The sequence below is a fragment of the Diceros bicornis genome, chromosome 4 (assembly GCF_020826845.1).
Source record: "Diceros bicornis minor isolate mBicDic1 chromosome 4, mDicBic1.mat.cur, whole genome shotgun sequence".
Taxonomy (NCBI): Eukaryota; Metazoa; Chordata; class Mammalia; order Perissodactyla; family Rhinocerotidae; genus Diceros; species Diceros bicornis.
Window position 1 is genome coordinate 64,715,368 of NC_080743.1, and position 229,286 is coordinate 64,944,653.

The following is a 229,286-nucleotide window of genomic DNA, read 5'->3' on the forward strand; positions in this document are numbered from 1 at the left end:
TGAAGGGGCCTCATGCCTGCACAGTAATTCTGAACTCTGAAAGGGAAACCTCTCCTTCCTAGGAGGAACTCACTTCCCTTGCCTTACCCAGGTTATCTTCTTTCTATTTCATTGTCCCCAGTAGCTGTGTTTCAATCACCAGGGCAGGAGGCTTCACATTTTGGAGGTCAGGGACCCCTTTGATGAAAGCTACAGACATTTTCCACAAAAAATACGTACACGCACATACATACAATTTTGCATGCAACAAAAGTTCTTGGATCTCTGATTAAGAACCACTTCACTAGGAATAGTACTTCTGTGACCTCCTTCTGCCCCTATATACACACACCACCTTTAATTCCCACCCTTCTCTATCAATGACTCATCCCCACCTCTGCTCTGCTGCCAGAGATACCAGTAAAATAAACCTGACTCCTCCCTCCTAGAGTTTATTGTGCTAAGGAAAAAAAAAAACACCACACAAAGCCTCCTTAACAATTATAGGCAGTTACACTTATGAGTCACTAAAAGCTTCCCCCATTAGAGCACTTGCCCAGGACAAACATTTTAAAATTTCCTAGATTACAGTTTATCTCCTACAAGTTACATTTTAAATGCTTTCCTTCATGGGGAGGTATTCTTCGAGCCCGGCTGAGATTAGGAAACAGCCAACTCTTATCAGCAGCACACTTGTCAAGAATTTCTTAGATGGGTTATTTCCTGGGAAGATTATCACAGTGATTAATCTCATCCATTTTTTGTTGTCAGTTTCCGAAGCTGCCATTTTTGGCCTTGTTTCCAGATTCTGGAGATGTTGTCAATTTGAAACCTTCTTATATACTGACTTCTTTTATACTGACTTCTTATATACTTCTTATATACTGACTCTACCTTCTAATTAGCAAAGAGGTCTGAAAACACTGGAGCTTTCTGGATTGCCTTCTCCAAGCTAAATCAAAGTCTACTGAGGAAAAGAAAAAGTAGAGAAGAGAAGAAAGATGGAAAGAAGAAAGACTGACGGATGCAGTAGAGATAGAACCATAAAACTGGAGGCAGGTCAGGGATTGGACAGAAGAGTTCTTTTTTCCTTCCAATGCCGGTGGCTCATGACTGGTCCCAAGCCCCCAAGTCTTCTCCGTAGTTGGCCTCCTGCTAGATGCATTTATTTTGTTTGATTACTTTTCAATAGAATCAACATGGTCTAGAGTAGTGTTTCTTAACCTCAGCACTATTGATATTTGGGGCCAGATAAGTCTTTGTTGTGGGCGCCTTCCTGTGCAATGTAGGATGTTTAGCAGTGTACTCGGCCTGTACCTACTAGATGCCGGTAACATCTCCCAGTTGTGACAACCAAAAATGCCCCCAGAGGGGGGCAAAATTGCCCCTGGTTGAGAATCATTTAATAGAGGAAAGTTCCAGAGTCAGACAGATTTAGGGTCCAACTCTAGCTCCATCCCTTACAAGCATATGATCTTGAAAAAAATCTATTTGAGCCTGTTTTCTTGTCAGCGAATAATATTTATCTCAAAAAGTTGTTTTGAGAATGAAATGAAATATGTGAAAAGCATATAGGTTCACAATAAGTGCTCAATAAACATTTGTTCCCTCCCAACTCCAGCTTCATTTATTTAACAAATGTTTATTGAGGACTTATGCTGTATGCGAAGGATATAAACACAAAACACAATTCTTGTCCTCCAGGAGCCAACCGACTCTGAGAGAGAGAGACAAAGGCACCAACAACTGTAATAGAGCAAATGCATTAACAGAGATTACTTACAAATCTTACAAATCTGACCCTATTTTTCTTAATAGTTAACCTATTGCCATAAAGTCATCTTGCAAGCCTCCTAATAGAGGAAGGGGCCTGTGAGTTGCGTCTTGAAAAATGAGTGGCAGGAGAAGCACAGTAGGCTTAGAAATAGCATGAGCAAAAGCTTAATAGTGTGGTAATTTCAGGAAACTAGGCATTACCCTATGGGCTAGAGTGAAGATGAGTAGGAGAAATTGGTGCAAGTTGGAGGAAGCTAAGGAATTTAGACTTTTTCTTGCAGGTCACAGAGTCCCCTAGGATGCTTTTATCAAGATGGTGACAGGATCAGAGCTGCTTTAGAAGGCACACTCTGACAGCCGTGGGCAGGATAAATGAGAGGTAGAATGGAGGGGCAGGGGGAGGGGAAGCAAGACCAGTCAGGAGCTATCGATTCCAGAGGAGAGATAATGAGGGCCTGAACTGTAGGATCAGCAGTGACAATGGCATGATGCCAGTGGGCTCCAGGGACATTACAAGGTAGAACTGACAGGATGTAGTGACTGATGGGGAGGTGGTAGCAAGTGAAGAAGGAATAGGAAGTGATTATAAGTTTCTAGCTTAGAAAACTAGGTGGATACTGATGGCATTTAGAAATGACAGGCACCCAGAAACTGCTCCTTTTCTTTTTCACAGCTGCCACCGTTGACACTGCGCAAAGGAGCCCACATCCTCAGCTCCCACTTGACAGATTCGTGTACAACTCAATTCTACAAACCTAGGAGAATCTGTGCCGCACCCAGCAGCTCAAGGATGTTGGTTACTCCTGTCCGTCTTTGCTTGGTTCTGGGGAAACTCCAGGAAAATAATATTCAAAGAATAAGAAATCACTGTCCCTAGGGCGCTCACAGTCTAGATGGCAGAGACACACAAATGGGAAATTACAGTACAATGTGATCTGCGCTATATAACAGAGGTACTGAATCAGAGAATGTTTCACAAAGGTCATCCTTAAACTGAACAGGAGCTGGTGACAGAGACAAGGTTATGAGAAGGACATTTTAGCCAAAGAAAGAGTAAATGCAAAGGCATGAAGAGATGGTATGATTTGGTATGCCTGTAGGGTGGGGTGAGGTAGAAGATGAAGCTGGAGATGCAGGCAAGAGCCAGATCATAAAAGGACTTGTGAGTGAAGCTAAGGATTATCAAAAGCATAATTAATCACCGGGTGATTTTAAGCAAGAAAGTTTCAAAGAAAGCCCCCAGCACTTACTCAGTATAAAAGAAAACAGGTAAGATAACCAGTATCTCCGTACCTAGTGTTAAAAGATAAACTGAGGCATATTAAAAAATATTAAGAGTTTATTTGAGCAAAAAATCTATTCCAATCGGGCAGAGCCAAACTGGAAGTGGTCAGGAACACTCCACCAACAAGAGCTAAGAGAAAGACACATAGGGAAGAGGCAGAAGCAAAGCAAGGAAATGATTTGATTGGCTATAGTTTGTTTGCCTTATTTGGGAAAGCCCAGTTGGCTGTTTATGACTGGTTGCCCTGAGGTTTTGATTTCTTAACCTTGAGGCATTCACAGGCTTAGGTTTTGGTTTGCTAACATAGGCTGCCAAGGTATTAGAACCACCTCAGTCTAACGGCCTCCTTCTTTAATTAATTAAGACTAGCATATGCCAAGTTCTGTGCTAGCTTTGTCCAATTGATAGATTAGTGAAGTGCTCCCAACTCCTTTATATGTATTCTGCTCTAGCCATGGTCACATTGAGTCATTATCACCAGTCCATCTGCATCCTCTGTTAGACACTGTGAGTTCCTTGAAGCCAGGACTGTCGTCACCATCCTTATACTCCAGCCTAGCTGAGTGCCTGGCACAAAGTAGGCTCTAATAAGTGTTTGCTAAATGAATGAATGAACAATCCATTGGACACCTTTTTCCTGAATTTTCTACTTTCTAGAGTCCAGGGGTCATCTTCTCACCATATCTAAAGGCAATACAGGGGCCGGCCGTCGAGTGCGCGTGCTCCGCTTCGGCAGCCCGGGGTTTGCGGGTTCGGATCCCAGGCGCGTACCAACGCACCGCTTGTCACACCATGCTGTGGCAGCGTCCCATATAAAGTAGAGGAAGATGGGCCCAGATGTTAGCTCAGGGTCAATCTTCCTCGGCAAAAAAAAAGAGGCAGATTGGCATCAGATGTTAGCTTGGGGCTGATCTTCCTCACAGAAAAAAATTAAAAAATTAAAAAACTAAATAAAGGCAATACAGAGAAAGGGGTAGTAAATTTGGCTCTGGAAGATCCGGGTTCTGGCCCTGTCTCATGTATTAACTCTGACCTTGGGCAAAGTGCAAATATTCTAAGCCTTAGGGTTCTCACCTGTGAAAATGAGATTTTAAAATATCCTCACATCTCAAAATAATGTGTGAAAGTATAGCACTGCTCAAATATAAGTTGTTTATACATATATATATTCTCTTCCTTACAAATTAACCTGTGCTCGAAAGTCAGGAAAAAAATAGGTTGAGCCAACTTATTGCATTATAGACCAGTAAAAATACTAATGTTAATTGTATTTTTCAACTAGCATTCATGCTGTTTTACTAGAAACTGTGATTTATACTCGGGTTGCTCTTTGCTCACTCCAATCAGTTATACTCACCTTCTTGCTGTACTTTAAACGCACCAAGCTCATTCCTATCTCAGGGCCTTTGTACTGCTATTCGCTCAGCAAGGCATACTCTTCCCCAGATAGTTGCATGAATGTCACGTCTTCACTTCCTTCAAGTCTCTGCTCAAGTGCCACCTCATCAAGATGCCTTTCCTAACCACTTTATCTAAAATAGCACCCACTCCTCTCCTCACTGCCATCACTCTCTGCTTCCCTAGTGTGCCATATTTTTCTTTATGACAATCATCACAATCGTGTATTTGCTTATTCTTTGCCTCCCATGCAAACGTAAGCTCCAGGAAGAGTCTTTGCCTCTCACAGCTGCATCCACAATGCCTAGAACAATGCCTGGCACAGAGAAGATACTCTGGGCCATTTGCTAAGTAGTTTGCTAAATAAATGACATTTGGCAAATAAATGGAGTTTTTCACTGTAATCACCTGTCATCATATAGCATTAAGAAGGGCTTGCGAAATACAATAGAATTAGAATCAGAAGACCTAGTCTTGCCATTAACAAGCTGTTTGGCCTTGGAAAGTCACTTGTTTCTGAGCCTCAATTTTTTTACCTGTAAAATAGGAATAGTAATAGCCTCTACTTACCCATTTTACAAACCACATAATTGTTGTGGAACTTAGTGGGGTCTCATATAGCTTTTTGTTAAGAGGGTATGTTTCTGTCTTTACTGTTACCTCTTGAAGAGCATGGGCCTTGTCTTATTTATCTATTACAGGACTTGGCACAGGGTCTGAATCTATAAATAATTGCCAAAAGAATGGAGAGCAAAGAAGGTTAAAAATTTCCTTTGCGAAATGAACTGAGCTTCAAATATTCATGCTCCAAATTATTTTTAAATAGTCACTCTAAGTGTCATTTCATTTTATATAGCAGACATAACAATTAGCAAAGTGTCTAAGCAGCTAGAAATATTCCCATTTAGTCTGGTTTTTGTTCAGGATAATGAATACGAATGCTTGTTTTGATTAAATGAATGGTTCTCCTGGATGAGCGCTGAACAAACGCTTGTGCTATTCTGATGCTTCTGGCCCAGGCAAAAGACTCGTGCTTCTATTGACAGAGCACCAACCCTTGAATGACCCCTCAACACAATGGAGAAAAGAAGTGCTGTGTAACTTAGCCGCCTGAGCCAAACCTCCACTGCTTCGAGTCAGCTAACGTGTGACAGGACACGCAAACACAAAACTGTCAAGCCAGAACCAGATGTCTGAAAAATCTGTACAGTTTCACATATAACTACTATCTTTTCAAAGAACCAGATTATTATGAGAAGAAATAAAATTTATAGTAACAGGTAGTTAAAACAATTATTTAGTATGAATCCAGGTTCTTTTCCTATATCCATTAGACTGGGGAAAAAAGGCTAAGTCCCGACTCCAAAAGCCTTCTTTAAAGGCTTGTAAACAGATGTTAAATCTGGGCAGGCGACGGGGAACGGCTTGTCTTGTGCCAGCATAAGCACTTTGGGTATATTAACTAGTAATCCTTACAAACAATACTTTGAGGATTATATTATCATCCCCATATCACAGATAGAAAACTAATTTATCTAGATAAAAGGATCATACCCAAGGTCACACATTGGGATTTGAATCTAAGCTACCTGAATCTGTGCTCTCTTATGCCATATTACCAGTCTGGGTCATGAATTTTAACTGTTTAAATGCACACTGCAGAATGTACACTCTAGAGCAAGAGAAATTTAACAATAAGCATCTACATTTTGGAAATTATGGTCACATAATTTCCATAGCTTGATTTACAAACAGCTGGGCTAACATGTGGTTCAGCAAATCAATTTTTTAGACCAGGCTGTGGAGGGAAAGGGCATTATGAAGTCAGCAGTAACAAAGCAATTATACAATTTGGTGAGAGGTTTAGATGTGGGAGGAGGTTATTAAAGGTCCGAATCATTCAAAAGTTTGGGAATGACAGAGACTTGCACAACTGCAAGAGAACTGCCCCTCAAGCAAATACCTACCCGATTAGAAAGGGCACATTGATAGGCAAGACATTTGTTAGAGTTAGTGCCGAGTTCCATTTATTTTGCAGCATAATATAATTGGTCTGGGAACCTTGGAAAAATTCAAAACATAATATAGTGGAAAGAGTATGACATTTAGTCAGGCAAAACTCACTTCAAATTCTAGCCCTGCCACCTATTAGTCAGTCATTTAATCTTTGAGCCTCTTTGTTCATCTATAAAATGAGAGTATGATTATCAATTCTAAAGTGTTGCTGTGAAAATTAAATGAAACCATATATGGCAGAAGAGGTCTCCAAATCAGTTAATCATGAAAAGCCAGAACTGACCATCATCAAGATGTAAAACCGGTTAATCAGTTGTTGTTGGGAGAAGGGGGTGGATATTAAGAATCCAAACACATACGATTCTTTATCTGGAAAACTTCTTAGGAATGATTACTACCCTATGTTTTCCCAGGAGGGAAACAGAAAGACTAGCACAAAAGAATTATTTGTTCAACTTTGATGGTAGGTAAATCCCTTTAGTTCTCACTTTGTTTCAAAGACCAGGGAAAGACTTAAACTTCTTCATTATGGATTATCTATCATGCTTTCTTTCAGGGAATCTTTGAGATCCAAGAATGTCTGTTCTTTACGAGTAAACACAAAATAATTAGAGAAATTTGAAAATGGATGGGATGTTAAATTATATTAGATAACAATATTATGGTTTTGTAAGAAAAGACTATTTCTAGGAGATGCTCTGATGTATTTAGTGGCGAAGTTCAATAATGTTTGTAACTTCACACAGTTCAAAAATTATATACATATAAATAAATAAAAATAATATATAAATAAAGCAAATATGGCAAAATGTTAATTCTTGAACTTAGATGGTAGGTATACGGGTAATATTTAAAACTGTTCATAATAAAACATTGAAGAAAAAAAAAAACAAGAATTTGCATTTAGGGACTGCCTCATGTGAAATTTCCCATCTTTTCCCTTTTCCATTCATTGTACAGATGGTTGAGGTGGGGGTAGTAGTGTCGAAAACAACTGATGGAGGAATATATTCAGCTATAAGTCAACTAACTAAAAGACAAGTTCTACACAACTTTTGAAATAACGCTGTCACTTACAAAGTCAGTCAGACAGATGGTGAGAAGTCAGTAACTAAAATCTGTGGTTTTAAGAAAGATTCTTTTGTATGGGGGTAGGAGGGAGTATTAGCCTTTCCAATGGACCTAATCCAGGGAATTTATCTAGGGATATTTAGGGACCACATTTTGAAGACATTAAAGCAACTACGGAAGAAAAAAAGTTATGTAGTCCCCTCTAGAACACAGATAATCTTGAGAACCATCCCTCGAAAGCTAATAATTAGTGCTTATCTGTGCATGGGTATATGATCTCAAGGGACGGTATAACAACAAGAGGAATTATGTAGGAAATAAGCCAAAAAATTGCTATATAATTTTAAGGTGTTATTAAAGGACTAATAAAGAAATCAAAAGGATTGCAAGTGAAAAGAAAACAAAAAGAGATTTTATAAAACCAGAAAACAAAACTAACTGAAAAAAATAAAACCTCCAAGAGAACAAAAAAAAATCATTTCTTGAGTTAATTTACTAAATGTTTTGCAGCATATAACGTGCAAAATACTGTCTGTGTCTTTTAAGAAATGTCTGCAGTCCTTTGGTAGAGAATTTCTTGCAGGGCAAGATCTGGATTTGAAGGTCCCTCCAAAGATCCCAGCAGAACTCCACTGACTTTTAAGAATGTTAAAGGAATGATCTAAAACATGAAAAATGTTTAAAGTCTTATTTAGAATATTAAAAATTAGAAGCAATCTTAAAGGTCTAACAGTGGAAGAATGATGCATTTATAACGTGAACATCCATGTGATGGAATATTATTCTGCAATTTCAGCATAAGTATGAAGAATAAGCCACAACAAAGAAAGAACGTTAAAGTAAAAAAATTAAGGGATTTATAAGTAAATACACTTACAACTATTAAAAAAATAGTCAGGAACACCAAAAAGACAATTATATTGGGATGTTGGAATTCTATTTGTTTCCCACTCCCCTCCCTGCCAGCTCTATCAAAATTTTTAAAAAATCATAACTATAAAAGAATGAAAAAGGAAGGTAAGAATGTCATGGCTGGAAGGCCACTCATTAAGTCATATACAAAGAGTCCTCAAGATAAGACCTAATGTGAGATATGAGACTAGATATTATAAGAAAGGTCACTGTCCTCAACAATTAATTGTCTCTGCTATTTTCACCCAAACAGCAATCCATGAAAAACCACCCATTCTTCCCTTCTTTCTAATGGCAGGTCCCAAAAGGTATTCATCAAAGAAGTACTGCCAGTAACAGCATTATTAATTATGACCAGCCTACAGACATCTTATTCTCAAAGGCTTTTTTAGGCCTGAATTGACATGAAATATACTACTTCTCTGGGGCACTTTTTTTTTCTTTGGTGAAAGAACAATGTTGTTTAATTACTCATCTTTTAAAATCACAATCATAAAATCCAACTCATATATTGCTACTGCATTTTAGAGGGTTGGGGGTACCCAATCCAGATGCGCTATGTTAAAAAAAATTTTTTTTAGGTTGCTTGTTTGAAACTCAGAGAGCATTTTATCCCAGAAATATTTTTTTTTCTTTTTTTCCCAAAGCCCCAGCAGATAGTTGTACGTCATAGTTGCACATCCTTCTAGTTGCTGTATGTGGGACGCGGCCTCAGCACGGCCGGAGAAGCAGTGCGTCGGTGTGCGCCCGGGATCCAAACCTGGGCCGCCAGTAGTGGAGCTTGCGCATTTAACCGCTAAGCTACGGGGCCGGCCCTCCCAGAAATATAGTAATAAAGGAAATGGATCTGTCCACCAAAGCAGATAAATCTCCATAATCTCTCCCTCAATTTCCTGGTCTAGAAGACTAATGGCTACCTAGGATGCTTCTTATGCTTTCCAGGAGCCTCCTATGCAGGTCTCCATTTCTATCATGGAATTTTCATAAGTGAGGTATTTTTAAGTTGGCAAATGCCTACTAACAATTTAATTTTTTATCATCTAAAATCTACTAATATTCATTTTCACAACACAGGTAACACTTGATTAACTTAAATTCTAGATGAAAAGTATTTTTTAGCAATCAGAAAATTAAAAACCAAGGGGTATAAGAGAGCACTAAAATGTCCTAAAAGTTTGTGGACTTAAAACATCAACAGCAAGATGCTATTTTAAAATATGTAATAACTCAAGTTTAAAGATGGATGAATTTAAATTTAATCCTTTTTGTATAAAACCAAATAGTACTCTAATACTACTGGGACTAAGTGCTGAAAAACTAAGTTATAAAACAAATACATGAAACATGATTACAATTTAAATTCTTTGGATTCTTTATCTTCTAAACCCCTACTTTTAATGCAGAATTAACTTTCCCAATCTAAGCACAGCAGTATTCTTTAACACATATAAAGTGTACTGTAACAGCAGTACTTTAGGAACACTTTGTGAGTTTTCACAGCTATCAGGAAAGCTTTAGAAAGAAAAAGTAGAGCTTAAAAGATAAGACAACTTCACACAGTAGCAGAGTATAAGTGGAACAAAAACTGGCTTAGACCTTATGACTCGGACTATAGTCCTCTATTTTTCTACAAAAACCTTTTAGCATCTGATAGTTTCATCAGCCTTTCCATTTTTAAATCAGTAACCTTTACTTTCCATCATGTCCAAGATAAATGAGCCCTAAGATTTCCTAAAGCGTGGACCTCAATCATTGAGTCCCTTTTATAAATAAGGCAAACATTTGTTTTAATTTGTTGGAACAGGGTTTTATGCTCCGAATTGAACTTGCACTAGAGTGCTTAGGATGTTGAAAAATATTTTCCAAAGCTCTCTCTTCTGGCCCGTTCAGAACAACCAGAATGTAATTGATAGAAGCAGCAGCAGAACTGGAGCATATATTAGTCATATTTGATTCTCTCTGTCAGAGGTTCCTCCTTGTAATGGGAAATAATTTGAATTAGGATGGAACAGTTGATAAGAAGGAAGAACAAACCAGCTAACCAGATAAACAGAAAGGTGTTCTTTCCTTGAAACTCAAGAACATACGCAGGAGCCAGCCATAAGGCCTGCCCTATAAACCACAACACTAGGAGAACTACAGCTCTTTTCCAAGACATTCTCACTAGTGGCATCACAAGGGGCAACAGGCAGAGGTACCAAAGAAAGTACTGGGAGGTGCAGACTTTGTTAAAAGTCACAAAAATGGACGTATGAAGAAAACAACAAAAGACAAGGTCTCTGTAATAGGCAAAAGACACTGCTGAAAGCAAGATAAACTGTGGTAGGAACGCAGCAATTCCCAGCGAAAAACTCCACTTGCTCTCTGCGGTCAAATACAGCATGTAGAAGTATGGAGAAAAGTTGTGACGGATATCCCGCCTAGTCAGGTGATACAGGTAGGTGTGCTCCAAAAATTCCCAACCATATTTATAATAAAAACCGAAGCTCAGGGCAAAAAAGGTGAGTCCAGCAACTGCTACGAAGAGCAGCACAGCCCGATTACACAGCCTCTTCAGGAATTCGTACAAACGAGCCTGGAAAGAATATCGAGATTGGCGGAGGCCCTCGTCATTGTCGCGTTCTGGAAGCAAGTGGAGGGCTATGGGAAGAATATAGGTCACCGGATACATCTTCATATGCACGGCGAAACCATAGAACACAGCAGCACAGGCGACGAGTCTTTTTTCTATGAGGTACAGGGCCGTAAGCACCAGGGAGGCGACGATCGAGTCCGCATTGCCCCGGCTGGATACCGCCATGGGTAGGGGGTTGAGAAGCCAAAAGACACAGTAGCCGCAAGCCTGGCGACGACCCAGCCCCTTGAGAAGCAGCAGGCGGTATAAGAGGAAAGCGGTGAGGAGGTCGCAGCTGATGAAGAGAAACTTTCCAAAGAGTTCGTTGAGATAGATGTTGGGAGTGAGGAGCCAACCCAGCAGCGGAGTGTAACGGTACGTCGCCCTCAGGTAAGGGGAGCGCCCTTCCGTGACGTAGCGCGCGGCGTCCGTGAAGACCTGGTAGTCGATGTCCGTATACCGCACGAGCAGGGTCCGGTCCTGGAAGACCCCATAGAAAACCAGGGCGACTCGGGCAAGAAAGGCCACCCCAAACACCCCGACGGGGGGCACCCGCAGGTTCAGGAACCATTCTCCCCAATGCTTGGTCGGGCCCATGATCTGCCCGCTCGACAGCCGCTCAGCCCCAGCTACAAACAGCCTTCGAATCTCTAATCTTCTCTTCGGTTCCTCGCCTCAGGTGGCCGGCGCATCTCCCACCAGCTAAGCTGCCAACCGAAACGACGGGGGGATGATCACTTCCGGCATGGAGCCCCGCCCCCGTCCTGCTTCCGGTCGCAGGTCCCGCGCCAGGCTCTCAGTCGCCCCGGCTACAGAATTGCCTTCTTCGGGATTGGTTGGCTCGCTTCCGCTTCTTCCTCCGGCGGGGGCGGGATTTCCGGTCTTTGGGTAAGGCGACTTCCGCTTGCCGGGAAGACTTGTACTGGCCAGCGTTTTTACGGCGCGGAGTGTGTTTTCTTTGGGAATGGCCCTGTCTTTCCCCCACCCAAACCCCGGTCGGCAGAGACGGACCCCTGAAACGAAGCGAGCTTCAAGCTACATCCTTCCGGCCTGGGCCGGAGACCCGAGAGTGAAAAATGTAACGGTGAAGGGAAAAGAAACCTGAGATAGTTTCTCAGGCTTTCCTCCGCCGGCTCGCCGGTCATCCCGAGGGGGGGCGCGTTGTGGGCCCCGGAGCCGGGCTGAGTTGAAGGGGGCCCAGAGTGTGTATGTCCCATGCAATATTTGGGACATACTTATATTTTGAAATTGTTAGTGGTTTATCTAAATTCGAATTTAACTGGGCAGCCACTGTTTTATCCGCAGCCCTAGGTGGAGGGGCGGAAGGGGAGGACACGGAAGCCTCATAGAGTTCCTGAACTGTGTCATGCTTCCTTGCCTCAGTGCCATTGGCCTCAGTGCCATTGTATTTGCTATTCTTTCTGTCAAGGTTGCTTTCCCCTCTGCAGTCACTACTTAACCCTTTAGGCCTTGGGCTCGAGTGTTAACTCCTAAAAGCGTACCCTGGCACTTAGCTCACTTTTTCATCACCCAATATGACTGAAATGCCGGTTCTCTCCGCTGACTGAGGGTAAACGAACTGGGGCGGAGGAGCTCCAAGCTCCAGAAAATCATACACACAGAAGACCTGCTTCAAAAAGTCCTGTCCAGTGCCTGCCATCCTAGTGCTGCAAAACTCCCTTTTGGAATGACCATTCCTTTATTATAGCATTTGTCATAACTGATTTGTAATAACTGATGTTTTGTTTGTTTCTTTTTCGTAGTGTTCCATCAGGACACTTTGAGGTCTTTGAGAACAGATTATCTTGTTCTTTTCTGTACCTCAGCCTCTAACACATTACCAGACTTACAGTAGGCATTCAATGAAGGTTGAGTTGACTTTGGATGTTCCTCTTACCAGAATACCTCTAGAGTGGCATCCTTGGAGTGCTCCCAACTCCCGGCCCTCTTCTCTCTCAAATATCCTTTACCTGTCTCAAGTTCCACCCCTGTTCACCCACCGCACTCCAACCCTGCTTCAATGAATTTCTCACCAAGGACTCCAGCCCATTAGCTCTTTCCCTCTGTGGGTGCTTACTGCAGTTATAGTCTGCATTGCAGAATTTCATAATTTATTTTAGATTGTATTCATAACCGTTTCAATGAGATTATAGGATTTTTGAGGTCAGGAATTTTATCCTTAGTTTTTTTCAATTACTCGTAATTTATTGCAGTCTTAAGTACATGGTAAATGTTCAGTAAATACTGACTTACTTGATTTTACAGACTGATCCTGCTTCCTAGAAGTGGAAGTCTTCTAGGCTAATGTAACGAGAGGAGATGATTCCGTCCATTCTCAACATGCAGCTCCCAGGACTACCTCCACTCATCCATCACACAATTTACATTTATCCTTTGGATGAACCATGTTAACTTTATACATTCCATATTCATATTCTGATATCTCTCTGTCCTTTTATGTGCCTTGGTATAATTATATGCCTTATATTGATATAATTACTTTTAACCATTTTCTTTTTGCAGTACGTAGCTATGTGTACAGTGGCAGCACATCACTATGCAAATGATGATGATGATGATGATTTCTAATAGCAGCTTTGTTGAGGACTTATTTGCAGTGTGTCAGGCATTGTGCTAAATATTTGTCATGTAAGGTAGATATTCCACCTTCACAAATGAAGAAATCAAGGCTTATGGAGATTTTAAGTGATTTTCCTAACTCACATAGTCAACTAATGGTAGAACTGGAACTTAAAAGTAGATCTGTCTGACCCAGAATATTCTTAACTGCTATGTGGCTAACCTGCAAGTACAATATTGATGATGAATTCTAATTCCCATCTCTGCCTTCTCTTGTTGATCTCTCGTCTGAATCTTTCTGATATTCTCTCTCACTGTGACTTCCCTACTGTCACAAGGCTCTGAGTGTTGGTTTATTAACCCTGCCCACACCTTTGTAAAGAATTCCTTCATTGTGTCTTGTCTAGTTAGCCCTTTGAGTGTGCCATCTGTTTTCTGCTGGAACCCTGGCTAATTTCAACCACTTTCTTTTCTTTTGTAGATCTTGCTTATATTTCCTGCTTTGTAATTTCTTTTGGATCTATTCCTAATTCTTTTCATACTCAGCATCTTGCACCTTAGTCCAGACCTTAAACAACTCAATAATATATAATTGAACAACTATACTATACTAGGATCTGTGGCAATTACTTTTCCTGCAAGCCTTTGCAAGTCTCTTAACTGGTTTAGTGTCTCCTGTCTTTCAATTCTACTGCCAAATTGATATTCATAAACAAATTTAATTAGCTTCTTTACTTCCTTAAACCTCTTCAATAGCTCCCAACTGCCTATAGAAAAAACCAATAAACTATTTAGCCTCACGTTCAATCCCTCCATTACCCTGCCTTTTCAACCTATTCACCTAGAAAGCCATCTATTCTAGGTTTATCAACCATCCTTTAAATATGCCTTGTGTTTTCTTCCTATGATACTTTTGCTCATGGTATACCACCTACAAAGAATCCTATTTCTCTTCACTTGTTTAAATACGATTTATCCTTCAGTGCTGGGCTCAAACTTCAACTCTTCTGTAAACTCTTCCTAGACCTTGACTAGTGGAAGTGATCTCTTTCCCCAAAACAGTCGTGTTTATTGTGTGTTCTTTTTTTTTTAACAGTTAATTATGTCATGCCTTATGAAATATGTTATCTAAATCTTTTATGGTTAATATACCAGCTCCACTGCATGCTAGCTGTGTGAACTTGAGGCAGGTTCCTACCCTCCCTCTTTTCTTCCCTTCCTTCCTTCTACATTTACTGAGCATCTTACATGCTGGGTGCTGTGCTAAGTGCTGAGCTGTACTGGTGACCAAACACTGACATGAATTCCATTCACACAGCACTTAAAGTCTAGTGAGCGAAACAGACATTAGTCAGATAAATTCACAAATGATGTAAAATTGCAGCTGTGGTAAGTGCTATGAAGGAGAGGTACATGGTGCAATCATAGCTTTTAACAGGAGGGTTTGGTCTAAGATGGGTGTAGTAAGAGTTACGAGGGGGTTGGCAGGCGGTAGGGAGAGTTCCACAGAAGGAGTAGCAGGTACAAAGCCCAGAAGACTGTGTGTCCCTCGATAGCGTGTATCATGTCTTCTGTTTCTTTGTTACTTGAATGGCATATCATAGGAACTCATTAAGCATTTGCTGATTTTTCTTGAATTGTGTGTGAAATGTGTTCTAACCAGACCTCTTAGATTGATACCATCCCTTGCCTAGTGCCTGTCCCTGTGAAATGATTTCCACAGAGGTCTCACTGTTTAGAACACGTTGTTAATGGGATATCTGGCCCTTCGTATGTGCTACTTGTTATTTTATCATGTTTTCTTTACATGTTTGTAAGTTTCTTCAATCTTTAAGGGACTGTATATTTCATATATCTTATTTATCTCATATATCTTATGACTCATCCCTAGTGTTTCCTAAATGTGGTAGATAAGTATTTATTGATGATGGTAAGAATATGAGTTTTCTCCCTCTTCCTCCCTCTGTACTTCCATTTCTTGGGAACAAGAATCAGTGACTGTGGGATCTGTTGCTTCTCATCAGAGAGAATTCAGGGCTAGATATTGACAACCAGGCCTTTATCAGGCTAATGATAGATAAGAGTAGAAGAGAAATCCATTTCTTTGAGAGTTGGGGGAAGAAATGCCCAACGATTAAATGAATGGGCTTATAGAGCCTTGAGGGTATATAAGGAACGTCTAAACGGTAGCATGGAAGGGAAATTGGGCTCATGATCACTGGCCAAAAGAGACCCAATGCCCAGGATCTAAAGCAACTTGACTTACCTGAATTAAGCTGAACCAATTTTCAGATTCTGGGTCTTAACCTTTTTTTAAATCTTGTCCTTTAAAACTGAATTTGAAAGGTATTTGCTGAAGAATCCTAAAGTTAACAAGGGGAGGTTTGGGAAGGGAGTAGATGGAATAGATGATAGCAGTGAAGGGGAGAGACCTGGCCACATGGTCAGAAATTCTTCCAGCACCGCCTCATTCAACCCTCCCCATTGGTAGGCCTATGAGTTCAGGCCTTAATAATAGGATTGATTTGGCTTTCTAAAGGAAGCTAGAGTGAAGAACAGAGATCCATCCATTTTATTTAGTAGCTTGCTCTGAACAGACAAAAATAAAATAAACCAAAAAAATCTCACACATCTTTTTCCTAGGTGAATTTGACCTGGTTTAGTGTTTAATGCTGTGAATGGAAAAGCCATCCCTAGATACTTCTGCTTCAGTAGAGTTGGCCATTACTGAGCCTGGAGGCCCATGCTAACTGTACAGCAAAGGTAGTGTGTTATTTTACAAATAATCTAGGTTAACTAGCAGGAGTAAAGGACCAGGGGAGCAGCCTTGGGGAGGGGCAGTGTCCCCGGCTTGTAGCAGTAGTATAACTGGCTTTCTTTCTCTGCTCAGGCCTCATAAGGAAATCCTTGGATGGTCGTCTTAGCTGACAAAGGTCAGGGGGATATTGAAGTGAAGCACAGAGAAGGGATTTCAGAAGCCTCTCCTGTAACTACGTCATCCCCCAGGGCAGGTGGTAGCCCCACTCCTCATTTTCATACAGAAGCAACAAAGCCAAAGCACCACCCCTCCCCATGCCCACATGCCAGGATTGGGACTTGTAGCATAGAGAGCATTCTCTTTGGGCTGCTTGCAGCCATACAGAGGGCTGGGCCTCTGCCTTGGGAGTATCTTGGGCCCAGCAGCTCTTTCATCCTGGCCTTTGGATTCTAGGGTTTAGGCTTCCCTTTGGTGCCTCCCACACACCAAAGTGTTCGGCTTCTCAGTTTAGTGGCCATCACTTCCAAGGGCTGGAGCTGCAGTTACCCCCACACTGTAGAAAAAGGGGACATACAGGGCACTTCAAGAGAGGAAAACAGCAGGGTGCTTTTATTTTAAAACAAAAAAACGTGCTGCCGTGACATGACACTTCTGGAGATGGGAGCACACAGCATGAGTACTGGATTCTCCTACATTTCCATGAATGGAACGTCTCCCCTCCTCATTTTCCTCCTCTCTCCCCTCTTCCTGATCCTACCAGCAGCACAGGGTTTATCAGAAGCCTCAATGGATGACTCTTTATTTCTGAAGAGCAGCTTCCAGCCCTCCCTTTCCCATCATCACACCTGAAAGACTTCATCAGCTGTCTCACTTCCATACTGAAACCAGGAGCACTGGTTTTAAGTCTGGAAATCTGGGGAGTCCTACCCCAAAACCAGAGCAAGATATCTGCCCCATGCTAAGATCTCTGAATATTTGTTTTCTGTACATTCAGTATATTTGGTCCTATATACATCTATATACATCTCTCTACATATATATATTATCTCTGTTTCTTTCTCCTTAGATAAACCTTTCATATATATCATATCCTAATTCCCGAGCCTCCACCTACCTCTTGTTTGCTAGCCCAAGGAAGACTCCAGGGTTTTATCGATTTCACTAGGTCCCCCAGCACCACCCTTTCTCGTCTTCACACCCTGAGTATCCTCCCCCATCAGCTGTTTTGCCCATGCTCTGAAATCTCCCCCATTAACATCTGTGCCTAGTGCTTTCCTGACATTCCAAGTCTATGGTTTGTGTGGTCAGGGGTCCCATTTCTCACCAGACCTGGCTGCTTCTAAAGCTTGTCCGATAGCCTGAAAAGGGATTTCAGCTCAGAGGAGATGGGGGCTGCAGTCTAAAGCCATTTAGGGTTGAGGGTGGGGGCGTTATTCTTGGGGGGGGGGCTTATGGGAGGATAAGCTAGGTTGCATTAAAAAGACAGTATAATTTAAAGTGCAATTTAGAGCAAAGTCTGGGATCATGGAGGAGAATCAAAAAGAGTAGGTCACAAAATGCTCTTTTCTCATTTTGTTATCCAAGAATCTGAGCAGGGTCTGGGGGCTTAGAATAGACAGCAGGGTAATGGGAAGAGAGTAATTCCCTCAGGAGGGATGCAGCTATGTGCAGAAAAAACTAGATGGAGGATAACTTGCTAATGGATAAGAAGATATAGATACACACACACACACACACTCTGCAGTACTTTTTGCCCTCACACATTGAAAGAAATCAGGTAAGTCTAATGTTAAATAAAGTCGAGACCCCAGAAGCTGGCTCTTTGCCTTCTGTCCTCTGTTTCAGATTTTCAGGTTTTTCTGGTTCTTGTTTTCTTGAGAGCTGGGGAGTATTGGGCGGGGGTGGGGGAAGTGGGGGGGAGGGCACTACAGTAAGTAGAGAGTCAAGGGTCTTCATTTTTAAGATATAGTTAGTTGAGTTCAAGGAGAGATCAATATAAGAGGATCTTGTCCAGTTATAGTGAGTGGTGACTGTGGGTCCAGCCTCAAAATTTTGTGTTTCTCTGCAAAACTCTGCACACAGATGCATGTACACATTCTATATAAGCATATAGCTGAGTCCATCTTAAATATACTGCCACTTGATTGATACAGGGACTTTATGCCAAACCACTTTGAGGTGGGGGGGCGAGGGGCGGTGTCCCTTGGTACCTAAGTGAGACCACGAAGCACTCTTGAGATTTGGGGCTTTAGAGAAAGTTCTGGTACCCATACGCACTTCCTGACTCCTACCACAGTCCCCACCAGGGAACAAGGAATGGCCTGAGTCTGATCTCTTAAAGTATGCCTTTTAACTCACTTGAAACTGGCCTCATGGCAGAGGAGAGTAGAGATGAGACTGATACTCATTTTATACCAAGTCTCAGGAATGGCTGAGGGAGACCATGGTTATTTGATCAGGAGGTATAACTTCCTTCCCTCCCAGTATTGCCTAATGAAATAGCTGGCACTTTTTAGAAGGGCACTGGGAGGGGTAACAGGGAGTTCTGCCTTTGCCCAAACCTTAACAAAACATCCCCAATTCCCAGAGGCTCCATACAGCAGTCTGGAAATTCGAGAATTTACTCATCCCACTTGGTGGGGTTGGTTTAACTTTCCTAAGGAATTTGTGCCCTGTGAATCTAGTTTTAGTAGAGCATCAGTGTTGAGAGGGAGGTCCTTGTATTTCCCCTCTGCAAAGGGTTGTGGTTAAGGGAAGAGAGGGCTAGGCTGGGCAGGAAAGAATTTGAGAAGCCAGGGACAGTGTAATCTGGAACACCATTTCCAGGCCTTTCCATGGGGCTGGGCACTGGACTTTTTCCAGGGGAACATACTGGTGAGAGTCTTCCCATTCACAGGACACGGAAACAAATCCTCCGAGGGCTGCCTGGAGGATAAGTTCATGGTTTTGGACCACAGCTCTGCATTATTTGTTCCACACTGAAGAGTTCAAAATCCAGGGTGGGTGCAGGTGTTATGGCTGTGACTATATGTTTTATATTTCTTGGGTCAACCCCAATTCTATGGGAACACAGGCATCTATGAGATAACTGGGAATCCTAAGAAAGGCTCCACTTGAGAAACTAGAAAGAGGACAACAGTGGTGACCAAGTCCTAAGTTATAATCGGGAGTTGCCAACAGAAATTATGCCATGAAAAACCCTAACTTCTTTCAATGGCTTGGTAGAGAACCCACAATAAATTAATCCCAGATTCCTATATTTTTGAGGGCACAGACCTCACAGGGACCGTCAGAGAGCCTTGCCTTAGGGAACTTGCTAGGTGGGAAGATGGAGAGGAAGGGGGCTCCAGCCTCAAGTCACCCAACTTTCTGGTGGTGGTGGGAGGTGGGGGGAGTCTATCCATCCAACTGCATGGTCCTGCTAATGTAAGTCTCCAAGCATGGCTGAGGCCTAAGCCACTTCAGCCTAATCTTCCCTCTCCTTCCCCCATCCTGGCTTGAGGGAGGTGTGTATCTTGGGGTGGAAGTGGGAGGAGGTGAGAGGGGACAAGGGGAGGAAAACGTGGACTCCAATTGGCCTAGACTACCAACAGGCCACTGGGTTAAAGAAGAGGGAGTGGAGAATGGGTGCTTCTGGGGCTCTCCAGTAAGCCTGGGTGATATCCCTTACCCAGGGTACCAAAAGAGGAAAAGAGACCAGAGGGATGGGGAGGTGGGAAACCAAGCCATCAGACATTGCTGATGCGCACACTAACGGCACCTCCCTCCTTCTCAGCTTGCTCCCTTAATGACTCCTCCAACTTGAGCTTCTCAGGGTCTCCGTAACGTACAGTGCTGTCACGGAGGCCACTGGGAGGGGCCACTTTCACAACTTGGTCAAAAAGGCTGAAGTCAGCTATGTATTTGCCACTGGCTGACAGTGAGATGGCAGGTGTGAACTCGTAACCCCAAAGGATCTCCTCTGGCAAGTAGGAAGTGCGCACCTGGCAGGTGGCGCTGGTGGATTCCACTGTCCCACTTAGGATCAGCACCAGCTCAAAGTCACCCTCGCCACTGCGAAGAGGGAGATCTTTCAAGGGACTGGTCTCATCTACCACATGGTAGAAGGTAAGGGGTAGAATGAGGAAGGGGCTGTCAGAGGCCGTGTCTACTTGGAAAGTCACATTGACCTGGTTGAGCCGGATGTTCTCACCCTCCTTGGTCTGGTGGGTCTGAAGCAGTTTGCCTGTCACCTGGCAGCCAATGAGGAGGCTCTTACGCATATTGGCGACTCGGATCATAAGGCAAGGCTTCCCATTGTGGGCAGCTACGACTGCATGCTGGCTGAAACGGATGGTCTCAGCCCGCTTCTTGGGCCGGGCAATCTTCGCCAGGAAGGTACCTGTGATGAAGATTTCCAGGATGGTGGTGAGCACCAGCTGGGCAATAAGAAGCACGATGGCCAGTGGGCATTCCTCACTGATGTAGCGGAAGCCATAGCCAATGGTGGTCTGGGATTCGAGAGAGAAGAGGAAGGCCCCAGTGAGTGTGTGCACCTGTACCACACAGGGGGTGTGGTTGGCTGGGGGGCCCAGCTCCAGCAGGTCCCCATGGGCCACAGCTACCAGATACCACACCACACCAAAGAGGAACCAGGTGCCTGCAAAGGTCGCAGAGAAGAGCAGAAGCTTGTAGCGCCACTGCATGTCGATGAAGGTTGTCCACAGGTCCTTGAGGTAGAGGAAGCGCTTGTCGGCAATGTGCTCCATTCTCACGTTGCTGCGACCATCTTTTGTCAGGACTCTTCGCCTCCGTATCCCTGGGCCCATTAGGGGCCGGCTTTCTGTCTGAGTGGTCTGGCTGTAATACACCTTGGCAACTGATGTCATCTGGAGGGAGCAAGACAGCATAATGGAGGTTACAGCAGAAATCCAGCCAAGTGCTAGCCACCACCCAATGGGAAGGAAGAAGTAATGTTCATTTTAGTGCCACTGATTTGTCCTTTTATTAGCAAATAATTATTGAGCGCTTGCTATATGCCAGGCACTGTGCAAGATGCCAGTGACTCAAAGATGAAAATGACATCATCCTTGCTCTCCAAGAACTCACAGCCTGGTGAGAAAGACATGTTCAAATAATTGCAGTACAGTCTGATATTTGTAATTCTTAGGAAAGGCAGAGAAGAGTAGTAAGTGCACAGTTCCTTGAAGGTTGGGGTAAGAGTAAAGAGGGCTCTACTGGTCTCCATTTGCCACAAAACCAGTTCTGTGAAGATCTCTAATTCTGAAATAAGATCTCTCCCCACCCTCATGAATGGCATCAGCAAGAAAAACTGTCCCATGGAAATCTTTCCAGGCCAATCCCCCTTAACACACACATACCCTTAATTTCTCTATTCTCTCCCCTAGCCCCAAGTCAGTACTCACTGGTGGTACTAAGATATTCATCTGGCTCAGAAAATAGCAGAAAGTGCCCATTCTTCTACCCTTCAAGATGTTCTCTGAGCCCATTCACTATTATTATTATCATCATCATTATCTATTTGCATCATCTGGGGAAATTCGGTCTGGGTAAGAGCCTGGGGTGGTGCTAGGAAGAGCACAGACAGGACCAGAGCAAAAAGAAGTAAGCAATGGTGGAAGAGAAACAACATGCTGACACTTCCTGGCTGCACTGGAACATTTTCCCAGGGATTGTGAGAAATGCCAGATTGTAGGTGGAAAAATTGTCTTGACTGAGTGAAGTAGGAGAGTTAGGAGTGTATATTAGTTATTGGCTATGTCTGCACAAGCTCAAATTCAGGATTGCTATTTGTCCTGATAGTAGAAAGTGGGACAAGGCTCTGAAATAGGAGACAGCTCACTTAATACAAGGTGCCTGGCACCTCGCCCAAGGAGTAACTTGTACTTTTCCAGCAGAGAAAGAATTTTAATCACTTGAGCGCTCGAACTCTAGATCTGATGGCCAGATCTTCTGGGAAGGAGCAGGGTGATCTCTGGGGAGTTCGGTCCCTCTTGGAGAACAGAGAGGCTCATCACATTCTCCATTCCGAGAAGTCCGAACCATTGCATTTTCTCACTCTTCACACTGTCCCCCACCCCTTCTTCCCCAGGGCCTTATCCCTGGATAACTCTAAATTATTTGGGTACATTCATATACTCACCCAAGTCGGCACTAAATTGGAGATCACCAGTGGATGACAATCCCAGAAGGTTCAGAGGCAACCAGGAACCCATTTTACCAGCCCCCACCCACCTGGAACTTTTGTACAAGTGAGACTACTCAGCCAGACTTGGATGTCATCCACTTCCCAATATCCTTGGCTACTTTGGAGCAAAAGGAAGCTCTGTAATAGTGAAGTTTGAAGAAATCTCATTTACAGTTCAAGTAAAGCCCCATTCAGTACTCAGTAGTAGTAATAATAATAATAACAAACCACCACAATGCCTGCACCTATATACCGTTTAAAGTTTACATGTGAGCATGCCTTCTCATTTGATCCTCCAATTCTTAAAAAGACGTGAAACCTCTATAAGAGATTTTGAGGAACTATTAGAGAACAGAGAAAGTGCTGGAAAGTTGTGGATGAGTGAACATAATTTTAATTTTCAAAAAGAAAAATGAGGTACATTTTATAAACTACAAACAGGTAAGATGTTGATTGTAGGCAGGATTCTAGAATGAGCATTAAGATTGTGAGTACTTGGGCAGGGTGGGAGAAGGTTATCAAAACAACCCAGCATGGGGTTCCCAAGAACAAGTCACATCTGGCTCACCTGATCGCCTCCTATAACGAGGTTACTAAATGCAAATCAGAGAAATGCAATAGGTAAAGTGTCTAAGCAAGATTTTTGACAAGATCTCTCATTATGTCCCTGGGGATAAAACAGAGAAAAATGAACAGACTGCTAATCTAATTCGGTGACTTACAAATAAAAAAGCAGTGGTACTGGTGAGTGGATCATAATAGCCTGGAATCCGTTTTCTAGTGATATACCAGAGAGCTTTATCTTTGGTCTTGCCCTATTCCATGTGCTTCACACTGATTTTATTCAGAACTATAGAACACATGGCCATCAATTATACGGATGACGCAAAGCTGGGACAGATCACAAAGGCAAGGTCTGGGTCAGAATTAGGATCCAAAAGGAGCCAGATAAGTGTGCCAAATCTAACAAAAAGGACAAATGTTGTGTTACATACTTGGGTCCAGTAATTACCTGAACAGGTTCTGGTTTGGGAAGATGTGATTTAGTAAGCAGTAACATGAAAATAAATTTATGTATTTTAGCAGAAAATATTCCATTATGAGTTATCTTTGTGTTTTGGTTGCCAAAAAAGCAATGCAATCAATCTTAAGCTACTTTAGTTGAATTAAAGTATCTAGAATAAGGAGGTAGTTGATTCTGCTCTGTTCATCCCACACCTGCAGTATTGTGTATCAAGGAGTAATCAGGATATGAGAGGATTCAGACCCAGATCAGGTAAGAAATGGTTGGAGGAAATGGGGACATTTAGTCGGGAGAAGAGACAATCAGAGGGATATGATGGCTGCGTGCAAATGTTTGGTTTGAAAGGCTGTCATGTGAACAAGGGTTTGGACTTGTTCTTTGAGTTCCAAAAGGAACAAATAGGACCAGTGAGTTCAAACTACAGGGAAAAAGATTCCAGATTGCTATGACAAAGAACATTGTAACAATCAGGACAGCCCACATGTAGAAAGAGCTTCTCAAAAGGTAGAGAGTGCCGTATCCCTGGAGGTGTTCAAAGACAGGTTGACAAGCACTTTGCAGAGATTCTATAGAGGAGATTGAAGCTTTGGATGGGAGGTTAAAAGATTGTCTTTGAGCTTCCAGCTACAGTCATGGAGGATCAAGATGCCTGCCTCCTCCTCCCCATCTCTAACCTCCTGCACTTTCTTTTTTTTTAGTGAGAGAGATTAGCCCTGAACTAACATCTGTTGCCAATCCTCCTCTTGCTGAGGAAGATTGGCCCCAGGCAGACATCCGTGCCCATCCTCCTCTACTTTATATGTGGGACGCCTGCCACAGCATGGCTTGATGAGCGGTGCGCAGGTCTGCACCTGGGATCTGAACCCGCAAACCCCGGGCTGCCGAAGCAGAGTGCGCGAACCCAACCACCACGCCGCCACTGGGCCAGCCCCATACCCTCCTGCACTTTCTATGGTGACATTTGGGGATCATTCATCAAAGTCCTAGCTTTGCTTGTGCTGAGGAGAGATTCTGCATATCTGGGGGGAACGGAAGCTCTGGGGCCCAAAGAAAGCCTTGCTTACTATTCCCAAAATAAGAGTCTATGATTATATCTCACTTTACAGTTTATAAAATGTGTAATTTGACCTTCAACCATGAGGTAAGTAGGAAAGGCATCACTAGAAACTTAGGCTCAGAGAGACTTGCCCCAAGTAGATTAGTGGGAGAGTTGGAACCAGAACCCGGGTCTTCTGGCTCCTGGTCCAGAAGTTTTTAATTGTAGCAACTGCTTCTGTGTACCCCAGGTTCATTCTCATGGGTCTCATGTTCTCAGGAGGCGCCTCTATAGTACGTTGTATAGAGGATCACAGCTGAGACAGTGAAGACAGAGCCTGTAGCTTTGAGAGCCCAGTGTTAAGGCTATAGACTCATGGGCACTGGAGATTTTGGCTACTGGCTAAAACTCTTTGTTGTGATTGCCACCTCCAGCTGTATGCCTGCTGTTGCTAACCTTTATAGCTGCCTCCTTCAGCTGTTATCTGCTGCTCCCAGCTGTTGTGCCACCTCCCACAGCCAGGCAGCTTTGTTCTCCGTGGTGGTCAGAGTCAGATGCAGATAAACAATCAGCTATGCTCCACCCCCAAGCTGGCCAGGCCGGGGGGGGGGGGGGGGGGGGGGGGGGGGGGGGGGGGGGGGGGCGCAGCAGGCCAAAGCTCTGGGTTTGCGGCTGCCCCAGCTGAAACACACATACTCTTTCCTCTAGAGGGTGCTGCTTCCCCAAAACAGTCCCAGCCAGATACCAGGGACTGTATCTGAAGAATTCTGAAGATAAGACCAGCCCCCAAGTGGTTAAAAGAGACAGAAAGAGAGACAATTAACCTTTCTTCTCTAGAAGAACTAATGATTCTTTCCCTAAAACAAAGGCCAGTCATACCTACAGTGATGTCCAGCATGTTCCCTCAGCAAATACCACTCCCACATGCTGCTTCATGTCTGCAGAAGGACCTAACGCTCTCCTCTACCTGAGAGCTCACAAGTCATTTACTCTCCAGAAGGAATGGTTTATTAGAGCCTTTCGTGAGTACAGGACTGCTCTGGAGTAAGGACACTGCTCTTGTGACTCGCATCACTAAAACTGGTCCCTGGCTCCCTATTGCTTTCAGGATAAAGTGCAAGCCTCTGAGCCCAGCATTCAAGGCCCTTGAAGATTTAGTCTCTGCCTACTTCTTGGCTCTAGTCTAGCCACTCTTCTACACCTCCCTTGGACTCCAGCCCTGTAAAGAGCCTCACTGTTTCACCCTTTCTACCTGGGGACCTACTTTCACACTGCCTCGCTCCATGCCTACCTGATAACCTCCTGCTTATCTTTCAAAACTCCACTCAAGTGTTAGTTACACCCTTTGAAGCCTTCTGTGACCCTCAGAGAAATAGTTCATCTTCCCTATCTCCCCGCCCCCACCGCAGCATGGGTTTACTAAGCATGGTCTTGTATGCATTCCTATTTTAAAATATCATCGTGATTTGCGCTGGTTAGTTTACCATTGTTTGCCATCTATGAGTTCTTAATTTGAGGCCACGGACTGTGACTTTCACCTGCTCCCAGTACTGGGTACAGTTTGTTAAGAAAGACTGAGTAAAGGCATGACTGGAAGGCTGACCTAGACAGGCCGAGGCCGAGTGAGGGCTGCAGCCTCAGTCTACCTCACAGGAGAGGCCAAGTTCATGGAGACCTTCAGGCAGAGCCACGGCAGAGTGGGAGGGCCCCAAGTTTACTGCTTAGGGCTCCACTAAGGCTGCAGATGTTTACAAATCCTTTTTTCAAAAGGTGGGAGAAAGCAAAGCGCAAGGCATCAGTCCCAGCTCTCCTCTGGGTCAGCTGTTCCCTTTGCAGGAGGCTGGAGAGGGAGGATGAGCCTTTTAAATAGCCATGAGCATTAGAGTGGACTATGCCAAATTACATGACTAGAAAGGATGCTTCAACCCCTCCAGGAGCAGAGGTGGAGGGGGCAGGGAAGAGCTGTGCACCTTCTCCTAAGTAAAAAGTGAGGCTTGTTTACAGGGCTGGAGTCCCAGGCAGGGAAGCAACCCTGAGCAAAGAACTCTGTTTTCTCTGTGGCAAGAGCAACCTGACTGAAAGGAGCTTTGGGGTACTAATACTAAACGCATTCATCTCCAAATGTGAAAGAATCCTCTTTCTTCTCCTACCTGCTGCCCCTCTTTGGTTTCCTAAATAGCTTATGGTGCCATCATCCTCTGAGTTACCACACTGAAAATCTTGGGATCTTCTCAAACTCTGCTCCTTCCTCATCTCAACACTCATCTGATGCCACGTGCTGTGGACTTGTTACTTGGGCCTCATACCCTACTTCAGGTTTTTAATGCCTTTTGGCTGAATTGCTACATCAGCCTCCTACTCATGTCTTGTCTCCATCCTTTCTCTCCTCAAATCCTTCCTACACTGCTACTGGATTACTCTTCCTCAGTTACACCTCTGATCATGAATCAATGAGCATTTATCCAGGACTTCACAAAGCACTTGCACATTTTATTCCCAGGGCATTCCTATGAGGTATTAAAGTTTTAATCCTCATTTTATGAATGAGGAAACTGAGGCTCAGAGAGATGATGTGACTTGGTAAATTTGGAACTGGACTCATGCTCAGGTCCTCTGTCTCTCAAACCCATCCACTTTTCATCATACCATAACTGTCTCAGTTCCTTCCCCAGCTCAAAAAGTTTTAATGTCTCCACATTATCTATCAAAGAGAGGCCAAACTCTGTCTGGCACATATGGCCTTCCCTGGTCTCCTTCTAAACCTCTCCTACCTTACTTTTCTTGTCTACAGCAAGCTTCAAGCAAACCATCTGTTCCTTGCTCCCTGTTGTACACACCCATGCTTTCCTGCCTTCACGTGATTGTTCATGCTCTTCTCTCTCCCTGGCCTCCCCTTCCTCCTTGTCTCTACATATCCAAGATAACTTTCAGAGCCCAGTTCAAGTGACCCCTCTTCCATGAAGCCTTCTCTAATACCCACAGCCTTAAGTAATACCTCCCTCTTCTGAGTTTCTTTCTTTCTTTCTTTCTATCTATCTATCTATCTATCTATCTATCTATCTATCTATCTATCTATGTATCTATCTATCTATCCCTCTATACCTTTTATGGCACATCTATTTGGCATATCATGTGTCTTCTACTACAAATAAGGTTATTGAAATAAGGACTCAGACATAATATATTCTGATTAACCTGATGTGTGACTAGCACAATGTCTGACACATAGTAGATGCTCCAGAAGTATTTCATGAGTGAGTGAATGAGCAGAAGGGGGTTCTCAAACCACTCCAGCTACGGAGCCAATCTAAGAGAACTGGGAAGGGACTCCAACCTCACAGTAAGGCTAAGGAGGTGTGAAAGCCCTTGCCTGGGTAGAACTGGTGGAACTTCACCCTGGTCCAGGGCCTCTCTCACTTTGGGGCCTTCTCATTCCCCCTTCTTGTTTGTGTCTTCTCTTGATTTTTCTTATTATATTTTCTCTTTTTCCTTGTACATGCAGAAACCCCAATAACTAATTATCAACACTAATAGATATGCAAACAAACCAGAGGTTCTCATCTGCAATGAGGTTGCCCACCACATAGGAAGATCCATGCAGTTTCAACTGTGTTTTCTTGCATTCATACGATAAACATTTTTTTTAGCATCTACTGTGTGTCAGATTCTAAACAAGACACTGGAATTATGGAGATGAATTAGACATAGATTCTGGCCTTAAGGATGTTGCGATCTAATAAAGGAGACAACCATAAACAGGCAGTAAGTGACAAATGCCATAGAAGAGTATCCGTGAAGTGGCAGGGGAGTTTGCGATGGGAAAGGTGACATCTAGCTCAAGGGAGCAGGGCTGGGAAGGTGACTAACATGTATTGATTGAGCACCATTATGTGCTAGGCTCTGAACTAAGTTGTTGGGGATTTTTAAATGTTACCTCATATAGTTCCCCAAACAACCTTGTAAGAATGTTATTATCCCCATTTAGACCAGGAAACATAGTAAGTAACAACCATAAATTGAGATTTTTCCTCCATGCCTGACTGTCTCATTCAGGGAAGACATTATAGAGAAAGGTGGCATTGGGACTGGGCCTGAAGAACAGGCAAGATTTGACCCTTGGAGATTGGGGTGGGAGGTCAAAGAGAAGGCCTTTTTAGGGAAGGAAGCAGTATGAGCAAAAGATACAACACTGAGGAAGTCCCGAGCCAGCCAGCGGGTAGGAGCCATTCATTTTAAAGTGTTGGGAGCACATGAAAGACCTTAATAGGACAAACTGGGAAAACAATGATGTGCTCTGATCCCTCAACACCCTCCTGCTTTGTGGTCAGCTTCATGTGTTTGAAGACTGGGTGGCTAGAATGAGGGACAACAGCCCCAGCGTGGATGTGGAGCCCTGTGGCTCCCACAGGGATCAGATGCAGGGCCAGGGCCTCTTCCCCACGGTGCTCTAACCTGCTGGACATCCTTTTACAGAGCCACTAGATGAGTTTGCTTTTTTGACTGTGGAGTACTTCTTCTTCCTAACATTTGGTTCAGGGAAGTGGAAGGAGAGAGATGGAGGGGAACTATCATTTATTGAATGCCTACTTTAGACCAGCACTTCAGATTTCATCTTTGCAACAACTCTGTAAAGCAGAGTTTTTATCTTCAAATGACTGATGAAACTGAGGTTCAGAGATCCCAGGTGACACAACTTCTAAGTAGCAGAGCTGAGATTTGTACCTAGTTCTGGCTGCATTTCAAAGTCCTTTCCACTATAGCTTCAGGTTAACACTATAGTGAATTTGCCTTCACTGAGCAAATTCAACACTCAACAGCCAGAGAAGATGACACCTAGAGCGTGCTAGAGGGCTAGCAGGAGCCAGCCTCGTGTGAAAATCCACTCTCAGTGGTGCCTAGGGTGCATCCGATGGTTGGTGGTGATGCTCTTTTTCGTGATTGCTTTATCCCATTGTTCCTTCTCCTAGGTTTGCATGGCACGTCTTTATTCTCTCCATTTCCTTCTCTTGGGCTCTGCTCCCATCTTTCTTCCCATCTCTTCTATCATCTATGCTGCCTTGCTTGCCCTTCTCGTATTTCATGCTGGCTGTTACTAAAATGTGTTTCCGCCTTCTGTCCTCCTTTTCACATCCTCTTTGTCTTTTCATTCCCTACACATGTGTCTGGATCATGCCTTCTTCTCCTCATAGTTTCTTCAGCCTCCTGTATCACATCCTGGACATCTGATTTTTGAAGATGGTGACATGGAGGAATAGTATGCTACCCATCTAATCACAACTCTGACCTTCAAATTCTGTATCACTCTTTATCCTCTTTTTCTCCATCTATATCCCAAAGCCTAGGTGCCCACATTAATAGAGGCATTCTAAGCCTAACAGCCCCCTATTCTCCCTAGTTCTTCCCTCCAGAAGAGGGCCTCTTGATTTAGGGATTTGGAAATGGGATCAGAAAGGGAGGGAGTTTCCAGGAAGATAGGAGGAGTTCCCACTATGGATATTAAATAATCCAGTTTTCTCAGGTTTGAAGGTATTCCTGAGCCAATCACTGGGGTATAGACAGATGAACAGGTGGAAAGAAACAGGGAGTTGCAGTACCAGCTCACTCTCTGTCCCAGTATCTGCCCATCATGCTCAAGTGCTGTGTGGCAGGAGAGCCCTGAACACAAACAGGGATTTTGAGTACTATCAGCCTCAGAACCTGAGGCTAGGCTGGTCTCCAAGCCCATACTCATCTTAGACAGCTGAGCTGGGTACATGTCTAGCATGGCATTTTGGAGATGGGGGGAGAGAATCAGGCACAAGGATGTTTTAAAACCCTGCCAGGAACTAAGAGGCAGCATTGCCTGGTGGAAAGTTGGCTGGACTGGGAAGCAAGAGACTTAGGTGCCAGTCTCAACTCTGCCACTAACTAGCAGTGACCTTGGGCAAGTCTTGAAACCTCTTGGACCTTTATTTCCTTAATTGTGGAATAAGGGCATGGTATTAGTTCCACACTTAAACGAGTGTGCCAGGAGGTGCTCAAACCCACAGGATTAAATTTAATGTATTTGCCTGAGATATCAATTTTACTCAAAGATTTTGAGGGGGAAAAAATCTTATGTTAATATGAAACAATGTATGATGGAGTAGAATGAAAAATTTATATAATTTAAATGACAAAACAGATTTCAAGGATATCCAACGTGTGGCAGCTTCTGGCTCATCCCTGTATCTTGTGGGGTATAATTCCCTCTCCTCTGGCTTTCAGAACACGTTGCTCGGTCAGTTTGGGAGGCGCTGTGTTTGAAGATTATCAAGGTCACTTCCTCCTTTAAAACTCATGTCCAGCCTGAGTCCCTCCCACTGCAGTTTGGTCCCATCCCTCCTCCCAGCCTTGTTGGAGAGAGGAAACAGCTACTCAGCCTTCCCTCATCAACCATATTATCTCTTTTTTGTATACCAATTCCAACTTGAATAGTGACCTTGGAAGCCTCCAGAAGGAGCTCAGCTTGCACTGGGGACTGAAAAAGAAGCATTTCTGGGCTTCCAAGTGTTCTTAATGAGAGAGGGGAAGAGAAGAGAGAGGAGAGGGTGTAAGAGGAAGGCCAATAAGAAAAGCACTGCAGGATTATGTAAGCCTCAAGGTTGGAAGAAGAATGGCGTTGGGTTTGGGGTTCTTTTCAAACTTAATGTCTTTATTCATTAATCTCCCTCCTGTCCTGCCCCAGAGAAAACAAACAGAAATGGAGCCAGATGCACACAAATCTTGAGGTGGGGAAAAAGAGGGCAGTGTGTGTGACCGGGGGCCTGCCTTGCCAGCTGAGTCACTGTTGCCTCTTCCTCCCACTCCTGGGTCTCCTTCCCCTTCCCTCCATCCTCTACCCTCGGCCTGACACCAAGGCCCTGGCCCAGGGAAGAATAGGCTTTTCTTCCCTTGTGTCAACGTTTGGAAAGTTCTCATAGTCTGATCAAAAGAAAGGATAAAAGCCTTCAAAGCATTTCCTGGGAGCCTATGACCTCTGTCTGGCCCCTCTGACCGCCCTGTGTGTTTTCCGGTCAAGAGAAGGAGGGACACAGAGATGGAGCCATGTCAGATGTTCTCCTCTTTTCAGACACCACCCCTGCCTGTCAGTGTGGGCTGATCAGGACCACTGCCCCTTCCTCCGCCCCAATCCCCAGCAGTGCCTTCCCTCCCCTGCAAGAACGAAAGAGTGTGCCTGCAGAGAACTGCCCAGAGGGTGGCATCTCGGGGACCCCTTTTTTCCCCAGCTGGAGAGGGAAGATGACTTCCTGGCGCATGCAGCAAATGGGCACTGCCTCTTTGATGCACCTGCCTCCCCAGCCCCAGCACACTCCCTCCCCAAGTCATCACCCGGCCACAGTGTCTGCTCCTGCCCCTCGTCTGGGGCAGCAGGGCTACACATCCTGGGCTGAGCAGGGAGTTGGTCCTGTCTGAGGAGCCTGGCACTGTGCAGAGTTCAACTGAGGACAAAGGATGCACAACTGCCTCCTCAGCCCCAGCTTCAGCAATCCTGAGAGCCTGGACTGGCCCTGTCTGGGTCTTCACCTCAGAAGAACATCTACTTGGAGATGTTAACCCATCCCTTCACAAATCAACTGAAAAGGCAGAAAAATCAGTATCAGTGCTAAGATTCAGCTGGAAATAATGACATTAATATGAATAACTTATATTGTCATTGTTATTCTATTGTTATTTTATTGTTATCCTATTGTCATCAGTAAGACATGAGATACTGAAAAGGTTGCAAGGACACTGGGGGAGATGTCAAAGGGTCTGGGCTGGGTTAGGAAGAAGCAGGGTGATGATCAAGATGTCTGTTCAAGACCTCTTCTATGTGTGCCAGGCTGCCCTGGCTCTCTAGTCACTCATCACCTGGCCTAGGCTCCTGAGATTCTCCATAGTGGGAATCTATACCCAACTGATCTCCAAAGATATTGATTGAGGAGATCATCCTAATTTAGAGATTAGAAGTATTCTTCCAGACAGAGTCCCCTTGGGAGAGTTTACCCCCATCCCCAGCCTCAGCTGCACTTACAGCAGAGGGGGCTGGCAAGACTACAGATGGGGGGCAGAGGGGAGCCAGGAGATGATGGGGAACTCTTGCCAACTTCAAGCTTTACCAGGTGTCTCTGCCTCAGCCCTCTGCTGAAGATTACCTCCCCACCACCAGGGGGCAGGGCTCCCCAGCCCCACGGAGCTGCCCTTGCCTGTGAAGATTGCCTTCCCTCCTAGACTTTCCCTGCCTCTACCTCCACCCCAGCCCACTCCTTGTATTATTAGGTTGAACCATATGAAATTGCAAGTTAAAAAAAAAATGAGTCCCATGTCAGCAACAGCAAATGGTTCAATCTACTAATATTTAATAAGAATAAAAATAAGAGTAACAGCCACCTTCAGACTATGAGGCTCTGCAGTCTACAACACACATTAGGCACAATTCCACTTGATCTAACAGCCATGCTGGGTGGCAGTTAGAGCAGCAGGAAACTCTCTCCAAGGTCACAGCTGACCTTCCAATCATTAAATCCAAGGGCGTTTTCTCAGTCCTTCACCCTAGCAGTCTCTCTGCAGCATTTGAGACTGATGACCAGCCTGTCTGTTCTTGTCGCTCTCTCCTTGGGGTCTTACTGCGATGTAGTGGGGATCCACTGATTTTGGAGACCTCGATTAGCCTTTAAGTGGCCCTGCCACTTCTAGACTTCGTGATTTGGGGCAAACCACTTAAACTCTCTGAGTTTTCATTTCCTTTATCTGCAGAAACGGCCTCCCTCACAGTGGTGTTGGAAGACTTGGATGGGCTCACATATGTAAGAGCACTTTGTGGGCTGTGAAGCACTAAATATGTGGAAAGTTCCACTGCTCCTCTCCGACACTGTTCTCCAGGATCTCTCTCCATTTACTTTTGATCTGCCTCTCTTGCTGTGGTCTCTCCTCTGCCTCTTAAATGTTGTTGTTTCTCAGGGATCCACCCTTGGTTCTCATCTCTAATCACTCTGCTCTTCATCCTCAGCTGTTCCAACCACTCCCATGGATTCCACCTCACCTCTGCCCTGTATGTCCGAGGACTTCCAGGCTCCCTCTGTCTGGAGCATTCCAGTCTTAACAAGTTCAGACTTATGTCCTCTCTCCTCAAAAGAGAGTCTCTTCTGTGTTTCCCCTCTTGTTCACAGAATTACCATCCATTCAGTGCCCAGTCTAGAAACCTCAGAGTCACTCTTGGTTTCTCTCTTGCCCCTCATCCAGTTGGTCACTGGATCTTATCGATTCAGCCTGTGTGGGCTTCTCTCCCTCTCCTTTGAGGCTGCCGCAATTCAGCCTTGTATTCTCTTTCACCTAAAATGTTGCAATCTCCTCCCGGTCTTCCTGCCCCCAGCCTCACCTTCCTCACCTCCACCTCGCTCAGCTGCCGCCATGCCTTTCTACAACACAATATGATACCATCACTCCAGCTTTGAATCCTCGAATGAGTCACACAGCTTTTGTGATGAAACCCAAACTTCTTGACATAGCATTCAAAACCTTCACTATCTGATTCCATCCTAATTTTCACAGTCTCTTTTTTTGATATTTCTCCCTGGGTACCCCATCTTCTAGCCATATAGAACAACTGCTCTTCAAACATGGCCCGCATTCCATTTGCACGTCCCCCTGCCTTTGCTCATGCAGTTCGCTCTGCCTGGAATGCCTTCTGGAAGTATTTACTCTACCTCTATGTTCCTGGGACACTCTGCCACATCATCAATCTAGCATTCCTCTGTCCTTCTCAAGAGATTGTTAAGCTCTTTGAAGGCAGAGACTATATCTTAGTTATCTTTTTAAGCTGGTGCCTTTGAATTTAGCCTAATTGATTAGTATAGAGGAAAGACTTACACTTGAAATCCTGGGCTGGGAATGTCAACTATGCAGCATGTGGGCTGTCACTCACCTCACACCCCACGCTTAACAGATACCACTAATTTATCACAGTACTTTTTTTCTCACTGAGCCTCAGAATCTTTCTTAACATGGTGAGACAGAAAGCCACTTTCAATCAAATGGAGTTAGCCTAACAAATGAAACCTATTTGTTATCCTAGCATGTCTGCGTCATAGCCAAAGTTCCCTATCTACTCTTCTTTTCTACTATTTGCCATCCTGGTCTGTCATTTAAGAGATTGACTAAAGTTCCCATAGCTGTTGGTAGGGTGAGATTTACTGTAGCCCCAGCATTGGAGGAGGCTTCCAACCCACTGTTCTTCATCCCACCTCCCTATGATTCCCAAGATGAGGTTCCCCCAAAAAACTCTTTCAACCTGCCAAGAGGTGGGGAAGGTGTGCAGTGAGGGATGCAGGATAGAGCCAAGTTCCTCAATTACTGCCCTTCGGCCCCTTGCCCTCCTGCTTGCCCCCAGCCTTGGTGGCTCCAGGCAGCTGGCATGCTTTTCAAAGCCAGGATGGCCAGGCCCCAGGAGATAAGGTTTTTAGGGTGGAGGCCAGTGAGCCACTGAGCTGTCACCAGATCTGCCACCAGAGTCTGAGAAACTAGAGAGGGGCCAAGCTGATGGGACCTGCTCCTTAGGGTCCCGGGGACCAGTGGGGTTCCCTACCTGAAAGAAGAGAGGGAGGCCAACTAGACCCCAGCTGAGGGCCCCTTCTCTATATACTTTCTTGTCTGTGATTTTAGAAGTTGCTCTGGCTAGTGATAAGGGAGGGCTTGGACCTGGTCAGTGGACGGTCCGAGAGGCAGTATAGGGGGCAGGGGTGGCAAAATAGTCACTCCCCAGTGTGGAAGCACCTTCAGGAGCAGCTCCCATATGGGTCGTTTTATCTGCCCCACTCCTTCCAGGAAGGACCATGCCCACCTTCCCAAGCAGGAGAATCTGTTATGAACTGATTCATAACCTGTATTTTGTTCATCTTTGTGTCCTCCTCAGAGCCTAGAACAGAGTTTTGGCTAAGTAATTCTTGGCTTAAAAGAGCCCATAGGACTGATATTCTAAATTACTTTTTCCTCTCTCAGGTGCCCTTTTTGGTATGTGACATGCTTCATCCTTGGGAAGCCCTTCTTCCAAGCTTCCCATTGAAATTTCAACTTTCGAACAGCTAGGGGCACCGACTCAGTTTCCCCGTCAGCCTTTACTCCATGCTGCCCTCAGCCCACCTCCTTCAACACTCTCCAGACTCTCTATAGTGAGGGGGCCAGATGGGGAAACTGAGGCTCACAGTGAGTACACAGTGCTTAGCAGGAGGGCCTCAATGCCAGAAATCCAGAGTCTTCTGTTGGGGAGTGGATCCCTCTTTCATGGTGGGAAAAGGGAAAGGCAAAAACTTCAAACCTGGCCAACGACTGGCCCAGAGTCAGACAACTCTGGACTTGAGCTTCTCCCTGGACAGACCAGGTCCTCCTGGTGAGCCCAGTGCTTCCTTGCCCCTGTGTCACCAGGAGGACTGAGCTTGGGAGAAAAGGAGAAAGAAAAGTGAGAAAAGGAAGATGGAGGGGAAGCAGAGGGACTCCAATGCTCAAGCCCCTAGAACTGCAGGTGGGACAGAGTCTATAATAACCTGACCTCTGCTGACCTCTCCAGGTCAGTGTTCTCTATCCTCTATCCAACCCCTCACAGGCATACTCTGTCCTCCAGCCACACTAAGCTGCTCTCAGTTCTTGAACAGGCCACACTTTCTCTTAGCAACAACAGTTCTCAGCAAATGATGGGGCCTCTTCCATGGAGCACTCTGACCCTCCCCACCTTGCTTGGTTAATTTCTACCCCTCTTTCAGGCCTCAGCTTAGGTGTCGCTTTCTCTAGGAAGCCTTTCCAGATGCCCACACTCCCCATGGGAGTCGCTGCCCCTCCTCGGTGTTCCCACAGCCATGGACTTCTCCACCTCAGTCCTTACAATGAGCCAGGCAGCCTCTCCTCCCTGAGAGGTGGGTAATGTCATTGCCCTCATATCAATGATGTGGAAACCAGACTCAGAAAGGGTAGCTGACTTGTCCGGGAGAACCACTCGGAAGGGCTGACTGCAAGTTGAACCCAGGCCTGCTTACACCAAAGTCTGCTCTTTTCATCTGGCCACCGTATTGTCATAGAACGTCTGTGCTGGGAGGCCCTCATGGTCATCCCATTCAATCCCCTCATTTCACTGAAGAGGAAGCCAAGGCCTAGAAAAGTTGAGTAACTTGCCCACAAAGCCTACAGCTGGCTTGTAGCACACGTGATTTTATATTAGAAGCAGAGCAATAACCCCGGCCTTCTTCCTCATCCCAACCTCTCTCTCCCTACAAGATCCTCTCTTGACCCTGGGGTCCTGCAGGGCCAGATGGTATGGAGCCAACCTGAGAACGTTAGCTGCTGAGCTCTTCCTTTGCCCAACTGCAGCCACAGCTCAGGAGGTAGCCAGTGTGCCCCTCCCATCCTCAGGTCTCAGGAATCTCCCTCACCCCAGCAGAAATACACAGAAATACGCCAACAAAAAGAGCTAGAAGAAACAGCAAATAGCGGGCCCACTGGGAGGGGACAGATTCAGTGATGCTCTCTGCTGGGGGCTGTGAAAATGGTCGAGGCAGTTCTTTAAGACAGTTGAAAATCCTACGGCCCACAGGAGGCTCTAATGAGCCTCATTAGAACTATCTCCCGGCCACCCAGCCTTTGTTCAATAGGAGACTAAAGACAGACCTCTCCTTCTCATCAGGGAAGGTGAGTCCTCCTCTTCCATTCTTCCCCTCTGCCGAGTAAGACCTTATACCCAGGAAATGCTTCCTGTTATGTCAAAATTGACCTGTTGCTACCTAAGAAACTTATTCTTATTTTCACCCTTGGTGGAAATGGAGACCCAAAGGCACCCTGTGCTCATAATGCATCTTCAGGGAGCTGAGCCACCTTCTCTGACAGGTGTCCTCTCAACTCCCTTTCCTTCTCAGGGCTCCTGGTTCCATGTTTGCAGAGCAAGCTCTGATCCTCACATGGAGAAATCTAAGGGGGTCCACCGTGACCCTGGGAGGAAATCTCTCTACCCTCTCCCCAACTTTCCACTTATTCCTTATCCACATTCCTTGTTTGAAGAGAAGGAGGGGGGTAGGTGTTGCACAAAGACATTGACTAGATGCAGAACTAGATTCAGAGGTGGCTGTCTCCCTGTCCTCCCTCTTGCAGTAACTAATTGCCTGAGTACAGATGGAGGCCTCTTTCTCCAACAGGGGACATTTGAAGGGGATTTGGAGGCAGAAGAACCACTCCAGAGTATAAGGGCTGGGGGAGGTGTGTTTCTGCATGAAGGAAGACAGATGGATGAGGTGGCTTAAGTGGAATCCGGCAGCCAGAGGGGGAGCATTCTAGGTGAGGAGTGGGGTTAAGGAGTAGAAGGGTCCTGCAAGGGTCTATGCAATTCTGATGTAAGGGAAACACCATGGAGATCGGCGTTCAATATTTGCAGGTGATCAAACCAATATCACCTTAGCTCTCCATCTAATGGAGTTTCTGCAGCTATGACCCATTTACCATCCCAGGTCCTAGCACACCACTGTGCAGGCAGCCCTCAAATCCTTGGGATCCTGGTAGGCCCTCCATCTCTTCCTCTTCTGGGTACCTGAGCGAGGCTTCCAGAAGATGCCCCAGACCAGAATAATAGACACTCCCTACAGATCCTTATACAGACATTGGATATTTCCGGGAAGGTCAGAGCCAGGTATCACAAAGGACTTGTAATCAACTGAGATCTCAAACTCCAATCCCTAGCGAAGAAGGCCATGGAGTTTCTCTCTCCAGGGCTCCAGAGTCAGGAGTGGGGCTGATGGGAGGGTAGGAAGTGAAAGAAGGTAGGCTCACCCTGCATACAGGCAGTGGAAGGGTCAAGGTGACCTTTGAGGTTCTTTCTAGACACAGAATCCTATTTAAGGTCCCTGTACCTGTTGTTCTCCCTACCTCCCACCCCACCATGCCCCCACTCCTTCCCAAGGAAAGTGGGAAAAGATAGCTCTGTTAAAATTCCACATGGGGTGGGTCATCTGAGTGAAGCCAAGAGACAGGTAGTGACCCCTCTCCCCCCAAAACAAAAAAAAGACACCTAGGGGCAAGAGATCTCCATTCTAGTCCCAGCCTCGCCACCTGGACACATCGCATCACTCAGAGCCTTACTGTAAAACAGGGAAATGATAAATGTCCCGTCCACCTCACAGGGCCGTGAGGGGCCGTGACACCGAGTGTACTGGGCAAACACAAGGGGTGATCACCCTGGGCCTGTGCCGAGGCAGGCTGGGGTTTGGTCATCTGCACATAGCTCCTCCATGTGCTTGGCTTAGCTCTGGAGTGGGGGTCCCGGCCCACCCAACTCCGCAGGGTCATGGTAGGGTGGGGGCACATGCTCAGAGTTCAGCGGAGGCTGTGTCTGTGGTTAACGTATAAGCAGGTATGGTCTGGGGCAGCGGGACATTCCCCGCCCCAGGGCCACATTCTAGAGGTCACAACAAGTGCAAACTTGTTATAACCTGTGTCGGAGCAGCAGAGGGCAGCAAGGGCATGGGGGGGATGGTGCTGAACTGCTCCAGGCTGGCGGAGGGGTGCAAAGGGAAAAGGGGCGTAGGGTTAGGCCGAGGGCGGGTGTGCAGGTGCATATGTGAGTGGAGGGTGGCGTAGACATGCAGGGCTGTGTGCCTGGGTCGGCCTACTGTATCTGGGCACATCCGCCCCACCATGCGTGTGGGAGTCGTGTGTGGAGCTGCATAGATGAGCTTGTGCCTGTGTGTCTCTGCATATATGAGCCCTGTGCTGGGAGGAGGAGGGGAGACGGCAGCTAGGGGCCTGAGCTGGGCATGTGGAACAGAGGAGTGGGCAGGCTGAGTGCCCCTTCCCTTTCGCTGGCCTCACAGAACCTGCATTCCAACTCCATCCACAGACTGCCCCCGCCCACTGTGGGCTGAGGCTTCTCCCCTCCGTGTGTCCCTCCAGCCTGCCCTGTCCAACGCCCATCTCCCCAGCCTGCCCAGGGAGGGGAGGGGTCGCCTCCTGCCCATCTCCCCTGGCCCTGGGCCCACTCCCCCACGCTCTCTGGGCCCTCCGGACACTGGGGCGGGTGGAGGGTGGTAGGGGGGTAGGTTCTGAAAGCAGGTGACTGTTTGGGGGAACTCAGGGACAGAGCCCCCATTGTGCCTGCCCCGGAGCCGCCTCAATGGAGCTCTCTGGCACAAAGGGGCTTTGACAATGGGCAGGACATTAGTATGCAGAGCCAGCCCCTCAGCCCTCTCCCTGTGCCACAGCCCAGGGGCGGGAGCTGGGGAGCTGCTGGCCTCGCTGGTGGAGGCAGGGGGATGGGGCAGGGCTGAGACTGAAGAGATCTTAGCCCACAGGGGCTCCTCCATGGGCACTGCCCAGGAGACAAGGGAGGGAGACTAGACCAGGGCCCCCAAACCTGCCACTTGCCAGAAAGGACTTTCCAAGTGGAAAAAGCCACAGGGACTGGTACGGATGGGAGAGGAGGGGCAGTGGGAGGCCAGGCCCCTTAGTCCCAAGCTGAGCCCTGAAAAGAAGCAGGTGGGCAGTCTGAGCCCACTCACTGTTTGCCTCAGTTTCACCATCTTTTCAAAGGAATTGTGTGGGCAGGAGAGGAGACTGGAGCAACAGAAAACAAGATCTCAAACCTAAGACTGCTGCGTCTCAGAGCTGTCAGGCTTGGGGGCTGCGGGTGGGATCTGACCGTCGGGAATGGAGAAAGGGTGTGTGCTCAGGGTTCGGGGTATTTGGGCTTCTGACGAAGGTGGCGCCTACAGCCCAGCTCGGGGGAATCTGGGCGTCAGGCCAAAGAGCCAGGACTAGCTCTTCCCCAGTGTATGTTTGTCTGTCTCCCCCATCTGCCTCATCCCTTTCCTTCTCCTGCCCAGGGGCCCCCTAGCACCCTTCCTCACCCCCACTAACACCCTCAGAACCACCCGCTGCCTTTCCCAAGGCACCACGTCCTGCCCTATGGCACCACAGCACAAAGGGCAGGGTCGGGAGGCAGCCCGGGGAAAAGGAGCCGGGCCTGGTGTGGTGGAGAGCTGAGAGGGGGCACGGATCTGGGAAGGCACTGCAGGCAGTGAGCAGGGAAGAGCAGTGAGCAGGGAAGAGCACTCAGGAGAAGCAGTGTTGCTCAATCACAGACTTCCTCTGCCCTGGCCCAGTAACCCCCAGGAGAGCGGGCTGGGGCCACCCTGCAGAAGTGCTCCCCACAAGGCAAGACAGAAAAATCTTCTAGGCTTAGGAATGTCTTACCCTGGCTTTCTTCTCTTCTTTTCAGTTGCTGTTGAGGTTGGGAAGTCCTCCCTGCTATCTGCCCTCAAGGCCTCCTGCTATCTGCTGTGGGCCCTGGATGGCTAACCTCGGATTGCTGGGGCAAAGGTAAAAGTCTGTTTCTTTCTCCCTCTCAAGACCTTGTTTTCTTTTTCCCCTACTGAAGAAGTCTGGTGGGGAGAGCATAGAGCTGGGAGTTAGGACTCCTGGGCTCAGGGTGCAACTCCTGGGTTAACTTTCCCCAGGACCTTGCACAAGTACTTTCCCTCTCTGCCAAGAAGCCCCATCTGTAACGTGGGAAGGGTCACCTCTGCAGCACCCTGTCTTTTGGGCTGATGGACAGTGAATTCCAAGGCAAGGCTCTGGAATTTAATAAGAGCTTGCATTACTCAGCACTCTGCTAAGCCGGTTTGTAGTATTATGTCATTTAATTCTCAGCATCTCTAAAAAGTAGGCACTTTTTTAAAGCCCTATTTTATAGATAAGAAAACTGACACACAGAGATGTTAATAATCTGCTCAAGGTCACACAGCTAGTGATGATAGAACTGAGATTCAAGCTCAAGAAGGCATTCTGTCTCCAGAACTCATATGATTAACCACTACCCCACACTGCGTCCCTAATGAAAACATTCAAAAGACCATGGGCAGCTGAGGGAGATCAGCCAGGACATTCAGATTGGCCCCGAGGTTTTTTGAAACTGTTTTCTGAGGTTCCTCTAGACTAAAAATTTTCAAAGTGTGGTCCAGGGACCCTGGGGGTTCCTGAGACCCTTTCAGAGGCTCTCTGAGGTCACACCTATCTTCATAATAATGCTAATATGTTATATGCTTTTTTCACTTTAATTCTCTCTGAGTGTTTGGCGGAATTTTCCAGAAGCTACATGACATACGATATTGCAATATATTGAATACAGAACCAGATATGAGAAATCAACTGTCTTCTATTAAGCCAGACATTTAAAAGATTTGTGAATATGTGAGACAAAGGCAATCTTCTTACTAAACTTTTTGTTTGTTTTTTAAATATAATTATTTTTCATTAAAAATGTCATTTATGTTGACATGCAGTGGGTTTATTGTTGTTATTTTTAAATGAATTAATAAATATTTTGTCTCCTCAGTTCTCATTTCTAACGTATCAATGGCTATAACCCACATAAACCAGAGCTCTTTGGAGTCTACAGGAATTCTTAAGAGTGTAAAGCGGTCCTGAGATCAAAAAGTTTGAGAACCACTTCCCTAGACTCAGACATCCTTGCCCTCTCCTCTTCTCAGTTGCCCATGTCTTTTTTATCAGAGGATCAACCAGGGAGGTTTAGACGTGGGGAGAAGGTGTGTGCCTGGCTCCTGTGTTGGGACTAGGATCGGGGTGAAGCAGAGGGGACTGTCCCAGGGAGAATGTAACACTAAGAGGTCAGGTACACCCCACCTGGGAAGTGTCCCTACGTGTCTCCCAGCTTGCAAGCTCCGGCTCAGAGGTATCTCAAGACAATGGGGCTGTCCCAGACTGGACTCTGACCTCTGCCCCTTTTCCACTCCTGACGCCTGCTGACAAGCCCGGCATCAGGTGGGAGCAGACCTTCCTGGTGAAAACAGAAAGGCTCTGTGAGACCTGGATACCTGCAAGGATTTTTGTGTTTGGGCCACCACTGTTTAAAGGACTGGAAATTGGGGGTTCTAGGGTCTGTTGCTTATAATCTTAGGATGGGGCAGTTGGTAGGAGAGGGATTTCTCTTGGGGATCCCTGCAGAGTTGGATAATAGGGTCTTACATATACCCTTCTCCAGGACACTCATAAGCCTCTAAAGTCAGGGTCCTCTCCCCAGAACTAGCAATCAGAAAGGTTTCCTACCTAGAGTCAAGCTGGTCAGTGGGCAGTCCGGGTCCTAGGAGCCAAGGGGCCCAGGGAGGGAAGAGATGCCTTGTCCCAGGGAGTCGGCAATCTGGCAGGGCCATAGGCCCAACCTTGGAGGAGCCCCCCTATAATGAGGGAGACGGGATGTCCCCTCCAACATCACCACTGCATTCGGCATCCTGGGCAAAGTCACAGACACAAGGGACAAGGGACAAGCAGGATGCTGAGGAGAAGGAGGTACAAGATGACAGAGCAGATAGGGAAACAGGGAGACAGCGATTTGCAGCGGGGTAGGAATGGCTTGTCTGAAGGCCCCGAGTGGGAGAAAGAGCGTGGCTCAGAATTGCCATTGGATATGTTCCCCTAGACAAGGTCTAAATAGGGCAATCCCCAAAGATGGGGGTGCTGGAGGGGATAGGAGAAAACACTTATATAAAGCATCTTGAAGACTGTGATTGGGAGTTTTCATCTGAAAACCAATAGTGATGTCTGGGTAGGAAAGGGGCAAGATAAAACTGATGCTTCATGATGACAATTCCAGTGATAATTCCGTGTGGAGTAGAAGGAGGAAAGCAAGGAGAGAGAAAGGTTGGAGTCAGGGAGGTCATTAAGGAGGCTGCTGTGGGCATCCAGGATGATGGGATGGACAGAAGGAGAGCAGGGCACATACACCTGAGAGAAGTTGTGGGGTGAAACCTGGGCAGGGAGAGGGACAGGCAGGGTCATTGAGGGACAGGGGTGAGATGCCGGGGTAGAAGGCAGCTGGTGTCTTTATCTGAAAGAGAGAAGTTGCTCAGAATGAGGAAAGAGACTATTTTAGGGAAGCTCAACAGCTCAGTTCACATTTCTTGAATCTGATTTGGAGACAGGACATCTGCTTGGTGCAAACTCACAGAAAGAAGGGGCCAGGGGTGTAGAGACCCGAGCTCCAGCAATGGCCAGCCTGTTGGAATGAAGACAGGAACCTCATCTTAAACTATTTGATAATTCTCTCACCTTCCCAAACTCTAGAAGGGTGGAGGGATGGAGACCTAGGACAGAACCTCAGAAAAACCACAGGCAAGGGCTGGGGCAAGGCCTAGGAGCCAGCAATGATGACAGAGTAGAGTCAAGAAAGGTGGGAGAATCATAAAAGCAAACAACGGCACCTTTTACATGCAAAGCATCATTCCAAGCCTTTTACAAATATTGACTCTTTTAATCCACAACTACTATTAGCCCCATTGTACGGACGAGGAGACACGTGTGGCTACTATGTGGGGAAACCAGGATTTTAAACCCAGGAAGTCTGACTCCTTAACCACTACGCCCACTGTCTCTCAGGCGATGCCAGAACAGAAAGGAGCCCTGGGACAGCACTGTGGAGTCGCATCGTCCCTCCAGGAGAGGCCTCCTGACAGCTGTCACCATAATCCCTGCACTTTCTCAGCTTCACAGCTCCCCTCAGAAGGCTTACTGATGGGCTTTTCTGTTTTTTGGGTTTTTGTTTTTGTTTTGGTCCATAAGGTGGTCTCCCTTTCTTTCCCAATCTCCACTTCAGATTTCTTTCCTTTTATGGGATATGCTTCCTGAAATCTAGCTCAGGAATGCAGCCTCAACCCTTTCCTCAGGTCTCTGCCATTGGAAGAGGAGCAGAATGGCCATACATACTCCTTCTATGTTACACCTTTTCAGAGGCCCGAAGTGCTAATTCAGTCCTCTCAAGCCCCTCCTTCTCCAACGTCTTTCTCCAGGCCGCACAGTTCAGTTCCTACTTCTCTCCCACATTCCAGAGCCAGCCCCTCCCTTCTCCCCACCACCTCAAATCCAGCTCCAAGCTGGCAGACACCCACGGGAGAGTTTTTCCCACAATCCCTTTCTCTTTGCCCTTTCAAGGTTCTGGGGGTGGGGGAGGGGATGATGAGGGGCCACCCAGATGCACTGTCTCTATGAAGAATGGTGGCAACACATATATTAAACCCCGATGAAGGAAGAAAAGCACTGAACTCAGCCTGTGTGAGAGATGGGGAGATGTGGTGAACTCAAAAAGCTCTGATTGCCGGGAGCTGCCCCTGCCAACCACCCTTCACTGGGTGCTAAAACACTTGGATTCCAAATCTCCTTTTCTCCAATCTTTCTGCAGTTTCATCTCAACAGTGCACCTTGGATTATCCCTTCTCTCTGCCCCTTCCAGGGCCTCACCACTATCCTGGACAGCTTGGCCTCAGCCTGGACAGTAGCACTGACCAGTCAGGCAAGAGAAGAATCTAGGCCGGGGAGGGGAGGGAGAGTGGAGGTTTTTTCCTTCCTTCCTAAATAACCCTTGGCAGGAGAATTGAGGGGCTCCATTGCCCAACGTCTCGTCCCCTCCCCACCAATGCCAGGGGCTCAGCCTAGCTTCCATTTTGTGTTCAGAAACCAAGCATTTTGCTAGAAGGCCCAGGAGGCTCTCCTTTGGGGAAGTGGGTCTTTCTGCATGACTCACCCCACCCCCCAGAGCCCTAAACCTCGTATCCCACCAATCCCAGGATGACCCCAGAGGACTTTAGCTGAACCCAGCCAGATCCAATTGTCCCTGCCACTCTGTTCCTAGGGAGGACAAGGGAATGGGGCCCCTGGGTCTTCTGCCAGGCGCTTCTCTTCTAGCATGAATGAGTTCATGCACAGAGGTGCGGGTGGGGAGCACAGGGCGCAGTTCAGTGGGACACAGGATGGAGATGGGGGATGTCAGTGGGCAGACAACTAATACTTCCACACAAACATATGTGTCCGTAAACTGGATGTGGGGCAGATGTTGGGGAGACAGGTTTTTTCCCCTCAGGATAGGGGGCAGCAGTGGGATTCTGCATTAGAACCACAGAAGGAGTGGGACCATAACCCTGCCCCTCCAACCCCCCCTCAGTGGAGTCATTGCCATTTGATATGCACTGAGACAAGTCGGCTGCTCAGGCTCCGGGTGGGGGGTGGGGGGATGGCTCAGAAAACAGCAGCTCCTTTCAGGACCCAGGTTGGCAAGGGCTTTGGGAGGCAGGACTGGCCCAGATCAGCCCCCAACACCCGCTTTATCCTTCCCTCACTACCACCACCAAAGGACTGGGAGGTGGGGAAAAAGGAGTTGGCACTGCCTGGGCTATGCCTATTGCCTCTGCAGACCAGCCCTGGCCCCTCTCCCTGGCATGACGCCTTCCCTCCCCCTCCTTCTTCATTTCCTCCTCCCTGAAGGACCAGCTATGAGCCGGGACACCTGGTTCCTTCTACGCTTGGTCCCCCATACCCAGCCTATGCCCTGAGGAATTAACAAGCCCTACCCCTCAGCACAGGATGATGCCCACCATCACGCCAGAAACATGTTCAAAAATCCTTGGAGATTAGGGAGAAGGTTTTGAAATGGAACTTAGTGGTGGCTCCTGGCCCCTTCTCAGGCTGGTTTCTTGATACCCACTCCTGGCCCTCCTCAGCACCCCTAAACAAGCGGCACTCCTTACAGAAAGGCACCAAATCTCCCATCATCATCTCCCTCCCACCCAGAACTGCCTAAAGCAGTCCCAGTAGGGAAAAAATTCAAACACCACAGCCAAAGCAGACTGGCCAAAAATCTTTAGCCAGAATTTGTATTGATAAGCAACATAATCAAGCTTTAAGCCTTGGTCTCCTTTGGGTCCAAATTCGTACTGGCTTCCTCATCACCCCACTTTCCCATCTGCCTCACTCAGTCTAAGGCGCTCCATTAACAGGAATGAAATCTCAAATTACAAGAGGTCCTACTCCCACTTTTTCCCAGTTTCGCCCTTCTATCCATCCTGAAGTTCAGCTCTCCTCCCCCAAATCAGGAAGTTCCAACCCTCCTCTCTTTCCTAGCACAGGTGCCCTTGGTTAGTTCCTGGTGGGAAGAAGGGATGGGATGGGGAAGGGCATCTCCATCTGGAGGGTGAATGTTATGGAACCATAACATTCCTACTCTAACAGGAGAGGCCCTGCTGCTTTCCTCCTGGGGGTCTCAGTGTGAAACAGCTGTGGGAGTGTTGGAAGTAGCAATGGGGAGGGGTGGCTTGAAGTGGGAGGCAAGTCAGAAGGGAGGGAAGAGACTGAGTGGTCAGGGGTCTCAGGCACACCAGGCTACTGCGTCTCTCACCTAAGCTGTATGTGTTTTTCTTCCAGTGTGTGAACGAGTGATCAGTGGGTGTTACTGTGTGAGTGTTACTGTATGGGGAGGAGGAAGGGGCTGGGCATGGGAGTGGGAGTAACCTGATGATCCTGGGAAGAGGGGGCACTGTCTGGAGTGCCTGTGTGTGGGATGCATAGTTATATGTGGTGGTCACTGCATTTGTTGGAGGAGCTGTGATGCAGCTGCAGGTCTGCCCAGTGGGAAGAGGCGTCAGGAAAGCCCCTTCCTCAGGCTAAAGGGCTGAAGTGACCAGCTTGGGTCAAGTTCCCTTCTTGGGGAGTTCTTCCCAGGAGGATCCGTTTGGGGTCGCCCAAGACGGGAGGCTGGGGAAGGATCGTGCCGCTGAGGTCAGCCAGGGCAGGAGCCGAGGAGTTGGGGGCCCCGATATCTCTGGAGAGTGAGATGGACAGGACCCCGGCCGGGGCGGCAGCACTCCTTCATCAGGGTCAGGGTCTTACCTTGGATCCGGGGTGGAGTGGCCCCTCGGATGGGCAGCAGGGCAGAGGGACGGACGGGGTGGGCAGGAGTGAGGAACGGAGCTGTGCGACGGGCAGGACCAGGATTCTTAAACCCGGAGCTGGGATCAGATAAGGGCTGGTCCGGGGGCTGGGGCCGGGGTCGGGCCGGCCGGGGGCAGAGCTGGGCCGGGCCGGGCCGCCCCCTCCCTCCGCAGCGTTGGAGCCAAACTTTGTGTGAATGGAGGGGCCGGGAGGGGGGCCGGCGGGCGGGGGCGGGGGGCTCCGGACAGGCCAATCGGAATGTGGAGCGCCAGGCCCGCGCCGCCGGGATTGGAGGGGCTTGGGAAGGGGGAGGGGCGTAGGGGGCAAGGAAGCGGAGACCCAGACGGATGGAGGCGCAGGGCAGAGAGCAAAGCCCAAAGACAGAGACCCAGACAGACTCAGGGAGAAAGAGAGATGAAGAAACGATCGGCGACGCGATAGAAGCTGAGCTGGCAAGATGACAGGGGAAGAGAGAAGGAAGAAAAAGGAGGCGATCGTGTCAGAGTCGGGAACGAGAGCGGAGAGGCGGGGGCGGGCCTGGGGCCGGGTTAATGAGGTGGAAATGAATTCAGGACCGGCCCAGTGGCCCTACAGGCAGCGCTGAAGGGGCGGACTGGGGCCGGGCTCCGGGGACTACAGGCTTGTATCATTCAGCACAATTTTCATGTTGTTCACCGTTTCCTAAGTACTGGGTGAGGTGCTGGACGCGAAATGCGCAGAACATCCTTGGTCTGGACGGAGAGAGAGGGCTGAAAACGCAGCCCAAGTGTAGCGTGGGAGGCGCTGGAGGCCGCAGAAAGGGAAAGATCACTCTACTTAGGGGGTTCCCGCAGATGTGGGAGGACAGGGGTGACATCTGATAAGGGCCCTAAAGAATGTGGAGGATTCAGGTACTGGGAGATGGTGGGAAGGGCATTTAAGGCAGAGGGAACTGCATTCACAAAGTCCCAGGAGGACGTGAAAATACAAGTCTGCTTGGGAAACAGCAGCAAACTGGTCCGTTGGACTAGAGTACGAGGTCGTAGTTCTCAACCTTTTCATCACCAAGGACTTCTTTCATTATCTGAATCCATGTTTTGAGAGGTTTTGACCCACAATCTCACACCCGTGGCATTTATTAAGAAAGAAAATAATTATTTGCCTATTTTGGTTCATCATACGTATTTAACTACTAATCAGTAACCAGTATTGCCATATTGAGTTGATATACCTTTTCAAAAAAAAAAGCAAAGAAACTTGGAATTTTAGTTTAGTTCAGCCTCTAAAAGCCAGATGATGAGTAAATGTATATTTCAAATAGCCCCCATGGGGGGAGGGTACTGCATTAAAGGTCAGGCACCTCAGGCATAGTGTTTGTGTTGAGAGGAAGGCCTGGAGTAAATATAGAGCTGTGCCAGTTCATGGTGAGCTTTGAGTTTCTGAAAGCAATGGGGGGCAATTGCAGGTTCTTGAGCCCAGGGAGAGGGGGACACAAAGCCATAGCAATTTCAGGAAGATTAATCTGGAGGTGAGCAAGATGGTTTGACTCAAGGGGAAACATGGTGGCAATCCTAGATTCTTCATTCTTCCACACCTCATCTCTCTTAGTAATCAATGCATCTACTTTCTAAATCACCTAAATATTGCTCCCTTCCTCTCTATGTCATCACCATGGCTGTGGTCCGGGACACCATCACCTCTCACCATAACTACTGCAATAGCTTTCTCACTAGTCTTCCTACCTCTAGTCTTTCACCACTCTAATAATCCTTCAGATCATGAATTCCTTCATTTAAGAATAAACACCAATAATGTACCATTTCTCTGAAACACAAATCTGACTGTGTCACTTTCTGACTTAAAAGCCTTCAATGACGGCCCATTGTCTAAGTCCAAATTCCTAACCATGGAACAGAAGGCCTGTTATGACCTGGACCTGGTGCCAATCCTGCCTCATCTTCTTCCACTGGCCCCACACACCCAAACCTACAGCTGCTTCCTCCTCCAATACCCAAGTTTCAGTCTTATGTTCTCTTTCTGTGTTCTGCCTCTCGAGCCTTCATTACTTACATAGCTCCAACTGTCACCCCTGAGTTATACCCAAATCTCTATCTTCAGCCTTAGGCTCTCTTTAGAATGTCACCTCCACAGTTCCAATTGCCTGAGGGGGGTTTCCAGTCCAACTGGACAGGCCCCAAACTGAACTCACCATCTTCCTCCCCAAGGCTGAGAGTTCTCGTGACTTCCTTATTTCTGTGTTTCTCCTAGTCAATTTGATTTAAAAACTACAAGTCATCTTTGCTCTTCACTCTTGCCCTATCCCCTATCTCTTGACATGTCAACGAAGCCACCAAATTCTGTCAAGTCTCTCTTTGTTATATCTCTCTAGGATGTCCTTCTTCATTTCATGGCCACTACCAGGATCAGGAAGATCACTAGCAGCCCAGGACCTTGGTCTGCCTTTCACCTTTCTCTCCAGTCCCAAAGGAAAAGGCAACTTGGATTCATCATGTCAGTCCCTGTGCCCTTGTATCAAAACCCCAAACAGGTGCCCCTTACTAACTGGTCACGGTCCAAACTCCTTAGCTCGAGACTTAGGGTACTCCTAAGAGGCAAGGAAAGAAAGAATCAAAGGGGAGGACCACAAAGAGACACCCTGTGAAGTCTCTGGAGAAGTTCCATCCAAATAGTCTTCACCTTTTCTGTAGAGCAGAAGAGCCATTTACTAAAACTCAGGGTGGAGGTGGGATTGGGCAATTAGAAAGACTTTAGAAGTCCAGCAGGGGTGCAAGATTGCAGAAAAGATAGCTTGAACAGCACTGTAATTTTATAATTTTAAAAGAGTGATTTAAATTGAGTTTTTGTTCTTAAATTATGTTTTATAACATATATACATATATCCATCATGTATATTCCTTTGTACATATCAAATGTCAGTTTTTAATTTTTAAATATTTTTACAAAAAAGAAGTCCTAGAACGGTCACTAGGAACCCAATAGGGAATCAACAATAAAAGGCATAGGAAATTAGTATTTGTGAGTGTTTACTATGCAAGATGGATCTATTACTTGAGATGGGGAAACTGAGGTTCAGAGAGGTCCAGTGCTTGCCTATAGTAACATAGCTAGAGAGTGTTAGATTTGGAATTTGAGTCCATGTACTTTTGACTCCAAAGTTTGTCTCAAGGTAATACTAGAGAGAATTTGCATGGTTTAAACATAATCTTAATTGTCAACATGAGCTCATGTTGATATGAACAATTTGCCAGAGTTGCGATGTCCAGTGTCCACCATACAAAATGGCAGTTAGGGGAACCATCTTTCTTTGAGGACCTCCCTCTCTCCTCTCACTTTAGAAAGTTGTTTCTTTCCTACTCTCAGTTGCTGCTTTCAGACTCACTCCTTCCAACTTTGGCCTCATCTGTTACCTCATCTGTAATGGGGCAGGGGCTCCCTCAGAACACAGGAGGAGAGGAGGAGTGAGTAACCTGTTTTGGAAGGAGAATCCACAAGTGGGCAGCAGCATGAGGGGCTCCTGCTAGGAAAAGCAGGTGTGGACAGAAGGGATGAGGGAAGCTTTGGGTCAGGAGGTGTGATGAGGCTCAGAATAGGCAACACTTCACAGTCAGAGGAGTTGGCTGGAAAGAGTAGAGACACTGATAATGCTCACGACAGGATTGCAAGTGACATTTTAGTGTTCAAGCCCCACAAGGCTGAACAATTTCCATGAGTAGTGGGGCACCTTGTAGCTGGATGGTTCAGACCACAGAGGAGAAATCCAGGAGAGGGATCGAGCTACCTCCCCTCAGCGGATCATTATTTAGATATACCACTTCCTTTCAGTAAATTCAATATACACAAACTCACATTTACAAGACATAAGTTAGGGGATGCTTAATCACATTACTAAAGGATTCTTTCCAGGATTTCTTTAACTAGGTGGTTCCTCTAGTACCTTTCCAATTGGTTCCAATGGATAGAAATTCCATTAACACTCAATACATCATGATAGGGGAGAGGCAACAGGGTATAAGGAAACAACCAGGGACCAGGAGCCTGGAGGCCTGGGTCTTAGTCCTGTCTGTTGTCTTGGAACCCATTCCCTAACTGTAAAGTGAGGACTAATTCTGGACCACCTCTAAATGCTTTGACTTAAGTCCTGGTCTACCTCCACCCAATCCTATAAAGCAAAATAGACCTGTGTGTGGAAGGCTTCTGATCCTCCTACTCTGCTGAAAACAGCCAGCAAGCCAGCAAGCCCCTCACCCTCAGAAGCCCAGCGGGGCTCCATCTGTCCTGGAGCTGTGCTCTGCTTCTCCCCATTCCACTCTAATCTCCAGCTATGCTCATTTGCCACATCCACTGCCTCAACCATGTCCTCCCTCTGCTCTGAGTCTTCTAGGGCTTCATCTCCTTTCAGTTCACAGAAATTGTTATAATCTACCAGAATGGCCTCTCTGTTCCATTAAACTCATATTGTCAACCATCTCCTATTTTCCCCATCATGCTTCCTCTCTCACCTCCAAGATTTTGCCCAAGAAGTCTCATGAGCTTGCTCAAAGAAGCCTTTCCAGATTGGTTGATTGCAGGGCTGCCACATACAGTTGTACAGCTTGTATACTGCACAAAGGCACCCTGAGGGGACAAATTGAGGGCTGAAGTGCATTCAGCTTGCCAATGCTTGCACCCTGGCTAAGAGCTCTGTCTACTAGAGGGATTCCCCTTTTTATTTTTATTTTTTTGCCCAAAAGTACCACTTAATCTCCAAGCTACATGCCATAAGAAATGCATCTGCCCAGAGAGGGCTGCTTTTTCTATTTGGTACCAGGGTTCTTTACAGACCAGCAATGTGGCCCCAGCTCTGCCCCTCCTGCCCTCAACATTCTCCAGTTCCAAACCCAGTCTCCAAACCCATTGTCACAACTGTACTGACATATTTTATTGATTCCTTGTAAAGTTGTTTTCTTTATCTCATAATACCTGAAAGCTGGGATCTTGCCTATTTTTCTGTATCCTGGTACCTAAGAAAACTTTTTTTTCCTTATTCTGTTCAAGCGCAATGATAAACAAGGAATTGAGGTTAGATACGAGGTAAAGTCCAGGACCTGCAGGATCAGTAAATCAGGGGAGGGGTGGTGGTCCCTTCCTTGTCAGCGAGGCTAGGCTCAGGGCAGCCTGGACTGAGGCAGGGGGCTGGCTGATATATCTTGAGGAGGGCCCTGCAGCCCTGTGATTTCCCCCTCCAGGAAAGGGGGCCAGTTCTATGCAAATGCGTTCTTGCCCAGGAGTTTGGTTTCTCTTCTCTGAGCTCCTGGCACAGCAGAACCAACGTGAGCAGCCGCTTGGCAGGACAGAGAAGGGCTACCAGTCCTGAGGCTCAGGTGACAGGGCCAGACCCAGGAGAAGGGGATGTTGACTGGGGCTTTAACAGCCCTCCTGATGCCAATCTTAGGCTAAAAACTTGATATTTCCACTTGGAACAAGAAACATGGGCAAGAGGGCTGGGCAGAGGAGGGCAGTGTAGCAGGAGTGCCCCCTGCAGGTCTCACTAGGTGGCGCCAGAACAGAGGACTGAGGCAAAGCCTGGGTGGGGATTTCAGGAGATGCCAAGGATGAGGCTGATGATGATGAGAAGGAAGATATAGCTACCATTAACCGAGTACTTACAATGTGCCAGGCATTGCCTCATGTAATCCTCATGACAACCTCCATGAGATGGATAATATGGTTATTCTCTTTTCTTAGATGAAGAACTGTTTAGAGAGGTTAAGTACCTTGCTCAAAGGCACCCAGCTAGTAGTGGACAGAGTTGGGATTTGAACCCAGGTCACTGCCTGAGTACCACATTTCCCGCCTTGCCAGGTCATTCCAGGAGCTTCTAACCCTCCAGTGTCCATTTCTATGTCTTCCTGCTTCCCTGGCTCATATCTTCGTGTTCCAACTTTGAGGAATCTGGAGAAGAATAGATCAATATCTTGAGTATGGTAATGCTGATAAAAACACCACCACCCGGCATTTGTGTACCACTCTCTGCTTTTAATTGTTTCCCTGGGGAAAATGAACATTGAAGTATTGCCATCTCTCCAAATATTTTATGATTTTTATCAGTGTTCCTGCAGCTATTTCTATACAGTTCTGACCAATGTATAAAAATATTTTATGCTCTTTTTTATGTAATAGTGTGCCTATGTGCACATTTACATATACAAACATAGTAACTGATTATATTGATTCACCACAGACACTACATTGCTGGGGCGGTCTGACTTTGTGAAAGAGCGTGGAGGGGGTGACACAGATGTGTGAGTTTGACTACTATCTCTGCCAATATCCAACTCTGTGACATCTGGTAAATCAATTAACCTTTCTCAGTTTCAGTTTTCTCATCTATAAATGAAGAAAATAATACCTATCTCATAGGGTATCACACAGGGTTGTTAAATGAAATGTGTGTCTAGTTCATAGCTGAGGCTCAATGGATTATTATAAGCAGTGTTAGTTTTATGTGTCTATGTGCCTTTCTTCCCCACTGGACCATGAGCTCCTCTGGGCAGGGACTTATTCATTTCTGTAACCACCCCTACCTAGCACATTGCCTGGCACTTAGGCTCCAGAAAAGTTTGTTGAATGAATAGTTAGTAAGCCTTAACCTAGCCTTTCTCTCTATTGGCCATTTGGGTTGTTTCTAGACCTTTGCTATTAACAAAATACACTTCAAAGCCCTTCTATTTATATTGCCTCATTTGATCTGCACACCCTATGAAGTAGGCAGAAAGGGGCTTTTTGCACATGGCCACACTCTGTGAAAGGTGGAGCAACTATGGCTAAGGGAAGTGAAGTGACTCCTGTGGGTCACATCACAAATCAGGGAAAAAGATTAGAACCCCTGACCCTGCCTCCCTTCCTTGGGTGGATCTCTTTTCCCTCTAGCTACCTCCTTCTGGATCAGGGTGGCCTCTCCAAAAATGGACACTGTGTTGGTGGGCCTGACCTGAGAGCAGCATCTGCACCCAGAGGCCCCTGTTGGAGGTGATGAGCTGCCAGCTCCCAGATGGCCTTCTGAATCCCCAGGAAACCAAACACATCAAGGCCCGTATTTTCCCAGAGCCAGGAGGTTCTTAGGAAAGAGCCAGTGTGCCAGTTTTTCTTTCTTTTTTTCCTGATGGGGTGAGGAGGCGAGCTCTGAGTTGTCCAGGAGGAGGGACTTTGGCTAAAAATAGCTATGGCGTGTGGATCAGTCTCTAGTGGTACCCAGGACTGGGGAGGGGAGGGGGATGCTCTAGAGCTGTCGCCAGACTGGTTGCTGTGGAAACAGGAGAGGAGCAGGGGAGCCTGGGAAGTGGGGATGACACAGATAGCAAGTCCTAGTCAGAGCTGCCGCTACATTTAGGAGAAACAGCAGTGCCTGCGGCTCCCACCCTCCAAGGGGGTTGGGGGGGGTGTCAGGGGCATGGACGCTACCCCCCAGGGGTCTCTGCTGCCGGCTACTCTCCTCTCCACACGCTGTGAGTTGAGTTGCGGGGGACTTGGGTTTGGGTCCCTGTTTCCAAGGCAAGTGGGGGTTTGGGAAGAGCTGGTTCCTGAGGGAGTTTTCACCAGATCCCCTTCCAAAAAATAAGCCCCATTGCTGGCCAGCATTCCCTAGGGGGAGAAAGGAAGATCCAGGAAAATGTGGCCCTGGGGTCTTCTGGAGAAGGGTCACAGCACGCACAAGAAATAAGGAGGAGTAGGCTGGAGGAACAGGAATCTTTGGAGGGAAGTGCAGAAATCAAGTCTTTGATCCCGGGATAGAGGGAACAATCTCACACCTTTCCTACCCCATTGAGAAAAATGCAGCCCCCACTCAGGAAGACAGGAGACAGGACAGAATCCAAGGAAGGCTCACCTGGATCCCTGAGACAATGGAGAGCGAGAGTCATGGGGGCCATCAGATTCTGGGCTTCCCTCCCCAGCCCTGGGCAAAGAGATCTGTCTAAGCAGGCAGATTGGGGGTCAGGTCACCTAAGACCCTGAGAGAACATCTGGAAGCCCACCTGGGGCTGAAGGTAGGATGAGAGGGACCCAGGTACTCTTCTGCATGACCTGGGGTCTCTGAGCCAGTCAATGCCTATAGATCACTTCTCGAGGACATCCTGGGCTGCAGCGAAGGAAACGAAGCCCATTGTGGGGGAGGGGAAGACCCTAATCTGCCATTGCACTGGGGCTCCTGGACCCTGTGTCCCCTGACTCCTCCTGGAAAATAGATGTGAGGGGTGTCCCTAAGCTCCAAGCCATCTCTTTTTGGTTTCTCCAAATACACACACACACAGACACACTCACACACACACACACTCACATTCACACAGACGTCTGGCTACAGAGCACATCACTCCAGAACTGAAATTCTGGAGCTCTGGGTTTGGAGTTAGATATTCAGGTGGTTTCTCCCCAGGACCTTGTCAAACATCCAGGCCTTCTGTGATCTTTGTCACACTCCTCCTTTCTACCACCCCACCCCCTCCACCACCCTCCCCAGCCAGCCCAGGTTTCCCTGGAGTGAGGGGACAGGATGATTCCCAGGAAGAAGGGAAGGTTGAAGAGTCCTGAATCCTCCTTCCAAACTTTTCCTTGTAATGGTCTGTACCTCCTAGCAGCCTATGGTGACTAGGGAAGGCTCTGGATCTGTCTCTCAGGGCAGATTACAGCTCAAAGAGCTCCTCAGGGGGAAAATTTTGAAGGAAAATCAGGTGGGCTTTCCTTAGAATGTGAGCTTTGGGGCATATGGCTGGGAGCTGTTGTAATCATAGTCAATGGGTAGTAGAAGGCTGGGGGAAAAGAATGCAGGGAGTAGGGAGGTCAATGTGGGTGCTTAGGCTTCACTTGATCTGATTTACTGTGTCTCAAGAAGAACAGGATACCAGAGGGATATGAGCCTAACTCTTGATGAACTTTGTACTTCCTTCACCCCACCAGTCTGTGTTGATCTCATATCCTCCATCCCTCCTGCCCATTTTCAGGCTGTCTCCACTGTGGAAAGAACCGAGGGGAAATGGGGCTGACACCACAGCAGCAATACTCATGGTTAGTCTTCAGGGAGGATTTCCAGTGGGAATTTCCCAATGTGGGAATGCTCAACCCTTGCTCACTGGCGATTTTTCACTTACTTTCCATGGCTTTCATTTCCTTCTCCTTCCTAAGCTTGCTGAGAGGAGGAAGATGTGGGGTGGGGAGAGTAAGTGAGGTGCAGGGACGGAGGAAAGGGACAGACTTTCTGTGTCAGTCTTGGGGTGAACATCAGAAGAGCCTGGTTAGCCGTCAGGCTGAACTGTAGAGAGCAGTGATTAGGGCACGATCCTGACATTAGCCAGGGACGGGGCGGGGGAGGCCTTAGGGCGGGGAGGGCTACACACCTTACAGGAAGATTACCCTGCCTGCTTCCGAGGAGCCCACAGCCTTACGATTTCAGGAAACTCCCTCCCTGCCTGGGCCTTTTCCCGGGGGATGCTAGTGAGGGACTGCACGCCTCAGCGGTGGTAGGACAAAGATCTGTGGTACTTTCTTCCCCTGGAAATAATCATCCAACTTGCATAGTGCTATCCAGTTCGTATACATTATCGTATTGATCCTCACGATCTTGTGAGCTGGGGGCAACTGCGGTTGTGCGTATTATTCCCATTCTACTGATGCGGAAAATGAGGCTGAGACACACGAAGGGACTCGCTCAGGGCCACCTAGCCACTCGGAGCTGGCCCGGAGGTCTCCGCTTCTCCCGCGGGTCGGGTAACCCGACCAATCTTTAAGTCCCTCCAGGATCCCCGACGCCGCCGAGGCGCCCAGCGAGAGGCGGTGAGCCCGGGCCCCCGCGCGTCTGCAGGCGCCCGCCGCGCTCGCCCTGAGCCGCCGCCGCCGCCATGGCGCAGGAGAACGCCGCCTTCTCGCCGGGGCCGGAGGAGCCGCCGCGGCGCCGCGGCCGCCAGCGCTACGTGGAGAAGGACGGCCGGTGCAACGTGCAGCAGGGCAACGTGCGCGAGACGTACCGCTACCTGACCGACCTCTTCACCACGCTCGTGGACCTGCAGTGGCGCCTCAGCCTGCTCTTCTTCGTGCTCGCCTACGCGCTCACCTGGCTCTTCTTCGGCGCCATCTGGTGGCTGATCGCCTACGGCCGCGGCGACCTGGAGCACCTGGAGGACACCGCGTGGACGCCGTGCGTCAACAACCTCAACGGCTTCGTGGCCGCCTTCCTCTTCTCCATCGAGACGGAGACCACCATCGGCTACGGGCACCGCGTCATCACCGACCAGTGCCCCGAGGGCATCGTGCTGCTGCTGCTGCAGGCCATCCTGGGCTCCATGGTGAACGCCTTCATGGTGGGCTGCATGTTCGTCAAGATCTCGCAGCCCAACAAGCGCGCCGCCACGCTCGTCTTCTCCTCGCACGCCGTGGTGTCGCTGCGCGACGGGCGCCTCTGCCTCATGTTCCGCGTGGGCGACCTGCGCTCCTCGCACATCGTCGAGGCCTCCATCCGCGCCAAGCTCATCCGCTCGCGCCAGACGCTCGAGGGCGAGTTCATCCCGCTGCACCAAACCGACCTCAGCGTGGGCTTCGACACCGGCGACGACCGTCTCTTCCTCGTCTCTCCGCTTGTCATCAGCCACGAGATCGACGCCGCCAGTCCCTTCTGGGAGGCGTCACGCCGCGCCCTCGAGAGGGATGACTTCGAGATCGTCGTCATCCTTGAGGGCATGGTGGAAGCTACGGGTGAGGGCAGGCCCAGGAGGGGAGCGGGGTGGGCAGGGAAGTGGCTTTAGTGGGGCCAGGGTCGCGGGAGGGCAGGGTCGAGAAAGTCGGACAAGAAGAGGGACCAGGGAGGTGGGGAGGACTGATGGAGAGGCTGGTGGAGGATGAGAGATTGAGGTGAGATGGGGAACCTGGGTTGGGAGGGGTGTGTGAACCGAGTGACCCCGCAGAGAGCCAAGAGAACGCTTGGAGGAATTCTCTGAAGTGTCCTCAGCCTGGGGCCCTGGGCTGAGAGGTCTGTGTCACTGGGACTAGGGGAGAGTACTAATAACAGCTGACACTCACCCAGTGCTTACTCTGAGCTGTTCACAGCTCCAAAGAACTTTACACCCCTGAGTTCATCTGATCTTAACAAGAACCCCACGAAGGGAACTTCTTGTTATTGTGCTCATTTTTCAGAAAGGAGATTGCCCCAATGATAGGTTAAATAAGTTGCCACAGTCATAAACTAAATAAGTGGCCACACCCCTTGTAGGCATGGATAGGACATAGGCAGTCTGGCTTCGGTGTTCAGTGGTCCAGCATCGGAAGGAGGAGTTAGGTTCGGTGGTTTTCTCATTGCTGAGAGGTCTAGGGCCCTGGAATTTGGTGGTGAGGGTTTTCCATGACCTGAGTTATTCCCAGGCTGGAACTTAGGGAGAGGTCTCACTTCTGCCTCAGTTTCCCCATCCATGAAAAGATTCTCAACTTCCACTGACAAAGGAAATAGATGATCTTAGCATTTCTAGCCCCTTCCCAGAAGGAACTGGCCACGCACCTGTCATGTCAGTACCTCCAGCTCAGGCTTGCACAGTGAAGGGTTTGGGAGCAGGTAGGAAAAGGCCAGGCCATTTGCTGCCAGTGGCAGCAAATGTGGTCCTTTGAGACTTGAATCTAGAAGTGGGAGGAGGATAAGCAAACCACAAGTGGATAACCAAAGGCCCACGAGGGGGCCCTGCAGTTCCTGCCACTGTTGCCAGAGCTGTTGCCCTCTGCTGGCTTCTCCCACAGGCTATACTTTCCAACCCCTTCCCTGGCTCCTCACGCTGAGCCTCTACTTCACCACCCTATGCCCCAGTGAGCCCCATTCCTTCTTCACTCCCCCATGCCCCGTCAGCTCCTTCCCCTTCCCCCACTCACCCATTCCCTTTCCTCTCTCTCTCTCCAGTTGTCACTCCCTTGCCATCACCTGAGGCAGCCCCTCTCCTTACAGGGAAGCCCTTGCCCACCTGCCTTTCCCTTTGTACCCCCAACCCCTCCCTCTCCACCTCACAGCCCCTCTCTCCCCAGTGTCCCTTTTGCCTCTTCTTCCCCTCCTCCACTGGATCCTTCCTATTCCAGCCTTCACCAAAGGAACCAAGAATACCAATGTCCCCAAGATGTCTCGGGACGGGGCTTTCAGTGTTGAGAGCCAGTCTCTCGTTAGCTCATGTTCACTCTTCCGTTCCTCCCTTTTCTGAGGTCACCATGGGCTGGGGGGAGATCCTAGGGTAGGAGGAGAATCGCTTGCTTTGGTGGGTGAGCCAACCCAACAGGGAAGACAAGACACAGGCCCAGGGAAGGAGGACTGGGGGTGGGGGTGGAGGAGACAGGGATGGGAGTGTGTCTGATTTTTCTAGAGAGACAAAGCTGGAAAGGATGGTAATATTTTGGGTGAGAGAGTCAGGATCCAAAATGCTTTTGAAAAGCAAGTATAATGAGCCAAAACCCTTCAAGATGACATTTAAAAGGAATAAATATAAAATTCTACATTTAGGCTTTTAAAAAATCACTTATGTAAGCACAGCATGGAAGAGCTCTGGTGAAAAGAGAACTGGGGGTTTTAGTTGGCCACAGGCTTAATGTTGTAGCGATGTGATGCAGCTTCCAAAGATGTTTATGTAATGTAATCTTGGGCCCTATTAGCTAAAGCATCATGGCCAGAAAAGAGAGGTGGTGAGCCCTCTCTTATGCATGGATCAGGCCACAATTGGAGTATTTATCATACTCAAAATGTGTAAAGGATCCTCCGTCACCATTCTGGTTTGCAGTCAAGAAAGTAAAATTTTTGGAAGGCAGGTCACATGAGGAATGGTGGAGGGAGACAGGGATGTTCAGCCTGAAGAAGAGAAGACATGAGAGAACCTGAGACTCCTGTATTCAGATACTCGAAGGGGTGTCATATGGCAGGGGAATGAAACCAAGGGGTGGAAATCCCAGAAGGCAGATTTTAGCTCTTTATAAAAAAGAACAACCCAACCATTAGAGCTATCCCACAAAGAAGTGGGCTCCTTGTGAGGTAGTGAGCTCTCAATTCTGGGAGGTAATCAAGTACAAGCTAGTTGCCCATTATTGGGAATGCTCCAGTGAGGAGCCCTGTATGGAGAGAGAAGTTGAACTAGATCGTCCCCAAAGTCAGTTTCAAGGTTAAGCTACTCTGATTGGCATCTCCAGTGGAGAGGAGGGGAGAGCATGGGCTGGAGATTAAGAGGAGTTGGGACAAATGGAGAAGAGAACGAGGGAGCTGGGCAAGTACAGGAGTTGGAAAGAAGGAGAAACTGGGCTGGACCAAAGTGGGGTGGAGGCCTTTGGGGAGAAATATAGGGCAGGGTGCTGGGAAGAGGGACATGGAATGAGAGGTGGGAGAAGGAAGCCCCTGACCCATGCCCCTCCCCCCAGGAATGACATGCCAAGCTCGGAGCTCCTACCTAGTGGACGAGGTGCTGTGGGGCCACCGCTTCACATCAGTGCTGACCCTGGAGGATGGCTTCTACGAGGTGGACTATGCCAGCTTCCACGAGACCTTCGAGGTGCCCACACCCTCCTGCAGTGCCCGGGAGCTGGCTGAGGCCGCGGCCCGCCTTGATGCCCATCTCTACTGGTCCATCCCCAGCCGGCTGGATGAGAAGGTGGAGGAGGAGGGGGCCGGGGAGGGGGCAGGGGGAGGGGCTGGGGCTGACAAAGAGCAGAATGGCTGTCTGCCACCCCCAGAGAGTGAGTCCAAGGTGTGACCAGTTTCCTCCAGACCCCTGTGGCAGGGCCAGACACAGGCACCTGGGGAGCTGGATATTGGAGGTGGAGAAGGAGGCAAGGCCCCTGGGAATGCACTGAAGCTGGAGAGGCCCCCTCAGAATCTCGAGTCTCTGATCCAATACAGAAAGGATGGCTCCTGATTTCAGGAGAATGGAGGGTGAGGATGAGTGAACTTACCAGCCTGTCTGTGTTTGACTTCACATCTGTTCATGGGTGGATGGATAGACAGAAGGATGGACGTATGTGGATGGGATGGGAAGGTGGAAGCAAATAGACAGCTGATGGATAGGTAATGGACCAACAGACAGGTGTACACTCAGGGCTGCTGCTAACCCACAGAGCATCTTTGTGCAAATTCTAAAAAGTCACCCTTTTCCTCCAGACCGACGCCGCCCCAAACCAGGGTGCATGGCTTGGGGAGCAGAGTGTGGGCTGGAGTTTAGTCCCCACTCACCTCCTCAGCCATCCTCCCTGTGTCTGGCACACCTGTCTCACTGGACACAGTAGCCCGAGCAGCCCAGAGGAGAGGAAGGTGGACAGAGGTGGGCAGAGATGAGAAGGACGCCCTCCCAGCTCCACCCCCACCACTGTGACACACTGAGCAGAGGATGAAAGGCTGCAGGGGTGGTTCAGCGGGGTGTGAATGACCTTGTCCACAAGAGCAGGGAAACAGGCAGTGGGGGAGATGCCCGAGCTGGGGCCCTGGAGCAGGACCTGGGAAAGGAGAACAAGAGATGGCTATTTTCTGACAGTGGAGTGAGATCTCATAAGTATCACTGCAGAGGCAGGAGGTGAGAGAGAGGTTTTGAGGAGGAAGAGCCGGGGAGAGATGGAGAAAATGAGTTCACTAGAGGTGGGACACAGGGGCCCTTGGGAAAGCAGAACTAGTCTTGGGGCACCATGAGAGGGAGTCATTCAAATCGTTCCTTGGGTGCCCAGTGAGTACAGAGCACTGACCCAGGCACGTGTGGGGTGGACAGTCAGAGACCTGATTCCTTTCCTCAGAATACAGTGTGCATGGATGAAACAGAGAAATATGCCTGTGGCAACTGAACAAGGTATGGTTGAAACTGAGAACCTGAGCAATCTCTCGAAGCAGGGGGTGGGAGGGTTTGGTAATCAGAAAGCTAGGGATTGAGTAAGCATAGGGAATGATCTGAGCCAGCAGTAATAAAACTTGAGTGGGCATCAGAGTCACCTAGAAGACTTGTGAAAACACAGATTGCTGGGCCCCACTCCCAGAGCTTCTGACTCAGTACGTCTGGGGCGGAGACCAAAACTTTGCATTTCAGACAAGTTCCCAGGTCCTGCTGATGCTGCTGGAATGGGGACCACACTTTGGAACCACTGCTCTGAGCAAAGACATGGAGGTCATCTCAGGAGGTGGGGCATACAAGCTGAGCAGAAGCTAGGGTCCTTGGGGGAGGAGATTGAAATATAAAGCGTGGAGTACTGGGTGAGGAGGAGGGACCCTGAAACCCGGGCTAAAGAGTCTAACTCTGGGCCCAGGGACTCACCCATCAGTGGAAATAAAGCAGTGACAAACTGGCGATAGTGTTTCAGGAAGATGAGTAGGCAAGATAGATAGGATGAAGCAGTCTGGAGGCCTTGAGGAGATTCCTAAGGAGTTGGTGGGGAGCTGGAACAGGAAAGGCATCAGTGGCAAGGGATCAAATCGCTTGTAGGGCTTAAGAGGCAGGATTCAAAGTGGGAGACAATGTGAGAGAGAAGCGAGGAGTCCAGACATCTGGATGTGCCTGTGGCCTGCTGTCCGCCTAGCTGGGACAGGAGCCCCTGGAGACACATATCCCCACCCCACGTCCACCCCCTTCCTGGTGTCATCCCAGTCACGGGGCAGCCCCCGGATGGTGAGGGGACAGCAGTGGCAAGTTGAGAGGGGGCAGAGGCAGAGGGGACCTGAGGCTGGCCTCCTGGGAGAAGTGTTATGTCCAGGCAGGCACACCCTCTGACAGCACTGGCCCAGCAGTGACCTCCATGCCTTGGCCCTGGCTACACCCCGCCCCTGTCCTTTAATAAAAGTCTGAGCCCCTTGGGGGAAAGCACCTCAGTCTGCTCCATTCCAGGCTGGGAAGCTGGGGTCCTGTGGGACACTGTGCCTCCTGGAAGCAGGAAAGGGGTCACGGAGGGAGCCTATGCCAGCTTGGGCCCACTCAGAGAGGATCTCTTTGCCTTAGGCCACAGGGCTAACTGGGTCACTATCAGTAAAAGATGAGGTCTCTGCACCCTGGTGTCGGCTGTTCCCCCAAGAACAAATGCTGAAGTGTGGGATGGGGAGTCATTTTGGTTTAATTCAATGAAAAAGGTAGAATCTGGACAGGAGGGAGTGGGCCTCCTGTCACACACACTCACCTAGTAGTTAACCCATTGTAACTGCACGGGCAGAGAAACTAAGGCTGGATGGAAGTCACTGAGACCCCACCACACCTCTCCTCACCACTCAGTCACTGCTCAGGGCACCACTGTGTACAGTGCAAGGAGTCAGGAGCCCTGGGTTCCAGTCTTGACACTGTCACTAATTAGCTCTGTGACCTTGGGCAAGTCACATCGCTTCTCTGGGCCTCAGTTTCCCCTTTTGTAAAAATAACACTTAGCAAACTAGTGATGCTCAATAAATGTTTAAATAACTGAATTGACAGAGGTAGACTGGGTGCCTCTTAAGGTGCAACGCAGCTAAGACTTTGAGGATCAGAGAATCCTTAGGCAGAGACAAATTCGGGGAGACCCTGGGGCACTGGAGAAGGGTGAGGCAAGGCTTGGGGGTGCATGCAGGCCATGGGGGCAGGTGTGTGCAGGGGCTCTGTGGACACACAGGCTTTCCCCTGACTGCTGTGCCACACAGGGGCTATGCTCTGGGGCTTCTATTCTGCTGCTGTCAGACAGAAGAATGAGGATCAGGAGGAAAAAGGCAGAGGCCCCAGGGCCTGGTGGGAGGAGTCAGGCCCAAGACCAGCCAGACTAGGAGAATGAGGTGGGCAGAGGGGTGCGGGGCACTCAGAAAAGGGCACTGGCCCTGGCAGCCCCAGCCCTGTGATGTGAGAGAAGGCTGGGAGAGGGGACCAGGCTAAGCTGGAACTCGCCCCCCGTTTCTGTGCTCCCCTCCGCGAGTAGGAGTCCCAACAGCGATTGGCTTGGCACTGGCAGCTCAGGCAGCAGATGGGACCCAGGTGTCCTCTCCTGGGGTGGGTGGCATGGCCCACGGAGGCCAGATGGTGTTTATGGTAGGAAGGGAGGCCCAGGTCGTCCAGAATAGGTTGTCAACCCCCCAACAACCTCCCTGCCACATATCCAGCCTTTTACAGCCTCATGGCAGGGAAGACACAGCCAGCCCTGGATTTTATAAAACAAGTTTATTCACATTTTAGAAAAACTAATTCTAGGTCAAGGAATGGCCTCCCTGTGGGCTGGGTATGAGATCAAGAACAGAAGGCCAGAGGGAGGGGTTAGGGAAGGAAGGAGTGGGGAATGGGGGCCATGTCCCCCACTCTGGGTAGGGGTAGGTCAAATAAATTAAAAGAAGGGCGGACAGAGGGAGAGGGTATCCAGGCAACCAGAGCAGGCTTGGAGCTGGGCTGGAAGACGGTCAATACCTGCAAGAACTGGAGAGAGAACCCTGAGTGGGACTCCCTCCTGGCCCTCACCCCGTCAACAGTCCTGCAGAACTGAGAGCTGGCTGTTCTTCCTCCAGGTGGGGCCGGGGGGAACAGCTCATCTCAGGGCTGGTGAAGACAAGGTGGGGGGTCTTCTCCCTCACCTGGGGAGCCAAGGATCACCGTTTTCGCAGCCTCTTCATGAAGCAGCAGGTGATGGTGCCGAGGACGATGGCGCCGGTGACTAGGGCAACCCCTGCACCCACCAGCAGGGGCACGAGCAGGGTGTCCAGGGCTGGGTGAGAGGAGGGCTGTGTTCAGCCTGGGTGCCACTGCCCTCCAGCCACTGTCCCACTTGTGTCCCAGCACCTTCCCTATCGAGTTGTCTGCACCCACCTCCTCCCCCATTCATAGACAGCCCTCCCCTGTCCACTCCCTGCCCTGTCCGCACTCAAGTCAGCCTCCACCAGCAAGGACACTGGGGCAGATGGGCACTGAAGGGCTGAAAGCTGGATTCCCAAGGCCCTTCGTGTGAAGTGATGCAGAAGAGAAAGGGGATAGTAGCAGAGGGTCAGATGGAAAGGGAGGCACAAGAGCATGGAGCTGGAGGAAGGCGGTGAGTGAGGAGGGGGAGGGCAGGGAGTCTCTTACCATGCATGTAGGGGTAGACCGTGACAGGCCCCGAGCGGGCACTGCCCGCCTGGTACCAGCTGTAGTCAGCATGCTGTACCCAGGCGCTGGGGGCACAGTGGTACACACCTTCGTCCTCCGGCCCCAAGCCATGTAGTCTCAGCCGATGGCTTCGAGGTCCCACCAGCTCCACGCTGACAGGGCCTCCTCCGGGCCGGACCCCCAGCTCTGCCACACCATCCTGGCCCATGCCACCCACCAGCTGGGCAGGGGCAGAGCTCAGCTCCCCGTCCTCTAGTCGCTCCACCCACCAGCTGGCAGCCAGCCGCAGCCCCGGGGGACCACCCCGCACAGAGATGTTGCAGAGCAGGGAGGCAGTCTCCCCACGGTACACTGTGCCTCCTGCTAGCCATGCCACAGCCTCCAGCACCACACCTGCAGAACAAAGGACATGGGGTCAGAGGGTGAAGGGTCAGGGGACGTGGGGTTAGCACCACTGTCCAAGCAACACCCCAGGAAACTCAAGGTGTTCCCACAATCTTAGAAGAAGAGGAGGGTGAGACTGAGAGCTAGAGGCAGCTGAGGGAGAGGGAGAGAGCATAGAAACAGCAGGAAAAGGGTTCTACAAGCCCTGAACCCTGTCAAGCACCCAACCCGTCCCCTCTCACCTTCCTCCCGCACGTGCACGGGGAGGGGCCGGGAGCGGGCACTGGCTGCCTCACGAAGCCGGGCCCCAGACCCTCGGACATAGGCCTTGGCGAGGCAGCGATAGGTGCCTGCATCACCAGGCCTGGCAGCCTCCAGCCGTAGCCGGTAGGTTCTGGAAGCCACCTTCTCCATGGCAATGTGCCGGCCTTCATAGCCAGGGCCCAGGCTGCCCACACCCTCTGTGTCCAGCTGGGCAACCAGGCGGCCAGGCCCAGGTGCCCCTGCAGGTGCCATCTCCCAGCCCACGGAGTACGCAGCGTGACGGCCTGGTGGGGGCAGTGCTCCTGACACATTGCACAGCAGTTCCAAGGGTTCCCCTGGGCCAATCCGACGTTCACCAGGCCCGACGGCCACTGCCAGCTGGCTGGCTGAAACACAGGAGGGGGAAAGGGGTGTCATGGAGGCAGGAGGGGGTACAGAGCACCTGATTCCCCAACTATAGTTCCTTCTTTGACAGCAGCACTTCAGGGCCACCCACCTGCGCCTCACAGGGTATGACCAGCTCCCCCACCCAGGGGCCGGACTCTCACTCCTCAACCGTGGCCCTGCTACCTCCACAGCCAGCCTCTGAGCAGAGAAAACCCGTCATGGAGAGAGAGGGAAGCGATGCTAACGGGATTGCTCACTCTGGTGAAGGTGGGCTCCCTGGAATCAGACGATGACCATCTAGTGCCCCTGGTGCCCACTGAGATAGCATGACTCCCAGCTCCCACCCAGGGGTGCAGAGCACTCACACAGTGTCTGCACGTCCACGTGGGCCAGGACAGCCCTCTTCTCCGCGATCTGGGCCCAGCTGCCATCAGGATCCTGAATCCACTCGGCGGCAGTGCAGTGGTAGGTGCCTGCGTCGTCTGCCTGGGCACCCCCCACCACCATGCGGTACCGCTCGGTCCCCTCCTTGCCCAGCCGCAGCTCCCCTGCAGCCAGCCGCTCTGCATAGGGTGCTCCAGCCTCCACAGCCATGTCGGGCCGGAGTCCCACCACCTCCTGCAGAGTCGCTCGCCCCACTGGCGCCTCGGGCACAGCTCGCCCAAAGGACACCGCTAGGTGTGTGTGCTTCTGCGTGCTTGTCCGCGCCAGGCAGCCCAGTGCCAGCTCCTGCCCCTCATGCACTGTCAGGCGAGGGGGTGAAGTTGGGGCCTGGCGGCCTCGGGGGCCTGGGGGGTAGGCAGACACCTGCAGCACATCTGGAAGAACTGGAGAGAAGAGCGGGAGCGAGGGAGGGCTGGGGACTGGCAGCCCGTATTACTGTTTCCTACATACAACCTGTTTCCCTGAATAGACTGTGAGCTCCTAGAGGACAAAGACTTCATGTTAAATTATTTCTTCTGTAACCCAGTGGTGCCAAGAACAGTGCTGGGCACACAGCAGGCGCTCAATAAATACTTGTTGAATTTCACAGAACCAGCCCATCGCCTACTCACCCTTATGTTTGGGACTGAGCCCCGTTTGAAATACTCAGAAAAGTGGCTCTGTCTTCCTTCTCAGAAGACAAAGAAACTTAAGAGAGCAAGAATGTCACATGGTCTCACTCCTCCCACCCTACCTCTACTTTCTCCCCCGCCTCCCCCAGATCTGGATCCTGCAATCTCCAGGAATGGAGTCTTTCACCCTCTCAGACTCCCCCACCCTCTTGGGGCATGGAGAGGGGACTGGACAGCTTAAGGACACTTCTCTCTCTCCCAGGAGGTGGCTCGATAGAATAAGCAGAGCAGTGGACTGGAATGAAGAGATCTGGGTTAGAGTCCAGCCCAGCCGCTAACTTGCTGGGTGACTCTGTGCAAGTCACTTAACCTCTTTGGGCCTCAGGTTCCTCAGTTGAAAAACCTGAGAGTGGTTAGATAGGACCCCCCTGGCCCTGACTTTTGCCTCTCGGGTGGGTGTGGCCCAGTACCTCTCAGTTCCACCTTGCTGCTGTAGCTGCCTAGGTAGCGGGCATCAGTGGAGGGTGTGTAGCACTCGTAAATGCCAGCGTCCTGGGCCTGCAGGCGAGCAATCTTGAGCAGCACGGCATCACCCTGCAGACGCTGCACCTGCACCTCACCAGCCGCCACGCGGGGCCCGAAGACAGCGTAGGAGAACCCGGTGTCCCTGGTACTGACAATGCCCAGTGCAGCCTCTGGGGCCTCGGGCCTGTACAGGAACCACTCGAAGTCCTGCTGGGCAGGGCCCTCGTAGCCACTAACATTGCAGGAGATGGAGATGGCTGTGCCAGCCACGCGGTAAAGGGGCCCCTCAGGGACCAGCACCTCCCGGGCACAGCACCCGACTCCTGTAGGGAAGGACAGGAGAAATTGGGGAGGCCCGCATCCCCACTGCATCCCCCCACTACCAGCACCATTGTTGACCCTTGCTCGTGAAAGGAAAGGAAACCCGGGGAAAGTCGGGACACAGCTTGGCCCTGTCCTGCGAACACGGAAAGCATGCTGGGTAGTAAGACACCTGGCTCTCAAGGAGGTGGTATAGAGCCAGGTTTGCCTCCGAACCCAGAAACATCCCATTTCTGCCAGGCCAGAAAGGAGTACCTGCATCTGCTTCCTGATTTAACCATTCCTTGATTGCCTCCCCCCACCTCTCCACTCCTGTCTGCGGTCCCCTGCTCGGGGCCTGGTCAGTGGATCCTTCTAGCTAAGGGATTCAGAGACCACATATCCCCCTCCTTGGTTGGAGGGGAGCTGTCAAAATCTTGCTCAGAAGGGCTGGTTGGCTCAGTTGTGTCACCTGAGCCAGGGGACTCCAGACAATGGAGCCAGTGGCCCGAGCAGGACAGGGCACAGACCCAGTCAGTTCTCACCATACAATGCCCTCCCCCCTCCAGCTGTGCCATGAGCTCACTGCTTCTCCCACCCCACAGGGCTGCCGAGACAGCTGAGGCTTATGGGGCAAGAACCCGTCTCTGCCCTGGCCCCCGGGGGCAGAAGATCCCCTCCCCACCAATGCCTGCCATCTTCCTGGCTGGCCCAGCTGATGCACTATGCCCCCTCAACTCCCTAACAAAAGCCTTCATTTGCATATGGCATGCATCTTTTACATATGGTTCCCTTTCTGTAGGGAGACACTGACCCCAGCTGCCCCATCCCATCTTTCTGTCCTCAGGCCAAAACTCTCTTCTTCACCCTGTCCCCACCCCCCAGACCCCAGCCTGCTCCAGCAGATACTCCTGGCAGCCTTGAAGGGCTCAGCTTCTTCTTTCTCTCCCTCCATCCTTCCATAGCCCGGCTAGATAAGACTACAGAACCCTGGACTGTAAGGAGGGCTGGGTCAGCCCCCTGCCTCCATTTTACAGATGAGCAAGGTAAGGCAGGAGAAGTATAATGTCTTGGCCAAGATCCTACTGTCCTTGGATGTCTTCCAGATGCCCCTGCAGAGGGACAAAGCCAGGGAGAAAGATGGGGAACTCCAAGGCCAGGCCTGTGGGGACTGACCTCACCAACTAAAATGGCACCCCAGGGACATACCCAGGGCCTTTCTGCAAGGGCTGGAGGAAAACACCAAGTCTGTGGTCAAATTCAGTCCTCCAGCTCCTCCAGAAGGGCTCCCCTTGACTTTCCCTCCTGAGCTGGGCTAATCTTAGCCCCTGCTTCCTGTGGCCAAGGCACGAGGAGAACTTGTGGTTGCTTGGTTAGAGCAGAGCACAGGCTGGGAGTCAGGAGGTCGGGTTCCAGCCCCAGCCCCATCCCCATCCCCAGCTATATGGCCTGGCCCTGGCCCTTCCTCCTAGGCCTCAGTTTCCACAATGGAGGAGAGCAAAGAGCTTCCACTCTGACAGTGAGTGTGTGACTCAGGAGGGCCCTGCCTGAGGGCATTTCATAATCAGAGCCAGCCGAGCTGACATCTTCCCTGGCCTCCAGGCAGACTCTGCTCAGATGGACCCCTCCCACCTTCCTGGCTCCACAACTGCTGATGCTTGGAGATCCCCATGGGAAAGTCACCCCACCATCTTAGGAAACCAGCTGCCAGGCCACTGTCTCTCCCCAGCCAGGTCCCCTCCTCGGTGTTAGAGAGGGAAGGGAGAGAGCAAAGAGGCCTGCTTTGGAGTCAGATGGATCTGGGTTCAAATCCCAGCCCCAACAATCACGAGACGTGTTCGCTGGGACAAGTTACTTCATTTTCCTCATCTGTGAAATGAACGTTTAAGTGCCTGCACGCAGTGGGCGCTCAGATCTCGGCAGGCTCTTCCATCTCTGCGCACCACACTACGCCACCTCCCCTGGGTTCCTCTCTGCTCCACGCTGCCCACTGGGGAAAACAGGCCAAGCGCTAGGCAACCAGGCCCCACAGCTCCTTCCTCTGTACACCCTCCTGCCTCCCTCCCAGGTCCCCGCAGAGAGGACTCATTCTAGTCCCACAGGGGCCAGAGACCTATGCAGCAGGGGGAGACTCTGCTTGGCGCTGCAGTGGAGCTCTGGTCCAGAAATAGGTAGCTGGGGCTACGTCAGCCTGCACCTTGACTACGGCAGCTCTGAATTCTGGCGACGAGGCCACCCCCCAGCCCCCCCTTGTGCTCTTATTTCAAGGGCCTCAGTCTCCTGAACATCTGTACAGGTATCGCTGCCTTCGTGCCATACTCCTCCCCAGACCGCCTCCTACAGGGAACCCTCCAGTTCAGGCCAAAACCAATTCCACTGTCACTGCCCCCATGCATCCAGTAGCGGTGGCCCAGAACACCCCCCCGTGAACACCCACCACGACAGGCACTGGGTGCTTGGAGATCCCAGCAGCTGTCTCCATGGAGCCTGGTTTCTCCTAAGGCAGGGAAGCTGGGACTAGGGGGGTGTGACAACCAGTGGGAGGCTACAGAGCCAAGTGCCATTTGGAAGAGGGAAAGTGGGGCAAAGGGAGATCTGCCCAGAGTGGAGATGGGGGTGAGAGAGGGAACTGCCCCCAAACTCAGATGATGAAGGGGGGGTAAGAACCGACCCCTGGGCCTCCAGCCAACCCCAGGCAATGATGAAGCCGGGCAGGCACTGCCCACGCAGGGCAGGCACCCAAGGCTGGGCCTGAGGCTGACTGAGGCAGAGATGATTCTCAGCATTTGGGCGCAGTGACCCCAAGACCTGAGTATGCCGGCCTAGAAGTGGGGCCTGGCTCCCGGAGGCCTGGCCGTCCCTGGGGGAGGCACCTCGGTGGGTCCTCACTGTGCCCCAGTCAGTGGCCTAGAGCTGGGGAGCCTTCACCAACCCCCAAGACCGGCTCGGCGGACGGCCACAAAAAGGCAGCTGGGCGTCGAGCCCAGGGAAGCTGGAGGCGCCCCTGATGGAGAAGGAGGGTGCGAGGGGCTCCGAAATGCTGGGGTGACGGCCGGACTGGTAGCCAGGTGCCAGATATCTGCCCGGCGGGGCTGAGGGCCAGGGCGGGGGCCGGGCTTACCCAGCATTAGCAGCAGCAGCAGCGGAGGACCGAGAGCGCCCATCCTGCGCGGCCCGCTCTGGGGAGGCTCCGGGGGATGGCGCGGGCTCTGGGTGGCCGGGAACTCGGGGGGCGCATGCCCAGGTGGGGGGCACGAAGCAGTGCAGTGAGGCGTGGGTGCGCAGAGCCGAGCTGAGCCGAGCGGGAGCTTCCAAGTCCCCTCCTTCCTCCCCTCCTCCTTTCTTCCTCCTCCCCCCGCTTTCCCTCCCGCCTCGGCGACTCCGAGGACCATTCCCGCCCCGCCCTGCCCGGGCCCCGCCCCCGCCCTAGCCCCGGGCTCCCGACCCTGCCCCGGTCCCCAACCCTGCCTTGACCCGTCCTGACCCTGGCCCAGCCCTGGTCCCCGGCTCCGTCCCTACCCAGGTCCTGGACCTCAGCCCGGGCTGCGCTCGCACCTGTTCCCGGCTCCGCCCTGACCCCGGCCCAAGCCCCGCCCTGACCCCGGCCCAAGCCCCGCCCACCTAGGTCCTGGCTCCACCCCTACAGGCCCCGCCCCCGCCCCGCCCGGCCCCGGCTCCGCCCCGACGCCGACCAGCTCAAACTGGTGGCTCCTGGGCGCTGCTAAATCTCCACCCAGCCCCGCGCAGAGTGCACCCTCGCCTCGCACCTGCCGGCCTTTCCCTGAGAGTTGGGTGCCGGGGCCCTGCGGTCGGTGAGGTGACTAAAGCCACCCACTTAGAATCCAGTTATTTGCTCTGGGCCGCTAGGCCTCGCAGCAAACTCCGCCGAAGTGGCGATGGGCGGGACCCAGGGCTTCCGGAGCGCGGAGGATCTGGATTGAAAGGCGTGTCAGGGCTCCGCAAGGTCACGGGAGACCGGTTTGCCACCCGCTCTGGGCAGAACCAGAGGAAGTGGGTTAGGAGAGTGGGCCGTCTGGGCGCCGTCACTTCTTGATTGGTGATCCTGGTCAAGTTGCTTAACTTCTTTCAACCTCAGTTTTCTTGTGGGCAAATTGAAGTGGGGTGACATCCACCCCAAAGGGTTTTTGTGACGATTAATTGAGATAATGTACATAAGGTGTTGGGCACAGGATAACACGAAATAGAAGATAGGGTGTGTGTTTTTTCCTTTGTTTTTGAATTTTTATTTAAACTGCATGCTAAGGTTTCCTTTAGGCCTAAAGAGAGGGCGAGCCTGGGGTTTAGGTGAAGGTGTAGCTGTTTCCAGGGAGGAGAGAAGGACCTCGCTCTGCACTGGGAAAGGTGGGTGGGGCCTGCCGGGAGGTGGGAGAACGGAAGAGGCATCTTTCCCAGGTGCTCTGTCTCTTCCTCAACTATGGAGGAGGTGGAGAGTGGGGAGGAGCAGGAAGTGTGTGGCCGGAGTGCGGGGAAGGGACAGCCCTGTCTGCTAAGCTAAGGCTTTCAGTGGGAAGTGACCCCAGAGCACCTTCACCGTCCAACCCCCTACCTGTCCCCGTTCATCCCCCACCCTCCCACTCACTCCCACCCCCTTTTATAGAGGAGGAAACTGAGGCCCTGAGAGGGGAAGTGACACAGGCCAGAACAGACCTTCCTTGACTCTGTCCCCAGAGCCTGGCACAGAGCCTGGCTCTGAGGAGGTGCTCAGTTGAAGCCACATTCAGAGAGAGACCAAAGAAACACTGAGGCAGAATGCTGGGGACCCCAAGGGAAATCAGTACATCCCCTCCCAGTACTTCCAGGACTAGCCCAGGAACAGAGCAGCAGGTGCCTGTTTCCTCCTACTTTGACATATCCACAGCCTGATTTCTCCAGATCCATTTCACCTAAATCCATCCACAGGGCACATTGAGCTATGAAAACTGAAGAACATAGGGAAGCTTTTGGAGGAAAACCACTCTCCCTTTATTTGGGAGTGGAGTGCACTTAATGCCTTCCTGGTGCTTGAGAGATGTTGCTGATCATCGTCATCCTAGATGCCATTTTGGCGATACCTACACAATAAGGCCCTTTGGGGTATTATTTCTAGTCTTTACAGCATATTTTGCCAGATGGTGTCATCTAACAGAGAAACCTGAGGTTCAAGAGAAGTTAAGCATTTTGCCCAAGGCCATACAGCTTTTAGGCCACCAAGGTATGACGAGCTCTGCCCCAAATCTTCCCACCCCACTGTCTCTCTTCCCAAGCCTCTCCCCGCTAGAAACTCATTCATTCAACAAATACTGATTGGGCCAGGCCTCATGCTGGGCACTGGAGAGGCCGTGGTAAACAAGGTCCATGTGGTCCCCTGCCTTCAGGGAACATACTGTCATTCCTGGGAGACATACCATAAGCAAGTAATAACCAACCGCCAGTATGAGTGTTATGAGAGGGGACACTTAAGGGAGCTGAGAGTACCCTATGGCTTGGGGCTGGGAGGGAGCTGGGGGCAGGAAGGTGTTGAGGGCTGGGCTGGTGTCTCCAGTGGGGAAGAGGCCCTGGGAGAACAGCTTCTTCCATACGCTCCTCCCCAGAGTGAGAGTTCCGAAGGCCACCAGCAGGCGGAGCCCATAGCCCAGGCCTGAGTTGCCCAGCAGATGTTTATGTAACTGGGAAAACTGGGGGGAGGAGAGCAAAGCCCCAGGCAGGAGGCGCTTCACACAGACAGACAGACGTATGTACCCACAATAACACAGAGGAGCTTCATACAGAAGGATGGCACACACACACCCCCACAGATGATGCACAGACACAGATACACACAACACATGCACACACTGCAGAGGAGGGTTATACGGCGTAGACTGGAGAGCACTCCTGTACGCCCCCATCTGGCCCATAAAAAAACTACACAGGCTTATCCCCCACCTTAGCTGGTGCCTGTGCCGGGTGGCGGGCGGGGGGGTTGTGCAGGGAAAGGAGGAGCAGCCTTTCAATGCGTCTCAGGCCAGCCTGAGACAAGAGGGAGGGAGCCTGGGGTTGCAGAGACACTGGGTGAGGGCTGCAGTAGTGACCACGGGGGGCTGTGTCGTCTCTCTGCCGTTACCAGTTTCCCACTCACCCTGCAGTTACCACCAGGTGTGGGCATACATCAGACGCCAGTCCTATGTTTCACATGCTTGTTTAATTCGTTTCCCCTCAAGATGACATATGTGCAAGGCACCGAGATGGCGCTGAGGTGTCCTGAGTATCATTAGAGATAATTAAGACCCATGCTCTGCCCTAAAGCAGTTTATAATCTGGCTGAGATGTCACACAGTACAGTCACGATCAGTGGAGACATGGTTCTCAGAGAGGTGCAAAGACGGGCCCGTCAACGTAGTCTGACCTGTGCCAGGTGTGTAACGAGCTCAGCTAATCCTCACCAGCCCATGTGAGGGTAGTGCCATTATTATCCCCGTGAGGAAACTGAGGCGTACAGAAGTTAACATGTCCAAGGTTAATAGATGAGTTACTGTCCAAACTCGGATTTGAACCTAGGATTGTCTGTGTGTGAAGGAGCATGTGCTTCTAACCCCTGTTACATGGCTTCTTAAAGGCGAACATCACCAGAGACAAAGTTAAACGTGGACCCAGCATGCACAAATACACACTCAGCTATCGGCCCAGACAAGGCCCTGGAGACAGAGTGACAAACACATCAAAGAAACAAGCACACGGCCCCACCAGACACTAGACATACAGAAATGCTAGAAAAACGCATGTAGTACTCAGCTTGCTCTCTTCCCAATGTGTATGAATCCTAGCCTGGGGGAACTAAGGATCACACACAAGAATGTCCTGTGATTTGTGTATGTCTATAAAGCCTTGACCCATAGTGCCCTGATGGGCCCTGTGTTCCCACCCTCACAAAAGGGAAGATTCTCTCTGCTGACTTGCTGAGAGGCTCAAGCAAAGAGACAGAGACAGAGACAGAGGTAGAGCAAAAACCTACCTTCACCCTGACAACCAACTCATTCAGAGATGCACTTAAACAGAGATGCACCCACAGGGACCTGGACACGCACAAAGATAAACCCACAGACGTTATGCACACCCAAACACACTCACAGAACCACAAAGCCATCTCCCACACCCACACACATTCACGCCAGACCCTCTCCCTCCTTCCCCCCTAGCCAGGCATCTACACCCTCATGGTGGACTCTGTGTGTGTATATCTACTCCCTGACCTTTCCTCTGGCCTGGCTGAGCCCGCACTTCTGCCCAAGTTCTCAAACCCTATGCCAAGGGGGCGGCACAGCTGTTCAAGAATAGAAGAGCCACAGTGCCACTGCTGGCCTTGGCACAACCTGGCCCTGACTCCCGAGAAGGCCCTGCCATTTCTATACCCAGGATCAGTGCCAGCTGCCGCCCACTCCGGAATGCCGTGGATGGATCCCTCTGAGCTGGAATCCCCTCATCCTCCCTCCCCTGGCAAGTCCCTTGTTCCTCAGTCTCATAGGACTGGGTGCCTGGGCTCCACCCCAGATGCTCCCCCATCCCTCTCCTCCATTCCCAGCCAACTGAGAGGGAGCTGATGGTGCAGACATATGTCTGGGGGGTAGCACGGGGCTGAGGCAACCCCCACTGTGTGATATCACTTCTTCCCCAACCTAAGCAGCCTGGGGTGGGGGAAGGGGGATAGATCAAGGGCAGAAGATAGCAGTGGTTTGGCTAGACAGAGGTTTGTGGGCTGTGTGTTTTAGATGAGCCTCAGGGGGCAGGAGGTGGTTATGGCCAGGTGGCTGCCTCTGAGTCACTGAGGTTGAGCAAGAGACAATTTTGGAGAACAGGTCATTTATGAGTTTGTCCACACCCATCTCTGGGTGAGGTAAGGAGGAGGCACTGATCATTGCTAATACTTGCTGAGCTCCTGCTCTGTGCTGGACTGTTCTCAGCACTCTGTGCACTTGCTCACTCCTCACAACACCCCGTAGGGTGAGCACCTGTTTGCAGATGGGAGACAGAGGCCCAGAGAGCTTAGATCACTTACCCAAGGTCACCTGGCTACCGAATGGCAGCATCCAGATTCAAGGGCAAGCTGACACCCGGACTTACGCTCCTAACATTCTTCTTCCTCCTGCTTCCCTGACCTGCACACACTTATTCGTATCACACCTGCACGCACATACGCCCCCTACACACACACACAACTGGTGCCTATGCAACCTTTTGAAATAACCGTCTTTTTCCACTAATGTATCTTCTGCTCCCAGCACATAGTGGGTGTTCAATAAATGTTTGTTGAATGAATGAATGCAGTGCTGGAGGCCCAGGAAAGGAGGAATCAATGAGAGCGTTGAGTGTGTGGTGATATGGGGGGATTTCTTGCACACGCAGAGTCCCCTAGAGCTGCGAATGATCTTGAAGGCTCACTTCTAACTCTGGGGTCCCAACCCTTCAAAGCGCCTTGGGTGGGGAAAGAGGGATAGAACTGGGGTTCACAGGGTTTCCTGAAGTGGAAGGGGGTCTTCACTCTCCCCTTGATCAGAACAGAGGATGGGGGGATGAGAGGAGAGCTTGGGGAGAGGGTGTGGTGGCACATGGCCACTCAGCCATCTCAGCCAAGCTCAGCTCCTGTCCTTCACCATCCACAGGGCTGCGTGTTCTTCCCAGGCCTTCCTCCCACAGCCCTGCCTCCTCCACTGTCCACACCTGGGCTCTCCAGGAACCCGGCACCCCTTGACTATTCTGGACAAGTCCCTTTTTCCCTAGTCCAACTGAAACAAGAGTGGAATTTTTCCAAAGCTCTCTGTTGGGAAAGTGAAGGGAAAACAAAGCCAGAAATAAAGATTACACAAACAAGGAAGCAGATGGGACGGTGGGGGAGAAAGTACTCACCGTGGGAGAAAGGGCCCAGAGACCTGGAGCTGACATGACCCTGCCCTTGCTCCCACAGCACCCTGTCCTCCGCCTGTGATGGCGTTTCCCACTCTGCTTTGTCACTCCAGGGCTTGCTTGTATCTTTCTGCCTCTCCATCTTGGCTGTGAGCTTCTCAAGGCCACCGCTGGCCCTTTGTGGCTCTGCCCCCACGCCTAGCACAGAGCCTGGCAAGGAGTGGAAGCTCCATAGACATTTGCCAAGTAATTGAGCAAGCGAGTGAGCAGGCTGCTGAATGAGAGAGAGGGAAGCTGGATCCTTTCTTTCTCGTGGCCAGCTGGCCTCCACGGTGGGCACTGTTACTCCCTCAGGATTTTGTCTTATACTGGTCCCTTCCATCCACAGCTAGCAGAAAGTTTCTCCTCCTATTTCAGAGCGTGAACCGTCCATCCCTCAGGAAACAACCTAGGCTGGCTTCCTGCACAACCTGGGAAGGGCCGAGTTCTGTGCTCTGGGGAGGGAAGGGTGCTGGAGATCAGATTCGGCTAAAAAAGAAATTGCAGTCCCCAGGCCAGGATGCTGAAAAGCAAGAACAGAAAATTATAGCTAACGTGCATCGGTTAAAAACAACCCTATGAGTTAGATCTATTAAGGAAACTGAAGCTCAGAGAAGCTAAAACTGTGTCCAGTGAGTCGATCTAGGATTTCTTATCCAGGCGTTGTGACTCCACAGCAGAGGACCGTGTTGTCGTGCTGCGTCCGTATAGGGCGAACCATCATCCTCGGGAGGAGCCGGTGTCTGGGGGAATGACGAGGGTGCAGGTCCAGACAGCTGGCAGGACAGGGTGACGGGGAATACAGGTGAGCAGGACTGCGCGCTCCAGGTGGGCACTGAGCATTGGCGCTGAGGATGCCCGCTCCGGGACTAGATGTCCCTGGGGAAAGAGGACTGGACAGAACAACCTAAAAATTAGGGGATAGGGCAGCTTACCAACCAGGAGCTTGGGTGTATGAAATAAAGCTCGTGTGCTCCCAACTAGATCAAAAACTCTAAGGCTGGGATTCCAGAACCAGACAGCGCAGGTTTGAGTGGACCTGGGTTTACCGGCTGTGTAGCCTGCATCCCGTTACTGACTTTCTCTAGCCCTGGCTTCATCGTGTGTAAAATGAGAATTATTATAGTATTGACCTCATTGTTGTTTGAGGATGGTTGTGAAGATGAAATGAGAATGTATATATCACGCTGCCTCACTGTGATCGAAGCCAGGGCTCCTGGTGGAGCAGGACCTGTGGCAAAGGAGAGGCCAGGAGGTTCTGCTAAACGGGTGGTGTCCGTCCCCTCGTTCCCACCCGTCTGCTCTCTCGGTTCCCACTTCCTTCTCCTTTCTCCTTCCACTTCCTACAATCCTCTTGGAAAAAGGTAACCTCCCCCCACCTCAGCTTCCTCATCCCACTCTCCTTAACCCTTTACAGTGTTATTTCCAAACTCCACCCTCTATGGAAATGGTTTTCTCCAAGATCACATCAGTGACCTCTGAGCTGACAAGTGACTATCTTTCATTTCCCTGTGGCCTCTCTGCAGCCTTGGAACTGTTAGTTTCTTGCCCCTTGAAACTTCCTCTCTTGGCTTCCAGGGCCCTTTCCTTGGTCTACTTCCCTCCTCTCTCTGGCTTGTCTACTCGATCCTGTCTTCCAGGTCCTCCATCTCTCCCCTGGGTGTTACCCAAGTTCTATCCAAGCCTCCTGCACTCTCCTCTGCTCTCTTGGTGCAGTGGTCACCTCTGTGCTGGTGATATCCACAGCCTGTCCTCCCTCCCAAGCTCCAGTCCGCACTTCCATCACCCACCGAGCACTCTCTCCTGGAAACTCTGTCAGCAGCACCTCAAACGTAACATGCCCCAGAGTGAACATGTGACTCCTCTTCCAACCACTCTCCTTTCTTCCATACCCTTATTTTAGTTAACTTTGCACCAACACCCACCCCCCCATCTCCAACTCCTTCCTCCCTCACCCTGACGTACAATCAGTTGCCAGATCTTGAAAGCCTACCTCCCAAAGATCTTTCTCATATCTGTCCCTTTCTTGTCATTGTCATTGCCACCAGCTTGCTCCAGACCCTCACGACCTCTTGGCTAAATGATTGCCACAACCGCCTACCTGTCTCTCTCTTCCAGTCCAACACCCCCGCCTATGTATGCACATACTATGCAATCAAATGAGCTGTCCTAGAGCACAATTTTAATGAGATTGCTCTCCTGCTCAAAAATTTGAAAGGGCTCCATATGGCTTATAGCAATATTTCTCAAACTTGCTTGGTGGTAAAAATACAGACTCCCACTCCCCACCCCTGCCCTCATGTATCAGAATCTCTAAAAGATGTGCCTGCTCTTCTGTATGTTTAACAAGTACCCCAGGTGGTTCTTATCATCAGAGCCTTTTAGGAAACACTGGTATTTAGAGTGGCAGTTAGTCTGGTGTTCAAGGCCCTCCCATGATGTGGCTCTACACCCATTTCCAGTATTGGCTCCCATGTTTCTTCTTTGCACACTGGGCACTCCAGGCCTCTGTGCCTCTGCCCACATAGATCTCTCTGCCTGGAAGTCCTCTCTTTGACTCTCTGAGCTATATCCTACCTACTTGTCAATGCCTAACTAGAATGCCACTTCCTCCCTGAAGGCCTCCTAATTCTTCTGGGTGACAACCATCTCCCCTTCTCTGAGCTCCCACAGCTACTCTAAATGCAGTGGTGTACAGCCAGCAGCCAGCTGTGCCTGGCTCAACACAGATGCTCAGAGATACACTGTTCCTTCCCTTTATCTTCTGGGGTGCTCCTCACTCTCACCATTGCAGCCTGGGGGTTTCTGCACATTATGCTCCTGGAGACAAGAACCTAGAGCAGATCCTTCTCTGTGCCCTTCCAGCATGGAAATTACATGTGCAGGTTCTGGAACCAAACTGCCTGGGTTTGCATCCCAGCTCCCCTACTTGGGTAAGCTTCTCAGGATCTTTGTGTCTCAGTTTCCCCATCTATGAAATAGACTTGTTATGAGGACTGAATTAAGTAACACATGGACAGCGCTAAAATGCTTGTCATGGTGCCTCATTAACTGTTCTCCCTGACGAGCTAGAAATCTTAGGGACAATCTGGCTTGATGATTCTGAACCCTGCCTGCACATTGACTCATCTGGGAGCTTTTAACAGATTCTGATGGCTGGGCCCCACCACAGACAAACTAAAACATGATCCCTGGGGGTAAGGCCCAAGTATGGGACTTTAATGTACAGTGAGGGGTGAGAACCCCTACCAGTCCACCCCATCACTTTATTGATGAGAGGGAAAGGACTTATTCAAGTCCACACAGTGAGTCAGGGTAGAGTGAGTCCTACATGCAAGCCTCTACCCTCCCTCCAGCCCAGCCCAGGGGGATTCTAGTCCTCCATGGTCCAGCCTTTGTCCCCGCATCTTCGGGGCAGGGGACTCACCCAGGTGGGAGGCAGAGCCCAGGCCCATCCAATCTCACTCTGCAGAAATGGAGGTAAAGTGGGGGGAGCTTGAGGAAATGAGGAGGAGTCCTTGAGGGCTAGGAGCTGGCCTTGGGGAGACGAGGTCAAAGGATGGGAAGGGATTTGGTGACTAAATGGCATGAGATTCTGACAAAAGGACCATGAGGGTGGGCACCTTGTTTGCCTTGGTTGTAACAGTGTCTCCAGTTCCCTGCACAGAATCTAGCCCACAGTGAGTGCCAACAAGTGCTGGTAGCATGTCTGAATGATGCAATGGCTTGAAAATGAGCAGGTGCTATTGACTGAGTCAGCCAGGGGGGCACTCACATTCCCCAAGAGCCAGTGCTGAGAACACCCAGACAGGAACACAAGAGTGAGAGGATCCTGGACTTGCAGGGAAACCGAGGCACAGAGGAGGCCAAGCTCCCTGAAGTCCCAAGGAGAGCTCGTGATGTGGGAGCAAGGCTGTGACCCTGTGTGCCAGATGTTTGCAGGGCATCCCGTCCTAGCCGGGCATCCGGAACACCAAAGGGAGGAGGCGGACAAACAGAGCTGTATCCTGGGCCAAGTGGAGGGGGCCTGGTGAGGGAAGAAGGAGGTAGGAAGGAGGAGGCTGGGGGCCGAGCCGGGCTGCCTCTTGACAGGGGGAACAGAGAGGCGGGGTGCTCCAGGCCAGTGGCTGGGTCAGATCTCCGGCCAAAGCAAACCTGCCTCAGGGGGCTGGGGGGCCGCTCCCTCCCTGCCCAGATGGAATCAAAGGCAAACAGGAACCCTAGAGGGCCCAGCTGTGACCCCTGCCCCCCACACTCAGCAAGGCCCATTAACTCCCTCTTCCCCATCACCCCTAACATACTTTTCCCAGCCCAAAGAATCTCTGGAAACAGACTCATCTGGTATTTGATGATCAAATATCAGGGTTCTCCAGCCTCAACCCCAGCCCTGCCCCTCCTCCCCAAAAGATACTCAGGTCCTGTCCCACCTCTCAGAGGGGCTCTCTGTAAGAAACTAGGGTAGGGGGCCTGCCTGGTGGTGCAAGCGGTTAAGTGCGTGTGCTCCGCTGTGGTGGCCCAGGCTTTGCCGGTTCGGATCCTGGGCGCACACCGACGCACCACTTGTCAGGCCATGCTGTGGCAGCGTCCCATATAAAGCGGAGGAAGATGGACATGGATGTTAGCCCAGGGCCAGTCTTCCTCAGCAAAAAGAGGAAGATTGGCAGATGTTAGCTCAGGGCTGATCTTCCTCACAAAAAGAAAAAAAAAAAAATCCAGTGTAGTCTCTGCCCAAACTCTGAGCCCTTCCTTGCTTCTACACCAAGAAGTGATTGGGTCAGACTCGTTTCTGTGGGTCACACTAGTAAACAGAACAGGAGTACCTGCCCTCTTGCACCTGCTTCTGAATCCAGGTCTCCAACTGGTGGTTCTCACACAGATAAAACCAGAGGAAATTTCTCCTCTTCACCTGAGCTGAGCCATGAGCTGAGGAGGAAGTAGCCTAAAATTTGAGGATCATCAGAGCTGCAAAGGGACCTCAGAGATTTTCTTGTTATTCAGATGAAGATGCCAACGCCGGAGTGGGGACCTCTCTTGTCCAAGGTCACGCAGCTGGTTAGTGGCCCCACTAGTAACATCGTCGTTGGCCTGACTTGCAGGCGTGCGCCCTTGGCCGTAGACTACGGTGGGGACAGGAGGTCAGGCAGGTGGAGAGACAGAGGCACAGAACAGCCCTGGGCCACCGTGCTTAGGGAGGAGGGTTGACACAGGCCCTGGGCCACACCGTTGATCCTTTCTTTTTTCTCCCACGGACTTCCATCTGTGTATCTGGGTAAGCGATCCAAACTCAGGGAGCAGTAAAGGGGACAGAGAGCAGTGAGATTGCAGCAGAGGCAGAGTGATTGAGGAAAATTCTTCAGGGTGCTCTTTTCTCTTCTCCATCTTCTGAATTCATATAATGTGGTTTGAACCAATAAAAAGAATAATAAGAATAATCTGGTGGAAAGACTAAAGATGACAGAAGCAAGCAGAAATAGAGGAAGAGGTTTTCAGAATCTATTCTGAGTAGATTGAAAGGAAAGACCAGAAAGAAAACAGAGGAGCAGATGTCAAGGGAGAGATGGAGAGAAAATCCGACACCGGCCTTGTGGTCCGGTGGGGAAACTGAGGCGGCAGCAGGACTTGGACAGCCACACTGTGGCTCCCAGCCCAATCTTCCCACCACAAGGTCACTACAACCTGCGAGCAGTGGGAAGAAGGAGCACTGGAGAGGAAGGGGGAGTAAGAGGCACTAGGACACTTGTCGTGGCCACCCCAGGCGTTCCCAGGCTCCCCGTCCGTCCTATCATCCCAAGACAGCCTCCCCTTGGAAGGAGAAAATTTTCACCCACTACCCCTGAAGGCCCTGGATGCCTGGCGGTGGTGATGAGATCACAGGCCCTGAAGAAGGAAAAAGAAGAGCTGGAGAGAATGGAAGAGGGGAGAGAAGAAGAGACCGCCCAGAGAGGGCCGGCAGCGGGAAAGGAGGGAGAGAGCGAGCAGTGCCAGCGAGCTGGGCCCAAATCAGGACTGGGGCAGAAAAGTGGGGTGAGGGGGCAGGAGGAGGGACAGTGGGGGGTGATAGAGTCGCCCAGAGCTTCCTTCCCTCCCACTCTCCCTCCCTCTCTCTTTTTCGTGATCTTGAAACAACCTTCAAGCCTGGGCTGGAGGCCCCAGGAGGCCAGTCACTTAGGAAACAAAACTGTTTCTTGGAGACCTTGAAAGCCCATCTGCAGCTGAGCCGCATCCCCACCCCCTCCCTCGTGCACACGCACATTCTCCCATGGACTCTCACGTACACCCACCCGAGGGCCGGCCACAGGCATGCACACATGCTCGTGCACACACATGGGTGTACTAACACACTTGGGGACACAAATAACTGATTTTTAATAGATTGACCACACATCCAAATGAGTGTTGCCCTACTCTGTCTTGAGGAGTTCCTCCTTTGGAATTACCATCTGGTACATTCGCACCCTCTCTTCCTCACACGGGATCACACACAATCATGTCCCCGCAGTCATTAGGTAGCACACACGTGTGTGCATGCACACACACACACACACACACACACACAGGTAAATATACATTTCTCTGTCTCTCTCTGACCCTCTCTTGGTGTCTCTCTCTGACCCTCTCTTGGTATCTCTCTTTCTTTCATAAGCACGCGCACACACACACACACACACACACACCCCTACTTCCCAGATCTTCCCATGCCAACTGACATTTGATTCAACACTACCCATTCAACCCTTTGTTGATCCCCTTTCTGACCTATGAATTTCTCTCAAACCCACCCCCCAGCCCAGTCACCCTGGCCATCCCACTTCCTACTTTCAGGTCTTTCTGACTCTCTGCTTTATTCCTCTTACTCCAAGGGCCTTGATCCAAACTGGTACCACTGGTTGTGTTCAAAGGAAGCAGTAGCCCCCCAGGTCATAGGACCAGGTGTCTATACCCACGGATGTCCTGAAATCTGAAGTCCATGATGGACGAGAAGGAGGTGGACTCCCAGAGATGCCACAGTGGCCTGGGCAGGGAGGGAGGTCAGTGAGGCACTGGTGAGGAAAGGACCCTTGGTGTTCTGTCCACCCTTTGTTTTGTCTGAGCCCCAAACATGTGAGCAGCAGTGCACTGGGGGCTGCACACTAGCCCCAGCGCAGGACATGGCAGGGAGCCTCTGCCAGGCTGTATGGGCAGAGGAAGGGCACAGTCCTTTCCGGTATTGGGCTTGGCTACAGGGACCAGAGCCAGGGCTTTGGAAGTGCCAGCAGGGATGAGAAGGTGGGAGAGTAAAAACTGTGAGAATCCAGTGCCTGAAGTCTACCTGCCTTCAGGTTCCAGGGCTGGTTTTCTCTTCTATCTCACCTGTATCCTGGAGATGGCCAGGCAGAAGATAACCCAAGAATCCACCCCAGGAACCGAAGGAACGGTACTTCCTAAATCCCATGTCATGCTCTCACCCACCCATAGCCCAGGGCCAGGCTACCCTTCAGCTGCCCCAGTGTTGAGTGACCCAGCCACCTGTGGGCCACTCTTCTAGTGACTTCTTCCCACGGCAGTCTCTCCTGACGTCTACCCATGAGCCTACCTCTTCTGCTACTTCTCTCGCACTCTCTGCTCTACACACAGGGGCTTGAACTGGGATCTCTTTTCCCCTCATTGGTTCCTCCCACTGAAGGGCCAGTGGAGAGAAGGTATCTGCTCCATCCTGCCCACCCACCAGCTGTAGCCCAGGAGGAGAAGGAGGGCAGAAGCAGGATGCGACCTTCCGGATCCTTGTAATGGAAAATTTCAAGTGCACGCCCAGAGGGGGCCAGTTATTTGGGGAATTCAAACACGAGCCCTGTGCCCTGAGAGTGGATTTGCTGGAGGAGAGGTCGATAATCCCTCAGTAGGGAGTTCCCTCTGAGGCCAGAGAGAGAACCAGTCCAGCCAGCGGGCAACTTAGGTCTCCTGACTGAAGGCCTCATCCCCTCCCTCCTTTCCTCCTCACTTCCTTTGGGCTCAGGGTGCTCAGACCTGCCCCCAATCTGCTGGCTTCCCTCTGCTCCATCTCTGTGCCCAGAGAAATGGGGAAACTCCAGGAGAATCCTGTCCTCTGACGGCTCCCAGGAGAAGGCAGGGACAGGACTTTTTCTTCTCTTTGTCCTTCTGCTTTCCCCCTTCCTCCCTCTGCCCCTCATTCTTCTGCTCTTTCATCAAAGGAGTAGCAACAACACCCCAAACCATCTGGCCTTGGCCGCAGGTTATCTCCTCTACCCCTGTTTCTAGGTGGTGCAAAGTGAAAGACATTCCTTCCAGCAGAGGCGAGGCCCCCTCTCCACTCCCAGACGCTTCTCCCAGTTTCTCCCATGCTTCACTGCAGAGAGGCCTCTTGTCTCTCTAACCTCGGTCCTGCATGCTGCCGCTCTGCCTTCCCTTCCCCACCGAAGAACGAAGCAGTCGCCCCCTTTCTAGTCCACGGGCCTGGTACTTGTCATGATATTGACCCCCATAAACCTCTTAGAAGTTCCATATTTTTCTCTCTTGTGGCTTTTCCCCACCCCACCCACCAACCCCAGGCATAGATTGAGCCTAGAGCTCTTCAACAGCGACAAAGGGAGTGGCATGTCCAATTCATAAACAAGGGTTAAACAAAACCCAGAGATATTATCATGGATGTCTGTGGGACTGGGTCCAGGTCTGTCCCCTCTATGCCCGGCCTGCCCGCCCCCAGCTGCTTCCCTGGCCCCAGGAGTTCTGATTCTTCTCTCACACTTTGGAAAGGCTACGTCTGGAGGGTTTGGGGAGACCCTCTGCCCTCCATCTCCAGACTCGTGCTGCCTCTTGAGCCACCTGTGGCTCTCAGCAGGACCCCTTCTGAGGTGTCTCATATACAAGGGCCAGTCTAGGTTCCAACAATAACTACTTTTTTCTGGCTTCGGGGTCCCTGCAACCTTTACTGTAGAGGGAACAGTCTCTGTTTCTTTCTCTGGGAGGTTGGGTGTAGACTCAGAAGAACGGTGTTCTGGTTCTGTTTTATCAGCTCAAATTGCTTAATCTCTCTGGGCCTCAGTTTCCCCATCAGGAAAACAAGAAGAGTCGGACCACATGGCCTCTGGCATCCTGGGATGCTGAGGGACTGCTTCCCCTCTGCCTATCCCTAAGGGGCACATTCCCTCTCTCCCCTCTCCCTCACTGCCTCGCCTCCCTCAGTAGGGCCTGGAGGGGAGGGTGAAGGGGGCCAGGGGGGAGCACAGAGTGGGACAAACTGACGTCCACCAGCCAGTTGCTTAAGGGGCGGGAGGGGAGGAGTCCTTAGGGATCCTGTTTCAACAAACGTTTCTTTCCCGCGGAGGGGAAGGCGGGGGAGAGGGGGAGAGGGACCTATTTAAAGCTACCCTGTTGCTCGCCTGTCTCTGTCTGTTTGCTGGGGTCTCTGGCTGTCCTAGAACGGTAGTGTGGGCTTGGGATCCTCCTGGCGACCTCTCCAGTCTAGGGCCCCTCAGCCACTCTGCACCAAGATGGGCCGTGGGGTGAGTATCGCCAAAGAGCAGAGGTCGCTCTGTAGGGAGGAGCAGGGCTCTTTGGAGGGTGAGGGAGGCTAGAGGGAAAGGATGAGGTGGGGATGGCATGTGGAGGGAGGGGCAGAGAGAAGCTGACGGAGTTGGGCAGTTTGAACTTGCAAGTAACAGTCTCCAAGCTACAAACGCTGCCCACACTTACGGGCTCACAGGACCAACCGCTCTCTTCTTCACCAGCCACCCCCAGGATCAGCCCCACAGCCCTCCACACGCATCCCTCCAGCTCTCCCTCCAGCCCACCCGGCATCTCTATCCCGGCTTCTCCCTACCATTTCCCAGCGCTGTCTGTCCTCTCTCACCGCATCTCCTGGCATCCCAGCTGGAGGGGTAGTTGGCACTGTTAATCCTCCCCGCCTTCGCCACCCCTGAAAATATCCATTCCTCTGGGAGTCCCAGCCTGAGAGGATGGGGGTCCAATTTGAAATTGGAGAGGGGCAGGGGAGCATCCGTCCCCGAGTCACCAAGCAGTTCTGGACACCAGCTCCAGGAGCCCTGAGTTCTGGGGACAGCTGGGAGAGCTATGGAGAAGAGTGATGTGCCTGCAGCCCCCAGCCCGGCACCCCTCCGGATGTCCCGGATGTCCCGGGCAGCATTGTCCTCGGGCTCCAGGCCATGGGCTTTGAGGACTTTCCCAGAGGCTGGTGAGAACTGCCTGCACCCCCTCCCTCTCAGTCCACCCCTGCCCCTGGCATTCTGCAGCACTGGGTATGCCAAAGGGAAGATTAATGACCATGGAGGGGTTGGGGGGCTGGGCAGGGACAGAGCTTTGAATTCTTGGAAATGAAATTTCCATATGTAGAAAAGTGACCCAATCCCTTTACATACCACTCAGGCTGCTTTCCTTTTGTGGAACGCTGGCAGAGGAGGGCACAGGGAGGAAAAGGGCATGCTGAGTGATGAGAAGGTGCTGAGAAAAGAGGGTGCCTGGGGGGAGCTGGGGGGCAGTTTCTGGGCCCGGAAGGGGTCAGGCAAGGATATGTTATCACACTGAGTTTAGCAGCTGGGAAAACTCCAAGCTTGGACACCAGGGTTCCTGAGCTAGGGTGGGAGCTATAAATAGTGTGTGTGTGTGTGTGTGTGTGTGTGTGTGTGTGTGTGTGTGTCCACGACCCATGTGTTCTCTACAGGCTGGAGTTGATACAGATATTCGTGGATGAGCACCTGTGTTTGTGTCTCAGCAGGCAAATTTACAAACCTGCAGGCCTTCCAGCATGCTTGAGCATAGATGTCACTGTGTGCAGTGTGTAACGGTCTGTGAGGAGCTGTCTCTGAGGTGTAGGCTTCACAGAGGAAGAGGCCACAACTGGGGGAAGATATACCTTCAGCTGCACTGTGACATCTCTGGTTCCCCCAAGGAAAGGGAGTCCCCAGCTGAGGTGCAGGACCTCTGAGGAGAGGCCAGGCTGACCCTCCACTCCCCATTCCGAGTGGAGGGAACGAGGGGAGGTAGCCCTCTCCCCTCCTCCACCTTAGAACAGGGTGGACCCAACTCAAGAGGTCCTGCTTGGAAAGCAATTCAACTTTGACTTCTTCAGGGGACCCCAGCTGTCTGGGGTCCGCGCTTCTCCCCCAGCCTCCCTGAAATCCCCTTCACCTTCCCATGACAGTCAGGGAGCAGATCTGGTTCATTTGGGACTGAGAGGCTGGGTGAAGTGGGGGAATTTAGGGCTGGACCTTGAAGTTGAACCTACCAGGAGACTCCTGAAGAGGGAAAACCACCCCCTACCTGCCTCCCTCTCCTAGGATTCACTTTGCCTCTTATCCCTTTTCCGTGCGTCTTCTCTTCAGAGCAAGCCCTAACTGTCACCCCATGTGTGGCCATGACGGGCAGCATGGGAGTTGGGGGAAGGGATGAAACTGGTGGGAGGGAGCCTGCTCCAGCTGCCACCAAGAGGCTGCGGTGGGGGGGAGCGGTGGCTGATTTCCAGCTGCCCCCACTCTGTCCCAGCCTCTGGCTTTCTCAAAAAGAACTCTCTGTTCTCCTTTAGCATTCAAGACCCAGAGAGGAGGACTTGTGGTTGGGGAGGAGGAGTGGGGGGGCGGTCCTTGCTTCCTCTTCTTTCTTTCTTGCCTGGGCAGCCTGCTGGCCCTGAATCTCCACAGGCTCCTGGCTACAGAGCCTGAGGTCCTTGCCAGGACAGGAGGAGGGGGAAGGGGCAGTGTGTCTGAAGCTTCTACGCCTGCCTGCCAGCAGGAGAACTGAGTGGGAGCTTAGAGAAAGGGGTGCCGCATGGAGCTGCTTAGCTCAGCCACCATCCGACATGCCAAAAGTACGTGGGCTGGCAATTTTTGAAAACCATGCCTTTGATTTTCATTTTCACAAACTTTATTTCACATCTGCATGGACAGAAATTCTCTGGGCTCTGCTTCTTTGCCCCCAGCCACAGCCCCCTCCTCTATGCATGCCCAGGCCTGTTCCTGCCCCTGAAGCTCCAAAAGGTCACGCTGAAGCTTGGCCCTGCTGGTCTCTTGCCTCTTGTCCCTTCATTACTTTTCATCAATTTCTCAGCCCTACCCCACCAAAGACAGGACCCAAAGCATTGGGTTTGTGAATACAAAGCATTTCAATTCATTCAATTAAATGAGCACCCCCCACCCCCCACCCTCCCCCCTGCCACCCCCCCACCCCTCGCCAATAAGTCACCTGGGGAGGGGAGAGGTAGCACTTCTCACAAGTCTTTCCCCACTCCTCCTGTTGGATTGCTTCAGTCTTCCCAAGACAATCAGCCTTTAAGGAGCCAAAAATACACTTGGTTCATAGATGCTTCGTATAGAAACAAATGCAAGATTTACTGCCCACCTCTACCAAGAAGAGCAGTTCAGAGCAACATGGTGTCCAAATGCTCATATCCTTTCAGCTCATTAGTGTCTAGGAAACAACAGTGTCCACCTCTCACTGCACCCACTCTTCCCTCCAGTTCCTGATTTCACTGGTCAGACTTCTACCTCTCCAGGCACTAGATTCGTGATCTCTTATGATCAAGGCAGCTCTACATTCCTGGGATTGCTTCTGACTATTTGATGGGGGAAAAAAATGCATTATCTTGGAGCACAGAGGATTTTATGGCAGTGAAACTACTCCGTAGGATACTATAATAGTGGAAACATGTCATTATACATTTGTCCGAACCCAGAGAATGGACAACACATAGAATGATCGCTAATGTAAACTGTGGGCTTTGGGTGACAATGATGTGTCAATGTAGGTTCATCCATTGCAACAAATGTACCACTGTGGTTGGGGGTGTGGATAGTGGGGGAGACTGCATGTAGGGGCAGGAGTATATAAGAACTCTCTGTACTTTCTGCTCAGTTTTGCTGTGAACCTAAAACTGCTCTAAAAGAAAAGTCTACTTTAAAAAAATGTGTTATCCTGCAAAAAAGGGCATGTTAACCGTAGATCCTACCCAGATATCCCCTCTTTATGGAAAAAAACAAATTACACCCTAGTATAGAAAAGCTCATTTCTGAAAACCTAGCAGAGCCGTTAGGATCCAGTGGAGACATGGAGGCATGGGACAGAAACTGAGCAGCCCGCCTCTAACAAGGGCTCAATATCCCGAGGAAAGTGGGAGGAAAGGAGACTGGGGAGAAAGAGGGAGTGAGAAGGCCCTTGCCATGGCCACCCCAGGCCTTCCCCAGCCCCCCTCCTATCCTATCACCCCAAGACAGCCTCTCCTTGGAAGGAGAAATTCCCCACCCTCTCCCCTAGAAGTTCCCTGTGAGACCCTGGAAGCCTGGTGGAGGTGAGAAGACCGCAGGCCCTGAAGAGGAAGGGAAAAATGGCGGCCTCATGAGTTAAATGTTCACCTGATTTCATCAGAGGACCCAGGAATCCCTGGACCTAAGAGTTACATTCCTTTTAGTCTTGGATTTATTCTCAGATATAATTTCTTATATTTTGGACAAAAGGGGCCCAATTTCCTTCTCGCCCAATTGTGCTTTGGGACCTCAAGATCTGCAAACTGTTTCTTGCCTGGTAGTGGGCAGGCTGGCCCAGTAGGATGGAGAGGGCTGCAAGCACACTCCCTGCACCTGTTTCCTGGACACTCTGACCCCCCCAACTGCTGACCTCTCTCAGTCGTGAGCCCTGCTCATTCCATTTCCACACTCCAATACCAGACCCTTCAGCTCCACATCCTCCTCCAGACACTTCCCCCTGGCTCCCCAAAGACTCTCACTCCCCCAAATTCCTAACTGTCTCTACTCCTCTCTAACTAAAGGAGCCATGGTGTTGGGACAAAGACATTCCTACAGGGTGCTTCTGCTCCCTCAAACTGTGCCCCCCAACCCTGTCCATTCCCTTCCAGAATTCTAAATAGCATGGGATGGTGGTTTCTGAAGTTTTTGTTTATTTTGTTTTGAATTTAGCAGCAGAGTTCTTTCAACAAACAAAATCTTAGCAGAAGCCCAACTACTAAACAGCTAAGAGTGGGCTCCTGAGTCCGGAGCTCCTCAGCCTTCCCTGAGGTTCACACATACAGCCCCATGGCTCTGCCAATAGTTTCCAAACTGAAGGCCTGAAGGCCACTCCACCCCCCTTTCCTCCCTTGGGATGATCACTGCCTTTGAGTCCACTGGCCCCCACTCCCAACGCCTGGGCTCCTGGGCTGTCCAGTGGGAATAGAAGCTCCAGCCTCTGTCCTCCCTGACCCTCTGGGCTCTCCCTTCCTCCTGCAGGCCGGCCGAGAGTACTCGCCTGCAGCCACCACTGCAGAGAATGGGGGCGGCAAGAAGAAACAGAAGGAGAAGGAGCTGGATGAGCTGAAGAAGGAGGTGGCCATGGTGAGGCCCACAGCCTGCCTAGCCTGGCCCTGGAAAAGGGGCCCCATCCTGGGAGAGCTGCCCCCAGTGCTCTCAGAGAAGCTCGTGCCCACCCCTCCCATGCTCCTTGCCTCACTCCTGTGCCCCTCAATGCCCTCACATGCATTCTAGACACACACACTTAGCCTCCTTTCCCAAAGTAACTCAATTTCCCTTCTCCAGGATGACCACAAGCTGTCCTTGGATGAGCTGGGCCGCAAATACCAAGTGGACCTGTCCAAGGTGAGTGGAGGGGCTTCTAGGGAGGGCACCAAAGAGATGAGAGAACCATCCACCATCAGGGTGGGACAGTAATCCAACCCTCTTTACAGATAAGGAAACTGAGGCCCAGAGACAAGTGACTAGCTGGTGGCAGAACCAGAACCAGAACCCAGATCCCCTGCTTCCTAGTCCATAGCTCTTCTCCAGTGTACCTGGAAGCCAGGACTCCTTAGGAACCCAGGCCCCAAGGGGCCTCCGGGCAGGACTCTTCCTCTACCCTAGGCAGCTTCAGTGACACACAACCTCTCGGGGAACTGCCATACATGAAATAGCGAGGTGACCCATTGCTATGATTATGGTAATATGTTGGGGCCTTGCTATGTATACAGCACTGTGATAGATGCTTTATATACATTTCCCTAATCCTTACGACAGCCCTGTGAGATAGGTGTTGTAAACCTGCTCATTAAAGCAAGGAGACTCAGAGAGAGAGAGTAGAATCTGAAGGTCACGTAAATAGTAAGAGGCACAGTCGGATTGCCAAGCTCATCATTTTGAAAAATAAAAAATCATTCATCAAAAGTGTAGTGGGTGCTCACCTCCTCTTGCAGGCCTTCCCTGACTGCCCTTTTGAAAATTCTATGTCCCATTCCTTTACCTTACTTTGTTTTCCTTAATGACACTTTTCACTATCTGGCAGTAATACCTATTTACTGTGTGTCACCTCACTAGACCATGAGCTCCACAAGGCAAGGACTTTGTGGGTCCTGTCCATCTCTGGATCCCCAGAGCTGAAAATAGATCCCGGCATATAGTAGGGGCTCAAGACAGTTATTAAATAAATGAGTGGCCATATAGAAAGATAAATAAGTGGCCTCTGCCTTCAAGGAGCTCAAAGTCTAGCAGCAGAAAAGAATGCAAACAGAATTCCAATGTCATACAGTGAGTGCAGCTCTAGAATCACTCACGGGGTATGATGGGTTGCAGAGTGGGGCATCTGAACCAGCCTGGGGCTGGGGAACAGGGCCAGGCAAGGATTTCTGGGCAAAGTGGTGGGTGATTGCCAAAGCTCTGTGTCGTTGATGGTCAATAATGTAGGACTCTGCTTGAATCCCTGGTGAAAAGGGGAATCTGAAGGAAGAGAAACTGGGGGAGGACTCAACTGAGATGTCTTTCCAGGGAGCCTTATCCAGGCTGCCTCCAGAGGAGATATTGTGGCCCTAATCAAAATGTGTCTCAATCCAGTGATGACCAGAGGTGGGGCCACAGTCAGAAATCCTTTTCAGCCTTTAGGGCCTCCAATACCCATTGCAAATGCCACCTCCTCTGTGTGGCCTCTCTTGATGGTCCCCCACCACTTCCAACCAGGTGGGATTTTTCTCTCCACCTGGACATTTTTGCCCTGCCAAGGAGCTGGTGGGAGGTGCTGAGGGGCCGGGTTGGTTCTGGATGCGTCCTCCCACACCTCTCCTTACCTCCCTCAGGGCCTCACCAACCAGCGGGCCCAGGACATTCTAGCTCGGGATGGGCCCAATGCCCTCACCCCACCTCCAACAACCCCTGAGTGGGTCAAGTTCTGTCGCCAGCTTTTCGGGGGCTTCTCCATCCTGCTGTGGATTGGGGCCATCCTCTGCTTCCTGGCCTACGGCATCCAGGCTGCCATGGATGATGAACCATCCAATGACAATGTGAGCCGGGCACGCCTGACCCCTGGACCAGCCCATGACTCTGTCCTCCAACCCTGAATCTCCAATACACTTGGGGGGAACAGGGGACAAGACTCTCACGTCACAGTCCCACAGGCCCCTCTGCTCTTTAGGCTGAAAAGGGGTGAGGCTTCTATACATATATATAAACAGCCCCAACACACACTCACACAGTCATTAATGAATGAGGCAGCTCCTACTTTCCTTCACATTTAAGTAGGCTTGTCTGCATCCCTGGGTCTTCATCCCCTAGAGAAGTCTTGGTCCTGGGAACTCCCAGAGACTTTCCCTGTCCTTTCCAGTCTTAGGAGGCTGGGGATTGGAAGACTGATGGGGAGGTTGAAGACAAGGACTGTCCTCTACCATTTGCACTCCCAGTCACAGACAAAGGTGGCATTGAATGCTCATCCTGGGTGGCAGCTGCCCCTCTGGGGTTGGGAGAAGGGCAGATCCCTCAAACTCTTTCCCTTTACCAGCTCTATCTGGGTGTGGTGCTGGCAGCTGTGGTCATCGTCACTGGCTGCTTCTCCTACTACCAGGAGGCGAAGAGCTCCAAGATCATGGATTCCTTCAAGAACATGGTGCCTCAGGTAGATGACCGAGCTGGACTCCAGGCTGGGGCATAAAGTTTCCGGGAGATTCCAGCTCATCCCTTCTCAACTCCTGTGCTCTGAGATGGAGGCTTGGGCAGATAAGACCCTCAAGCTCTCCGCGCCAAGATCTAGTTTTGTTGCTAAGGGTGCAAGCTTTCTCCTCCTTCTTGATGGGGTTGGAGGAGAGGTGGGACACCAGTAGGAGAGGAAGGTGGGGGTGGAGATAAGCACTTCATGAGATGCCCGTGGTGTCCCCACAGCAAGCGCTTGTGGTGCGGGAAGGAGAGAAGATGCAGATCAATGCGGAGGAGGTGGTGGTGGGAGACCTGGTGGAGGTGAAGGGTGGAGACCGCGTGCCTGCTGACCTCCGGATCATTTCTTCTCACGGCTGTAAGGTGAGGAGGCCGTGCCAGAGCAACTGGCTAGGTCTAAGAAGCAGTCTGTATAGAGCTCAGAGGGACCCAGTTAGAGGTTTCAAGTTTGGGAGATCCAGGTCTGAATGCCAACACCTGCCCCATACCGCCCAGCTGAACCTTGTCTCGCATACAATGCCTATGCATTGTCTCCTGGTACCTAGGCGTTATGAATGCTCTGTGCCCCGAGTATTTCTTTGATATCCACTTTATAGCAGTCCTGTATTGAGTACCAATTATGTGTCAGATGCTTTATATGTATTCACATATGCTATCTAATTTAACTCTGCAAGAATGGTGTAATCATGCAGGGCTGTTGCATGTGGTCACACAAGTTGTGCCATGCAAAACCCTAGGAGGTGCCATTTTCATAGACTACAATGTTAGTGGCACCCCCTGTAGCTGTGCGATGCAGAGATTCTGGTTACATTCCCCATTTTACAGAAGAGTAAATGGAGGCTCTGTTGGTTAAGTAACTAGTCCAAGGTCACATAAGAAGTCAGTGAGAGCCAGGATTCCATACCAGAGCAGGGACAATAGCTGAGTAATGCTATAAATATGTGATGAGGGCAAGTATAATTTTGTCTCTCGTGTCATGGAGATTGAGTGCAGTTGGAGTCAGGAGACAGCTGTGTGTGCACCAGTGCGTCTGCCCATCTGATGACCACACACCCCCCTTCCTCCTCAGGTGGATAACTCATCCCTAACAGGCGAGTCAGAGCCCCAGACCCGCTCCCCCGAGTTCACCCACGAGAACCCCCTGGAGACCCGCAATATCTGTTTCTTCTCTACCAACTGTGTGGAAGGTGAGAAGCTGGCCTGTTGGGGAGCTCCTCATTCTAGTAACTGAGGGAAGAGCCTGAATCCTGAATCCCTAGTCAAGATTGGGGACTGTGGTTATACTTACTTGTCAAAAACCCTGCTACAGAGGAGACACTTGAGGGGGATATTACAGAAATAGTCCCCTTCAGAGAGCAGGGTATTGGCTGGGTGGCATGACTCCGTGGAAAAGTTACTTCCCCACAGGAAGATTTCTATTCTGTCCCCCCAGGACTGAGCAGATTCCCAAGCCTTCAGATATTGGGCCCCCTGTCCACACACATACAAACACACACACACTCATGTGCACCCCAAACTAGCCTTGACTCCTAGGAGTCTTTGGTTTGTTGATGGCTTCCATTTACCCTGGCTCTAGCACTGGTGGCTTCCTTCTCTAACGCTTGCTTTGACCACAGCTCCTAGCTGGGGGACCATCAGGAAAGCTTCCAGGCCAGGTGAACACTTGGGCCCTCCTTCAGGCTGCATACAGGCCTGTGCTTCACCAAAGGGAATCAGTCGTCAGGCACAGACTGCCTGGTTTGTCCCATCCCTGTTCCCGAGACCCGTGTGCTCTGTGGTCACGCCAGTGAGCTGTGTCAGGGCTGACTCGGAGAAGGAGTCGGGGGAGAGCCGCTGGGAGAAAGAGGCCTGACTAGACCACGGGCCTCAGAAAGTGGGCCAGAGGAGGCTTTGTACTCCACCTCCACACCTTTCCCTTCCCGTTACTCATTTCTCTTCAGCGCATTATGTTTCTCTGGGCTTCTCCCCTCCTTCAGCAAGTTGGAATTCCAATAAAAATCACCACGTATTAAACTCCCTAAATTTTTAACGTACTGAGATTTTGAATTTGCTCTACATTTCCCACAATTGGTAAAAATGCCTGGTAAAATATTTCCAGTGCTGATTCTGAAATTGGCTTTGACGAGAGGAGAGGAAATGAATGGAACTAACATCTGTTCATTGTCTGCTATGTGCCAGGCACTGGTCTAGGTGTGTTACAGCATCCTGTCATTTAATTATTAAAACAATCTCTAGGTAGGATTCAAGCAAGGATGCAGATCCAGGTTTGGCTCCCCCCAACATGCATGCTCTTCCCACTGAACCACACTGCCTCCCCTGAAGACCCCTGTAATGTCAACCTGAGGGTCAGTAATTGCCTAGCTTCTTCTATAGAGATTCATGCCTAATATTGAGAAAGAAAATCTTAAGACTACATGAAAAATCCATAAGTAGTGCTTTACCTTGTGTTCATAATATACTTTTGGATGATAACAAGTATGAGATTGATTTTACTGAAATACCACAGGCAATATTTTTATTTCACTTATTGAATCACCTCAATTTGAACTTTGAGTTTATTTGCAAGTCTTTTCCCCAGGCCCAAGTATTAGAGAAAATAACTTGCTGTTGTCTTGAGTCTGGGACTGGTGATCTACACAGGGACAGGAAGCCAAGTACGGCACAGTCTACTGAAAGCGACCTCCAGGATCGGAGTCCTTGGCTCGTTTACTCTGTGATATTTTCCTTTCTCAGGAAGTAGGATGGGACTTCAGTTCCTGAGAGCCCCCAAAGCACCGAGCCTGGTGTCTGCTCCTGTGTTGCAGGCACTGCCAGGGGCATTGTGATTGCCACAGGTGACCGGACTGTGATGGGCCGCATAGCCACTCTGGCCTCAGGCCTGGAGGTTGGGCGGACACCCATAGCTATGGAGATTGAGCACTTCATCCAGCTGATCACAGGGGTGGCTGTGTTCCTGGGGGTCTCCTTCTTCGTGCTCTCCCTCATCCTGGGCTACAGCTGGCTGGAGGCAGTCATCTTCCTCATCGGCATCATCGTGGCCAATGTGCCTGAGGGTCTGCTGGCCACTGTCACTGTGAGTGGGTCAGACTGAGGTGCCACCAGGGGAGGGTCTTGCTTCCCTTTCCTCAAAAGCAATAGAGGCTTATTGCTTTTCATCAATTTTTCACTTCCAGCCCCTAAAATCACATATCATATTCTCATTTAATACATGGCTTAGAGTATGAGTCTGAAAAATGTCAGGTTGGGCTACACCTTGGCTCTAGTTTCCCTCCTGGTGCTTGTCACGATTGTCTTTTCTCACAATCTCACGATCTCATTTCCCCCCTCAGTCTGGAGCCCATCCTCGCCAACTCTTCTGTAAATGTTCTCTCAAAGGTCACCAGTGACTAACTAGACAATCCAGTGACCTTTTCTCAGCTCTCATCCTTAACTCTGCTGCTGAAATGGATACTGCCATCCACCCTCCTAGAATTCTCTACTTCGTTGATTGCTGTGACTTGTCGCTATCCTGGCTCTCCTCTCCTCTGTGCCCTGCATGTCTCCTCCTTCTCCCCCCATGCTGATTCTCAAGCCTCAGCTCTCTGCTCTTCTCCTTACGCCCCTAGAGTGAGCCCATCTCCTCCCAGTTTCCAGTGCCCGTTCTGTGTGGATGACTCTCACATCCCTTCGCCCAGCTCTAGTCTGGCTCTCTCTGGAGCTCTAGCCAAATATGTTCAACTCCCTACTAGACATTTCATCTAAATATACACCGATGATCTCAGTTCAACACGTCTAAATTCAGCACATTCACTGCTTACACCTAGGTCCCACTGTGTTTGTGGACAGGGATCAAGGGAGGAGTGACAGAGCCATGGTCTGGGATAAGGTCATGGACATCTCCGACTCCAGGCTCAGCCCTTTTATATTCTCCTCTCTACCAGGTGTGTCTTACCCTGACAGCCAAGCGTATGGCAAGGAAGAACTGCCTGGTGAAGAACCTGGAGGCGGTGGAGACGCTGGGTTCCACCTCCACCATCTGCTCTGACAAGACGGGCACCCTCACCCAGAACCGCATGACTGTTGCCCACATGTGGTTTGACAACCAGATCCATGAGGCTGACACCACTGAAGACCAGTCTGGTGATTGGGCCAGAGGGGGTGAAGGAGACTGGAGGATGTTCAGGGCACTGGCATGGCGGGGAGGGTGGGGGTGAGATGAGGACTCTAAAGGGGAGCCAAACTCCTGGTTCTCCTTCATTTCCTCCCAGGGGCCACTTTTGACAAACGATCCCCCACGTGGACGGCCCTGTCTCGGATTGCTGGTCTCTGCAACCGTGCTGTCTTCAAGGCTGGGCAGGAGAATATCTCTGTGTCTAAGGTAGGGGGTCGGGGGCATCTCCATAGCCTGCCCACCTTGCTGATACCCAGCTTTCCTTCTTGTACCCTGTGGCTGCCTTGGGGGCTTTGGTGCCCTCCTCTCTTGGTCCTCAACTCCCTCTCTGGCCCCATCACGACACTGAATTCTCTTCTGGCAGCGGGACACAGCTGGTGATGCCTCTGAATCAGCTCTGCTCAAGTGCATTGAGCTGTCCTGTGGCTCCGTGAGAAAGATGAGGGATAGAAACCCCAAGGTGGCGGAGATTCCTTTCAACTCTACCAACAAGTACCAGGTCTCGTTGGGGAAGAGGGAGGGACAGAAACAAGGGGATGCACAGAGCCATGGGGGAATCATCAACAGGAGGAGTAGGGGCACCTGAGGATCATGTCCTCTTACCTCTGCCTTATCCCTGGGGTAACTTATATGACTACGTGTCTGGTGGAAATTACCCCCTAACTCCCAAACCTTCATTCCTTACTACAACCTGTCACCCTCTCAACTCTTCTTCCTGTAGCTCCCCATCCTCTAGGCTCAGTCCCTCAACCTTCCATCCCATTGAGCCATACTTCTGAAATTTCCTTAAGGTATCCCTCAGCCTGTAGGCCTCTGTTAAATGCCAAGAATGCAGTCTCAGCTATGTCCTATATAAGCCATAGAGGTAAAGCCCCACTGAGAAAGTACGGTGGTGGGGGGTGCTGATGAGAGAGCCATCCAGCCTCTAGCACAGTGCCTGTCTTAACTGATGTTAGTAACTCTTTGTGGGGTGAATGAATGTCCTATGGGAAGGTGATTCTCAAGTTACAAGGTTAAGACTATGAGGTCCAAACACCCCTCCACACGTGGAGACTCTCCTTATATTGACAGTGGTTGATAGACCAGGGGTTATTTTATTAAGGCAGGGTTCCTTACCAGCCTCTGTTCTGTTCCAGGCTCCATGCTGGGCACTGGAGCCACCAAGACAAGTATGGCCCCCTCTGTAACTGCCTGTCCTCTCTCCAGCTATCCATCCATGAGCGAGAAGACAGCCCCCAGAGCCATGTGCTGGTGATGAAGGGGGCCCCAGAGCGCATCCTGGACCGGTGCTCCACCATCTTGATGCAGGGCAAGGAGATCCCTCTGGACAAGGAGATGCAAGATGCCTTTCAGAATGCCTACATGGAGCTGGGAGGACTGGGGGAGCGTGTGCTGGGTGAGGGGCCAGAGCTGGGGAGCAGGGCTGAGAAAGGGTTCCCAATTTGGGGTGGGGGGGACTGGGGGCGTCCAGGCAGCCACCTTGCTGCTCTCACTCCTCCTTTCTGTGCTCTTTCAGGGTTCTGTCAACTGAATCTGCCCTCTGGAAAGTTTCCTCGGGGCTTCAAATTCGACACAGATGAGCTCAACTTTCCTACAGAGAAGCTCTGCTTTGTGGGGCTCATGTCTATGATTGACCCTCCCCGAGCTGCTGTGCCAGATGCTGTGGGCAAGTGCCGAAGTGCGGGCATCAAGGTACTGGCCTCACTCCCTTCCCACCATCATCTCCTTCAAAACACCAAAGCTTGAGGGACTGCAGGGGCTGCTGCCCCGAGAATACCCAGGCCATTGGGTACTCCTTACCACTGACTGAGAGGAGAAGCTGCCATCTGCAAGGAAAGGTCGATGCCTGCCTTGGGGCCCTCACCCTCATCCTTTTTGCTCAGAGTGACCGCTTTCCCATGCCCATGCTCTCCCTCCCTGGCACAGATCATTCTGTTCTGATTTCAAGCTGATCTGGCACCCCTGTCTTGGAGATCTGGTTGTCTTGCCTTCCCAACTACTGCCCACTCTCTCTAGTCATTTGGGATGGGATTAGCAGGCTCTTGTCAGCCCCCACTCATAACCTTGTAGACGGGCTCCGGTCCTCATCCCACACCCAGCACACCTCTCGCAGGTTCTCCTGTCTGACTGCAATTGCTTCTCAACAACCACTCCCTCCTCCATAGTACATTTGTTCTTCATTCAACAAATACTTATTGTTTACCAACTATGTGCCAGGCACTGATCAAGGTGCTGGAGTTCAACAAACAAACAAACAAAAATCTCTTCCATCTTAGAGGTTACTTTCCTTGTTCCAAGATACAGTTCTTTACCATCCCCCTAAACCTATCTAGTCACCAATTCTGGTACCATCTCTTGCTCCTCATTTGTCAGCATCTCACCTATTACCAAATCATTTTAACTCAACCTGTCTACCGAGGGCCAGGTACTGCGCTAGGCACTGGGGGTACAAAGATGAGTAAGATAGTGCCTGGCCTCTGGGAAAACAAATGCCTTTATAATTAATCACAGAATAATCATAGTAGCTAGGGTTGTTGAGCACCTACTATGGGTCAGATACTCAAAACAGCCCATTGTTTCGTGAGGCTTTATATGAATCAATCACTATTCTTAGCGCTAAACCGGTATGATCTCGTTTAATCTCCACAACAACCCTATGAGTAAGCACCAGTATCTTCCCTTTTTTACAGAGAGGAAAACTGAGGCACAAAGTAACATGGTCCAGGCCACATAGTAAGTGGTAGGGCCAGGATTTAAACCCAGGCAGTCTGCTATTTCTTAATCGTCGCACTAGAGGACTTGTGTGTACCTATGTGATTTCTGAACCCCATAACCACTCTGCCTCTAAGATAGGCATCACTATCCCTACTTAAAAGTAAAACAAGCTGAAAGTAAGTAGTTTTCCCAAAATAAAACTGCTGTAAGAAGTGGATTGGCTATATGAAGCATTGTCCACTTGTCTGGAAAGCACATACTCCCCCTGCTTGTCAGGCTGCCTCTTATCATGATCAGAACCATTAGGCAGACCTGGAAAAAGTACCTCCATGGGAACTCAGAGCAGGGAGCAGTTAATTCTGCCTCAGAGAATGTTTTACAGAGGGCATGATATTTGATCTGGGCCTCGAAGGTTGAAGAGTATTTTGTAAGGCAGTGAGGAAGAGGAAGCCATGTCAAGAGCAGGGAACAGTGCGTACCGTGCACGGTTAGACTGTACTGGGCATGTGTGTGGGCTGTGGGGGGAGGTGGCAGAGCAGCCTGGAGATTGAGACTGGAACGTTGGGCCAAGGCCAGTTGGAAAGACTTTGCTTAAATGCCAGACTTGGGCTTTATCCTGTGATCCACAGAGAGCCACAGGTGTCACAGGGCAGATCTAGCTTGTAGAGGGCTACCTGGATGGAGGAGGGACTGGATTTAGAGAAGAACTGGAGTCACGGAGACAGAGTAAGAGGCTTTTGCAATAGTTCAGGCAAAGGATGATGACCCGAGTGAGGGCAGCGACAAAGGGAGTGGAGAAGAGGAGTTACATTTGAGAAATGTTTTGAGAACTTGGTGAGCAAACTGGGTATGGGAGGTGAGGAAGATACAGGAGACAAAGGGACAGAATGAATTGAGAAGATAGTATCTAAGGCAGGGAGTAGAGGAGCAGGATGGGTGGGGGTGGTGGGAGCAGAAATCATGAGTTCAATTTTGACCTTAAGTTTGAAACGTCAGTAAGACACCCAGGGAGAGATGTTTCAGGAAAAGTTGGAATATGATTTAGAGCTCAAGAAAGAGATTCAGGACTGGAGATTTGAGTCTCATTAGCACATGAGTGCAAATTAAAAACCTACTAGTTTATTTTATTATATTGCCCAGGAAGCGAATATGGGTTAAGAAAGGGGAGGAGAATGAAACCCTGGGCTATACCAACATTTAGGGGCAAGTAGAGGAAGAGGAACCAGTGAAGGAGGGGAGAGGGTGGGAAGTCACAGCTAACATTTGCTGTGTCCACCTAATGCCATTTACTCTTCATGACAACCTTGAAAGGTAGGACTCATCTTCTCCACTGTGCTGAGGCTCAGCGAATGGACACATCTAAGGTCCTATAGCTGGGGAAGGTCAATGCATAAACTTGGGTCTGCCATCCGACTCCAAAGCCACTTCTTCCAGTCTACTTGGCTGCCACCTTGAAGATGGTGGGAAAGAGCATGAAGAGAGATGGAGGGGAACCAGGAATAAAGGAGTCCGCAGAAGCCAAGGGAGGATAGAGTTTCAAGGAGTGGGTGTTAACAGTGCCAAATGCCTCAGAGGGTCAAGTAGGATAAGGACTGCAAAGATGCTTTTGTTTTTCAATTGGGAGCCCAGCATGGCCTTTGAGGGTCAGTTTCAGTGGAGTGGTGGGAGTGGAAGAGAAGATAGTGAGGCCTAAAGTAGCTTCCTTCTCAGTGTCTGTGGGATTTGCCCCACAACCCACACATGCAAATGCTATCCTAATCCACCTCTGAATCAGCTTATGCCTGTAATAGCCTCTTAACTGGACTCTCAGATGCCAACCATCCTCCCTATCCGACTCCATCCATTCTGCAACAACGGCAATGAACATCATCATGGTTAAGGCAGGAATTACCTTCTTCCCACATAGTGAACAAATATCAGAGGCAGATGAACAGGCGGTAGAAGATGGACAGGAGGGAGGGAAGGGATATCTCCCTCTTGAATCCTACTCTGTCCAGTTAGATTGCCTGCAACAATCATATTGGACACTAAGAAAACCGTGTCCTAGTTCCAGCTCCCTATGGCCTTGAGCAAATCACGGACACTCTCTAAGACTTTGTTTGCTCATTGGCAAAGTGCGGGAGCTGTTAAGGGTTCTTCCAGCTCTGACAGCCTCGTATCTCATAAAATCCAAACTCCTAAATAATCTTTGAGGCTTCTCTTCCAGGAGACCCTCATTAACTTGCTACTCTGTCATAGAGGCTTTCATCCATTAAAGCAAACTATCTCTGAGCCCCTGAACACTTGTCATCATCTCTCCCCCTCACTCACCCACCCAAACATACACTCATACACACCCACAATTCCATTATTTGGGGTGGGATTCCACTATTTTGACCGGCCCCACCTTCTAGGGGTCTGGCTTTTCCTGACTTTGGGAAAGGAATAGGAGGAGGAAAAACCTTAATACTGCTTTCCTTTTCTCTTTTCTCGTTCCCTTCAGGTGATCATGGTGACTGGGGACCACCCTATCACAGCCAAGGCCATTGCCAAAGGTGTGGGCATTATATCAGAGGGCAACGAGACTGTGGAGGACATTGCAGCCCGGCTCAACATTCCTGTCAGTCAGGTTAACCCCAGGTGAGGCCTTTGCAGGACCCTCAACTCCTGATCAACCCATCCTATCCCACAGAATGCTTGAGGTCCCCTGGGGTATTTGGATAGCACCTCTGGGAACTTTACAGGCCTTGCCTCTTGTTCCTCAGTCCTGTGTGTGTGTCCAGGCTGTGCCACTGATTAGCTGTGTAACTGTGGAGAGGTCACTTTCCCTTCCGAAGCCTCCATTTTCTCAACTACAAAATTAGGATGGTGTCTACACTGCAGCGTGGCGATAGGAGTAGGCTATATATAAGGAACTAGCACATGGCCTAGCAAACTATACTGATGACTGTGATGATGCTGCATGGTGAGGATTTAGTGTCACTTCCTCAAAGGGAGCAATGGGGGAAGCAGGTCACTGAGCATGGAGGAAGAGGATTGAAGCTGCAGGGAAGCCCGACTTAGCAGGGAGACTTGGAGCCCCAGCGTGGTGAGGAGAGGTGGCGGGGCTGGCTCAGGCGCCAGGGAATCAGCTGCCTCTGCCCCTGCCCTCCAGAGAAGCCAAGGCGTGTGTGGTGCATGGCTCTGACCTGAAGGACATGACACCGGAGCAGCTCGATGAGATCCTCAAGAACCACACAGAGATTGTCTTTGCCCGGACGTCTCCGCAGCAGAAGCTCATCATCGTGGAGGGCTGTCAGAGACAGGTGAGCAAGGCGGGGGAGGCAAGGATGGGGCGGAAAAGGAGCATGGGGCCAGGGGCCGGGTATGTGCAGGGGCTTCACCCTCCAGCTCTGGCTGTATCTTCTCCCCAGGGAGCCATTGTGGCGGTGACGGGTGACGGGGTGAATGACTCCCCCGCGCTGAAGAAGGCTGACATTGGCATTGCCATGGGCATCTCTGGCTCTGATGTCTCTAAGCAAGCAGCTGACATGATCCTGCTGGACGACAACTTTGCCTCCATCGTCACAGGCGTGGAGGAGGGTGAGGAGGCTAGGTGGGCTGCGATGGCATCTAGGATGGCTGAGGCCGGCACATCTGCTTCCCGTGCCTTGTACCCCACTTACAGAGTCAGCTCAGGATTCAGGCATCCACCGCCTCCTTCAGCTTCCCTCAAACATAAAATCTTCCCCTCTCAGGAAGATGGGCAGCTTCAGGGGCTAGGGGTGGGGAAGGGTCCCTCTAATCTCCCTGATGCCCTCAGAACCTCCCCACAGGCCGCCTCATCTTTGACAACCTGAAGAAATCCATCGCGTACACCCTGACCAGCAACATCCCCGAGATCACCCCCTTCCTGCTCTTCATCATCGCCAACATCCCCCTGCCTCTGGGCACCGTGACCATCCTCTGCATTGACCTAGGCACTGACATGGTGAGGCCAGGGGTGGGCGTAGGGGACAGGCAAGGCAATCACGTGGGTGCAGTGGGCAGGGATGGGCAGCAGATGGAAGGAGGGATGTAGCAGGGGCAGCTGATCAGGCTGTGAGGGGTGAGGAGAAGATGAGGATAGGGCTTGGAATGTGATAGAGTCTTAAATGTTTGTTGAATTGTGTCAAAAGTTCTTCACTGCTGATCATCCTCTGCTCCTGTCATCTCCCTTCAAATGCCCTCCTCTCCCCGACTCCCCACTTCACACAGGTCCCCGCCATCTCCTTGGCCTATGAGGCAGCTGAGAGTGACATCATGAAGCGGCAGCCAAGAAACTCAAAGACAGACAAGCTAGTGAATGAGAGGCTCATCAGCATGGCCTATGGACAGATAGGTGCGGCGGGGCACTGGGGCTCAGGAGGGAACCCCAAGTGTATTCTTTCTCCAGCTTTTGAAGGGATGAACCCTCACCAAAATTCCAGGTCAGGTGCCAGCTCCCCAAGGGTCAAGGACTTTCATCTCTGGCCTGTAGGGGCTGGCCCCATCCTCCTGCCTTCTCTGACCCAGGCCTTGCCTTTTGCCCACGACCCACAGGGATGATCCAGGCACTGGGTGGCTTCTTCACCTACTTCGTGATCCTGGCAGAGAACGGTTTCCTGCCATCACGGCTGCTGGGAATCCGCCTTGACTGGGATGACAGGTCCATGAACGACCTGGAGGACAGCTATGGACAGGAGTGGGTGAGTAGGGCTGTGCAAATGCAGACACATGTGTATGAGAGGGTGGGGCTAAATGCCTGGCAGGAGTGGTCAGTAGTGGCCAACTGGGACTGGGGGCTAAGGGTGGGTGAGGTGCCCAGGATTTAACAGCTGCCCTGAACCCTGCTACACTCTGGTCCTACCCTTCCCCCTCCCACTCTCACCTCTCTCTGCCCGCCCTCCCTCCAGACCTATGAGCAGCGGAAGGTGGTGGAGTTCACGTGCCACACGGCCTTCTTTGCCAGCATTGTGGTCGTGCAGTGGGCTGACCTCATCATCTGCAAGACCCGCCGCAACTCGGTCTTCCAGCAGGGCATGAAGTGAGCGCCCACCCCACCGCACACCCACCACCCAGGCAGAGTGCGCTCTGGGCACGCTCACCAACCCACACAGGCTCTCCTCAACTCTGGGCCCAGGCCTGCCACGGGGACACCAGATTTTCCTTATCCAGCTGTATGTCCATAGCCATGTTTGAAATTGATGAGAGAAGAGGAAGGAGTGATATGACCATTTCCAATGAGTTTTAATTTTGTTCCTAAAATGTACTTTGTTATGGTCTCCTAGCTTCCTTCCTTTTCATGTTCTCTCCATACTTCTTCCCTTCCTTTCTTCCTCCATTTCATACTCTAGTGACACCCACCCCCATCCTTTGCCCAGCCCTAAATATGGGGTCTCCTGTGCTGCCCCACACTCAGCAAGTAGCTCTAGTTTACAGCCTCGCTCTGTGGTGATGGTGGCATCCACATGGCAGCTGTGAGCTGCTCAAGGTCAGGTTCAGTGCCTTCTCATAGTGTGAGTTACCATGAGCCAATCAATGTGCTACATGATTCAAAAACATCCTTTAACCTCACAATAGCTCTGTGAGGTAGGTATTATTTTCATTTTATGGATGAGACCCCAAAAAGGTTACATGATGTACACAAGGTCATCCAGCTGTAAAGGTTCACCCGGGTCTGTCTGTAAAGCCCACACTCCTGGCTACCACACTGGGTGGCTCACCTATCAGACTCTGGCACCTGTGAGGTCCTCAGTAATTCCTCTGTGGTTCTGGTGCGGATGGTGGTTAGTGCTGAAGGGACCATTCCTGTTCTATTTTCTTCTACTGGAAACAATGGATACAATTCCCCAAGTGAGTTTTGTCACAATTTTTTAGTATGGGCGGGGGAAAGATACCAAAACCCTGGTGAAGTTACTGGCATTTAAGATCCCAGGGAGGGGCCGGCCCCGTGGCTTAGCGGTTAGGTGCGCACGCTCCGCTACTGGTCAGCCTGGGTTCGGATCCCGGGCTCGGATCCTGGGCGCTCACCGACCCACCGCTTGTCGGGCCATGCTGAGGCAGCGTCCCACATACAGCGACTAGCAGGATGTGCAACTATAACATACAACTGTCTACTGGGGCTTTGGGGAGAAAAAGGGAAGGAAAAAAAAAAAAGGAGGAGGATTGGCAATAGATGTTAGCTCAGGACCGGTCTTCCTCAGCAAAAAGAGGAGGATTGGCGTGGCTGTTAGCTCAGGGCTGATCTTCCTCACAAAAAAAAAACAGATTCCAGGGAGAGGAAAGTGCAAAGTCTGTTAGATAAATAAAGGTAACACAAAGGAAGAAGATTCCTGTAAGCTAAAAACACTACCGGGGAAAATGTAGCGAGACGAGAACAAGGAGCAGAGAGTCTGAGAAGTTGGGTCCAGTTCTGGGGCTTGCTTACTGTGCAGCACATGGGTGACACAGGAATGTGGGAACATGACCAAACTGGCTAAATCCAGCCCATCTAAGAGGCAATGAAAAAGAAACAACATGAGAGTCAGGCTGGATACAGGGAAGGGGGACTAATGCCAACAAGTCACCTGGCCCAAGGCAGCCTCAGTTCCTCAGGCCCCACCTGGGGCCCTGGGCTCTGGGGTCCTCAGAGATGCTATTTGCATTATTAAAAAGCTTTATGGAAATCAAGCACTTACCTGTGAGAAGGCTCCTAGGCTTACTGAAGCGTATTCTTAGGCAGAAGCCTAAGTATGAAGCATAGTGATCGCATGTTAATACGCAGTTCGGTTTGGAAGCCATGGATATTTCTACCTAATTTTAATGAGGAAATATAGTCATTATAACAAATGCACTCATGAACAAATGCAGCTTGAGAGGCAAAAATCAATCAAAATGTGGCCTTTAGAGGAGAAAAATAAGATGAGTCCTTAGTGATTGAAAAGTTTGGGAACCACCGGCTTAAGCCATAAAGAGGGGCAGTGCATAGGTTATAAAAGGTTGAGTAACAATATGACTGAGCACTTTCTGTGTTCGAGAGCTTTCCACACATTATCTCCCATCATTTCCCCAGCAATCCTCTGCTTTAAAGGTAATGTCTCCATTTTACAGAGAAGGAACATGAGGCTTAGAGAAGTTAAGAGACATTGCTTACAACCAAAAGCTAGTAAGCGGCAGAGCTGGGAGTAGACCCTCCCTCTGTGACTCCAGAACCTTATTCTACCCTGCTTTTCAATTCTGATATAGTGACCATATGGTAAGTACTTACTATCCAGTAAGCTTCCCTTTGCTAAGTACTTTACATTCTCTTCTTTATTGAATATCTATGGCCAACAACTACCAGAGGCTAAGAATGTATGAGACATATATGGGTCCTGAACTGAAGGAGCTTTCAAAGCAGCTTGCTGGGAAGAAGATACTTTCACAGAGTATGTGCCTGGAGCAATAACAAGATTATAAACTGTGTGAGGGCGGGCCCCATGTCTCCAGACCACGGCATCTCCAGCACACAGCACATCACCCAACATATAAGCGATGTGCATTTAATGGATGAATACATGTGGTATAGCCAACAATCAGAGGTAAAATCTGTAAGCAGAAAAATTAAAGAAAATCTTTCTTTGGTTACATAAAGCACGAGAGGAGGTTGTTTGAAGAGGGTGCGGGAAAAGGTCATTTATAACCCTTCCCTGGCATTTCTTCTCGCCTCTTTCCCTTCCACCACCAGGGCTCTCCCTGGATCTCTCCCCTTCCTCATCCTCTTTTCAAGTGCTACCTACTCTCCTTTATTTGCCTCTCCAGGAACAAGATTCTGATTTTTGGTCTCCTGGAGGAGACAGCGCTGGCCGCCTTTCTGTCTTACTGCCCGGGCATGGGTGTGGCCCTCCGCATGTACCCGCTCAAGTGAGTGTCTCTTTAGAAGGACCCCTTCTAGGATCCAAGTTCTAGTCCATTCGAATTCTACTTGATGTGACCAAGCTCTGATGCTCCTGACAGGCTCCCCTGTTTCTTTCAGAGTCACTTGGTGGTTCTGTGCCTTCCCCTACAGCCTCCTCATCTTCATCTATGATGAGGTCCGAAAGCTCATCCTGCGGCGATATCCTGGCGGTAAGCACCTCCAAACCTCACCCCGACCCCCAGCCAAGTACCACCCCCCACTGCTGGCTACCCCTCCAGGGCTCCAAACCCAAATTCCATTCCTACTACAGATCCTTGCTCCTTTTCCTCGGCACCCTTACATCCTGGGGTCCCAGGTCTAGGAGCCCTGACTCTGGTGAACCTGTTCTCCCCACCCTCTTACTCTCAGAATCTGGTCCCACCTAACACACAATTGGTTTCCGAGGCCCCCCACCTTCCACTTGGAATCATAGAACATCAGAATTAGAGGAGTTCTTTGAGGTCATCTAGTCTCACCTCCACATTTTACAGATAAAGAGAGGCACAGAAGTGAATTTCTTTGTTCAGGGTCATAAAGCAAGGAGCGGCAGAATTGGCACTAGAACCCAGACATCAACCAAGTTTTTTTTTTCCAACAAGCATTTCTGATCACTTACTGGAGGTTGAAAATGGATGGCCTACAAGCCAAATATGGTCCATGGATATTGTTTGGTCTGGCCTCCCTATATTGTGTGGGTGTGGTGTGTTTTGTTTTGTTTTTTCGGTGAGGAAGATTCACTTTGAGCTAATATCTGTGCCAATCTTCCTCTATTTTGTATGTGGGTCACCACCACAGCATGGTTTGACAAGTGGTGTATGTCCTTGCCCAGGATCCGAACCTGCAAACCTGGGCCACTGAAGCAGAGCACACCGGACTTAACCACGATGCCATGGGGCTGGACCTGTGGATGTGTTTTTTAAATTGGCCCAATATCTAAAACTTGGGAGCTTTCACATAAAATCTGAATTTCTGACTTCTCCTGAAAAATCATAAGAGCTATCAACCTCATGGCCACATTTCTGCACAACAACAATGGACAGCTGCCCTTTAGAACTCGTCTGTTACCTGAATAGCCCCTGTAGCCGTTTGCATTTTCACTTCCAACCTACTCTGTGCCCCTCCTCCACTGTGCTAAAGACAAGTCTCTCCTTTCCCCTAATCTATGACCCCAGCTCACTGGATTTCCTTCCCTCTCCCTTTTCACCTGCCTGCAACTACTTCCCTCAGTGCCTTCACCAGGCTTCTTGTACCATCTTGCCTCTTGTACACCCAGGCCCCTAGAGGATTTATCTCTTACCTCCTTTTACGCTCGCTCATGCTGCAACCCCACCCCAATCTCTCTAACAGGCTGGGTGGAGAAGGAGACATACTACTGAGCCCACTGGAAAGAAGAACCAGGCACAGAAAAGATGGGGTGCCCTGGACGTGTTGCAGGGATGGTGATGGGGAAGGGTGGAAAAAACTGGGGTGGTATTTTGGGGGAAGATTTGGAGAAAGAGAATGAGGCAATTTAGCAGGCTAAGTTGGGAGCAGTGGGTAAAAGAGCTTGGGGTGATTGCCGCATAGACCTAAATATGAGCAATCAGATTAGACACTATATGTCAGGGTCCCCTCCCCAGATCCTGCTCCATCCCACTCCACTAGGTTGTCTTTTTGTCTGAGGAGTTGAGGGTTACCCCATCCCTTCCCATTCCTTATCCCTTCACCCCCACCTCCCACTAGAACAGATCAATATCCAAAGGCAGACACCTGTCTAAACCGGGAGGAGGGAAACCATCTCAGATCACCAATGTCCCTTTATCTCTCCAGCCTCACTCCACTTCCCACCTTCATCCCTCCTTCACTTCCTGCCCAACTCTGTCCCCTGCTTCCCACTCAGACCTGGAAAGCACAAATGGTTCCTCCTAGTGTGTGCTAGGGCCTGAGGCCGGAAAGGGAAGCTGGTTGGAGAAGCCGGCTTGTCTCCCAGTCAAGGCTAGTTAGGAACCTCTAGAGGAGGGCTGGGCAGACAAGTGGGAGGTTTGGGTATGGCAGAGGAGGGAAACAACAAAGGGAGAGAGACAGGAAAGGAGAGAGCATCAATGACAGGACATTTGACAGATGTATTGAGTCTCCACATAGTTGTGGGCTCCAGCTCTGTGTCCTGCCCTCTGAGAGCTCCCTGCCTGCAGACCAAATCCAAATGTCATCAGAGTAGCAGCAGAGGCAGGACCAGAAGGCAATCCGGGGAGCTTCACTGAGATTCCACACCCGTGTGCCATAGAGTTCCCACTGCACCTTGGTTTGTGGTCTCTTTGGTTCACAAGGCCCAGGTGTCACAGATGCTCCAGCTCTCTCCATCACACGAAGTTTGGTAACACCCCGCCCTTTAGAATGCTAAATCCTCAGAGTTCCATGTTGTTCCAAGAGGGATAGCCGCCAGTACATTCTCTGGCCCTCCCACCCCCTTCCCGTTTATGCCCAGGCAGATGAACCTGCGTCATTCCCAGGCACTGCCAAGCCAGTCCTGGAAGAGAAGTCGCCTGGCAACCATCTGTAATTGGGGTGGAGAAGTTCCCAGAACCTTCCTGTCTTCCAAGGACATGCAGAATCAGCTTAGGTCACGAATGTGGTCAGAACCTCTGGACAACAAGAGGGAAGGTGTTTGGAGACCTGCCTTTGACCTCTCAGATGACAGGGCTGTCCCTCCCCTGGCAAATGCCCTTCAGCTGATGATCATTGTGCCCACTTTCCCTGAGATGGGCAGTTGGTTTCAGGTTCCTATGGAAGATACTTTTCCTTCCGTTACCCACTCCCCACCTAACCCTTTTGCTCTGCAGGCAGCTCTGCCCACTCTCTAAGCCTGGCTTAGAAGGCACTGGGAATGTGCTATAGTGGAAGATCCAGATGAACCAAGCAAGTGACAGAGACACCTAATGAAAATGGAAGACCTAAGGCAGAAAGGAAGGAAGCACGAAAGATAAACATTAGGTCAGGCCCATAAACAACCTCCCAAGGCTATTACTTCATTACACTGGAATTCTACTTTATCAGAAGTACCTTGAAATAAGTGAGTCATTGCCTTGGGCTTGGAAAACTAAATGGGAAACCATATTAACTTGGGCCTGATTAATTCGAGATTTATTGACTGTGGATAAGTTTATCTTTGCACAATCAATAAAAATGGCATTTGTTTAGTAAATTAAAGGGCATAAACTATATTGCTAGGGGTGGCATATTTAGTCTACCTGAAACAATACTTTTCAGGCACTTTAGGAATATCCATTTAGAAGTAGTGAGTGCATGGGCTAATTATCATCAGTTCTTATGTTATTTGTTAAAGAAACATCTGCCAGACCTTCACTTGGTGACCTTTTGTAAGACATTAGTTTGAAGTACCATATATGTACTTGAAAATAATAAAGTTGCATTTCTTTATGAAAAAAGAAATCTCTTCCATAATTCAGATTTTTTTTTATAAAACTGTTGTTGTTTTTTTTTAATTTTATTTACTTATTTTTTCCCCCAAAGCCCCAGTAGATAGTTGTATGTCACAGCTGCACATCCTTCTAGTTGCTGTATGTGGGACGCAGCCTCAGCATGGCCGGAGAAGCGGTGCATTGGTGTGCACCCAGTATCCGAACCGGGGCCGCCAGCAGCGGAGCACACGCACTTTACTGCTAAGCCACGGGGCCAGCCCATAATTTCAGATTTCTATACTTGATACTTGCCTCCCTCCCAAATTGGGCATTGAAATGTATGCTGTGGCAGGACTTGGTTTATAGGGAAAGCAATAAAGAGAGGGCAGGAGATAGGGACAGGAGGGAAATAATCTGGGAGCAGATGAAGTCAGTGGAGAAAGCTAGAAGAGAAGAAGTTAGGTTGCAAAATGACCTAGAAGAAAAAAATAGTAGGGGCCTCCTTCCTCACGGCTGATCCCACACCAAGAGCCACAGAGATTTGTCCAGGACAGGAAAGGACCTCTGAGTCTATTTAGACCCAAATCCTCAAGGCCATTTCTGCTTTTCCTGTTCTAGACCAAAATCAGGCCACTCTCAGTCTTAGGGGTGTGGAGGAGAAGGGGTGGACTGGGGGGCCCCGAGAGTCAACGTCAATTAATAGTCTATCCTGTGTGCAGAGCCCTGTTCTGGGTGCTGTCTTTAGGGCATGGAGGGAAAAATCCATGCAATCCTTGAAATTCACCCAAATAGTAGACTTTGGAAACCTTCATGGACAGGGCATGACGGGCAGTAGGGAGGGATGCTTGTGTGCTGGAGATGGAGGGGTGGATGGGTGGTGTGCATTCCTCCAAGGAATGGGAGAGGAAGACACCAACACTTACAACTCTATGCCAGAATCTTAGAATAGCAGTTGGAAGTCTGTTCTTGGCCCCTTTGTTACCACTCCAACAGTGGCGGTGATGGTGATTGTAGGAGTAGTTGTGGAGATTAACTGCAGCTCACTTTGTGCCATAACTATGTCAAACCTTTATTTGTATGGTCTCATTTATTCCCACCTCAGGGCCTTTATTCTCCATAGTCCCTCTGCCAGCCACATTTTTCCCTGGTTGTTCACCTGCCTGATTTCCTCACTTCATTCGGATGGCTCCTTAAACATTACCTGCTCAGAAAGGCCTTCACAGACCACCCCAAATAAAATAACACTTCTGGCTCCTCTTTCCCCATTCTCTTTGTTTTTATTCTTAAATACTTACTACCTCAAATTTAGATAGATGGATGGATGGATGGATAGATAGATAGATGACAGACAGATAGATGATAGATAATAGATAATAGACAAAATATATATATAATTCAAATATGTATATGTATATATATATACACACATAGTTGTTTGTCTGACTCCTTCTCCAGAATAAGTTCCATGCACACAGGGATTTTTTTTCTTTTGTTCACTACCTTCATCTTTAGCACCTAAAACATGCCTTGGTTGGATGACTGAAAGAATCCTCATAATCCAGTAAGTTGGAGACTATGGTTATGTTTAATTTACAGATGAGAAAACTAAGGCTTGGAAAGGTTAAATTACTTACTCAAAGTCTTAAAGATGGTAAACATCAGAATCAGGATTCAAACCTAGATCAGCCTAGCTCCAGAGCCAGCCCTCTTGACCACCATGCCCCACTCAGCTGCAGGAACAGAAAATCTGTGGGCACAGAGGGAGCCTGCTGAGCCCAATAGTTCAGTGAACAAGGGAGGCTGGGGAGGGAGCCAGGAACTTGTGGACAATGAGCATTTGCACAGGAGGGGCTGGGCAGACCCACGTGGTCAGAGCCAGAGAAAGGGAGAGGACGTGATCTTAAAGACGCAGTAGGGGGTTAAGAAAAAAGATACAAAGAGATTCAACAATCTGCTGGAGGGTCTTAGCGAAAAGGTGAGAGAATCTGACTCTTGTATGTAGTGTTAGAAGTTAAAGCCAACCTCTGACCCAGGCAGAAATGCTTTCTATTTCCTTTCCTTTTTATCTACAGATTAGGAAATGTGATGATCAGAGGCAGACGACAAGTTAAATATTCGTCATGCTAAGAATGCAGCAAAAAATAAGGAAAATGATTAGATCAATATCAAAGGAAGACATTTAATACAAAACAAGTCTTTCAAAAACATCCTCAGCTCCAGTGAATTCAGTGGAGAATTTTTTCCAAATTCTTCAAAGAACATCCTTATATTATTTCAACGATACTAGCATATAGAAAAAATTTTTGTATTGCCCAGCCTATTTTATGAGACAAATACAGTTTTGATAGAATTTAATAAAAATACATAACATAACTTGACTACCACCGAATAGTGGAATGCAAGGACAGTATATTATACAGAAAACTAGCAATGAACGTTAACTAGAAAAATGATTAAATAATCATTTCAAAAGACGTTGAGAAGGTTATCAGTAAAATTCAACATCTATTCCTGATTAAAATATTGGAGGAAAAAGCCTATATGAAAATGTAATCATGCTCAGAGGAGAGAGGAAAGCATGTAGTAAATTTAGGAAACTCTAATAATAGCAACTATAAGAAAAGCAATAGCAACAGCATCTAAAATCCTGGATTTTGTATTTAAGTGGTCTAAAGAAAGAGACAAACGTGAAAAAATAAAAATTTATTTTTTTGGTAAAGGACACGATTAAATACCTAAAAAAATCCAAGGAAGTCAGCCAAAACAAAGCAACAGCAGCAACCACAAAAAATCCTAGAAGCAGTGAGTTCAAAGCTACAGGGTACAAGACATCAATTTTTAAAAAATCAAATACATCCCTAAATATTAGTAAGATGGATAATACAGTACAAAGAGCTTCTATTTACAACAGGGCCAAAACAAATTATACTCAAGATTTAGCATGTGCAACATATGGTACTTATTAAAGAAAATTTAAAAGCACAATGAGAGTAATAAAGAAAAACATGAATACACGGAGAGCTAAATGCGACTGCTGTTTGGGAAGACAGAATATCGTAAAGACAAAAACAAGTTACTATAAAGAGTCAATCCAACAGCAATTAAAATCCTCACTGCCTTTTTATAAAACATGACATGTTGGTCGTGACATTCAGCTGCAAGAGCGATCAGGCAAGAATAACAGAGTTTTTAAATGTGTAATTATGAAGCAAATGAGTAGATAACTGTAATGCTAGCATATTTACCCTTACAGATTTTAAAACATATCAGACCAAAGTGACGATTATCAAAACCTTATAACGTCAAAACTAAAACCTGAAAATTCATCATTCATTCAATATATATTTAGGAACTATTTGTGGACAAACTGCTGTATGCCAGGCACCATTCTAGGGGCTGTATATACAACCATGAGTAAGCCAGGAAAAGTCCCCACCATCATGGAGAGACAGATAATAAGTCCACAGATAAATGGGCAGGATAATTTTAGAGGGTGAAAAGTGCGGTGAAGACCATAAATGATAGACTGAGGGCTGTGTGTGGAAGGGGCTAGTTGGAATTTGTCAATCAGACATCTCTGAAGAAGTAGACTTTTGAGCTAAGATCAGTGGAATAAAAGGGGTTTCCAAAAATAATTTCAATTGATTATATGTCAATAAAGTTGCTTTGGGGGTCCTCCTATGTGCAAAGCTGGGCTGAGTCCTGTTGTCTCACAGATGATGCATAGACAAACTTGGCAATTTTAACTTTAATTCTAACCTTGCTTTTAAGGATTTTAGGATCTACATTAAACACAAAGACTGGGAGAAAATATTTGTTATGTATATGACAAGGGGTTCCTACAAATCAATAAGAAAAAGAAAACAATGGAAAATTGGGCAAATGATAAGAACAACAATTCACAAAAATAAAGATGAAATCCAGAAAGCCAATAAATATAAGAAAAATTACTCACCCAGGCAATAAAGAAATGCAAAGTGAAATTAAAATATACTAAATTTTACCGATGATAATGGTAAAAACGTAAAAGATCAAGGTCATCTAGTGTAATCAAAGGTGTGGGGAGCAGGCATTCTTGCATCTTGTTGCTGAGATATAGGTAGGAAGAGCCCTTTTGAAGAGCAATCTGGCAGAATCTTTCAAGATTTTAAATGAGAGTATCCTATGATTCAGCAACAGGAATCGATTCTACAGAAATTGAAGCTCAAGAGCCTGAAGCTACCCTATATACAAGGATGCCCCTGCAGCAGTGTTATTTGTTGATTCAGATCCCGGGCGTGCACCGATGCACCGCTTCTCCGGCCATGCTGAGGCTGAGTCCCACATACAGCAACTAGAAGGATGTGCAGCTATGACATACAACTATCCACTGGGGCTTTGGGGGAAAATAAATAAATAAATAAATAAAATTAAAAAAAAAAGAATACATCCCCTTTTAGATATCTATTTGCATAAACACAGAACAAAAACTGGAAGGACATGCAGCACACTGCAAATAACAATAACATCAGCGGTGGGGAATCTAGGTTCAGAGGCAGGGAAAGTGGGACTTTCAGTTTTTATCGTGTACATTTTTAAGAAAGAAGAACAATCCAATCCAATCTGTTATAGAAACAGACTATCATTTGTCCCAACGGGGAAGGGAAAATTTCTATTTCTGAATATTGAAGGAGGATTGCATCTGCACCAAGATGGATGTTTTCAGATAGAGTCATATTTTTACAAAGCATGCCAAACTGAAATGCAATTAAATAAATATCGAACAATGGAAAGGGAAAATATATGAGACACGCATCACTGAAAAAATGCATAAATGGGTGATAGAAATATATCGCTGCTTCTGATCCTTTTTGGAAGGAGCTAGTGTATAATTTACACACGAAACATATATAAAGTTAATACAGTCAAACCATTTACCTAGAGGTCAAAGAAGGTGAACAGAAGTGATAAATATGCCATAGCAAAATGAGATACTATAGTGTTATCACATGGAAAAGTGTATTTTACTCTCACTGAGAAGAGCTGCACATTAAGCCACAAATAAAAGTAACGATACTTAACTCAATCTATTAATGGAGCACATATGTATATATCAGACATTGTGCTTTACATAGAGCACCTCACTTAAATCTTTACTCTTGCCACCATACAAGGTAGATGTTATCCCCCTCTACAGATGAGGAAAGAGAGGCACAGAAAAGTTAGGTAACTTACCCATAGCCACACAGCCAGTAAGCAGAGGAGCCAGGATTCAAACCCAGCATTGATTCAAAAGTCCAAGATCTGACCTATTCTGCTATCTCATCTCCTAAAACTAAAAGCTCAAAATCAACATGGGTGGAGAAGTGCATCTCAGTAAAACACTCACACACAGAGTGCCTGCTTTATTTTTGAGTCAGCTATCTAGGGTACCTCTAAGTCTCAAATGTTGGCAGGACCAACCTGGGACTCTGTTCTAGTCTTGCCCTCAGACTGAAATTCTCTCTGTGGCAGAACTTACTCCAATCATCCTCAGACTCAGAGACTGAGACGTCTGCATTCTGTTAGAACTTTCACGAGGCCTTTGTGACAACAGACCTGGGCCATTGCCTCGGTGCCCACAGGGCCTCTGGGGCTCCCAGCACACTCTGAAGCCCATCTGGCCTCCTTGCTCCCACTGTGTTTCCCACTTGCTCAGCACCCTGTGCATCTTCACTTCATCGCTTAGGCTCATAGCTACTCTCCACATTTCTTTTTATTTTTTAATTTTATTATTTTACTGACGTCATATTGGTTTATAACATTGTGTAATATCAGGTGTACATTATTATATATCAGTTTCTGTATAGACTACATCGTGCTCACCCCCAATAGTCTAGTTTTTATCTGGCACCATACATATGTGCCCCTTTACCCCTTTTGCCCTCCCCTAAACCCCCTTCCCCTCTGGTAACCACTAATCTGTTCTCTTTGTCTATGTGTTTGTTTATCTTCCACGTATGAGTGAAATCATACGGTATTTGTCTGTCTCTGTCTGACTCATTTCCATTAACATAATACCCTCAAGGTCCATCCATGTTGCAAACGGCATGATTTTGTCTTTTTTTATGGCTGAGTAGTATTCCATTGTATATATATACCACATCTTCTTTATCCATTGATCTGTTGATGGGCACATGGGTTGCTTCCAGGTCTTGGCTATTGTGAATAATGCTGTGATGAACATAGGGGTGCATAAATCTTTGAATTGTTGATATCACGTTCTTTGGATAAGTACACAGTAGTGGGATAGCTGGATTGTATGGTACTTCTATTTTTAATTTTTTGAGAAATCTCCATACTGTTTTCCATAGTGGCTGCACCAGTTTGCGTGTATGAGGCTTCCATTTTTTCCACATCCTCTCTAACATTTGTTATTTTTTGTCTTGTTGACTATAGCCATTCTGACGGGTGTAAGGTGATATCTTATTATAGTTTTGATTTGCATTTCCCTGATAATTAGTGATGTTGAACATCTTTTTATGTGCCTGTTGGCCATCTGTATATCTTCTTTGGAAAAATGTCTGTTCATATCCTCTGCCCATTTTTTGATTGGGTTGTCTGTTTTTTTGTTGTTGAGTTGTATGTGTTCTTCATATATTTTGGAAATTAACCCCTTGCTGGATATATGATTTGCAAATATTTCCTCCCAGTTGGTGGGTTCTCTTTTCGTTTTGTTCATGGTTTCCTTTGCCTTGCAGAAGTTTTTAATCTGATGTAGTCCCATTTGTTTATTTTCTCTTTTGTTTCCCTTGCCTGAGTAGACACGGTATTCAAAAAGATGCTGCTAAGACCAATGTCAAAGAGTGTATTGCCTATATTTTCTTCTAGGAGTTTTATGGTTTCAGGTCTTACATTCAAGTCCTTGATCCATCTTGAGTCAATTTTTGTGTACGATGTAAGATAATGGTCTGCTTTTATTCTTTTGTACATGGCTATCCAGTTTTCCCAACACTATTTATTGAAGAGACTATCCTTTCTCCACTGTATGTTCTTGGCTGCTTTGTGAAAGATTAGCTGTCCATAGATATGTGGTTTTATTTCTGGGCTTTCAGTCCTGTTCCATTGATTTATGTGTCTGTTTTTCTGCTAGTACCATGCTGTTTTGATTACAATAGCTTTGTAGTATATTCTGTAGTCAGGGATTATGATGCCTCCAGCTTTTTTACCAAGATTGCTTTGGCTGTTCAGGCTCTTATGTTGTTCCTTATAAATTTTAGGCTTCTTTGTTCTATTTCTGTAAAGAATGTCATTGGGATTCTAGTTGGAATTACATTGAATCTGTAGATTGCTTTAGGTAATACGGATATTTTAACTATATTTATGGTTCCCACCTATGAGCATGGAATATCTTTCCATTTCTTTATGTCTTTTTCGATTTCTTTCAATAATATCTTATAATTTTAGTGGACAGGTCTTTTGCTTCCTTGGTTAAATTTGTTCCTAGATAGTTTACTCTTTTTGTTGCGATTGTAAATGGGATCGTATTCTTGACTTCTCTTTCTGCTAGTTTGTTAATAGCGTATAGAAATGCAACTGATTTTTGTGTGTTGATTTTGGACTCTGCAACTTTGCTGTAGTTGTTGATTATATCTAATAGTTTTCTGTTGGATTCTTTAGGGTTTTCTATATATAGAATCATGTCATCTGAAAACAGTGAGACTTTACTTCTTCCTTTCCATACTTCTTCCTTTCCAATTTGGATACCTTTTATTTCTTTTTCTTGCCTAATTGCTCTGGCCAAAACCTCCAGTACTATGTTGAATAAGAGTGGTGAGAGTGGGCATCTTTGTCTTGTTCCTGTTCTCAGAAGGATGGCTTTCACTTTTTCACCATTAAATATGATGTTGGCTGTGGTTTTGTCATATATGTCTTTTATTATGTTGAAGTACTTTCCTTCTATGCCCATTTTATTGACAGTTTTTATCATAAATGGATGTTGGATCTTGTCGAATGCCTTCTCTGTATCTATTGAGATGATCACGTGATTTTTATTCCTCATTTTGTTAATGTGGTGTATCACATTGATTGATATGTCGATGTTGAGCCATCCCTGCATCCCTGGTCTGAATCCCACTTGGTCGTAGTGTATGATCCTTTTAATGCATTGCTGTATTCGATTTGCTAATATTTTGTTGAGGATTTTTGCATCTATGTTCATCAGTGATATTGGCCAGTAATTTTCCTTTTTTGTGTTGTCCTTGTCTGGTTTTGGTATCAGGGTAACATTGACATTGTAGAATGAGTTAGGAAGCATCCCATCTTCTTCAGTTTTTTGGAATAGTTTGAGAAGGATAGGTACTAAATCTTGGAATGTTTGGTAGAATTCTCCAGAGAAGCCATCTGGTCCTGGTCTTTGGTTTTGGGAAGGTTTTTGATTACTGTTTCAATCTCTTGTGATTGGTCTATTCAGAGTCTCTATTTCTTCTTCTTTTTTTTTTTTTTTTGTTTTGTTTTGTTTTGTGAGGAAGATTGGCCCTGGGCTAACACCCATGCCCATCTTCCTCTACTTTATATGGGACACTGCCACAGCATGGCTTGACAAGTGGTGCATTGGTCTGCACCCAGGATCCAAACCTGCGAACCCTGGGCCACCACAGCAGAGTGCTCGAACTTAACCACTACACCACCAAACTGGCCCCTCTCTATTTCTTCTTGATTCCGTTTGGGGAGGTTGTATGATTCTAACAATTTATCCATTTCTTCTAGGTTATCCAATTTGTTGGCATATAGTGTTTCATAGTATTCTCTTATAATCCTTTGTTTTTCTGTGGTATCTATTATAATTTCTCTTCTTTCATTTATAACTTTATTTGAGACTTCTCCTTTTTTCCTTAATGAGTCTGGCTAAACGTTTGTCAATTTTGTTTATTTTCTGAAAGAACCAGCTCTTAGTTTCATTGATCCTTTCTATTGTTATTTTAGTCTCAATTTCATTATTTCTGCTCTAATTTTTATTATTTCCCTCCTTCTGCTGACTTTGGGCTTTGTTTGTTCCTCTTTTTCTAGTTCTGTTAGGTGTATTTTAAGATTACTTATTTGAGATTTTTCTTGTTTGTTGAGGTAGGCCTGTATTGCTATAAATTTCCCTCTTAGTACTACTTTTGCTGCATCCCATAAGAGTTGGTATGTTGTGTTTTCATTTTCATTTGTATCCAGGTATTTTTTTATCTCTCCTTTAATTTCTTCATTGATCCAGTGGTTGTTCAGCAGCATGTTGTTTAGTCTCCACATATTTGTGACTTTCCTGGCTTTTTTCTTATAGTTGATTTCTAGTTTCGTAGCACTGAGGTCAGAAAAGCAGCTTGATATGATTTCAATCTTCATAAATTTATTGAGGCTATCCTTGTTTCCCAACATGTGGTCTATCTTTGAGAATGTTCCAAGTGCACTTGAGAAGAATGTGTATCTATTACCTCCATGTGGTCTAGTGTTTCATTTAAGGCCACTATTTCCTTGTTGACTTTCTGTCTGGATGATCTATCCATTGATGTAAGTGGGCTGTTGAGTTCCCCCAGTATTATTGTGTTACTGTCAATTTCTCCCTTTAGGTCTGTTAATAGTTGCTTTATATACTTTGGTGTTTCTGTATTAGGTGCATATATATCCTATATATTAATAAGTGTTATGTCCTCTTGGTGGAATGTCCCTTTTATCATTATACACTGCCCCTTCTTGTCTCTCATTATCTTTTTTATCTTGAAGTCTGCTTTGTCTGATATGGTTACACCTGCTTTCTTTTGTTTGCCATTTGCTTGGAGTGTCATCTTCCATCCTTTCACTCTGAGCCTATGTTTGCCTTCATAATTCAGATGTGTTTCCTGGAGGCAGCATATTGTTGGGTCTTGTTTTTTAATCCATCTAGCCACTCTGTGTCTTTTGAGTGGAGAATTCAATCCATTTACATTTAGAGTGATTATTGATATATGAGGGCTGAATACCCCAGGGCTTATATGCAGCCCCTGCTGCTGATGGAGTTGGTGACTGGGGTGTCTCTACCAGGAGCTGGGTGCTCCCACCCTGTGTTTGCAGCCTGTGTGGATGGGCCACTCCACCAACTGTGCAAGGCAAGACCAGGCGTTGCTGCCACCGCTGCCCCTCAGGGCGTTCACGTGCGCGTGCGCGCCCCCGGGGCTGCCACCAGCAGCTGCTGCCTCCTCGGGGGCGTTTGCGCACGCGCGCGGAGCCGCAGCCAACCAGCTGCCGCCTCTCCTCGCTCCTCGGTCGTTCCCGGGTGTGAGGGGTCACCGCTGGCCCCGCCGTGGCTCCTTGGCTGTTATAGCGGGGCTGCCGCTTGGGCGTTTGTGCGCGCGCGCCGGGGGCCGCCGCCGCCGCTCCTCCGGCCTTAGCGCCGCTTCGGGTGCGTGGGGCTGGGCTGCCCTGCCTACACTCACAGTCCCGCCGGCGGCTGCGTGGGCTTCCGCGTCCTGCATCGCTGCCCCAGGAGCCAGGGAGGGGGCTGGGCAGTGGAGCCCACCCACCTTCAGTTGTATAGCTGCCTGGATCTCTCGGTCGTTTTGTGCTGTGTAGGGAATCCTCTGTTGGTCACTGGATGTCTGGTTGTAATTTAGAGGGGAGAGACAAAGGAAACCTCTCACTCCCTCTCGCCCTCCGCTTCTTTGTTCCCCTAGGTCCTCAGGCTTCATTTCCTCAACTCCATCTCTTCACCCTTCCACCTTCCCTAACTCTCTCAGGCCCCAGGCTGTTCTCCCGCCTCCACTCCCTCCTTCCTGATACTTCTGCCCCCACCTCTTACAGCCTCACAGTCTTTTTCTCTTGTGAGAGAGATGGTCTCTCCGGCCTCTGCACTCCTCTCTCGGTTTTCTCCCTCAGTCCTCTCCTCTCTCCCTCCCCCTTCCGCTCACTTCTCCACCACGTGGCTCCTCCATTCCCTCCACTTTCTCTCTGCTCCCTCTTTTCTCCCCACCACTTTATTCTTCTCATTGTCTGTCCCCTCCCTCTCACCTTCTCACCCCTTCCAGCCTCCCGGTTCCCTGGCCTTCCCTCACTCTTTTGCTTTCTTCCCACCAGTTGAGGTGGGTCAGCCACATCCAGGGATAACTATGGAGCTTGGGAAGACAAGGGGGAAGGTGACTCCCCGTGAGCTGAATCCAAACCCAAGACCTAAAAGGGGGCCGAAAATGGGTAGGAAAAGAAGGGTGAAGAGGAAAAAAAACATGGCAGATATGGAGGAGCTGAAGAAGGAAGTGGTCATGGTGAGAATACCCAAAATGGATGCTGACAAATTACCCTCTGAAAATACTCACCCCTCAGCCTTTTAACATCTTACCTTGAGAATTAATCACACAGGCCAGAGCCATCCCTCTTCCCCCAAATGTTTCTCCCCCTCCCCTGGACATGACCTGGGGTCACCACCTCTACCTCAATGACTCCACTCTCTCCTCAGAATGACCATAAATTAACTTTGGAAGAGCTGAGCAGGAAGTATTCCGTGGACCTGACAAAGGTGAGTGAAGGAACAACCTGAGGGAGGCACAGGGTCTCTGTCCCCGACTTTGAGGTTATCAGGACAAAAGTGGAGCTAGAAATCAAGCCCCCTCGCTTTGAGTCCAATATTCTTACCCTTAACCTCCACCCAGCCAAGGTCCACAGGACACACACTCTGGGAAGAAGATGATGATCTTAACTACTCCCAAGAGAGGTTAGGATTAGATAAGAAAGTAAGAATGGTTTAGGGCAGTCTTTCTCAGAGCTTTGTCCTCAGGACCCTTTCACACTCTTATTATCAAGGACCCCAAAGACTTATGGTTATGTGGGTTACACCTATCTATATTTACTGTATTAGAAATTAAAATTGAGAAAATTTAAAAATGTTTCTTAATTCATTTAAAAACAAGAGTAAACCCATTGTATGTTAGTAAAAATAATATTTTTATGACAACTGTGTTTTTCAAACAAAAATAGTGGCATTTTACATTTTTTAAAACCTGTTTAATGTCTAGCTTTTTAATAAAAGACGGCTGGATTCTCATATATTTTCAGTATTAAATCTGCTGTGATATCATGTGTCATGTAGCATTTGGAAAATTCTACTGTATACTCAAGAGAATGAGAGTGAAAAAGGAAAACAATGAATTTAGTATTATTATGAAAATTGTTTGAACTTGTGGACCCTCTGGAAAGGGACCCCAGACCACACTTTGAGAACCCCTGGTTTAACAGCAAAACCGTATATAACTACTACTACTATTACTGCTGCTGCTTCTACTAGAACCAGTAATACAATGATCACAAATAAAACACTTAAATAGAAGCCCTCAAAATTTAAGTTCCTCTTAGCTCTAGAATTTTGCAGTGGCTTGGAGTGACCATCTGGTAACCGGAAAAGAGTGTAGGAGGCTTGTCTTGTTTTTATTAAAATTGTCTGTTTTTCAGGGGGAGGTTGGGGAGTGGCTGATGGCGATTAAAGACAGTGTGTTTTACAATCCTCTGGTAGGTTCTACTATCATTTTCATTTGGAATAAAAAGCACACAAGCTTGTGGACAAGGCTACAGTGAGAATCTATGCATTCATGTATTTAGTAGAGTTTTTTTCCTGTTTCTAAATTAAAGAGTCAAAGTGTGAATGTCCATATGTTATCAACATTATGTATTCTATCTCATCATTACATTAGTCTTGCACATTATATTATAAATTGTCTGTTGATATTTATCTCGCCCTAGAGTTGGAGCTTCGTAGGGTAGGGACCATTCTCACTCATTTTGGTACCACAGTACTAGACCCAAGATGGGTGTTCAAAAAGCTTCGTGAATCAATCCATAAACTAAAAATCCTTCCTCTGTAAGCATGCTAAATGATATCCCTTCTATAATGCAAATTTTAAAATCCCACTTATCTAGGAAGAACTTCCAGACTGACATTCAGAGAGCTTCATTGGTCTCTAGACCCATCCTAGGGCTATAAATGGCAGATCTGAGTTTTGAAGGCAAGTTCCCCTTTGCTATAGCTGCTTCTCTTTTCATGGTTCTCTATCCATCCCTATTTCTTTCCACACAGGGCCTTCGCCCTGAAAAGGCACAGGAAATACTGAATCGAGATGGACCCAATACACTTACCCCACCCCCCACCACTCCTGAATGGGTCAAATTCTGTAAACAACTGTTTGGTGGCTTCTCCCTCCTACTGTGGACGGGTGCCATTCTCTGCTTCGTGGCCTATGGCATCCAGATGTATTCCAATGAGGAGTCTACCAAAGATAATGTGAGTCTGTTCAACTGCTACTGCCAAGCCCAGTCTCTGCTTAACCCCTGTTACTCTTATGCTCAGCAGCCTAGCATTCCTCAAGTCCTCTGGCCCAAATCCCCCAGGCCCAAATCTCCCAGGATTTTCTAAGGGATCCCATGGTCCCTCCTGGTTTCCCTATCCTTTTATCTAGAAAGCTACTGATTCAGCTCCCTGGGTACATGGTATCCCCCAGAAACTTGCTCTCCTTTGATTATCTTCCCAACTGATCATCAAAGCACTTTGCAGTCCCTTTCTCTTTCCAAGAATTTTGTCCCTTCATCTCCTTCCTTCCCATCTTCCTCACTATCTGCCTCCCACCCCATGAATAGCCTTCCTGGAGAGGAAGATACAGGCCTTCTCAGACCTGGGATTTTGCTGGCCCCTCATCATCACTCAGGGTTCCTTCACCTTTCCAACTGAGTCCAGTGGTTTCTTCCACCTGGAGAAATGGCTATTCCCCTTGCAAGCTGACTTTCTGCGGATGAAGAGGAAGAAAAGGACCTACTGATGAGCCCTTTCTTTCCTTACTCCCAGCTGTACCTGGGCATTGTACTAGCTGCCGTGGTCATCATCACTGGCTGCTTCTCCTATTATCAGGAGGCCAAGAGCTCCAAGATCATGGAGTCTTTTAAGAACATGGTGCCTCAGGTAGGATTGGTGTGGGAGGATCTAGTGAGAGGAGGTGTAGAATGTGGCCAAATACATGATTATTAAGTCCCCTGGAGAATTATATCCTGCGATGAGTGAGCTGAGTGAGGCCGATGATGAGGGTAGGGTCCACTTAGGTTTTACTCTGTCAGGCCTGAGAAAGACACAACATCACCTGTGAAATAGTCTGGTCTAGATTGCATAATCTGAATCTAATGAGCATAATCTGAAACCCTAAATAAGAACATTCTATTAAAAAAAAAGGAGGAGGCAAAGGAGGCTGGGGAGGCTAGAGTCTTTAAATGTCAATGACATTAATGTCAAAGAATGACTGTGAAAACGTTCGATTAAAGGAGGCGAAAGAGACACGACAACTAAATGGAATACCTGGCCCTAGACCGAATCCTATGCTGGAGGAGAAAATAATGCTGTAAAGAATATATCGGGGGGCCGGCCCAGTGGCATAGTGGTTAAGTTCGCGTGCTCTGCTTCAGCAGCCGGGGGTTCGCAGGTTCGGATCCCGGGTGCAGACCAAGGCACCACTCATCAAGCCACTCTGTGGTGGCGTCCCACATACAAAATAGAGGAAGATGGGCACAGATGTTAGCTCAGAGCTAATCTTCCTCAGCAAAAAGAGGAGGATTGACAATGGATGTTAGCTCAGAGCCAGTCTTCCTCACAAAAAAAAAGAAAAATGAATATATTGGGTCAACTGACAAAACTGGAATGTAGACAGTAGATTAAAGTGTTGGATCAATGTAAAATTTACTGAAATTGATAACTGTAATTGTAGTTATTTAATATCCTAATTCTTGGAAAATGCACAATGATGTAGGTAACTTAGCCTCAAATAGTTCAGGAAAAAAATATTCCCATACACACATATGTAGAGACAGAAAACAAATGACAAAGAAAATGGGATAAAATGTTAATAGGTGAATCTGGGTAAAGGTTATACAGGTGTTCTTGGGACAATTTTTTCTCTTGCAACTTTTTCTGAAAGTTTAGATTATTTTCCAATAGAAAGTTTTTTTTTAAGTACCTGGAAATAATATGACAATAGAAAGAGGTTCCTAGGCACAGGGCTAGAAACTTGGAAAGGAACAGGCTCTAAAATTTCCCAACAACAAGATCACGTTCTAGCATTACAGCCCAGGATCTTCTCCCTTTGGTGTCAACATAACTTAATTCCTTCCTTCGATAAGAGTTCCGGGGAAATGTTGTGGTAGAATGAAATAGGAGTTTTGAGACTATCAGTTAGCTTTTCCTGCCTATCTAACCACCCCAAAACTTAGAGGCTCAAAACAACAAACATTATTTCTCACAATTCTGTGGCTGGGCTGTTCTTCTGATCTGGGCTGACCTTGGCTGGTGCTGGGTGGTCTAAGATGATCTCATTCACATGTCTGGGGTCTCAACTGAGATGAATGGGACAGCTGGGGCCTTTCTCTTCATGATCTCTCTTCCTCCAGGAGGCTAGCTCTGGCTTGTTTGATATAGTGGCAGAGGGGTAGGGACAACAGGGCAAACCTCAACATGCAAGCACTCTTTAAGCCTCTGCTTGCATCACATTTGCTAATTCCCATGGGCCAAAGCAAGCCATGTAGCCAAGCCCAAGTGTAGGGATGGAGAGTAGACCCCATCTCTTAACGGGAGGAGCATCAAAGTCACATTGCAAAAGGCCCTGCAGACAACAATGGTAAGAATTTGCAATCTCCCAAAGAGACCTTCAAATATGATGTGGTGAGTGACTGTGTAAGAAAGGGGAGTCAGAAGGAAGGAGACCAGGAACGGGAGGTTGTAGGCCAGGAGAGGGATGGGAGAAGCAGAGAGCTTTGGAAATGACCTTGCACTATCTTCCCACAGCAAGCTCTGGTAATTCGAGGTGGAGAAAAGATGCAGATCAATGTAGAGAATGTGGTGGTGGGAGACCTGGTAGAAGTGAAGGGTGGAGACCGAATCCCCGCCGACATCCGGCTTATCTCTGCACAAGGATGTAAGGTGAGGGGATGTGGAAAGCTATGGGGAGGGGACCAAGTATAGTCTTAGGGCACTGTAGTGACCTGGGCTCAGTTAAAGAAAGTATGGTCCTATTGTTCAGAACCTTGAGAAATTACAAGGGCAAATTTGAGATTAGAGACAATAAGGTGCCGGTGTGTAAATTTATGTTTCTGCCTGCATGTCAATAATGGTGATGTTGGTGGCAGATAAAGATGTGTCATCTTTATAAATGAATCTTTCTTCCCATGCTGATTTTATGACCCATCCTCCCTCCCATCCCAGGTGGACAATTCATCGTTGACTGGAGAGTCGGAGCCCCAATCCCGCTCTCCTCATTTCACCCATGAGAACTTTCTGGAGACCCGAAACATCTGCTTCTTCTCCACCAACTGTGTGGAAGGTGAGTATTGCATCATAAATAGCCTAGATTCAAAAGCAGAGATTGAAACAAAGATTTACAGAGCTCTCTATCTTCTAAAGGAAGTAGGGTAGGTAACAGCTGGTACATTGTCTAGGTTCTCCATCACTCATGACCTATATGACCCTTGGTGAAAGGTCAAAGGCATCATTTCCACATTTGCACAATGCTGATAATAAAAGTCACTACCCCATAGATTTTTATGTGGATTAAATAAGATAATACATGTAAAATGCTTAGCACAAGACCTAACACATTGTAAGTGCCCTGTAATTGTTAGTTATTATTCCAGCTAGTGAATGTGACTATGCTCTATGAACTGAAAATAGCACAGAAGGGAGGAAAATTATTCAGCCCTGCTAGGTCATTCTTCTCCTGAGGTAAGCCCTAACTTCTCCTCACTATTCCAAGAGAGGGTATTGGCACTGGAAATTTGAGGTACCAGATGTGCCACCCACACTTTGGCTTAGCTCCTGGAATCTAGGACATCCTTGAACTGGGAGGCAGTTCTGGCCAAGGTGGTAACAGTGGACTTCAGGTCATTATGTCAACCTCTTCTTCATCCTTTCCCCTTAATTAGGCCTGCAAGACTGTCTGGACACATGAAAACCATTATTCATTCTTAAGAATAAATGTTTGGGTATCTAAGAAATAGCTGTTTTTTAATGGAATGTGTCAAGTGCTACAGAAACCTCTAATTCTCACAACACTATACAGCAGATGTTATCCCTGTTTTACACACAAAAGACTAAGGTTCAAAGAAATTAAATGCAGTATCCAAGAGCACAACTCAACGAAAAGAGGAGGATCAAGGATTCTAATGGAGGTCTGTCTCTACAGCGCATGCTCTTTCCACAGACCCGCCTCTGGAATAAAGCTTGCTAATGACCCCTCTGGTAATAAAATTATTTAATTTGGAAATACCTTAAAGGATGAGAGTAACATTAAGACTGAAGAAGAGGGGCAACCCAATGGTGTAATTATTAAGTTCACATGCTCTGCTTTGGCAAAAATTAGAGGAAGATTGGTACAGATGTTAGCTCAAGGCCAATCTTCCTCACCAAAAAAAAAAAAAAAGGACTGAAGAACAATCCAACTAGAAAATAAAATATATATTAAAATAAAAATTTTAAAAATTTATACGGAAAGATGCAAGTGTGCCAGCTTCCTCCAAAAAACACTAGATTTCTATTATTAAATTTTAGGGAGAAATTTGCTCAGATTTGCCCTTCCAAAGTAGGTTATTTTTGGTCAGCAAAGTATATGCTTCAGATAAGGGAGAAAGTGGTGGTGGGATTCCATCTGAGACACAGGGATCTGGCTGGAACGGAGGAGGCTCTAATAGCAGACTAGAGGGATCCAAGATGTGGCCAAGAGGGTAGAGCTAGGTTGAAGGAGCTCTTGACTTTGAAACTGAGGAATTTCTGTGCAATCTGCAAACGACTAGCATAACTTTAACCTTTCTCCTAGAACCCTGCCTCCCTACTTTCATCATTGTGGACCTTGACTGGGAGGCTGGTAAAAAATCTCTCTTTGAGTTGTCATACATCTTCACTGGGGCCCTAAGCTATTTCTCTGGCAAGATAGAGAAGGTGTATGAAGGAGTCAGTCTGGCCCAGGATATGGGAGGGTTGGCCTTTTTAACCTTCCTCAAGGTTGACATCAACCCACCCCATCTCTCCACACATTGGGATTAGTTATTAAATCCTGTTTCTCCAAGCATGGGAAATCACAGCAGAAGGAATAAAAATGAAAAACTGGACTAAGCCATGGCACAAAATAGACAGAGGTGACACCAATTCTATGCACCCCCCAAATCATAATACCCTCTCAGTACCTCTCAATTATTTCAGTATCTTCCTTTTGCAAGGCTCAGTGAATGCCTCTAGCAACCCATTTGAAGCTCATCTGGAGAGTGCCTCATACTGTGAAGCTTTCCAGAACTACTCTTCTGCAGAACATTGACCTGACCTGTCTGCTCCCTGAGCAGGACCTGTTCTCAGACTCAAGTAGCTGAAGGTGACCTTGGGAATGGACCAGCTGCCCTGTGTTATGACATCTGTGGGGGCTGCCAGATTAGAGCCATGCCCACAGGTCACCTGTGTGATTTTATACCCATCCTTCTGGAGACCCTAAATTCATCTAAATGAAGAAAAGAAAGAAACTAATATCTGAGTGCCTACTATGTGCCCAACCCTGTTCTGGGCTCTTCTAAAAACATTTCATCCTCACAGCTTTTTAGGTGCTTTCATCCCATTTTAAAGATGAGGAAATATGAGTCTCAGAGAGTTGAAGTCACTTACCCCAAGGCAAGCAGTCTGAATCTTTCTAATGCTAAAATAAGTGCTATTTCTATAATATGTTGCTTTTCTGGATGATTCTGACTATAACTTTAATGGTAGAAATTTCAGCCATTATGGTAAAGCAAGAATTATTATTTTGAGCAAGGAACGTTGTGGGGCCCCTCTTTTCAAGCTGTGTGGGTGAGTGTCCTGCATGGTGTGTGTAAAGCCAAACATGATGTCCAAGGTCCCCTTCTGACTCAGGGCAGTGTAGGTAGAGAGAAAAGCACAGAAGCCCAGCTGTTATGCCCTGTGCTACCCAGCAGGGGTCAGACTGGCTGTAGCCAGCAAAGCAGGGAGGGGGCTCAGGTCAGAGCATTGTCACTACTGACACTGGGGCAGGATAATCCTTTGTTGTGGAGGGAGAGGAGGGCTGTCCTGTGAACTGCAGGATGTTTAGCAGTATCCCTGCCCTCTACACACTAGATACCTGGTAGCAACTCCCTCCCACCCCAGTTGTGACAACCAAAAATATCTCCAGAAATTGCCATTATCTCGTCAGGGGCAAAGTGCCCCTGACTGAGTCACTGGGTTAGAGGAGAAGGGGATATTGGAACATAGGACTCTAGCAGAAGGGTAACCACTATTCCTGGGGATCTAGAAACTATTTAGCTGCTGAGGGCCAAAAAGGAAATATATAGGCAATAGAAGATAATTTAGATTAGGTATGATGAAGACCCTGACAGGGAAGGCAACTAGGCAATAAACCTGGGTATCTTTGGAGAGCTGTGATATCTCTTCAGAGACTTCTCAGACTAGGAGACTCTTATTTGTATAAACTAAAGATGAAGATAATAGAACACAAGAACTTCTCACAGGGCCTTGAGTTTCAACCTTGTTTTTGACCATTGATAGCTTTCTCCTTGTAGGAACCAAAACCAACGGCCTTCCCAATTCAGACTTCCGCCTTTATCCGCAGGAACAGCCCGGGGCATTGTGATTGCTACAGGAGACTCCACGGTGATGGGCCGCATTGCCTCATTGACATCAGGCCTGGCAGTTGGCCAGACCCCCATTGCTGCTGAGATCAAACACTTCATCCGTATTATCACAGTGGTGGCCGCCTTCCTTGGTGTCTCTTTCTTTGGGCTCTCGCTCATGTTGGGCTACGGCTGGCTAGAGGCTGTCATTTTTCTTATTGGCATCATTGTGGCCAATGTGCCTGAGGGGCTGCTGGTCACTGTCACTGTGAGTAGCCAGGGTGGAGGGTGGCCTAAGAACAGACAAAGCACCCCAGGGAAATGAAATCACTAGGATCTCTTTTGCTGTTCAACACCGCCTGACGTGTATACAGGTGTCAAATCATTTAGCTCCCAAATTACATTGACTTCCTCTACCCACATTTTCTGGTGCCTTCTCTTTCTTCTCAAGGAGAGAGGAAGTGAGCTGTGATGCAGACAGCATTTGATTCTAAGTCACTGGGACTGAGTTCCAGTTCTGGGTGTCCTTGGCCAAATCACTTAACGTCCCCAGGCCCAAATTTATTCATCAGTTTGTAGAGGAAGATTAGTTTAGAATTATAGAATCTTAGTGGAAAATACTTCAAAGCCCATATAAATTCAACCTTTCAACCAGTGCTGAATATTCTGTATAAAATCCATGGGAGATGATGATTATTTCTAGTAATGGGAAGCCAACCCCTTTTGTCTCAGCTCATTTCATTGTTGGATTGCTCTAGTTAGATTTCATTGTGTTGAGCAGAAATATGATTCCCTGTCTGGTCCCAGTTTTCCCACCTGAAGAAACACAAAATAAGTCAGTTCTCTCTCTTCTACAAACTACCCTTTAGATTTTGGACAGTAGCCATATGTCCCCTCAAACTTTCCAAGTAGGAGATGAGATAATCCCTTTCCTCTTAGCCATTTTTCATATGACATGGTCTTCAGACCCCTTGTCTTGCTAATCACCTATTTGGGGTATGCGCTAGTTTATCAATATCCTTCTTAAACTAGAAGTGAGAATAGTACTGTGGTGTTGTTGGACTAACACAAAAACATGAAGACTAGTTATCGATATTGCGTAAATATCATAACCCTATGATTGGAATTCTGTGCTTATGTAATCACAGCATAAGAATTCATTAGCTCTTAAAACAACCTTGCCACACACCTGACTTTCATTGAATTTATGGTCAACAAAAATCTTCTGGTTTAAATGATTTCTCAAGTTCTTTTCAGTGCTGCAATATTCCTTCTCAATTTCATCGTTCTCTCCTTTCCGTTCCTTTTTTTTTTTTTTTTTTTACCTGTTGGTACAAGCCGCTTCACACACAGCATCTTATACCATAATAAGGGATTAGCTATCGATGTGGTCCCTGGAAAGAATGACTTGAGAAAGAGGTGTGGCCTGAACTTGAATGAAAAAGAGGCTGCTGAGTAGAAAAGATGAAAGGATCACTGGGGAGTGGAATATTCCAGGGAGAATAAGGTGATCATTCTCTGTGCTACCCTGGTAAAGGAATACACTCTTGTTTTGAAACTCGGCCGTAAAGCACAAACCAAAATCAGTTTCCTGAGTTCCTTTACCATAGCCACAGATGGAATTTCTAAAGACTAGGTGGGAACAAAAGAGAAATAAGTACAAAAAATTAAAATAGCAATAAAAACGATCAAATTCCCAAAACACAAAGTGGTATGAGTAGTCAGTCTCTTCTCTCCATTTATTCTCTCCCCTCTTCCTGGCCTTAGGTGTGTCTGACCCTGACAGCCAAGCACATGGCAAGGAAGAATTGCCTAGTGAAGAACCTGGAGGCAGTGGAGACACTGGGCTCCACCTCCATCATCTGCTCTGATAAGACAGGCACCCTCACCCAGAACCGCATGACCGTCTCCCACTTATGGTTCGATAAGACCATACATGAGGCCAACACCAGCGAAGAACAGACTGGTGACTAATGGCATTGGTGGGCCAAGAGTGGAAGGATTTGGTGGATGTGATGTGTGAGCTGAGAGGGAATGGTGAGTCCAGACAGAAAGAATAGCTAGAGAGTAAGTGGAGAGAAGGGAGGTGTGGAGGAAAGGAAATGTGGTCTCTGTAAAGTATTTGGGTACAGAACAGGTTGTGAATAACTCCCTGCTTTAAACTCTTCTATCCCTTGCTCATGATTCTGTTCTTTCTCCCTAGCGAATACATTTGCCAAGGACTCTGCTACCTGGTTTATCCTGGCCCGAATTGCTGGCCTGTGCAACCAGGCTGACTTTAAGGATCATCAGGAGACCCTTCCCATAGCTAAGGTGTCAGTCATACCTAAGAAGGTAGAGGGTACCTCAGTGTCCAGGGTATAACCCACTCTCTCCCAAAAAATCTCTTTCCTAGTGCTCAGTGATTTCCCCCAGGTACCTCCTCCCCATTCTGCCCGCTCCTTGTCGCCACCCCAACGGGCAAGCCCGGGTGCCACACCCCTTGAGCTTACTATACAAACCCCATCCCCACAGCGGGCAACAACAGGGGATGCTTCTGAGTCGGCCCTCCTCAAGTTCATCGAGCAGTCTTACAGCTCTGTGAAGGAGATGAGAGACAAAAGCCCCAAGGTGGCAGAGATTCCCTTTAATTCTACCAACAAGTACCAGGTATAGCACTGACAAAGGTAGGAGAATGGTGGTGGGGAATGGGCTCATCATTTGGGGAAGTGGGAGCATTGCCTTCACCTTCAACTTCACCTCTGAGCAGTAGAACAGAGACAGTGGATAACCAGCCTCCCAATTAAGAGGAAGCCTCACCTCAAGAGTATGTGACAAAGAGGTGAGAGAGGAGTAGGTGAGGAAGGAAGAGATGTTCAGTCCTAAGCGAGCCTGAGGCTGCGCCACTTGTGGAGAGAGCAAGTCATAAAATCCTCTCTGAAATGTCTGTAGGTAGCAAAGGCTGCTTGGTAAGAGTCACGTTAGAGGCACGTGCAGCTGTTAGGAGGCATCTTTGTGGCTACCTCGAGATTTGCTGTTGCAGAATAAGGTTGGATTTGTGAGACACTTCCTGAGGCGTCTTATTTCATTAGTCATCAAATAGTACCTTTCATTCCATGCCTGCAATTCTAGCAGCTGCCATGAGGTAGGCGATGAGGGTCTCCAGCATGTTTGTGAAGTTTTTTCATTTCTCAGGAGCATTTTGTCCGTTATCCAGGGAGGAGTGACAAGAGGCGGAGAAATGCTGAGTGAGGGACAGTGGTGGCACTAACAATAAAATCCCTGAGAGGGACAGGAAAGCCAGTATTTCTGTCCCCCGTGAGAATCCTGGCACACTTGAAAGAGGAGGTTATGGTGGACAGTGGGGTGGGAACAGGGGTGTTACCATGACTGGAGCTTGGCCAGCTAAGGTTTGAATTCTACAGAACAATATGGTTTGCTCAGGGGAGTGGCATTCTCCAAGTTCATGCACTCCCATAAAGGTCAGACATTCATGTGTGGGTAACAGAGAAGAAATGAGACTCCCAAAAGTCAGTTTCGTTTTTCTGTCTTAAAAAACACGTAATAGTGGGGCCAGCCTGGTGGCGTAGTAGTTATGTGCAGGAGCTCCGCTTCGGCAGGCCAGGGTTCGCAGGTTTGGATCCAGGCGTGCACTGACGCACAGCTTGTCAAGCCATGCTGTGGTGGCGTCCCATATAAAAGTAGAGGAAGATGGGCATGGATGTTAGCCCAGGGCCAATCTTCCTCAGCAAAAAAAAGATAAGGATTGGCCTTGGATGTTAGCTCAGGGCTGATCTTCCTCACCAAAAAAAAAATTATAAAAAAAAGAAAAACACATAATAGTGCTCGTGTTGGCAGCACATATACTAAAGTTGGAACAACACAGAGAAGATTAGCGTGGTCCTTGTGCAAGGATGACATGAAAATTCGTGAAGCATTTCATATTTTTATATTTGAAAGTTACTAAGAGATCAGATCTTAAAAGTTTTCATCATATCATATGAAAAAAAAATTTGTAACCAAAAAGAAAGCCTTTATAAAATAACAAAAGCTATATAGATTTTTAGAAACCCAGTTACCTATATTTTCACACTGAACACTGAGCAAGTAAGAGTTAAAGAAATAGAGCCCTACTTTTTTGTCTCAACTGGCTTTCAGTCAGTGTAATAAGATAGGTCTCCTAGGCCCAAACTGTGAACGTATTTCCACTTATTTCTGATGTTTAGTGGCCTCACTAACCAGACAGGAATTTTGTGCTTGGCAGGGCCTGATTAAAGCCTTTGACTGGAAAGAATTAGGTACTTCTCCCTCCACATGATTCAAAATAAAAGTAAAACATATCCACGACACTTATTGGGACATCCGACAAAATAGGAACTTTCCCCAAAATGACTACATTAGTGCCTTTTCTGAGCTATTGAATATCAAGTTGAAACAGTAAAGTCTTCCTCTATGGTCCACCAAGTGTGCTGGCCAGCCCACGGGCCACCCAGCTCTGGCAGGGCTTGCTTGGGGGACGGGCCAAGATAACCCCTCTGGCTACTTTCACTCCCTACCAACTGCATCCTTGCCTTAAGTAGCAGCTCTTAGGGTAGTTAGAGGCTCCAGTCTGCAGGAGACTTCTTAGCCTGCTAGTTGTTTGCAGAACTTGGTCTCTTCCTTTCTGAGATTGAAATGAAATGAAGAAGTTTCTCTGTTCTGATATTTCCAGATTTCTCCCATCTTTTCTATCTGCAGTTTTCTATCAAGAGGTGATTTTTCTGTGACCAAGTTACTAGCTTAAGTAGGTCTTGCTGTCGTCTCCAATAGTCAACAAATGTGTATTCAGAGCTCAAGAAAATTAAACTTCTTAAACCTTTTACAGCTTTATGCTTAAATGAATTGATTTTTCCTCTTAACTGCTTAAGCATATTTTGAATATAACTAAACAATTTTTTTAGTTTCTAATAGAACAGTTTTAACCACATTTTACACTTGCTTATTCTTGGGCAGTGCAGTCCTGCTGCTCCTTTGCACCGGCTCATTTCCTTTCAATGTACTGATTTTGTTGCCCAGCTGACTACGTAGCAGGAATTTCCTGTCGATCATAAGAGGAACCTCATAGATAGTTCCTTTTCCCGGATCAGAGATCAAGGGAAAATGTGAAACCAACTTTGATCTTATTTCTCTCTCCTCCTTGTGTGTTGTCTCCTCAGGTTCACTTCATAAATAAAACCTTCCCTCCCTCAACTGACCCCAACCTCCAAGCCGCACTATCCGGCCCCTCAGGGGACTTGTCTTGCTTTTTAGGAAAGAGTGGCGGAGGGACTAGAATGACTAACCTGTGTTTGAATTGTGCTTCACAGTTTTCAAAGTTTCTTTTACAACTATTATCTCTCATAAAAACCTAATGAGGTAAGCAATGCAGACCATCTACATTTTACCAAAGGAACTAAGGTTTTGAGAGGTTAAATGGACTGATCTGAGATCATAAATATAAAGCATTCCCGGCAGCCCTAGAACATGACTTTGGACTCTAAGTTTTCTTTCCTGTCTACTCAGCTGTCTTTGCCAGCCCTACTCCTGCAGCTCTGGAGCCATCCAGGCAGAGGAAGCAGGGAAAGAGAGTGCCTGGCTCTGCCCTCAGCTTCCAGTCTGGCTGAAAAGATAGAGATTGGAGTGCAAATACCAGGCTGTGGTTTCCTGGAAAGGAGGAGGGGTGGGCTTGACCATGGGTCAGATTTGCCTGGGGGTGGGGGGGCTGTGTTGGGGTTAGGGGATAAAGGAAGTGGAGGGTATGAAACATATTGCCTGTTGGTTTTACCCTCAAAAATCTTTCCCTTGCTTTTTTGTCCCTAATCCTTGCTCTCTCCTGTTCCGTCAGTGCTTCCTCTCCTCTCCTAGATATCCATCCACCTGCAGGAAGACAGCTCCCAGCCCCACGTGCTGATGATGAAGGGGGCTCCTGAGAGGATCTTGGCATTTTGTTCTAGTTATCTTCTGAATGGGCAGGAGTACTCAATGGACAAGGAAATGAAAGAAGCCTTCCAAGAAGCCTACTTGGAACTAGGAGGTCTGGGGGAACGTGTGCTAGGTGAGGGGCTGTGGGAGAAGCCTTTGGAAGAATGCCTTCAAAATGGTTATCATTTGTGGAGTGAAAATTCTAGGGTGTTGAGGTGAACGGGATTGGGACATAGATAGCTGAATGACTACTGGTCCCTTCTTCTATTTCTCTCCAGGGTTCTGCTTCTTGAATCTGCCTAACACTTTCTCGAAGGGATTCAAGTTTAATACAGATGAAGTTAATTTTCCCATGGATAACTTTTGTTTTGTGGGGCTTATATCCATGATTGACCCTCCCCGACCTGCCGTACCTGAGGCTGTGTGCAAGTGTCGTAGTGCAGGGATTAAGGTAAATTTGACCATCCCAGAAACCCCCCACCGGTCACAAATTGGAGCAACAGTAGAAAGCCTTGCACAGAGTAGGTTCTTATAATCTTGGTTTAATTGAATTGATTTCTGTTTCCTTGAGCTTATGATTTTTAGTCTCAAGAGAGAACCTAATAGTAAGTTTCCTTTATAGTTAGAATCCTGTCTTGCATTGAACATGAGAATCATCAGGGGAGCTTTAAAAATCTGATGCCTAGGCCACAACCCCAGACCCACTAAATTAGAAACTCTCAGGGTGGGACCCAGGCATCTGTATTTCTAAAAACTTTCCTAGAGATTCCAATGTGCAGACAAGTTTGAGAACCAGTTTCCTAGGACAGTGCTTCTCAAACTAACGTGCATGTGAAGCACCTAGGGGTTTTGTTGGAATGCAGATCTTGATTCAGTGCATCTAGGACACCCTGAGATTCTGCATTTCTGACAAGCTCCCAAGTGATGCTGTTGCTTCTAGTCTGCAGACCACACTACGAGTAGCAAAGTTCTAGGAGATGTCATGTAAATGTGCTGCTGGGATGGGTTGAAGAAAGGGTTAGGTCAAATGGGCCGGGGGTCTGGAGCAGGCAGTAGTGAGAATGAAATATTGGGAGCTGAGGGCCCTCAATGGATCTGACTGGAGTGAGCAGCTGCACTATATGTCCCGGGTATATGTCCAGGAGTAAAAGCTATAAAGCAAATGAATTGGTCCAAGAGTGAAAGAAAGCTGCAGAACCAACTCAGAGGTGGAAATTCTTCTTTGGTCATGGTGGGCCTTGGACTTCATGGGATAGCAGCAGTAGAATTCCTCTAGTTCTGAAATGTTCCATAACCCACGTTTCCCAGGTCAAATTCTAAGACTCTTATACATCTTCATAGATTAGATATAGACACCTTCCCTGCTCATATCTGATATTCTGGATCTTGGACTTGGAGGAGGGCAGGTTGCAGGGGGCGGGGCATTGGAGGTATTTAAGGAGGACTAGATGCTATCTGTTAGAGTATTTAAGGAGAACTACATGCTATCTGTTAGAGCTGGCTTTATCTTAGACTTTTGAGTGTTGGCAGTTTGTCTGGGGGCAGCCTGGGCCTCGCTAAGTTCAATGATTAGTCAGTAGAGTGGGAACCAAGGAATGGATGTAGTAAATTATTCTGAGTGAATTCCTTAATTACTACAAGATGTTTGGGGTGGTATAGTTCTTTGCAGAGATAGCATTATTGTAACACATCTGTGTAGGATAACCAAGTTATCTTGATACTGCCCCATGGTTCTATAAGCTACCACACCATATTGTGGGAGATAAGTGGAGAAGGGGTTCATGTGAATTTTCTGAGCTTTGAGGTGGGCTCTTAGAATGAGGAATAACATTGTGGACGTAGTCTAAAATTTCTCATCTGGGAATTTATGGATCCCTTTAGCAAGAAGAGAGTTACAATTGTGCCTACAGGTGGGGAGGCCCAAACAGGAGACAAGAGGGTGATTTTAGCCAGGATGCTTACCAGATCAGGATGTCGTCACAGCCTGAGGCAGAGTGAGCCCAAGGTGGTAGTCTGAGGAGGACTCTCGGTGCTGGCCTCAGCTGGCAGCTGAAGCAGGAGGTCTCAGTGCTTTCTGGGCCCATCCTTGTTCTGGTTATAGGTTTACAGGTCTCATTATAATTTCTTACTTCTTCTGGACTCTAAGCTGACAGAAATTTGGCAGACTTGGTGAAAAAGTTTGAAGCATCCCCTTTTCCCTATAGGGAAGCGTAAGACATACACATGATGCCATCCTTCAAGGAGGACAAAATGTAATGAACATACAGGGTGTTGTCCATAGAGTGGACCCTTCCAGGGTCAACTCCAAAATGATGTTGATGCAGAACTGATGAGTGTTACAAGGCTGCTGAAAGAGGTCAGATAATGGTTGCATGATAGCAAAGTTTTTAGAAGGAAATGATTGTGGGGCTGGGATTCCCCAGGTAGAGCCATGTGCTCAGGCCTTTGGAAGAAATGTGATTTTAAAAAACTAAAATAAAACGATCCCATTATATTTGCCACTAACTGAGGCTCTCAGTAGTATGAAGATGCTTGGCCCTTGCTGTGAAGCTGGCCTCCTCTGAGTACTGCAGTCAAGCAGTGAGAGCCTACAGTAATGTCACCAACACCGGAATGTTTCTCTCAGATGGGTCCGATCTGGGGAAAGAGGGTAAAAGGGAACAAGAGAGCAGCTTGCAAAGCTGCATGGGAACATCAGAGGTATAGTCAGCACCAAGAAGCTGGAAATGAAATTCCTTTAGTACTTGATGAATTCTAGAAACTACTAGATGCCCTTTACCTCAAAGGGAGCCATTCTCTCTAGAACTGCGCTTCTATATATGTATGCATCCCAATGCTCTGTGAAATGGTGTCCTAGGAACTCACTCTTGGGGCAATCCACTTTGTGTTTTTATTTCTCCAGCTTGTCCTGGAGGTGGTACTGCCAGAAACTACTATAGAACAGTCCATTTTAATGGTCAAACAGGGCTAGCTACCAGGAATGTATCAGGATGATACCACACCTCTGCTACAGGTCCCAGGTCACTTTGATGAGCCACTGGGAAGCTATCAGGGCACTGCAAGCGTGAAAGGCATCACTGAGGGCTCAGTCTGAATCACATATGGAATCTTCTAATCTTATATGCAATTCCTTCCCAGATCCTTACCAGTTACCCTGTGCCCTACAGGCCAAGCTTGGTGAGGATCCAGTGCCCTGAAACTAAGCCAGGATTCTCAAAATCAGTGGTGTGGGTAACAGCTCATAGTGTGACTTTCCTGAGTCTCTGGTAATCTCAGCTTGGTTGTCTTCTTCCAGTAGGCCAGGGGTGCCAGTGTGGAATGAGGAGGGCTCACGGGAAAACTCCTTCAAGGCTCACTTCCACGCTCTGAAAGTAAACAGACTGACCTTTCCAGGGCCTCTGCTTCCGCAAGCAGTTGGATAGTTAGGTCACCATCACATAGTTTCCGTTTTCCTCCTGTCAGAGCCTAAAAAATTGTGTGCTCAGAGGGCACTAGAAACCACGGGCAGTGGTTCCCAGGAAGCCATCATTCCTTCATTCAATAATTGTTTGTTAATGGATTACTATGTGCTAGGCATTGTGCAAGGGCAGGGAACTTAACAAGGAGTCAGAGACATGGCCACATTCTCGGGGAGCTCTCAGTCTGGTTGGGGAGACAGACCATCACAAGAGAGACAAGCCATCACCATATGGAGAAGTGGCAAGTGCTGAAATACGGAAGGAACAGAATGCTAGGAAAGCACAGAGCACAGGCACCTGATCTTTGGGGAGGAATGGGACAGGACTAGGGCTGGTGCCAGGTATCCAAAAAGGAGCTGGAAACCAGAGGCTGCGGGGAGGCAGTGGGAAGACGAGAGGTAGAGTGAGGATCGGAATGCACCTGGACCTAGATGAAATTTTGCTAGGCAGATGGATTATTCCAGACAGTCCTTTATTATCACTTGTTCTGTGTGTAGGTGTTTCTGTTTTTGAGCTTAAAGAAGCAGAACAGCTTCTAGAGCAATTAAATGAAATTCTGAATATAGTAAAACACCCAAATCCCTGATTTATTCCTGGGAAGCATAGAACCCAAATTGTCCTGTTTTTTATGGTCTGATGGTCTTGAACCACTCCTGAGGGTTGAAGCCACAGTAGCAAGATTTTTGATCTATAGCACAGGTTCTTGGGAATGAGCTACTAAAACCCTGTGGAATGCAAGCAGTGATCTTTTAGTTCTTAGAGAGAATGGTGAAGGATCCAGGAGCTCCCTAAAGATGATTCTGCTTCTCTTCCCTCCCCTCCCAACTCAGGTGATTATGGTAACAGGGGATCATCCCATTACAGCCAAGGCCATTGCCAAGGGTGTGGGCATCATTTCAGAAGGCACCAAGACAGCAGAGGACATTGCTGCCCGGCTCGGGGTCCCTGTCAGCCAGATTGATACCAGGTGAGACCCCTAAAGAACTCAGATCTGCCATTTTTTTCCTCCATCCTCAACCTGCCCCACCCAGATCCCACTTACGAAAGTTCTTGGAGGCTCCTTCAGTAAATGGGATGTGCAGGGTTTACTTATTGCAAAGTAAAACATAACAGGAAAATGACCAAGTGACTGTGTCAGTGGATTTTCAGAGGAAGTGGGACAAAGAAAGAGGTAGAGAAAAGGGAGGAGTTGTTGGGAGAGCGGGGAGGGGATGCAATGTGTCAATCTGGGGACAGTGAATGTCTGGGGACAAGTGAGGAGATTGGGTTGAAAGGAGAAATAAGGAGGTTATAGTAAAGGTTGATTAGAGGGCACCAGGACCCCTGGTGAATTCTCAGCACTCTGAACTAGCCTTCTGAAGTTCTTTTCCCCCAGGGATATCAAAGCCATTGTGGTGCATGGCTCAGAACTAAAGGATATGAACTCAGCGCAGCTTGATGAGATCCTCCAAAACTACAGTGAGATTGTGTTTGCTCGGACCTCCCCCCAGCAGAAGCTCATAATCGTAGAGGGATGTCAGAGGCGGGTAAGGGAAACAAAGGAGCCTTGGGGAATCGGGCAGAAATCATGTGGCATAGCCCAGCCCCAAACCAAGCAGAGGAACATGTGGAACATGGGCTGGACTAGAGCAGACTGCAGAGAACATCTCATCTTGAATTCCTGAGATGGACATCAATTTGGGGGCTCCTTGAGAGTTTTAGTATCTCAGGAGGAGTAGGAGAAGGAAGGGCCAAGAGACCTAAATCAAGCATGATTACATGAAGAAACAGGGATGATGAGATCAAGCTGATCTTTGGAACTGGTCATGAATCTGACACAGTAATTGTTTCACTCCCTCTGTGCTTCACCCAGGGGGCCATTGTGGCGGCAACTGGTGATGGGGTGAATGACTCCCCGGCACTGAAGAAAGCTGACATAGGCATTGCCATGGGCATCACTGGTTCTGACGTCTCTAAGCAGGCAGCCGACATGATCCTGCTGGATGACAACTTTGCTTCCATTGTCACAGGCGTGGAGGAGGGTGAGGAAGCAGGGTGCCCAGGGTTGGGACTTGACCCTCAGACTCAGGTGAGAGTTGGTATACATTACTCTCATTCCTTTTGCCCATCATCCAACCTCCCTAATCCTGTATAGACTGGGAAAAATCATTGTAAGACAAAATTTTGCAAATTAGATTCAGCTGGTACTTAGACCATCACTATCAGGAGCCCTTTTTTACGAAACTGGAGGAAAGTCCAGATTTGTGAGGGAGACTGGGACTCTGGGATAGCATAGTATTTTCTTTCTTCTCTCATGGAGATTCAAGTGGGTCTACAGCAAGTTCCAAGATGTAGCCATACCCCTCGGCCTACTTCATACTCCACAATCTCAGGAGGGTCCCCTAGGAACCTGTTGCCCGAGTGATGTTGACATATGAAGATCAGTTGGAGGCTGATCTATGAATTGACTGCATGAGCCCAATTAAGCATCCTCTTTCCCAGAGAATTCTGAAGACAATACCCATTGGTGAATAGGAGAACCCCAGAATTCTGCATCCCAGGCTCCCTGCTTTCTGCCTGGAGCTATCTAATTAAAACCTACGATAATTCACATAATAATAATAGCTACCATTTTATTGAGACCTAGTATGATCCTGACACTTTGCTGAGTATTTTGTATCCATTCAATTTGATAAATTTTTTGAGCACCAACTTTGTACCAAGCACTGTTCTAGATGCTGGGGATATAACAGTGGGGGATAAAAAGATACAAATCCCTGCCCTCTTAACTTAATTTCTACTGGAGTGTGGCACACAGTAAAGTAAATTGTATAGTATATTAAAAGAAGATAAATGCAATGGAAAAATAATAAAGCAAGGAGTGCAGGGAGGGATTACGATTTTTGAAAGGGTCATCAGGGAAGGATTCAAGCCATCTTGCAAGGCAAGAGAAATGAAGCTTAGAGAGGTGAGGGGCGCCCAAGATCACAAGCTAGTTATGGCAGAAATGGATTGGAACCCAAGCCCAGGGTCTTTCCACGTCAGCCTTAATCTTCTAATGGCTTTTATATCAACGTTTTCAGACATCGCTAAGTATTAACCAGGCCCAACTCTGCTTAGTTTTTCAGCGATCAGATGACATTAGCCATGTTGAATCCAAGAACAAAGAGTACAGCTATGGCATGCTAATAAAGCATGGGTCTAATTAATAGTCACATAATTTAGAAACAAAACTGGGACTGCCAAGGTCTAGGACCTGCAAACCCTTTCATGGACTGTGACACTGCTTTATAGTGGTCTCTCTGTCCAGGAGAGAGACACAGAAGTTGTCTCACAGAAGGTTGACCATCCTCCCCAGGCCGCCTCATCTTTGACAACCTGAAGAAATCCATCGCGTACACCCTGACAAGCAACATCCCCGAGATCACTCCGTTCCTGCTCTTCATCATCCTCGGTATCCCCCTGCCTCTGGGCACCATAACCATCCTCTGCATTGACCTGGGCACTGACATGGTGAGAACCAAACTGGGACCCGGCTCATGGAGCTCCTGTGAGGTGGATTGAGGAGCAGGAAAGATCCTGAGTGCAGGGAGAGGGACAGAGCTTGCGTTACTTCTGAGTTTCCTTCTGAACTTTGTGTCCCCTGTCACTCCCACCCTCCATCCTCCAGGTCCCTGCTATCTCCTTGGCTTATGAGTCAGTTGAAAGTGACATCATGAAGAGGGCTCCACGGAATCCAAAGACTGATAAACTGGTGAACCACCGTCTCATCGGCATGGCCTATGGACAGATTGGTGCGGCCAGAGGAATGAGGGGTGAAGGGAGTGGGGAGTGGCTGTCCCTGCCTGGCCATTGGAGCCATCTCCGTTTGGAAGTCAGGGAGATATTTTCTTAACAAACTGTGCTAGGCCCTGGGACAACAAGGAACCATTAATCTCTGATCTGCGCTTTACTTAAGAGTCCAGTCAAGAAGGAACAAACATACATAAAACGATAGCATCTTTCCAAGGGCCAAATAATGAGGATAGATAGGACATGCTTCAGGAGTACAAAGCAAGGGGCCTCACCAGTCATGAAACTAGTCAGAGAGGCCTTATGGAGGAAACAGGACTTACACTTGGTGTTGGAACATACAGTTTAGACTAGTAAATGTTATGGTCAGGTATGGGGGACAAGAGGAGAGGAAATTCATATGGCCTGGCTGTTGAAGAGGGAATAAACCAGTCTGGTGGAGCCCTTATTCCTGATAAAGGAACAGTGGAAAATAAGGCTATAGACACAGGTAGCATTTATACCGGGGCCAGCCTTGAAAGACATTTGAGAGCCTTTGAGGTCTTTGTTCTTGAGTTGCCAGGTGCAATGGGATATTCCAGGGAGCGGGGTGAGGGACGGACAGGGAAGAGATTGGGGACAGGGGAGATCATCCCAATATCTAGAGGAGGAAATACATAGTAAAAGCACAGATTTGGGAGCCAGATCTATGTTCGAATCCCAATGTCACCACTGACTACCTATATTACCCTGGATGATGACTGAATCTTTTTTGTACTTCAGTTTTCCCACTTATGAAGTGTAGATAGTAGTTCATACCTGTTATGAAGATCAGTGTCCACAGGTACCTACACAGTGCACAGCTCTGTAGTTAGTAGACAAACATTGACATCAGCTGCTATTGTGGTCCAGGCATGGAGGATAGAAGTTTGACTAAGGGAGAGGCAAGGGGCAGATGGGAGAGATGTGAGGAGAGGAGAGGACTTGCTGAGTGTCCTAATGTCATAGGAAATGGAGAGGGAGGATCCCAGTACCCACTGAATGGGGACAGGGAATAAATCCCCTCTAAGATCCTTTCCAATCTTAAGATTATATGATTCCAATGTGACTCTGGGTTAGAGTTTAGAAAAAATGTCAGGGCTTAGAGGCAAGTCCTACAGAGATGATGGGATCAGATCATTGATGGCAAGAGTCTTCAGCGTTACAGCTCGAACACAATACCAGCCCAGCTAGAAGCAAGTCCCAGCCACCACCCCTTCCATGGTCTGCCTTTTGAGGTCCCTCTCTGAACCAGGTTCCCCTGTCCTGTGACTCTGTCACTCACAGGGATGATCCAGGCTCTGGCTGGATTCTTCACCTACTTTGTGATCCTGGCTGAAAATGGTTTCAAGCCTACTGATCTGCTGGGCATCCGCCATGACTGGGAAAATCCGTACGTCAATGACCTGGAGGACAGCTATGGACAGCAGTGGGTGAGTAAAAGGAGTAGGGTAGTAGATAGTGATCAATAAGAGTGAAGAAGTGACAGGGAAGAGTGCATTTAGCAAATTTTTGAAAAGTGGGAGAATGGAGGCACCAGACAGAGTTGATGCCTCATCTCCAGTTCTGTATGAGCATTCTAACATTTGACCTCAATCTCCAATCATATCAGCAGATATTCTCTTTGATTACAATGACTTCATTCTGTTCATTCCTACTGTCTATTGTCTGTCCTTACTTTCCTGGATCTTTCAGCTTCTGTGGGCCTGGAAGTCTTCTTTGTCATATCAACTTTTGGGGACTAATTTTGTTTTTCCAGGTTCTAACCATCACTGCTCCAAAAATGAGTGCTGGGTCCTCTTTCTCCTGTTACGCTCTTTCCCTCCATGGGACTTCAAATAATATGACTCCAAATCTGAAAACCTGTTTTATTTGGATATCCCTTCTTCGTCACTCTAAAATTTTTAAACCTAGAGGATACCTCTCTGTAGTAGTCTTTCCTCTAAAACCCAAGATGAATGAGGCCCAAACTGAAGCCTTCTAACTGACACTATGTGTTCAAGAATTTTATTACGTATAGTTTTTGTATCTGTAAACACTCCTGTTCCAATTTCTAAGACAGTGGAAGATGTTTGCTAGAATTATAGGACCATAGAGGACACATAGTCTCTAGAGGACATACAGTGTATTATCATCATTCTATAAATGAGGAAACTGAGTCTGGAAAGATTTATTGCTTGCTCAAAGTCCCATAGTGAATCCCTAGAAGAGCTGGACTAGAATTCTGGACTCAGTATTCTACCTTCCTGCTCAGCACTTTCTTACTTCACCATGATGCCTCTAAACCAATTTAATTGCAGGTTTCTCAAAAATATGTTAAAATCTGGGTTGTTGGGAAAATGCCCCTCATATACACTTGGCTTCCACTAGCTGAGCCTCATGAGGCCGTCAGATGTCAATGTTCCCAGCTACCAACACTGCTCCAGGGTGCTATGATGCCCAGAGTCCTCATGCTGGGCCCCGTCAACATCTCCTCAATCCTCAACTTAAGACCTTGTTGGTTTTATATCTTGATACCGTCTCCCTGCTGCCAGGGTGCAGCTTGACATATATTTATTTATAATAAATTAAAGGTAATTAAAATTAATTTGAAGTAACATCAAATTATATCAAAGACATCTTGAAGTATTGCAAAATGGGTTGAGAAAAATTGTCCTGAGGCAATTCCATAAAGGCAGGGTCTATGCCTCTTCCACTGCTGTCATTTTGAGATAATTGAATATAGAGCCGCCCACCCAGGAAGTACTCTACATACTGCTAGAAGCCAGGATAGCTCCTTACTTTCTAAATATCTCTGACCAATAATTCTATTGATCACCACTCATTCATTCAGCAAATATTTGTCAAGCATCTTCTATGTACCAGGTGCTGTTTGGGCCCTGGGGATACGGTAGTGAACAAAAATGACCAAGTTACTGCTCTCATGGAACTTATACTCTAGTTAGGGTGAGGGGGTGGGAGGGGAGACAGATAACAACCAAATCTACAAGTTATTTATAAACATGCTGTTTTATTTTTTGAAACATGGGCTTTTCTCCAGTCTGATTTAGATGCACCTCTTCTGTGTTCATAGCTCTCTGTGATCTCTATTATTTTTTTATTTTTTGTGTGTGAGGAAGATCAGCCCTGAGCTAACATCCATGCTAATCCTCCTCTTTTTGCTGAGGAAGACCGGCTCTGAGCTAACATCTATTGCCAATCCTCCTCCTTTTTTTTTTCCCCAAAGCCCCAGTAGATAGTTGTATGTCATAGTTGCACATCCTTCTAGTTGCTGTATGTGGGATGCGGCCTCAGCATGGCCGGAGAAGTGGTGCGTCGGTGCATGCCCAGGATCCGAACCTGGGCCGCCAGTAGCAGAGCACGCACGCTTAACCACGAAGCCACGGGGCTGGCCCTGTGATCTCTGTCTTATAACCTACCTATGGTGTGACATGGCATATTTATCCTCCCCACTAGACTCTAAGTTCCTTATGTGTAAAATGTGAATGAAAGAATGAACGAATGGAGAATAAATGTCTCCCATCTGATACCACCCTTCAGGCATTCCTTTCCCCTCAGCATTCAGATGCTCTGCCGCATCTTCCTTTCTGACCTATTTCCTCTGACTCTGCTTTCTAAGTCCACCTTCTTCTCTCACACTACCCTTCTTATTAATTTAGCAAGTACGTATTGAGCCATACCACTTGAACTAGGCATGGGAGGGGGCACAAAGATAAAGAAGACAAAGTGCCTGTTCCTGAGGAGCTCTGAGTCGGGTAAGGAAAACACATAAGCAACTCAAAACACAACATGAAAAGTGCTAAGACAGAGATGTGTGCAAAGTGCTGTGGATCTAAAGATCTAAGTCAGCCGTGGGGTCCAGGAAGGCAGGAGGGGGAAGAAGCCTTTGAGGTGTATCTGAATCCCTTCTGACACTGACGTCTCTCCTCTGCCTGCCCTCCGCATAGACGTTTGAGCAGCGGAAGATATTGGAGTTCACGTGCCAAACAGGCTTCTTCGTCAGCATCGTGATTGTGCAGTGGGCTGACCTCATCATCTGCAAGACCCGGCGCAACTCCCTCTTCCAGCAGGGCATGCAGTGAGCGCCCCCCAACAGCCCCACAGTCTCCCACACCTGCACACAGGGCCCTGCATTTCCCCTACCTCTCCATCCCTGTCTTCCAACACACCCTGAAACACTTCTTCCCAGAAACAAGATCCTCATATTTGGGATCCTGGAGGAGACATTCCTGGCTGCTTTTCTGTGCTACACTCCAGGCATGGACCTGGCCCTGCGAATGTACCCACTCAAGTGAGTAAGGGAGGGGATGCAAACAGGGGAATCTCGGGGCACAGGGAGAGCATGTGAGAGGAAATCTGTGTTTGAACAGGAAAGTTACTAGCCAAGGGCAGGGAGGGGGCTACCTGGATAAATGGGGCTGCACTCAGTGGTGTAAGGAGACTCATCTGTGCTCAGACAAACGCATCTTATTTAGGGAAGGATTAGGGGCTGTGCCAAGTGATCACAACCCACTAGATGTGCAAATTTAGCCCACTTACCAGTGCTTAACAGAGTGGCATCTTCTTTATGGTGATGTGTGGGGTAGCTGTCCAAGGATACATATTGCTCAGAACTGAAGTACTCATAAAAATAGCCTGATGTATGCATGGCTAATTCTGTTGTACTTACATGAATGTTTTAATGTGCATATATGTAAGTGGGCATACTGAAATTCTTATTGTCTGGTACTTTGTTTTGTTCAAGTCCCACGTTTGTTTTTTGTTTGTTTTTGTTTTTTACTTTAGTATATGCTTATGGTGAAAAATTTCTCTTTAAAATTTTACAGAGAAAAAAGCAAAACTCCCATTCCACTCCCGCCTCCTGCTTAGGGAGCATCTGTTAATGATTTAGTGTGTATTCTTCCAACTCGTTTTCTATGCATTTATGTACTTTGCTCACCTTTCTGTCCCTTGCACTGTTATACACAATGCTTTGTATACCATAGGTGGTCAATTAATGTTTACTAAAAGACATTGGCATTGCCTTTAGATACTGACAATCCCAGGATTGAATTTCACCTGTATTGTGTATTATTCTGTGACCTTGAACAAGTTCATAACCATTCTGAGCCTCAGCTTCACCTGCAAAGTCTCAATAATACACACCTGATAGACGGTTGTGAGACTTACATCTAGAAATACGTGTAATGCACCGAGCACGGTGTTGGGTCATAGTGGAAGCTTTGTTAATAGTAGCTTTATTGTCGTTGCTATTAATGTCAATATATAAGTAATAGTAAATGCAGTTAAGCATTAACTGCGCTCCCAAACACTCTGTAGATACCTTGGCCATAAAACTCATCATCTATAATACTGTGATTATTAATATGGTGATTATTTTATGTGTTTATCCTCTCTTCCCTGATCGCCTGAGCTCCTTGAGATCAAAGCCCATCATGTCATCATTTTTATTTCCTCAGGACCTAACATGGACACAGAGTAGACATACAACAATTGTTATTGAATGAATGGGTGACTGTATGTATATAACTGTGTATGTTTGTTTGTTGGGGTGTGTATCTGTGTGTGTATGGAATGAACCATGACCTAGGCCTGCACTGTCCAATATGGTAGTCACTACTCTTATGTGACTGTTGAGCTCTTGAAACATGGCTAGTGAGAAACTGAATTTGTAATTTTATTTAATTTTAGTTGATTTAAAGTTAAAAACTAAAGCAATGTCAAATATTTTTCTATTAAATATAACTTTATTGTTTTGGTTGGACTACATTTCCTTTTAACCATTGAAAATTTAGTGTCTGATTTGGGATGTGCTGTCAGTGTAAAATACTCACTGGATTTTGACAACTTAGGATAAAAAGAAGAATGTAAAATATCTCATTAATAACATGCATATTGATTACATGTTGAAATGATAATATTTTGGATATATTGGGTTAAATAAAAAGTATTATTAAAATTAATTGCACCTGTTTCTTTTTACTTATTTTAATGTGGCTACTAGAAAACATCAAATTTCACTTGTGGCTTGCAATATATTTCTATTGGACAGTGCTGGTCTAGGCCATCTCTCTGTCATCCAGGAGAACAAATGTAGTTCTGATTCAACCCTTCCCCAGAGTCCATCTTCCTGGTCTCTAATTGCAGAAGAGGTTCAGGAAGAAAACAATGTTCCCATCTTTGCAATATGGAAGAGTATATATATCCCCACGCATCTAGTCTCAGATTGACCCATCCTGCTTGGACAGCCTCCCCTTTGTGTGTGCAAGGCCTAGAGTACCCGGAAAGCAAAGGAGTCTCCCTGAACGACTCCACAAAAGTCGGAAGATAACCTCCGTGAACACTGCATGTACCTCTACTGTGACATTTATCACATCTGTTATCATTGGCTCTTTATGTTTCTGTCTTGGGCCTCTCCTCCCTCACCCTGCCCCGAGGCTCTGGCCTCCTCAAAGGCAGTGGTCAACCAGATCTACTCACCTCGCTGTCTCCAGCACCCAGCACAGTCCCTGGTGCATAGTGGACACAGCAAACGAAACACTCAATTCCCGTGCGCTGTTCTCTGCACCTGCCCTTCTCTGGCCCCTCTATCTCCTGCTCCACCGACCAAACTCTTGCTCTACAGGATATCCTGGTGGCTCTGTGCCATTCCCTACAGCATTCTTATCTTTATCTATGATGAAGTCAGAAAATTCACCATCCGTCATCATCCTGGCGGTGAGCTCCCCTGCACCCTGCTCTGAGTTAGTGGTCACCAGCCTCCTGACTGGCTCTCCCATCCCGCCTGGTTCCTCTAGGCCCATTGCCTTTCTCCCCACCTCACTACCTGGCCTGTGCTGAGCCTGGACCCCAGCCCTCTAGTCCTGGCTCCACCACCCTGCTCCTTCCAATCCTCAGTGTTCCGTGTTCCACCCTCAGGCCTCCCACCTTGTCCTCGCCTACGCTTCTGCCTGTCTCCCCTAGATGCCTCCCCTGCTGCCTTCCCCAGTTCACTCTGCTCTCTTCTCTTCCACAGGCTGGCTGGAGAGGGAGACCTACTACTAACCTCAGCAGAGGAAGAGCTTCACATGACCTAAGGGTGTCCTGAAGGCCAGGTGGAGGGTAGGGGTTATGAGTTTGGCACATCTGAGAGAGCATAGGAGATGGGGCAGAGAGATGCTAGGATGAATTACCTCAGATGAGAGGGAGACAGGTGGTCCTGGTGCTGGAATGAGGGCACCATGAGGAGGAGATGGGATGGGTTGAGCAGAAGCCCGGCCTGCATCTGGCTGGAGCCCAGCAGGGAGGGGCCTTGCCCTGTTGAATCCAGTAGCCAGTCTACAGAGTAAATGTTTTCAACAGCTTTCACCTGGCTGGATGTGTCACATCTGATTTTTGTAGAGTGGGGATTTCTGTGACGCTCTCTCCCTAGATCTTCATGGTAACCAGGCAGGGACATTCTTTCAGGGCTGAAGTCAAGGCTGGGAAGGGATCAGAATCAAGAATCCTCGCCCCGGGGCCGGCCTGGTGGCGCAGTGGTTAAGTGCGTGCACTCTGCTTTGGCGGCCCATGGTTCACAGGTTCGGATCCTGGGCGCTCACCGACGCACCACTTTTCAAGCCATGCTGTAGCAGCATCCCATATAAAGTGGAGGTGGATGGGCACGGATGTTAGCCCAGGGCCAATCTTCCTCAGCAAAAAAGAGGAGGATGGCGTGGATGTTAGCTCAGGGCTAGTCTTCCTCACAAAACAAAAAACAAAAAAGAATCCTTGCACCTTGAAGGCTAGCCCCCATCTTAAAGTCACTCTCCGACCTGATGGAAAGCAAGGACAGGCCAAGTGACTGCCCCCAAAGTCAAGCTGGGATCAGAGAAATGGAGGGGGGGTATTGTGAGAGAGGAGCAGCAGGGCCACACCCTATAGAGGGGCCACAGCACCCACATCCGGTGCTGTCAGGGGCTACTCATCCAGCCCCACTCACACAGTTCCTCAGATCAGCTTATAGAATCATAGAGTTTTAGTGCTAGAGAGACCTTATTTTATCACTTAAGAACCTGAGGTCCAGAGAGGTTAAAAGACTTGGGAAGGGTCATGTGGTGAGTGTTGAATGTGGGGCCACAGCCCCTCCTCTGAGGAAGGGACTGGTGGTCCCTGCCCTCCAACCCCTGTCATTGGGGCATCTCGACCCCATCCCATACATAAGCCAGTTTTCTCTGGTGTAGCCTTGAAATAGATGCTGTAAGAATGCTTTTCGAATCCCTGTAGCCTTTACTTAAGGTGAAGCACCCCAACCCCTCGTGCCCCAGGCTCCACAGGGGGTGATGGACATTCCTAAAAGCCTGGTCTCGGAGCCCAGCACTTGGCTGCATCTCAGGTGGGTGAGCAGCCCTAGGAGTCTCCTGCCCACCCTTGGTGGTGGCTCTTCTTCCTCTTCACCCACTCGCTGGCTTTTGCTTTGTGAACCCATCCACTTTGTCTTGTGGTTTAGTTCATTCTCTTTTAGAGGAGAGGATTGGCTGTGCCCAAAAGTATACAGAGCAAGAGAGAAACACTAAGGAAAGCCGGGGGAGATCGTAGACTGTCACCAAAAACAAAGCACAAGTGTTAAGTGACTGCGCGCTTCGCCTGGCAGAGGGACAGGGGCCTTACACACACCATCCATTAATCCAGATAACAAATGTATTCTTAACACCCTCCCCCACATTTTATAGACGAGGAAACCAAGGTCTGTCTTGTTCCAGAACTTGTGCCTTTCATCACTTTTCAAACTGGTCTTACAATGAGGGCTGAGCCAAAAATATACAAATATAACACAAAAAATAGGACAGTGATGGAGGAAGGGCCAGGGACAGTCTGGGCTGGCAAAGAGAAGGCCACTGTAAAGTACAGCCCACCACTCCTCCCTACATCGGGCCCCTCCTCAGAGGTCTCTCTCCTGCCTATTCCCCTCCCTCCTCCAACACAAGGTCTCCTAAGGACAGGGCTATATCAATCTGGGGTCCTTCCCTGTCTGCTGACACGGCTGAACCAGACCCTGGAAGTTAGAGGGGCCAGGGTGTGTGTGAGTGAGGTGGGGAGGGGGAGTTGGAGGGGCCAGCTCCTCAGGTTTCAGTAGCAGGAGCTTTGGGTGTCTGGTGGGTTAAAAATACAGAGGCCCAACTCAGGGTCATTTGACACCAGTGGCTGAAGCCTGTTAACTCCTAAGGCCTGAAGGCAGGGGCATAGAGGGAAGGGTCTGAGTAAACAGTAGAGAGCAAAGCATCAGGGAGAGGAGGAGAGGGAGTGGGAGGGGAAGGGGAACAGCTGCTGGAAAGGAAAAGGGCAGAACTGGAGAGCCAAGGGCAAGGAGAGGGAGTAGGATGGGATGAAATGGTCTGGTGGGTGCAGGAGGAAACGGAGCAGGCCTGGGGCCCATCTCACACCCTTGGGGGTACAAAAGGTCAGATTCATGATGGATTGAGTCTCAAGTTCCAACGTCTCTGTCCAAATGTTTCCCCCTCCCCAAGAGTGCAGCAGAAGTAAGACATCAGGGCTGGTCATCTATTTCTGGGCCGGTATGCCCATCTCTCCCACTGTCTTTGCTCTGGCTGTGGGGCTGTGGGCATGTTAGTCACTCTCTTGTGAGCCCGGGAGATGGGTTCTGAGGTCTCTTCAGCTCTAACATGCCCTGCTTAGGCTAGCTGTGGCCTTTTGTGCTCCAGTGATAGCTGTCCCTCTTGGACCTACTCCTGCCACGTTCTTGAGCTTTTCCTGGCCTTCCTTGCTTAGCTATGTAAGGTCCACCCCACGGGAGTGTGGAAAAGTTATTCCTGTAACATAATTTCATTCCCCTGCCTGGGTGCACAATAAACACGGTCCCTCCAACACCAGAGATACCTCAGGGTGAGGATGGAGGGCTTCTGACTTTGATCTAGCCTCTCCATGGTCTCCCTAATGTTTTGGTTTATCTGTGCATGGTAAGAGCCCTGGCGGGCATGAAGAGGCTCCTTCCTTCCTAGGTACCCAGAACTGAACTTATCCACTCTGCCCTCCGCCCCAAGCTGGGGGTCCAGGAAGTTAGAGCCTCCCCCCCGAGTTCTGCTTTGACTCTCAGGTGCACAGAATTAATCAATATCCTGGCTCAGGGCATAGGACCCACCCCTTTATATCTTCCCGGTGTTAATTTGTTCCCCTGGTGTTTATACCTGATCCTCTTTGTCTTGTCAAAGACGTAGGAATGAATAGTCGCTATCTGCTCTCCTTGGAATCATTCAGCCTGGGGGATCCTCCCTTCCCACTGTGCCCTAGAAAACTGAGTCCCATAGGATCAGAGTAGAGAGAGCAAGCAGGGCACAGTGGCGGAATGAATTTCCCCTTCTCATCTTGTGCGTCCTGGGTAGAGAAACCCCAAATCCACACCTCTACACGATGGACATGGGCCAGCACTTCTCGTCCCACGCCCTGTCCTTCCCCGGCATTCCCGAGTTAGGAGTGTTGAGTGAAGCAAAGGAAACTGGCTGGAGCTGAGCCAGGTGGCCAGTCCTGGACGCGGCTCCATCTTTTATTCAGAGGATGACCTCATCCTTGGTCCTGGTTCTTTAAAGGGAAGTGCAGGGGTCTCTTTCCTGCAACCAGGATTGCATTTTTACCGCCCTCCTCCTCCACAGGATCAAAGAAACAGACTTCACCTAGAGAAGACTCCCAGCTCTTAGGACCCAGAGTCAATACTGCATTTGTCCCGCTTTTGTCCTGTCTTATGAATTTGACCTCTGACCCAGAACACCTCCTCCTCTCCACCTCCATTTCCTTCTCTCTGAGTACCTTGCCCTCCCTCAGCCCTCCCTAATTACTCAAAATCTCCCCTCCCCCAGCCCCGGCTTCATTTCCCTCCAACTCATCTGGTCTTATTTTTAGCTCTGGCTTTTTCGTTTCTTAATATGGCGATGAGCACTCAGGCCAGAGGCACCGGGACAGGGGCTGAGGAGCCCTGGGCGTTGGGGGAGGGGGAGGGGAAGGAGGCTCTGGGAGCCTGGGGGAGAGGTGTAGGAGGTGGGAGGATCCTGGCCCTCATGGAGCTGTCCTGGCCTCAGAAGGTTATCCATCTCTGCTGCCAATCCCAGAGACATATTTAGACAGGACCCGGTGGGGGCTGAGGGGTGCCAATCTCAGGGGCAGCTCCGGTTCCCTCCCCGCCCCCTGCTCCTATTCCTCCTCCTGACCCTTGTTCTCTTGGCTCTCTGGGCAGTTTCTCCAGGACTCAGCAGTGTCCTCTGTCCACTGCTCTGGGCCATTCCCCACCCCACCCCCACTGTGAGCCCCTAACTCAAGATTCGGGACCCAGGGGCTCCTCCCTACCCCAGCTAACTTCTCCTGGACCAGGAGAGCCGGCCCACATCCCACTACCTCCATGAGCGCTGCAGACAGGATGGGGGCCAGAGCTGTGCAGGGCCTGCGACTGGCACTGCTGTTACTGCTGGTGCTAGGGACCCCTAAGTCAGGGGTGCAGGGGGAGGAAGGGCTGGACTTTCCTGAGTATGATGGTGTGGACCGTGTGGTCAATGTCAACGCAAAGAACTACAAGAATATCTTCAAGAAGTATGAGGTGCTGGCACTGCTCTACCATGAGCCCCCGGAGGATGACAAGGCCTCACAGAGACAATTTGAGATGGAGGAGCTGATCCTGGAGGTGAGTGGTGGGGTCTGCAAGCCCACAGAGCACACCCAGCCGCTCTATCCTACAACTGCAAGTAGATCTTTGAGGGTAGGATTTAGGGCTAGGGGCAGTGCGGCAGGACCCCCATCTTCACCAACAGGACACAAGTGGCATGTGGCCTTAGCCAAATGAGAAACAGACTTGGGAACCCAAAAGTACCACCGTAGTTAAGCAGTTTTAGGAGGAAGGGAGGGAGGCCACAGGGAGATCTCTCCTCCATGCTATAGGAGGCTGGTAGTACTAGGTTTGGCTAGGACTGAGGTGGGTACCCCCCCAATCTACTTTCCTAGCCAGAACATGCCCTCTCTCTCTACACTTTAGGGGCTGTACCCCTAAGAGATCCAAACTGAGTATAAATTTAAATGTTATTGACATCTTATCTGCATGTCATTTATTTCATGGCTAAAGGTTTAACAGAAACCACCATGCCTCCCATTGGTCTCTCAGTCCCCTCTCTCTTCCCCCACCTCCCGAATTCCCCATCTGCCCTTATTGGATCAAGCTGGATTCCCTGATTGGAAAATTCTTGTGATTGGAGGATGCTTCAAAATGCATTCCCCACCTTCTCTTTGTGGGAAGATTCTCCTAACCCCCAAGCTGACTTAAGGCCCAAAGGAGAGGGAGGCTATTATAACAAGAAAACAAGCCTATTTGGGGGTGACTGGGAGAGCTGGTCACATAGCCTTCTAGGAGCCAGGGTGTGTCAGAGTCTCCTTGTTTAAGCCTCTGCAGCCCCTTCTCTAGCTTGGTTGTACAGAGAGCCCCCAGCTTGCCCAGAGCTTGGAGTATTTCAGGGCAAGATACCAGGCCTGCAGGCTCTCGTTCGTGTGCCCCTGCCGAGGGCTGGAACCGCCATCTGATTAATGTGCTGAGTATTTTTATCCTGAGTGCTCAGCATCCCTGGCCATCCACCTGCCAAAGGCCTCCCTTCCCTGTCCTCCTGAGAATCTGGGCACCCGAGTCTGTGTTAGGTAGGGTAAAGCTGCAAGCCGTGCCCAAGGCAGAGGCTGCTGAGGACAGGGACCTATGGGTGTGACTATACGTAGCCTAGGGACAGGCTGAGGTACAGAGGGAAAGGGCAAGTTAGGCCCAGATGAGGAGCATGGCCTGTTTCACCTCTAGTCTCTGCAGTCTCTGCCTCGGCGGGTGATGAGTGGTGGCCACAGTGACGGCTACTCTCGGCTCTCTGGCTCTCCTCACTCCTCAGCAGCATGACCAGACCTCCCACCACCCTCCTGCCCTCCAAAGTTCTTCCCATTGGAAGAATGGGAATTCTTCCCACTCAGAAGAATCCCAGGGACTTCACAGCCACACTGAGCATGGCCTTTGATCAGGATGGAGTGCAGGGTTCCATGGAGTCCCTGAAGGAGGGAAGGGCCTCAGTCACTCTGAAGCCAGACTCAGCATCGCTAAGAACCGGGAAGTATCACGAGCAGTGCCTCAAAGTTCTGCATAATAAGCACATGTAAATGAGCAATAAATGTTCAGGGATTGAAGCTGAACTAAAGACCAGAGGGGTGGGGTTGTAGGGAAAGTGGAGATATCCTGGATCCTAGCACAGTGTCAAGGTTAACTCTACTATTCCCTGCATCCCAAATGACCCAACTTGGAAGCATGAGATGGGGAATAGGGGTTACTAAGAATTCCGTGAGCTGATTCTAACCCTAACCCTCCCTCCAGTTAGCAGCCCAAGTCCTAGAAGACAAGGGTGTTGGCTTCGGGCTGGTGGACTCTGAGAAGGATGCAGCTGTAGCCAAGAAACTAGGTAAGGGAGGGGTGGGAGGAGCAGGGAGGGAAGCTGGCCTGTGAGACTGGGGAGGCCTAGGCTGGAGGACTGGGCGGCAGCCCTTGTATAGGCTAGGGCCTCTACCATGCCTATTCTGAAATGGGGGGAGAAAAATACTGAAATTGGGAATGGTATGGCTGGGGGTCCTGGCCTCTCCTTTATTCCTTATAGAGACCCATGCTCAAATCCCAGAAACAGGTGGAGGTGGCCTTTTTTACCCTGAGGCAAAAAACAGGGCTAGGTGCTGGAGGAAAGGGGGAATTCAGGGAACACAGCTAGGGCTGGAGAGGCCTCTGTAAACTCCTCTTCCAACCCCTCCCCCTCCAGAACCCGGGCCAGGCGTTACAGCACCGGCCACCAGGGGGCAGCACAGGCCTGAGACTGGACTCCGGATGTGGATGGGGGAGGGGTGGTCAGTAATGAAGTCATCTGGTCAGTAATAGCAGAGGGTTAAAGGGCTGCACTGGGAATCAGTGACTAGAGTCCTCAGAGGAGATAACATAAATATCTGTCTGTCGTTGTGGCAGGCGGAGAAAGGGAGAAAACTTGCTAGAGTTTTCTGCCCTATGTCCTGCCCTAACACCCCTACCTGAACCCAGCTTCTCCCTGGAGAGCCCCTGGGGCGAGGGGCACAGACACTAGGGGGGTAGGAGTTAAGGGGCAGTGGAGGTGAGGGGGCGAGGTGGGGGGAGGTGGAGGATACGGGGCCCAGTGGGATTATGGCTGCCACCCTGGATTTGGACCCTTGGATCTGTGGGAAGGTTGGGATCATGCTCACCCCTGGCTCACTCCCAGGACTAACTGAAGAGGACAGCATTTATGTGTTCAAGGGAGATGAAGTCATTGAGTATGATGGCGAGTTTTCTGCTGACACCCTGGTGGAGTTTCTGCTTGATGTGAGGATTCCCCTGGACCTAATCACTTTGTTTTTTTTTTTTTTTATTGATGTTTTAATGGTTTCTAACATTGTGAAATTTTGGGTTGTACATTTTTGTTTGTCCATCACCACATATATGACTCCCTTCACCCCTTGTGCCCACCCCCCACCCCCACTGCCCTGGTAACCACAGTCCAGTTTTCTCTGTCCATGTGTTGGTTTATATTCCACATATGAGTGAGATCATACAGTGTTTGTCTTTCTCTTCATGCCCTCCCCACCAACTCCAACCTCACACACACAGTCAACAGCTACCCCTTTCTCCCATTCCCCAGCCCTCCTCTCCCTGCTTCTACTAGTGAGGACAGAAACTCACTCTTCCTTCAATGTCCCTGCTCCTCCAGGTCCTAGAGGATCCTGTGGAATTGATTGAGGGTGATCGAGAGCTGCAGGCATTCGAGAATATTGAGGATGAGATCAAACTCATTGGCTACTTCAAGAACAAAGATTCAGAGCGTGGGTAACCCTCAGACTCCACTGTGCCCTCCCTGGATCCCCATTTTACCTGTCCTCCTACCTCCCCACTTCACCCACTGTCTCAGCAGCTCTGCTTCCTAACTCCTCTTGCCATGGTCAGCTCCATCAACTGCTCTGAGCTCCCCGCACTCTGGGGGCTTCCCAGACGGGCACTTCCCACATTCTACCTCCTGCTCCCCGCTCCCACTATATTTTAGCCACTCTCAGAGGACAAGAGGTGGTGGGTCTCAGAATGAATCTCACCTCCCAAAGAAGAATTGGGGAGAGACAGAGAGGGGATGGTTCCCTGGCAGACCCTGGTTCCCCCAGAGACTGACTCTGCATTCCCCCCTCAGATTACAAAGCCTATGAGGATGCGGCAGAGGAGTTTCATCCCTACATCCCCTTCTTCGCCACCTTCGACAGCAAGGTTCTCCTCCCTGCGGCTACATTGGGTCTCCCTCATTCCCCTCAGCTGCCCTCCAGTCCCCTCTTCCAGAATTTATGGGGGACCTAGTCCCTCCCTACACACAACACTCCCCACTTTCACCCCCACCTCAGGCCTCTCCCACTCCATAGATTTTAGATATCTAACCTACCCCTCTTCTGTTCAACCAAAGCCCAGAGAACTTAAGACATTTGTCCAGTGTCACAGTGGCAGTGACAAAGGCCCAGGTTGTCTGACTCCCTTCCTAATATCTGCTCCCCCATAGTACTGCTTCTCACATTGATCCTGCATCCCCTGCTCCACTCCCCCCTGCCCCCTCCCCCAAAGGTGGCAAAGAAGCTGACCCTGAAGCTGAATGAGATTGATTTCTATGAGGCCTTCATGGAAGAACCTGTGACCATCCCAGACAAGCCCAATAGCGAAGAGGAGATTGTCAACTTCGTGGAGAAGCACAGGAGGTGGGGAGCGGGGGCAACTCTCTGAGCAGGGTAGGCTCCTCCTCAGGCTACAAAACACCCGTCTATGAGATAGGCTGGGGGAGTCTCAGCCAGCCAGGAGGCTGGTCTGACCTGGAGATGAATATGCTTCTGGGTACCAGTGCTCACTGATACACTGACCATTGTGCACAATATTTTGCACCCTAGCACTTAGCCCTGAGCCCTACACACAGAAGGTTCTTCATAAATGTGTATGGCTAACTGTGATGTTGATTGTGATGAGTGTTAAATGCCTGTGGTCTGACAGGACCTGTGAGGTGCTTTCTATCTCTATTATTTTATTTAACCTTTCTAACAACCTCAGTTAAAGAGGTTCCATAGGTAGTAAGTGTCAGAACGGGATTCTAACCCAGAACTGATCTGTGTTCATTCTCCTACATTACCCTACGCCAGTGGTTCTCAACAGGGATGGAGGGATTGGCGAGGTAGGGGGAGGATTTTGCCCTCCAGGGGATATTTGGCAATGTCTGAAGACATTGTTGGTTGGAAGGAGTGCTACTCGTGTTTAGAGGGTAGAGGCCAGTGATACTGCTAAACATCCTACAGTGCACACAGGACAGCCCCCCAACAACACAGAATTATCCAGCCCTAAATGTCAGTAGTGCTGAGGTTGAGAAACCCTGCCCTACGCTCACACATAATTCTCTCCCTTCATAGTACTCCACCACTGGAAATACCCACTCATCAGTGTAAACGCTGCTCACTCTCACTCTCTCCCACTAGATTATGGTCCCCTTCATCAGGGCAGGAACGTGTTTGCCTTGTTCAGCTCTATCTACACAGCACCTTGCACAGTGCTTAGAAAATCTCAGACTCTCAGTTTTATGGAAGGAATGGGTGAATGAATGAACGAATGAATGAACGAATTCCCAGATGTCCAGTTCTTACCTTCCTCCCAAAAGTCTCTCTCCCAGTCCCTTGCCCACCCTCTGCTCTCCCACCTTCTTTAACCATGCAGTGATCTGGGCCTGGTGCCCAGGGCTTAGGCTTGGCTAGATGGCTTTGTTCTGGGCTATAAGCTGTCTGTGCCCTAGACATGACCCAGAGGCAGCCTCTGCTGTGGGCACCCTCTGGAGGGGAGAGCGTCCTTCTCATGCACGGAGTATGACTCTCTATCTGTCGCTTATAGGTCAACCTTGAGGAAACTGAAGCCTGAGAGTATGTATGAGACCTGGGTGAGTGCCCCTGGACCAGGCCAGGCCCTCGGGGGAGCATGGGTGGCTGAAGACGCAAGTCCTAGAAACATCCCACCTTGCTGTTCCTCATGCCTTGCTTGTAGGAATGACAATGCACCAGCAAAGGTTGAGGGTTTCGTTCTAAGAATGTGTCAGGAATTGGGAGACACACATAAGTTGATGAAGATGACAAGGGAGGAGCTCCAAGCTCTGGGGCTAAAGGGTTTGTGAGGGGAGGTGTGGGGGCCATGGACCTGAAGGGGGCAGTGTCGCTTGGAAAAGGGTCACCACCACAAGAATGTACCTGATCCAGGGCTGGCCCCATGGCTTAGCGATTAAGTGCACGCGCTCCGCTACTGGTGGCCCGGGTTCGGATCCCGGGCGCGCACCGACGCACCGCTTCTCCGGCCATGCTGAGGCCGCGTCCCACATACAGCACCTAGAAGGATGTGCAACTATAACATACAACTATCTACTGGGGCTTTGGAAAAAGGAGGAGGATTGGCAATAGATGTTAGCTCAGAGCCGGTCTTCCTCAGCAAGAAGAAGAGGAGGATTAGCACAGACGTTAGTTCAGGGCTGATCTTCCTCACAAAAAAAAAAAAAAAAAAGAATATACCTGATCCAGAAGCTGGACTCCCACAAAATTCAGGTTCAAGGAAGATCTACGGTCTGTTCTGGGCTCTCTAACTTCAGGGAGCATACCTAAGGCCTCCCATCTCCCAACAGGAGGACGATCTGGATGGAATCCATATTGTGGCCTTTGCAGAGGAAGCCGATCCTGGTGAGAGAGGAATACTGGATTGGATTTGGGGGGCATTGATGAGGGGGGTGGTGGGGGTGTGTGTTGTAGCATAGGCTTCCCTTGGGAGGCATTCCTGGAAAAGTGCAAGCAGCCTGCGGCTAGACCTGTGGAACTGTGGGAGGCAGGAAAGAGATCTAGTCTCTTGTTCCCTCTGGGTCCTTTTCCTCTCTGCCCTACCTCACACTTCTCACTTGTGTTCCCTCCAAGATGGCTATGAGTTCTTAGAAATCCTCAAGTCTGTGGCCCAAGATAACACTGATAACCCTGATCTTAGCATCATCTGGATTGACCCTGATGACTTCCCCCTGGTAAGAGGCCTGCACAGGCACTGCTAACCTAAGGTGGGGCCTTAGACAGTGACACTTCTTGAGGGGAGCTTGTTTCAGAGTCTTTCCCCATCTTCTAGCTGGGGGACCCTGGGAGGTTTATGCCTGTTGCATGATCAAGGGCACTGTGGGCATGAAGGGCATCCTGAGAAAGGGAAAACAGGATGGGAAGTGAATTGCATGGGTCATAACACACACGATTCCTAGAGCAGAGGCTGGGTGGGCAGCACATGTGCCCACGGCTGGCTCCTTCTAAAGAAATCCAGAATTTGGGGGAACGGGTGGGCACATTAACCCTGCACGTGGTGTACACAATCATAAAAGCAAAGCACAGAGATTCCATGTCTCAGGGTACAGCTTTGTTTCCAGCTGAATCCCCAACACCTAGCACTCATTGTTGAAAGAGCAATGGAGTGGACAAACAGAAATGTAAGGAACATTGGCAATTACCAGGTATAACTACCATAGTTTAGAGATGTAGAAACTGAGGGCCAAGGAGAAGTGACTTGCCCAAAGTCACAAGGTCAATCAGTAGCAGATCCAGGATCATAACAGGGGTTTCCTATCTAGTTTTCCTCAGAGAGGAGGGGCCAGTGTCCCCAGCTGACACTCTTGATACTTTCCCTTTGGGATTTCTACCCTTTAACTGCTTAGCTCTATCCATTCCCTTCAGGCCTTACAGAAGGACCCATCTCTCATCCACTGTGAGTTCATGGTGTCCTCCCTCTGTCCCTGGGCTGACCCTCACACACATCCACCTGGATTCATGTGTTCCTAGACTCCATTAAGTTACCATATGTGGTCTCTCTACAGCTGGTTCCATACTGGGAGAAGACATTTGACATCGACCTGTCAGCCCCACAAATAGGAGTCGTCAATGTTACTGATGTGAGTTTCCTTCCCTCATCCCCGGTTGACCCCCAACTCTGCTTCCCAGCATAGCTAGCTCTCCTCTGCTCTGCCAAGTAGGAATTGAGCCCTTCCCAGAGAAATTAGACATGCCCAGTCTAATGGCTGGATAAAGGGAGAGATGCATGACCTGGACACGCCCCTGTCTCCACCTGTTGGAATCGGCTACTCATCCTTCAAGGCCTAGTTCAAATCCTCTCTTCTCCATGAAGTCTTTCCAGATCGCCCATTTGGAATCCTTCCCTCCCTGGCACTCCCAGAGCCCATTTGGCATCGAGAACATGGCTTTTACATGGCTATTTATGTATCATGTCTGTCCCCTCCAGTACACTTTGAGCTTTTTGAGGGCAGAAATCTTCTCATTCACACATAGCAGGTGCTTCAAAAATGGTTCTTGAGTTGAATTGAATAAGCCACAGTCTTTGCTTTCCTATAATTCTCAGTCTAACTGGGGAGCCAGGTATTCTATTAACTACAAGGCCAGATCTGATAAACTCTATAATAAAGATACAAATAAAATGCTAGGAAGGCACAGAAATCACAGCGTTTTCTGCTTGAGAGAATCAGATAAGAGTTTAAAAGGAGTGGCATTTAAAGTGGAGATTGTACAATGTATAGGAGTTCTACAAGTGAAAATTACGAGAAGTGATTTCCAAATTGATGGGAAAGTTAGTGCAAAGCGTCAAAAGTAGGAAAATGAATATCAGGTTCAGGAAAAGGCAAGTAGTTTTTTATGGCTTGAGAGTCTAGAGATCTCTGAGGATGGTGCTGGAAAAGCAGGTTATGAAAAGCCTTGAATGCTGGAGAGTCACTGACTTTATATTCTAGTCCAGGAAGAGCCACCAGTGGTTTTGCATCAAGGGCATGATAGAGAGGTCTGTTTTATTATTATTTTTTAATTTTTTTATTTTTTGTGAGGAGATCAGCCCTGTGCTAACATCTGCCAATCCTCCTCTTTTTATTGCTGAGGAAGACTGGCCCTGGGCTAACATCCATGCCCATCTTCCTCCACTTTATATGGGACGCCGCCACAGCATGGCTTAACAAGCAGTGCATCGGTGTGCGCCGGGATCCGAACTGGCGAACCCCGGGCTGCCGCAGCGGAGCGCGCGCACTTAACCGCTTGCGCCACTGGGCCGGCCCCGAGAGGTCTGTTTTAGGAAGCTCAGCATGTCAAGAGGTTGGAAGAAAGATTGAAGGGAGAAGGTCTATTTGCCAGTCCAACCATTCTTCCTACCAACCATTGTTTCTACTCCCACTGTCACTATTCTAACCTAGACCTTCACCTGGACAGTTTCTCTGGCCATTGACAGATAAAGGGAAGGGACAGAGGATGTAGGGAAGGATGTACAGAGTCCAGTGAGGGGAAGGATGGGTCCAAAGACCTGAGTCAGGCTTAGCTCTGGTCCCCTGTCTGTGCCATGTCCTAGGCGGACAGTGTATGGTTGGAGATGGACGACGAGGAGGACCTGCCTTCTGCTGAGGAGCTGGAGGACTGGCTGGAGGATGTGCTGGCAGGCGAGATCAACACAGAGGATGATGACGAAGACGATGATGATGACGACGATGATGACTAGTTGCTGTGGCAACCATCTCCCAGCCCCGCCTGCTCTCCTCAGGCTCCCTCCTGCCTTCCCTGTGCTTCCCTGAGCTCCTCCAGGGACACCAGGTCATTCTCTGCCACAGGGCCCATTGGGGTTTATATGCTGAGTGCTGAGACTCTGATCCCCCTCACCTGATGAAGAAAGGAGCTACTTTTCCCTAGGTACCAGCCCAGCTATCTCATCTGACTTCTGTTTCCTGTCGCACAATGTCCCTGTATCTAGTATTTGTTTCTTCCATCACTCCCTACACTCTTTCTTGTGATTTTCCTCTTGCCATATCTGTGGGCCCCCATCTCGATTCTGTTCCCTCCACTTGTGCACACTCTCCCCTGACTCTCTCAAATCCTATATCCTTCTGACTGTCCTATCCCTGGCCAGGAGGAAGGGGGGGTACTTTGTCTGGGGCTGCATCTCACCAATCTCTTGTTAATGTATTTGGGTCAAATGAGAGGCCTCAATAAAGGATCTGGGGCAGCATGAGCAAGTGTCTGCTGATGAGGTCTCACCCCTATGCCAGGAAAGAGGCAGCCAGAGACTGGGAGATTTAGGTGTGGGTGACTTGTTAGGGTACTGTGGTGGGGGGGTTGGGGCTCCCTCCAGGCAGTTATCCCAGAGAAGCTTGGATTATTTATCTGCCGCAAGTCAACAAGCCTTTTCTGAACACATGGTGTTTGTCCAGCACCACTATTAGGCTCTGGGAGAACAGAGAGTGCTGGGCCTGTCCCTGCTCTCGAGCTGTTTAGCCTCACTGGGAAGTCAAGACAAACACACTCAACAATTGAAGAAAAATACAAAGCAATATGTAATTAAGTGATTATGTGCTGCTTGATAGCACCCTCCCTGCAGCTCTTATTGAACGTCGAGACTGAGCCCAAATAACACTTCCTCAAGGAGGCCTTCCCAGAGGTGGCCCCTCCTGCAGTTTCCTCCTCTGGGTTCACACTGCACTCTCTATATACACCTCTATTCTGATATTCAGTTTGTTCTATCATAGTTCTTCATTTACACGTCTGTCCTCCCCACTAGACTGTGAGCCCCTTGAAGGCAGGAACCCAGGCTTTTCTCTGTTTCCACAGGGCCTGACATGCAAAAAGTAGTCCCTAATAAATGCTAAAAGAAGGAACAAATGAACAGAATGGGCTCAGAGGAGAGAGATCAGAGTGGGCTTTGATGGCTTCAAAAAGGAAGTGAGCATTTTCTAGGCCTTAAATGAAGAGTGGGATTTGACTGGGGGCAAAGGAGTTGGGGAGGGGACATTTCAGTCGGTGGAGACATCAAAAGCCCTGGCAGAATGTGTGTGTCATATTGGGGCCCAGAAGAAACCAGAGAGACAAGAAGAGGAGTTCAAGTGATGGTCATGAGGTTGGGTGGGCATAATGGGGCTCAGCTGTAGAGGTGTTTGCATTTAATCCTGTAAGAAGGGGGGAAAGGGCAAAATTTAATCTGGCAGTGATGAGCAGGATGGTTATAGGGAGGGGAGCTGATGGAGATATCAGAGGCAGGGAGCCCAACTCATATAATCAGAGACTGTTATAATAATCGGGGTGAAGTTGGGAGAATATGGAAGTGAGTGGTGGTCACAGGAATGGAGAGGAAATGTTGAGTTTTGTACAACAGGGGTCCCCCTGGACCTCCTGTAGTTCCTGGCAGGAAGGATCCACATGCTCTCCAGCACAGCCCAGGCTGGGGTAAATATAAAGGAGTCAGGGTGGTGGAACCAAGCAACTGAATAAGCCCATAACTAATAGACGTTACGGTTTTCATGGATCAGGTATAAAAGGGTTGCTGCGAGACTTAAAGGATTTATAAGCATGGAAGAATGAGACCTGAGGTTACAGAAGTTTTCACTCACCCTCTACAGACAAATCCAGGGAGTGTTCCTAGAGAAGGTGGCAGGACTGTAGAGTAGAAACCATGTATTCATCCAACTTGTACCCATGTAATAAATGTTTAATATACATTATGGGCACTGGGCCAATACAATAGTATTATGGAGCTTACTCTCTAGCATAGGTCAGTGAAAGGCCTCGGACTAATATCTCATGTGTTTTAAGTACCCATCTATGCCAGGCCCTAGGAGACTGACGATTTCTAGATCTCAGAAGAACTCTGTCAGATAGGAATCAGCATCACCATCTTACCAGAGAGGACACTCAGGCTCAGGGGCATAACGTGCCCCAGAAAGGAGCAGAGCTAGCATGAGCCCAAGTCCCCTGTACCTGGTTGCCTCTGGGAGACCTGAACCTTTCACTGACTGTAGATAAGTCATTTAGCTTCTCCAAGTCTCAAAGATGGGTCAACAAAATCATTTTTGGCGCTGCAACACAGAACAAATGTGATACACACAAAGGTAAATTATGAGAGTGCCTTACTATCAAAGGGGTAGTGACAGGGTGCACTGGGGGAGGAGATGGTGAAGAGCAAAGAAAAGGGCTGTGGAACCCCAAAGCAGCAGGAGCTGAGCCTGAGCCTCTTCGAGGAGCAGTGTAGACCCAAGAAATGAGAGGCTCACCTGAGGCTTCCTGAGGGGTCTCTGCCAGGTGGGAACTGGCATGAGGCCAGGGGGTTCCCAGAGGTGGTACAGACACTGATGGGACTCAGACCTCTTCCCAGGCCAGACTCTGCCAGAGTTGAGGTGGGACCCCTTAGGCTGGAGGTGGGGGTGAAAACAGATGCTTCCCTGCTTCTTCCTTCCCTCTTTCAGTCTGGCTGAGAATCTGAGGGAGGAAAGTCCCTGGGGTGGAGGGGAAGTGAGAGCTGCCATGCTGGGCCTGAGCAGGGGCAGAGCTAGGAGACAGAGCTAAGTGGCTTTGCAAGTTGTCTATATTTGCATGCTGAGCTCACTGCTGCTCTTCTTCTCCCCAGAAAATAAAATTACATCATGGTAGGGGGAAGGCTGGAGGGTGGTATATTTGGGAAAGGTGAGAGGAACACAAGGGGGCCGCTGGAATCATCCTGGAGAGAAAAAGATCCATGGCTCCAGGTCAAGGGAAGGAGGTCCCATGTTGCGTCTGAGCCCCAACCCCTACTGCCAACCCCACCACCCAGTGAGGGTAAGTCTGAGCTCCCCTGACTCATAAGGGGAGGGAAAGAGGTTTTCCAAATACCAAGTCTAAGAGGACCCAGAGGTCAAAGGCCTTCCAAACCCCTAAACCCTAACTCACTCTGTGCCTCCCAGGGTCCTAGCCACTGTGGCCACCGAAAGGTCATAAGGGGAGGGGACTGTCCCATCGGGAAAGAATTAAATCTGAGATTTGGGTTTTGCGGTTTACGGAAGAGGCAGCGTACCTACTCTAGCCCTCCCCCATTTCTGTCCCCCATGCCAGGAGCCTTCCAGAACCCCAGCCCCCGGCTGCCTCCCCTCCCCCTCCCGCCGCTCCCCGCCCCCCGCCCCTCCCCGGCTCTGACATCACGGGCCGGCCGGGTGGGGTGAGGCGGCGCTGGGCTCGGGCTCGGGCTCCGCGGGCGGAAGAGGCGGCGGCGGCGGCGGCGGCAGAAGCGGCGGCGGCGGGAGCTGAGGAGGAGGCTCCGGACGCTCCTCAGGAACCGGGGACACCCGAGTGCCCGCGCCCTGAGCGCTCAGCCCCGGAGGCGGTGAGAGGGCGGAGAGGAGATGTGTCGCGGGGAGGGGGCAGATTTGGGGTCTGGACTCGGAGGGGCGTCGATCCGGGACGCCCCGGGCCAGATGGGGAGCGGGGGCCCCGGACGGGTCCGCTCTGTGTCAGGCCGCACGGGCTCCGTCTCTGTCGGTGCGTTCTGAGCGCCGAGAGGGTGCTGCAGGCGGCGTGGCTTTGGCCGCCCATTCCATGCTGAACGGCAGTTTGGGAGTCGGACCGGGGCCTGGGGATTAGGATGGAGCCTGCTTCCCGCCCAGCCGGCTCGGCCGAGCCAGCTCCCGCCCCTCCCTCCCCTTCTCTGGCTCCGGCCTCGCCTGGGCTGGCGGTCTCCCGGCCCAGCCCTGCCTCAGTTACCCGGGCTGCCGCCCCTGCTCCGAGGGCTCAACCCGGCTGCTGGCACCATGTGCCCTCACGCTAGCCTCTGCACCTGGGGAAGAGGTGGAATTGGGGAAGGCTTGTCCGGAGGTAAGGAGGAAGGAGCTGGGGGTGTAGAGGAGTGAAGTAGCTAACTGTAAAACCCCTAATTAATTTCATATAATCCATGTCAAAACTGACAGAGACACACACACCTACAAGAAGACACACACCAGTACACACGGTGACACACACCCATGTGACTCTTAGACACATCGTCTCGCACACAGCAAATCACAAACGTCGCTGCACTACACATCCAACCCCCCACCTCACCCCCTCAGTCTCCCATGTGTAAGTCTTCTTGGAAGAACAGCAATCTAACAGGACAGCTGAGTGGGGGCCACTATCCCCAAGTCCACCCTAATTTTCCGGGCACCTTCTCCCAGCCCTGGGCTTCAGATCGCCTCTCTTTAAAACAGTGGGAAAAGATGCAAGAAAATCTTTGCCTCACTTCAGGACAGGGAGACAGGATCTTGAGTGCGAGTGAGCCTGGTGCTCTGAAACTGGGTGAGTAGGTTGGGTATGGGCTGCTGGTGGCCTCTCTTGCTGGGTCCAGTTAGAGCTAAGGGTGCTGGGAGTGGCTGGTTTCTGGGCATCAGAGTGGCCAAGGGATGGAGGAGGGGGTGGAAGAAAGGGAGAGGGAGAAAAAGAAAGAATGAATATTAGTCAGCCAAGGATGGAGCCCAAGTCAGAGAGAGAGAATGAGGAGAATGTGTGTGAGAGGGAGACAGATGGAGAGAGGGACAGACAGACAGACAGGGACAGGGACAAGGAGGAAGTGAGAGACCGAGATGGTCAGAAGAGTGGGAAGAGTGCTGGGAATGGACCACAGAGGCTCAGCAATCAGGGAGGATGAAAGCAGGGTGGTGGTGTGACCACAGGGAGTCAGGGGAAACATGCTGAATATGTAGAGAGTATGTGTCTGGCCCCCAGGCTGTCAGAGCGATTAGCTTTAATTGCTCTTCCCTTTGTGGTTAAACACTCCATTGGGGAAATTGCCAGAGATGCCCTAGGCTGTCGGCTGCCCTGGTTGCCTACTTCCTCACTTCCCTGACACCTGTGCCCATCACATGTACATGTATTGTCATGCATGAAGGAGAGGGCCACAGAGTCACACCCTGCCATGCCATCCCCTCACTCTCTCCTGCAGATCGTCACACACAATGCAATGGTGGATCACCAACCTGTATGCAGCCAACCAATCCAGGCCCCTCCCCACCAAACTTACTCTACCTCTTTACAGCATGGACGCTCACTGCCTCCTAACAGTATAGCAGCTCTGAGTCTTCAGATGGGGACCACTGAGTCACAGAACCCAGGAGTCCTAAGTATTCATGGCTACCATCAAGTGGGATAGAATGAAAGCTCATTGAAAGGAAAGGAGGAAAAGAGAGACTGGGAGACCAGGGAGAAAGGCAATGGATGAGGAAGACAGAGAGATGGGAGAGAAACAGAAATAGAAGTAGGCAGAGACAACCAGAGGAGTGGAGAGTGGCACAGGCCCATCCCCCTCCTCGCCATCAGGCAGCCCTTCTCTGCCCTGCCTGATCCAATGCCAGGTGTCTCCTTATGCCCCCATCTTGGGTTTGGTCTTTCTTGTCTTAGACTAAGGGCTAAAGGCTTAGCCCTGTCCCTCTGCCCATAGGCAACCCATTTTGCTTCTTGGACTGAACCGAACATTTTGAGGCCCAGGTATCCTGCTTCCCCTCATTCCCAGACTGACTCTGGAGCCTTAGAGCCCTCTTCTTCCTTCATTACAGGAATAAACACACTCCCCACTCCCCAAAGCTGAATAGAAGCTAAGGGAAGAAGTCAATTGAGTATGACATTAAAGGAATAATTAGGGATGAACTACAGGACTGCTTGAATTTGGGAAAAGATAAAATTTAAAATAGGAATCTTGCACTCTTCCCCTCCCACCCCTCTGCTTCTCCTTGATTACCACCCCCTTACCCTCAACTCCAAGCAACAAGACAGACAGACTTGAGTGTCTACAAGCACCCTCTTGCCCATTGCAGGGATCTCCAGGTCCTTCCAGCTGTGTGAGATGGCCCCTCCCCTCAGCATTAGGCAGCTGCCACAGATGTGAGGGAAGGAGGGGCAGCAGCTCCTAATATTCAGGCTTTCTTCTTAAGTTTACTGAGGATTTGGAACCAAATGCTAGGGAGAGGGGATAATCATGAATTAACGTCATAATGCACAGAAATTCTTTTGGTGCTACCACCTCTTCCACAGGTGGTTATCCCATTTTGCTAGGCTTCTCAAAGTACCCCCAGGGCCGGTCTCTTCATCCTCCAGTGCCCAGAGAGCACCCACCTGTCATGCTCCCAACTCCTACCCTAGAAGGTCAGTATATAACGATCCTTACCTCCTGCCCCTCTTCCCCAGCATCCTCACTTGGTTTGACCTTTGTCAGGGTTCTGCCTGGGGCCAGCTTGGAAGGAGAGGGAGGAAGGAAGGAAGGTGTGAGGAAGCTGTGAGCAGAGCACAGAATGATCTGGGAGGGAAGGGGACTGACTTCCTGGCAGCCTCGGCTCCGGTTCCCGGTTCCTGCCCTGGTATCCTGTCCCAAGAATGGCCACCGCCCAGGCTGCCTGGTGTTTCTGGGCAGCCTCTGTACTGCTCCAGAGATCTGGACTTTTCAGAGGTAGGAGGGCAGGAGACTTCTCCATAGGCCCTAAGGAATTCTGAATCTCGGGTGAGGAAGGTGACATGGTTTCTGTCAAACCCCACCGTGGCCAGACCATCCTGGGCACAGTGGTTGATCAGTGAGACTTGAGAGCCACATAAGGAAATTCCCCCTTCTCATACTCCTCCCAGACTATCCTGCCCTGACCCCTGCTGCCACAGGCCTGGGCAAATGGGATCTCTCCAGGGAGGGAGGCAACTAGGCTGCCTTTCCCTGCTCCCGCAGGGGGCCTTTCTCCTATCCTTTCTGTCACTTCTTACTCACCACTCCACACACCCCTCCCATCCAGTGGTATGACTGTCCTGACGACTGAGGGGGGGGGGCACCCAGAACGGAGGTTGCCATGGTAACCACCGAGCCAAGGCTTCAGCCTTCAAGCCTTCTCATCGTGGACTCTGTGCTCCCTGGCCCTCTCTCCCCAGGATTCCTCCTTTGCAGCATCAGTCTCTTTCCGTCTCCCAGCCCTAGCTCTCTTCCTCCATTCTGTAGGCACCCCTCACCCTTTCTATTTTCTCTGGATGTGAGCCTGTGATTATCTACCTTCTTACACATACTCTCAGCTGGTTCACACACATAAACACACAGTCCACAGACACTCACAGTCACACATCCAGTGCTGGCACATAATATCCATTACCGGAACATCCAAACACATGCCCCAGACCCCAGCCACTGCCTCCTGCCCATACCTGTGCCCACACCCAGGGATCAGCATCCATACGTAGGAGCCTGGCACACGCACAGTTCTCCCCTGGCACTCTAACATTCCCACCCCCATTTCTCTTAGGGGCCTCCATGTATCTGTTTCACTCTGTTAGAAAGCTCCTACCCACCCCCCCAGCCTTTGTGGGTGGGTGTCTCACACACGTTAATCCCTTCCCGCCCACCTCCCCTAAGTCTGTGTTTCAGATTCAGAGCCTTAAATCTTAACTCCTCCCGTGAGTACACACACACACACACACTTTCCTCCCACAGGATCTCTATTTACAAACTCATCTTCCATGTGAAAACAGGGCAGGATGACCCTAAATTCTGTCCCATTTTCCAGCTAAGGGCTTGGTCCCAGGGTTGCCTTGACAGAGGCAGGGTCTTCTTGGGGGCATCTTGCCTCCTTCCCATGCTGCCCTTTTCAGCTCTCCTCACCCCCACCCCATTATTATCGCCATCTATGGACCCCCTCCCGACCATCCCCCTTGCCCGCATCTCCCCTTTTCTGTCCTCGGATTATCAGTGTGTGTGGCCGGGGGGGGGGGGGGGGGGGGTGCGGCGGCGGCGCTGGGCTCCAGAGCCTGCTGCTGTGACCTAGATTTCAAGGCAGAGACGGTTCCTGGTGCTGACAGTCAGAGAGCATTGTTCCTGGCCCAGCCTGGCAGGACCACCGCTGGGACCTTCTGTCTGGTTGCACCTGGGTATGCAAGTGAGCATGCCTGTAAATGCCTGTTTCTTGTGGGGGTTGTGCTGGCCCTGCTGCCTGGCTCATTGTGTGGGTCACGGTGCCTGCCATTAAGGGAAGCTTGTTTGTTCTGGTCCAAGTAGGAGGCTGGGAATGGGGACTTCTGGGTCCACGCCTCTTACTATGTAGCAGGCATGCCTTTCTGCCTCAGTTTCCCTGCATATAGGCCAAAAAAATAAGGAAAATAGTGTGTGTCAACCAGCCCCCTTCCATCTGCCACATTCCCAACCCATTGTTGGGATGATTTGTGGGCAGGCTCAGTCAAGTACAAGGTCGTCTATCTCCTTGCCCTACCCTTTGGTTTAGCCACAGTGTTTATAATGTTATTTACTTTTTAAAATGCTTTACTTTTCTGATTATAAAAGAAATATATACTCATTGTGAGGGGAAAAAAAGCCCTCTTTTTAAACTCACCACTAGTTTCATATTTTATCAAATCCAGAAAGTTCATTCTAAGGTCTGACCTCCTTTCTTCCTGTCTTAGCCACAGTCCCTATCTTAGTGGAAGGAGGGCCTTGAATGTTCTCTACGTTTTCACCTAAGGATCGTTAAAAAAGAGGGATGGGGTGAAGGCCTAGATGAGATTTAGCCTTGCCCAGCCCCCTTTGGGAGGTCTTGCTGAAGGTAGTAGTGCCAGCCGGATGTTGATTTAAGCAGGAGTGGCAGCCCCCTTCCTGCCAGACTCTCCTGAAGCTGCTTCTAAACCCCTTCCCCCTACCACCCAGCCAGCCTGGGAACTGGGCAGGGGGCCAGAGCCAGCCGCTTGGTATTCTTGAGCACAGGGGCTGTAGGCATAACACAAAGGCTAGGAGAGAGGGCTGTGTGGAGGTCCAGCAGCGATCAGGGGAGAAAATGGGCTCCACAAAGATGGGGGTGGCCCACTGCTTCCCCCCTCCCTGCCCCCACCCCCTGAGCCCTTATAACTGAATACAGGGCTGAGCATGGAGGAGCCAGGGGACCATTAGACCAAGCAACTAGGCATCGATCCAAAATGAGTCATTAGTGGGTTGGTGGGAGTTGAAGTGAGGGACCCCTTTGCTTCTGGGGAAGAATGGAAGCTAGAACACATGAGCTCTAACCAACCCCCTCCAGCTCCTTCTCCTTGCCACAGCAAACCTCTCCCTGCTTGATGTTTTGGAGTGTTTTGTTTTTTTTTTTGGCAGGGGGAGGGGTTGCAGGTGGGTGGGGTGATTCTGGGGGGAACTTGGAGGCAGCGGGTGAGAAAGTCGGGAGCAGGCTGCTATGGTAACCGCCTCCTCAGTCAGGGGAGCTGTTGCCAGGGATACTGTTAGAGGGGGAAAAATGAAGAAAAAAGATGGTGGGGGGAAGGAGGTGTGACTTGTCACTCTAGGCTCCAGACTGGCCCCTAGCTTCTGAGTTTCTTCCCGTCTAATCCCACCTCCCTTAGGTCTTCCTTTCTTCCCTCCAGCCCTGGCCCTCCCCAACCTCTGTGGTTTTGGCACATGCCTAGGCAGAGGGGGTGGGTAGTGCCAGTGAGTGAACCACACCCCAAAACTCAACTCAGCCTCCTCTCCCTTTGTTCCTCCCAACTCCAGTCATGGCCGAGTACGGGACCCTCCTCCAGGACCTGACCAACAACATCACTCTTGAAGATCTGGAACAGCTCAAGTCTGCCTGCAAGGAGGACATCCCCAGTGAGAAGAGTGAGGAGATCACTACAGGCAGTGCCTGGTTTAGCTTCCTGGAGAGCCACAACAAGCTGGACAAAGGTGGGGGGGGGGGAGGACAGGCATCCTACCATCAGCCTTTCAGGTTCAGTTCACTCTGAGATGAGCTCAGAGCTCCTTTACACACAAAGTGTACTCCTCTGGCAAGGCAGGAGCAATGCTCTTAAGAAAGTAGAGGGGCTCTAGGTTAGTGGTCTTTACATTCTTCAGTATGCCCTTTGTCAGTAAAAAATGTTACTCAGATACTACTGTGCTATTATCACATATATAATATTAAAATAGAAGTTAAAAGTGATAAAATTTAAAATAAAACCACAAGTTCTAACATCATCTTATCCACTTTTAGAGACCACTGCTCTGGGAGGGGCTTTAGGGAGGAATGGATCTTTAAAGTGGCCCTGAAAGGGAAGTGGGATGTCAAAGGCAGGATCCAAAAGGCATGTTAGGCAAAGGGCCATAGTCAGAGGTGGGAGAGTGCCTGGTGTGTTTGGAAAAGCAGGGGTCCTGCTTAGCTTGGCTGCTATGGGCACAGGGCATGTTTAGAAGTGGCTGGAAAGGGAAGTTAAAGCTGTGCTGTGGAGTGCCTTGAGTGAGAGGGGATTTGAGGTGAGTGACCTGAGGGCCCTGCAGAGATACTAATCTGACTGGAGCATGGATAGCAGGGAGGGAGGCTAAAGGAGTACGTGTTACAGTTAGGAAACTACTGCAGTAGTCAGAGGGGAGGAGCCAGGGAATGAGGTCTCAGGGCGTCTGCAATCTCCTAGAACTGGCCAAGCCATGGAGATCATCCTTCTGGTCGTCTGTGCCTTCTCTCATTCAGAATTACCTTTATCACTAGGCGCAGAATCGCCTGGGTTGTCTAGAGATTCCACCCCTCCAGTCCCACATGTGTCGTTAGGAAATTCTTTCTGATGCTTACTTGGAGAAAAGTGGAAGAGGGACAGGGTGGGTGTGGAGATTTGGAAGCCAAGTCAATTTTTCTATTCTCCCCTCCCCCACAGCGTGGGCCCTGGTATTTAACCTAAATCTTTCTAAATTCATAATCTAGAAACTTCACTGATCAACAATCTGCTCTTCCCGGAAACAGTCCTCTGTTCTGTTTTTTGGTGCCTTAGCTTTCTTTTTCTGGCTTAGTAGCCCCTGTTCTTCCAATGTTGCCCCATTCCAATAACCAATGTGAGCAACTCAGCCTTGGTTCCAGAAGCCTGGTCTGGTAGAATAGGGGAAGCTGACCTCTAAAGCCTAGCTCTCACCCTCAGTCTCCTCCTCCCTTCCTCCAGACAACCTCTCCTACATTGAGCACATCTTTGAGATCTCTCGCCGTCCTGACCTACTCACTATGGTGGTTGACTATAGAACCCGTGTTCTGAAGATCTCTGAGGAGGATGAGCTGGACACCAAGCTAACCCGTATCCCCAGTGCCAAGAAGTACAAAGGTAAGAGGCTATGCCTTTAAGATACACCTCTGCCCCTCCCATGGATTATCCTTGGAGTACTTGAATTTTGGGAGAATGGAGGCTAACGCTCAACGCGCCTGCCTGGTGTCTCCCACGACTTCCATCCCTGGATACATCCCTTTTTGCCCCCAGACATTATCCGGCAGCCCTCTGAGGAAGAGATCATCAAATTGGCTCCTCCACCGAAGAAAGCCTGAGCAAGGGGGAGGAAGAGGAGGAAGGTTGGACCTTCATCGGACCACTCCCTTCCCCAATCCTCCAGGGGAGGGGGCAAGGGCAACCCCCCTCCCCAGTCTACCCACTTACTAACCTGGTCCTAACCCCCGTACTGTGCGCGTGTGTGTGCGTGTGCGCACGCTCTGGCTGTCTGTCTATGTCTAGCTCATCTAGTTCCTCCTCCTTGTGAGGGGATGGGGGTCAGGGGCTGGGGGTGGATTAGTTTCCCCACTCTAGGGGGAGAGGGGGGCTATTTCTATGCAAATAGAAATGGACACATTCCTCCTACTTCCCTTTCCTCCATTCTTCCCCCACATCTCAAAAGAGTAGGAGCAGAAAGGACCTGTATTTTCCTGCATTGAGGAGCCCAGGTGGGGGTGAGGCATGGGAGAGGTGGGTGGATCTAATGAAAAGCAGTGGAAGGCAAAGTGAAGAGGCTATCCAACCCCACCAGGAAGGGGCAAAGAAAAGCCAGAGTTCAGTATTTGTTCTCCCATGCTGGACTGCTAAGGAGTCCAGTTTCCAGCTGTTCCTCAAGTTGGAGGGCCTGGGCACCAGCAGGTCCTTTTTTGCTCCCCTCTCAGGGGGCTAGGATGCGTATGAGCCAGGAACCTAATGAGGACCACTGGAACCTTTCCTGGCCCCAAAGTTCAAACCCCATGGAGCACCCGGCATTAAGATACCCCCCATACCTCTCTGCTCTGGAGAGACTGGGCTGGGAGCATGCCCCACTGAGCCTGAGATGGGGAATAAGGGCAGAGAGAGGGCTCCCCTTTTCCACTCCTTTATTCCTACTCAGACTGTTGCATATACTGACCCTGAATCTAGGGAGGTTGGGGAATGAAATCCTTAGGTTTTAACTCCAATCCTGCCCCTACCTACAGGGTCCCAACGTGGTTATTGCAGGCAGCCTTCCCTCTCTCCCTGTTCTAGAACACCCCAAGCCAGAAAGGGAAGAAGTTAACGACAGTGACAGTGTTTTCCTTTGCACTGATGCCCAGTTCATTCCATGAGGGGACTTGGTAACCCCTCTCCCTGAATATCCTGGCGCCTCGGGCTTGTGAACACCTAGCCAAATCACTAGAGTACAGTGACCCCAGCCTCCCGCCTGTCCCAAGATGCTCCTCCCCACCCTGACCGTGCTAACTGTGTGTACATATATATTCTACATATATGTATATTAAACCCGCACTGCCATGTCTGCCCTTTTTTGTGGTGTCTAGCATTAACTTATTGTCTAGGCCAGAGCGGGGGTGGGAGGGGAATGCCACAGTGAAAGGAGTGGCAGAGTCAAATTGCTACACAGTCAGAACAGAAAACTTTTTTTTTTTTTAACTTGAAATTCACATGCAATCTCAAGAGACTATTTAGAGAAAGTTTAAGTTAGGAGCTTATAGGATGTGGGAGCAAAACTTCAGTGGGAGGGGAGGGCTGGCTGTTGGAAGAGGGAAGAAGCCAGACTGGGTGGAGAGCACCCTCTACTCCTAGCCCAGCCTAGCCTACCTGTCCCCTCTGGCCACTGCTGCGGACACCTGCCTTAACACATACACCTCGAGTACTCCACAGTTTTGCCTTAAAGGACCTTCCCAAGTTTCCCCAGCCCTGTCTGGCTTCTCCCTCAAGGAGAAAGATACTTGTAGAACTGGGAGGAAATGAGCATGAATTGTCCTTCCAGTCAGGGTATGTTATGTGAGAGCGAGAGAGGGAAAGGGAGAGCTAGAGAGAGAGAAAGAGAGAGAGAGAATGCGAATGAATGAATAAGGACCTTTCCTTTGATGAAAGGAGAGGATGAGATGGGAGAAGGGAGACAGGGTTATTTTCAGCAGAGTCTAGTAATTTCTCTGTAAGGCAAAATAATCTAAAAAGACTAACCTGCCCTCCCACCCCCTGTACTGCTGTGAGATTGCCCCTATCCTGTGCTCCTCTGTCTGCAGTGTGCACGGCCTTGTTCTAACCCTGGAATAAAGGTGATTGATTGTACTGTACCTGACTGATTCTAGAATTTCTGTGAATAACCAGGATTTTGGAGCCTGAGAATGACTGGGAAGGGAGGGGGAGCAATATTTATCCCCAAATCCCTCACTGCAGCCTGGAACAGAGGCCAGGAAAACACCTCTAATAGTCTCTCTCCCTTCCCCCATCTCCTAAGTATCACTGAGCTGTGGCGCCTATTCCACTTACAACAGTCTCCAATTGGAGCCCAAGCACTGGAAACATGGAAATCCCAGACTGGACTTCCTAAAACTGTAATAAGGGCAGGGCCAGGCACCTATATTGGAAGGAGCAAAAATAGCCCATCACAAATGAATGGCCCACATATCACACAGAGAGCAGCAGTCAGAAAAAAAAAAGCTTTACTGAGAGAAAATACACAACAAATTCCAGAGTGCATGGTTTTCAGCCCACTCCATCACCCCACTAGCAATAGGAACACAGACCACTAAGTCACCACACATTCCCTATCTCAGGGAGGAAGTGTAGCAGCTAACATCTGGTCTGAGAGCTGCTAGGAAAAGGGGCAGGAGGAAGGAGAGTCTGGGAATTGCATCCTTTCACTCTTCCCTTCCTTCCTGGCCTGTTCTAGTATAATCTGACTGTCCCAGGAAGCAGAATTCCTGGGTGGGGGCAAAGAAATAGCAGCAAAGGCATTTAAGGGCAAGAATTCAACTGGGACTTTCATATTCAGTGACCAGTGATAAGACAGGTGTCCAAGCCCTAGTCACCTTATTTAATCAATTCTTAGATTAACAACTTGTCCCTCAATCCCGAAATATCAAGAAGTGGACAAGGTATAAAGTCAAACCCAGGAGGTCTTTCCCTATACTCATCCGTTAGGAAGGGAGATGGTATAGAGTTGGATAGTTTAAAGAATCAAGCAGCGAAAGGTAAGAGTGAGTATGTCCTCTGTCATACATAATACTAGGAGAGACAGTCCGCAGTGGCAGAACCCTTCCTGAAGTTACAGTTCAGTAAGTTTTAAAGACGGGCCAGTCTCTGGTTAGAAGAGCCATCCTGGAACCCCTACAAGACCTAAGGAGAGGTAGGAGATCTGAAGCAAAGAGCTGAAAGGAATTTCCTGTTTTCCCAATCCCGAAACCACAGCAGGAAAGTAGGGAAGGGCAGAATTGAGGATCCTTCCATTCCTGAGCCTCCTAAAACATAAGCAGTAAGCCTCAATTTCCAATGGCCATACATAGAGGGTAGGCTGACCCCAGGTGTCACCTCCACATCATTACTCTCGCTCACTCTCTCCTGTAAGTCCCTTTATTGCAGTCATAGAGAATATATGGTATAGATATTTAAACTTTGACAATAATTTTAACGTGATAACATCCAAGTTTGACTTGCTTTTAATATATTTATAGATATAAAATTAGGCCTCTAACAGTGATAGGGACAGGGAGATTGCTGCCACCAAATTTTTTTTTTTAAAGTAACAGAAGAGGTAACATCCTTCCTATTCTTCCTCCACTTCTGCCCCTCCTCCTACCTCCCCTCAACCTCACTCACCAGACCTATTGAGGGGGTGATGGATGAAGAGAAGAGAGTGAAGGATACATAATCAAGTGCAAAACACTGTGATAAGTAGAGAGAATGAATGGGGTGTGGAAAGGAAAGTGAAGAGTATGGGATGGTTAGGGGCTCTAAGGACTTCCCAGAAAAACAGGATCCTGGCATGGGGTTGCTCAGAGGGGAAAAAAAAAAAAAACCAATGAAACTGTCATAGACTTTTAAAAAATAAAGGAAACAAAGGTCAAAAACCTAAACCAAAGAGAGAGCCGCACTTCTACCACCCCTACTCTGGCCCCTTGGTGCTGAATAGCCAGTTATCCCCCCACCCCCCACCCAAGAAACAAGGGAGATTAAAGAAAAGGAAACCCCATTCCCTATCCCAAACCAGTTAACAAAATAAGCTCCCCTCTCCCCCCCAAAAAAAGGCTTTGGGGAGAGGCCATTTCTGCTGAGTCCTATGGACCTCTCCAGGGAACCCCATTCCAGGGCTCAACTGCCACTCCTAGGTACTCTCTGTGGGTTTACTCCCCTCTGGTTTGTCCTTCTCTTGGGATGTCTTTCTTTTATCTAAAGCAAAAAGTCCAAAGTGCGTTTCTGCTGAATGTAAGGGCCTGGGACAGGAAAGGGCTGCCCAGGCAGGATCGGGTTGGCAGTCCCAGCCCGCCCCTCGTGGGTACGAGGCCTCAGGACGGCATGCACTGCACCCGGTCGGGGCCCTCCTCCTCGTCCGATGTGTCTGAGGAACTGGGAGACTCATCCGAGTCTGCGTCTGTGGCCCCAACCCCAGGTTCTCGCCAGCGCTGTAGGATGGGAAAGGCTTGTTAGTAATTTGCCTGGAAATGCTCTAGGCCAGGAGTCAATAGAATTTTTCTTAATGACAGTAAATATTATAGCTCATAGGCCATATATCTGTCACAACTATTCAACAGTGCTGTGTAGCGTGAAAGCAGCCACAAACAATACATAACTGAATGGATGTGGCTGTATTCCAATCAAACTTTATTTATAAAAATCAGGCAGCATGCCAACTGCCAAAGTTTGCTAATCTCTGTCCTAGGCCTCTTCTGGCATGAGAAGAAAAGCAGAAGGGTCACCCTGAGACTTATTATTTTTTCTCAATTCCTTCCCCACCCTCATGCCTTTGCCTTTATGAAGACAGCACTATGCATACATGGCGATGGAGAACAAAGGGCAGACACCACCCATTTCTCCTGGTGGCTCTTCCAAGGCTACATCAGGGCTCTGCTAGGGATGGGGGACAATGGATAGGAAACCCAACCAATACTACGTGATTCCTCCTTAAAGTAGTGAGGAAGTATGCACTGCAACTTCTTACCCTCTTGAGAGGGTCACTGCCCTTGGGAGCTCACTCCCCACTCCAGCTTACCCGGTGATGGCGTCTCTGTCTCAGGTGATGCATAAGGAACCAGAGCATGTGGCTATCAAACAGGTCAGTGTGGTGCAAACTATCTTCATCCCGCTCCCGCTTGTTCTTCTTAATCACCTGGAACCGAAAAGGGTTGGGGGGATATAAACAGGAACCTTGGACCTGATCAGAAAAGGCTGGTGTTCTGTCCCAATAAAAACTTCCCTTAGGAACTGTTAAGCTGAAGTGGAGCAAGATTAGATTAGGAAAGGATGCCCCAGGTTCATCCACTGAGAAGGTAAGAGGCTTTAAAATGGAATGATTCTTCCTAAAGCTGTCCCCATCCCCATCCCCACTCTACCACGAACTAGAGGCCACTTCAAAGCTGCCCCCTGGCCCCCTCAACAGGGACAAGAGGCAATGACAGGAATGTTGGGGAGGGTGTTAGACCAGTGCCTTTAAAGAACGGGGCAGCAAGTTGTTCCTTCCTATGACAATGAAGACTCGTAACAGTATGGGGATAAATAAAAAGAACATATGCCGTCAGCTACTTACGTCCTTCAACCCTGTAAGCTCGGTGGAAGTTTCAGCTGTGGGTGCCCAGATCTTGACATCATGGTCTAGGCCGCTGGTTGCCAGCACAGGCAGGTGAGGGTGGGGCTCAAGACAGTTTACCTGGTCAGGAGAAAAGGAAAGCACAAGTTTAGGTGTATGTGGGAGTAGGATTTAAAAACCACTATGCACCCTGAGCTAAACAACTGTCTTGGATTAGGGCTGAGGCAGCAGCTGGAAAGGCAGGCCCACCCATCATGAGCCTAGGCCAAAGGGTCCTGGGGGTGGAAGAAACACTGGACACAGACTGGGTATAAGACCAGGCCCATCTCTCATTTCCTAGGTATAGGTAGCGGTGGCCTCATCCCCAGACACAGCCCTAGGGGTGGGCGGGTGACTGGCCAACTTACTGCCGGCTTCACAAAAAGGCAATGAGGTCCAGATGACCTTATTCACTCCAGATTCCACAGCTCCACTTGCCCAAGGCTGGAAAAAACCATCTCAGTGGCTTTCACCAAGTGGCAAATTTTTAAAAATGAAGAAAGCAGCAGCTGCCACTGAGCCCTCAGAGAAGAGTCAGAGAACAATTACATTCACTTGGCACTGTTTACTAGAACTGGAGGAAGGCACAGGCTGGGAAGAAGATGAGCTGGGGAGTGGTGGGGTAGCGGAGGCACTTGTCTGCTTTGAGAACCCTGCAGATCCAAGGGGACAGCATCCTGCTACCTGCCCTGAAATCACAACAGGCTCAGCTACAGGGCAGCACAGTATAACAAGGCAGCTTCCTGGGGAACCCAAAGCCTCAATCTCAGCCACCCTCTGGGTATATTCACTGAGCAGGAGAAATGAACTATGGCAGGCAGGCAGGCCTTCTGGCTCAGGCAGCTTCCTTCTGTCTGAAAGCACCCATGCCCCCTGCTGTCTGACTTGGAATCATCAGCCTTCCTAACAGGGTAGGGCAGGGCAGCTCCCATCCCCACCGGAAGAGCTGGTTCCAGATCTAGCTGCTAAAGCATTATCGGGCTTTTAGTCAGATGAGGAATAGGTAAAAAAGGCACCCAGAAGAAAGAAGGTCTGGTCCTAGCCACTCCTCACCTCACCCCACCCTGCCTTGCAGCTACCCTATAGTCCAAGAAAACAACCCCTGGCAAAGAGCCTCTTTTAGTTCTCTCTGGACCAATCTCTTCTGCCTTGCCTGCACACGCAGAGAGCAGCTGAGGGGAAGCTGGGGCCAGCGTGGAAAACAAAACTGACCTACAGACTTACAATCTTTGTCTTCCATTTTACAAATAAAGAATAAATGCTCAGAAAAGTCTGAAGCTAAGTTTGGGCCTAAGGGTAAGGCAGAAACCCCATTTCCCTCCTTCTCCTTCTCTCACTCCACATATCAGCTCACTGCAAAGTTTATATTTGGGCTCTTTTGGGAAGTGTGGAAGGGGTCCCAGGATTTGGAGCATGAGGCGGCACTAGACAGAAATTCCATTGCCTGGGAGTATTATCAAAAGATACGTGACAACTTACACATACAAACCTGAACTCATTCATTCATCTCCTGATAAGCCCTTGCTACCCCTCTACCCTGACCTAGCTCTGCTTGAACAAGTCAGTAAAATAAAAAAGCACAGGGAAGAAATTCCTTGGAATTTAAGACTAAGGACAAAGCCAATGGCAAGAGGAACAACAGAATAAATGACATACAGTACCTGTGTTGGAGCCTGCAGGGGGAGCCGACAGAGAGCTTCTGGGCCAGGGTACCTGGTCACTTCACCAGACCTGTCTGAATGCCAGGACTTATCCTGTCAATAATGCCTGAGCAGAGAAAAGAGCTCTGGCCTTAGATGACTGGGCTAGGGGATGGAGGGAAAGGGACGAAGCAGCCAAGTGCTTTTGGGAGACTAAGGATTGTCCTTTGACATCACCCCCCACCCTTGTCTCTGAATGGGAACAAAGAAAAGGACTAGAGTTTGAGCCAAAAACAGTCAAGAGACCTGAGCAAGGTGGCCGATAATTTCTAAGATCCTTTCTGGTTCTAACATTCTACTTTATGATATAGAACTGCTATGAGTCTACACTGAGTGTGGTGCCTGGTGACCCCACTGCTGGAAGGTTAAGACAAAAAAATAGAGGGAGCCAAGTGAGGATCACATGAATAATTCAGCTTACACAGAGGCAAGAACAAGCTAGGAAACTCACTTCACGGTACAGTCTCTATACACCTCTTGTTCTAGTCCCTCACTTTTAGGACCAGAAAAACTCGGGCCTGAGGCCCACCCATCCCAAACAGATGCCCTCCCCACCTGAGAACCTGGATTAATCATCAAATCCTGATATTGGTTGAGCTGAAAACAAACTGGCCTGCAGAGTGATTTTGGAGAACAGACAAGTGCTGGCCTGCGGGAGGGCATTCAGCCCTGCATCTCTCTGGAACAGAATGTAAGACAATAGTTTACGATAAAGAAAGGATTCACTGGCCACTTTTGACTTGGTTCTGACTACATGCTTATTGCAGAATTCTCTTTAAGACTCCAGTGTTTCGGGTGTGTTCACTGCAGATAATAGAAGAGGACCTACTGGAAGAGTAGGAAATGAAGTAGGCAACAGTGAGACACATCTTCAAGTTCTAGACTCCTCTCCACTTACATTCAGGCTATAAAAGCCTTGGATCTATACTGGTCGCAGGTCTCAAAAATTTAGAGGAAACCAGAAGAAAATCTGAAATAGCTTCAAACCAGGGCAAGAAACACAACAAGGAAGGGGATCCCAACTGCAAGGAACCATCCTAAATTCTAACACTAGTCTCTGGAGAAACCTCATCAAGAGATGGCTGGGCTCTCTGCAGCTCCCCACAGCTTACAAGGAATGAAAGGGAAAAGAGACCAAGCTGTCTCAGCCATTACTCAGAGGCTCTTAACCAGACTATCTCGGGTAATCAGTACAATGTAGTCTCCCAAACTGTCTCTTTCATATATTCTACAATCCAAAAACCTTGTAATAGAAAGCTACTGAACTTCTTCTTGACTCCGGGTCTCAAAAAAGGAAAAAAAAAAATTATGGTTAGCTAGATACATCTTAAGAGCTGACCACTCTTCACTCCCCAATTCAGGATCCTCATGCTTCCTTTTTGCCCTATCTCTACGAAGGTTATCTGTAGAATTCAAAGGACAAACAGACTGTGATATGATCATGGGTTGTATAGCAGGCTGCTTTAAAAAAGAAAACACACACACATTTTGCCGTATTTGCTCTCTCCCTATATATACATATATATCATGTTTATTTGTATCCATTTGAACGTAAGCTTGACACTTCATCCTTAAATACTTAATACATATCTCCTAAGTACAAGGATATTCTCCTACATAAACAGAATGCTATTATCACATCAAATAAATTTAACATCGAATGCCACATTATCTAACGTACAGACCATATTCTGATTTTCCCAACTATCCGAAAAATGCTCCTATGTAGGATGGTGTGATGGTTCTTGGTCCTTGAACTCTGATGTTTTTCTTTTGGAAAAGGTCCATGCCTAGAGATACTTCACTCAGGCCAGGGGTTCTTCCCTAAGATCCCTTTCTCTTCTCAATAAACTGTGCCTTAGAGGGGCAGAAGAAAGGAAAGGGAAGAAAACATTCCATCAAAACCTCAGCACCCCCAGACTATACTGCCTTTTAGCTGGCTAGACATCTAAGACATGGTGTCATGATATCACAGTGAAAATTCAGTGGTCCTGCTAAAACCTACCTTAATGACTGGAGAGAATAGGGAGCCAGCCAGCCCAGCACACCATACTCACCACGCCTCCTTTGTCCCCCTCCATGAACTGAATGATCTGGCAGGATGATTTCTCCCAGAGGAAGATGTGCCCGCAGTCACTACCGCTCACCACAAACTCACTCTTGGGGCCATAGAAATTGACGCCTTTTACTGAAATGATAAATGAGGGAATAAACCACACGAGGGCTGGCATCAGGCCTATGTATATTTACCTCATAGACAATTTAGTTATTCACAAACTGTACATCAGCTAAGAGCCAAAGAATTCCTTTCATTTTCACAAAACACATCAAGGGATTATGCATGTATAATAGATAGTTATAACAAGATACCAGTCCCAGAGACTATTTATATTCTCCCAAAGAGCTCAAAAGGGCTGAGGAGTTGCAGTCCCTAAGCAACAGCCTCAGTCTCATTAGTCTACACCCTACTGAACAACCACAGGCCTCACTAACGCCTTATCTGTCCCAACCTGAATCGCCCCAGCTCTGCCCACTCCCAGGCAGCACTGTCCTATGTCTTGGGATTATCCTCAGGATGTGTACTTCATTGGTACCTTGTCAATGCTTCCTGAGTCATCAGCTGATGACCAAGACTGATGGAGGTATGTGCCACAACTGCCTATAAGAAGCATCTGATCTGTGCTTGCTGCCAAGACTGAACAATAGCGATCCACTCTCTGAAATTAGTAAGAGAAGCCAAGAGTCCCAATTACTATGTCCAGTTCTACACCAGTCATGAGACTGACACTTTCTTTTGTCTGCCCATGGACTAAGATCCAAGTACAGATTTTTCCCTTTCTTCTCCCCAGCTCAAGAGAAAAAGGAAACTAACTGCTCTCTCCAAGTCAAAATTATGATAGATACCTGTTTGGAGTGGTAACAACACTGAAGAGCAGTGATTCCTCAACTTTTCTGTACATTAGAATCACGTAGGGAGCTTTTAAAAATCCCACTGGAGTTGTACCTCATACCAATCAAATCAGAATGTCTGGGGATGGGAGGCAGGCCTCAGTATTTTCAAAAGATTGTCAAGTGACTCTATTGTGCAGCCAAATTTGGGAATCACAGACAGAAAAAAAAGGCCAATCTTCATCTCAAACTTGGGTGAAGTACTATCACCATTCCTTCTCTGCGTCATTCAAAAGAATCATTTATTTCCTCCTCCTCCCTAGACATACAAGCTCATCCCCCCCATTTTAGGCAATTCAGTACCAGTGACTAACAAGGGCTTTCCTGGACTCCCTAACAGACCTTTTAATCCTGAAGTTACCTGAAATCATAAGAAAGATATAGTCAGTCTAGTCTCCTTATGTCCAAACCAGGTAACATCACTACAGTGGTGAGAGATGCTCCTGAGCCCTCTCTCCTCTAGCATAGTTGGCCCATGAAAACTCTAGGCCAATTAGGGATACCCTCTCACTGCCCTCAGTGACAGGCAGCCTACTCCTTAAGGTAGTTCCTATTTGTACAACCTGAATGAGAATATTGTGGTTCTCCAAGCCAACAGACTTGGGCTATAGAAACTAGAAAAGACAGCCTCACCTGTGGCGTTATTTCTGTGGCCCTTGTATCTCTTAACATACTGGGCCCCGTCACTGTGAGAGGAGTTGAAGAGGTAAATGTCTTCATCATTGTAACTGGCCAGGAGCTCTGCCAAGAACAAGCACACAGCAGTGAAGGCAAAGGCTGAAAAAAGCTGGGACCAGGAGTTGGGGGTTGGGGTGGGGCTTCTTGCCAGTAGTGCCCCCTCCTAATACCCAGGTACAGCACCCATCTTACCCAGTTGGAACAGCAGGCAAGTCAGGTGTCTAGGGTAGATTAGGAACACACTGCCAACCCAGGGGTAGCAGAATGCTCAGGAAGATCATACCCATTAACTCAGAAATGAGTCAAAGGCATAAGAACCTGCTAAGGCAAGTAGCCTGGGCTTCAGGACAGGCCCTGCCAAATATCATCTGCAGCATCTGCAAGTGGTGCCTGGCATCTCCAAGGGTCATCTGCTGCATCCTCCCACTGTGTGCTCACCATCGGCAACTACTCCCCAGCTGCTCCACTTGGAGCTATAGCACAGTGGTGAGCACTGGAGGGCACATGCCTCACTGGCTCAGCAGCTCCCTAGACAGAGGGGGCATGCCAGCCTAGGAGCTGGGCCCTGCTCACGTACCTGTGCCGTCGTGGCTGTACACAAGACAGGTGATGTTTGCTTTGGACTCACTGTTCACCTGCAATAAGGAGCAGATACTGACTGATGCCCCACCCCCCCATTTGTTATACCACCTTCAGGAAACAGGTTTTCCTTCAAACTCCCCTGTATCTTCTCCCAGAGATTGAGAGAGAAAAAGACAAGAGACAGGAGTACAACTGATGAAATGTGACCACCTCAGGGAGGAGAGGGCTTTCTGTTGGTTGTCTTCTATGTGCTAGCCATTTTATATACACTTTATCTCATTAGGCCTGACCACCATGGTGCAAGGCAAGGATCTTTATCTCTATTTTGTCAATAAGAAAACTGAGGCTAACAAGGTGAGGTGACTGCTCAAGATCACGAAGCTGATAAGTGGTAGAGCCAGGATTCAAATCCAGGTGTCTGCCTCGAAAGTCCAAGCTCTTTCCCCCATACCAACAAGTTTGGGGGTAGCTTTGGGGTCAAGTCAGGGAAGCCTGGAGACACTGGACCTTCATGAATCTTACCAGGTGATGAGGACAGAATTTCTTGAGTACTCCATTGTTCTCATTCTCATCAATTTTCCTCTGGTCATAAATCCTGTGGTGAAACAAGCAATGAACATGTCAAAATTTTTTAAATGATCTCTTGAAGAGTTGCAATTCGATGTAGTGGCAGGAACAGCAGTCAGCTGGATGTCAGGATAGACAAAGGATGTTCCCTAACCACGTTCTGGCTCATGCTCTTCCTTGAAGGTCCTCGTCTCCTACCCACTTTCCAAATGCTACCTCTTTTATCCAGGCACTTCCCATTTCAAGCGGTAATCTTCAATTGAAGTGGCTTCTCTCTCCTCTCAGCTTTTACATCACTTATTGTTTATTTTCATTGAAATAACATTACTATAGAGCTTTTTGTGTATGTAACCTTCCCAACAGTGTTTATTATTCATGGGTAGAGAACATGCATTATATAAGTCAGTGGGTCTTCAATCCTTTCTTGAAATCTTATGGTCAGTTCTCCCTCTCATCCCCTCAACAAACTATTACAAACCACCACTTATATGTCCTCAAGACTCCCTCTCTCCTTCCTTCATTCTCATCAAGCACCAAACTACCTTCACCTTCCCTCATCTCTCCAATACAACCTTTAAATTAATCATTCATTCAAATATTTATGGCACATACTATGTGCCAAGTCTTATGCTAGGTGCTGGAAATACAGTGAGGAATAAGACAGCTCTAGTCCCTGTCTTCACCCATCAGTCTCCTCCAATCTCAGAGCCTCATGTTTCCAGAGCTGCTCTTAATCTCATCCCTCCAAGGACCTTGTCTGTTTGATTAGTCCATTTCTCTCAACCTCTTCCTCATCACTGTCTGCCCATTTTCTAAAAATCCTTTTACTTACTGTCCTTTCCTACTATTGTTTTTTCTGTCCTTCCCCTTGCAGTCAAATTACTGAAAAGAGCAATCTACATTCAACATTTTCATTTCCTCACTTCCTATTCACTTCTCAATCCATTCCAATCTAGCTAACCCTCAACTCACCACTGAAACTGCTCTGGCTAAAGTCATCAGTAAGCTAACTGTCAATGCCAACAAGATACTTTTCAGGTCTTCCTCTCTTGTCCTGACGTTGTTCATTACTCCTTCCCTGAAACACTTTCTTTCCTGGACGTCCAGTCACTCCTTAATGTTGTTCATGGGCTTGTCTTTCTTGGCCCATCCCCTAAACGCTGATGTTCCCCAGAGGTCTGGTCTTAAGTTCTCCTCTGAGTCTATATATGGAAACTTTAACCTAGAGTCCAAGTACTATGTAGATGACCAGAGACTGTTCTTATGTGTATTTTTACATAGTTCTCCTTATATTCTCAAAGAGGCCAGAGATTCAAAAGGTGGGAAAAATTCTGCTCAACACTTTCTTTTGGTGATCAAATTTCACTACCAATGCTTTAACTACCACCTATATACAAATATACATCTCTTAAATCTATGTCTCCAGTCCACACTTACTCTGAGCTGTAACTACCTGCCAACTGAACACTGTAATGGGATGCCCCAAAGTAAACTCATCCTCCTCCTTCCAAAACTAAACTCATTCCAAACCTACCCCTTCCCCTGAATCTTTGTCAATGACACTATCCTAAATTGAGGTGGCCAAACTGGAAATCAGGTCCTTTCTCTCTGGTACAACTAATTTCTTTCCTGTCAATTTGGGTCCCTGGGTATATTTCTTGACTATATCTGCTTTCTCCACCCTTAGTCATATTTTGCCTAGATTATTTCTAGTATCCTTCTAATTGATTTCCCTGCTCATACTATCACTAGAATTATGTCTAAAATGCAAAATTTTATGTAAATTCCCTGCTTAAATCTCTTCAGTGATTTTGTACTTTCTAATAAGTCCACACTCCTTAATAATGCTGCCTATACTTCTCAAAGATCCCATACATTATACAACGCCCCCCAAAAGCTATGCTTCCTCGAACATTTCATGTCACATCTTGTTATCTTACCTCTACATGTTTCCTCTACCTGATATACTAATTCCCCATTTGCCTTTAATGCTGCTTCTTTCAGGAAGAACAGCTAGTGAAATGATTCCTACCATATTTAAAGAGTCTGATCTGAGTTCACATACTAACTCTGCTACTTACTAGATGAGTAATACTCAGTAAATCACTTAATATTTTTAATCTTTATATATCTGTTTCTCCAGAATGATCCTTAAAGGCAGAGACCATGTCTAGCCAAGTATATATCCAAACACACAGCAGATGCTGGATGAATAAATGAATGAATCAATATATGTTTTTTCCACAATCCCTTGCTTAATATCCTGCATAAAGAGAATATCCAGGAAATGTTTGCTTTGCTAAATGAGCCAAAAAAGAAAACAGAAAAGGAAGCTATTGTACTACCAATTACTGCTCTTCAACAAATATATCAGTTGATAATCAGATTTTTTTCCCCTCTAAACTATGTCCAAATCAACAGCTCTAAACTGTCATTAAGCCATCATAAACTTCAGCAAATTATTAAAAAAATAAGTAAATACTCAACATTTTGGTGTATGGACTATTCTGTGTTCCTCAGTATCTAATTTTTGTCCTCCTTCTTTATGGGGAAATTCTTACCTTCCTTCCCCTTTCTTCCATAAGTACTTATTAAGAACCTACTATATTCCAGATGTGATGCTAGACGAGGGGTTGGCAAACTTTTTCTTAACTGGCAAGGTAGTTAAATATTTTAAGGTGGCAGGCCATCTAGTCTCTGTCACAACTACTGAATTCTGCCACTGTAGCATGAAAGCAGCCATGGATAACATGCAAATGAATGGCTATGGCTGTGTTATAATAAAACTTGATTTACAAAAACAGGCAGTGTAGTTTGCCAACCCCTGCGCTAGACAGTGGTGATACAAAGATGAATATGAATTTTTCCCCTATTTTCTGAGCATAGAACAGGAATGATCTTGACATTTTTATTTATTTTTAAGACTTCATTCCTTAGTGAAGTTTTAGGTTTACAACAAAATTGAAAGGGCAGTACAGGGATTTCTCATACACTCCCTGCCCATACACATGCATAGCCTCCCCCATCATCAGCATCATCCATCAGAATGGTACTTTTTTTTTATTTACAAGTTTTGGCAATTATGAATAAAGCCGCTATAAACATCTGTGTACAGGTTTATGTGTGGCCGTAAGTTTTCAACTCCTTTGGGTAAATACCAAGAAGTGCAATTGCTGGATCATATGGTAAGAGTATGTTTAGTTTGATGAGAAACCAACAAACTGTCTTCCAAAGTGGCTGTATCATTTTGCATTTCCACCAGCCATGTATAAAAGTTCCTGTTGCTCCACATACTTGTCAGCATTTGGTGTTGTCAGAGTTCCAGATTTTAGCCATTCTAAAAGATGTGTAGTGGTATCTCATTGTTGTTTCACTATGCATTTTCCAAATGACATATGATGTGGAGCATCTTTTCTTATACTTATCATCTGTATATCTTCCTCGGTGAGGTGTCTGTTTAGGTCTTTGGCCCATTTTCTAATTGGGTTGTCTGTTTTTTTTTTTTGTGAGGAAGATCAGCCCTGAGCTAACATCTGATGCCAATCCTCCTCTTTTTTGCTGAGGAGGACCAGCCCTGGGCTAACATCCGTGCCCATCTTCCTCTACTTTATATGGGATGCCGCCACAGCATGGCTTGACCAGCGGTACGTCAGTGCACGCCTGGATCCAAACCTGCGAACCCCGGGCCACCGAAGTGGAGCGCACGCACTTAACCACTGTGTCACCAGGCTGGCCCCATGTTTGTTTTCTTATAGTTGAGTTTTAAGAGTTCTTTGTATATTTTAGATACTAGTCCTTTACCAGACGTGTCTTTTGCAAATATTTTCTCCCAGTTTGTGGTTTGTCTTCCTTTTTATTTTTTTTTCTGAGGGAGATTGGCCCTGAGCTAACATCTGTTGCCCATCTTCCTCCTCCTTTCCTTCTTCTTCTCCCCAAAGCCCCAGTAGATGTACATCCTTCTGGTTGCGCTATGTAAGATGCCACTTCAGCATGGCTTGATGAGCGGTGTGTAGGTCCGCGCCCAGGATCTGAACCAGTGAACCGCAGGCCACCGAAGCAGAGAATGCAAACTTAACCGATAAGCCACTGGGCAGGCTCTGTGGCTTATCTTCTAATTCTTTTGATCTTGTCTTTGACAGAGTAGAAGTTTGTAATTTTAACCAAGCCTCGCTTATCAATTACGTCTTTCATGGATCATTTCTTTGGTGTTGTTTCTACTAAGGCATCACCACACCCAAGGTCATCTAGGTTTTCTCCTAAGTTATCTTCTAGGAGTTTTACGGTTTTGGGTCTTACTTTTAGGTCTATGATCCATTTTGAGGTAATTTTTGTGAAGGGTGTAAAATTTTTGTCTAGATTCATTTTTTTTACATGTGGATGTCCAGTTGTTCCAGCACCATTTGTTGAAGAGACTATCTTTGCTCCATTGTACTGCCCTTGCTTCTTTGTCAAAGATAAGTTGACTATATTTATGCAAGTCTATTTCTGGGCTCTCTATTCTATTCCATTATTCTGTCTATTTTGCTGATACAACACTGTCTTGATTACTGTAGCTTTATAATAAGTCTTGAAGTCAGGTAGCGTCAGTCCCCCAACTTTGTTCTTCTCCTTCAATACTATGTTGGCTGTTCTGGGTCTTTTCCCTTTCCACATAAACTTTAGAATCAGTTTGTTGATATCCATGAAGTAACTTGCTTGGATTTTGATTGGGATTGCGTTGAATCAACAGATTAAGTTGGGAAGGACTGACATCTCCACAATATTGAGTCTTCCTATGTCCTTGACATTTTAAATCAAAGAATGGTTTCAGCGCGGTCTCAACACTCTTACTGCAACTCTCTCCACAGGCCTTCAGGTACCCACTAACTTGTTACCTTAAGCCTCTCTCTTCCCTCCTCACCTCCTCTTTTACCCCACCTGCTCTTTTTTTTTAAACTGTATTTTCTTTATTTTTTTCCCTCCAAAGCCCCAGTAGATAGTTGTATGTCACAGCTGCACATCATTCTAGTCGCTGTATGTGGGACGCGGCCCCAGCATGGCCGGAGAAGCGGTGTATCGGTGCGCGCCTGGGATCCGAACCCGGGCCGCCAGCAGCGGAGCGCGCACACTTAACAGCCACGCCACGGGGCCGGCCCACCCCACCTGCTCTTAATCTAGCATTCTCTCAGTGTCTCTGACATCACTCTAAAGATAGGGGAGCAAGGGGCCTATTTATTGATTGTGTTGTATGAACCAGGGCCCATACCAAACCCTTTAGCAATAAATTTACATGTCAACCAATCACAATGCAAAATCTACCACTACAGGATTCATTCATCTGATACAGTCTCCTTGTCTTCACACCTGTAAATTCTTAAACCAACCTAAGCAACATTTAGTAGTAGGGACTCACACCTACACCACCTCCACTTGCCTACTTTTTTTTCTTTCTTCCTTTTTTGGTCATAGGCCAAAACACATGTTTCTCGAAGGCTTCCCTTAAATGCTTCTTTGTAATCCTAAACTAAAATTCAGTATTCATGATGCAAAAAGCTTGAGGATGAGTAAGCTATTTCTCTGTATTCCTATGAAGAAATTCTTTCAGGCTAGGAGTGAAAGCTAATGGTGTTATGATATAAAATATTCAGCAAAAATATTTTCAAATTTGTACTGGAAGGTGAGCTCTTTAGGTTGTTTCAAAGATCAAGAAAGAAGAATCCCAAAACACCCAACTCGCTGAACTGAAGAGGTGCCAGATAAACTGAGGATGATCCTAATGTCAGAGAAGAGTTGGGGTGCTGGAAGGGCTATCTGCTCATGCAGGGTCAGTGTGCCTCAAAATCTACACCTGCTTCTGCCAAGTGAATAGGCTATTATCTGCTGAGAACTTGGGATGTACCAAGGGATTCAGGATATTGAAGCTGACAAGAGACAGAAAATCTGAGTATTTCTCCTTGTGCGGAAATGCTAAAACTAATTTCCAGCCTCACTCGAACCCTGGGAAAGTATCAGCTTTGGATTTAGGCATTATCAACTGCAGTTCTTCATACAGCCAACTCCTCCAATCTCCTTCAAACATCGAGGTTCTAGTGGTTGGATTATCTAGAGACACTGACTTTTCAAACAATCCAGAGCTCTAAGCAGGAAATCCCAATTAGAAATTTTAGTGAATGCTCAATTTTGAGAAGGCAGCATCTGAGAGTTCTGACAACTACAATCCTTTTTGATCTGATTAAAAAAAAAACCTACTTTCTTATTAAAAAAAAAAAAATCTACTGCTACGTATTTGCTATTGGTGAACAGAGGAAAGGAATTTAGAAGGCAAGGGAAACAGAAGAAGAAGACAGAGTTAACAGTTGTCCAATTCTCTTGTGGCAAGATTCTCGAACAAGCTAAAGTCATCTCTCATGTATTTCCAAAAACTTAGTCTATCCCCATGATTCTTATTAACAAAATTAATTTCAGAACATAGTTATAAAAATGTGCTCTCACTTAAGAAGAAAGACAATGCTTTTCACCCACCTTCAGGAAAGCAAAAAGTCATTCATTTTTCTAGTGATCCTTTCCCTCCTCCGTTTCAAACTGATGATCCCTCAGCAACCAAAAAAACAGGCCAACTAGATAGAACTGGGATACAGTTTGTGACTATGGGTCACCAGGAAACTAACTGGTACACATGGAGATTAAATCATGAACTCTATTTTCCTTAGGATGTGCCTCAATCATCAGTTTTAGAACAGATGTTCACAGTAACAAAGACATCACTACGGATAAAGAAAAGTGGTTCAGGACAGTGGGAGCCAAAAACCCTGAGTTCACACTGAGTACTCCCCCAAGTCAAATCATTTCTGTATCTGAAACTAGTATTTAAAATATCTAGTGCGTGTTAATTTATATACGAAGAATGGTGGAAGATATTTACTAATACAGCACTTGCTAGTAAACCTGGGTTTATGCCTTAGCTGCTATGTGGGGATGCTGGTCAATTCATCAAACTTCTTTAAAACTTGATAATCTCTATACTATGTTAAGCCATCCTCAGAGATTGTTACATTAGGGAACAGAATGCCTCAGAAGCTTAAACTCTTTGGAAGATGGTAAAAAAATCAAGATGGTGGTTAATGGAATTCTAAGCAATTCATACCTTTCCATAAGGGACACCTGGTAGTAGACAATGTATCAGAGTCTCCAACTCTCAAGGACACAAAACAGCCACAGACTCACCTTACAAACTGATCTCGTCCACCCACGGCAAACTGGTGGGTATTGGCAGGATTCACATAGATTGTATACAGCCCCACTTTCTTCTCCTTCTCTTTTGTCACCACCAGTTTCCTTTAAGAGAAGAAAAACATAAAAGTTATATTCTCCAAAAGATCCAGGTGGTCATGGCCAGTGAGAGCAGAGTGAGTAATGCAGACATAGCTAATAAGAAAACAAACAGATTCTCATTTGGAAAGAAAGAAAAAAAGTGGTTTTGTTTGTTTTGAACACTGGAACAAGAAAAAGACAAAAACCACCTCCACATATATTTACTAAATACTACTCTGGGGATGGAAAAAAAAAAACATGTGAAGTCATTTTCTGGTGTTCTTCAAGAACTATAGTTAAAAGTATATGAAAGTATTGCTCCTCAAGTAGTCTCAGTTTAGGTGGAGTCCAACATGATAACCAATCATTAAACAGACAATATTACCCACATCTTCCCATTCTTTATTTATAAATACATCTTCCCAATCACCTGGGAGCAGGGAGCGAGGGGAGGATGAATCATAGAAAGAGTGGACAGAAAAGACCTTAAAGTCAGAGTCTACCTCCCAGATTTCAGAAAAGTGTCACTTAAAATGCAGCTTCAAAAAAGCACGCTGAAAAATGACAAGCCATAGTTTTCTAGCATAAGAGCAATCCAAAACAGCATCTTCTCTCCTTATCTGAAGCAAATTAGGAAAGAAGTTTCTTATGAAGATAGCTGTTTTTGAGGTTGGAAAATAATTTCTAAATTATTCTTCTGGTTGTACCACAAAAAAGGTGATCCTTAGGAGGGCATGGGGCCCTGAAGAAACGCTACAAAATTTCAGAGTTTTAGCCAGAAGATTCTGGCTAAATAGCTATAATTTGTCCCAGGTTAAGGGTGGCACTATGAATAGTCTTCCCATATCAAAGTGTCCAACCAGTCAAATTTGACATCATAAAGATTAGGAGGGGCCGGCACGGTGGCACAGTGGTTAAGATCAGCGTGCTCTGCTTCAGCGGCCCGGGGTTCACAGGTTTGGATCCTGGGTGTGGACTTACACCACTCATCAAGCCATGGCATGGCAGAGACCCACATATGAAATAGAGGAAGAGGGGCACAGATGTTAACTCAGGGCCATTCTTCCTCAAGCAAAAAGGGGAAAATTGGCAACAGGTGTTAGCTCGGGGCCAATCTTCCTCACCAAAAAAAAAATTAGTAAACTCATAGGAAAAGAAGGGGCTTGGCTTTAGCTTTCATTTTTAATTCTAAGCTTTTGCTTATTTCTGTTGCTATGGAAACTGAAAGAAATATAACCATGACAACGAGTTTCTCTGTAAAGAAACGATTTTTGCATCCTCTCTGTATGGTCAAAGTCACTGCAGCCTAGAGCTGCTCTAGGCAAAGTGGACAGATTTTATTTGATTTTAAAATCTCTGCAGGCTTCCATAAAAAGACTAGTGTACAGAGGTCATTAAAAATGAATGTCATTAGAGAAAACACACAAACACATACATAACCCTCAAAAACACAAGGCAGAATACATATCAAAAAAGAGTTTCAGGAACAAAACTAGCAACGGAGAAGAGGCAGCTCTTATTGGGTTTTAGATAGGGGAAAGGAATAGGAGCAGATGCTGCTCCTTTTCACAGGACCATTTCAATTTCCTCAACAATTTGGATTTTCAGAAAGAGAAGGTCAGACAAATATAAAGATTACCATGTGGAAGCAAAACGAAGAAACTGAAGGGACAGATTATAAAGTACTGGCTCGACTATCATGTAATCCTGACAAAAAGCTCAATCTTTCTATGCCTCAATTTATTTACCTAAAACAAACAATTCTCCCTCCCAATGCATAAGTGCACAGAGTACCTTCAGCTCTCTGAGGAACATGCAGAGGGGCTATAAAAATGATTAATCATGACAGCGGGAAAAAAAAATTTTCACATCAAAGGGAGGCAGCACACAAAACCATACGAAACAATTTACCAAATTTAGCCTTAAAATTTGCAGTTTTTTAATGAGCAGGTATGTTCCAGCAAAAAGGAAAAAGTAATTACAGATCTGACCAAAGGATTCCTTTGAAGAATATCTCAAACTGGCTTCCACTGGCTAAAGGAATATCTCACCCACAGCTCCAAATGTAAGTCCTTTCCTGAAATGTTAGCCAATTTCACCAGCTTCCTGAGACTCAGCTATCATATATACACAAAAGAAAAACTCCCTCATGCCAACTCCACAGAGGAATGCCTCTGATATAGGTGGATGTTCAGGTACCAGCTTAACACATAAGGATAGCTTGGATTTTCTGGCCACAACCTTCACATTCAGTCTCCCACCTCATTCCACCCTTCTATTACTTCTTCAACTTTCCCAAAGCAAAAACTTTTGAAGGCTCACTGTCTCTTATTCCCCAAATCCAGAATTCGGGCCTCCTCCTATTCTAAGTTTCTCCTATGTTCCCTCTTTTAGTTTCTACTCTATGTATCATTGCTTGCATCTAGATCCATTGGTCAACTCTCAGTCCGATCTTCTGTCTAAATCATTTCATTCCAAATTTGATAATCTGCTAGTCATCTGTTCTACCCATTACTTGAACCAGATTCCTAATTCCTTGTGGCCTAACAGTAGTTTTCCTCTGAACCTGATACCGGATAAGATCTTATTCTGCTTCACAACTCTCTACCAGAGCAGACCAAACAAACTCCTATCATTTTTTTGCATGTCTGCCCTTCCCCTCCCCTCTGGAAAACTTGCTATGTTCTATTATCATCAGAGAACCATGGAACTTTAGAACTGAAAATAACAAACATCATTCAGTTCAAGAGATTAAATGATTTTCTCAAAGCTAGGTAACTGCAGGCTAGTACTAGCAGGCAGATCCCTTGTCACCCAGGCCTGTTGCCTTTCCAGTATAAACCCATTATCTCTCAACCCTCAACTTCTTGGAGGTTTATGTAAGTAACCAGTACATCCTTTCTGCAAGCCTAAAACATTGAGCAGTTTTTGAAATTCTTGCACTTTCTAAAGAACTTTTTCTAAACTTCTCTCTCTAAAAATAAAAGTCTAATAATAATCAGCTTTAAAATTATATTCCCTAAATTAACCTATGTTTTACTTGTATGCTATGTAAATCAGTGACATCCCTTACTCAATATTGGTATTGACAGACAAGATTTGTTATGATAATTTTTAATTTTTAACACAATAAATAATCTAGATAATCCATCCACAAAGTAGTGGTTAAATAAACTGTGGTACACCAAATGCTATGATGCATATGTCATGATCAAAAACAAGGCAGACCTTTATGGTCTGACATAGAAAGATCTCCAAAAGACATAATAACATGAAAAAAACAAATTACAGAAACATATATATATACACACATATGTTTATATATACATATAATTATCCCATTTATGGGGAAAAGTGTCTATGTATATATTAAGATACGTAAAAGTACACAACAAGGATTGGAAAGGTATTCAAAATTTTTAACAATGGTTACCAACAGCTAGAAAAGTGGGTGGCGGGGTAAGGGAAGTATGCATGAGGGAGCATTTACATTTTGTCCATATACTTATTATTTTAATTTTTAAAACAAGATGTATTTTTTTACTATAAGAGCAATAAAAATGAAAAAAGGAAAATAAAATAATTAGTAGCTACAATTTAATCAGTTCCAGTCATAGTGCCAGACACCATGTCAGGACATCAAATACACTTATCAATAATCCTCACAGAAACCAGAGAAAAAGAGATTGATCGATTATGCCCAGAGTGAGGCTGAAGAAACTGAAGTTCAGAAAGGTTACATAGGTCATAAATAGTAGTGTCTGAGTTGAGATTTGACCTAGGTCTGCCTGGATCCAAACAAGATGCTATGTTCTTTCTATGGTATCACACAGCTAAAAAGAGATATAATTTACCCATGAGTCTCAAATTCCTATAAAAAATGAACTGTGATATGCTAAGAGCTCTACTATAGCTACCAATATTTTTGTTCAAGATTTATTATTTAATTGTTTACATGTTTCTATACGTAACTGAACTGAAAACTACATAGGACCACATCTCTAAGCTGCTTTCAGAATGTGCTTCTTGTGGGTAAGCTGAGTGGCATCCAAGTGAATGGAGAGTGGAAGATCATCAAGTTATTAAAGCTCAGGGCTGGCCTGGTGGTGTAGTGGTTAAGTTCACGTACTCCGCTTGGGCAGCCCGGGGTTCACGGCTTCAGATCCTGGGCACAGACTTATACATCGCTCATCAAGCCATGCTGTGGCAGTGTCCCACATACAAAATAGAGGAAGACTGGTATAGATGTTAGCTCAGGGACAATCTTCCTCAAGCAAAACGAGGAAGATTGGCAACAGATGTTAGCTCATGGACAGTCTTCCTCACCAAAAAAAAAGAAAAAAGTTATTAAAGCCCACATGTAATAAGATAACTGAACCTTGCTTTAGAAATGAAGGTAGACCGAATAGTATTTCACTGCTGAGAAACAGACAAATAGCAACAAAGACATAAGGATATTCCCCTAAACCTTAATCTGCTTCTTCTCATAAGCACAAAGGGACTATTCTGATGGACCAGAGAGTAGAGCATTACCTAGAGCATGTGGAATATTTTCAAGGCCAAGAGCTCCAGTTCCATGAAAATTCTACTGCTATACTTACGAAGCTGGCCGGTCTTGTCTGAGGTCAATGGTGAAGACAACTGCATCTTCACCTGCAGAGAGGAACGTACAGGGAGAGTCTGGTTCCAGGGCCAACTGAAGGAGAAAAAAGGGAAAGGATGAGGTGTCTAAAGACTAGAATTAGAGGTTGTCTAGTTTACTCCTTTATCTTTAGGAAGGGCTGCATTTAAAACAACTCAGCAAGAGAAATGTCTACCCTTTTTGTTGTAAAATCCCAGGAAAAGAGATAATTTAATAAGCCCATTCTTTCTTGTTCTGTGTGAATTACTTACAGCCTGTCAAAAGGATAGGTGATTTGCTATTTCAACTAAGTCCCCAAGGGATTTGAACAGTGCTACCAAAGGATAATATCAACCATTAGGACTAATTCTCAAATAAAATCAATTCTACACCCTCAAGTGGGGGAGAGAAATGATGTCTAAGTTTCATTCCCTATAGCTTAGTTCTAACAGTTATTTATCTAATGGGTTGGGGATAGGCTTAAGAATCAAAGAAATAGGGCTGAGCCATCTGGGCTAGAAAAGGATACTCCAGGTCCACCTACATATTTGCCTGGGGTTTGAAAGAAGAGAGACCCATTCTCTTTCCATGGCATGGAAGAACACAGTGCCTAGTGTGAGACTAAGCAGCTCTTAGCTTCTCAGTGGCTGCCACCATGACTATTTGGCCTATATTCCCAGCTCTAAATAGGGCTTCCAGAAATAGTGCTGTTTGTGCACTGAGAGTTGTGAGCAGAAAAGCTGGAGCTCTCACATATGAGGAGCCAACCACTAGCACCTTGGAGCTGTTAAGGTGTTTTAAATACAATCAGAGTAAATTTTAAAGGTTTAGATGGCAGAGGAGACCTCAAACCAACCATGGCTCAGCTTCGAGGTTAAGTACAATCAACTGAACGCCATATGTGAAAGATCTAGAGATCTCTCAAATACGTGTCTTCCAAGAAGTTTAGGGTGGCTGCTTTTTCTCTCTTCTTATCTACAAATCTTAGGACTAAAAAAAGTGAGGAAGGCGACCACAATAAAAGGGACACAATGGGCAGAGATATGGGAAGGCCTTGGCTGAGAGCCACAGAGGATCTGGATTGCACCACCTTTGGGGCAAGGACTTACTTACCTTGTGGGACGCTCCCTTGTGCTGGGCCACACGCTTTGTATTCTTGCAACACTGAGTAGCAGACAACTCTGCTACCCGCACCTGCCCATCACGAGCACACATGGCCAGGGTGGAATCACCACTGTTAGGAAGGAACTTGGCCTGGGGTGTTATGAATAAAAAAAGGGACACAAGGAAATTGAGGAAGTGAATTTGAGAGGGAAAAACATGATGACAACCCCAACTCACCCCCTTTTGTTACACAACAGGTGGAAACTTAGCTCTCCTACTCTTATACAGTTGGTTAAAGTCTAATTTCTTCCAAGAGTTAAAGGAGAGGGAGAGAAAAAACTTTTCTGATCTAAGAGAGCATTTCAGTTGACTCTGGAAGGTTGAACTGGTACAGGATAAGTGCTCAGATGAACTAGGACTCTACCTACTAGGGGAGAAAAGTAAGGAAAAAAGGAGGAAAATCTATCTTGATTCAGGAAGCCAACGTAAATTTGCTACAAAGAAAAAGGAACCTTGAGGGGATGCTGGGGAAGGAAAGAGAATATAGGGATAAATAGCTAGTACCAATAGGATGGATGGGACTGATGAGTAAAATTTCCAGAGAATAATAATAATATTAACATTTATCAAATGTTTATTAAATACCAGACACAGTTCTAACTACTTAGCCTCTATTGTTATTTAATCCTCATAACTCTCTATGTAATTAGCCCTATATTATAGATAAATAAACTGAAGACAGAGGTTAAATAACTTGCACATCATCACACAGCTAGTAAAGAGTAGGGCTAGGATTTGAACCCAAGCAGTTTGGCTCAAGAGCCTCTGCTCTTATATGCCTCCTACCAGGGCACATTTAGTACCTTCCTGATGATTGCCAAGCACCCTACATATGAGGCTTCCAACAGTCTTTATGCTCAAGAAAACAAAAGGTTGCCAGGTGTCTTTCAATGTATTTAACTTCTCTAAGTCATCATGGATGCCAAGGTAGGACCGAATCCTGATGTCTAATTCCTACCACAACTCACTATCAGCTCCCACTCCAGGCAGCAGCTCAGGTTTGTCTAACTCATGCCTGATTTTCTCAACTGCTATTTTGCTCCCTTGCCTCACCTGGAAGACATTGCTTTTGTGGCCACTCTCAAAGTCCAGAACCGGCTGCCGCCGCACCCAGTCCCAAACCACCACTTTTAGGTCATCACTGCCACTGGCCAGCCAGGTGCCGCGCTGGTTAAAGTGCAGGGTATTGACACAACCAGTATGGCCCTCAAGCCCATGCTGCAGGCGGAAACGCTGCACAAAGACTCTTGCCCCACAAGCCTCATATACAAAGCGGGCACTTGATCCCAGCTCCCGCTCTCGAAGGGCAGGAAGGGCTTGCCAGCGAGGTCGGGGCAGGGCCGATGTCTCCGAGGACACCCAATCCTCCAGGGCACGCTCATCATCTGATGAGTCCTGGTCACGGTTGGCCCGCTTGCGCTGTACACGGCGCCGAGGATGCTCTTCTTCTTCCTCTTCTTCTTCCTCCTCTTCCTCTGAGCGGTCATGGACTTGGTTTTCATCATTGATGGAGTAATGCCCAGTGTCCTCCATGCTGTCAGAGTCTTTGTCTTCACCTGAGCTCTCTGTATCTGTGCCTCGACTTTCTGTGCTGGTGCGGTTGGGGCCACCATCATCCCCGGTCAAGCTCAAGCTCAGGTCTGAGGCCTCCACTTCAATGCCTGAGGATGTCTCCCTCCCCTCCTCAGCTCCTGACATCTCCTCTGGACTGCTAGACAGGCTTCCTGCAGGTTAGTGAGGAATGGGGAGGTGAGAGAGAAAAATAAGGAAATAGGATAGTGATCAGAAGGATTTCCCCTCCTTAGTCTCGTAAATCATCACATCAAAAGACCTAGAAACCAACTTTGGTCAAAGTGTTTTTGTTACAAATGCTTATAGAGAGTATCTTCTGAGGGGGAATCTTATAAAGGACAAGAAATTGAAAAGATTAAGATCAAAGCCCCATACAAATAAAGGTACTTCGGCACAAGTGAAGAACTGCAGACCAACCTAAGATTATAATAAATTCTCAAGAAGCAAGGCATTGGTGGATTGTATGAAAGTATGCCTGATACAACTACCTTACGCTCTGTTCTGCTGGATGGGCATCCATTAGTTACAGCAAATAATTAAACTGAATATAGGAAAATGAACAGCCATCCCCAGCAAGAGTCGGCATAGCCATCTTCTTAGAGACAGATGGAAAATAACTGAATAAAATCATTCTGACAATGGATGAGGAGTTGGACTATTTCCCACTTCAAGAGAGCACCACTTGCCTCCTACCTCTTAAATCCTAAAGTATCTTCCCCTAAAGTCCTAAAATCCACTAAGAATCCAGAAGGATGTGGAAGAGACAAGTGGGAATTGTGATCATTTGAGTGGGTTCTTGCTCACTTTTTGCTAATAAATGTATTCTGACTTACTTCCATTAATTTAATAATTTTAATACTATTTTTAGTTATAAGAACTCTTCATTGAGAGAAAGTTTCATCAGGAAGCATACGTAAAATTGATAAAAAGCAGGGCTACTATAGTGGTACCTGAGAAGAAAAGTTCACCATCTTTTAGGTCTGCCATGTCGGTAGTTATAAAAATACTGGGTCACTTTGAGCAATCTAATCCCCTACAATTAGAGATACTGCATTCTCCTATCTAACAACAGCCAAATCATATTCCAATAAGTACTCTGGCAATGTTCTAGAGGCAATGACCACAACTTCCAACCTAAGGTCAAGGTGTGACAAAAGGAAGGGGGAATGAGGATTTTAAACAATGCTCATGGCCTCTTTTCTTCAGATGACTACAAATTTTATCCCGCCAGAAGTAAAGGCTGTTAGAGAAGGCAGACCAGCTATGGGTCACTTTGGTATGAGCACTTCAACTCTAGTACCACACTGATGTCTAAGGATTCAAAGTTGGAGCATCTTACTGCTTAGTCATCTGGATTAGAGCAGTAACTTCTGAAGATCTTTGAAGCAATGGAACACCTTTTCAATGAACTCTTAGGCAAAACCCAATACAGAAAAGATAATGCAAATGCTTTGGTTCAAGGAGTGATAGAAGGTTGGGAGAGACATAAACAGCTCTTTTTAAAAAGCACCTCAACTAAGAACACAATGTGAAAACAACTGGGCTAGGAACTGGAAGAAAAAGGGGAAAAGTGCAGCAATTTACTCCTAGGAACTACATTTGCTGAGACTGCTGTATATGATGAGAAAGATTAACAGTTGTGGTTTTTGAAATACAATTCGGCTTGAGAGTGGGACTGGTGAGAAAAGATAAAACATCACACCTATCACTTCTATGGAGAATGAAATATAAAACATCAAAACTTCTAGCATTTATTGTTAAAATTATGATAAACAAATTAAGATGACTTTGGGGTCCCCACCACATTAACATATTGGCCAGAGCATATCACAGGTTCAGCAAGAGGACCCCAATAGTCAATGACCAAGATCTAGCTCAGGAGTTGGCAAATTTTTTTTCTGTAAAGGGTCAGAGAGCAAAAATTTCAGGCTTCACAGGCCATATGGATCTCTGTCACAACTACTCAACTCCCCTGTTATAGCACAAAAGCAACCATAAACACTATGCAAATAAATGGGGCCTGACTGTGTTCCAACAAATTTTACAAATACAGTGGCGGGCTGGCGTTGGTCTGCAGGCCGGTTTGCCAATCCCTGATCTAGCTAATGGCCAAACTTCAAATCAACTGTATATCCCAAACTCCTTTAGAACCCTGTGCCTTTCAACTAAGCCCAGTGAAAAATTTGAACCACTTTCCTTTACAGAAGATGAAGGAATGGCAGTGGTAAGACCAAAACAAAGGGGCAATACAACAGCATGCTAAAAATCTCACTTTCCCTTCCTTAACCTCACTGCTCTACCAATCATATCAACTAGAACTTAGCCTATAATCCTGACCTGCAAGGTGCTGAGGAATGCTGGACACTGTGCTGCCCAACTATAACCATTTGAAGGATGTCTCTCTGGTTTAGAAGTTGGCTCAGAGTTGAAGCATTGGCCAAATAAACCAGATAGTAGCTATGCTCTATCAGAATCTTGATATTCTGCCTTCAAATCTGCCCTAGACCCAATGATTTAACGCTTGGCAGCTCTGGCCCTAAAAAAAAAAAAAAAGAAAAAGAAAGAAAAGCGGGGCCGGCCCGGTGGCGCTAGCGGTTAAGTGCGCGCGCTCTGCTGCGGCGGCCAGGGGTTCGCCGGTTCGGATCCTGGGCGCGCACCAATGCACTGCTTGGCCAACCATGCTGTGGCGGCGTCCCATATCAAGTGGGGAAAGATGGGCATGGATGTTAGCCAAGGGCCAGTCTTCCTCAGCAAAAAAAAAAAGAGGAGGATTGGCAGATGTTAGCACAGGGCTGATCTCCTCACCAAAAAAAAAGAAAGAAAGAAAAGAAAGAGAAGGAAGGAGGGAAGCAAGCAAGCCCCAATTCCAGTTCGTTTAGGTTATAACTTCATCTCCTATCTAAAATCTCTATCAAACTGTGATCTACCATGGAAAGAGGCCTCTCATTATAACTGGGGAACTTAACCTTCCCAACAACTCCCTGTTCCTACCACCAATTGAATCTTCTTTTTCTCCTTTATTAACAGCATCTCCTAGGTTATGTTCATCCTTATAATCTTTCAGAATTCCAAACGACCTGACCTTTCAGAGGCTAAGCTCTATTATTGATCTTCTGAAAAAAATCAGAAAGACGTTGAAGGAGCAAAAGTACTAGACAGTCCAAGGTGTTTCCTGTGTATTTCCTATACTCAAAACAACAAGGAAGGGTTCACTCTGAGGAAAGATTTCCTTCCCTCCACTACAAGCCAGGACTTCACTCTCTTTGGGGGAGGAGGAGAACCTCAGTTGATAGCAAAAATAGCTTAACCTTCACTTTGGCCCCTTACCATTAGCTAAGTCTGTTTTGCCATCTGTGCTGCTCCCTTTGCCGGACATCTTGAATGATGTTTATTGTAGCCAGCCTGGATACGGGAGAGGAAGAAAATGAAACAATTAGGAAACAATCTGGAAAAGATGATAAAAGGGACAAGGAGATTTAACAATGTATAGCTTTTGTCATTTTTATAAAAAGTATTTCTTTGTGCTCAACAGGGCTTCTCAGCTGCTGAAAATCACATCAGATATTTTCCCCCTCATATCTAAATTCCATAAAGGGACATATTTATGGGAAGTCAACTGCCATCTCTTTACTTTACTCACTGACTGACTGGCAGTGTTTTTTCAGATGAGAAAAAGGGAACTGAAATAACACCTGGAACAGTAGGTATATATCAAGTGACAGGTACTGCAAGCAGAGAGCTTTAACTCAATACAAAAAGCTGGCTTCAGCAATGCCCTCTAAGCAAGAATCTTCTGCCGTAAATATTATTTGTATGTATCCACAAACCCTATAAAATACTTGTTTTCACAACATGAAGAGGTGGGTCAGACTGAGTATCATTTTATACACAAATCAACAGAGAGAGAAGAAATAAAACTGTTGGGGTAAGAGCTTGGGTTTTATGTTCACTCAGAGGCCTAGCTTCAAACTTACAGGGGCAGATATTAACTAAGGATTATAAGAAGCAGAGCCGAATTAGCACATAGGAGCACCCTTCCCCTATGAAAGAACCTAAAAGGGTTTCTTTTTTTCCCTCTTATGACTAACAGTCATCAAGTGCAAAGCTGGGGAAGAAAAGGGCAACATTTCCACTAAACCATCTCAGTCCGTTTCATAAAATGGCAAACATTTCACCTAACTCCACCAACTTTTGCCAGACTTGTCTTTTTGGCAAAGTCCTAACTAGGAATCAGGGTACCTGACTTTTTTCCTTTTATACCACTATAACACACTCATTAATTTTTCAGGGCCTCACTCCCACCTCAAGCAAATTCCAAAGAGCAAAGAATAATATTATTCAGACTAGAATTTTGTTAAGCCCTTTCAGTGCCTTGGACAAAAGGCAATGGTAAAAGACAAAGTATGATTATGACTCCAGTCCTTGTACCCAGGCACACTGGCCTCTAATCTTTCAACAGCCCTTTCATTCCCATAACAATTATCCCAGAAGCAGCCCATCCTTATCCTTACCCCCTACTCTCCTCTACAGAAATCCAAGTTGCTTCAAAAAAAGTGTTCTCTGCCAAGAGACAGACGCCCAAAGCTTGCTCATAGTAGGCCGGGGCGGGGGAGTAGAAATAATGCAAGAGCAGGACTGAGGCTGAATTTGAGGGAAGGACACCTGGAATGGTGCTGATGAAAGACAATGCCAACAAAAAACAGATCCACTTAAAGAAAAACAGTGAAGAGCTGTTTGCAGAGCAGGCTATTTTCCTCCTCCTACTTCGATGATATATTTTTGTACAGCATTCCTCATACAGCACTTGTTTTTCCCTCTCAGTAGTCCCTGTTTATATTCTTTAGTATCTCAGCAGTATCTTCTTTCCCACCTAGGGTTTAAATTAATTACATTAATTGCAAAAGTGCTATGAAGTGGAAAAACGATTTGTACTACTTTGTTAAGATTAAAAACTAAGGTCATAAGCATATCTTATGGGCAACTGAGAAAAGATCTGACGTTTTCTCATCTCCAGAATCAAAACTGTCAACCATACCAAACTTCCCACCCCACTGTTATCCACACCCAGAGAAGAAAAAAGCAGCTCCAGAGAAGCTTTCTCAAAACCAAAATCTCAACTTCTATACAAGCCCAGACTGCCTCAATTTTAGACTCATAATGGCTCTAGAAACATTTGCTTTTCCAGTCTCCATGACCAAGAGGAGCCAAAAGCCTAACGCTCACTCAGCTCTGAGAAGTGGGAAAAGGAGAGCCATGAGTTTCAATTCATTCCCAGAGGTTGTAGAGCTTACCTTTTGGGGAATTTGGTTTAAGGTTCTTGCAAGAAGGGATCTTCTCTTTGAGGAGAAAAGTTGACAGAATTTATTGCTAAACTCAGAAACAGAGAAAACTCTGTAAATGTTTATATTAACTCTCTTTAATCACAGAATTGATAGGCAGATAGCTTCTAAAGGTCACATTTTAGGGGCCACAGAGTTTAGCAAAATTAGTCCCAGAATGAAAAACTAGAAGTCCAGGGTTCTAGTATCAGCTAAGCCATTAGCATACTTTGTGACCTTGGATGAACTGCTTAATCTTCTCTGTACTTCATTTGCTTCTTTTATGAAATAGTATTAGTAATTCCAGAGACGGTATAGATAAGTAGAATTATATGTTAAAACTTCTGCAGAAGGATGCTCTAGCAGTGGTTTCAAAACTTATTATGAACTTGTATCAGTGAAAACTTTGAGCATGAACTCTCAATACATGTGTGTATACACACACACATTTAATCAATTCACATTAAAAATTAAGCTTAACTTTTCTAGAAAAGAATAGAAACTTCAACATGCTTTTTCTATATACCACTGGATCATCTTCTATACCCCTTAGGGTGTATACATTCCCACTTTGAGGGACCACTTCTCTAGAAAGCCAAAAAATGATGACAATAACAAAATATAATTACTTTAGGAATGAGTAGTTATTCTTATACAAATTTCAGTCAAAACGAAGAAATTTAAACAATCTCAACTCCAGGGCAGGAATTAGAGTAAGTGCCCAAATTAAAGGAGGCTAAGATGCTATGACTGTGCCCTAGGTCTCAAGTATAGGAGCCACTCTAGAATCACTTCCATCATCAAAGAATACAACCTTATTTTATAATGAGGTTAGGGACCATACTTGCCTCAAACTACCTTCTTCATTCTTTAATACACTACACATTCCCAACAAATCCACTACTTTTACCTTGATTGATTTCCAGGTAAAATCCAGTCCAGAGCAAACCAATCTGAGCTTGGAAGAGCTGATGAGCTTACTGCCCCAGGTAGCTGGGGGAGTTTAATTAGATTAGCTCTACTGCCTGTACTCTAAAAATAACCATAACCCCTGCCAAACTGAAAGTTAAAGAGTAAACTACCGGGGGATGGGGAAAAAAGACCCAGTGTCATTTTAATTTCTACCTAAGAAATTTCAGCGACCTCGATTTTTCTTGTTTTCATAAGAAAAAGGCCTTAAATTTTTAACCATATACATGACAAAACATTAACCAAAAAACAAGCAGATGGAGAGTTAATCCAGTGTATAAAGTACTCTGTGGAAGAGGTACCAAGCATCTCTTGTTTAAAACCAATGGGGCTGCTTTCTTTTCCTAATATTGATGACAGATTTGTACAAGAGACCATGTATACTAGAACAATAGGATATGCAAATGGAAAAAAACAAAAACAAAAAACTTGACTCATATGTTTGTACAATATACAAAAACTAACTCAAAATGGATCATAGACCTAAATGTAAAAGCTAAAACAATACAACTTCCAGAAGAAAACAAAGCAGATAATCTTTGTGACGTTGGGTTATGCAAATACTTCTTAGGACAGGATGCAAAAACCACAAACCATGAAAGAAAAAATTAATTAACTAGGCATATCAAAATTAAAAAAATCCGAGCCAGCCCTGATGGCCTAGTGGTTCAAGTTTGGCGCTCGCTGCTTCAGCGGCCCGGGGTTCACTTCCCAGCTGTGGAATCACACCACCTGTCTGTCAGTTGCCACCCTGTGGCAGCGGCTCACATAGAAGAACTAGAACAACCTACAACTAGGATATATAACCATGTACTGGGGCTTTAAGGAGGAAAAAAAAAAGTAAAGACAAAAAAGAAATTAAAAATCCACTCTTCAAGAGACACTATGAAGATGGGCTGGCGCCGTGGCTTAGTGGTTAAGTGCGCGTGCTCCGCTGCTGGCGGCCCGGGTTCGGATCCCGGGTGCGCACCGACGCACCGCTTCTCCGGCCATGCTGAGGCCGCGTCCCACATACAGCAACTAGAAGGATGTGCAACTATGACACACAACTATCTACTGGGGTTTTGAGGGGAAAAAAAGGAGGAGGATTGGCAATAGATGTTAGCTCAGAGCCGGTCTTCCTCAGCAAAATGAGGAGGATTAGCACGGATGTTAGCTCAGGGCTGATCTTCCTCACAAACAAAAAAAAGAGAGAGAGAGACACTATGAAGAAAATGAAAAGACAAGCTACAGACTAGAAGAAAATATCTGCAAAAGACATTTAATTAAGGACAGCAACCAGAATATATTTAAAATCTCTCACAACTAAATAACAATCACTTGAAAAGATGCTCAACATTATTAGTCACTGGGGAAATACAAATTAAAACCACAATGAGAATCCCCTACACGCCTACTAGAATGGTTAAAATTTTAAAAATAATAATAATGAAAGCTTCTTTTATCAAGTGCTAACAAGGAGTAGAGCATCTACAACTCTCCTACACTGCTGACAGAAATGCTAAATGGTAGTCACTTTGGAAAACAGTTTGGCAGTTTCTTATAAAGTTAAATATACACTTACCAAACAACTAGGAAATCCCACTACTCAGCAATGTACTTAAGAAAAATGAAAATATATGTCCACCCAAAAATCTGTAGCTGAGTTTTAGTGGCTTTATTTAGATTCACCAAAAACTGGAAACAATCAAATGTTCTTCAGCTAGGTCACAGATAAACAAATTGTGGTCCAGCCACACAATGGAATACTACTGAGCAACAGAAAGTAATGAACTACTGATACACACAGCAATACAGATGGATCTCGAATATATTATGCTCAGCAAAAGAAGCAAGACTTAAACAACTACATACTATGATTCCTTTTATAGTACATTCTGGAAAAGATAAACTATAGAGACAGAAAGCACATCAGTGGTTGCCAGGGGCTGAGGGTGGGGGAAGGGAACTGACTACAAACAGGTACGAGAAAACTTTCTGGAATGATGAAAATGTTCTATGCCCTGATCATGGTGGTATTACGTGACTATGCATTTCTCAGAAACCACAGAATCAGTCACTGAAAAAAAGGGTCAATTTTACTGTATATAAATTATACCCAATAAATCTAGCTGGAAAAAAAAAAAAAGAATGAGAGAAGGAGGGGAAGGAAAAGAAATCATGCAGTGTTAAATGACAGATAAAACCCAACATTTAAAAATACTAAATTCTCAAGGCTGTGATTATAAACAGAAGTTAGCTCAAGTGGTCAATATGCCACAGTAAATGAGAGTAAAATGTCAGGTTTTCTTGCTTAAAAATGAAAGTGCAGGATTTTTGCTGCAACCAAAGCTGCCTGTGTGATTTATCAGCAACCATATTAAAGGTAAGGTGAATCCTAAACTCATAAAAAGTCTTCCACCCTATTGTCTTGGTGACAACTAAGAATATCAGGAGCTTAAAGTAGTTCTAGTGGTTGTACCATTAATTTGTATATTTATGCTTTTTATTTTAATTTTTTAAATTTCTTTCAAATTCATTTTAAATCCTTTGGAATCTAGGGTCTATGAAAACTGGTCAGATAACTCTACCTTACCTTGGGCCCAATGGAAACATCAATATCTAAATAATATTACTGTCCTGATCCCTTTACTAAGACCTGAACTCACTCTCAGTGAGTTCTTGAGTTACATAACCCTCACATTCTCTCAGGTCAGTCCAGCAATCTTTTGTTTGGCAGGCTTCGTTTTGCAGCACAAGTGCCCAACTCTCCCACACAGATACCCATATTTAAATGAGACAAGGTTTTAGAATTTCCTCTGAAACTGAAAGGTGATGGTAGAAAATACTTCAATTATTAGTAAGACAGATATTTGAGAGCCACACAGTCCCTGGGTTCTCTTGGGAGGACAGATGTCCCATACCACTCATAACTGAACAGCTGTTCAGGGCTGATCTCCATCCAAAATACAAATTTGCTTTTCAGTCCTAGGTCCCACAGTCCATCTGGAGTCAACCAGTCCTACTTTCCCCATCCCCAATTTCTGTTTTCAAGCTGAAAGAGCTCACTTTAAATTCATTCTCCTTAACTTTCTACTTTTCTACTTCACAATCAACACTTCTCCAAGCCAATTTCTAACTCCTGCCACCAGCCACAACTCTAATAGTACAGTATTTATTAATCAGACAAAGAACCTGAGGCACTGAAATTCAAAGGATGACTCCAAGGAAACTGAAACTCATACTATATAAAGCATGTTTATAGAGGGGCAGGCCTTTAGTTCTGGGCCACTCTCTATTAAGTACTTGGAAGAGTTGAATATACTACACTGTCTCCTCTGGTAAACTGGGCAGAGGAGCAGAAAGAAACTATGAATATTTTTGGATCTGGATAATTAATCTCTATTCCTACTGTGCAGAAGATTTGATAGTACAGAGCAACCCAACTGTACAGCAGCTCTAGCCTCCCTTGTTTATCCAAATTACAGGCCTCTGGCACCACCCAGTGGCATATTTGTACACAGACATGCTAGTAATGTAACAGCATACAAGGCAATACAGGAGCTACAAATACAAACAAAGCAGTCACAATCCCTTTTGTAGTCTATAATCAATTAGTAAAAATGAGTATACAACTAACTACAATACAAGACATACAAGCATCAGTGTCATAAAAAAAAAAGATAAATAGAATGTTGCTGCAATCAAACAGAGGAAAGGATTATATTTAGTTTCAGGGGGAAAGGAAGGCTTCCACGGAGAAATTAGCTTTTAAGCTGGGCTTTGAAGGAAGGATAGGATTTCAGTGGGTTGAGATGAGAAAGACATTCCATCAGGACTAGAATGAGAAAAGACATGGAAGATGAAATACGTTCAAGAAAATACATGGGTAATCTGGGTTGGCTAGATGGTGAGGTACAGTTGATTAGTTCAGAAGTACAGCAGAAGGTGTATGTGTGTGTATGTTATGCACCAGGAAGATTATCTTGTCAAGTATAATAAGATGGACTGAAATGGACAAAAAAGTAAGGAGAAAAGTTTAAAAGCTGTTATAGCTGCCGAGGTAATAAGCAACGAGAAACTGTCTTAGGATGACAGCAAAGGAAACTAAAAGAAGGGGATCAATGTGAGAAACACTGTAGAGGTAGAATTGATAGTATTTGGCTCAATAAGCAGTTACAAAGCTCAAAAAATAAAAAAGACAAGTTTGAGTCTGGGTGCCCAGAGGAAATCAAGTGCCATAAATGAGAAGCTGGCATGTAGGGGAAGAGATAAATTTGATTTTGATTATGTTTAAAATCCAAATCGACATGTCAGGAAGGTAGTGGAAATCCAATGTAGGTCTGAAACTTAGAAATAAATTAGGGCCAGAGATAGAGATTTGGGAATTATTTGTATAGAGAAGCTTCAAAATCAAATACCTTGTAAATTATACCTCACTAAAAAAAAGAAACAAACAAATTAAGTACCCAAGAAAGATCTGACAGAAAACCTAAGGAAAGAATCTTGGGGGATACCCCTCCTTAAAAAAAGAAAGAAGAAGAGGGAGACAGAAATGCTCAGGGAAGTAGCAGGAATAATGAGAGTGTTAAATGCCTTGGAAGTCAAAGAGAAAAAAGGTTTCAAGAAGGTGGGGATGGTCCATGATTCAAATGCTACAGAGAATTACAGAAAGATGTATACTGAGAAAAGGCTGTAAGAGTCAGAACAGCTTTTCCATGGAATTACCTCAGGTATTGGGTGAGAAGGGTTTTCTCCCTATTCAAGGATCATAAAATAAAAAGATTCAGCTATCTCTTCAGTTAAGTCCATTAAAATTATTTCCTTAAAAAACTCATTAGCCTACCAATCAATCATAACCTGAGACCCATTTTAAGCAAAAGTGTTTTTATTCATATTGTCATGTGGGCAGAGCTTTTATACTTTATATACACTTCTATAAAAAATACTGAATTCTACGTTTCAGCACATTTGCTTCATCACTTGGCACCGAAGAGCCCCGTTTTTTTAAAGACAGCACATGTTATAACACAAAGTAAAGGGCTTTGGTGTCAGTCAGACCTGGGTTTGAATTCTATTTCTACCACCTACTTCTGAGTTTGCTTCTTCTTTTGTAAAGTGGTATAATGCCATTACCCTGCAAGACTTGGTTTAGAGGATTAAAGAGAAAGTTTGCAAAGAGGCTGTTTATACATGGTAGGCATTTATATTATTTTTTTAGCTTTTCATCTCTAGTTCTAGACTACATTTGACAGAGAAGCCTGGGCTTCTTTGCCCCTCAGCAATGATCTTCAAGAAACTGTACACAACCTTAGGACACAGTTCTAAGTCTATGAAATCTGCTTACCTACTCTCACTGGCCTTTTAATGAATTTAGAGAGGTCTGTTAATATCTTCCTTTGAAACACATTCATGTTCTATGAACTGGAGTAAAGCAATATACCCAGGAGCCCACAATATAAGCCTCCCTCTCTTTAAGTTATTCCCCCTCTTGAAGGTTCAGAGGATAACCAAGATGAGAACTTCAAAGCAATCACTAGAAATGATGATGAGGAAGATAAGGAAGTCCTGTGTCACCTATACTACGAACAAGGAACTTTTTTCCTCCTTTGGATAAATACCTTTTCTCCCTGTTGGTAATACCAAATGCCCTGTGTTTACAATTTATTGGTTTTAATTCTAATAACAGTATTTCAGAGTATGTTAGGAATGCACAGTAACCTTTAAGTGCTGTCTCCAGCAATAGAGTTAAGAAACGTTTTATAATGTTTAAGCCCATTTATCTCAATTTAAATGATTCTAAGAAAAATTCCGTTCTAAAGAAATTCCATTGTGTTTCCACTATGAAATGATTTACCTTTACATGGGAATCCAGTCTCCATTACCAGTTTTTGCCATTCACATTTCAAATTTTTCTTAAATTGTTGGCAGGAAACGAGAAAGATGAAAGGGTAATGCTCCAAAGGTACAACTTAAAATAAAACAAAAAGGAGAGGCTAAAAACATCAAGAAGTGCCCTCCTACCTGCACTAGGTTAGAGGGCAAAGTCTAATGCTGGGTCCAAAGTGAGGTTAAAAACATACCTGATAATGTGATAATATTTAAAGTACTCCAGAGGAATATAGCCTCTTGGCTACCACTAGAGGTAAATCCCATAGCTTTCCAGATGGCTACAATCAAGAACAAGAAAAATGACATGTGAGGCAAACACGGATGCTTCACGTTAGAACTTGGTCAGACTTCCTTTAGTATCCTCAAAGGATAAGAGCAAATATCTAACCTCCCAGATACAAAGATGAAAATTCTAGGAATAACTCAATCCATTAGCCATGCTACATTTCATTACTAAGACGCCATCTTTGTCATATTAATTATTCCCAATGCCCTATTTTCAAACTTGGGGCAGACTCAGTTCATTACTTTATCTTTAGCATACACATTCCTGGGGTTAAGATAGTACTTGAGAAACTGGGCTTCTGGACCAGAAACTATGTCCTGTAAAGGTAGAGATAAAAGACTACTATAAAGAAGTGACCAATTCATAAAATTCATCACACCCTAATTTTTAAAGACCTCTCAAGGACTTTCTTCTCACTCCCAGAAGAATAACTGAATCAGTAAACAAGAACAGGTAGCCCCTTTTTCTAACCAATTTTAAAACAGTGATGAAGTTTATTGGGCACATTCACTAAAACAAAAGAAGAAAAGTTTTCAATATTACTGTAAAGCTAACCTAAAATTACTGGCATTTGGCTTTGAAATTAAGATATACATAGTCGCTACCTCCATGCCTGTGGCTGACTGAATTTTTTCAGTTGCCTGGTTCCAAACGGGTAAATAACAGATAATCTTGGCTCACTGATAATCTGCTTAAATAAAAAAAAGCTAATTCAATCTTAAAAACTAACTCTAACACCAATGTTATGCAATAAAAAGCTGTTGGGATAACGCTTGTCTTTTATAATCTGGACATTCCTAGACATGTTTAGAATAACTTTTCTACAGCAGAAATAACACAGAAATAAATCTATCTACTGAAAACAAAATTTAACTAGTCACTTTATGATTTTAAAAGTTTGTAACTCACCTAATAGAATACAGGACCTAGAGTGCGAAATTCTGTTAGATCTCAGTCTCCCACAAAACGGCAAACTTCTATAGAATGTCTTCTACTAGAGTCCGTTTGCTTTTGAAATGCCAGTATTGTTTTAAACTGACAACAAAAAGGCTGCTTTCTTTTAGCTCTCTCTGAAGACAAGCTTCTGTCTTAGGTCGATCCTAGTCAAGACTAAGGATCATAGCACTGGGACTGATTCTTACACATTTAATAGAGTGCTATCTCAAATGCCCTGTCAGGTTGGTGGTGGGAACTAAGGTCACAAGCATACCTAACCTCCCACCTTCAGCCATGCTAGGAAATACTTCCTAATACCATGCAACAACTCTTATGCAACACTCTGAAATATAAAATATCTTCAGAAAGATAAGAACTTTACAGTTGTGGTCCACAGACTAAGAATACTGATTCACTGTATACACATATGTCACCTGGAGCACAAAATGTGAAACTCTTGGGGGGGTGGTGAGGGAGGGATTCTTACCCAGCATATACAGTAATAAGGAACAGTCAAAGTTATGACCCTTTCAACATTTCCTTTTCTCCTCCCACTCTTCTCTCCTACCCCACCTCTCTCACCCAACATAGATCTCCAGATCTCATAAAAACACAAATAATAAAAATGCAGTCTCAGCTCACCACACCACCCTCCATCTCAAGTCTTTTACCTTTCAGTGGAGAGAATTTAGACCCTGGATGGTGGTAATTAAAGTTGATCAACTCTAAGTTGATCACTGGTCAATACAGTCACTTTCATCACAATGTTACAAACACTTTCTTAATTTTCGTGTGCCCTTACCTCCCCAAAAAGATGTGGACGAAAAGCCGACAAAAGAAAGTTAAAAACTTTTCACCTGTTCTGTCATATTACTAAGATGCTCCAGCTGAGGAGATGAAATCAAAAACTCTGCATTCCTAACTCCCTAGCCCAGACTTCACTTCATAAAGAAAGGAGACCTTTTCATGGTCTAGTTCTTTGATAATCTATTGATGAGGATCACTGTGCAGCCCAACAGCTTGGAAAAATGTATTCCTTCCATGGCAAAAAGAAAAAGGCATAAGAGGTAGCTGGAGCAGAGGTGGTAAATAACATTGAAGCAGGAAGGGAAAGAATTACAATACTTGTGTCAATTCTGATCAGATGTGCTAATAGAGAGACCAAGAGGAAGGAAGCAATGAACGAAGGAAACTTATTGACGTTTAGTTTAAGAATACATTTAGAGATAGACATACACCGACATCTAATATTCTGCTGTCCTCTGGTCTTGAACCCCCGCCAGACTGACCTGAATCATGTTCAGAAGCCAACCCTAGGTAGGCACCCACAAGGCATACATCTAAGCTGACCAATTAAAAATCAATTTGAAAAAAGAATCAGGAAAACATGTTTGAAAGCAAAATGCAAAGAAGTGTAAACTAATGTATAACATTCCAAGCCGTGTCAATGATGTGTAAAGAAAACAGAAAATAGCTTTTAGTGTCTATCGTGTGCTAGACATAATGTAAGAGCTTTATACGGGTTCCCTCACACAATACTAATAACAACCCTGGGAGCTAAGTGGTATTATCTCACTTTTAGATGTGGAAATTAAGAGAGAAGTTTAAGTAACTTGCCCAAGGTCACAAGGCTAATAAATCTTAGTAGTATTTAAACCCAGGTCTGCCCAGCTCTAAAGACTGTACTTTTCTCTTTATATCTTGCTGATACACATAGATACCACCCATAATCATCTTATTCTAGTTCATAATGAGCATTTTCTAGTTGGGACACTGTGTGGAATAAAACTCAACAGCATCACACTCATCCTTTTCCTACTACAAATCATAAAGATATTAAGAATCAGCCAGGCCTACCTTCTAGAGCCACTCAGCTCCTCTGTCACATCCCATGAACCTCAACCATAGCACTATTCTCAGCTACCAGAAACCCAAGAGTCTTACAAAAATTACACTTACAAGTATGTTCTGACTCCCTCTTTGGCACTGGCCCATGCTGCTGAATGCACAGGATGATTTCTCTGCTGACCAAGAATTCTTCAGACCAGCTATAAAAGGGCAGCCACTATTTTTTTTTCCACTCAAAATTTACCACTATGTCCTGAAAAGTTGGAATTCTAAGGAGGACTGAACTCAGACACTAACTAAAGGCAGCATCACTCATCACTCTCCAGCTTTTAGTGACAAGGAGCTAAATATTCTCCTCTAAATAATAAGGAATAAGAACCCAAAACCCTGAAAGGGAAAGAGACTTGATTTGACAAAAGGCTGAAGAGAACTCAGGCAAACTAATTCCAAAACTACATTGGAAGTACTTTCCCTTCCTGTACTACGAAGCTACATTGCAGCTTCGAACAATGTAAGAAACATGATCCACACAAAGGCAAAACACAAAGCAAATGAATAAAGAGGGAGACATTCATTTCTAGGCTTAACTGGAGTTATCTGAAGATAGACAGCAACAGTTTAAGACAGAAAGTCAAGATGCCCACAGCCAATTAAACTTGTAAAAGTAATTTAACCAGAGTTGGAACACAGCCAAGAACAATGCCCCAACTCTTTGGGAAATTGTGTAGGGATTTTATGACTTCAGTGGTCAGCACTTGAGCATCAGGATAAGGTCTGTCTTGGACTCAAGAATTTAAATGCCTTCAACTCCTACTCACCTTTCCTCCTTTATCACTGAAGTAGGGCCAGGCTGAGCTCCTGAGAAAATAGGTCTGTAGATTCACTGAAGGACTGAGACAGTTAAAGTTTAAATGGCAAAGGTGTCTCTTCTACTAAACATAAAAAATATTTATGAATACATTTTAGTATTTTTTAGACCTCAGAACTATTTAAAGCAGAGTAATTTATCTAATTCTGATTACTCAATAACCTACAAACATAGTTACTGAAATAAAATGAATCAGGCAAGTCATCCCCCAGTTCCACTAAAACGTAAAAGTCATTTAAAAGGAAAACCTGAATCTTTTCAACGCTAACCCAAAACCAAACCTCTGCAGAAGCCACAGAGCAGGGGGGAAATCCCGGAGAGAATGTGATAGCGCTACTGCCGGTTTGTTTACAGAGACTCCAGCAACAATCATATGAGTCAGAAATTCAAGCCACCAGATGCTTTCCAACGAACAGGGACCAAATGAGACCGTACTACGGTGTCCTGAAAGATTTGGGGGTGAGGGGAGGTAAACTAAGAGAATTATATTACAAAGGGTACAAGACCAGACGGCAACAACTGACTCCAGGGATCTTGGACCTCGGCCTTCCGTACAAGGTGCTGGGCCCGAGAACTCGGGATGGGGGAGGGGACACATTGCGCGGCGGCCCTGAGGTGACGAGGAGACGCAAGGCGAGCTGCGTTCCCCTAATCTAAGGGGGAAAAAAGCACACACAAATGGGTCACCCGACGAGGCAAGACGTCCCTGTGGATTGGGGGGCAGGCCCTTGAGGGCAACCCCAGACCTGACCTGAGGAAAGGGCAACCAGTCCTCCCGGCGGTGACTCGGGTCAGGGGAAGAAGACTTGAGCCGTGGGAGCTTGGGAAAGGAGTCAAATCTATCTTGAGGGGGTACGGGCCACGGGAGAGGGGGGCAGGCCAAGCCGGAACGAGACACGGACCGGGTAGGTCAAGGGGGGGGGGTGTCCGGCTGGGGCAATTACAAGCACGGGAGCCGGCGAGGCTCAGCAGCCTGCTTCCCGTCTTGGGTCATCCTTCTGCCAGCGGCTGCTCCGACTGTTCCAGGCCCAGCCGCCCCGTCCGCTGCCGCCACCAACGAAGCCGCCATCTTACACTGGCCAGCGGCCGCCACCACCACCGCCTCCGCTGTCTGCGCTTGCGCCTGCGCTGCCACACTTTCCGGCCCCGTTTGCGACGATGTGCTGGAGAAGACTGAGGGAAGAGTGGTCGCGCGAGCTCTCGGCTCTCAACCCTCCTCGAAGGACGCATATGGGGCGGGGCTTAAGGCCAACGGCAAACAGAGAGAGGGCGCGTGCGCATTACCGAAGAGGCAAAGTTGTTTCTGTAGCGTTTGAGGGGCTCGCTGCCCTCGTGTTTCTCAAAACATATGAGAATTAGGGGCCTTTGAAGGTTGTGGTGGAAATAAACTTCATTTCTAACGAGTTGGCAGGCAACCTCTTGGGCGACCTCCATTTTTGCCCCGTTTTTGAATACTGGAAACAAGCAGTCCTTGCCAGATTTCTTCTGAAAACCCCATTTCCTTTGAGGACCTTATTTTCTTAAATGGTTTCTATAACTTCGAGACCCGCTTCCCCTCAAGAGTCTCCAGTTACCCATTTTTAAAGAAGGAATTCAGAAGCTTGAGGTGCAGCTAAACTATTCAAGAGGCTCTTTCTCCAAAGGGGGTGATGTACACTCTGCTTCGTTCCGACATCTAAAGGCAGTGTAGAGAAGATCACTGGAAAGGTTACTCCCAGCTGCCAAGCTGGGGGATTTTTGACCAGAAGGCCAGGGTGCAAGAGTCTGACACTTTCTCATCTCCTCTACCGCTACCATCCTATTATAAGTCATTATATATTACTTAGACTACTGCAATAGACACCTAGCTGGTTTGTCTACTTCCATTACTGCCTTGCTAGTTAAACATAAAGCAGTCAGAGTGACCTTTTAAACTATAAGGCAGGTCATATTATTACCCTGCTCAAAATCTCCAAAAGCTTCTCATCATACAACAAAAATCAAATGATCACAATGGCCTCCAAGGAAGACCCTACACCATCTGGCACCTACTTCTCTGATTTCATCTCCTCCTGCTGCCTAGCTCTGCTCTAGCCTTATTGGCCTTCTCGCTGTCACTTCAGCCAAAGCATGGTCCAGGCCCAGGGTTTCTGCACTTGTTCCCTCTTCTTGGAATGTTCATTTACTGGATCTTTAGTAGACTTACTCTCTCCACTTAATCACATCTCTACTCAAATGCGACTTTCTCACAGAGGCAGCTTTGACTATTCCAACTAAAATGGTACTCTACACCACCATCCTCTGTCCTCTCACTCGGCATTGTATTTTTCATAACATTTTTTACCTATAACATTTAACCTATAATTATATATTTGTAATCTAACTATACTACTAGAATATAAGCTCTGTAAGGGCAGGGACTATGTCTTTTTCATCTGTAACCCCAATACCTAGAAGAGGGCACAAAGTAGCTATCTAATGCCCTACTATTCTGTTCATTCACTCCATCAACAACTACTGAGTTCCTACTACATGTAAGACCCTGTTCTAGGTACTAGAGCTGCAGCAGAGAATAAAACAAACCAAGATTCCTGCATTCATAGAACTTATTTATTACTGCAGGAGTTGGGAGTAGGGGGAGGAAAGGGACACACAGACAATAATATTAAGTTTTGAAGAGTACTGTAAAGGAAAATAAAGCAGGGTAAAAGTGGGTTACCTGAGTAGGTGTGCTCTTTTACATAGCAGGTTCAGGGAAGGCCCCTCTGCTGAGGTGACATTTGAATTTGAAGTGACAGAGTGAGTCATACACACTGGGGAAAGAACCTTCTAGGCAGAGGAAACAGCAAGGTAAAAAGACCTGAAGCTTGAGTGTGCTTCATGCATTCAAAGAACAGCAAGGAAGCCAGCATGGCAAAAGAGCAGGTAGGAAATTAGGAAAAACATGATGGGAGCCAGATCATTTATGGACTTAATAGACCAAGGAGAGGACTTTGGATTTTATCCTAAGACTGTTAAGAAGCCACGGACAGTTTTGAGTAAAAGAATGACATGATCTGATTTATAAATGAAGAGATTCACTCTGGGTGATTCTTTGAGAACTGCCTGCAGGAAGGCAAAATAGAAGCTGAAAGACCAGTTAGGAAGCTATTGCAGAAGCCCTGCAAGACTAGTGTTGCAGTGGAAATGGTAGGAAGTGGTTGGATTCAGGATGTACTTTGAAAGTGGCAGAGTTGATTTGCTAATAGACTGAATATGGGGTGAAAGATAAAGAGTCAAGATATCCCAGGTCTTTTGATTTGAGTAAGAGGATAAATAGTAACGCAATTTACTGAGATAGAACTCCAGGAGGGGGAGGGGGGTGAAGTAGGAGGAGTTTTTTTTGAAAAATGTCCAGTTCTATTTTAGACATGTTAAACTGGAGATGCCTGTTAGATTTCCAAATGGAGCTACTGAGTAAACAATTGAAATATGAATCTGAAGCTCATAGAAGAAAGGACAATGGGTGGTATAAATTGGGAAGTCATTAAGGTATAAATGGGTTTGGAAACATGGAAGTTATTTAAGACCTTGACAAGAGTGATTTTAGTGGAGCTATGAGATAAAAGCCTCCTCCTCGTCACCTGGTTTCTGGGCTCACTGCTTTGTTGGACTCATTGCTACTATCACCAAGTCAATTGCTATTACCACCAAATCTTCTTTTTTATTTGGGCTTTCCTATTGCCTTTGAAGTTGTGATGATCATTACCCCTTCTAGATATTCAATCCCACTGATTTCTGTGACACTATATTCCATAGTTCTATTTATATCTCTCTGACCATTTATTTCATGAGCTTCTCTTTCTATTCATTCTACATGTTCTTCCAAAGTGATTTTATCCATTCTTACAGTTTAAACTACTATCCACATAATGATGACTTCCAAGTCTTTATTTCCAACCCAGGCTTCTCCTTCAAGATTCAGACTCACACACCTGATAGCTAACGGCACTTTTTTAAAAACAGCTGTATTGAGATGAAACTCACATACCACACAATTCACTCATTTAAGGTGTACAATTGAATGGCTTTTAGTACATTAACAGATATGTGCAACCATCACCAGTCAATTTTCAACCATTTTCATCACCTCACAAAGAAACCCAGTACCCTTTAGCTTTCACCCTTCTATCTTCCCATCCCACTCCAGCCCTAAGAAACCATTAATATACTTTGTCTCTATAGATTTCCCTATTCTGGACTTTCACATGAATGGAATCATATAGTATGTAGTCTTTTGTGACTGGCTTCTTTCACTTAGCATAATGTTTTCAAGGTTCATCCATGTTGTAGCATGTTATCAGTACTTAATCCCTTTTTATAGCCAAATATTATTCCATTGTATGGATATACCACATTTTGTTTGTCCCTTCATCTGTCGATGGACATCTGGGTTGCTTCTACCTTTTGGTTGTTATGAATAATGCTGCCAGAAACATTCATGTACAACGTTGTATAGACGTATGTTTCATTTTATTTCTCTTGGGTATATTCCTAGGAGTGGAATTGCTGGGTCATATAGTTAACTCTATGTTTAATCATTTGAGGAATTGACAGACTGTTTTCCAAAGCAGTTGAACCCTTTTACATTCACACCAGGCGTGTATGAGGGTTCCAACTTCTCCCCATCCTTGCCAATACTTGATGTCTGATTTTTAGATTCTAGACATCCTAGTGGGTGTGAAGTGGTATCTCACTATGGTTTTGATTTGCACTTCTCTGATAACTCACAATGTCAAGCACCTTTTCATGTATTTATTGGGCATTTTTGTCTTCTTTGGAGAAATGTCTCCATTTAGATCCTTTGCCCATTTTTAAATTGGGTTATTTGTCTTTTTATTATTGAGAGAGTATATACTATAGATACAAGTTCATTATCAGATATATGATTTGCAAATATTTTCTCCCATTCTGGGGTTTTCCCCCACTTTTTTGATGGTGTCCTTTGAAGCACAAAACTTTTAAATTTTGATGAGCTCCAGTTTATCTATTTTTTCTTTTTTTGCTCATGCTTTTGGTGTCATATCTAAGAATCTTTAGCCAAATCCAAAGTTATGAAGCTTTTACATTTATGTTTTCTTCTAAGAGCTTTATGGTTTTAGTTATTACTTTTAGGTCTTTGATTTATTTTGAGTTAATTTTTGTATATGGTGTGAGGTAAGGATTGAACTCATTCTTTTGCATGTGGCTATCCAGCTGTCCCAGCACCATTTGTTGAAAAGACTATTCTTTCCCCACTGGATGGTTTTGGCACTCTTATCAAAAATCAGTTCACCAGACGTGTGGGTTTATTTCTTAATTCTATTCCACTGGTATCTATGTATATTCTTGTGCCAATACCACATTGTTTTGATTACCATTGCCTTGTAGTAAGTTTTGAAATTGGGAAGTGTGAGTTCTCCTTCTTTATTCTTCTTTTTCAGAACTGTTTTCTTATTCTGAGTCCATTGTGATTCCACATGAATTTTAGAATTAGCTAGTCAATTTCCACAAAAAAGTCAGCTGGGATTCTGATAGGGGTTGCATTGAATTTAGAGATTGTTTGAAGAGTATTGCCATTTTAATGATAAGTCGTCTGCTCCATGAACATGGAATGTTTTTCCATTTATTTAGATCTTCCTTCTTTCAATAATGTTTTGTAGTTTTAACAGTATAGTTTTGCACATATTTTGTTAAATTTATTCATAATTATTCTTTTTTCCCTAAGTATTCTTTTGGATGCTATTGTGAATGGAATTGTTTTCTTAATTTCATTTTTGGATTGTTCATTGCAAATGTACAGAAGTACAATTGATTTCTGTATATTGATCTGATGTCCTGCAACTGTGCTGAACTCATTAGTTCTAATGCTTTTTCAGTGGATTCCTTAGGATTTTCTATACACAAGATCATGCCATCTACAAATACAGTTTTATTTCATCTTTTATAATCTCAATGCCTTTTATTCCTTTTTCTTGCCTAATTGCCCTGGCTAGAACCTCCAGCACAATGTTGACTAGAAGTGGCAGGAGCTGATATCCTTGTGTTGTTCCTGATCTTAGGGGAAACGCATCCAGTCTTTCACCATTAAGTATGATATCTTAAGGGTGTAGGTCTTCAAGCTGTAGGTTTTTTGTAGATGCACTTTATCAAGTTGAGAATGTTCCCTTCTATTCCAACCAATAGCACTTTAACATTCCCAAACTGAACTCACCTTTGCTCTACCTTCTGTCAAACTCAAACTGCTCCATTCTTATCTCTTAGTTGACACCACTCTTCTCCTATCTTAGGTTGGATCTCTAGAAGCAGAGCCCGAGAAAGGAATTCTGTGCAAGTGGTTTATTGAGGGAATGCTCTCAAATAAAACCTGTAACAGAGTAAGGGAAGCAAGATAGGACAAGAGAAAAAGCTAGGCAAAGATATGGGCTTAGCTGCTAAGTTTAGCTTCCACTGGGAACTCTTGGCACATAATGGCATATATGTTCCACCTTGAGGAAAGGGGGAAAGAATTTTGTACCTTAGAATCATTTACGGGCCGGCCCGGTGGCTTAGCGGTTAAGTGCGTGCGCTCCGCTGCTGGCGGCCCGGGTTCGGATCCCGGGTGCGCACCGAGGTACTGCTTCTCCGGCCATGCTGAGGCCGCGTCCCACATGCAGCAACTAGAAGGATGTGCAGCTATGACATACAACTATCTACTGGGGCTTTGGGGGAAAAATAAATAAATAAATAAAATCTTTAAAAAAAAAAAAAAAGAATCATTTGCTGACAAGAAAATTACTGATTGCATATCATCACTGATAATGCAATCCCTATCAGAATCACAGCTGACTTCTTTGCACAAATTGACATCATAACATTGGCTGGGGTGCTGTCCCTGGGAGGGCATAACATTCCAGGAGTTTCCAGAAGTGGCTCCTGTTGGCACACAGGGCAATTCTCAAGAGGATGCAGCTGTGAGCTATTAGCAGCCAACATGCACACTTCCTGGTAAAGGGGATTTGGATAGGGTACCAACAATGTCTACTACAGTCCACCTCTAGCATCACTCAGATCTATTTGCTTTGTACATTAAGTTCACTCTATCCAGGCATTTTCTCCAGCATTCTGGTTAGTCACAATTTCTGGGGACACTTACAAGAGGAGTTGCTGCTGTTGGTCCCAAAGCTGTAAATTATATTCATCATCTCCCTTCTCTACCACCATTCTAGATTCATCTTCCCTTTGACTAGCACTTCTGTTAGTCTATCTAGTCTTATCTAGTATGGTGATCCACACCCTCATCTGTGAGGGTTCTGAGCCCCTGGAGATCATGCCCTTATCAGGCTGTAATTTTTCACTTACTCATTTACAGTTAAAACTGAGTATAGAAGGACCAAGAGATATGCCAGGGATCACACGTGCATCAACATTTTCCTCTCTGCATCCATAATGTAGCAGCAGTTCTACCTCCTCATGACAAACAGTCAATTATCCCAGACAGTATGGTAACGTCTTTCTTTGCCTGATAGTTTGCTGGCATTAGGAGCCCAAAGTGACTAGATGACAGCCATATCTTTAAGTTTATTGAGATTCTTATGTTGTGCCTGGTAGACGCATCCCCCTTCTGAACCCCAGAACCTCCAGACCCACAGAATTTAAAGTTGCAGGGATGGGAAACACAAACGCCTCAAGTGGATCACTGGGAGTGATGCTGAATAGGGTCATTCCTATCTCTACCTTGGTTCCAGAGCTCGTGAATTCTATCTATTGGGGATAAAGCACCCTTTTAAGGTCATGTAGGTTTATACTGTATTGGGAAGGACAGCACCCCATTCTTGCTGGCACCACCAATACATCTTCAAAAGCTCATCCCACTGCTCTACCAGGTCAGAAGCTTCTGGATGGAAAGGTATTTGGTAGGAACAGTGGATCCCACTGTCATGTGCCCATTGCTGTAACCGCTTTGCCATTAAGTGGGTCCCTTGTTCCAAGGCATTATTATGTAGGACGGCATGCCAGAACATCAAATATTTCTGAATCCTTGGATGGCAGTACTGTCTGAGGCACTTGAGGCAGGATAGGCAAAGCAAAATATGTATCAGTCCTGGTTAGAATAAATTGTTGCCTTTTCCAGAATGGAAAAGGTTCAGTGTATTCAACTTGCCATCAAGTGGCTGGTTGTTCTCCTTGAGTAGTGGTACTGAACTAGGGGATCAGCATTCCTCTTTGTTGCTGATAGGTCGGACATTTAGAAATAGCAGTAACCAGGTCACCCTTGGGTGAGAGAGAAGTCCACGCTAATAGGCCAAAAAATAGCCTTAATCTCTGCTACCATGGTGATTCTATTCATGAGCACACTGTGCAAGAACTGGAATAGGTCAGGTGGTCCTGAAACCATCCTGTCCATTTGATTACTATTTAGCACTTTTCTGGTAAATAATAAGTCCCACTCGCATACATCCACCCAAATGCTCTTCACCAGACCTTGTGTTCTCCCATTTTCCTATCTTGCTCCTGGGCCCCTGACCAACCAGCTCACTGTGATTTCATGTACATCCTTGCCTCAGGCCACTTCTCTCTTCAGACTGAGTGGATGATCAGGTACATTGCCTAAAGCTCTACTCATTGAGAGAATTTCCCCTCATCATTGTCTTTCAGGACCACTTCTGATGGGGCTGTTGAGAAGTAGTAGTCCGTATTTGGCTTGCCCTAACATATCAAGCCAACTCATCCAGGAACCAGACCCAGATTTTCTTTCCTCCTCTGTCAACTGATTGAAGAAGGCGTCGGCCTGGTGGCATAGTGGTTAAGTTCACATGCTCTGCTTTGATGGCCTGGGGTTTGTGGGTTTGGATCCCGGGCATGGACCTACACACCGCTTGTCAAGCCATGCTACGGTGGCATCCCACATACAAAATAGAGGAAGATTGGCACACATGTCAGCTCAGAGCCAATCTTCCTCACCAAAAACAAAGTTGAAGATATTCTGATGTTGCCGTAGGTATGACCTAAAAGAAAAGTATCAGTGCAACAGATACAGGGAATATGGAGGTCTGGGGTCCCTTGTTCATTTTAATTACTTGTGCCCACCAAGTGTGCTTGGGCATCTTCCCGAATGTACCATTTCCATTGTAAGATGGATTGCTATTGTATCCACCCAATCTTGTGACTTGGCAGGTTTGACAATAACCATGGTTATACGGGCAAGCAATCACACAGTCACTTCATACTTTGCGGTTAGGCACTAAGTCTCTATCAGGACCTAACAGTATGCCAGGAGATGCTTTTCAAATGGTGAAACTTTCTCTACTGCAGATGGCACCACCTTACTCCGGAACCCTAGAGGTCTATGCTGGAACTCTCCTACTGTGGATGGCCAGAGAATCCACACAGCATCTTTTCCTACCACAG

At 47.3% G+C, this 229,286-nt stretch overlaps 9 protein-coding genes and 1 non-coding gene across 31 annotated transcripts; 6 read left to right on the forward strand and 4 right to left on the reverse strand.

The window, feature by feature from the left end:
- Window positions 1-522: 522 nt before the first annotated feature.
- On the reverse strand, window positions 523-11,804 carry PIGM (phosphatidylinositol glycan anchor biosynthesis class M). The gene has a single exon (XM_058539557.1). It carries the CDS (start codon window positions 11,646-11,648, stop codon window positions 10,377-10,379), a length of 1,272 nt encoding a protein of 423 aa, XP_058395540.1. The 5' UTR covers window positions 11,649-11,804; the 3' UTR covers window positions 523-10,376.
- An 8,183-nt stretch (window positions 11,805-19,987) lies between these two features.
- Window positions 19,988-47,452, reverse strand: KCNJ10 (potassium inwardly rectifying channel subfamily J member 10). The gene is made up of 2 exons (XM_058539558.1): window positions 47,335-47,452; window positions 19,988-21,257 (listed from the first exon to the last, which is right to left on the reverse strand). The coding sequence occupies exon 2, from the start codon at window positions 21,255-21,257 to the stop codon at window positions 20,118-20,120; it is 1,140 nt and encodes a 379-aa protein (XP_058395541.1). The 5' UTR covers window positions 47,335-47,452; the 3' UTR covers window positions 19,988-20,117.
- Window positions 47,453-56,815: 9,363 nt separating this feature from the next.
- KCNJ9 (potassium inwardly rectifying channel subfamily J member 9) lies at window positions 56,816-66,889 on the forward strand. Of its 2 annotated transcripts, none has more exons than XM_058539561.1 (3): window positions 56,816-58,095; window positions 60,772-61,001; window positions 66,529-66,889. In XM_058539561.1, the coding sequence occupies exons 1-3, from the start codon at window positions 57,246-57,248 to the stop codon at window positions 66,640-66,642; spliced, it is 1,194 nt and encodes a 397-aa protein (XP_058395544.1). In that variant the 5' UTR covers window positions 56,816-57,245; the 3' UTR covers window positions 66,643-66,889. The 2 variants fall into 2 exon arrangements, with proteins under 2 accessions (XP_058395544.1, XP_058395545.1); XM_058539562.1 differs by having other exon boundaries at window positions 66,532-66,889.
- IGSF8 (immunoglobulin superfamily member 8) lies at window positions 64,456-71,910 on the reverse strand. Of its 2 annotated transcripts, none has more exons than XM_058539560.1 (7): window positions 71,442-71,910; window positions 67,966-68,343; window positions 66,806-67,267; window positions 66,032-66,439; window positions 65,385-65,798; window positions 64,898-65,028; window positions 64,456-64,742 (listed from the first exon to the last, which is right to left on the reverse strand). In XM_058539560.1, the coding sequence occupies exons 1-6, from the start codon at window positions 71,710-71,712 to the stop codon at window positions 64,913-64,915; spliced, it is 2,049 nt and encodes a 682-aa protein (XP_058395543.1). In that variant the 5' UTR covers window positions 71,713-71,910; the 3' UTR covers window positions 64,456-64,742; window positions 64,898-64,912. The 2 variants fall into 2 exon arrangements, with proteins under 2 accessions (XP_058395543.1, XP_058395542.1); XM_058539559.1 differs by lacking the exon at window positions 71,442-71,910 and adding an exon at window positions 70,758-71,417.
- A 14,749-nt stretch (window positions 71,911-86,659) lies between these two features.
- Window positions 86,660-112,312, forward strand: ATP1A2 (ATPase Na+/K+ transporting subunit alpha 2). 3 transcript variants are annotated; one of them, XM_058539563.1, is made up of 23 exons: window positions 86,660-86,736; window positions 91,465-91,569; window positions 91,771-91,830; window positions 93,294-93,497; window positions 93,992-94,105; window positions 94,369-94,503; window positions 95,210-95,327; window positions 96,945-97,213; window positions 98,061-98,259; window positions 98,388-98,497; window positions 98,655-98,789; window positions 99,497-99,686; window positions 99,807-99,982; window positions 103,488-103,624; window positions 104,139-104,289; window positions 104,398-104,566; window positions 104,800-104,954; window positions 105,221-105,344; window positions 105,545-105,690; window positions 105,898-106,028; window positions 108,764-108,865; window positions 108,978-109,069; window positions 110,247-112,312. In XM_058539563.1, the coding sequence occupies exons 1-23, from the start codon at window positions 86,725-86,727 to the stop codon at window positions 110,273-110,275; spliced, it is 3,063 nt and encodes a 1,020-aa protein (XP_058395546.1). In that variant the 5' UTR covers window positions 86,660-86,724; the 3' UTR covers window positions 110,276-112,312. The 3 variants fall into 3 exon arrangements, with proteins under 3 accessions (XP_058395546.1, XP_058395548.1, XP_058395547.1); XM_058539565.1 differs by lacking the exon at window positions 105,898-106,028; XM_058539564.1 differs by lacking the exon at window positions 98,655-98,789.
- A 10,386-nt stretch (window positions 112,313-122,698) lies between these two features.
- LOC131404647 (sodium/potassium-transporting ATPase subunit alpha-4) lies at window positions 122,699-152,100 on the forward strand. Its single transcript, XM_058539566.1, has 22 exons — window positions 122,699-123,531; window positions 123,723-123,782; window positions 125,334-125,537; window positions 126,096-126,209; window positions 128,076-128,210; window positions 128,493-128,610; window positions 131,890-132,158; window positions 133,658-133,856; window positions 134,094-134,203; window positions 134,405-134,539; window positions 137,753-137,942; window positions 138,088-138,260; window positions 142,098-142,234; window positions 142,643-142,793; window positions 143,120-143,288; window positions 144,605-144,759; window positions 144,917-145,040; window positions 146,344-146,489; window positions 149,004-149,134; window positions 149,246-149,347; window positions 151,682-151,773; window positions 152,072-152,100. The coding sequence occupies exons 1-22, from the start codon at window positions 123,103-123,105 to the stop codon at window positions 152,098-152,100; spliced, it is 3,372 nt and encodes a 1,123-aa protein (XP_058395549.1). The 5' UTR covers window positions 122,699-123,102.
- Window positions 135,712-135,818, forward strand: LOC131405054 (U6 spliceosomal RNA). The gene has a single exon (XR_009219916.1). It is a non-coding gene; the product is annotated as a U6 spliceosomal RNA (small nuclear RNA).
- A 3,992-nt stretch (window positions 152,101-156,092) lies between the features above and the next one.
- On the forward strand, window positions 156,093-166,150 carry CASQ1 (calsequestrin 1). Its single transcript, XM_058537887.1, has 11 exons — window positions 156,093-156,700; window positions 158,408-158,492; window positions 159,309-159,409; window positions 159,795-159,906; window positions 160,263-160,336; window positions 160,682-160,812; window positions 161,981-162,026; window positions 162,756-162,810; window positions 163,039-163,139; window positions 163,971-164,045; window positions 165,497-166,150. Exons 1-11 carry the CDS (start codon window positions 156,422-156,424, stop codon window positions 165,641-165,643), a joined length of 1,206 nt encoding a protein of 401 aa, XP_058393870.1. The 5' UTR covers window positions 156,093-156,421; the 3' UTR covers window positions 165,644-166,150.
- A 3,002-nt stretch (window positions 166,151-169,152) lies between these two features.
- Window positions 169,153-179,192, forward strand: PEA15 (proliferation and apoptosis adaptor protein 15). The gene is made up of 4 exons (XM_058539585.1): window positions 169,153-169,264; window positions 175,403-175,576; window positions 176,815-176,970; window positions 177,124-179,192. The coding sequence occupies exons 2-4, from the start codon at window positions 175,405-175,407 to the stop codon at window positions 177,186-177,188; spliced, it is 393 nt and encodes a 130-aa protein (XP_058395568.1). The 5' UTR covers window positions 169,153-169,264; window positions 175,403-175,404; the 3' UTR covers window positions 177,189-179,192.
- Window positions 179,193-181,050: 1,858 nt separating this feature from the next.
- On the reverse strand, window positions 181,051-221,067 carry DCAF8 (DDB1 and CUL4 associated factor 8). 18 transcript variants are annotated; one of them, XM_058539577.1, is made up of 16 exons: window positions 220,651-220,967; window positions 219,850-219,963; window positions 216,153-216,239; window positions 215,927-216,040; window positions 207,131-207,205; window positions 203,285-203,955; window positions 202,181-202,321; window positions 201,048-201,142; window positions 196,360-196,470; window positions 189,112-189,184; window positions 188,585-188,642; window positions 187,963-188,070; window positions 186,438-186,568; window positions 182,642-182,761; window positions 182,108-182,224; window positions 181,051-181,520 (listed from the first exon to the last, which is right to left on the reverse strand). In XM_058539577.1, the coding sequence occupies exons 5-16, from the start codon at window positions 207,177-207,179 to the stop codon at window positions 181,404-181,406; spliced, it is 1,791 nt and encodes a 596-aa protein (XP_058395560.1). In that variant the 5' UTR covers window positions 207,180-207,205; window positions 215,927-216,040; window positions 216,153-216,239; window positions 219,850-219,963; window positions 220,651-220,967; the 3' UTR covers window positions 181,051-181,403. The 18 variants fall into 18 exon arrangements, 17 of the variants coding, with proteins under 17 accessions (XP_058395560.1, XP_058395561.1, XP_058395554.1 ...); XM_058539578.1 differs by lacking the exon at window positions 215,927-216,040; XM_058539571.1 differs by lacking the exons at window positions 215,927-216,040; window positions 216,153-216,239; window positions 220,651-220,967 and adding an exon at window positions 220,974-221,064.
- Between the last annotated feature and the right edge of the window lie 8,219 nt (window positions 221,068-229,286).

What these genes read in the sequence shown, in the direction of transcription:
- ATP1A2 (XM_058539563.1), top strand. An exon ending in AGAATATCTCTGTGTCTAAG is followed by an intron (nt 98,498 to 98,654) that starts GTAGGGGGTCGG and finishes CTCTTCTGGCAG; the next exon opens with CGGGACACAGCTGGTGATGC. An exon ending in GTCTTCCAGCAGGGCATGAA is followed by an intron (nt 106,029 to 108,763) that starts GTGAGCGCCCAC and finishes TTGCCTCTCCAG; the next exon opens with GAACAAGATTCTGATTTTTG.
- DCAF8 (XM_058539581.1), bottom strand. Translation starts at nt 207,179, where the DNA reads ATGTCCGGCAAAGGGAGCAGCACAGATGGCAAAACAGACTTAGCTAAT. An exon ending in CAAAACAGACTTAGCTAATG is followed by an intron (nt 203,956 to 207,130) that starts GTAAGGGGCCAA and finishes ACTAACCTGCAG; the next exon opens with GAAGCCTGTCTAGCAGTCCA. An exon ending in AATTCTGTCCTCATCACCTG is followed by an intron (nt 188,643 to 189,111) that starts GTAAGATTCATG and finishes TCCTTATTGCAG; the next exon opens with GTGAACAGTGAGTCCAAAGC.
- PIGM (XM_058539557.1), bottom strand. Translation starts at nt 11,648, where the DNA reads ATGGGCCCGACCAAGCATTGGGGAGAATGGTTCCTGAACCTGCGGGTG.
- KCNJ10 (XM_058539558.1), bottom strand. Translation starts at nt 21,257, where the DNA reads ATGACATCAGTTGCCAAGGTGTATTACAGCCAGACCACTCAGACAGAA.
- LOC131404647 (XM_058539566.1), top strand. Translation starts at nt 123,103, where the DNA reads ATGGTCTCTCCGGCCTCTGCACTCCTCTCTCGGTTTTCTCCCTCAGTC. An exon ending in TGAAGAAGGAAGTGGTCATG is followed by an intron (nt 123,532 to 123,722) that starts GTGAGAATACCC and finishes CTCTCTCCTCAG; the next exon opens with AATGACCATAAATTAACTTT. An exon ending in CTCTTCCAGCAGGGCATGCA is followed by an intron (nt 149,135 to 149,245) that starts GTGAGCGCCCCC and finishes ACTTCTTCCCAG; the next exon opens with AAACAAGATCCTCATATTTG.
- CASQ1 (XM_058537887.1), top strand. Translation starts at nt 156,422, where the DNA reads ATGAGCGCTGCAGACAGGATGGGGGCCAGAGCTGTGCAGGGCCTGCGA. An exon ending in TGGTGGAGTTTCTGCTTGAT is followed by an intron (nt 159,410 to 159,794) that starts GTGAGGATTCCC and finishes CTGCTCCTCCAG; the next exon opens with GTCCTAGAGGATCCTGTGGA. An exon ending in TCGCCACCTTCGACAGCAAG is followed by an intron (nt 160,337 to 160,681) that starts GTTCTCCTCCCT and finishes CCTCCCCCAAAG; the next exon opens with GTGGCAAAGAAGCTGACCCT.
- KCNJ9 (XM_058539561.1), top strand. Translation starts at nt 57,246, where the DNA reads ATGGCGCAGGAGAACGCCGCCTTCTCGCCGGGGCCGGAGGAGCCGCCG. An exon ending in GGGCATGGTGGAAGCTACGG is followed by an intron (nt 58,096 to 60,771) that starts GTGAGGGCAGGC and finishes CCCTCCCCCCAG; the next exon opens with GAATGACATGCCAAGCTCGG. An exon ending in CCAGCCGGCTGGATGAGAAG is followed by an intron (nt 61,002 to 66,528) that starts GTGGAGGAGGAG and finishes CTTCTTTGACAG; the next exon opens with CAGCACTTCAGGGCCACCCA.
- PEA15 (XM_058539585.1), top strand. Translation starts at nt 175,405, where the DNA reads ATGGCCGAGTACGGGACCCTCCTCCAGGACCTGACCAACAACATCACT. An exon ending in CCACAACAAGCTGGACAAAG is followed by an intron (nt 175,577 to 176,814) that starts GTGGGGGGGGGG and finishes CCCTTCCTCCAG; the next exon opens with ACAACCTCTCCTACATTGAG. An exon ending in CAGTGCCAAGAAGTACAAAG is followed by an intron (nt 176,971 to 177,123) that starts GTAAGAGGCTAT and finishes TTTTGCCCCCAG; the next exon opens with ACATTATCCGGCAGCCCTCT.
- IGSF8 (XM_058539559.1), bottom strand. Translation starts at nt 71,106, where the DNA reads ATGCTGAGAATCATCTCTGCCTCAGTCAGCCTCAGGCCCAGCCTTGGG. An exon ending in CAGCAAGGTGGAACTGAGAG is followed by an intron (nt 67,268 to 67,965) that starts GTACTGGGCCAC and finishes TCTTCTCTCCAG; the next exon opens with TTCTTCCAGATGTGCTGCAG. An exon ending in GGTCTACCCCTACATGCATG is followed by an intron (nt 65,029 to 65,384) that starts GTAAGAGACTCC and finishes CCTCTCACCCAG; the next exon opens with CCCTGGACACCCTGCTCGTG.